Source organism: Bubalus bubalis, chromosome 5 (genome assembly GCF_019923935.1).
Source record: "Bubalus bubalis isolate 160015118507 breed Murrah chromosome 5, NDDB_SH_1, whole genome shotgun sequence".
Taxonomy (NCBI): Eukaryota; Metazoa; Chordata; class Mammalia; order Artiodactyla; family Bovidae; genus Bubalus; species Bubalus bubalis.
Window position 1 is genome coordinate 128,626,443 of NC_059161.1, and position 283,945 is coordinate 128,910,387.

The following is a 283,945-nucleotide window of genomic DNA, read 5'->3' on the forward strand; positions in this document are numbered from 1 at the left end:
TAACAATATTATTCAACCATAAAAGGAACGAAATGTTGCCATTTGAAGCAACTTGGATGACTTGGAGGGCTAAGAGAAGTAAGTCAGACAGTTCAGTTCAGTTCAGTTCAGTCGCTCAGTCGTGTCCGACTCTTTGCGACCCCATGAATCGCAGCACGCCAGGCCTCCCTGTCCATCACCAACTCCCGGAGTTCATTCAAACTCACGTCCATCCAGTCAGTGATGCCATCCAGCCATCTCATCCTCTGTCGTCCCCTTCTCCTCCTGCCCCCAACCCCTCCCAGCATCAGAGTCTTTTCCAATGAGTCAACTCTTCGCATGAGGTGGCCAAAGTATTGGAGTTTCAGCTTTAGCATCATTCCTTCCTAAGAAATCCCAGGGCTGATCTCCTTCAGAATGGACTGGTTGGATCTCCTTGCAGTCCAAGGGACTCTCAAGAGTCTTCTCCAACACCACAGTTCTTCAGCGCTCAACCTTCTTGACAGTCCAACTCGCACATCCATACATGACCACAGGAAAAACTATAGCCTTGACTAGACAGACCTTTGTGGTCAGACAGAGAAGGACAAATACTGTGTGACATTGCTTATAGGTGGATCTAAAACATACAACAAACCGGTGAATATAACAAAAAGGAAACAGGCACAGAGAATGAACTAGTGGTTATCAGTGGGAAGAGGGAAGGGAACAAGACAGGCATAGAGGATTAAGAGATACACGCCACGGTGTATAAAATAAATAAGCTACAAGGATATACTGTATAGTGCAGGGAATGTAGCCAGTACCTTACGATAAATATAAGGGAAACATAACCTTTGAAAATTGTGAATCACTATGTTGTACCCTGAAACACATATACATCAACTATTCCTCCCAGCAATACCCCAGCAGCCATCAGCCGGACACCTACAGATCAGGGAGGAGGAGCTGGTGGCCTCCCCCAGCTGGAGATGAGGCTCCACAGACAAGACGCAGACTGCCCCTGCCCAGCAGCCTCCAAACTCCCATGGGTGAGTGGAGAGTTTAGAGTTCACGTTCCTGAAAAGTCAGCCCATGCGTTTTCAGGCCCCGCTGCCCCAGGATCAACTTTTGGAAGCTCTGAACAACCATCTTCCCAGCTTTGAAATCGCCAAGTTCCCTCAAATGCCATAAAACTCAATGTAAACAGCTTTGCAACTCTAACCACGAGTGTGTCCCGGTCACCCCGAGAGGTTGCTAGGATATTATCTCGGGCGGGAAGTCTCTCCGCCAAGTCTGAAGACCAACAGCGTGGTTTCACAGCACAGAAAGTGGATGGATCCGCACGGAACAAACGTCCTGTCCTCCAGCCAGCCCTCCTGGGGCGTCTGGCCCTTCTGGGTGCCCACAGGATGACGCAGCAGAATTCGGCTTCCCGAATACCAGGGTGGGCTTGGCTGTGGGTCCCTGGGGGAAAGGCCCCCAAGCTGTATCCCTTGCACTGCCCCCTCCAGCCCCTCCACCCAAGCAGCGAGCACAGGTCACTCAGTCCTGGGAGAGACTGAGGGGTGGCCGTGGTCAGGGCGCTGGGCAGACCCCAAAGCTTCTGAGCGCGGCCACCTCGGGCTGTCTCTGGCCACAGTGCGAGAATGGGGGTTGTCCTCCCCGTGCCGTGGGACAGCGATCCCAGGATTTGCCGTTTCTCATGTTGAAAGCGCATGTTGATGATCTGACTCCATCAGTGTTCTTCCCCCAGAGACAGAAGAGGAGAAGGGCGAGATGAACATGTGCTGGGGAGTAAGAGTGCCCCCGGGGAAGTAGGGGGACAAGGATGCCTGGCAGAGCTGTCTGAGCCCGTGGGAGGGGGCTTTTTTCCTCTTCCGTCTTCTCAGCTCAGACACGTGGGTTCACCCATCCAGTAGTGACTCCCCAGGCCCTTTGCGTATGCTATGCCCTCTGCCCTGGTTGTCCTGGCCCACCCCAAAGCCATGTCCTGGGGTGATCCAGGTCAGGAGGCCGCCCTCTGAGACCCCCAGGGCAGCAGGGGCCATGTCAGGATGTCACTGTCCAGGGCTTGGCTCCCCAGCAACAGGAGCCTTTCCTGCCTGGGTTTCAGTTCTTACTCTGTTTTCTTTTTGTGGAGGCAGTCTGTATGAAGGTTGGAAAAGAATTTTCAGACAGAGAGCATTTCAGATGGGAGTGAGTTTATTAAGAACAAAGAGCAGAGATAATGTGGGCGCTGCGGGCACAGCCGGCCGACCTCCTGAACGACCAAGGGGAGCTGACAGTTTTCGGGGATTAGAAGCCAATTTTTATAGCCTCAAGACACAGAAAATTCCTGCTGGACGGGTGGTGTTAGGTGATTGGTTGGGGGGCTATAGGGTGTTTACTGGAGTGGGCATCTTTGTCTAATTAGGAGTCAGGAAGCTTGTTAGTGATGATCAGGGGGGCTTTGGGCAATGGGTACAAAGGGGCTGTCAGCCTCGGAGGTGAGCTGGGTTCTGTCGCCTTGGTGCAAGGTCTGCGGCCTGGGAGACAGGGCTCAACACTTTCCCAAACCGGAGCTCAGTGCCCACAGCAAATCTTTATTAAGGACGGGGAAAAAAATCTTTATTAAAGACGGCCAGTGCTCTCAGCCCCAGAGGGACTAGAGTGAGTGCCACCGGGGCCACCCGGGCCCCAGCTCCGCGAACCAGTGAGGCTGAGCTGAGCTTCCCCGGGGGAGGGTCCTCTCATCTGGGGCCAGAATGGCCTTTGTTGTTGGCTGTCCTGTGTCCTGAAGGGAGGTGAGCAGCACCTGTGGCCTTGCCCCCTCGAGACCCCAGTAGCACCCCCACTCCCAGTAAAATGCCTCTAGACATTGCCAAGTGTCCCTGGGGGATAAAATCACCAGGCTCCCCGCCCCACCCCCACCCCGCTGAGAACCTCAGCCCCAGGGTGGCTGAGCTGCCCCTGCCCCTCGGGACGCCCACAGGGAAGGGGAAGGGAGAGAACGAGAGTCCATCCTGAGGTCAAGCTCCCTTCCCCACGCCCAGCTGGCTGCATGTTATCATCCACTCTGCTCAACAAGGCAGGGCCGCCCAGAGGCAGGTGGGGTGGGGTGAGGCCTGGGAGCAGGTGTGAATCCCGCCCTTGACCCCATCCACCTGTGACCTCCCTCCACGGGCCTGTGAAGGGTCGACTCAGACAGGATCATCCGGGGAATAAGAGAGCTTTACTGCACAGAGGCTCACGAAAGCCAGCTGCAGGAGGACAGGCTTGGGAAACAAAGTCCCAGCGGGTGCCAGGCTCCCTGACCTACCCAGAGGGCAGTGCCAGTGGGCATGAGACAGAAGAACAATGATTTATCCCAGGTCCAAATCCATACAGGCAGAGACCCGGGGGAAACCAGCAGGGCAAAGGTCAGGTTGATGAGGAATGGGAGGCCAGCAGCTGGGCCCAGGCGGCACTTACGCTGGAGACCAGAGCTCAGGAGTGACCCGCCATGACCTGGTTTACCTTAGAAAGGACAGCGACCTCCAGATGCCAGAGGTGTGTCCTTTCCTGCCCTCTGCTGGCACACCGCCCCGGGGGATATCACCTCTCATCTGGACAGCTGGACAGCCTCCCTGGCTTCCTACCTGCTGTCCCCATCTCCACTGGACACACACCCCCAACCGCCCCCAATCTTTGCTCCACCTAAAAAGCAAACCAGCCACGCCCTGGGCCAAGCCCGGGGTGGCTTGTCTCCCCTTCTCCCAGGCAGCCTTCAGATCTCAGCTCGAGCAGACAGTCTCTGGGAGGTGTTCCTCAGCCTCCCTGGCAAGGACCAGTGCCGTGTGGCACGCCCCCCTGACTCCAGGGGCCTTGCCATCGCCGCAAGTCCCAGACGACGATGTTCACTGGTCTCTGCTTTTTCAGATCAACATCCATCTCCCCTATCAATCCCCAAGAGACCAAGGCTGCAGGGCTTGGGCACATGTATAGCTCCTAAGGATGGCTCAGATGGTAAAAAAAAAAAAATCTGCCTACAATGCAGGAGACCTGGGTTCAATCCCTGAGTCAGGAAGATCCCCTAAAGGAGGGCACGGCAACCCACTCCAGTATTTTTGCCTGAAGAATCCCCGTGGACAGGGGAGCCCGGCAGGCTACAGTCCATGGGGTAGCAAAGAGTCAAGACACGACTGGGTGACTTTTTCACTAACCGATAGATGAATGAATGAAATTGACACAGACGAGGGCGGTCTCTATTCTAGAGGCAGAGAGACAGATTCCAGACTGCGGTGGCTATCGAGGCACTGCCCAGCCTGGCTACTGACCCACCCCACCCCAAGTAGCTGCTATTCTGGACAGTGAAGCCAGACCTGCCAGTGACACCTGGTGACCTCCAAAGGCTGGCCCTGGCAGACGGGGATCAGTGGGCAGGCCGGCAAGGTCCAGGGGTGTTACGGACACACAGGACCCGCCCCAGAGAAGGGCAGGCCGCTGCCGGTCGTCGGGACACCAGGTGAGTCCGGCCACTGCTCAGACCCGGGGGATGTGTGTGAGACTGGTCTTGCAGGCTGGATGCAGGTCCTTGAAAGGATCCCAAAGAGTAGAACTTTGCGAGCAGAGTTCCTAAGGAGAGCGGGGTCCGGAGGAGCCCGAGAGGACCATGGACATGGCCATGGGGAGTGGACAGTCCCACCCGGCACGGGATGGATACAGAGGACTGAAGGCTTGCTCGGCCCCCACGGCCCTCCCCCCTCCCCCCGGGGACCAGGCTGCAGCGGGGCGGGAGTCCATATCAGCGCGTCGGCCGTTTCCCACGCTGCCTCCTGCAATGGAGAGACCAGGTCCCCGGGGGAGGCTATTACAGGGACTGACCCAGGCCAGACCCGGAAGCCAGCACTGGGAGTCTCTCCAGGACTGGCCCCAACGAGCAGAAGACTCCTCCTGAGAGGCTTGGGTCGGCCACTTAGGCCGCCGTGTGCCCCAGGCTGGTGGGGAGGGGGGGACCCTGCCCCGGGTGGGCCCACGGGGGCTCATGGACCCTGGACAGCCCCTCCTGATTTCTCACCTTTGGGTTTGTCACTAAAAAAACTTGAGACCTTCTTTCCCCACCACCCAGGCCCCACCATTTGAAGGTGGATCCAGGCAAGAGGGCTTCTGGATTCTCCAGCATCAGCAAAGGGGTCAGTGACCTCATGGAAATGTGCTGTTCTTCTCGCATGAGCTGGGGCAGGTTATAATCCATCTTGGTAGAAAGGACTCTAACCTTGCCCTGTTGTGCAGACTCTTAGTGAAGACACTTGGAACGTGTCCACTGCCTGACGAGGAAGCGTTTTACTGGGAATCGCTGAGTCCCTGTTGACGCAGTCGCCAGCACCTGGGGAGAAAACACAGTCCCTTGTTTGAATTTGCCTCGGGGGCCTGATGTGGGTGGACCAGGCGGGGCCTGGGGTGCAAAGTGCTGGCATGAGGACCCTAGGTCCCCGCGTGGCTTGACAGGGCCCAAGGGGCTCCCAGCCCAGGTGGGAGGAGAAGCTGGAACTCTGGGGAAGCTGAGGCAGAACGGGCCGGCACAGGCTGGGGAGTCGCAGTAAAGGCTGCCCTTCTCCGTGGCTGGGGCAGCCGAAGTTCTGCCTGTGCTAATTCAAGGCAGCACGGGGCATGCCACCCCCAGCTGTGGCCAGGGCTATAGGTCTGGCCTCCCCGGTCAGAGGGGCCTGGAGCTGGGAGAAGACAGAGGCCCCCAGACGCTCGGTCTCCAGCCTTTTCGGCGCCAGGAACGGGTTTCGTGGAACACAATTTTTCCATGGACCAGGAGCAGGGGGATGGTTCTGGGATGGTTCAAGTGCTATACATTTGTTTTGTTGTTGTTCAGTCACTGAGTCTGACTCTTATGAGACTCCATGGACCAGAGTCCATAGGATCCTCCGTCTTGCATTTATTTACTTTATTTACATTAAATTTATTTTATTTATACTCTCATTACATCAGCTCCATCACACACCATCAGGCATTAGATTCCAGAGGTTGGGGACCTGTGCCCCAGACCAGGGAGGAATCTGCTCTCAAGACCCCCACCTGCTCCTCTGGGGGTGTCCTCGATGTTTCACGAGAGCCAAGTGGCAGGACCCCCCAGAGCACAATGAAGGGTCTTCCTTGGCACCCACCCACACCCTCTCCTGGGCCACCTCCTCCCACCCACTTCAGGCATCACCTCCGGTCCGGGATCAGGCTGGCTGTACCCACCGGCTTTCAGGCCTCACTTGGCAGGAGCCGAGTAGCCAATGAAACCTCAATTCACCACAGCTTAGATGGCTAAGACTGCCAGCGAGGCTGGCTCTTGTCCTAAAGAACCCAAAGTACAAAGCAACTCAGCAAACGGGAGCCACAGGAAGACAATTCCAAATCAGAGTCTGCAGAGATCATGGGATTGGGGCAGGCTTGTGTTGTTCACCATTTCCTGGAGGCTGGTCCCTGGGATGCAGGCCTCCAGCCTTGAGGGGCCTCAATCAGGAAAGACTCATTTCCTTGTGGAAGCTAATCAGGGTTGGTAGAGATGGCACCTGCCATCTCAGTAGCTCAGCAGCTACTTAGTGGACAGGAGGAAAGGAGGCGAGAAGGGCAGGAGATGAGGAAGGGAGAAAGTAGGGAGGAAGGGAGGCTAGATGGAGATGGATAGCTAAATGGATGGAAGGAATGATGAAAGGAGGCAGGGAGGGAGGAAGAGGGATGGATGGATGGATACAGGGTGGATGGAAGGATGATGGGTGATGGATGGATGATGGATGATGGATGGATATGGGGTGGATGGAAGGATGATGGGTGATGGATGGATATGTATGTGGATGGAAGGATGATGGATGGTGGATGGATGGGTAGGTGGATGGATGGGTGGGGTGGATATGGGGTGGATGGAAGGATGATGGATGGATGGATGGATGGGTGGATGGATATGGGGTGGATGGATGGATGATGGATGGGTGGATGGATGGATGATGGATGGATGGATGGGTAGGTGGATGGATGGGTGGGGTGGATATGGGGTGGATGGAAGGATGATGGATGGATGGATGGATGGGTGGATGGATATGGGGTGGATGGATGGATGATGGATGGGTGGATGGATGGATGATGGATGGATGGATGGGTAGGTGGATGGATGGGTGGGGTGGATATGGGGTGGATGGAAGGATGATGGATGGATGGATGGATGGGTGGATGGATATGGGGTGGATGGATGGATGATGGATGGATGGGTGGATGGATATGGGGTGGATGGATGGATGATAGATGGATGGGTGGATGGATATGGGGTGGATGGAGGAATTATGGATGGATGGATGGATGGGTGAATGGATATGGGGTGGATGGAGGGATGATGGATGGATGGATGGATGGGTGGATGGATGGATATGGGGTGGATGGATGGATGATGGATGGATGATGGATGGATGGATATGTATGTGGATGGATGAATGATGGATGGATGGATGGGTGGGTGGATGGTTGGATGGATATGGGGTGGATGGAAGGATGATGGATGGATGGATGGATGGGTGGATGGATGGATATGGGGTGGATGGATGGATGGATGGATGGATATAGGGTGGATGGAAGGACGATGGATGATGGATGGATGGATGGGTGGATGGATAGATATGGGGTGGATGGATGGATGATGGATGGATGGATGGATATGTATGTGGATGGATGGATGATGGATGATGGTTGGATGGATATGGGGTGGATGACTGGATGATGGATGGATGGATGGATATGTAGGTGGATGGACGATGGATGGTTGGATATGTGGATGGTTGGATGGATGGTGGATGGATGGATGATGGATGGATGGATATGTAGGCTAATGGATGGATGATGGATGGATGGATATATAGGTGGATGGATGGATGATGGGTGGTTGGATATGTGGGTGGGTGGATGGATGATGGGTGGATGGATGATGGATGGATGGATGGATGGATGCATATGTGGGTGCTTGGATAGGTGAGTGGATGAGTGAACCTCCAGAGAGGGGAACCCCAATACTATGGAAAGATGTTTCACGACAATGATGAACAAAAGACTAATCAAAGTTGCCTTCAGGTGGTAAGATTGTGTTTAGTTTGATCTTCCCCTCTGAGCTCTTCCATGTGTAACAAGATGGGACCCCAGGAGTAGGGTGAGGATCACCACAGCTGCTCACTACCCTGCCAGGCCGGAGGCCTTTATCTTTGCTAAGAGGGGAGAAGAGGCTCCAGTCGGGAGGCGGGCAGACAAGGGGGAGCTCAGCTCACGGCCCGACATGAGTAGCTCAACAAGAGTGTCTGGCAGAGAAAAGACGTGTCTCATGGGATGTTGGAGGCTGTCTGCTCCAGGTGAGTGAGGCCCTGTCCTCACGACCTCCCGTAACCCTAATCTCATCCCAGAGGTCCCAGCATCATCCCACTGGGGACCAGGCTCCGACATGTGAATTTGAGGGGACACGGGGGTGTCTCTCCTCTGTTCCCTGTTGAAATTGCCCAAATAGCCTAGAAATAAAACCACCAAGTTCAGAGTTCTCCTGGCCTTCCCCGGAAGCCCCATGCCCACGTCAACTGCCCTCCATGTGCTGCATGAGGGCCTGCAGCTCAGGGCATCGTCCATGGTGTGGGCATTGTAGGTCTGTACGTCACTTGGCTCTGATGGGTGGATGGGGCACCTTCACCTGACCTGTATAAAGTTACCACATAGCCTGGAGGCCGCCACCACCGCACCCCACAGCTGGACGAAAGGACACACATCCAGACTCATTTCCATGTTCTATGATTACAAAAAGAGACGAAATCCCAAGGTGGTTTGTGGTCCCCGCCAGGCATGTTGAACCCCAGTTGCTGATGTTCCAAGCATCACAATTCATGGAAATATCCCCAGGCTTCAGCTTGTGCTTCTCAGTAAGCCCAGCTGACCCAGGTGTTCCTACCCCATCCCACCGTCCTCCCTAAGCTGACCCCGGGCACCTGTACTTTTAAAATCTCTCCAGCTGACTCTGATTCACAGCCTGGCTGATTCCCAAGTGAGGCTGCAGTTTCTCCTGACTGTCAGGCCAGCCTCCTTCTCACATGGTGGGCTGTGTATCACGGCTGAGCGGAGAATTCCAGGTCGACAGAGGAAGTCTCAGCAAGCACGTCTCCCCACGGGCCTCCGGACAGTCAGGGTAGAAAGGCCTCCAGATTTTGTTCCCCTCCCCTCTGCGAACAAATGGAGAGGAGGGCCCACCGCAGCGCTGCCCTGGCCTGCTCGGTTCCCAGCCCCAGGCTCTCTCTGCACACGTGAGCCCAGCCATCAGAGCAGCGGAGTGATATGAGTCCATGCCTGGGCCTGGCCGTCGAGGGGCCCCTGAGTCACTGGTGTGCTTGGAGAACAAGGGCCTGAACCTCCAGGAGGCTGGAGGGATGGAGACACAGGATGGATTGGTGGGAGGGGCGCTGGGGGCTGGATGGCTCTCTGGCATCTGCATGGCTGAGTCACCACGGGGAGAGTCGGGCAGGCTGGGCTGACCGCAGGACAAGGAGTGGCTGTGATAAGGGACAGGTTTCAGAGAAAGCGCCATCTCATACCTGCACCGCCCGGCCACATCTCCAAAGGCTGAGACCCCTCCCATGGAGAGAGTGGACACGGCCCACGCGAGGGGGGATCCGAGCACATTTAATGAAGGGAAGCATTGTCGTAGGTGCGAACTGAAACCCGAGGGGCTCGGGGAGCTGCCCGAGGCCCCCAGGGTGGGCAGCAGTGGGTGGGGAGCCCGTATCCTCAGGCTGAAGAGGTCAGGGAGGCACTGGTAGAACCAGAGGCAGCTGCAGCAGCGGGACGGGCCACGTGGGGAGAGGAACTCGGCCGCGGCCAGCAAGGAGACAGGACTAGTTCCTCAGCCTCTCCCACCGGCTTCCATCAGCCATCAGCTGTTCAACTCGACCAGAGACAAGTATGGGATGGGGGGGCCCGTGCCGCCCCTGCAGGTCAGCCCCCCGGAAACGGGGCTGAGAGGGGTGCAGAGAGGCACTGAGGGGCCCTGGGGAGTCTGACCACGCCCACCTGGCATTCAGGATGGAGCCCCCTGCCCCCAGGAGAGTGCTGGTCCCTGTGACCTGCCGTGTCCTCTGGTGGAGGAGTAGGGGCCTGCTGAGTCCTGCTCCCTGAGACATAGGATGCCGGGGTCCCCGCACAGGACCCCCGTGGGTGAATACAAGCCGGGGCCATCGGGCAATCTGCCATTAGGGCTCCAAGGCTGGGTCAGACTTCTTACACGGCAGTGGCCCCCAGGGCCAGGGGTCAGACAGCCCACCGGGGACTCAGACAGACCACCCCTCTCCTGGAGAGGGACCACAGGTCTGCGGAGGACAGACTAGGGCAGGACAGCCAGATGCTGGGGGCTGGCATTCTTGAGAACAGATGGATTTCCCCTCCAAGTGTGAGGCGAGGCAAGTCCTAGCCTTGACCACGAATGGACTCCAGTCTGACTGCTGTAGAGCTGGGAGGTTAGGGGAGACACCCACTGCAGTCCCCAGGAGAGCTGCTCAGGCCGGGTGTCAGGTTACAGTTCAGCGCAGTCAGGCAGGTGACTGACTGAGGTGAATAGTAGGGCTCTTTGGAAGGTCAGGAGCCCTGGAGGGGGCTGGCCGAGCTCCACTGGGAGAGGGCTGTTTGCGCCAGCAGGAAATTCCATCTCTGTTTCTGTGCTAAACAGTTTGGGAGTTGCCAGGCCAGGCCCATACACGTGTCCCCTGAGAGGATATGACCAGCACCTACCTAGATACTGAAATTCACTTCCTTTGTAGTTTCCAGTTCTTTGTCCCATCATCCCCCATCTTAGCCAGAAGCCTAGAAGCTTCCTCTTGAATCCTCCTCCACCGATGTGAAAGTCCAAGAACCTCACAAGCCCAAAGTGTTGCATCTTACTCAGCATGCAGAGCCTGTTACACCCAAATTGCCAATGACTACAGCCATGAAATTAAAAGACGCTTGCTCATTGGAAGGAAAGCTTTCACAAACCTAAACAGTATATTAAAAAGCAGGAACATCACTTTGCCAACCAAGATCAGTATATCAAACCTATGGTTTTTCCAGTAGTCATGTACAGATGTGAGAGTCGGACCATAAAGAAGGCTGAGTGTTGAAGAACTGATGCTTTCAAATTGGGGTGCTGGAGAAGACTCTTGTCCCTTGGACAGCAAGGTGACCAAACCAGTCAATCCTAAAGGAGGTCAGTCTTGAATATTCATTGGAAGGACCGATGCTGAAACTGAAGTTCCAATAGTTTGGCCACTTGCTATGAAGAACGAACCCATTGAAAAAGACCCTGATGCTGGGAAAAGTTGAAGACAAAAGGAGAAGGGGGCGGCAGAGGATAAAATGACTAGATACAGTCACTAACTCAGTGGACATGAATTTGAGCAAACTCTGGGAGACAGTGAAGGACAGGGAGCCTGGCGGGCTGCCGTCCACGGACTCGCATTGAGTTGGACGCCACTGAACAACAGCCTCTTCGGCTGCCACATGGTGTCGCTGTTGAGCACAGTCCCAGAGCCTCCCTGCTGCTTGCCTGGGCTGGGGTCCCCCTGCTCAGGTCCTGGCGGGTCCCTCACTCAGGAGCCCATGGAGTCAAGGGCTTGTCACTTCTCCCCAGCAGGAGCTCCATTGTGGCAGCCCCAGCTCCCTTAACCTTCAGGTCAGCTGGGGAGAATGCAGATCCTTTGACACCTAGTGGGGGGGTTGCGGTCCTTGGTCCCTCTGTTGCAAGTGACCTCGGTTGGAACCAACCCCATCCACCTAAGAGCATCTTCAAGGGGGCAGGGCTTCCATTTCTCCCCTAGGAGGCTCCTGCAGCCTAGACATCTCTGCCCACCTCCCCTTCAGCACCACTCCTCGGGGCACTGGAGAGAGATGGCCAAGCCTCCTCATCCGCTTCAGAGCCCACTCACAGAACGCTTACCTACACTGCTTCTCTCCTTATCAACGTGGTCAGAGAAACAAGTGGCACTTTCCTCGCCTTAATAACAATAAAAAGTGGCATTTCACCCCACTTGACACCCTGAACTCCAGTGCAGAATGTAATTGTTTGAATTCCAGGTACTGAGAGGGGGCCCTGAGTGTGGGGCAGAGTTGGGGGTAAGCATTGTGGTCGAGGGGAGAGGAAGATGGCTTTTTCCTCATCTGTCTGCCACTCGGGACTGGCCCATCAGGACCATTTGAAATGGGAGAAATGGAGCCTGCATTGGCAGGCAGGTTCTTTCTGCCGGTGCCACCTGGGAAGCCCTGGGCAGCCTCATCTGTCCCAATGCCCTCTTGCTCCACCCTCCCCAGGGCTGTGGGATCCCCTAGAGACCCTGTCCTCTCAGTGCTGTGGGGTGTTAAAAGGAAAGCATGCTGAACAAACTAATTTATACGATAGTGACGGTAGCTGATAGATAGCAAAGGTGGGAGGGGGGTTCAGGATGGGGAACACATGCACACCCATGGTGGATTCGTGTCAGTGTATGGCAAAACCAATACAATATTGTAAAGGAAAAAAACAAATTTAAAAAATAATAATAAAAACATGTTTCCTGAGCCTAAGAGCTCACTAACTAGAGGCGTCACAGCTGGGCCAAATCAAAGGCATAGTTCGGTTGTGGCAGCATAAGGAGGGGTGAGAGGAGAGAGTCAGAGACAGAGAGATGGAGAGAGAGAGACAGAGAGAGCTGGTGAGCTGTGGAAGCCCAGGGCCAGAGCAGGGGCAGCCTCCTAGATGGGTGTGGGGGAGGAGAGGTGTCCTTCTCTCTGAGAATCTCTGGTTGCGAAGGAACAGGCCAGTGGAGGAGGCAGGAAGGTCTTCAGGCCGAGGGAACAGCATAAACAAAGCCCAGAGGGTGTGTTCTGATGGCAAGCGGTACCCAGTGGGAGAGAGAGGAGGTTAGCCCCAAAGAGGCCAGTGTGGAGATGAGGCTGGAGTTGGGGGTTGACGGGTGGAGGGACCTGGAGCCTGTCCAGGAGGGTGAGTTCAATCCCACAAATAGTGGGGAGTCACTGAAGCTGTGAGGGCTTCCCGGGGGCGCTAGTGGTAAAGAACCCGCATGCCAATGCAGAAGACATAAGAGATGCAGGCTTGATCCCTGGGTGGGGAAGATCCCCTGGAGGAGGGGCAACCCACTCCAGTATTCTTGCCTGGAGAATCCCATGGACAGAGGAGCCTGGTGGGCTACAGTCCCTATTGCGGGGGGTCGCACAGAGTCAGACACGACTGAAGTGACTTAGCACACACAGCACTGAAGCTGTGGGCAGGGGGAGCCTTTTGGAGGGACCAGCCCACAGCTGGGAGCAGTGGCCCTGCAGTCGGACAGATTCTAGAGACCACAGCGACCGCCAGGGCCAGAGATGCGGCAGGAACCCAGCCCCAGGGGGAGGAAGGGGGCTGAGTCTTGGAGGGTAAAGGCCATGAGCCCAGGGTACCGGAGAGGCGGGGGCAGCAGAGCCTCAGTGTTCCTGCCTGTGCGAGGGGCACCCATGGGCAAAGTGGCCTCAGCATCGTGGCGGGAGTGAACACATGCTGTCCCTACGGAGCTAGCCACCAGGGAAACGGACGTGAAATCAGCCAGGCGCTGGATCTGCAGGTGCTGGTCAAAAAGCAGGGGACGGGCCCACGGAGGCACCAAACCACAAAGCCGTCTTTCCTCTGCAGTGTCTTTCTCTGCCCGTCGTGTTTTTCCCTTGCTGTTTAATGTTGTTGTAGAGTTAGAATTTTAAATTATGAGCGTGTATGTTATTTTGCGATCTTGTGTGGGGCCATATTTGAATTCAAATATAACAGCCTGTGACACAAAGACCTGCTATAGAGCATGGGACCTCCCGATGGCTCAGGGGTAAAGAACCCACCTGGAGGTAAGCGTTGATCCCCTGGGGCGGGAAGACCCCCTGAAGCAGGAAGTGGCAAACCCCTCCAGGATTCTTGCCTGGGAAATTCCATGGACAGAGGAGCCTGGCAGGCTACAGTCCACGGGGTCACAAAGAGTCGGACACGACTCAGCAACTAAACAACTGTTTAGCATTGGGAACTCTAGTCAGGACTGTGTAATAACCTATCTGGGAAAAGAATCCGAAAAAGGACAGACACGTGTATATGTATAACTGAATCACTGTGATATATACCTGAAACTAACACAACATTGTTAATCAAATATGCTCCAATATAAAATCAAAAGACTTAAATACATGTATATACATATATATGTATATGAGCAACAAGGACCTACTGTGTAACACAGGGAACTGTAATAGCCAATATCTTGTAATCTATAATAGAAAAGAACGTAAAAAAGCAATTCATATATATATCTGAATCACTCTGGTGTACAACCAAAACATTGTAAATCAACTGTACTTCAATAAAAATATATATTGGGAGGGGAAGTGTATGCTAACATGTGCACAGAATCACAGAAATGACACAGTTCGGATCTCACAGCTCATGCCCGCGTGTGTATTTTTGTTTTCACCGGGCAGTGGAAACTCTGCTCACACTGTCTGAAGTGTCCTTTCCCCGTCTCCCCGCCTCCTCCTACATCCAGGGCGTCGGAGCGAGCGCTGGGCAGACGCGGGCGGTGGCCGGTGGAGGAAGCGGGCGGCGGGCCTTGGCAGGGTGTGTTTCCTGTGATTGGATGGAAGTTGTGCTCCCAGGGCGGTGAGGGTCCCACCTGCTCACAACAGGGTGGCCCCGAGCTCACAGGGGCCTCGCCTGCCTCCCTGTCGAGACATCCCACAGCTCGGGCGGCTGTGTATTCACAGGGAAGGGCAAGCCTGCATCCAGGGCCTCTGCGCAAGCACATGCTCCATCAGACTTCCCCTAAAAGCCCAGATTCAATAAGAGAATAAGAATCGGAAGATAGAGGCCACAGAGCCGAGACCGAGCTCGGGCTCTCAGAGCTGGCGGCTCCGGGGGACTGTGGGGTCCCACATCCCGAAGCCAGCTGTGACATCTGGCCCCGCTCTCCACCATCTCTGGGAACCCTTGTCCTGTGCTCATGCTCGAGGCTGGAGGCCCTCGGGTTCTATCTAGGTCAGAAATCCTATAAATGATCCACTCCCTGGTTAATGAGCGCAGCTCCTTCCCAAAGGGGTAAAATCAGGGGCACAGATTTAATTTAACATCTTCCTTTTTTTTTTTTTTTCCTTTTTAACATCAAGATTTCTAGATCTAACCAGGTCTTATTTTAATTCAAATTTGCCTTTATCCAAATCCCCAAAGATGTCAGCCTCCTTCAGCTTTCTGTGCCCCCTCCAGCAGCCACCTGGGCAAAGATAATGGGGCCGGGTGGGATCTATAGGAGCTTCAAGGTAACTGAAGCAGAGGGTGGGGAGGGAGGGGGAGAGAGTGAGGAGGGGCCACCACGGGGGTCCTGGTGCAGGAGGGAGGGTCCTCAGGAGCCCCACACTCACCCAGGGTCAGGCTGGGTCAGGCCAGAGCCCGCTCCCAGCAGGACAGATGAGGGGAACCGCCAGACCCCCTGCTGGGCCTCCTTCACACCCCATTTTTAATGAGGAGCCTGGGCGGGGCGGGGTTGGGGGTGCTTGTGTTTGCAGAGGCCTTCATCAGCGGCGGGCGAGGCTTGAGACATTTATTTATCTTTTCAGCCATAATGCATGAGCTCCCAGAGAAGAGACTGAAGGTCCGGGCATTCCTGGACGCTGGCATCACCGCTAAGGAGCAGGCAAGGCTGCAGGCACGGCTGTCACCAGGTAACAAATGGGTCCACTCTGGGGGCAGCCCAGCTCCAGCCACCGCTGACTCCTGGAATGGCTTGGGAGGGGGGGTGCAGAGGGGGCCCCCATTAGCAGGCACCTCTGTGCCCTTGCCAGGCTCTTCGTGTCCTTACCACAGCCCTGCTAAGGACCAGAGACAGCTCCTGTTCTCCCAGGTGCTGTTTTCAGCACTGACAAAGCCATCTTCTGCTCAGTCGCCCTGGGGAGGAGGCACCCTTATTATCCCAGTTTATAGATGGGCAAACTGAGGCAGACGGGGCCGATAAGCAGTGGGACACCTGACACCCAGGGGGCACTCAGGGCCACGTGCCTGGGGTTGGACAACATGGCCCCTGACTTACAGGTGAGCACAGTGAGGCCTTGAGGCCACGAGTCCAGCCCAAGGTCACACAGGCGGAGCCGCACCCTCAGCTGGCGGCTGCCAAGGGCGGGACTCCCCACTGGCCGGTAGAGAGGGCTTGCCCTTCGAAGAGGTGTGAACCCCCCGGCCACAGGGCAGAGGAGCACGACCCCTCACTGCCCTCTCAGGGACCCCCACACGCTTTCTCTTAGCAGGCAGACCCAATCTCCCCTTCCTCCCTGTCCATCAGCTGCTGCTAATTCAAACAACTCTCACCCCAGCCCACGAGGCAGCTAAAGTCTCCAGCAGCCCCGCCATCCTCGGGTGCTTCTGATTGCAAGCAACAGAAACGTAACCAAATCTTACAGACGAGAACCACCAGGTCAGATTGCCGCGGAGGTGAGGGCCTCCACTAAGCCCCGCCCCACTGGGCCTGGTTAGGAAGTTGTATCTCTCTTCTCGGCCACCCCCTGCTCATCCCCAAGGGGCGGGTGACAGAGACACACCAGCATCTCCAGTCCGTGTCTCACCCAGGCTCCCAGCAACACTCCCAGGGCCAGCTCGCCCTGGGCCAGTGTGGGCCACCTGGCTTCCCTGGGCCTGCCGCTGTAGTCCAGACTGCCGGGGCTCGAGGCCGCCTAGGGGGCCGGCCCCCACAAAGCTGGAGAGAGAAACTGGCCCCCCTGGGCCTCATGATCGGAGTGGGGAGACTGGAAAAAAGCTGAGACCCAAGAAGCAAAAGCTGTGCCTACACCCCTGAGACCATACACACAGTCTCTGCCTGCCGTGGGCCTGGGAGGACACGGAAGGACCAGGAGTGACCGCTGCCCGTGATGGGGTGTCGGGAAGTCCTTTGCTGCTGGCTGTTACTGAAGTTCTGCAGGGCACAGACCAGAGGGGACGAAGCCCCCGGCCACTCCTGCCGACATCACCCGCTTCTCTTCTGTGCCGGCCTTGACCTCGAAACCCCGCTATCTTACCCCTCACGACAAGACCGCTCACATCAGAGACTCTGCAGAGGGAACCTTCTGTGGAAGGTTTCTTGGGCCAGACGGAGGAGGTGCTTACATCTCACGCGCCAAGTCCAGAGAAGACACGTGTCTGCATCCCAGGCTTCTCGCCCACAGCCCACCACAAGGTCCTCCTCGCCAGGCTTCCCCATCCTCCCCCCAGAATGCTGCTGTGGGACCCAGCCTCAGACCCCTCACGCCTCTGAGGGATTTGCCAACTTGTGGCAAAGACCACCACACATAAAATTCAGCTTTTCCATTTGCACAATTCAGCGGCATTTGATGAATCCACGATGTTGTTCAACCATCATCGCCATCTTGTTCCGGAATATCTCCATCTCTCCAAAGGGAAACGTTGTACCCATGGCAACCAGCCCATTCCCCCTCGTCCTGAACCCTGGCTCTCACCAATCAGCTTTAGGTCTCCCCAGCTCTGGAATTTTTGGAATTTCACAGAAACGAAATGGTACCGTCTGCAGCCTGTGGTGATCACCTTCTCTCCCTGAGAGTCATGTCCTCACAGTTCATGCATGGTGTAGCCCATGTCAGAATGTCAGCCCTCTTTATGGATGAAGAGTCTTCCATGTCATGGAGACCCCACAGTCTGTTCATCCATTCCTCTGCTGGTGGACACTTGCATTGTCTCCACGATTTGGTATTGTAAGTAAGGCTGCAGCGAACCTTTGTCTAAGATCTTTTGTTTGAACACGTTTACTCTGGGCCAACTAAACCTTAGACCAGATTGTGTACAGGGTCTCAGGGGTGTAGGCACGGCTTTTGCTTCTTGGGTCCCAGCTTTTTCCCCAGTCTCCCCACTCCAGTCATGAGGCCCAGGTGGGGCCAGTTTCTCTCTTCAGCTTTGGTGGGGGCCAGCCCCCTAGGCGGCCTTGAGCCCGAGGAGTCTGGAACTATGGCGGCAGGCCCAGGGAAGCCAGGTGGCCCGAACTGGTCCAGGGCGAGTTGGCCCTGGGTTAGTTGGTGGTTAGCACCACCCTAGAAGTGGAATTGCTGGGTCGTGTGTAATTCCACATTTAACTTATGGAGGAAGCAAACTTTTTTCATGGAGATCAAGCCAGTCAATCCTAAAGGAAATCAACCCGGAATATTCATTGGAAGGACTGATGCTGAAGCTGAAGCTCCAATCCTTTGGCCACCTGACGCAAAGAGCCGACTCATTGGAAAAGATCCTGATGCTGGGAAAAATTGAGGGCAAAAGAAGAAGAAGGCGGCAGAGGATGAGACGATTGGATGGCATCACTAATTCAAATGGGCATGAACTTGAGTGAACTCCAGGAGATGGTGAGGGACAGGGAGGCCTGGCGTTCCGCAGTCCATGGGGTCACAAAGAGAGGGACACAACTTAGCGACTGAACACAAGACTTTTTTCTGTAGTGGCTACAACATTTTATAATCCTGGAAAGGGGTTTTGAAAAGCTGGCTTGTAAGGTTACAAGTCCGTGGCGCTTGTAAGCATCCACTGGACAGTAAAAAGGGAGGGACGTCCCTGGCGGTCCAGAGGTTAAGACTCTGCCTTCCGATGACGGGGGTGCAGGTTCGATCCCTGGTCAGGAACCCCATATGCCTTATTTTCAGGGCCAAACAACCGAAACATAAACCAGAAGCAATGATGTAACAAATTCAATAAAGACTTTAAAAGTGGTCCACATCAAAAATCTTTAAAAAGAATAAATAAAAGGGAGGTGGTCAGAAGTACAGTCTGTACACACACCGATCTACATGCAAACTCTGGTGGGACTATTTGCAGGCTGCGTGCCCTTGAGAGAGTTACTCAAAGTCTCTGAGCTTCCCTTTCCTGATCCGTCCAACCAGGCTGTTTCGAGGGCTGAACGAACATGGCAGTGTCCAGGCTGGCTCCGGGCGCACAGCTAGTGCTCGGCAAGCCTCAGAAGTCTGGTCTCAGCTCACACGTCTCATCTCAGCAGGAGGGGAGGTGGCCCAGGGAGGCTGAGGTGCCCGCCCAGCCACAAGCAGCCAGATCTGCCGGCTTCTCCCCAGCCACATGCAACCTCCCCACTGCAGAAACGGAACCTTAGACACCGTGCCGAGAGCAAGTCTTTAATGCTCATAAAATTCAAGGAACTCAATAATCCCAAATATGGTCTCCTATGCGTTTCTCCAGGAACCCAGCCCAGAAGGCAGAATCAAAACACAACTTAGAAGGGAAAAAAAGTGCCACTCTTCTTTCCTTGGGTCTCTCTTTATAAGACCGCAGCGATCATATCGCGGGGCCCAAACAAGAGCATTTATGGGACGCCCGCCAACTCCTGCAGCTCAGATCCCCTTGCTGACAATTCAAAATAACCCCATAACATGTCGGAAAATGATAAGCGGGTTCAGGTTTAATGGGCAGAAGGAAACCCACTATTCTTGCTTATTGGAAGGACTTGTGGAGAAGAAACCGCTCTCGGATCAGATGTCTGCATGGTGCCTGCCCCTCCACTTAATCGTCTAATAATGAGGATTTTTTTTTTAAGTTTCCAAAGAGATGTTTCTGGAAGGAGCCCAGCCTGGCCTGGCCAGGTGGCCTCGGCCTGCCCAACTTTGACTCTCCACCATACCTCAGCGCCACGACCAGCCTGGGAGACCCAACTCCAGGTCTCGGCACCCCCTTTGACCCATGGGGCAACTTCTGCCAAGCTGCTTCATTTCTTCAGGTGTCAGCTTTCTCACCAGCTGAACTGGTGCAAGCGGGTTTCACCCTTGAATGAGAAAACGAGATTCTAGGAGGGCTGAGTGCACGGGGAGCTCATGGAAAACCATCACCCTTTATCTTTGCCATCATCCGGCTGCCTTACTGCTTCGACACATACAGAAGTCCCACGAGCAGGTCTCTGTGCAAATCTCACACAGCCAGTCCAGACCGCACGGCGGCGGAAGGGGCAGCTACCTGCAAGCCACTCTGCCCCCCTCCACTCTTCACCTGGCCCCAGCTCTGCACCCAGCTGCGTCCTAAGGTGCTTCATTCATTTTGTAGTGACCGCGTCCCTAGGAATAAGGACCATCACGTCACTTTGTACTGCAGAGAAAACCCGTGTCCAGGGAAGAGAAACCTGTCCTTGGTCTATGGGGGTGCCCAGTAGCAGGGCCGCTCCCTGAAGGGCCTCGAGAGCCAAGCTCCACCTGCGGTGGAGGACAGCAAGGGCCAGGACAAGAGGTAGGTGGCACAGGCAGCTTTGTCTGCTTACCCAGGTTCATCCATCATGGTCCAGTGACTGGGGAGCTGAGAAAGTGGCCAAGGCTTGGGCACTGAAGCAGCCACCCTGGCACATGGACAGCTAGTCAAGGCTGTCATTCACTGGGACTTCCCTTCCCACCTGCAGAGAAATACCTGAGTCCTCCCCATGGCCTGCACGGCCTGCCTGGGTTCCTCTGTGCTGTCTCCTTTTCCTCCTGCTCCAGTCATGCTGGGCTTCCTTCAGACAAATTCCTTCATGTGTCAGCTCCTCCTGGCTGCAGGGCCTTTGCACATGCCTTTTCTGTGGGCTGGAATTCCTCTCGTCATCACCTCTTCACCTAGTTAAGTCACGTTTGCCTTTTAGCGCCAGCATCAGCTCCATTCCTTGGTGTCGGATGTTGAATAAGTAAGTAAGTGAAAGTCACTCAGTCATGTCCACCTCTTTGTGACCCCCCTGGACTATAGCCTGCCAGGCTCCTCTGTCCATGGGATTCTCCAGACAAGAATACTGCAGAGGGGAGCCATTCCCTTCTCCAGGGGGGGTCTTCCCAACCCAGGGATCGAACCCACATCTTCTTCATTGCAGGCAGATTCTTTACTGTCTGGGCCACCAGGGAAGTCCAAGATGTTGAATGCTGTCCCCCGAAAGATATGTCCAAGGGCTAACCCCCATATCTGTGAATGTGACCTTATTTAGCAATTGGTTTTTTAAATAAGGGATTTTTTTTAATGTTTATTTATTCACTTCTGACTGTGCTCAGTCTTCGTTGCTGTGTAGGCTCTTCCCTAGTGGCAGCGAGTGGCAGCTAGTCTTCACTGGTGGTGCATGAGTTTCTCATGGCGGAGGCTTCTCTTGTTGCAGAGCACAGGCTCTGAGGCTCTCAGGCTTCAGTAGCTGCAGCTCCCCGGCTCTAGAGCTCAGGCCCAATAGCTGTGGTGCACGGGCTTTGTTGCCCTGCAGCATGTGGGATCTGCCCAGACCAGGGATCTAACCCGCCTCTCCTGCATTGACAGGTGGATTCTTTATCACTGAGCCACCAGGGAAGCCCAGCAATTGGGTTTTTGCAGTTGTAATCAAGATAAGGATCGGAAGATGAGCTCATTCTAGGTTCAGGATGGATCGGGCCCTAAATCCAATGACAAGTGGCCTTTTAAGAAATAGAAAAGAAGACACAGAGAGACACAGAGAGGAAGGGGACAAGAAGACGGAAGAGAGATTGGGGGGGATGCAGTGACAAGGCGAGAACACCAAGGCTAGCTGGCAGCCCCCAGAAACTGGGAGAGACGCCGGAAGAGCTTCTCACTCAGATGAGATCGGGTGTGTTCAGGGTGGTGTGGTCGTAGACAGCTTCTCACTCAGAGCTGCCAGAAAGGGCCAACCCTGTCCACACCTTGATCTGAGACTCCTGGCTGCCAGACTGTGAAAGGACCCGTTTCTGCTGTTTAATGCACCCACTTTGTGGTCATTCGTTACAGCAGCCCTGGGAAATGAATACACTTGGAAGCCTGCCCTATGGGGGCAAGCGCCTCAGTTTACCCAGAGTGGAGGGCTTCCCGAGATTTGGGATTGCAGGGCCAAAGCCAGGACAGTCCCAGGTGGGTGGGGAAGTCAGTCAGTGCTCAGTTCTGGGAGATGCTTCTTGGCATGAAGAGCTGGTCGGTAAGGATCAGGCTGCATGTGAGGTGACCATCAGCTTGCCCCTGGGATCATTCAAGCAGGGAGGCTGGAGGGAGGGGTGTGGTGGGGCCAGCATACGCTGAGTAAGAGCTGCAATCAACAGTCTAAGGTCCCCTGAGCCCCGGGGTTCTATGAGCGTCCCATTCTGCACACAGAAGACCCTCAGCCTAGGTGGAAAGAGCACAGGGCAGGGTTGGGGTGGGGAAGGCAGGCACCCGGGAGTACAGAGTACTGAATGATGACAGTGAACGTAAAGGAATGATTGCAGAGTAAGAGCAAAACGAAGGCCAAGCATCAAAGTAATAACAAAAGCCGGACCCATCTTAAAGGTGAGAAAGGCAGCAGAAAGTTAATTAACTTGTCCTTGATTCTGGATAATGGATCTCGGGGTCTTCATAGAGGATGAGATGGTTGGATGGCATCACCAACTCAGTGGACATGAGGTTGAGCAAACTCTGGGAGATAGTGAAGGACATGGGAGCCTGGCGTACTTCAGTTCGTGGAGTCTCAAAGAGTTGGATAGGACTTAGTGACTGAACAACAACAGTCTTTATAGTTCGCAAAATACTTTCTTAAATAAAATGGAAATGTGTTTATTTTTCATGTAAAAGTCCTGCGTATGTGATAAGAAACCATGCTCCCTGCTTTCAGTGACCCAGGCTTCTTACATCTGGTGCCCTACCATGTGAAGGCTCCATTCCCCAAGCCACTTCATAGTCTAAGATAGCTGCTTTAACTCCAGCCATCACGGTTGTATCCCAGCTAGTGGGAGTGGGAGAGGAAAGGGAAAGGGCATCCTCTCTGTAGGATGCTTCCTGATTGTTGCATTCTTGTGCACCATCATAATAAATAGTAGGTGCAATAACGATATTTTGGAATCTTGAGTAACATTTTCTCATTCAGTTATTTCATTAATCCCACCAATATCGTTTTATCACCTACCCTGTACCACTGGCCTCTCTACATATATCCATCGTATGTATTTCTCCCAACAACCCTCTAAGGCGGGTCCCAGCAAGCCTGTTTCACAGATGGGGAAACCGAGGCTCAGAGGAAACCGACTTGCCCGCAGCACTCCCCCTCTCCCGAAGACACGGCAATGCTGGAGCCAGAGCTCAGGGCCTTCTGATGCCAGGCCCGGCTCCACCACCCCACCCATCACACCAGGCACCAGGGCCTTCGGATGCCAGCCCGGCTCCAGCGCCCCACCCATCACACCAGGCACCGGAGCTTCCTTCCTGCTCCGGGCCTCCCTGTGAGTCACCGCGGCCCCTTTGTGTTTCCTCTTCGTTTCCTTATGATTCACACTGTCGGGCCCACCCCAGGTCACTCCTTGGAAGGAACACCCAGGTATGGAGAGCGGTGACTGAGCAGATGGCCTCCAGCGATGGCCACCTTTTCCGTGGAGGCTAGACTCTCACCGAGGGACCGTGGGGGCCACCCCCTTCACCAGGAGATGAGACAGCCGGTTCTGCAGGGGGACTTCCTCCAGGCTGCTCTTGGTGGAGGTCCCCTGTGTGGCTATCACCAGGCTCTTGGTTCAAGGCCATGACCGCAGCCAGCCATGCCCCAACAGACCAGCCTGCGGCCCAGCCCCTCCTCTGTGAGCACAAGGACCACCGCACTTCAGCGTCCAGGATGTGTGGCTGTGCTGAGCCCAAGCCTGACGCCCCAATGACATCAACCACAGCCAAGAGCTGTCTCTTTCCTGCCACCCTGCGTTTGCTGCACTCCCTGAATACTGGGGCAAGTGGTGAAGAACCCGCCTGCCAATGCAGTAGACATAAGGGATGTGGGTTCCATCCCTGGATTGGGAAGATCCCTTGGAGGAGGGCCTGGCAACCCACTCCAGTATTCTTGCCTGGAGAATCCCATGGACAGAGGAGCCTGGTGGGCTACAGCCTATGGGGTCGCCAAGAGTCGGACACAACTGAAGTGACTTAGCACGCAGCATGCACTGGACATCCCAGAAATCCAGGGACGTCCAGCCTTCCTGAATCCTGCTCGGCAACAATCTGTTTTGTTGTTTCAAATCTGTGTATCCGTTTTGTTGCGCAGTCGCTCAGTCGTGCCCTACTCTCCGCAACCCTGCGCACTGCAGGCCACCAGGCGTCCCTGTCCTTTGCTATCTCCCGGAGCTTGCTCAGTCTCATGTCCGTTGAATCAACAATGCCATCCACCCATATCCGTATAGACCTCAGAGACACAGGCAGTTCTTCTGACACCTGGTCCCATGCACCTAGACACCTAGCCTACTGCAAGCCCAGGGGGCCCCATATTTGGGGAGCATGTCCCCTGACTCAGGCAGCACCCTGGGAAGCAGCTCTGAAAGCTATCAGAAGTCCATCAGGGCCAGACCCCGGAGTGGGGGTCCTGAGGCCCACAGGTGGACTGAGCCGGCACCTCCATCCAGGGCCAGATGGAACGAGGACTTCGATTCTCACACAGTCAAAGGCAAAGAGGCCTCTGCAGCCGATTCCTTGGCTCCGTGACCAAATAAGGCAATATTACATTTCACTGTTTACAGCGGCGTAAAGCAGGCGGCTCAGAGGGCATGGGGAGAAGCTGTCCGCCCCATCCCTCCGTCCTCATCATCCAATAACCCTGTCCAAAGCCAGCTCTAAGTTCCTTATAGAAACAACCATTTGTCACTTTTTAAATACACTAACAAACCCCAGAGGTGACCCCGTCTCGCCTCCAGGCAGCTGGGTGGTGGAACCCTGCTTTGAACCACCACACGCATGATTTAAAGGTCCTCTAAAAATTTTATTCCAGGGCCTGAGCAAAAACAGAGACTCTTCTTAAAGAGCCAGCTTCAGAGCGTCATGCGTGAGGTGCCTTCTCGTGCCCTGAGAATTTATTTCAGACTTTCTTTTACCAGTAAGACCGCAGCTGCAGCAAAGAGCCATGAGTGACCTCCTTGTCCCGACAGCATTTATAAAAGGAGACACGCGGTTGGCAGGGTTGAGTCTTAGTAATTGGTATTAATAATAAGACAAGTGTAAATGTTGAAAACCCATTAGGAGGCTTTAAGTGCTAAACAAAGCTTCAGCGTGCTGGCATTTGCACCCTGCGTGTGGACCAATCTGACCTACAGCTGAGAAAATTGGACCCCTGGGGGGTTCTGCAGCGTCTCTGTGACCCGGCGCTGTCCTTGTAGAGCACGTTTAGAGCCCAGGATGGGGGCATGGCTCGGGCGAAACGAGGAACAACAGAAGAGCATCAGTCTCACCTCCCAAAGGGAAGTTTTGAACCTGACGTTCTCCCCACGAGACCCCCTGCACTGCCCCCACGCCCTGCTTGCTGTCAGGAACAAGGTTACTTTCATCTCTTTTCTCCACCCCAAAGTAGCGTTTCTGGATGCAGAAGGAAATGTTTCCTGGAAGGAAGAACCAATGAGTGAACGACTGAATGGGTGAGCGAGTGAATGAGGAATGAATGGGTGAAATTTACTATTGCATCTCTCTAGTGGCAGCCTTCGATTTTCTGCCCTTGAGTCCCACGTGAGCTAGTACCAGATGGGTTTCCAGCGGCCAGGCGAGCTGGGACCAGCTTTGTGATAAAATTCTTGAGCCCAGAGTTGATTTCTGGGGAGACCAACAGCAAATCAGTCCTCAGTTTCCTGCCCTGCTGCCCCCGAGATTCTCCCTGTTGTCCCAGTCCACCCCACCCCCACATTGCCCCCCTGCCTCCCTCACTGTCCACTCCCTCACACCTGTCCTCCACTTAGGACAGCAACCGTGCCCCAGCCCCGGCTCTGAGCGAGGTCTGCACTGACGGTGAGCTGGGACACTGGGCAGCCGGCCTGGGACCCGTGGGGGGAGCCCGCTGGCGCCCCCAGGTACTGCTGCTTTCGAACCTGCCCTCCTAAAGGAACTGTAATTCCCACTCCCAGATGATAAGAACGTTCTCAGGGGCCAAATGCAGCCTTTTTAGAGATCTCATCCTTGGTAGTCAGACCCACCTGGGTGGAGACTGGCCTGCCCTGTGCCTTTGGCCAAGTTACCCGACATCAGCACTCCTCCAAAACGGCCACGTACGGACACGCTGGCCAGCAAGACAGGAGAGGATCCTTGGCCTTGAGACGTGAGAGGCAGCCAACACCTACTGAGTGCTTACTGGGTGCTCAGAATTGTTCCTGCTCTGCCCCTCTTAACCCTCACCATGCCCTGCACTGCCGAGACGCCCTGGGGAGACAGAGGCACCACCAGCAGAGACAGTTCCTCCCGCTCTGACCCAGACCTGTCGCTGGACAGCCACCTGCCTGGACCTCGCCCCCTCCCCCGTGAAACAGAGACACATAGCCTCCATTTGCTGGTGAGAATGTTCACAGAGGGCATGCACGGCATTGTTGAGTGCCTGGCACAGCGCAGGAAACAGAGCAGACGCTCAGGGAAGCACAGCTGGGTGATCTGGAGGCACCGCCGCTGGCCAGGGGTTAGTGTTCACCGTGAAGACAGGCCCACTCTCCTTCAACAACCTTGCCTCTTCGGAGCTGAAAATGAACAGATGAAGGGACAGGATCCCTGGGCACCGGTCCTCCCCTTGAGCAGATAATCAGACCAAGAGGACCCTGACAGGTGGGTCACCCAGGACCACGGGCGGTCAGGGCTGGTGAATGCCATGCGGCAGGGGTCCATTGGGATCCCGGGGATGTGTCCAAGCTGCGTGTTAATGATTAACCCACACGCTCTGAACCCTCTCGCCAGGTGACTCATTTTGCAAACTGCTGGCCCGCCGGAGCGGCCTCTACCCCTTCACCTGAGATTCCAGGGCAGAGGTGACCCGACCTGCCGTGGGGAACCAGCGCCCACCTGAGGCCTACGCCCGGGACACGCTCTGATGGAGGAGACAGCGGTGGACCTCCTGCTAGCGAGTAAGGAGGGGGGCCCCCATGGGACGGGGGGCTGGGGAACACTACTCCCTGCCCGACCCAGGCTGGACACCCCATCTTGCCCTCCGAGACCCTGCGCAGGTCCAGGGAAGCCCCACAGACCCCAGTGTCCTGTGGTGCCCAGCCCAGCCGGACTCGGGGGGGTGGAGGTGCGCCCCCAGGGTGGGCAGTTGACAGTGGGAATGTTCGTGCAAGACCCTCTCTTGGCGGGAAGCCCCTTCTTAAGAACAGGGAGCAGAGACCTGGCTTCTCCGCCTGGCACTGTTGACACTGAGTCACTCTGGCCGTGGGAGCTGCCCTGGGCCTTCCCGGGTGTTGAGAGGCACCCCGCCTCCACCCCCTGGGGGCCAGCAGCATCTGCCTTTGTGGTGACGCCTCCAAAACGTCCCCAGATGTGCCCCGGCGTCCCCACTGAGCCACCGCGCCGGCAGTATGAAGCGATAACCGAGCACCCGACATTCTGCTGAGCACTCAGGCCCACAAGGTTGGCCCCGATGCAAACTGCCTGACCCTCCGTGCCTTGGTTTTCTCATCAGTAAAATGGGCCCAACAGGAGCAGCCACCCCACGGCACCCTGGGGTGGGAAACACTAGAGCTGAGATGTGCAAAGGGCGCTAAACACGGGGCCTGGTCCCCACCATGCGCTGTCATGACCCCCCTTTTACACGAGAGAGTAAGTCTGGGCCCAGAGAGGTGAAGTCGCTGGCCAGTGGGTCACACAGCTTGTGGCCTCGGGGCTGGGAGGGACCCTCTCCGAGGCCTCCTGTGCTTGGAGGGGCTCTGTCTGCCTGGTGAGGCCCCACTCGGTGGACAAAGACCAAGGTCAGTTCGCCCCACACCTCTCTTGGTGTCCTTCCAGTGGTCCTTAGGGAGGGCCTGCTTGGTGGGGCCAGGGCGCTGAGGCCTTCCTGGCAACCAGGGATTAGCCAGATGGCTTTGGGGAGGGTGGAGGGTCTCTCTGAAGACGGAGTCCTCTTCCTGCTGTATAGGAAATCAGCCAGCGAAGGCAAGCTTTGGATCCATCTGACTAGCACCCCTCTCCATCCTTGGATTAGTGAATGAATGAATGAATGACATCACTCTGTCTTGAGCGAATGAATGGAGGTAAAGATGAGGAATGAGGAGGTGGACTCACTGCCCCCCCGCCCTCAGAGGGAGCCCCAGGACCTGAGCTGAGGCAGCCTCTCCTGTAGGACAGAGGGCACGGAAGTCGCTCTCAGTGGCCCCCGTTCTGTGCTTTCACGTGGAGGTCAGAGGTCAGAGTCTACAGGGCTTTCTTGGCCAAAGCTGGAACACCCCCCAAGGAATGGCTCTCTGGCCTCCTGTGGGAGACAAGTTGCAAGGGCAGAGGGGGACAGGGTGAGGTTTTGCAAAAATGAGCGAATTAGCTGGAAAAGGATGAATTTTTATTTTTGGTTTGTTCTCAAAGTGTCTGAGAGTCAAGCCAGAGGGAGGAGGAATGTGAGTTGAGCAATCGGATGTTCAGAGGGGCCCTCAGCTTGCTGCCAAGGGTCACCAGGCCTTGGAGATCCCTGCCCTGAGGTTGACCCGAGACCCACTTCCTCCTCGGTTGCCCCCATGGGGCACCGCTCTGCCTTCCTGGTGGGAGGGGCCGGCCTGATGCCCACAGAGGAGCAGGGGGAGTCTGCTCCAGGAACTGTGGGAAATGCCGATTCTCAGAGCAAGCACAGGAGGCTTTTGATAGAGAAAGAAGAAAGAATTAGTCACTCAGTCATGTCCAACTCTTTCCTACCTCATGGACTGTCGCCCACCAGGCTCCTCTGTCCATGGGATTCTCCAGACAACTAGACTGAAGTGGGTTGCCATTCCCCTCTCCAGTGGATCTTCCTGACCCAGGGATCAAACCTGGGTCTCCTGCTTCTCAGGTGGACTCCTTAAACGAGCCACCAGGGAAGCCCCAAAAGCCTGCAGCACCCGGTATTCCCAGGGGTCTCCCATCCAAGTACTAACCAGGCCCAGCCCTGTTTGGTTTCCAAGGTCAGACAAGATCAGGCGTGTTCAGGGTGGGATGGCCAGATGAGATTGCGGATGATACCAAAGGCAGGAAGGAGGGGCTGCCGCTGGGGTGCTTTCAGGAAAGGGTTGAGATGTGGTGGCCTGCTCCATCGAAATCTAGAGAAGATGAGCTCGCTGGGGGCGCCTCCACTCTGCCAGGAGCACTTCTTGGGCAGAATTTCTGTCCAGGAGCTGCCTAGTGAGTAATACTCCTATGCTAACTATACAGCCCACGGATTTGTGACCTGGTCTTAAGTTACCTTCCTGCTGGCAGCACAGGGCTGTAACTTGAAAGGGTTCCCTGGGGAGACTTCTTGTCATGCTTTGAAACCCGCATCCTTCCTTCTCCATTCCTTTGTCACTAAGCTCTAGGTCCTCAGAGACCTTTATCAGAAAGTGGGTATCTCCAAAGGAGAACCGTCAGACGTGTATCAGTCAGTCACACGCTAGGATAAACAAAGTCAGCAAATGGGCGCCGCTGCGGGATGTTAGACAGCCGAGGGACAATCCTGCCATCTGGTGTGGGGGCTGTGGGGAGGGTCCCCGGCAAGGGGTGCAGGTGAGAAACTTTCCCTCTCCAGCTGTCACCAAAGACCCCGGGTTTCCCTTTCAGGGCCGCATGTGCTGACTTCCTCCCAGGGTGGAGGCTGGGAAGGGCCGCAGGGGATCTGGTCTGAGTCAGGGCTGAATCCCAGTGCCAGGACTGCCTAGCTGGGGTGACCTGGGGCTTCCCAGGTGGCACAAGTGGTAAAGAACCCACTTGCCAAGGCAGGAGACATAAGAGATGCCGGTTTTGACCCCTGGGTCAGGAAGATCCCCTAGAGAAGAAACGGCAGCCTACTCCAGTGTATTTGCCAGGAGAATCCCATGGACAGAGGAGCCTGGCGGGCTCCAGTCCATTCAGTCACATGAAGCTGGACATCACTGAAGCCACTTAGCACGCACGGGTCAAACTCTCGGCTCCCAGCAGCCTTGTTTGTGAATCGGGCACGTCCCACCACAGAGGCCTCCTTGAAGGACAGGACGTCAATGGCAGCATTTTCCCTGGTGATGCTCATCGTCTGATGCTGGACCCATGAAGAACCACACTTGTCTGCTGCCTCTATTTCGTCTCTGGAGCGAGGCCCTGAGCATCTGATTCTACTGGGAAATTGTGTCTCTCTTTCCACTAAGCAGAGAGGTCGTGAAATGCCGCTGTGGGGTCGTAGGGTAAGGAGAAAGACAGCTAGGGAGCTCTGGGAGACCCCGATGGCAGGAACGTGGCCAGGATGAATGACGTCACTCCTCAGCAATCAGAGGAGGGGTCTCTATGAGGAGGGAGGAGTTGCTGAAGGTCAGAGGCGATTATGGCAAGGGGGGTGCACTCTAGTACCCTTAGGGTCTCAAAGAAAATCTATGCCAACAGGAAATGCGGACAAGGAGGAAGAGAGGAAGGGAAGGAGGGAGGGAGGGACAGAAGGCGAGCTTAAAGGACCTTCTTGCTCCTGGGGACGGGTGATGCTTCATAGCAGAAGCCTGGCCAGAGCATGTTGAATCTGTCTCCAGCTGCCCCAGAGGCTGGCCCTCCAGGGAAGTGTTTTCTCAGAGCCAGTGGGTCCCCACCCAGCCCTACGGCGTGTGCCCGGGGAGGGTGGGGCAGAGCTGGGCTGACAGCAGCCACAGTGGCAAAGGCCTCAAAGTGTCGCCAGCCTCATCGATTAGTGGTCACGTGAACACCCTGTCGGGAAATGTTCTTCAGGCCACGGTCTTGGCCGCCACTCCGGAGGCAGGGCCTATTTGCTTTAGCAATTATCCTGTGCAGGTCTGAAGTGAGTGTTTATATAAGAGAAGCTCTGTGACCTCGCACAGTTCATGCCCCCTCTCTTGGGGTTGTTCTTCATCTTGATCATGATGAGAGAGCTGCACAAACAGTCACATGGTGGGGGGCGGAGGGGGAGGAGAGCCAGGGAACATCTCTGTTGGTTCAACAGCAAGGGACAAAAAAAGTTCTCTTTAAAAAGTGACTCTCCAAAAAAAAAAAATAATAATAATAAATAAATTAATTAATTAAAAGTGACTCTCCTATAAGAAAAGTCTGGAAGGGTTGGTGGGGAGCTTCATAAACTCATCAGAGACCAAGGGTCCCTCTCTCAGACCACTCTGCCATGCTCAACAAAGGCATTCTCCTTGTGGCCCAAGATGACTGCCTGAGCTCAAGCCATCAAATCTGCATTCCAGTACAGGAAAGAGAAATGGCAGAGAAGGGTACTTTCCCTCCATGGAAGTTACCCACACACTTTGACTCATTCCCATTAGTCATACCAAGCTGTAAGGGAAGCCTAGCCATGCCATCTTTTTTTCTGGGTAAACATATGCCAGTTAAAAAACTAGGAATTCTCTTACGGAGAAAAAGGCTAGGAATAAATATTGGGAGGCAACTGGGAGTCTGTGACGAGGTTCGGGATGAATCCCTAGTCCTAGGGACAGGCCGTCAGCTGGCAAGGGACCTGGTATCCTCTCCTCACTCTGAGCCTTGGTCTCTCATCTGAAAAATGGGACAGCTGGTCCCAAATGGCCTCTGCTTTGGATAAGTGACTCTGTTTGAAACAAAAGTGAGAGAGAATTCAGAGAAATGCTGGAATATTTGACTGATAGGCTGTGTTTGGAAATGCCAGCTTATCTCGGTCTCCAATGCCGAGTGTGTGAGCATGCCTAGGCTTTTTTTTAAGTGAGTACATAGACATTTGGACACATATTTTCCAGTCCTGGCAAAATATGAGTGTTATTCCAAATGCACGGGCAGCAGGCACTGAATCAGTTATGAGACAAGCTTCACAAAAGACTGAAGTGTCTCATTTCCTGGGTAGGAACACACACACTTGTGTTTCTCTCTGCTTTGGAAACTGTAAAACGCTGTCATTTTACAGCCACTCATCGCACGTGTCTTCATCCTGAAGCTGTATGACAACTTGTGTGCCTGCTGAATTTTCCTCTCGTGTTCACACTGTGTTGTGATCAGATATTTCCATGTAAATATGCAGGATAAACTCTTACCTGCAGTATGCCTGAGGATGTGGTTCATAAATGCAGGAGGATTCCACTCCTTATTCTTCACCAGCACTCCTGAGAGTCAGGCCAGTTGTGAGAGTAAAGCGAGCTGCCCGTGGGGCCTTTGCACGGCTGTCCTGGGCCCCGAATTGTTGTTATTGTTGTTCAGTCATCAAGTCATGTCCGACTCTGTGACCCTATAGGCTGCAGCACGCCAGGCCTCCCTGTTCCTCACCATCTCTTGGAGTCTGCCCAAGTTCACGTCCATTATGAATTGGCGATACCATCCAACCATCTCATCCTCTGTTGCCTTCTTCTCCGGAATATTCTTCCTCAAATACCTGCACAATTTCCCCCTCTTCACTCAGGCCTCACGCAAACACCCCTGCCTGTCCCCTGCCTGTGGCATCTTGTCATTCCCACTCCCCTCCTTTCACTTCATTTTTCTTCAAAACCCCTCCCTCTCCAGCACAGCATCATCTGTTTATTCTCTTTCTCCTGCATAGGAGTGAGATTCCATAGCAGCAAGGACTTTCTCAAAGCCCTCTGTCCTCAGCAGCTAGACTTGTGCCAGGGGGATTCAGATGCTCAACGAATATTTATCACCTCACGTCATCTGCTTTTCTAAATATTTTTCTGTGAGTCCTTAGAGAGAGACTCAACGAAAGATGAAAATAGTTGTTTGGGGGTATCTACTTTTTCATTTATTTTGTGGAAGTACAGTTGGTTTACAATGTGTTAATTTCTGCCTACAGCAAAGTGATTCAGTTATACATACATTCTTTTTCGTATTCTTTCCCATTATGGTTTACCACAGAATATTAAATATAGTTCCCTGTGCTACACAGGAGGACCTTGTTGCTTATCCATTCCATATCATGGTTTGCCTCTGCTGATCCCAGGCTCCCAGTCCATCCGTCCTCTTCACCCTCGGCAACCACAAGTCTGTGCTCCGTGTCTGTTACAGATATGTTCATCTGGGTTGTATTTTAGATTCTGTGTGTAAGTGACCTCATATGGTGTTTGTCTTTCTCTCTAACTTACGTCACTCAGTATGACAGTCTCTAGGTCCATCCATGCCGCCGCACAACGGCATTACTTCACTCATGTCTGTGGCTCAGGAGTATTCCACTGTGTGTGTATGCACCACATCTTCTTTATCCATCCATCTGTCCATGGACATTTACATTCTTCCCCTGTCTTGGCAAGTGTGAAGAGTGCTGCTACCAACATAGGAGTGTATGTATCCTTTTCAGTTAGACTTCTGTCTGGATATATGCTCAAGAGTGGGCTGGCTGGCTCAAACGGCAACTTTATTTTTTAGCTTTTTTTAAAGAACCTCCGTACTGTTTTCCATAATGGCTGCACCAACGTCTGTTTCCACCGAGTATAGAAGGGTTCCCTTCTCTCCACACCCTCTCCAGGATTTGTGATTCATAGACTTTTTGATGATGGCCATTCTGACCGGTGTGAGGTGGTACCTCATTGTAGTATTGCTTTGCGCTTCTCTAATAATTAGTGATAATGAGCATCTTGAAGATGAAAATGCTTTCAATCCTCCACGCTAGCAGTGGTGGGCATGGCTCTTCTTGACTGGTACAGATTCTTCTTGAGCGTGGTCTACCTGAGTGTAAGCTTTTAAGATTCCATCTTGTCCCGAAAAGACTTTAAGGTAGCTTACCAAGATCTGTAAAATTTCTCAGAAATAAGATAATTTGAAAGTTTGCAAAGGAAAATGAAGCACAGGGAAAATAAGGTTCTGGAAGTACGATAAAGATAACCTTCAATGCTTTCTGAATGGTGGCTGTGAGCAAGACACGGCTTTCTGGGCTCTGGCTCACTTCTGCTCCATGATGACGCTAATGCGTCCCGTTTCACAGATAAGGAAACTGAGGCCAAGAAGGAGGAAGGCTTTTGCCCAAGATCACTGCACTGGAAAAGGCAGGAAGGTGGGAGTCTGCAGTCTCTCAGCACATGGGAACCCCCCTCCCCTGGCCCTGTGCTCTTGGCCCCAAAGCCTGGATTGAGGAATGTGGGACCACCTGTGGATGGCAGAGTCCTAAACGCCTGCTCGGGGGACCTCAAGATGAGCTGCTTCTGGGCATGAGGGAAAGCTCCACTTTCTGTGGGTCAGGATTCCCAGCTGCAAGCAACAGAGGCCGAGTCTGGTTCTCCGTCTGGGACAAAGCATGATGCAAGGCCCTGTGGGGACAGACTGAGGGCCGCCTGGGAGGCCACGCATGGGAAAGCCCGCCTGGGAGGCCGCATGTGGGAAAGCCCGCGTCTTTCCGCATCCCCTGCCCCTGCCACCAGGACGTCCTGCCACTGCCCCCAGACAACAGCACCGCAGCCTTCCGAGACAATCCTAACCCTGCCTCTCTGGTCCAGAGGCCAGACCGCACACGGGCACGTCTGATTGGCCAAGCCCGGGTCACCTGAGCATGACCCAGTTGTCAGGGAGACAGACCCGTGGCCTTCCCACCTGCTTCCATAGGGGTGGCTTTTTATCCATCAACATCACACCCAGAAGATCTCCCAACAGGAAGGGAGGCTGGGTGCTGAGCAGTCCCTCCCTCAAATGACCAAAACTGCCGCATCCTCCCTGAGGAGTCCCCAGGACAGCCTCCCACGGGGGTCCACTGAGAACCACAAGCTCTAACTGCTGGAAAAGCCAGGAGTGAGGGGCTGGTGGCTTTCTGGGTCAAGGAAGCCCGTGAGTGAAGGGGTGGGAAAATTGAGCAGACCCAGGGGTGGCCCAGGACCCCCGTTCAGGGGCAATTTGGGCCCCTTTGTCACAGAGGCTTGTGGGTGTTTGGGGATCCTTCGGTCCTTGGCGGTTGCAAAAGCACCTTTATGGAATTTATCAAGAACTCAGAAGCTTTAGGGTGCTGCCTCTGGACCCCTCCACTCCCCGCCGCTCTCCAGGACCAACTGCCCCAAACAGCCTGTCTGGTCCCAGAACCAAAATCACCCGCAGGCCAGTGCGAAGCTGGAGTTGTCTACCACGTGGGGTGACTTGCACTTTAGACTGTTCCCTCCGAGCCCACTGGCTGGCAGGGACGGAGCCAACGACCAGTTTGCTTGTTTTAGTTCCCTCGACTTTGTTTGGTTTGTTAAGCTGTCCACGTGTTTGGGGTCAAAGCGCTCGTACAGCGTGTGCCGCAAGCCTCTATGTGCCAGCCTCCCTCACTGCCCTGCTCTGCTCTGTGCCCAGAGAGGACAGCAGGGGCCAGGAGACTGGGTCCGCTTGCCCCTGTCACCCTCTGGATTCTGGATGCGGCAGGCCACAGGGACCGGAGGACAGGAGAGGAACACTGATGTCTGTTCTCCCGGCCGCTCCCGCCAGGCTGGGCCCACTGCTGAGGCCACAGTGCCCAGATGCAGCCCATTCCTCCAGCCCGACCCCGAGGCCAGGCCCTCCCCTTCTCTCATCTCTGGGAATCTGCCTGTTGCCAGCATCTAAGTGCCTCTCCAGCCCTTATGATTTCCTCTAACCTGACCACACCTCTGCAAACTGTTATTTCATTAAACTTGTTTTGGGCTGATCTGTGTCTGCCTGCCTCCAAATTCATAAACGGATACCCTAAGGACCAGCCCCTCTGAATGTGGCTGTATTTGGAGACAGGGTCTTTAAAGAAATAAATAAGGTAAAATGGGATCACTAGGGTGGGCCCTAATCCCACAGGACTGGGGTCCTGATAAGAAGAGGAGGTCAGGACACGGACACACACAGATGGACGACCCTGTGAGGACACAGGGAGGGGACAGCCATCTGCACGCTCAGAAGGGGGGCCCAGGAGGACCGGCCCCGCCCACACCTGGGTCTCGGATTCCAGCCTCCAGGACTGGAGACAGTGAATCCTGTTGTTTAAGCAAAGCCCCATGTCTCACTGGAAGGAGCTTTTGGCTACCAGGCCCTAAATGGTATTAATACATATCACAGCAATTTCATATCAAGGGCTTAGAAGGTTCTAGGCCCGATGCGTCCTACATGGATTCCCTTATCCTTGTCCCCACCCTCAAAGATGGGCACATTGGTGCCCCTGTTACCCCAAACCACAGAGCAGATACCCAGGCAGAGTCTGAGAAGGCTCCAGAGGGTGTGCGGCTGGGACCGATGCCCGCTGGACTCATCCACACCGCACTTCTCTGACCACAAGAGGACGGGTTGCCCAGAGTGAAAACACAGCCACCACATTTGCCCAAAATGGTCCTACATTCTTTAGACTGAAATTAAAAGAAGGGGCTGGAACACAGCTCTGGGTACTTCTTCCTGACCTGTCTCACCATCCCTGGCACAGGTGATGACTTGAGGGTCCTGCCTGTGTGCATGGAAACGGCTAGAAGATGTCCTTCCATCCCCAAATACTCCAGCTGCCGAGATCAAAGGCCGCAGAACTGGCCCACATGCTGCCAACAGCTGGGTGTTGTTCCAGACCCTGCACTGTGGCTGTTGGAGGGCTCGCCCTGCACCCAGCACCTCGCTCACCATGCAGGGCGCTGAGGGCCAGGCCTGCCCCTTGCCAGCAAGGCCACCTGTGCTGTGGGTGGGAGGTCGCTGACAGCTGCAGTGGGGACGGGGTGGACGGCAGGGCTGCCTTTTCAAAGGGGGACACAGGGACTTCCCTGCTGGTCCAGGGGCTGGGACTCCATGCTGCCAATGTAGGGGGCCTGGGTTCGATCCCTGGTCAGGGAAGTTAGATCCCATGTGCCACAACGAAAGATCCCGCACGCTGCAGCCACGAGCAAGGATTCCGAGTGCTACGACTGGGACCTGTCACAGCCAAACAGATTAAAAAAAATGGGGTGCGGCCCAGCCCAGCAGCCTGTGCAGCGGGCTTGGCAGGCCAGGCCTCCATCCGAGGCCCTCCTTCCAGCCAGCACGGCCCCAAGCCTCAAAGGCTGACTGCTGTTGCTTTTTAAATCAAATGTTTCATAAAGGGGAGCATGAGGGCGGCCTGAGGACACGACTTACTCTGCTTTTCAAGGACAAAGGAGGCTGGCTCCCCATCGGCCTGGCCCTCGGATGACCGGCCCGTGCACCGTTGCCAGGCCATCGTGGGCGGAGTGTCGTCCAGGCCCTGAGCCCTTTGGAGATAGCCGGGGTCAGAGTTTCGCTTTTCCTTCTCAGATTCCCTCCCAAGTCTGGGAAAGTGTTATCTTGAGGGTCTGTGAACAGTCCTCTCTCTGAGTGGCTGTCATTTGCATATGTGGCTGAAAGAGGGGAAGAAAATCCCCCCAGGGGCCTCAAGGAGCCCTGCTCTGGGAGGAGGTGGCCGGTGTCCCCAGGGGCAATGCCGCTGACGTTTTCTTTGTCTGGGAATCATCATCTCCCAGGCAACTCTGAAGAAGGGGCTGTCCTTTGGGAGACATCTGTCCCCTTGTGCAGAAGACCCCGAGTGACACCGGGGCTGCCCTGCGGTTCTGGGGGGGCCGGTCCTCCAGCCATCAGATGCGCTAACTTGCCCACAAGTACCGATATCAGATGGTGGAGTGGCCAAGTACCTGAAAACAGCTGAGCCTTAAGAAACAGATCCCCTGGGAAATGACAGAGGCCTTCTTGATTGTTTTATTTTTAAAATAAACTCTATGGGAAGCGATCCTTCTCTGGAGACCGTTTTACCCTGGACTCCTGAGTAAAGCTTGATGTCTCAACTGGGGGGGGTGTGTGTGTGTGTGTGCGCACGCACGCACGCGCCTGCGTTAGTCATTCAGTCATATGCGACTCTGCGACCCCATGGACCATAGCCCACCAGGCTCCTCTGTCCATTGGGTTCTCCAGGCAAGAATAGTGGAGTGGGATGCCATTTCCTCCTTCGCTTCACTGAGGACTCAGTGGATAGTCCTTGGGCCTTGCGGGGTGAGAAAGCACCAGGTGTGTTGAATTACAGATACATGTACCATCCTTAGACAACTCTGAAACCATCTGGAACCTGTCATCTCCCTACCATCAACCCCCACCCTCACCCGCCACCACCTCCGGTTTATAGCCAAGAGTCTTGGCATCGATACTCTTTACTCTGAAAAAAAAAAAGGCTGTTTTCTTTCATGGGGCATTGAGTGTAAATATTTGCACCATTAATTAGAGTCCGTTTAATTCCCCAAACTCAAACAATATGGTCAGACTTTAAGGGTAAACAGGCCACAAGATGTTAGTAATACCTGGAAGATCACTAGCGGAGTGTCTTCCCTCTGGCCCTTCACCAACTTCATTCCGTAAACAAACAAATAGACTAAGGTTGAGGAGAGGCCAAGGAGGCCCCAGGGAGAACTCTGGATGTAGGAAATAAAAAGGGCTGATTATGGGTTCTTTCTTTCATTTCCATGGCCTTCTTGACCCATAATAATGTGTTGCAAGGAGCATGGCGGGTCCATCCATGCAAATTCCAAATTCTAGAGAAACAAACGGGAGTTTGGTACGTTGCACTGGAAACAATTCTGGAGTTGACTAGAAATTTCTGGAACACATTGGACCTGAGATGTGACTCCCCGTTCTGCCACTTACTAGCTATGAGGACTTGGGCAAGCCTTGTTCCCCTCTGGGAGTCAGCTTCCTTAGCCATGAGTGGGAAGTATAACTCAGACCTCATGTGGCTGAGGTCACATGGGTAAAGCTAACTGTTGTTGTTTAATCGCTAAGTCGTGTCTGACTCTTTGTGAACCCATGGACTGCAGCACGCCAGGCCTCCCTGCCCATCACCAACTCCCAGAGTTTGCTCAAACTCATGTCCATTGAGTCAGTGATGCCATGCAACTATCTCATCCTCTGTCGTCCCCTTCTCCTCATGCCTTCAATCTTTCCCAGCATCAGGGTCTTTTCCAAGGAGTCAGCTATTCACATCAGGTGGCCAAGGGATTGGAGTTTCAGCTTCAGCATCAGTCCTTCCAATGAATATTCAGGACTGATTTCCTTTAGGACTGACTAGTTTGATCTCCTTGCAGTCCAAGGGACTCACAAGAGTCTTCTCCAGCACCACAGTTTGAAAGCATCAATTCTTTGGTGCTCAGCCTTCTTCATGGTCCAGCTCTCACATTGATACATGACCACTGAAAAGACCATAGTTTTGACTATGAGTGAATATTTAATTCCAGCGACTTGTGTTGCCTGAAATCTCTGAGGCCAAGGCTACTCTCCTGTGTCTGAGGGGGAAGATGGACAACATGGGCTCACAAAGCCTGTGTAATGCCCAGAAGCCATCAGCGTTATTTCGGGTATTTCCCCAGAGGCAGCCTCTGGGCCACAAGTCCCCTACAGACCTGCCTGAGTGCCAAGGGGACATGGGGAGAATGAAGTGTGGTCTTCACGCCCCTTGCAGGTACTTGGGGTGTGTCAGGGAGGAAATCTCAGTCTGGTGCCTGGAGCTCCATGCCCTCTTTACCAAGTGGTCTCCCGGGGATTGGCACCATGTCAGGCTCAGGGTCCCTGGGGCATAGACCCTAGGTCGACCTGAACATGGTTGTACTTTTATTGTCCTTTATTAAATTGTCACCTTCTGTTCATGGCTGGTGATTCTGATTTTCCATTTCCAATCGCAGTATCGAGTTCTTTACAAATACATTTGATAAGTCTCTAAGAAGGAAGGGTTTGAGTTCCAGCTCTTACCATTGTGTGACCTCAGGCAAGGGACTGCTCCTCTCTGAGCCTCAGTTTCCTGAACTCTAAAGTGGGGCTGATAATAGAATGGACGGCATAGAGCTAATAATTGTGAAGCGCTTGGAACAGGGCCTGGCACACAGTAAGTGCTATGTAAGAGCTTGTTACATAAACAGACACCCAAGGGGAAGCGCCAGGTGGCTGCCTCTGTCGGCAGGCCCCAGCACGGGTTAAGGCCTCGGACACAGACCCGCTTCAGCTGTAGTCCTCTGCATCCGTGCGGGTGCCCAGGCTCACTCCAGCGACTGCATGCCACATTCGGGAGCCCCTGGTATCAGCGGCAAGCAGCTGCCTCCGGTCCCCAGCTGCCCAGAAGGCTGGGCTGGATTCTCCCAGCTCGCGGTCCTCTCTCTAGTCCTCCTCCTCCTTCCATTCTGCTCCCCCCTCCCGCCTCCCCCCTGCTCCCTCCTCCTCTTAGCCACTGAACTCTCTGTCAGCCTTGCCCAGGGCCTTGGGCCATCTTGGGACCCCCTGAGTCCTTGCAGGCACTTTCGTGGGACACTTCAGTTCCTTTCCATTGACTCGTTTGTTTTGTCTGCATCAGGCCTTACAGTCCTCACCGCGGCACTTGTGACAAAGGGGCTTCTCAGTAGTTGTGGGGCTTAGGCTTAGTCGCCCCAGAGAATGTGAGAGCTTAGTCCCCCAACCAGGGATCAAGCCAATGTCCCCTGCATTAGAACGCAAATTCTAAACCACTTGACCACCAGGGAAGCTCCCCTCCTCAAGTCCTTTCAAAAGGCTCCTTGGAAACAGCCTGAAGGACCATCAATGGATGAATAGACAAACAAATGTGACCTCGCCAGACCCCAGAATATCATTCAATCACAAAAAGAAATGACGTTCTGAAATGTGCTATAACGTGGATGAGCCTCAAAAACATCATGGATTTTGAAAAACAGAAAATTATGAGAAAAGAAAACCACTGTGGAAGGGATGAGACACAAAAGACCACACGCGGTGCAATTCCGCTGATGTGAGGGTCATGGATGGATCTGCCAGGGAGGAACGGCGAGCTGATGGGTGCTGGGGCTGGTGCGATTCCGCTGACGTGAGGGTCAAGAATGGATCCACCAGAGAGGGACGCGAGCTGACGGTTACAGGGGCTGGGAGGGGCAGTGACCCTCCCGGGTCCTGGGTTGTGCTCATAGTGATGGGCATGTTCTCGAACTACCAGGAAAGTTCCAAATGCCACTGAACTGGACTTTAAAATGGCTGATCTTATATTATGTGAAATGCACCCTGATGCTACTTCCCAGCCCCCCCCGCCCCGCCCCCCCCCAAGAAAGGACTTGCTTGTTCAGTTCAGGGCAGCTGCCTGAGCCCACAGTCGGCCGGGCCCTGCCTTCAGATTCCTCCCTCCCCCGACCCCATCATTTGCCAGGCCACCCTGTTCCATCACTTCTGTTCCTTTTCCTGGCCTCTCCCCTAAAGCCACCCTTAACCCCCAGAAACCCACCCACGCCAGTTGGGTCCCAGGTCAGCCGCCTCCCCTGCCTTAAAGCGCCGGCAACGTGGCCCTGCCCGCTCATCTGGGGACACAAACAACACCCTCTAATCCAGGGCTTGGGATGCGCCAGGTTCTGGGCTGGAACTCTCTCTCTCCAGCTTCCCCAAACCCTCGAGAGGCAGCTCCTGCCAAGCCCCTTTTCACCCATACACACTGAGGGGCCAAGAAGCAACTTGTCCATGGCTGGGTGGGTCCCTCTCCTTCCCTGTGAGGCCCGGGGCTTAACGCCTCTGCCAGCTTGCTTATCTCCTCAGACTGTACCGGTGCTCGGGGGGTGGGGGACACCCCTCGCACCCTCACCTCCTGCCAGCCCTGAGTAGGGGCCCTAGGCCCTGAGGGAGAGATGCTCGGAGGATCAGACTGGAATAAAAACAGACTTCTCGAGAAGAGAGCATTCCGGCGCCCTGTGACCCCGGACGTGTTCCAGGGATGAGTGACAGTGGAGGCAGGGTGTATGTGACAGGCTGGGCACCTCCCAGTCTCTCGGAGGGGCATGGGTGACTGCAGGGGACACAGAGGGATCTGCGGTTGGGGGGGTGGTGGCTGTAGGCCCCGTGACACTTCCCGTCCAGGCAGCTCTGGCCTCTGACCCGCCCCTGAGTAGAATCTGGGGCAGTGGAGACCTTGAATGGAGTCTGATAAGGTCTGGGGAGGGCTGAGCCTGTCCCAGCGGGGCCCTGGCCTCACCCTACAAAGCCTATTTAAAACCAGCCCAGGGCCTGAGTGCTGGCCTTCGCTGCAAACTGCCTTCTCTCCCTCCCTCCCTCCCTTCCCCCGCTTTGCCGAAAAGGGAAACCATTTTCCATAATTACAAGCATTGTGTGCGTGATTACTGTATTCCGTAACGTTGGCTGTGGCGGCGCGCGCCCCCCTCCCCCCCCCCGGGACAGTCCACTTGCCCCACTCTGCTTTTGACATCAACATCTTCCTGACTGTGCAGGGGGTGGGCGCTGGGGCTCCCCGGAAGGAAAAGGAGTTGGGACCCAGGGCACCCCTTCTTCTAGGGCACTCGCTCCCTGTTCAGGCCACAGGGGAGCCCAGCCTGGCAACATTTACCAAAATAGCAGCCGAAACCAATCTTTGTAAAAAAGAGCTGGTTTGAGTATTTACTGAAATATCTTTATCTTTTAAAACTTGATAGGATGAAATATCTTTTTTAAAAGGGTTTGGATCTCCGACGGGCTCTTTTGCATATGTTGGACACAGCTGAAGGGTTTCATCAGAACGTAGCTTAATTGGAGCCAAGAAATGAAAAGAAGAAAAATGGCTTCGATCAGAATGAATCAACATCTATTAATGGCTGTTTAACATATTTCGGCTAATAATAATACGTTAAATAATGTGCATTTTAAACCTGGCTAACTAGACAATAGCTCTTCTCTGCCCTCAAAAGGTAAACAATGATGGTTAAAAATAGCCCCAGGACCTATTTACATTTTTTTCCTCCTGAGCGTTTTTTTGGTTTATAGTTCATCATTCCAGGGGTTAGAATTCTAAAATTTTCTCTGTGTATTTACACAACGGAGCTATTGCTATGTATCACGTTGGCTATCAGACCTTTCCAAGAAAAATGAGTTCGTATCTGGACTCCCACACAACAGTGGTTTGGGTCAGCTGGAAGGGCTCTGGGAAATTCACGTGGCCCCAGCAAGGGCCCCTGCAGCGCCTCTTCTCCCTGCAGCTTCCCCTGCCCTCCTGGGTATACATCCGGGGTACACAGCCTCTGGGCAGCCTCTGCACAGAGTGACCCCCCACAGCTCCCCTCCAGGTGCCTCAACGCCCAGTTTTTCAGTCTAGACCAAAACAAGATAAATACCAAGGACAATCCCAGGTCACCTCTCTCCCTGAGCCCCTGAGAGGAAGGAGGCCTGAGTCCCCTCTCTGTACACTGCACTTGGGGTGGGGGGCAAGGGAGAACTTTCCGGCAGGAAGCACTTCTTTGTGGTTTTGCTGCTACTAGAGCATTTCCACCGATCGGTACACATGGGTACCAATCCCAGCAGGCCTGGCAGGATTGGGGGGGGGTCATCGGGGAGGACTGGTCATCCATCCTCAAGCAGGCATAGACGGCTTTCTAGTGGATGTGGTCTGTCCCCACAGAGGGGCCAGATCCAGTCTCCTCCCCAAGCCAGCCAAAGCCGGGGGGCTCACTGCTTACTTGGCAGGGGAGCTAGGGGTCCGCAGCCTGGGTGAACGGGCTCTCAGCACCAGCCTGGCTCCTCCCCGGAGCGCAGAAAGTGGGAGGTGGCCTTTCAAAAGGTGAAGCAGTCTGCTCCCGTCCCACCACTGCCCTGCAGCGATCAGGGAGCAGCTTAAGTGAGCGTTTTGTTTAAGGCAGTTCTGCCTCAGAATTGATTGTATTTATCCGGAGATGTCATGGGTGTGAGGTCTGCAAAGACACAGGAGGCGCCTTGCCTGAGGCGCTCTGTGCGCTCCCGGTGCCCGCACAGCCGCTGCCCGGGAGGATGCTGGCGTGTCCAGACCTCACCTTCTAAACAGGAACAGGGCTAGAGAGTGGTACCTCTGGCTCCTAGCCCTGAGCCAGCCTGCAGGATGTGGGGGAAGCCCCTGCCGGCCCCCCTGGCTGAGTCCTCTTAGCCTCGCAGGCTAGAATCCTCAAATAACAGGAGTTTTCTCCTATTTGGGAACAGTTCTCACCTTATTCAGATTCCCAAGTTATGCATAGGCGAGGGTTCAAGTTCAAGCCAGGCACTTGCCCTGTAACCTCCCGATCGCCTTCGCTTCCCTGGGCTTCACTACCTCCCGCCTCTGACAAGTTGAGAGTGATGACTTGGGGTCCCGCTGCCTGAGACAGGGGGTAGCGCGCTCTCCGCTGACGCCCCACGCTGCGCGGGTCTCTCCGGACTGGGTCGTTGCCTCCTCTCCGCCCCCGCCCCCACCGCAGTCAGCACCCCCTTCCCGGGGCCCTATCTGGGGGCCCGCTGAGCACAGCGGCTCAGGGCTCCACTGTTCACCCCGACTGATAAGCGGGTCAGACAGCGGGTGGAGACGAGCCCCGCAGAGCGGGAGGCCGGGGCGAGCGGGAGGCCGGGGCGGGCGGGACCCGCGGCGGATCGCCGCCGTGGCTGCTGGTCTCCAGCATCCCGCGCGCTCCCTCGGTGTCCGGTGGCCGCGGGGGCAGTCGCGCTGCGCACTGGGCGGGGCGAGGGCGGTGTCCGCAGGTAGCCCCGCGGGAGGCTGGGGGGCAGGGAGCGGGCCGGGACCCCCTGCCCAGAAAGCCGAGGGGGAGGAGCGGCTCGGCAGTGCGCGAGGGCGGCCAAGTTTGGCTCCGGCGCGCGCGGCTTCTTGTCCTGCGTCTGGGGAGGCAGAGGGGGACCGTCCCCTCCCGAGTTGGGCTCGGACCCCGGCTCCCAGAGCTGCTTCAGACCTCTAGGGGGGACTTTTGGTCGTCCCTCCTCTCCTGGATCCCGTGGTCCGGGGCGCACCGGAGCCGGGCAGTGAGCCGCGCCATGCTGGAGGACGACATCGGCCTCGAGGCACTGACCCCCATAGAAGCCCCCGCAGCTGGTGAGTATCTAGGGCCGGCGCGAAGGGCGAGGGACCCGGGTGTGGCGGCAGCGGCATCGAGGTCTTTCGGGGACAGCGGCTTCCCAGGGACTGAGGGGCGTGCAGGGAGCAGGAGACGGAGACCCCTGTCTCCGGTGGCGGGGACGTCCCTCGCGAGCTTTTGGGTGGGGGTACTTTGTCGGCCTCGGGTCACTGAGGGCACTCACAGACAAACTGACAGCGGACAGACAGACCGCGAGCTGGGCGGGGCTGGGGGCCGCCGCGGCCCCCTGGCCGGCATCGGCCAGCCGAGCGGTTTCCCATTCCCGGGACAGAATCGTCCAAGCCCTAGGCGGATGGAAGGTTTTCGGATGTTTTTACAGGCGCTATTAATACACATAATATTTCCGTGCTGTTCCGGAGATTTATTTGCGATATAAAGTAACTACTATGACTTGAAGTCATAATGGAAACTGCGGTGAAACTTGGAGGGGGAGACAAGTGAGACTTGGACGGCAGTTGGGAGGGGGGAGTCCCTGACTTCCTCGGCCCCTCCCTGAACATAAATCACGACCCTGGCTATTTTTGTACCAATAATTTTAAAATAAATGACCCAAGCCATGTTTCCTGGATGATTTTTTCCCCTCCCAGTTCAGAGGTTATTAAATAAACCTCAGAGAGGGACATTGACAAGGGGCTACAGCCTGCACTTGGCTTTAATTACACAGCCGAATTCCAACCGGGAGCGCCCTGGTTGGTATGCTGTGCCCGGTGGTCAAAGCCACCTGCAACCAGGAGCCAGGAGCCGCTGAGGAGGAAGCCCTCCTCCTTGTTCCTTGGTCGCTCCTCCTTCCCCCAACCTTCGCCTCTTCTAGGGGTGGGGGATGCCCATGGAGAAACTTATCCTGGTGTCTGCTTCTTAAACAGCCCCAACTGGACTTCTTTCTAGAAATGACACCATACCCATCAAAGTCTTTTCAGGAGGAACAGAGAAGGCACTGCCAGCCAGAGGGGGAAGGCCAGACCTGGGAACGGGAAGGCTTGAGAAAGTCAGCCAGGAGGGCCTGGCTGTGCTGGCGCGAGGGGCCGCCTCCAGCTCCCTGTGGACATGATGCATTCATGAGTCCCGAACTCAGCATCTGTGAGCGGCTAAGCAAGCTCTTGCCTCCTGCTGGGCACCGAACTAAGCACTTCACACATTCAACCCTCAGCCTAGCCCTGCAAGCTGGGAGCAGAATCATCCCCGTTGTGCAGACAAAGAAGCTGAGACCACACAGCTAGCTCACGGGGCTATCGAGACTGGAGCCCAGGGTGACGCCTGGGTCCAGCTCCCATGAGATTTCTGGTCCTCCCTTACCCCCACCAGGCAGAATCACCCAGGGATGCAGCTGGAGCTGTAATTCCTGCACACAGGAGTGTACTAGCTGGGAGGGCTTGCTCTTTGGTTTTGAGAGCCTTTTAATTGGGGGGCAGGCCATATCTCTGATGTGAGGAACCAGGGGCTGTCAGGACGGTCTGATTCAGACGGGCTCCACCCCTAAAGCAGGCTTTCTGCTCCTTTCACCTGCGTCTCCGCTCTGTGTGATGGGCAGGGGTCTCGCCCCTCTTCTCCTGCTCTGGGCTTCAGCAGTGACAGGTCTAAGACCCTAGGACTAGTGCTCCAATCTCCATTCCTGGGTTTGCCACCGGGCACCCGGTTCTGCCACAGCCAGCATGCAAGAATGTGGGCGAACTCTGATAGCATCACCCTTCCTCTCTAGCTGTCTCAGTAAAGTAAAGGCCCAGAGGCCGCATTGGCACGTGCAGGTCAATAGGAAGTAATAAAGCCGCAGAGGTGGAGGATGGAAAGAGGCCTTAGCTCCCTTTTTTGTCTCCGCGCCAGGCGCTGAGGCCCTGACCGCAGACGTCCTCACGGCGGGTGCAGCTGTGGAGAACCCGATTCTGAATCCCAGCCTTGCTGTGTGCAGCTCTGTGACCTTGCTCAACCCACCCAACCTCCCTGTGCCTTAGCTGTCAACCTGGAGGGTTTGAGTCTACAGCCTTTTTTCTATTCCTGCTCTGCTGTGCCTGAGTACTGCCCCTCCCCTCCTCATCACCACACGCATCCGTCCACAGCCCCAGGTGTGACGTCCTACCCAGCTCCTGAGACATCCCAGGACCAGCTCAGTCTTGCTTCCCTGCAACAGTCATTACAGATGCTACCTCCTTCTCTGCCTTCTTTATAAGCTCCCTAGTTGTTTGTTAATAAGCTATTTATTCACAAGCCCATGGCCTGTACCTCCCACAAGGGCAGGTGGAGTAAGGGCGAGGTGGACACAGGCACCCCTCCCCCAGGACATGTCTGCCCAACTCACTCCTGCTCATCCCTCAAAACCCTGCCAGGATGTCCCCTCCTCTTGGAAACCAGCCCATGTGCCTCTCTCCACTGATGGCACCCTGGGCATGGGGAGCAGGAGGGAGGGCTGGTGGGTAAAGATGGTTGTTGGTTGAGCAGTTCACTGTGGGCCGGGCGTCATCACAGTGAGTGAGGTGGACCCTGTTGTCTCCCCATTGGTGGATGAGAAAACCGAGGCATAGAGAGATTTCTGAAGGTCACAGAGCTGAGAAGCGGCAGATGCAAGGTGTGAACCCCAGGCAGCCTGGCTGTGGCTTGTCACCAGACGCTGCTCCCCACTCAGAGAGGATGGGAGGGCTGGCCCCTGAAACTTTCACCTGTGTGTTCAGCAAACAGCTATGCAAGGCCTGCGGGGTGTCTGGCACTGCACCCTCTGGGCTTGGGACACAGCAGGGGACAAAGCAGACGCAGTCCTGGCCTTCGGAAAGCTTTCTTGACCACATAGAAGAATTCGATATCTCATATGTTGGCTGGTGATGAGTCCATGAAGATAAGTCGAACAAAATAGGGGGCAATTTTCAAAAGAGTGGCCATATGCTCGCTTGGGCAGCACATATACTAGAAAGGGTGGCCAGAGAAGCCCTCATCGGGAGGCAGCGTGGGACTGCACGGCTCAAAGAGGTGGAAGAAAGGCAAGCTGGGCAGAGGGAACAGCCAGTGCAAAGCCTCACACCTGGAGTGCCCGAAACACACCAGGTGGGCTCACGGAGTCCAAAGGGAGTGCGAGAGGCAGTCCAGATTGTCATGGGCCCCTGGAGCCTCTGGAAGGGTCTAGAGCGGATCTAGGTTTGGGCAGGATCCCTCTGGCCTCTTTGAAGGGGAAAGAGGGGAAGGCTGAGGCGGGGAGGGCAGAAGCCGGTCCGGAGGATCTTGCAGTACTCCAGGCGTGAGTCGCTGGTGACAAGTGGAGGGCAGTCTCTGGGTGTGTTTTGAGAGTAGAGCGGACAAGGATTGGCCACGCATCACATGGAGGGTCTGAGAGTAAGAGAAAATTTAGAGAGCAGCTGGAAGATTTTTGGATTGAGCAGGAGAAACGTGTGGGTTAGGGTAGGTGAGGGGCTCACCTTTTGGGGTTTTTTCTAGTTGACATTGGACAGAGATAACATTTTCATCATTTTTAAGCCTACAAATCAGTGGCGTTCAAGTCCTTGTCGAATGTTGTGCAGCCATCACCACTATCTATTTCTAAAACTCTTCTTATCATCCCCAAACAGAACCTGTGTGCTCATTAGGCAATAACTCCCCATTTTCCTCCCCCACCGCCAGGCCAGGGTAACATCTCCCCTACTTTCTGTCTCTACGAATTTGACTATTCTAGGTACTTCAGAGGAGCGAAGTCACACAGTATTTGTTCTTCTGTGTCTGGCATATTTCATTTTACATGCTTTCAAGGTTCAAGGTATCAGAATTTCATTCCCTTCTATGACTGAATAACACTCCATTAAATGTGAGACCACATATTTCTTATCCATTCATTCAATGGACACTTGAGTTATTTCCCCCTTTTGGCTATTGTGATTCGAGCTGCAACAAAAATTTGCATTCAAGTGTCTGTTTGAGTCCGTGTGTGTGGATGCTAAGTCGCTTCAGTAGTATCTGACTCTTTGCGACCCCGTGGACTGTAGCCCGCCAGGCTCCTCTGTCCATGGGATCCTCCAGGCAAGAATACTGGAGTGGGTTGCCATGCCCTCCTCCAAAGAATCTTCCAGGCGCAGGGATCAAACCCACGTTTATTAAGTCTCCTGCATTGACAGGCGGGTTCTTCACCAGTAGCGCCACCTAGGAAGCCTTATTTGAATCCAGTTTTCAGTTATTTTGAATATGTACTCTGAAGCAGAATAGCTGGATCATATCCTTAACTTTTTGAAAACCCACAGCCGTGGCAGCATTTTACATTCCTTCCAGCAGTTAAGAGGGTTCCTCTTTCTTTCCATCCTCAATGCATGCTTAGTCATTCAGTTATGTCCGACTCTTTGCGACCCCATGGACTGTAGACCACCAGGCTCCTCTGTCCATGGGATCCTCCAGGCAAGAATACTGGAGTGGGGCCATGCCCTCCTCCAGGGGATCTTCCTGACCCAGGGACTGAACCCAGGTCTCCTGCATTGCAGGCAATCCTCTAGTATCTGAGCCACCAGGGAAGCCCATATAGCCTTTGTTTATCTGTTCAGTTTCTTTGCCCAGTTTTTAGGGGTTGTTTGTGTTCTTGTTGAATTGTAGGAGCTCTTTATATGTTCTGGATATTACACCCTTGCCATTATAAGACATGCAGGTATTTTCGCTCCTCCTCCAGCTGGCCTTTTCCCTCCCTGGATCTTGTCCTCTGACGCACTTTACACACCGTGAGTGTCTCTTCTGTGCTGTCACGTGACTCGTGGAGGAAGCTGCCTGGTACCTGCAGTTTGACACATAATTCAACTTAGAGGCAGATGATGCTCCGTGTGGGGGCCATTTACAGTGCCGGGAGCTGGAGATACCGGGTAGCCATGGTCCTGCTGCCATGAAGTTTACAGCCTGTGTTGATTTATGTTGTGATGTTCATTGTGCAAGGGCCCTGATTCGGGCTAAGTAAGCCCTGTGTGCTGAGGACCCATCCACCCAACTGTCCCACCACCTGCCTCACCTGAGCTGTCCCTTCCATCAGACACACGACAGGTTTCATGGATCACGTCTGCCTCACTCAATGGGTCCATTCTGTAGCCCCAGCACAGGGCTTGGCAGAGGGAATGGAGGATAACTGACGGTTCCTGTCCACTCATCTTGTTTTAGGCACTGTTCCAAGCTCTTTACGTGCATCATTTCCTTTAATATTCACTTGATGAGTTGGTAACGCATTAGTAATATCACGAGCCCCTTGTGACAGATGAGGAAACCAAGGCACAGAGACACCAAGTAACATGCCCAGGCTCACACAGCCGAGGGCGCCCTGGAGATCAGTCAGCATGGCTGAAGGTGGGGGATCCTGAGACTCAGGTCAGCGCTGGGGCCGCTGGACAAGGATCCAATCTGGGTCCCCAGCTCCAGACATGGGGTCCTCCCCAACTCGATAACGCCTCCCCAGCCCTCTGACCAGGAGGTGGTCCTTGGGGTTGGGGGTGGGGCCCTGCTGCAGCTGGAACCCCCGCAGGGAGCCAGGTGTCTCTCGCCAGCTCTTCCTCTCCCTAGCCTGGCTTTGCCTGGCGTGGGCGCTCCCAGCAGCCGGCAGGGCCCTCCGCCTCCAGCGCCGGGCACACATGTCAGGGTTTTCACGCTGCGTAATGAAGTATCAAAAGCTTTCCGACCTTCAGAAATCCATTTGACCACGGTCACGTGGCCACTGGGTAGACAAATTACTAGTTTCATGCATTCAGCCCTCGGAGGGCCTGTGTGTACAGTAGACGTCTTGCCTGGTAAGCCAGGCTGCTCGTTTGCAACCCAGGGGTCCCCTCACCCGCCTAGGGGGTTTGCACCTCGGTGCAGCCCCACTGGGCTCCGGGTTCCCACATGCACAGAGGAACCCCCCAGGCACCACCCCCGCCGGGCAGCCGAAAGCTCCTCCCTCCGGCTGCCCCGCTGTTTGCCTCTGGGTGTGGAGGGCAAACGTTCCCCTTGACACCCAAGATTTAATCCTTTCCTTTTCACACTAAACCGGAATGATTGCTGCCCACGTACGGCCTCGGGCGTATAATGACTTTTTAATGCATTTACATGGCACTTCGCTGGAGAAGTCTGAACGCACTGTTTGGGATGGAAATGGAGCTACTGATGTGAGCTATTAGAATAAGGCATAATTGAGCATATTTTTTATTACATTGTTTCCTGGTCAGAGAACAGCTGGGGACTGGGGGTTCCAGGGGAAGGAGAGTGAGTGAAAGCCCCTGTCTGTCCACGGGTTCCCACTGCAAACTCTGTTGTTGAGGACGTCGGGCTCCGGGCTGGAGTGGGGCCCGCAGAGCGTTCCTTCCTAACCCCAGCCCTGTCCTCAGTCCGGGGGGCTCAGATAGCTCCCACCGGCTCTGCATGGTGCTGTCACGCTTCTGCTTGGCCCCCCCTCCCACCGTCCCTTTACCTGGTCCGGTTGATACCGGTTCCCGCGCACCCCTCAAAGCCTCCCCAGCTCCCCGTGTCTGTGCTACCCACTCCTCAATTCCCCTGTTGCCTCCAGGCTGGCCCCCTCCTCCCCACTGCGCTGGACCCCGCCAGCCCTCACCTGGCCCACAGGTGAAGCCCACCTGCCTCTCAAGGTTCCCTCTCGTCCCCAGCCCTTCCCCTCGATGTTCAGCCTCATTGACCTTCTTCTGGTCCTTCATCCCCTCTTTCCTGCTCCCTGGGCTCTTGGCCATTTCTCCCTCCAAGCTCCGTCACCTCCTCCTGGAGGCCTGCCCTGACTCCGATGGCCAGCGGCGTCTCAGCACCTCTCTGTGACCACTTACAGTCATCCCTGTACCCGCTGCTAGAGGTATTCTATCAGCGTGGCTCTCCCAGCACTCTGCAGAGTTCCAGAAGGCCAGGCCTGAGCTGGTTTTTGCCAATTTGGTTTTACACACCCTCTGTTTGTCCTTAAACCCCTAAGACCAGAACTTGGAGGAGGCTGGGAGTGGGCAGGTGCCCGCAGCAGCTCAGGACACCTTTGCACAGGGTTTGTGGTCTCAGATGACCTCCTGGAAGTTAGGTGTATTTCATTTGTGTGCTATATGAAAAAGGAGTGATTTTAAGCAAAAAATACTCCACTGTGGATATTGGTATAGCATGGGAAGAGTTCCCTTTAATAATTTTATTAATTTATTTAATTTTGGCTCTGCTGGGTCTTTGATGCTGCACGAGCTTTTCTCTAGTTGTGGTGCACAGGTTTCTCTTTGCGGCGGCGCCTCTTGTTGCAGAGCTCGGGCTCTGGGGCATGTGAGTTGCCGTCGTTGCGGCTCCCAGGCTCTAGAGCACAGGCTCGAGAGTTGTGGTGCACAGGCTTAGCTGCTTCTAGGCTGTGGGATCTTCCTGGACCAGGGATCGAACCTGCATCTCCTGCATTGGCAGGTGGATTCTTTACCACTGAACCACCACGGAAGCCCCGGGAAGGTTTCCCCTTAATTGATAGGTAGCTAGATGATAGATAGATACATATAGTTAGGCAGATGATACAGAGATAGCTCTACATAATGTGTTTTGTATAACACATACAATCTCTTTATATTGTGTTGTTCAGTCAGTTCCCGGGTGGTTCAGACGGTAAAGAGTCTCCCTGCAACGTGGGAGACCCGGGTTTGATCCCTGGGTCGGGAAGATCCCCTGGAGAAGGAAATGGCAACTCATTCCAGTATTCTTGCCTGGGAAATCCCATGGACGGAGGAGTCTGGTGGGCTACAGTCCATGGGGTTGCAAAGAGTCAGACACGACTGAGCAACTTCACTTTCTTTCTATTCAGTCATTAAGTTGTGCCCGGCTCTTTGTGACACCATGGACTGCAGCACCCCAGGCTTCCTTGTCCTTCACCATCTCTCGGAGTTTGCTTAAACGCATGTCCACTGAGTTGGTGATGCTATAGACTTTATTTTTTAAAATATTTCTTTATTTGGGTGCAGCGGGTCTTAGTTTTGGCACATGAGATCTTCACTCTTCATTGCAGGATGTAGGATCTTTAGTTGCAACATGTGGGTCTAGTTCCCTGACTGGGGAATCAAGCCCAGGCCTCCTGCGTTGGGAGCACAGAGTCTTAGCCACTGGACCACCAGTGAAATCCCCTGGGCTGTAGACTTTAGATCGTAGCCATCAACTTGTGAAACCATCTTGAGCTGAGTTGACTGCACTTTATCATATGCGGACTCTTTCTTAATTCGTATTTTAACATCAGCATGCCTTACACCACTGACAGCTGGTTGTGGTTATAAATTAAACAAAATGTGACTAAGAATACAAACAAGTTAAACCTCTCGCTCGGCCAAAGCTCTGAGAGTTGTTAGACGTGTCCAGCTGAGCCATAAATTGAGTCTTGACCTCAGCTGACCACCTCATTCACACACAGAGGCTCTCCAACTTCCATCTCAAAGGGGAAATCTTTAAGTAATTATGTCTTTGATTTTAATGAATAGTCATCAGAACAGGTGTTCTTCTGCCCTTAAAGAGGCTAACGAATGCCCTGGATCCCCTCCAGAAACCCTGGAATGAGAAAGCCAGGAAACAGGGACTCAGAGAGGTTGCGTGATATTCCTGAAGTCACATAGCAGTTTGGTGACAGAGGTGGGGCCAGAGCTCCTGTTAGCTTACTCCAAGTCCAGTGCTTTCTCCCCTCTTCCCAAACCTAAGGAGGACGTTAGAGTCGACAGATAATTAGCCTTGAAAGTCCCTTTGGGAGGCTGCACTGGGGACCAGCCTTTAAGAAAGGCCTGGCGTCACCTGTGTCTCTGGCCGCTTTGGAAGGGACACCATGTCTTTGGCTGGTGCCGGGTGAAGTTCAGTCTCTACGGTGCGGCGACTCTGGAGAATGCGCTTGGCTCCTCTGGGGCTGGGGTCCTGGGGGTGGGTGATGCCCACGCGCTGAAAGGCACGAGGGCATGAGAGCTGAACAAAGAACAGCGGGTTCACCTCCCTGGACTTGGGCTCCCTGGGAGGCGGGTGGTGGGTGGAACGGCCTGCAGTGTTTGAACGTTTGCTCTTATCTGTTCTTTCGGGCGGGGAGGGAGGAGGGGATAGCCATCGTGGTTGAGAACCCAGCAGGAGAGTGGGGATGGCCCCCACATTCTGCTGCTTCACATTCTACCCTTAATCCTGCCTTTTGGAAAAAACACTCTCCTCTGTCCTCCCGTCCCTCAAACAAAAGATTATCGCCAGTTTAAGGACTTCCCTGGCGGCTCAGCAGTAAAGAATCCGCCTGCAAAGCAGGAGCTGCTGGAGACACAGGTTCGATCCCTGGGTCGGGAAGATCCCCTGGAGGAGGAAATGGTAGTCCACTCCAGTATTCTTGCCTAGAGAATCCCATGGACAGAGGGCTGTGGTGGGCTACAGTCCATGGGGTCGCAAAGAGTCGGACACAATTTAGCGACTAAACGGCAACAACAACTGCATAGAATAAGATGCCCGGATCTCAAGTGCTGTTGGTTCTAACAGAGCTTCCTACACCTGTGTGACCCATGCCCATTAAGATATGAAATACTCAGGGGCTTCCCTGGTGGTCCAGTGGTTAAGAGTTTGCCTTTCAATGCAGGCGACGCAGGTTCAGTCTCTGGTGGAGGAACTGGGCTTCCACTTGCCACAGGACAGCTAAGCCTGCCTGCCACCACAACTAAGACTCAATGCAGTGAAATTAAAATAAAAAAAACCATGAAATATTCCTATTGCCCCCAGACAGTGACCTCACACTCGTCTCCCATCAACCGCCCATCCCACCCCCACCGTGGACGAATTCTGCCTGTTCTAAACTTCTTATAAATGAGAGCACAGGGTGAGAACGCCCCCACGTCCAGTTTTGTGCAGGGCAGTAGCAGTTCTGCTGCTGGGTCCGTCATATCGTGTGGATGGACCGAAGGCTACTGTCCATCCTCCTAGAAAGACTGGTTGTTTCCAGTTTGAAGCCTTTACGAATGGAGCTTCAAGGAACAGTGCTTTTTATGGTCATGTTTTCGTTTCTCCAATAAATGCCTCCAGCTGAAATATAGGGGTCATAAGATAAAAGTATGTTTAACTATTTAAGAAACTGCCAGGGTTGTTTCGTCACTCAGTAGTGTCCAACTGTTTGCAACCCCATGGACTATATCGCCCGCCAGGCTCCTCTGTCCATAGGATTCTCCAGGCAAGAATACTGGAGTGAGTTGCCATTCCCTTCTCCAGGGGATCTGTCTTCCCGACCCAGGGATGGAACCCAGGTCTTCTGCATTGCAGGCAAATTCTTTTTTTTTTTTTTTTAACTTTCACTACAAAATAATTTATTAAAACACAGCTTCAGCCTCCTATATACAAGCGCACATACTCCTGACTACCCTAACTAGGGGACCCTTCTCCCTTGCTTTGCGAACCTCTTCTATCAGATCTTTAAGATACTGGATCTCCTTGGCCAAGGAATCTGCCTTCTCTTTCAGAGCCTCATTCTTTTTTTCTAGCTCTTTACATTCACCAGTGAGGGCCTCCTGTTCTGCCCTCTTCTTCTGGCGGTACCTGGTAGCTGCTGTCTTGTTCTGCTCCATTTTCTTCAGCCTCTTGTCTAGCTTCTCACCCTTGACTTTTGCTACCACCATCTTCTCTCCAGGAGGGTCGTAGGGTTTGGGGCGGGAAGAGCCACTGAGGGCACCTGGAGAGAGCAGGCTCGTATTTGGAGAGCCCCTGGAGGTGGAGGGGCTCTCCTGGGGAGGGCCCGGGGAGGAGTCAGGGCTCAGGCAGACGCCACCATCCGTATCTGAGGGGGCATCCTCCTCTTTTACGCACTGAGGGAACACAGTAGTATAAGTGGTGGAGTCTGGCTTGCTATCTCCTTCAGGGATAACCACTTCACTGCATAGCTCTAAACTAAAGGAATGATCTGGAGTGGAAGACAGGGCCCCTGGGGAAGGGGGAAGAGGTTGAGAGAAAGTGAAGGGGGCACCCTGGTCAATTGTTGGTAAACTTTCTGGAAGATGGCCAATTGGGTTTACTATCTGGGGGGGCTCCTTGTTAGTCTCCTGGACTAGGGGCTGAAAGAGATCACACGTGTCATCCAACGTGGCCAAGAGCTCATCTGGCATGGTTTCCAGGTCATCTTTACTGAACAGGATATCAAAATCAAACCCCTTCAAATCCATTTTCTCCACCATCCAATCTGTCCCGGAGAAAGCATCCTCCTTGCTCTTGTCTGAGACCAACCAATCCACAGCCAGCCATTCGGAGGAGCCTGCCTTAGCCTTGTCTCAGGAGAACCCATGATGTTTGAAGTGCTTGGCCACCTCCAGGTTGTCATCTAGGAGACCTAGGCTCTCTTCAGCCCCCAAACCCAACTGGTCAAAGGGGGACACAAAGTCCCCTCCTAACACCTCGCTGCTCAGAAAGCTCATCTCGGCCATGTCGCGAGGTTTTGGTGCTTAATTCGAGGAATGTGCTTAATTCGAAGATGTCTTTGTCGGTTACAGCAAGGCTGCTGCTGAATGCCGTGAAAAGCGCCATGGCTTAAGCTGCTGGGCAGGGGGGTTGCCGCTGCGGAGCCTGGTGCTGCTGCTGCTGCCGCTGCAAAGGCCGATGCTGCGGCAGGCACTGCTGCCTCTAATGCGCCATGGTGGCCGCGGACCCTGGGGGAGCGGGAGTAGAGACTGCGCACTTGCCCGGAGGAACTACACCTATGGACGGGAGGAAGGAAAAATCTGCAGGCAAATTCTTTACTGTCTGAGCCACCAGGAAAGCCTAAGATGGGAAGCAAGAAAATGCCAGCTGGTTGGCTAGAGTGCTTCCCTTTTTCCATCCCCCCAAGCAGGGTCTGAGAACTGTAATTGGATCTGATTTATTGGACTGACTTACTATTTGCCCAAACTCTGGGAGATGGTGAAGGGCAGGGAAGCCTGGCGTGCTGCAGTCCATGGGGTCACAAAGAGTTGGACAAGACTTAGCAACTGAACAGAACCTATCTGCCCCTCCTCCTCCACTGATGTAAATGCCAGGTGGTCCAGGAGAGCGTCTCTTGTGTGTCCTGAATCCTCAGCACACCCGCAGTGCCGGCACACAGTCAGTGCTCAGTAAACCTTTGCCGAATGCACGCGTTCCCACTTCTTCTCTGCTGCTGGTTGCCCAGGACCCATGTGGCTCTCTGAGGATCAAGTGGACCCGAGTCCCCATCTTTTTGTGAAAGAATCTGAGTGAGGGCACTCCCTCGTCCACTTGGAGACACCTGGGGGGGGGGGAGGTGTCTGATAACAGTGCGAAGGGTTTCCTCAAGGACAGAGGGCAGGAAGCCCCAAGTGTCCTGCATACAGCGTAGCCCCATTGTTGTGTTCTGAAAAGGCCTGGGGGCCGGGTGTAACCAGACGCGCACCTCTGCCAGAGCGAAGTCTCATGAAGGCACTTAACAGGGAACTCCCGGCAGGCTCTCCATAACCGAACCTTTGTAATTGTAGCCCAGCCCAGCCAGGCTGGACGGGGATATTCAGTGGGGTCAGAGCAACGCACAATGAGCCCTTGGGGAGAAAGTGGATCGGCACAAGCCGCTTGAAGTCCCGTTTGTGTGTTTGGGCTAGACTTGGAGGAAGAAAATGAAACGTGCACCATTCCTGGGGGAAAGCTTATATCAGTGTGTTCTCAGGAGAGAGGCTTGCTTCCCAAGAACCCAGAATCAGATCGGGTGATTGACGAGCATCTTCAGAGAAAGGGCCCAGTAAGCACATGAAAAGGCCCGCAAGTTCATTAGTCATCAGGAAGTGCAAAGTGAAACCACCACTTGATACCATCCTACGCCCACCAGAGGGGCTAAAATGCAAAACGCAGATGATGCCAAGCTCAGGCCAGAGCATGGGGCCACGGCGCTCTCACAGGCTGCCCGCGGGGGTGGGAGCTGATGCCGGAAACTCGAGAGCTGCGAGTCACTGAACCAGGCAGACTTGCTGCTCTCCCCTTGAGACGCCCGGCCTTGGTCGTCTAGAAGCACACATGCAGATTCCTTGCAGCAGTGCACACCACAGCCCCCAAATGGGAGCCCCTGGATGCCTACCAACCCTGGGCCAGATACTACACGTGGTCCCTTCCAACCCCAGAGCCCTCTATAGCCCAGGGTGAACTGCTCACAGCTGCTCCCAACATCGGGGAGGAATCACCAAGGTCGCGATGAACAAAGGATGCTGGACGCGAAAGGGACACACGCTGTGGGATCCTGTTTGTAGAACAAGCAGGACGGCGTCTGACCCCAGTTATAGAACATATAACAGCAAAATGCATCTGAGCAGACAAGAATCGGGGTAGTGGTTTCCCCTTGGGGGTCAGGAAGGGGGCTCCTGGGTGCTGGCCGCGTGAAAGTTCTTCGTTACCAAAAAGGCATCGTGTGTGCCTGCCTCTGGCATGTGTGTGATGCTCCTATGAGATGGTTTTAAGACATCAGGAGAGGGCAGTGCTGGAACCCACCTCTGCTTCAAGCTGCCTCAGCATTCTCACTGACCATGTAATCCCACTGTGGAATTATGCATGGCATGGCTTCTCTCTACACAGGGTATCCTGTGTTGAGCTTGCCGCCAATCCCTACACAAGGGTGAGAGACCAACGGCAGGGCGGTTAGGACAGATTTCAGGCAGCTTCTGGGGGCTTCTCCTGCAGAGGTTCATAGAAGAGCCTTGGTCAGAGACCGGCTTCTCAGGTACAACGCCTGTCTCAGAAACCCAAGCTCACTCCTTATCAAGCAAAGAGTTGGCACACGTTTTAAGTAGGGTATCCAGTAAACTAAGAGGTCTATGCTAGTGGGATCTTAGAACGGAGAATACTGTGCCAGAGCCTTGAGTCCATGAGAGAGAATAAGTCAACATGGATGAACTCACCTCTCAGAGACACCATAAGAAGTATATGAGTCAGCTTGCGCTGTGTAACAAACAACTTCAGAACCTAGTGGCTTGAAATAATGCATATTTATTATTTCAGGTTCTTTCAGTGGGGTCAGAAATTCAGAAATGGCTTAGCTGAGCGATTCTGGCTTGGGAGTCCCTCAGGAGGTTATCGTCAAGATGTCATCCAGGGCTGCAGGTATCTGAAGGTTGTCCTGGGGCTGGAAGATCAGCCTCCAAGATGACGCGCTCACACAGCTGTTGGCGGAGCCTCGGCTCCTCACCACAGGGACGTCTCCTCAGGCTGCGTGAGCGTCCTCACAGCATGCCGGCGGGCTTCACCGGGGGCAGGAGGTCCAAGAGAGGGTGAGGAGGAGTCTAAAACGCCTCTGACAGCCTGCTCTCAGGAGTAACATGCTGTCATTTCTGCTTTATTCTATTCATTCGAAGCGAGACACTAAGCTCCGTCCATACTTAAGGGGAGGGAGATTGGGCTCCCTTCTGAGCAGAGGAACACCCCAAAATTTGAGGATGTAATTTAAAACCACCACAGCAAAACCCCAGGGACAGCAGTATTCTGGGAGCTTCTTTTGGCTTAGACTCTATGACCATCTACGGGATGGTACCAACTGTCTCTAGCCCCCCTCCCCCTCCCGACTCAGAAAGTGGCCTCAGGCCGTGTCTACGGGGCCTAAGACCTCTGGGTGTCAGCCACCGTGTCCTCACCCTGGAGATCACACTCATTCTCCTCTAAGCATCACACACCCGGAACCCAGTGTCCTGAGCAGCCCAGGGACCACACACATCCTCGCCCACAAGTTGTCTGCAGCACCAGTTTTTAGATATTCATTTATTTGGCCACCCTGGGTCTTAGCTGCATCGTGCTGGGTTTTTTAGCCGCAGCACGTGGGATCTTTAGTCGTGACATGTGAGATCTAATTCCCTGAGCAGGGATCAAACCCGGGCCCTTTGCATTGGGAACATGGGGTCTTAGCCACAGGAGCATCAGGGAAATCCCAGTAGCATCATTTTTTGAAGCAATAAGACAAAACGAGCCTTCGATTTTACAAAGTCTGAGCCAACTCTGACAAAGAGTGCCTGGTCACATTTGCTGAGTTTTTGGCAACTCGGCAGCATGTTGAAAAATTGGGCCCAATCACATGTACAGGCTCATTCTGTGATTTCCAGGACACAACAGTAACCTTCAGTTCATGCTCAACAGGCCAAAAGACAGCAGCCACTGTGGTATCCACTGTTGCCCGGTGAACCTCCCAGAACGGTGGCTGCAAACAGCCACCCGCTATCTCTCATCAGGCTGTGCGTCGGGGGGCTGACTGGGGCCAGATGTGTGGTCAGTCTCCAGTGGGGACACTCCTGCATCCACAGTCAGCTGGGGGGTCAGCTGAGCTTGGCTGCTCAAGAGTAGCCACGATTCAATATGGACAAGCTGGCGGTTAGCTGGGATGGTGATGGGAGTCTCAGCCTCCAGCAGGCTGGCCTGGGCTTGTTCACAGGGCAGTGGCCAGATCCAGGACAGAATGCAGTGCTCTCAAGGCCCCATGAGGCTTGTCACTTTGCCTCTTTCTGTTGGCCAAACCAAGTCACAAGGCCAGCCCAGAAGCTGCAGAGACACACCCTGCCTCTTGACGGGAAGCATTGCAAAGTAGTGTGGCAACGGGGGCGGCTACTGGCCGGGGCAGGAGAATCATGGCCTCCTACAATCCACTACACGTGTGGTCTTCTTGACTTGCTGCTGAAGAAGACATTGGGTAGAACTCAGCATCTTCCTGCTGTTGTTGTTATTGTTCTCTTGCTAAGTCGTGTCTTACTCTTTGCAACCCCATGAACTGCAGCACCCCAGGCTTCCCTGTCCTTCACCACCTCCCAGAGTTTGCTCAAGCTCATGTCCATTGAGTCAGTGATGCCATCCAACCATCTCATCCTCTGTTGCCCACTTCTTTGGATAGAACTCAACATCTTCCCACTTGACCAGACCCTTTACCAACTGAGCTGTGAGGGAAGCCCATCTTCCCACTAAAAACTCTTAAAAAACCAAAAAGCACAGCTTTGAAACAGGGTTAGGAACACCTATATCAAGCTAAGAGCCAAAATCACACTGAATAGTGACGTGTTACAAGTGGTTTCATTAAAATCAGGGACAAATCAAGGATGCTGTGATCACCTCTGTCAATTATCAATGCCCTGAAAGTTCTAGACTGTGCTATCATCAGACAAGAAAATTCAATAGTAATTGTGGTTGTTGAAAGAGGGAAATGAAACTGCCACTTACTGAAGACGATATGATGGCCTACCTGAAAAACCCAAAGTATCAGCTGAAACATGGCGATAATCAGAAGGCGGCTCTGTCAGGGAGTCAGATCCTGACAACTCTCCAGAGCTACTGTGTGGCCAAAGGAATCCATGTAACTGCTGGAAACTGCAGTGGAGAAAGGATGCAATCCAAAAGAGGGGGGGTGGTGGATAGAAATACCCTGTGAATAAACTTAAAAGGGTAAAATACCAATAGGGACAAAAATGTAAAGTTCTCCTGAGGAACAAAGGAAGGGAGGGATGGGGGAGGGAAGTTTGTATAGATGGATGGATGGATAAAAGAACAGACGGATGATTAATGAGTGGATGGGTGGATGGATGGGTGGGTGGGTGGACAGATGGATGGATTGATGGACAGATGGATCAAGGATGGATGGATGGGTGGATGAGTGGATTAGTGAGTAGATAGATGGATGGACAGATGGCTGGCTGGCTGGATCGACAGGGAGATGGATAGATGGGTGGATGGATGAATGGATGGAGTAGTGAGTGGATGAGTGGATGGATGGATTAGTGACTGGATGGATGGATGGACAGATGGCTGGCTGGATGGGTGGATGAACAGAGGATGGAGTGAATAAAACAGATGTTTACACTCCAATTCTAAAATCATATTCTACTTAATTGATTGAGTAGGAGCTGGGCAATGATTGTTTCCTCCAGAACAGTGACACATGTTTGGAAATGGCCTAAGGGCTCATCAGTGAGGGGCGAGGTACAATCTGTGGACACCCCACAAGGAACAGCCCTCCCCCTCCCCCTCTACCACCTTCCCCATCCCCAGGAGCTCATCAGGGGTTCTGCCCATGCCCCCCACCCCACCCGACAGCCACGCAGGTCCTCCCGGGGTCTCCTCACCACGCAGAGTTATCCTCAGCCCCCCATCTCGCTCAGCTTCATCTCCTTGAGGGCAGGGTATGTTCTTGCTTCTTCAGCCAGAAATTTGTTGAGTGTCTTGTCTGTGCTGGGTGTGGGATTTACAGGGGTAAGTAAAACGGATGTGGTCTGGAGCACAGTTAAGTGACAAGAGAGGAAAAGGAGCAGATTATAAAATGCTATCCCTCTTATCAATAAATACAACGCTGAGATGGATGGTGCATCGATTATATGCCAGATGCTGTGTGCGCCCCTTACCAAGCACGTGCTGCCACCTCCTGATTCACAGAGGAGGCGGCGGGGACGGTCACGCGGTCAGGGAGTGCTGAGGGCAGGTTCACACCCACGCGGGGGGACCGTGCACTTTGCTGAGCTCCAGCCACCTCTCCAGTGGCTGCGACAGGAATAACGCCCGTCCAGATGTCATGAAGCATCCTCTGAGACGTAAGCCTTGTCACAGGCTTCTCCTTCTTCGCTAGTTTCTTAAAATATATCATGGAAAGACAGGACTATCATTTTGGTGACTTCCCTGGTTTCTTTTAAACCCAGAAAATAATGTTTCAGTGCTCCTGGGAGAGGTTTACCATTTGGTCCCAAGGGAGGCCGACTTTATCAGCAAGTCTGTGAATGGCCCTTGACTTGTGGAATCAGAGTTAGTAGGAAAAAATTCTCACCGTGAGTGCCTTATGATTGTCGCCACTGGTTAGTGAGCATCTCTTTTGTCTTCAGAACCCTAGCATGGGTTTATTATCTAGTTTACTCCTCACAGCATCCCTGAAAGGCAGAGATCATTTCTACACTGAAACTGCAGTCCAGAAAGGTTAAGTAACTTGGCAAAGGTCACACAGCTTGCACCAATCTCTCAGAGCTGGAGACTTCTCTTTGCCAGTTTCAGAATCAAGGAGGAGGTGACATTGCTTAAAATGTCAATGAGAAAAACACGCTCGTTGGCACCCCGTCCAGGGTTATTCTAGGAAAGTCTGTGAGAAATTGCTATGGTTTGAAATCTCTGCTTCTCTATGGAGTCAGCCAAACATGGCCTCGTTGTTGATCTTCAGAAGCATATTTTTAGTGTGAGGTGGGTTGTGTTTATTTTTCTGATGGATAGCAAAGATGAGGTTTCTATAAATAAAACCTTGGCTCCCCACCCCCCCCCCCCATTTTACTTCCTGTGGACGATTCACAAGTGAGTTGACCAATCAAATGAGTTTACCAGCTCCAAAGAACTCAAAATGGAAAGTTCCCGTGAGTGAAGGGACCATCTCAGTCTTTAAAGAGCTTCTCCGTCTGGAGCACCATGAGGTGGCTTTCCACGCCTGGTTAAGAGCGAGCTGGGGGTGCAATTTGATCATTTTAATGATAATTATGTGATGTGAGTACCAATTAAGGAATGTTTCTCTTTTAACTGAAAGCAACCCACTTTCTGAACTGGAAAGCATCTCAACCAAGTGATAAATCCATTTCTAGCTTTCAATCTGTGAAACAGCTGGCACCAGTGCGGGGTCCCGAAGTACCCAGAGCCCCCAAGACTTGCGCTGCTCTGAGTTCTGGTCTCCAGGGATCTGAGGCCAGGCCCACAAGGGATCACCCTCCCCATACTGAGCCCCCGTGCCCCCTTAGCACCACGGCCGTGGAAGACCCCGTGCAAACTCTCAACACATGTGACAGGAGGCATTTACAGGAGCTCTTGCCTCACACTGCCACCAGTGAAGAAACCAGAGACGATGTTCTTGGGAAGAGAAGCCTCTGGAGACGATTTACACCCAGCATTTTCAGTTCTTACTGCTATGGAGACAAGTCCTGGTCCCTCGCCACGCCTACTCACCCCTCGAGCCACCTCCTCTCTCCCTGCAGGTGCGCCCCACCTGTGCTCTGAGCCTAGCACACGGCTGATGCTCTGGGAGTCTGCATCCAATGTGGTACCCAGACGCTCTCCTACCAGAGCATGCGTCCCAGTTGCCAACCTTGCTCCCTCCCTCCATCCATCCCTTGTGGCTTCTTCCTGCCTGCCTGTGTCTTCCCTGTGTGACCCCAGCTCCCTGAAGTGAACTTGCCAAGTCCAAGGACAGCACGGGGGGGGGGGGGGGCACTGCCAGCGTCCACAGTGACCTCGGAAGTGAGCCCAGCACGCACTCCCATGCCTGCCTGACTCCTCTGTTCTCCTCTCTGCCCTGCCCCCAGGGCACCTGTCCTTTCCTACACACGCTGATCCTCTGAAGAGCCTTTAGCTCTGTTAATATTATTGTTACAACAGATACATCAAATTTCCCCTCCTGCCCATCTTTGCGTGTACACTGCGGCAGTGTTAACTGGATACGCACTGCAGCAAATCTCTCAAACTTTTCATCCTGCCGAACTGAAACTCTGAACTCACTGGACAGTTCTCCCTTTCCCCTCCCCTCTGCCCCAGTACCCACCACACTACCCTTTGCTCCTTAAGAGTCTGTCTACTTTGAGTGCTTTGAGTAAAAGTGGCATGGTGCAGTACTCGTGTTTTTGTGGCTGGTTTATTTTGCTGAACGCTGGGTCTTTGTTGCTGAACAGGCTCTTCTCTCGTTGCGGCGAGCGGGGACTACTCTTGTTGCCGTGCACAGGTTCCTCTTTGCGGAGCTTCTCCTGTTGTGGTTTGAGGGCTCTAGAGCTCAGGCTCAGCAGTTGAGCTGCACAGACTTAGTTGCTCTGCAGCGAGTGGGATCTTCCCAGATCAGGGATCGAACCCGTGTCTCCTGCATTGGCAGGTGGATTCTTTACCACTGAGCCACCCTGTCCTTCCCTTTCAAGGCTGAATTACCTTCCATAGGCTTCCCTGGTGGCTCAGACGGTAAAGAATCTGCCTGCAGTGTAGGAGACCTGGGTTTGATCGCTGGGTCAGAAAGATCCCCGGAGAAGGGAATGGCAACCCACTCCAGTATTCTTGCCTGGAGAATCCCATGGACAGAGGAGCCTGGCAGGCTATAGTCCATGGAGTCACAGAGTCGGACATGACTGAGCGACTAACACTTTCACTTTCCGCCTATGGTTGTGTGGATGGACCGTATCGTCTTCATCCATTCATCTGTCAGTGGACACGGGTTGCTTCCACCCCTTGGCTGTTGTGAATAATGCTGCCATGACACGGGGGTGCAGACACCTCTTTGAGATCCTGTTTTCACTTCTTTGGGGGAGGTACCCACAGTGAGATTGCTGGATCGTGGGCTAGCTCTGTTTTTGATTTTTTGAGGAGCCTCCACACTGCCTTTGATAGCAGCAGTGTTTTGTACTCCCATCAATAGTGCACAAGAGTTCCAGTTTCTCTGCATCCTCAACGACCTGTGTTATTTTCCTTTTTTTTTTGATAGTAGCCACCATAATGGGTGTGAAGTGATACTTTGTTGTGCTTTTGATTGGCATTTCCTTGACAATTAGTGATGTTGAGCATCGTTTCATACGCTCATTGCCCATCTGTATATCTTATTTGAAGAAATGTGTATTCAAGTCTTTTGCCAATCTTAATCAGTTTTTTTGGGTTTGGATGTTGAGTTGAGGAGTTCTTTCTGTCATCCGGATATGAACTCCTCATCAGAGGCATGGTTTGCAAATATTTTCTCCCCATGTGTAAATTGCCTTTCACCTTATTGATGGTTTCCTTGGCTGCACAGAAGTTTTGAGTTTTCTGTAATCGCCCTTGTTTATTTTTGCTTTTGTGGCCTCTGCGTTTCGTGTCATATACAAGAAATCATCGCCAAATCCCGTGTCGTCAAGATTTCCCCTGTGGTTTCTTCTAGTAATTTTATAGTTTCAAGTCTTCTGCTCAGCTCTTTGATCCATTTGGAGTTAATTTTTGTACGTAATGAAAAGTACGGGTCCAGGTTCACTCTTTTGCCTGGGGAGATTGGTTTTCCCCAACCCGTTTGTTGAAACAACTGTCCTTTGCCCCATTGCATTAGGTGGTTCAACCAAATGATCTTGTTGAAGATAGTTTGACCATCTACACAAGGGTGATCTCTGGCTTCTCTATTCTTTCCCGTTTGTCTGTATGTCTGTCTTTCTGCCGTTACCACCCTGTTTGTTAGCCTTGCCTTCATCTTTGGTGGTATGCTGTCTAAGATGCTTCCACTTTTCCTCGAACTTTATTGATTTTTAATGTATTTGGCTGTGCCGGGTCTTAGTTGCCGCCCGTGGGGTCTCCGATCTTCGTTGCAGCGTGCTGCATCTTTATTTGCAGCATGCAAATGCTTAGTTGTGGCATGTGGGATCTAGTTCCCTGACCAGGGATCGAACCCTGCCCCCCTGCATTGGAAGCGTGGAGTCTTAGCCACTGGACCACCAGGGAAGTCCCTTCCTTCAACTTTGAATGAAGCAAGTGCCCTTTAGAGTCGGTGGCTGGTGATGACCATGGAGACTTGTGCCAAGCGCCATCCCAAGTGCTGTCAGGTCACCATCCAGAGTGGAACCCCTCTTGACCTCCCCGCCCATCCCAGGAGCTGGGACACCACCTCCAGGCAGCCCACATGGATGCAGTCCTCAGCATCCTGTGTCCTGCACATCTCTGTGAGCGGATGTTAAGGAGTTGAGGGAGAGCCTGATCCAGCCGCAGAGTCTCCAGCGAGACGAAGTCGCATTCCACAGATTAGCCATGGGCCCCTGGCGCCCAGATAGCCCCCTTGGGTCCAGACACCATGGGTATTTCCCGCATGCACCCCAGACGTCTGGAAAGATGACGTAGGCCTGGCAGATTTTGTTATTTCCTTCTCTTAACACCCGGCCAGAATTCATGCCAGTTGGGGACTGAAGGACAAAAGGCCTGTGGAGCAGCCAGTGTGAGTCCTGACAGGCCAGAACCAGCGATGGGCAGGGCCTCATTCCGGTGGGGACTTCATCCAAGGGCTTCTGAGCATCCCTGGATGCAGTTCTTTCCTGGGAGTCACGGCTCCAGCAGAATTGTCACTAGGAATTTTCACCCATCCCAGTGAGGCTCCAGAAGGGCTGCAGGCTGCCCGCAGGGAGGGAGCGGGGCCACTTCCTGCAGGGAGACCGGTGGGCACCCTCCTGGTGCTCCAGGGTCCCCATGTGAGAGGTGGAGTCGGACGGCACCCCTCCAGGGGGTTGGTTGCAAAATGAGTGCAGATGCTCAAACTCCATAAATCCTGCTTTTGTTATTACTTTCCCTGTAACAATGGAAAGCCCCCTGCTTACTCTTGGCCCTCCAGGAGGAGATCCGGGAACCACCCCGGTGGCCCATATCCACAGATTTGAGCCTTAAAAGTTTCCTCAGACGTCACAAGAGTTAGGGAAGTTTACATGTCATGCCTATTTTTCGCGTTAAAGGAAAATGCATTAGTCAACCAGGGCCACCATAACAAAGTCCCACAACCAAGGCAGCTTAGAGAGCCCGATTCCCTGCCTCCAGTCCTGGAGGCTGGACTCCCAGACCCGGGTGTGGGCGGGGCTGGTCCTCCTGAGGCCTCTCTCCTGGGTGTGCAGACGGCCGTCTCCTCCCCGTGTCCTCACTGGCTCGTCCCTCTGTGTGTGTCTGTGTCCTGAGCTCCTCTTCCTGTAAGGACCCGAGTCCTGTGGGATTAGAGCCCGACCCTAGGGATCTCATTTTGACTCAGTCACCTCTTTAAAGCCCCGGCTCCAGGTACAGCCACGCTCTGAGGTGCTGGGGGTCAGGAGTGCAAGACAGGAATTTTCTTTTTCTTTTTTTGGCTGCATGCCGCAGCATGTGGAGTCTTATTTCCCAGACCAGGGATCAAACCTGTGCCCCCTGTTTCCTGCAGTGGAAGTGCAGAGTCTTAACCACCAGACCGCCGGGGAGTCCCCAAGGCAGGAATTTTGAGGTGACAAAATTGATGCTTTTGAACTGTGGTGTTGGAGAAGACTCTCGAGAGTCCCTTGGGCTGCAAGGAGATCCAACCAGTCCATCCTAAAGGAAATCAACCCTGAATACTCATTAGAAGGACTGATGCTGAAGCTGAAGCTCCAATACTTTGGCCACTTGATGTGAAGAACTGACTCATTAGAAAAGATCCTGATGCTGGGGAAGACTGAAGGCAGGAGAAGGGGACGACAGAGGATGAGATGGTTGGATGGCATCACTGACTCAATGGACATGAGTTTGAGCAAGCTCCAGGAGACAGTGATGGACAGGGAAGCCTGGCGTGCTGCAGTCCATGGGGTTGCAAAGAGTCAGACTAGACTGAGCGACTGAACAATAAAAATTCAGCCCACACAGGGAACTTTCATCTCAGCCACACAGCCAGGGACCCTGCTGTTCCCCGTTCCTGCCCCCTTACCCAGGTTGCTTCTAGGTGCTTGTGGGTTGGAGTCTCTGCAGGCTTCTCCTGCAGGAGTTGCTGATAACACGTCACCAGGCTGGGGACGTCTTTCTCCATCTTCACAGGGGACTGTCTACACTGCATGGTCGTGGGAGGGGAAGAGGAATTAGACAAGCTGGGGCAAAGGCACTCTGTCCTGCCTCTGCAGGTGGGGGTAGGTGGCCAGCACACCCACATGGACTCAGCCGGTGCTTGGTCAAACCCCCATCACCTGCCAGAAGCTGCTCTGAGCACCTCGAGGAAGTGGCGCTGTCATGAGACAGACAGACAGAGAGTCACTCAAGAAACAACAGGCTGCTTGGCCATCCCTCCAACACAGACCCCTCCCGTCTCGGGTCCTGGTCCTTTCTGTCCCTCCTGTCCGAGTCGAGATGCATGAGCTCAGCCATCTCCCCAACCACCCACCCACGAGAGGGCCCTCCCCTTCTCCTGGGTCCACAGATTGTTTGATGGCTGTTCGCTACACCCCACGGCTTCCCAGGTGGTACTAGTGGTAAAGAACCTGTCCGCCAGTGAAGCAGACACAAGAGATGCAGGTTCCACCCCTGGGTTGAAATGATCCCCTAGAGGAGGGCATGGCAACCCACTCCAGTATTCTGGCCTGGAGAATCCCATGGACAGAGGAGCCTGGCGGGCTACAGTCCACAAGGTCGCAAAGAGTTGGACGAGACTGAGCGACTGAGCGACTGAGCACACGCACTCTGCATTCTTCACGGATGTTACTATTTATTCCGGGGATATGTCAGCCCCCTGGGTCAGGGGTTATCCTGCTCACACCCGCTCTCAGTGCCTCCATACCTGTCTGCACGTAGTGGGTGCTCTGTGAATGTACAGGAGCAGGGATGTGTGGGGTGAGCAATGGGAGGGAAGTCTGATGGAATGTGCTGGGGGAATCCCAGGAAGGCCTCCTGGAGGAAGTAACAACTTCCAGGGTGGGTAGGCATTAGTCATATGGAAAGGTGCAGGAAGGGTGTTCCAGGTGGAGGGAACAGCATATGCAAAAGCCTGGAGCAGGGAGAGGAGGATGGAGGACCCGAAAGGCAGAGTTGGGCTGGAGGGCACTGGGAGAGGTGACCTTGAAGAGTTAAGCACACATTGCAACACCCCCTGCCTCATCAGCCATCCCCGCCTCTGTCTATCTCATGCCTCTGTCTGTAGCTCAAAGAGGAGCACCCATGGATTTCTGACACTCACTGCAGCCAGCACCCTGGCACGTGCCAGCTGCCCACACACCCAGGGTGCAAGAGCCAGAGTCTTCTCACTTCCCCCAAGCAGGTTCTGGGAAATGTCCTTTATCCATTAAAAAAAAAAAATTATTTCTCCTTTCCACATAGCTGGAGTATTTTTTAGGTGTTTCCAAGCTTTAGTGCTTTAAAAACATAAATATTTAAAGAGGTTCACCATTTGCCCCATCGATGAAATGCTGAGAGATGTATTCTTAGATCACTTTGTAAATATCAGCAGAGCACCAGAGTCCTGACTCATCCATGCACCTCGAAGTTTCAACAGTTGGATTCTGTTGTAAATAGAATTGCTGCCTGTTGGAGATACTTTTATTGGGATTGATATCTACCCATCCATCCATTTGTTCATAGATTTATCCATCTGTCCTTCCAATCATCCACCATCCAACTGTCTATCCATCCATCTATGCAACTATCCATCCACCTTTCCAGCCATCCATCTATCCAACCATCCATCCACCCATCCAACCATGCATCCATTCATGTATCCATCCACCCATCTATCCATCCCTCCATCCGGCCCCCCTTTCATTCACAGGGGGTGCTGTGGTCCCACTAGAGAACAAGACCAGTCCCTGCCCTCAAGGAGTTCACAGTCTAGTGGGGAAGACAGACAAAAGGCAGCAATATCTCATACATTTCCAACTGGAAGGCATGTAATGAAAGAAAAGCCTGGTGCTCTGAGAGTTTATACCAGATGAATCTCACCCAGCTCGGGATCAAGAAAGACTTTCCCAAGGAAAAACATGTTTAAGCTGGAACCTGAAGGATGGGTAGGAGCTTGCCAGGAAAAAGGTGGAGAAAAGTATTTCAGGTGGTAGAACCAAAAAGTGCAAAGACCCTGAGGCAGTTAAGCACTTGGCATGTTCAAGCAACTGAAACAAAGTCCGAGTAGCTGAGATAGCACGGTCTAAGGCTGAAGAGACTGAGAGGGCCTCGATCATGCTGTCTTCAAGACCAAATTATGAATTTGGACTTGATCTTAAGAGTGGAAGAGAAACCAGGGAAGAACTACAAATAGAGGAGGGCTAGTCATGTATGGATGTGAGAGTTGGACTGTGAAGAAAGCTGAGTGCCGAAGAATTGATGCTTTTGAACTGTGGTGTTGGAGAAGACTCTTGAGAGTCCCTAGGACTGCAAGGAGATCCAACCAGTCCATTCTAAAGGAGATCAGTCCTGGGTGTTCTTTGGAAGGAATGATGCTAAAGCTTAAACTCCAGTACTTTGGCCACCTCATGCGAAGAGTTGACTCATTGGAAAAGACTCTGATGCTGAGAGGGATTGGGGGCAGGAGGAAAAGGGGACGACAGAGGATGAGATGGCTAGATGGCGTCACCGACTCGAAGGACATGAGTTTGAGTGAACTCCAGGAGTTGGTGATGGACAGGGAGGCCTGGCATGCTGCGATTCATGGGGTTGCAAAGAGTCGGACACAACTGAGCGACTGAACTGAACTGAACTGAGGACTGGGTTTGCTTTTTCAAGTCAAGTTTTAATCAAATATACCATAAGTGGAGAAAAGTGCACGCATCCTAAACACGCTAATTAGCTCAGGATGCCATAACAAAATACCATAGACCAGGGACCTTGAAGAGTAGAAATCTATTTCTCACATTTCTGGAGGCTGGAATTCCAAGGTCAAAGTCCAGCAGGGGTGGAGTCTGGTGCATGTTCCCTCCCTGGCTTGCAGATGGCCACCTCTCTGCTGTGTCCTCACGTGGCCTTTCTTCTGTGTCTGGTGTCCCTATAGGACTAGAGCACCACCCTGGAGGTTAATGACGTCGTTTACCCTGAATTCCCTCCTTAATAAGGATTGTATCTCCAAATGTGTTCCGGCTAGGGGTTAGGGCTTCCGCTAACGAATTTGGGAAAGATGCAATTCAATCCACAGCGGTACAACTCAGAGTTTCATAAAGTACGCACCCAGGTAACTCACATTCGGGGGAGAAAAAGAACGTGGCCTCCAGATGCACTTCTTACCCCTTCCCGTCCCCCCACCGCACCCCCAACAGTTCCCATGTCTTCCAACGCCATGGAGCATTTTGCCTGGTTCTGAATCACGTTCCAGTGGAACTGGGCAGCAAATACTCTAGCTTCCAGCTTCTCTGGCTCAGCATGTGCTGTGAGCGCCATCCTTATATCCCATGCGTCGTGTAGCTCATTCATCCCACACCACATGTTCTTGACAATCCTACTGCAGGCAGATGGGCTGCTCTGGGGGCTACGGGGAGCGGAGTTGCTCTGAGTGTTCTGTGCAGGGCTTTCGGTGACCATGTGAGAGCGTTTCTGTAGGGAGTGGAACCACCAGGTCAAAAGTATGCATGGGTGGGGCTCTAGTAGATTACACCTCGACACTTTCTAAATCCCTAAGTGATGATCCGACCAGCACTGGCTACATTGTGGGGACTGGGCAGCCGGGCGAGGAGGCAACCTGGAATCCAGAGGAGAGGGGCTGGTGATCAAAGGGATTCAGACACATGGACTGTTGACAGTTTGTAAGCCTTGCGCCCAGGGCTCATCAGACCTTCCTAATGTCATGAAAGGCCTGCTGTCCCTTTAATTATAAAGCTTCGGGGCTCTGCTCCATCTCTGTCTCTTGATCATTTCACTCTTGGAGCCTCCGTTAGGTAGTTGTGGCTGTTGTCGCTGTAATTGTTTGCTGAAAGGCTTAAAATCCTCAACCGAAGGGGGAAAGCAGGAGACATGCCAGTGAGTAAGCTTTGAGGGAATTATTCCCCATGCTGCTTAGGCCCAATTCCTAGACGTTGATGGATAGCGGGCGTGCTGTGTGCAGGGCTCTTTTGGATGATCTGGGAGACTCACATGTATACCAGTGGGGCACTGGGCCCAGACCAGGATGTGGCCCGGGAGGCGTCGAGCCCTGTCTCTTGCTGCTCTGTCACTATGGAGAAGGAGCGGAACCCTGGCTGGAGGTTGAGAAGACCGTGGTCTCAGCACTAACGAAGGTGGGTGGGACCTTGCTTTCCTTTGCCCTTTTTGCCGAGCCCACTGTGACTGTGGCTCCTGGTGACTCCCGGACACAGCTTCCCACGCAGCCGACACGGCCACCCAGCAAGCTCCTGTCGCTCCAACTCCGGTCCTGTTCATCGTCGAGGACGTGACGCCACTGCAGGGCAGCCCCGGCTCATGGCCCCTGCGGTCCGCTTGCCCTGTAGCCCTTTAGGACCAGGGAAAGGGCAAGGACAGGACAAAGGAGGAGCCACATGACCCCACAGAGGTCAGGAGACACGCCCACAGCCACACAGCTGCATAGACTTTCCAAGTGATAGCTTACAGTGAGTGAGGTCAGATACATGATCTCCAAAGAAGATTTAGCTTTGGGACCAGGAACCAGTCTTGATCACTCAAGAGCTTTTGTGTAGCAGACTTTTGTTAAAGTCTAAAAAAGGATAGAGAAAGTTTCTGACACAGACATAAGAAGGGGGACAGAGAGTGCCTCCCTCGCTAGTCTTCAGTTCAGCTCAGTTCAGTCGCTCAGTCGCATCCAACTCTTTGTGACCCCATGGACTGCAGCACACCAGCCTTCCCTGTCCATCACCAACTCCGGGAGCTTACTCAAACTCATGTCCATCAAGTCTGTAATGCCATCCAACCATCTCATCCTCTGTCATCCCCTTCTTCTCCTGCCTTCAATCTTTCCCAGCATCAGGGGCTTTTCCAAGGAGTCAGTTCTTTGCATCAGGTAACCAAAGTATTGGAGCTTCAGCTTCAGCATCAGTCCTTCCAATGAATATTCAGGGTTGATTTCCTTTAGGATTGACTGGTTTGATCTCCTTGCAGTCCAAGGAACTCTCAAGAGTCTTTCCAACACCACAGTTCAAAAGCATCTATTCTTTGGTGCTCAGCTTTCTTTATAGTCCAACTCTCACATCCATACATGACTACTGGAAAAACCATAGCTCTGACTAGATGGACCTTTGTTGGTTTTTAATATGCTGTCTGGGTTGGTCATAGTTTTTCTTCCAAGGAGCAAGTGTCTTTTAATTTCATGGCTGCAGTCACCATCTGCAGTGATTTTGGAGCCCCCCAAAAATAAAGTCTGTCACTGTTTCCATTATTTCTCCATCTATTTGCCATAAAGTGATGGGACCAGATGCCATGATCTTAGTTTTCTGAATGTTGAGTTTTAAGCCAACTCTTCTTCGCCTTCTGCCATAAGGGTGGTATCATCTGTATATCTGAAGTTATTGATATTTCTCCTGGCGATCTTGATTCCAGCTTGTGCTTCATCCAATCTGGCATTTCACACGATGTACTCTGCATATAAGTTAAATAAGCAGGGTGACAATATTCACCCTTGACGTTCTCCTTTCCCGATTTGGAACCAGTCTGTTGTTCCATGTCCAGTTCTAATTGTTGCTTCTTGACCTGCATACAGATTTCTCAGGAGGCGTGTCGGGTGGTCCAGTACTCCCATCTCTTGAAGAGTTTGCCATAGTTTCTTGTGATCCACAGAGTCAAAGGCGTTGGTGTCATCAATAAAGCAGAAGTAGATGCTTTTTTGGAACTCTTTTGCTTTTTTGATGATCCAACAGATGTTGGCAATTTGATCTCTGATTCCTCTGCCTTTTCTAAATCCTGCTTGAACATCTGGAAGTTCATAGTTCATGTACTGTTGAATCCTGGCTTGGAGAATTTTGAGTGTTACTTTGCTAGTATGTGGGATGAGTGCAATTGTGCGGTAGTTTGAGCCTTCTTTGGCATTGCCTTTCTTTGGGATTGGAATGAAAACTGACCTTTTCCAGTCCTGTGGCCACTGCTGAACTTTTCAAATTTGCTGGCATATTGAGTGTACCACTTTCACAGCATCATCTTTTAGGATTTGAAATACCTCAGCTGAAATTCCATCACCTCCACTAGCTTTGTTCATAGTGATGCTTCCTAAGGCCCACTTGACTTTACATTCCAGGATATCTGGCTCTATGTGAGTGATCATACCATCATGATTATCTGGGTCGTGAAGATCTTTTTTGTATAGTTCTTCTGTGTATTCTTGACACCTCTTCTTAATATCTTCTGCTTCTGTTCAGTTCAGTTCAGTTGCTCAGTCGTGTCTGACTCTTTGCTACCCTATGAATCACAGCAGGCCAGGCCTCCTTGTCCATCACCAACTCCCGGAGTTCACTCAAACTCATGTCCATCAAGTCAGTGATACCATCCAGCCATCTCATCCTCTGTCATCCCCTTCTCCTCCTGCCCCCAATCCCTCCCAGCATCAGGGTCTTTTCCAATGAGTGAACTCTTTGCATGAGGTGACCAAAGTATTGGAGTTTCAGCTTCAGCATCAGTCCTTCCAATGAACACTCAGGACTGATCTCCTTTAGGATGCACTGGTTGGCTCTCCTGGCAGTCCAAGGGACTCTCAAGAGTCTTCTCCTAGGTCCATACCATTTCTGTTCTTAATTGTGCCCATCTTTGCATGAAATGTTCCCTTGGTATCTCTAATTTTCTTGAAGACATCTCTAGTCTTTCCCATTCTACTATTTCCCTCTATTTCTTTGCACTGATCACTGAGGAAGACTTTGTTGTCTCGCCTTGCTATTCTTCGGAACTCTGCATTCAAATGAGTATACCTTTCTTTTTCTCCTTTGCTTTAGCTTCTCTTCTTTTCTCACCAATTTGTAAGGCCTCCTCAGACAACCATTTTGCTTTTTTGCATTTTTTTTTCTTGGGGATGCTCTTGATGACTGCCTCCTGTACAATGTCACAAACCTCTGCCCATAGTTCTTCAGGCACTCTGTCTATCAGATCTAATCCCTTGAATCTATTTGTCACTTCCACTGTATAATCGTAAGGGATTTGATTGAGGTCATACCTGAATGGTCTAGTGGTTTTCCCTACTTTCTTCAATTTCAGTCTGAATTTGGCAATAAAGAGTTCATGATCTGAGCCACAGTCAGCTCCTGGTCTTGTTTTTGCTGACTGTATAGAGCTTCTCCATCTTTGGCTGCAAAGAATATAATCAGTCTGATTTTGGTATTGACCATCTGGTGATGTCCATGTGTAAAGTCTTCTCTTGTGTTGTTGGAAGAGGGTGTTTGCTATGACCACTTTGTTCTCTTTGACAAAACTCTGTTAGCCTTTGACTTGCTTCATTTTGTTCTCCAGAGCCAAATTTGCCTGTTACTGCAGGCTTCTCTTGACTTCCTACTTTTGCAAGGCCTTTTAGCAAGGCCTTATATACTTAATCAAACCCACTCCCACAACATACATCTTAAATTAACAAGATTAGAACTGACAATAGAAAGGTCTTACCAGACTCAGTCCCACAATATAACAAGATGTTACCTTAAGATAACAAGATTAGTCAGAAGGTTCTTGTTAAAGAGAAACATGTCCTCGAGCAAGATACATTGTTATATTGACTAAGACAAAGCAATGTAGAAAAAAAATTGTCCTTTTCTCCTTGAGAGCCCCAGACCCCTTTCTCCTTCTCAAGGGCTCCAGACCCCTTTCTCCTCCTTGGGGATCCTGAACTTCTTATCAACCTACCCAGGAACTGACTCTCTCACAAGAACACATTCCCTTCCACCCTGCCCCCTTTTTGTGGGGAGACAGGAGGGTGACCTGAGATAAGAAGGCCTTCTTCAACGAACAGTGCAAAGAAATAGAGGAGAACAATAGAATGGGAAAGACTAGAGATCTCTTCAAGAAAAATGGAGACATCAAGGGAACATTTCACGCAAGGATGAGCACGATAAAGGACAGAAATGGTAAGGACCTAAGAGAAGCAGAAGAGATTCAGAAGAGGTGACGAGGATACACAGAGGAACTATACCAAAAAAAGGTCTTCATGTTTGGGAACACCAGGACGGTGTGGTCACTCACCTAGAGCCAGACGTCCTGGAGTGTGAAGTCCAGTGGGCCTTAGGAAGCACCACTAGCAACAAGGCTAGAGCAAAGTCCAGGAGACGCTGGAGGACAGGGAAGCCTGGCAGGCTGCCGTCCACAGGGTCACAGAGAGACGGACAGGACTCAGCGACCGAACGACAACAAGAGGGTGACCAGATGTCCCCTCGGAGCATCTGCTCATGTGATAACGATGGAGAGGATGGATGACTGGCTTTCACTGCCTTCCCAATTCGCATTTTAGCAAAAATAAGATGAAGCTGAGGACAGGACTCTGGGGAGCAGAAAGAGGGACGGGAAACTGCGCCCGCTCGTCTGTGCCTTTGACCTTGGATTGGAAGTCAGAGGAGATGGCGCGAGGCTGTGTCCCTCTGCCGCACTTCAGTCATCTGGTCTCAGCGGAAGGATGGAGGCAGGACGGGGATGCTGTGACGGAAAATGGCACGAGAGAGCAAACTGGGACAGCGCTAGGGCCCAGTTCCGCTCCTTCTGGGCCCGGCAGCCCGTGGCAGAGTGGGGTCCCCTCCCGTGGCAGCCTCCTTCACCTTCCTGTGCGGTTTTCTGCCCGGCTGTCAGGTCGGCGGACAAATTGAAGGGGATCGAGGCCCAGGCCGGGCCGGCAGTGCCCTGGACGCCGCGGGCAAAGCAGCAGCAGACGGGGCCCGTGGTGTGCAGTCTCTATGGTGTTCCATCAGTGATCGGGACATTTCCAAACAGCGGCCTCTGCCCACTGAGCCCCCTGTCTGCTCTGTCGCTGCCTTTCACACCGTGCATCTGACTTTCTTTTCCTGGTCTTTCTTCCTCACTAGACTACCCGCCACTGTGGGCAAGGACTTTTGTCTGATTCACTGCCTGTTTCCCTAGAAAGATGTGTGTGTGCGCATACTAACTTGCTTTAGTCGTGTCCGACTCTTGTGACCCTACGGACAGTAGCCCATCAGGCCCCTCTGTCCATGGGATTCTCCAGGCAAGAATAGTGCAGTGGGTTGCCATGGCCTCTTCCAGGGGATCTTCCCGACCCAGAGATCAAACCCGCATCTCTTAAGTCTCCATCATTGGCAGGTGGGTTCTTTACCACTAGCACCACCTGGGAAGCCCCCCTAGAAAGATGCCTGGTGCCAAATCCTTATCCGACAGATGAATTAACACATGGTCCCAGGTGTGTCTTGGGTCCTGATGCAGGGAGAGGGCTGTGGCTGCTGTATAAAGCCATAACCCAGATGTGTTTCCTTGAAAGTACCCCCCCGACCCGACCCCAGGAGACAGCACAGCACCCCCCACTGGAGCATAAAAGCTAATTCTATAGGATTCAAAAGCACTTCTTTTTAAATCCTGAGCCTGTTTCCCACTTGAATGAAGCTGTTTGCAGGTAAAACGGTATCTCTGTGCCCCTCCCCTCACCCCAGCCCCCGGGTTTCCTGCTGTTGCCAAGGGCAGACCCACCCCTCTGCTTGCAAGACACCCTCCTTCACCTGCTTCATGAAATCCCAGCTCTTATGACCAGGACCAGCTTCATAATTAGTGGGGCCCATTCCAGAGTGAAAATGCCAGGTTTTCTTCAAAAATGATGAAGAATTTTAAGATGGCAACAGGGGAGAATTCAAGCCAGGGGCCTGGGGGCCTGTGCGGGATGCACCCCCAGAATGAAACCCACAGGACACCTGGCTGGTGCCACCCAGCAGCCTGTCGTGGGCGGCACTGGGCCAGGTCACAGGCTCCCCATGCTCCCTGGCTCTTTCTGCTCTGGACTGTGCCCACCCTTGCCCATTCTGCCCGTCCGTGTTTGAGGAATGAGCCAGGTGGCCTTTGGCGCTGCTCACTTGCAGGTTGCCCTCCTCCTGGGACAAAGAGATGTGGGGCTTCCTGGCTGTGGACTCGGCTGGCATGCAGGGAGTAAGTGGAGGAGACACGGTTCCTTCTGGGAGGGAGCGTCTTTGTTTCTAGACTCCACTCTGACTGGTGCCCGGCGATGTTTGGGGCGGCTGCCCGCTCACCCGGATCCTCTGTGACCGTGCGGGTCAGATGTGGAAGCTTTGAGTCCCGGCTCATTCATCGCTGGCGGAACCTGCCTGTCTGACGAAACCCCAGAGTAATCAGGAGACTGAGGACCACCTGGAGCTCCCCTGACGCCCACCCCTGTTGTGTTTATGCCTCACGTCAATTCTCCCCTTGGTCATCTGTTCAGGAATATTTATGGAGGGTCTGCTAAGTGCTGGGCTCGGAGCCAGTGCTGGGGACACGGCTGGTAACGAGACCACTGCGGGGTCCGCCGTGAAGGGGCTCCTCGTACGGCAGGTTGTGCACGCCTGGAGCCCAAGGACTTGTCAAATGCCTCTGTATTAAGTGCTATGACGTCAATGGCATTGTGCCCATGGGTGGCATGGAGACCTGTCCTCACTGGGGACCTGGAGAGGACTTCTTGGAGGAGGTGCCCCAGTCATTACTTAATTCATTCATTCACTAACCAGAGAAGAGCCAGATCTGCACAGGCCGGTGCGGTGGAGGTTTCGCCACGATCAGAAGAGCACTCGTGCTCTCACACACTTCGGGGGAGTGAGGGAGATGAGGAAGACCCCCTCCACCCCATAGACAGGTGTGCGCAAAAAAGTGAGGCAGGGAGGGGCGTTCTGAAGGAAAATAAAGCAGGGAGAGCATTGCATTCGAGGAGCAGGACTCCAGAGGTGACAGCAGGAGATGTCCTGTGTTCTTCCCACAGGCCCTTCAAACCCTGGTGTACTGGGGCTGGCTTACCCCTGTTCACCCCCACTCACAACTGTTCACACCCACTCACTCTCGCTCACACCTGCTCACACTCACACCTTCTTACATCCACCACACCTGCTCACACTCACTCTCACCTGCTCACAAGAGCCAACTCTCTGTGTCTCTTCCCCACCTCTGCATTCAGAGACGTCACGTGGAACCTTGAGCTCAGCAGCAGTGGGAGTGTTTACACGCAGCCGTCAGCAAACACTGCAAATCAGGCCTGATCCGTTTGGTTCCAGGAGCCCGTTTACCACCCACCACCGTCTGAGGCTGGTCTTCCCAGCGCCCGGGGAATTCTTGGGCTGGCCCCGTGACTTTCTGGTCCCTGTCAGAAGAAAAGCTTTCCCAGCCCTGTTGAGTCACAAAAACACAGTCTCATGAGGATAATTAAAGTGTCCGGTCCCTTGTGAGATTTCACTAACCTCAACCCGCCTCTGCTTTCTCTCATTTCCCTGAGGCCTCCCCCACCCCTGGGGCCCCTGGCTGGGCTTGTACATGAAGCTAACTCTTGAGGCTGTCTTTGTGGGTTTGGGGCCCTGGTGTAATGAAAGCGTCCCACTCAGACCACCCTCCACCCCTGTAGACACAGGGGGTCTCACAACTCCTGGCTGGCTCCCTCCCAAGGGCCCACTTCCAGTCCACATGACACTCTCTGACATCCTCACCCAGTCAAGCCCTGCTGCCCAGGACATTCCAGCCAAGCTCTTGCCAGAGACGCCTTGAAGCACAAGTCGGACTCTGGTCCACCCTCCCTCCAAGTCTAGGGACCTGACCACGCCCCCGTGGGGCCTCCTCATTGGGTCCCCTCAGCCATGGTCGAGGGGACACCTCTTCAGTCAGCTTTCTCCCAGGACGCCCTCTGTTCCTGCCCACAGTAACTCCAGCCCTCTTCCAGCCTGCGGTACGGTGTCCCCCTGGGTGCCCCCAGCTGTCCTGGTCACCTCCTCGGTGACTGATGGAGCACGTCGTTAGTCTAAATTAGAACGAGGCGCACTGAAAGGCTTGATGATTCCAAGAAGCCAAGGGCGGCCCTCACAGGCGAGGTCATAGTCAATACTCCAAGAGGGCTTGCTGCTCCCAACTTACTGCTGGTCTGTTTATCAGCGGGCGCTTTGCACCAGGCGTGGCCTTGACCTCTTCCTTTACACACATGTCAGCCCTGGCACAAGGACATCCCCTGTGGGAATTAGTATTTATGTTTCAGAGAAGTCAAACGGTTCACACGGCTGCTGAGGGAGAGCGGGATTCCAAGCCTGATCGTCCAGATTCCCTGGTTAGGGTTTACCCTCACCCTGATGCTGGGAAAGATCGAAGGCAGGAGGAGAAGGGGACGAGAGAGGAGGATGAGATGGCTGGATGGCGTCACCGACTCGGTGGACATGAGTTTGAGTAAACTCTGGGAGTTGGTGATGGACAGGGAAGCCTGGCGTGCTGCAGTCCATGGGGTTGCAAAGAGTCGGACAGGACGGAGCTGCTGAGCTGAACTCACCGTGCCTCCACGGTAGAGGACAGTGATGGGACACCCTGCTGAAAGCTGAGACCCTCCGCGTCATTGTCAATTGCACTGTCAGTTTCTCTTGGGCCCCACTGGGCACACGGAAGCCCCATCTTCACGGTGCTCTTCTGACCTATATTTTATCCCCTACATTTTCTTTGTCAAGCTATATATAAATTTCAGTTTTTAGAACAGGGAGGGGTTTTTGTTGTTGTTGTTAGCTCTATCAGAAGAGATTAAACAGACACAGAAAGGAAAACCAAGTATATTTTAAAATAAACCAACAGCTTGGTTCACATTCTCCCCCGGAACCTGTGTCCGTTTTAAGCAGCCTCATTATTTTTAATGCATCCACTTCCTCAGCCCGCTCATCCACTCGGTTTTCCCATGTTAATCGTCAGCAAAGTCCCAGTGGGGAGATTTATCCAACGCTGGCCAGTGGCTGGGTGAGGCCCCTGGAGCCAGCTCTTGCCCAGGGAGGCTCCAGAGACGGGAAGTGGGAGCCCGTGAAACTGTGGCCCCCCGCACACCGTGCGGCCCCCGCCACGCCCCCCGGCGGCACTGACATCGAAAGCCAGGAGCGTGTGAACCAAATCCCAGAGGCTGCTCCGAGTATTTTAAAACCCAAGCTGCCGTCACGTGGGAACTTGTTCCCCTAAAAGACTGGATGTCAGAAGAAGCAGGGGACGGGATCAAGCCCCGGTGTGCCTTCACGGTCCTTGACACTTCAGCTGTCTCTGAGGCAGAACTCCAGGGAAAAACAAGGGTTTCTGAGACTGGACCACGCATGGCTTACGGGTGGTCAAGACCCCAGCTTTCCTCTGTGACCCTTCCAGATTGGGGTCACCCTCTGATTTGTTGTTGTTCAGTCGCTCAGTCATGTCTGACTCCTTGTGACCCCATGGACTGCAGCACACCAGGCTTCCCTGTCCTTCACTGTCTCCCAGAGTTTGCTCAAACTCATGTCCATTGCGTCGATGGAATCATCCAACCATCCACCCCTCCTTGCTATTCTTTGGAACTCTGCATTCAGACGGCTGTAACTTTCCTTTTCTCCTTTGCCTTTTGCTTATATCCCCCATACACAGTAGTTACTCAGTAAATATTTATTGACTGAGCTGATGCAGGAATGGCCCTAGAGACTGACTCCACTTTCTTCTTTACCCACATTTGGACAGGTTCACACTTCGCAGGTGGGCTGGGCAGAATAGTGAGCTCCCCAAGATGCCAGTGCTGATCTCCAGTACCTGTGGACATCTTTCATTATGTGTCAAGGTTACAAGTGGAATAGAGCCTGCTGATCAGCTGACCTTGGGGTGGCAGGTGGGGGTGGCGATTATTCTAGGTGATAAGACTGGGACCAGTGGAATCCCAGGGTCCTTCAGTGCAGAAAGAGGAGGAGGCAGGAAGGTAGGTCAGAGCCGGAGAAAGTGAGACGATGGGGGCAGGGTTGCAGTGAAGCATGGCTGACTCTGAAGATGGAGGAAGGGGCCACAAGCCAAGGATGCAGAGCCTCTAAAAGCCAGAGAAGGCTAGGAACCAAATTCTCTCCTAGAACTTCAAGCTTGATTTTAGCCCAGCAAGACTCATCTCAGGCTTCTGACTTCCAGAACTGTCAGCTAAAAATCTCACGCTGCACTAGGAATTAAGAGGAAAGATGTGCTGAGTTTATGCCCCAGGGAAGCCCACCCCCACCCTCAGGAGCTGGCCAGTCTGAGGGCACCTGCATTAAACCAAATTGAGTCTTTTTCTGGATAGCATGTCTTCTCAAATACTAACACTCATGATGAGTGCCCACAGCAAAGGTGCGGTGCAGATGTGCCCACAGTTAGGTGACCAGGGGACACTTTGCGTGGGGACGGGGTTACTTTGCTTTCCTCTGGGGTAGGGTTGAACCAGCACTGAAATGGCCTGGTTGCTGCCAGCACCAGGACTTGGGGAGGTCGGCTTTTGTTCTCTCTGGACATGGAGTCACAGCCTCATGCCCAGACGGCAAGACGACCCAGCTGGGAAGATCTGTTTATTTTAAGAAATGCCAAATATTTAAACCATCACTAGATGGCTTAAAATAATAAAGGCTCTGTTAATGAATTCATGTAGAACTTTCTTTCCCAGCATCTTTATAGGAGTGTGTGTCTCCGCCCCAGGCTGTCTGTGGGCTGAGAGTCAGAGAAAGAAAGTGGCTGCTGGAAGGAAGAGGAGGAAGGAGACAGGGCTGCAGTTAGTTTGTGCTTTAAGTTTGGGGTTGTCCAGCAGACAGAGACTGTTCAAAAGAACACAGTTGGGTGAGTTTAACCCATCTGTACTATTCAGGACTGTTTGGGTTATAAGTGAAAGAAGACCAGCTTCAGGCATAGCTAGATCCAGGGGCTCAAGGTCTGCAAAGCTCCATCTTTCTCGATCTGTTGGTTCTGCTGTTCTTTGGGTCCACCCAGAGGAAGATTCTCTTGGTGACCACATGACAGGCACACCTCCTGACCTCCATCTTGTACAGTTCCGGAAGACTGAGAACGTTTGTCCCTTGGGCCTTCCAGCAAGAGTCCCAAGGTTAGCTCTGACTGCACTGACTTGCTTTGGGTCTATGACCATTCCTGAATGAGTCACCATGGCCTGGGGGATGCTAAGCTGTGAATGGCCAGAAGCCGACCCTTGTGGCCACTCCTGGAGTCCTGGTTCAGGGCATGGGGGAGCGTAGAGGGGATGTCCACTGACCCTGAACCTTGTAGGCTGAGGAACAGTAGTGGTTCCTCAAGGAAAACCAGACTGTCGATAGCAAAATGCAGGGAATAGAAGCTGACCAAGGACATTCATGTGGGAGGCTGGGTCCACCGCATAGAAAATAACTTCTCTTCAAGGGTCCCTCAGACAGTGGCCAAAGGAAATATAATGACCCAAATTTCTCAGGTCTGACAGGTTTGGCACTCTGTTAGGGGCTTCATGGACACCATCTGCTCTAATTCTCACAACAACCCTGGGAGGTCAGGGTTCACAGCCCACCTCCAGGTTTACAGAGAAGGAAACTGAGGTCCAGAGACATCCGTTCTGACCCAGGAACCCAAGTTCTTGACCACCGACATGACCTGTGTCTTGTCTGAGCTGCATCTGCCCAGTGGGGTCACTCTGCATAGAAACCCAGGCTGAGCTGACAGCCGGGTCAGCGCCGGGTGAGTCCCATGGCCAGAGCAGCCTCCATTGGAGAGCAGGACCTGGCCCACACATTGGTCTCTTGATTCATATACAGAGGCAGGAACACCAGGGGCCACCAGTGACCCGCACGGGTATCTGAGGCGGCAGGGAGGGGCCAGACAGCTGCAAGGGCTCCTTGTTGAATTGCTGGGCTCCCCCGACAGAGGAAGAGCATCTGAGGGTCAAAGTTAGAGGGAAAACAACAGAAAAAATAAACTTCAGCTCAGCTCAGTTCAGTCACTCAGTCGTGCCTGACTCTTTGTGACCCCACAGACTGCAGCACAGCAGGCTTCCCTATCCATCACCAACTCTCAGAGCTTACTCAAACTCATGTCCATTGAGTCAGTCATGCCATCCAGCCATCTCATCCTCTGTCGTCCCCTTCTCCTCCTGCCTTCAATCTTTCCCAGCATCATTTACCCCAAGTCAATGGTAAATCCCTCCTTAGGGCCCCTTCACATTCTACCACAGGTCTCTGACACCATGTTGCACCAGGATGATTATATGTCTTCTCATGTCTGAGATGTCCCTAAGGCAGGGAACAGCTTCTTCTCTCTATAGCCTCCCATTTAGTGCAATGCCTGGAATACAGTAGGTGGTCAGTAATGCTTTGTTTGACGAATGAGAGGTGGACAGATGGGTGGGTGGATTGATGGATGATGGATGGGTGGACAGATGCATGACAAGAGAGTGGATGGGTGGGTGGATAGATGGATGGATGGGTGGGTGGGTGGATGGGGAATGGATGGATGGGTGAATGTTTGAATAGTTGGTTGGATGAATGGATGGTTGAATGTATGGGTGGGAGACACCCTGCCTTCAAGAAACTTACAGTTGTTATGGAGCAGGGGTTGGCAAACCCTTATCCAGAAGCCAAATCTGCCTCCCACCCCTCCTTTTTTTGTAAATAAAGTTTTATTGAGACATAGCCACCCACAATCATGCACATATCATCTCTGGCTGCTTCTGTACTACAATAAAACTGAGTCTTTGCAGCAGAGACCATATACAGGACCACTTCATGGAATGTGACCTGTACAGGCTCATGAGGCTCTGCACTTAGAAGGGCCCCATGTCACCATCTTCATCATCCATGTCACAGTCTTTTTTTATGAATATATTTCTCTCTTTATTAAATTTATTTATTTTTAATTAGAAGGTAATTGTTTCACAATGTTGTGTTGGTTTCTGCCATATGTCAGTGTGAATCAGCCGTAAGCATACATATGTCCCCCCATCTTGAACCTCCCTCCCTCCCACCTCCCATCTCATCCTACTCTTCAGGGTTGTCACAGGGGACCAGACGTGAGCTCCCTGTATCGCACAACAAATCCCCACTTGCCATCTATTTTGTCTATGGGAATGTATGTGTTTCTGCCCTACTCTCCCCACTTATCTCACCCTCTCCATCCCCCACTGTGCCCACAAGTCTGTGCTCTATGTCTGCGTCTCTATTGCTGCCCTACAAATGGGTTCATCAGCACCATTTTTCTCGGTTCCATATACATGTGTTAATATATAATGTTTGTTTTCCTCTTTCTGACTTATTTCACAGGCCCTAGGTTCATCCACCTCTCTAGAACTGACTCAGGTTTGTTCCTTTTTATGGCTGAATAATATTCCATTGTATATATATACCACATCTTCTTTATCCATTCGTCTGTCAATGGACATCTAGGTTACTTCCATGTCCTGGCTGTTGTAAATAGGGCTACAATGAACACTGGGGTACGTGTGTCTTTTAGAATTGTGGTTTTCTCGGTGTGCATGCCCAGTAGTGGGATTGCTGGGTCATATGGGCTTCCCTGGTGGCTCAGACAGTAAAGAATCTGCCTGCAATGCAGGAGACCTGGGTTTGATCCCTGGGTAAGGAAGATCCCCTGGAGAAGGGTATGGCAACCCACTCCAGTATTCTTGCCTGGAGAATTCCCATGGACAGAGAAACCTGGAGGACTACAGTCTGTGGGGTCGCAAAGAGTCAGACATAACTGAGCAATTAAGCACATGGTAGTTTTATTCCTAGTTTTTTAAAGAAATCTCCATACCATTCTCCACAGTGGCTGTATCAATTCACATTCCCACCAACAGTGCAAGAGGGCTCCCTTTTCTCCACATTCTCTCCAGCATTTATTGTTTGTAGATTTTTTTATTATGGCCATTCTAAACAGTGTGAGGTGATACCTAATTTAGTTTTGATTTGTATTTCTCTAATAATAGGCAATGGTAAGTAGTTTTTCCTGTGTTTATTAGCCATCTGGATGTCCTCTTTGGAGAAATGTCTGTTTAGGTCTTCTGCCCATTTTTTGATTAGGTTGTTTGTTTTTCTGATACTGAGCTGCATGAGCTGCTTGTATATTTTGGAGGTTAATCCTTTGTCAGTTGCTTCATTTGCAATTATTTTCTCCCATTCTGAGGGTTGTCTTTCCATTTTGTTTATGGTTTTCTTTGCTATACAAAAGCATTTAAGTTCAATTAGGTCCCATTTGTTAATTTTTTCTTTTTATTTCCTTTATTCTAGGAGGTGGATTATAAAGGATCTTGCTGTGATTTTTGTCAAAGAGTGCTCTGTCTGTGTTTTCCTCTAAGAGTTGTATAGCTTCTTGTCTTATATTTAGGTCTTTAATCCATTTTGAGTTTATCTTTGTGTATGGTGTTAGAGAGTGCTCAAATTTCATTCTTTTATAAAATGTCCAGTTTTCCCAGCACCACTTATTGAAGAGACTGTCTTTTCTCCATTGTATATTTTTGCCTCCTTTGTCAAAGATATGCTATGCTATGCTATGCCAAGTCGCTTCAGTGGTGTCCGACTCTGTGCGACCCCATAGACGGCAGCCCACCAGGCTCCACCATCCCTGGGATTCTCCAGGCAAGAATACTGGAGTGGGTTGCCATTTCCTTCTCCAACGCATGAAAGAGAAAAGTGAAAGTGGTGCCCATAAATGTGTGGGTTTATCCCTGGGCTTTCTATCTTGCTCCATTGGTCTCTATTTCTGGTTTTGTGCCAGTACCATACTGTCTTGATGACTGTAGCTTTGTAGTATAGTCTGAAGTCAGGAACATTGATTCCTCCAGCTCCATTCTTCTTTCTCAAGATTGCTTTGGCTATTCAGGGTCTTCTGTGTTTCCATATGAATTGTAAATTTTTTGTTCTAGTTCTGTGAAGGATGCTATTGACAATTTGATAGGGATTGCATTGAATGTGTAGTTTGCTTTGGGTAATATAGTCATTTTCACAATATTGATTCTTCTAGTCCAAGAACATGGTATATCTCTCCATCTATTTATGCCATATTTGATTTCTTTCATCAGTGTTATAGTTTTCTGCTTACAGCTCTTTTGTCTTCTCTATATTTATTTCTTTAATTAATTTATTTATTTGGCTTCACCAGATCTTCCTTGCAGCATGCAAAATCTTTGGTTTCAGCATGCAAACTCTTAATTGCGGGATATGAGATCTATTTCCTTGATCTGGGAGAGAACTCAGGGCCCCTGCATTAGCAGTGTGGAGCCTTAGCCACTGGACCATCAGGGAAGTTCCCCCATGTCACAATCTCAAAATTTCCAATAATTTTTTACAAAAGGCCCTGCATGTTCATTTTCCTCTAAGTGCCGTCAATTATGTCTGTATGACCCACGATGCCTGCAATATTTGCTATTTGGTCCTTTAGAGAAAAAGTTGGCCAGTCCTGGTCTGGAAAATAAGATAGGTACCCAAGTCGGGGCAAATTCAAGGTAGAAGTGCTGCGTGCCATCTGGGAGGGCAGGCATGGTGTGTCTAGAGCTCAAAGAACAGAGAAGTCCCTCCAAGCCAAGGGACCCAGAGAGTGCTATGGGCCCTTGGCATGGCAGCATCAGAGTCTGGGTGGGGAGACAAATGTGCATGGAGAACAAGGTCAGCTTGGGTGCTGCTGTGCCAAGAGGGAGTCAACCTTCCTTCTTCCCTGATCAATGCAGTGTCCATAACCAACATAAATTATTCATCGTACAAGAAAAAGGAAGCAATTACACATTGATTTCCGCCCACCTCCCCCAGCATTTATTTTGCCATTACAGCCACGCACTGTGTGGTCTCTACTACAGGAAAGAGGGATGTCAGGACTACTGCTTTTGTGGACAGATCTGGACAAGGGTTACACATCAGAAGAGGAAAAAAATCTCTATAAGATGGACAGGGAGCAAAGACAGTGCAAACTGTCTGCAGAAAAAGAGTTTCCACATAAGCAATGTTTTTCCGTGTTGGGGCTTTTGCATCTAATGGAACATAAATTTAAAGAAGCAAAGCAAGAGCCAGAAAAGCCCAAGCAGTGGGCAGTGGCCCAGGCCCAGCAGAGTATGTGCTGCCTGGTCAATGTTTGCTGAACTGACAGATGCATTGTCCTGGCTGCATCCCAGACCAGGAAGACAACAGGATCCAGTGGCCACAGCTTCCTCTCTGCACCCAAGTGGCCTGATGCGGGGGTGTTAGGGGACCCTGTGCTCTTAGACACTCTGATGGTTAGAGCAGGGCGAGACCTCAGTGGCTGAGCCTCCCCGCCCCCATGAGTTCCTGAGATAGCCACGCACAGAGGGACAGTGGCAAGGGGGAAATGGGTCCCCCTTCCAGCCAGCCAAGGGCTCTGTCCCACACAGAGCTTCCTGGCAGCCAGATGGGAGCAGGAGTCTTAGGTCCAGATCCACAGGAAGCTTGTGTCCAGGGTGTAGATTGCATCGCCAGGTTAGGAGGCCAGCCGAGGGCTGAGCTTGTGAAGGGCACACAGGGGCAAGTCTTTCTGCCAGTTAGGACCTTTTCGCTCATGACAACTGCTGTGTGCACATCCTGGGGCCACTGCCAGAACAAATGACCACAAGTGGGGGCTCAAACAACAGGAAGTTATTGTCTTGGGATTCTGGAGGCCAGAAGTCCAAAATCAAGGTGTTGACAGGGCCCTGCTCCCTGCAGAGGCTCCAGGGGAGGGTCTTCCTGCCTCTTTCAGCTTCTGGGGGCCCCAAGCCTCCCCGGGCTTGTGGCTGCACCCCTCGGCCTCTGCCTCTGTCACCGTGTTGCTGCCTCGTCGTCTCCTGTGTCTGTCCCCCGTGCGTCCTCTCATAAGGACACCTGACATTGGATAATTTAGGCTGACTCCACCTCCCGATTCTTAATTATACCCTCAAAGACCCTTATTCCAAATAAGGTCATGTTCGCAGGGCCCAGGGGTTAGGATGTGCACGCATCTCTTGGGGGACGCCATTCGGTCCATGCCCCTGCCCACCGGTGACTAAGGCATGGCCAGTGACTCTGTCTCTTGGGAATGAAGAGAGAAAGGGCTGAGGACCCTCCCCATACTCTGCCCTGCGCCAGTTCTGACATTTGACTGGACCTAGTTTTGGGCCTGTTTTCTCTCCCAGAGCCCAGGAGCCCCATCTCAGGCATGTTTGTAGTCCAGCCTCTTAGGCAATGGTTGGCGCTTTGTTGGCACTCTGCACACACCTGCTCAGTGAGCAAGTGAACGAGTAAGTGAGCAGCATGGAGGACTCCTTCCCCTCCTCCAGCACCTTTGGTCCTGATGCCGATAGTGAGCAGCACGGAGGACTCCTTCCCCTCCTCCAGCACCTTTGGTCCTGATGCCGATAGTCATGTCCGACTCTGTGAGACCCCATGGACTGTACCTGGCAGGCCCCTCTGTCCATGGAATTCTCCAGCAAGAATACTGGAGTGGGTTGCCATTTCTTCCTCCAGAGGATTTTCCCAACCCAGGGATAGAACCTACATCTCCTGCATTGCAGGCAGATTTTTTACCACTGAGCCACCAGGGAAGGTGACCCCTTAAATCACAGGCAAATTTCCCGTCACAGTTCAATTTCTCTGTAAAAACTGTATTTCTGTGAGTGCCACGCTGTCGTGGCAAACACGAGAAACTAGTGCTTTAGAGGAAACTTGACCTTCGTAGTAGAGCACGGGGTCGTTCCCCACGGCAGTATTTACTCTTTTTACTTGGTAGAGAAGGAAATGGCACCCCACTCCAGTGTTCTTGCCTGGAGAATCCCAGGGACGGGGGAGCCTGGTGGGCTGTCATCTCTGGGGTCGCACAGAGTCAGACAAGACTGAAGCGACTTAGCAGCAGCAGCAGCAGCAGCAACATCTAGGTTCGTGTCATTGATTTCTCGGGAAGACACTTACAAACGTAATACTGAGATCTGAAATTTAAATTCACACACATCCAGATATTTAGTCTCAGTGAAACACACATCTAAGCGATTCAATCATGTACTAAGTAATGATTCGGAGAGGGCAATGGCACCCCACTCCAGCACTCTTGCCTGGAGAATCCCAGGGACGGGGGTGCCAGGTAGGCTCGTCTATGGGGTTGCACAGAGTCGGACACGACTGAAGCAACTTAGCAGCAGCAGCAAGTAATGGTTAACACGGCTGATTTTCATGCAGATGTTGGAGCTTTGTATTATAAAAATGGGCACATTTACTGTCATAAAAAAGGTGTGACCTCAGGAGACAGGACAACACCAACACAGCAGCAGCGGCCAAGTGTGTAAGCGCCACCGAGGCAGGACTCCTGGTCGGGTTTTGGTAGCTGCTGAGTCCTCAGCATCTGGAACTGAGTCTAGTGTCCAGGAGCTCTCACGCAGGTTTGTTGAAAGAGCAGTTTCCCTGTCCTTCCTTTTTTATCAGCGGAAGGAAGTCTTTTTACTCGGCGACATTTCATTTTCACTTCAAGAAAAAGGGACATAGAACTCCCCCTGAGGTTCCTCTTATTTTCCCGCATCAGTGTTCCATTTCTGTCTTTTAAAAGCTACCAGCGAACCAGAAGCAATGAGCGCACCTGGCTACCTAGGTCTTGGCTTGTAAATATCTTTCTCCACTACAAGGGATCAGGGCTTCTCAGAGAGACAGCGGATTCCAGCGCTGGGCCCGGCAAAGCACACAGTGAGGCCAGGCTAGGACATGCTCTAGGGTGAGGAGGGCGTTAAAAAGACACAGGACCAGACTCGTGATGCCGACCACGGCGGAGGGACGAGGCTCAGACTCGTCAGCCCCCACCCTGCCTTAAACAGCAGGAAAACCTTATAAAATCTGTGACGTGTACAACTGAATCACTCTGCTGTACACCCAAAACTAGCGCAGCATTGTAAATCCACTTTCCTCCAAGATAAAATATTTTTTAAAAATCTGGAAAGCAGTGCCTTTCAAATGCTGGACAACAGGCAGCTCAAGACTATGAAAGTGAAAGTCGCCCAGTTGTGTCTGACTCTTTGCAACCATGGACTATAATGCCTGTGGAATTCTCCAGGCCAGAATATTGGAGTGGGTAGCCTTTCCCTTCTCCAGGGGATCTTCCCAATCCAGGGATCGAACCCAGGTCTCCCACATTTCAGGCAGATTCTTTACCAACTGAGTTATCAGGGAAGCCCCAGTAGCTTCAGGACTATGATTCCTCATAATAAGGAAGTAAGCAGGGTTGAACCCACGATAAATGCTCCATCATCCTTCCTGGGGGCAGTGATGAGGCTGTATCGTGGGGAGGGGGCCCCAAAGTCAGTAGTCTCACTGACTCAAGGTTATAACAATCAGAGGTGAAGGAGCCAAGGTAGTTAAAATTCACGAAGCAGAGGATGGAGAACAGGATGCAGGAGAGAGACAGGAAGCTACAGAGGGTGCCCTTGAGTCTTGGTGAGTACTCATCTTCCCAGGTATGAGAAGAAATGACCTGAGGCTGAGGAAGAACCACCAGAAACAGGAGGTCAGCCATGTCTGAGGACTCACAGGTAGCTGGGAGTGACTCATGTTCCCACCAGCTGAAGTGGGGCATCCCGTGATACCCGGAGCATCACATCGCAGGGTGTTAACTGGATTCCAGGCTGTTCTGGACCTGCTCAATCAAGGCATAGAAGCCAACCTTGAAAGAATTCAGCTGATTCTAAGCAACATCACTGCATGCCAAGACAGAGTCTAACACTAATTAAAGGAATAAGCAGCAAAATTCAGCACCGAACAGCATAAAATCATGATGTCTGGCATCCAATAAAAAAAAAAAAGATCTACCAGGCAAGCAAAGAGGCAGGAAAACATGATCCATGACTAGGAGAAAAGTCAGTCAGGAGTAAAAGACCCAGAAATGGTACAAATGATGGAATTAGAGGATAAGAATGTGAAAACAGCAGTTGAAAATACACTCCATACATTCAAGAAATTAGAAGGGATCATTAGCATACGAGGAAAAGAATGGAAGATATAAAAAAAAGATCCCAATAGAACTTCCAGGTTTGAAAAATACACAGAATGGGATGAATGACAGACGAGATGCTGAAGAAGAGAAGACCAGAAGAGGCTGAAGATGCAGTGACGGAAACACTTCCAAATCCACCCCAGAGTGGGAAACGACTGGGAAAAACAAACAGGGAGCATAAGTGATTTGTGGGGCAATATCAGGCAATATCAGAAGGCAATGGCACCCCACTCCAGTACTCTTGCTTGGAAAATTCCATGGACGGAGGAGCCTGGTGGGCTGCAGTCCATGGGATCACTGAGAGTCGGACACGACTGAGCGACTTCACTTTCACTTTTCACTTTCCTGCATTGGAGAAGGAAATGGCACCCCACTCCAGTGTTCTTGCCTGGAGAATCCCAGGGATGGCAGGGCCTGTGGGCTGCCGCCTATGGGGTCGCACAGAGTCGGACACGACTGAAGCGACTTAGCATCGGGCGGTCCATAAGTGAGAGGAAACTCCGAGAAATAGGGAAGGGGGTGTAATAGAAGAAGTAATTGAAGAAGTCATGACCAAGAATTTTCCATCATAAATGAAAACCACCACCCTACAGATCTAAAAAATTTAGCAAATCTCAAGAAGAAAAAAACATGAAAACACATGAAGGCACATCCTAGTCAAACCACTGAAAACAAGTGTCGGGGTGATGATGTAGTCGCTCAGTCGTGTCCAGCTCTCTGTGACCCCATGGACTGTAGCCTGCCAGGCTCCTCTGTCCATGAGATTCTCCAGGCAAGAATCCTGGAGTGGGTTGCCATGTCCTTCTCCAGGGAGCTTCCTGACCCAGGGATCAAACCCAGGTCTCCTGCATTGCAGGTGGATTCTTGACAGACTGAGCCACCAGGGAAGACAAGTGACAAAGATAAAATCCTCAAGGCAGTCAGAGAAAAAGGACATGTTATGTAGAGAACAAAGTTAAGAATTAGCAGAATTCTCATCAAAACATATGCTGATCAGAAAACAGTGGAGCAGCACATTTAAAGTATTGAAGGAAACAAATTGCTGATCCACAGTTTACACTCTGCAAAAATATATTTCAAATTAAAAATGAAAATAAGACTTTTCCAGAAAAACAAAAACTGAGAGACTCATCAACAGGAGGTCAAGAAATGATAAAGGAAGTTCTTCAGACAAAAGAAAGATGATAATGGATGAAGATTGGATCTACAGTCAGGGATAAAGAGCCATAGTTAACAAATAATAACAAACATGTGGATTAACATTAAATTTTTTTCTTATTTTTTGTCTCCCTGAAAGATAATTGGCTGAAAGATATTTTATCTCCCTGAAAGATATTTTTTATCTCCCTGAAAAATAATTGGCTGTTATGCGATAGAACAACCCCATGGACTATACAGTGCATGGAAATCTCCAGGCCAGAACGCTGGAGTGGGTAGCCTTTCCCTTCTCCAGGGGATCTTTCCAACCCAGGGAATGACTAACCCAGGTCTCCTGCATTGCAGGCGATTCTTTACCAGCTGAGCCACAAGGGAAGCCCGTTATACAATGTACATAGGATGACATAAGCACAAAGGGTGAGAGGGAGAAACAGAAACATGTAGTTGAAGGGTCTTTAACTGTACATGACGTGGTAAAATATTATTTGGAGGTAGACTACTATACATTTAACATGAGTACTGTAGGTCTTCCCTTGTGGTCTTAGTGGCTAAGAGTCTCCCTGCCAATGCAGGGGATGTGAGTTCTATCCCTGGTCCAGGAAGATCACACAAATGTGCTGCAAAGCAACTGAGCCCATGCACCGCAGCTACTGAGCCCGTGTGCCAAGAGCCCGTGAGCGGCAGCTACTGAGCCCGTGTGCCGAGAGCCCGCGCTCCTCAACAAGAGATGCCACCTCGGCGAGAAGCCCACACGCTGCCCCTGGAGAGTAGCCCCTGCTCACCGCAACCAGAGAAAACCTGCAATGAACACTCAGGGCAGCCAAAAATAAATAAATAAGTAAATCTTTTTTAACGTGCCTATTGTAAACCTAAGAGCAACCACTTACAAAGTAAAATAAAACAAAATTATATAGCTAGAAATCCAATAGTGCAGGTAAATGGAATTATAAAAAAAAACTTTCAATTCGTTCAGAAGGAAAAAATAAATATATAACGAGATGTAGATTTATACTACACTTTATCGATAATTACATTAAATTGTCTACACACACTCCACTCCAGAGGCAGAGATTATCAATTTGGATCAAAAAACAAGACTAAATTGTATGTTGTTGACAAAAGGGACAGAGGAAGCAGCTTGAAGGGAGTGTCACTGGCCAAATTCAGAACAACTAGACCATCCAAATAAAGACTATAGTAACATAAAACATGGAGTTCATTACATAAATAGAAAACTGTGAGTCCATAGAGAAGAAGACAGAAAGGAAGATCTTCCTTATAGTTGAATACCAAATAATAAATATAGAATTAGTTGAAGCTACTGTTGACAGTGAATGCTTGATAAAGAACACAGCATTTACAAAGTCATATCTCTCCACAAATTTCTTCCTGATTAGCAGGGGGGAAATAGTGACTGGCCTGTACTCTTAAAAGCTGTTAAGGCCCAGAATGACAAAGAAAGACTGCAGAACTCTTCCTGATCAAAAGACACTAAAGACGTGTGACAAAATGCAGTGTTTGGTCTTAGACTGAATTCTGGATCTGCTGGGATGGAGGTGGGGATGCTATTAATGATCGCTTTGGAAACAGTGACGAAATGTGAATCTGCACTGTGGATTGGATAACATTGTATTCATTTTAAAATGTCCTAATTTTTATCATTGTACTATGGTTATGCAAGAGCATGCCTTTATTCTTAGGAAATACATGCGGAAGCATTTAGCCTCCAACCGACTTTCAAATGATTCAGGAAAGAAATACTCTGTAGATACACACAGTCAGAAATAGAAATGAAAGCAGGTAGAGAGCGATAAACACCCCGAGCAGACAGAAATGACCAGTTAGTCTTGGTAAAAGATATTCAAGTGTTCCTTGTACCATCCTTGAAACTTCCTCTATGTGTTTGAAATTAATCAATATTCAACTTTTTTCCAAAAAAAATTCAGCCCTTTGGGACTGACTACTTCCTTTTTTGGACGAAATGGTTCACCCCAGATGTGCTCTGAAAGCAGAATTTTTGGAACTGGTTTAATGTTAAGAAGCCGTGTTCATGTAGAAAGAAAACAAATGTGAAGAATATGGCTATTTTAGAGCAAAAGATTTAATCGTCCTCTACTTGGCCCTAAAATTTCATAAGTGAGACCCAGAAAGCACCAGCAAAAGAATCAACAAGCATTCCAGTCCAGGCCCCCAGGGCCAAGGTTCAGTCACTAATGAATTGATGGGGCTTCTAATTTACCGGATGTGAAGCCGAGCATGATTTACAAAACGGATTGTTTTCAGTGTCTTTTGAGTGAGAGGTTTTCGGGAAGAGCTTAGCTTTCCAGAGCTCTCTCGCCTCCACTCCTATCCCTGAGAAAAAGTATTTCTGGATGGGTAACCCCTCGCCTCCCCGCAACACAAACACACACACACACACACACACACACACACATCTGAGCATCGAAATAGCACGCTGACTGGCTTCAGATGGAAAGAGGCCTCCTCTGTGTGTGATACAGAATCTGGACCAGTGGGGATGCAGAATGGTGAGATTTTTGCTCATTTGAGACTGGCCTTGGTAGGAAAAGCGATGCTCCTCCTCCCCTCCCCCCAGTCCAGTCTTCACTTGCTCTGGAATATGTGAGGTCAACCATGATGACCGTTCAGAAACCAGGTGCAGGAGAGGAGCAGGGAGTGAGTTCAGCTCCCAGGTCAGAGGGCTGATCTATGAGTTGGTCTGGCCATCACACAAGCCGACGTGGGCCACCCAGGGAAGAGCAAAAATCTCAGAACACGCAAGCAAGCTGCGATGGATAACCAGGAAAAGAGAAAATGATTCAGCAGAAAATGCCCAGCGCCTGCCTGTGCTGCAGCGGTAACTTTCTACTCTTTAAATGCCGTAAAAGTGCACGCCGTCCCCGGTGAAGCAGATTCTGCTTATCCAGGCATCGGGATGCCTCGTGTGGCGGGGGTACACACAGGAGCTGGCGCACCTGACACCCACCCAAGACCATCTTTGGGAACTCTTCAACGATATGTGCGGCTTGGGGACCTCTAGTCCCGAGAGCTCACTAGAAATTACCTGGTCAAAGAGCAGGCTGTGAATATTGCAGAAGCAGCTCAAACATTTGGAAGATGTAAACACAAGCTGGCTTATTGTGATTTCTAGTTTTTCCAGCAATATGGCAGTTTGAGGTAAATGAGACCACCTGGGATCCTGTGAGAACTGGATGACTCCAGATGCCCAGGTTAGAAAGGACTAAAGTAAGCCTGATGCACCCGATTGGCCACGGAACAAAGAAGTGTTCAAAGTCGGAGCAAGTCAGAAGCAGCATCAGAAAGAATAATAATGTCATGTGATGCCCTGGATGGAATCTTGGAATAGAAAAAAGATATTACGGGACTTGCCTGGTGGTCCAGTGGCTAAGATTCCATGCTCCCAATACAGGGGGCCCAGGTTCGATCCCTTGTCAGGGAACTAGGTCCCATATGCTACAATTAAAGATTCCATATGCTGCAACCATATAGACTTCCCTGATAGCTCAGTTAGTGAAGAATCCGCCTGCAATGCAGGACACCCCAGTTCGATTGCTGGGTTGGGAAGATCTGCTGGAGAAGGGATAGGCTACCCTCTCTGGTGTTCTTGGGCTTCCCTTGTGACTCAGCTGGTGAAGAATCTGCCTGTAATGTGGGACACCTGGGTTCAACCCCTCAGTTGGGACGATCCCCTGAAGAAGGGAAAGGCTACCCCCTCCAGTATTCCGGCCTGGAGAATTCCAGGGATTGTATAGTCCATGGGGTCACAAAGAATCAGACACAGCTGAGCAACTTTCACTTTCATGCTGCAACCAAAGTCCAGTGCAGTCGAATAAACAAATTAAAATATATTTTTAAAAAGGAAAAATGACACTAAGTAAAAACAAAGATCTCAGTGAAGTCTGGACTTTATTTAATGACCATATATCGACATTGGTTCTTTAATTGTAACTGATACAGTGTACCAATGTGAGCTGGTGGCCACAGGGGAACCTGGTGCTGGGTATACAAGGGAGCTCTGTACTAGTTCCTCAATTTTCCTGTAAATCTGAAGCTATTTTAAAACAAACAAAAAATGTATGGAAAAATAAGAATAATGGCCACGATAGACTGAAAGACATTAAAGATATATGACCCCATGAATGATCAGAGTGAAAGAGAAAGCTTACATGTGTGAGGCCAATTGATGTAGTATGAAAACAGAAAAATAGGCAAAAATTAATTCTTTCTCTGCAGTTGAGGGTGGAGGGGAAAAAAGACAAAAGAAGGGCTTTCTATTAAAAATAACTTCTGTTTACTTTTGGGTCTCTGAAGACCTTCTTCTTAACTGGAAACAAACAAAGATGACATTTTCAGTTCAGTTGTTTGATTAATAAGGACCTTTTACTGTAATTCAGCATTTCCATGCCACTTTTTAAAATAATTTTGTTAATTGCATATAAAATCATCATCACAAGTGAAAGACCGATGAGGGGGAAAAGAAAACTCAGGAATGAAGACCTTGGGAACTTCCCTGGAGGTCCAGTGGTTAAGACTCTGCACTTCCTACCTGGGGGGCATGGGTTTGATGCCTGCTCTGGAAACTAAAATCCCACATGCTATGGGACACAACCAAAAAAAAGAAAAAGAAAGAAATGAAGAACTCAGCATCTAGTAGGGCGGTACCCTAGGTGTAAAGATGTAGGATGAGCCTTTGTACCTGAGATACGGCCAGTGGAAAGGAAGGGAGGATGGAATTTCCCCTGGAGACATTAAGATTTTACAACCACTGCCTTTACAGGAGTTTCTGGCTGGTATGACATTTTTTGAAATAAATTGTATCTTTGTGGAATGAATGTTTTAAATAATAACCAAAGCCAGTTTCCAGTCCGGCTCCAGCTCCCAGGATTCTGCTGAAACCTCCCTTGCAAAAGTTACATGGACTCTAGGTAATCCAAATTAAAAATAAAATAACTTTTCCAAATATTTTGGTGAAAATAGAAACTTTCCGTTTTATGAGATATTATTTTTGTCTCCCCTCTGTGCTCAAAGTAAAACAAAATATTAAGGCTTAATTCCATTTTATTCCAACTGTTTAACTTTGCCCCTGAACTTTTAGATAAACATTTACCCAATGGATGAACTGGTGGATTTGAATTTTTGAAACATAGTAAACATTTTCCTATTTGATAATCTATCTCGTTTCTATAAACTGTATCAATTTATTAGATGTTTTAGCTTCTTTGAAGGTTGAATAAAGTTTAAGGTTTGCTGGGGATTTTTTTTTTTATGATGAGTTTATATTCTTCCCCATCTTGCTTTAAAAATGGTTATGGAGGCTGTCTCTGCTTGTGTTTAATCAAGCTTTTGAGGTGAGGCAAGGAGTGAAGAGTGGCTTATTGATTAGACGTAAGATCTAATCGGGACCTCCAAGAACATCAGGAGCTCCAAGACTTGAAATAAACTTTGTCCTTGGTTCTCATTCCCTCCCTCCCCCTCCTGTTCTTCTCTCCTCCTCTCCCTTTCCCCAGAGGGGGGCACAGATGGCAGTCACCTTGCTGGCCACTAGGTGCTGCGTAGCACACTCTGGAGCCCGCCAGACTGGCAGCAGATCTCTATTCATCGGGAAACGCCACCACACCACAAAGTGGACGGACGGGATTCTGAGCGCTGTGTTTGCCAGCGGAAACAGGTTCTTCTTGAATGTCAAGGGTTATGCCTGGTTTCTTCGGGCCGGTTTTGTGTCCTGTGAACACCTGGGCATATGCTTCCCGGATGAGCAGGATATGTTTTCTTCCTGAACCACGACTGTTTTTCACAAGAGTTGCCACCGGCGACAGCCCCTGATTGATTCTGGTGGCTTATGTTGGGAGTTGGCTGCAATACCTGGAAGGTGAAAATCCCAGGTCTGAGAAGGTGCCAAAATCCAGCTCAGCAGAGTAAGCCGCAACCTGGCAGGAAATAGGATCAGGGACGTCAGCTCCCACTGCCTGTGCCTTCTCTTTCACCCAGCCACGGCAGCGGCGCCCTGGGGACCTCTGCGCCTGCCACTCTGGCTTCGCAGTCCCAAGCCCTGACCTTGACCAAGTTACTTCGCATCTCTAAGCCTCAGTTTCCTCATTTATCAAATGAGGCTAATACTCCCTGACTAGAGATTCTCCTGAAGAGAATCAGGTACAAAGTGTAATCAGCGTCTGCCACATAGTTGGTGTGGAAGAAATGCTAGCTTGTTCACACATTCTGCAGATGGTGCTCTGATCACTTACTATTTTCCTGGCACTGTTATGCACACTGGGGATGGGTTTTCTAAATATTAGTCTTGAATTTAGCTCACCAGACAAAGGTAGTGGTAAAAGAATTGATACTTTTGAACTGTGGTGTTGGAGAAGACTCTTGAGAGTCCCTTGGACTGCAAGGAGATCCAACCAGTCCATTCTGAAGGAGATCAGCCCTGGGATTTCTTTGGAGGGAATGATGGTGAAGCTGAAACTCCAGTACTTTGGCCACCTCATGCGAAGAGTTGACTCATTGGAAAAGACTCTGATGCTGGGAGGGGTTGGGGGCAGGAGGAGAAGGGGACGACAGAGGATGAGATGGCTGGATGGCATCACTGACTCAATGGATGTGAGTCTGGGTGAACTATAAAGAAAGCTGAGCACTGAAGAATTGATGCTTTTGAACTGTGATATTGGAGAAGACTCTTGAGAGTCCCATGGACTGAGAGGAGATCCAACCAGTCCATCCTAAAGGAAATCAGTCCTGAATATTTATTGGAAGGACTGATGCTAAAGCTGAAGCTCCAAAACTTTGGCCACCTGATGCGAAGAGCAGACTCATTAGAAGACCCTGATGCAGGGAAAGATTGAAGGCAGGAGGACAAGGGGATGACGGAGGATGAGCTGGTTGGACGGCATCACCGACTCAATGGACATGAGTTTGAGCAAGATCTGGGAGATGATGAAGGACAGGCAGGCCTGGCGTGCTGTAGTCCATGGGGTCACAGAGAGTAGGACACGACCGAGAGACTGAACAGCAACAACAAGTGGTAAAAATTCCGGAAGTGACTGAGTGAATGAATGAGTGAGCAACATGTCCTCCTAGTTCTCTACCAAAATGCATGTAGTTTGTATCTGAAGCAACAGGTACGGCCCGGTGAAGGCCTCACACCTTTCCACTGGGTTCCTGCCCGGGATGGAACTGCAGAGTTGGGGGTGAGGCATGGCTTGCTTCGCTTTGCTCTCAGCTTATCTGGTGAGTGTAGGAGAATCTCCCTGTGGCACTCGTTGGTGTTTCTGTGAGGACCGGTGGTGGTGATCACTACTTCACAGGCATACAGGCCATTTGGAAAGCCTCTCTGGGGGAAGAGCCTATATACGTTTTTTTTCTTTAATTGGGTTGTTTGTCTTTTTTGACTCCCTGGTGAGAGGTGTTTATGTGGACCGGATGCAAGTCCTTGAGGTGTGCATGTCTTGCCAATATCTTCTCCTGCTTTGTGACTCACCTTTTGACTTAATAGTCTCTTTCGATCAGCAGACGTTCTTCATTTTAACGGAGTCCAGGGTAGCGATCACCTCCTTTGTGGTTACACTCTCTGTGTCCTGTTTAAGGGATGCCTGTCCATCTGGAGGTCATATACGTGGCCCCCTGCGCTCTCTCTAGAAGCTGTGTTGCAGGATTGGGGGCAGGAGGAGAAGGGGATGACAAAGGATGAGATGGCTGGATGGCATCACCGACTTGATGGACGTGAGTTTGAGTGAATTCCAGGAGTTGGTGATGAACAGGGAGGCCTGGCGTGGTGCAATTCATGGGGTCACAAAGAGTCGGACATGACTGAGCGACTGAACTGAACAGAACGATCTCTTGGCAGGAAAACTTTAAGACATTGTGTTTCCCTGGAATGTAACTTTCTCAACGTGTTTCTGCACTTGTGGGGTCCTCGTGTCACCTCTCTGTGTCTGTGGGAACTGCGGTGATGCCGGCCTCCTTGCTCCCGTTAGTAATCGTGGGCTTCCTTCTCTTTATGCCCCTGAAAGGAACCCTGTTCAGAACCTTCTTCTGCACCTGCCTTTCTCTGCATCTCTTCCTCCTCACCCCTCCCTGTGGGGTGAAATCTCTGCCCACCGTGCACCCACATCCACTTTTGATACCATGCTTAGACATTCAGACTCCAAAATTCCTACCCAAAAGGCCCCCAGCCCACTTCCGGAGCCTGCTTGGGCCCCTCGCTGGACCGCGGTGGGCCATTTTCATTGGAGTAGAGTTGGTTTACAGTGTCTTTCTGTTGAATTGGTGTGTCATTATAAGACACCCTTTCTATCTATAGGAAAATATACCTTGAAATCTACCTTATTTCATATGAACATAGCTATACCAGCTTTCTCTCTGATTGTGTTTGCATGTATAATTTCCTCCATCCTTCAACTTGTGATCACTCTGAGTCTTTACATTAAAGTGTGCCTTCTCTGAATTGTTTAGAGTTGAAGTTTAAAAAAAATCTAATCTGATAACTTTGTCACTTAATTGGAGTATTTATATGTAATGTAATTATACATGTATAATACAATTATATTTCAATCCCCACAAGACACTATTATTTTTTTAATTTATTTTTAGTTGAAAGATAATTGCTTTACAGTGTTGCATTAGTTTCTGCTGTACAACAGCGTGAATCAGCAATATGTATACAAATATCCTCTCCCTTCTCAGCCTCCCGACCCCCACCCCATCTCAATCCTCTAGGTCATCACAGAGCGTCAAGCTGAGCTCCCTGTGCTATATGGCAGGTTCCTTCTAGCTATATGCTTTACACATGGTAGTGTATATATATGTCAATGCTATTCTTTCAATTTGTCCCACCCTCTCCTTCCCCCACTGTGACTTCCCCCACTATTATTCATTTTAAACAATCCGTATTTATTTAGATTTGCCCTCTCCTGTGTTATTGATTCCTTTTTACTTCCATTTGGAATTATTTACCTTCTGTCTAAAAAACTCCCTTTAGTATTTATTTCCAAGCAGACCTGAAGACAATTAATTCTCTTAGTTTTCCTTCATCAGAAGACATCTTTATTCCACCTTCAGTCTTTTCTTTTTTAAACTTATTTCATAAATCTTTATTTGTCATTGTTCAGTTGCTCAGTTGTGTCCAACTCTTTGTGATCCCAGGGACTGTAGCACACCAAGCTTCTCTGTCCTTCACTATCTCCCAGAGTTTGCTCAAACTCATGTCCACTGAGTCTGTGATGTTATCTAACCATCTCATCTTGTCCTGTGCATTCAACCATTCCCAGCATCAGGGTCTTTTCCAGTGAGTCGGCTCTTCTCATCAGGTGGCTGAATTAATGGAGCTTCAGCTTCAGCAGCAGCCCTTCCAGTGAGTATTCAGGGTTGATTTCCTCTAGGATTGACTGGTTTGATGTCCTTGCTGTTCAAGGTACTCTCAAGTGTCTTCTCCAGCACCACAATTTTAAGCATCAATTCTTCGACACTCAGCCGTCTTTATCTAATTCTCACATCTTTACATGACTATTGGGAAGACTATAGCTTTGACCATATGGACCTTTGATGGCAAAGTGATGTCTCTGCTTTTTAATATGCTATCTAGGTTTGTCATAGCTTTTCTTCCATGGAGCAAGTGTCTTTTAATTTCTTGACTGCAGTCACCATCCACAGTGGTTTTGGAGCCCAGGAAAATAAAATGTCACTGTTTCCACTTTCCCCCATCTATTTGCCATGAAGTAATGGGACTGGATGCATAACCCCCAAATCAACTTTAAATCCAGTCTTTATTCATAGAAAAAAATACCTGTAGTAATACTTTAAGAATATTTTCTTTTCTTTGTGTTTCCGTGGCATCATGAGCAAGTTTATTTTCCATTTAGATCTTCCATATGTTTACAGCCCACCTTGAAAGATACTTAGGATATAAAATCCCAAGTGGGCTGTTGTTTTCTTTCAGCAATTTAAATATGCCTTTCTATTGTCTTTGGCTCCCATTGTTCCTGTGGAAGTGTTAGCCATTAACCTTATTATTGATCTTTTGACCAATAAAAGCACCTCTGGCTGCTTTTAAGAACTTTTTGCCTTGTCCCTTGTCCTCAGCAGTTTCACTATTATATGCGGGCACACCTCAGAGATGTTATAGGTTTGGTTCCAGGCAACTGCAATAAAGTAAATATCACAATAAAGTGAGTCACATGAATTTTTCGGTTTCCCAATGCATTTTAAAACTGTGTTTATTCTATAATATAGTCTTTTAAGAGTGAAAGAGCATTATGTCTTAAAAAACAATGTACATATTTTGATTTACTATCAACTATCCCGGGTTGCTCAGTGGTAAAGAATCTGCCTGCCAATGCAGGAGACGTGGGTTCAATCCCTGGGTCAGGAAGATCCCCTGGAGAAGGAAATGGCAACCCACTCCAGCATTCTTACCTGGAAAATCCCATGGAGAGAGGAACCTGGCGGGCTACAGTCCACAGGATCACAAAAGAGTCAGACACTGCTGCTGCTAAGTCACTTCAGTCGTGTCTGACTCTGTGTGACCCCATAGACGGCAGCCCACCAGGCTCCCCCGTCCCCAGAATTCTCCAGGCAAGAACACTGGAGTGGGTTGCCATTTCCTTCTCCAATGCATGAAAGTGAAAAGTGACAGTGAAGTCGCTCAGTCGTGTCCAGCTCTTTTAGCACTACTTAAAGACTAAAACAACCACAGTCATTCAATTAAAAATTTTTTAACATTTTATTTCATGGAACTAACATATATGAAGTAAAAAGCAAAAGTGTCAAAAGTTATTTTCTAAGTGCTTTCTTCTTTCTAGTATTTCCTGATTACTTTAATAAATATTTGTTTTACTCATAAGAAATACTTTAATGTTAAAAACTGCTAACCATTATCTGAGCCTTCAACAAGTCATAATCTTTTTCCAATAGTACCACCAAAGGTCACTGATCACAGGTCACCATACCAAACACAAGAATAATGGAAAAGCTTGAAATATTCTAAGAATAGCCAAGATGTGATACAGAGACACAGAGTGAGCAAATGCTGTTGGGAAAATGGGGCTGAGAAACTTGCTCAACGCAGGGTTGCCACAGACCTTCAACTTGTAAAAAAAAAAAAAAAAAAAAAATGCAGTGTCTGCAAAGTATGATAAAGTGAAGTACAATAAAGCAAGGTGTGCCTGTAGTTACCTGTGGTTCTCTTTGTATGCCTCCACTTGAGGTTGATAGAGCTTCCCACACTTATAATTAAAGGTGGCCTGATATCTGTCAGCATTGTGGAAAATTCTGGGTTGAACTCTTCTCTTCTGACTCCTTTGTTTATATTGCTTGATTTTTAATGGTTTGACCCTGCTTCCTGGCACTTGCGGTAATGTCTCATTGACTCCTGGATATTATGTGTGAAAAATGGGGTGGCTCTGAATGACGTTTGCTTCTCCCAGAGAGGGTTTTAGGTTCTTTGGCTCGTTCCTATCAGCGATGGAGGTGACTTAGGCTGGACTTCAGGATTTGGGAAGGCTGGTCTCCCTCTGGAATGTTTCAGCCTTTGGGGGTTCGTGTCTGAAACCTGGATAGTTTACCAGAAACACCCCACCCCACCCCGGCCTCTTTGGTGAGCCCTGAGCTGCAGTTTTTGCTTTCCCAGAATCAAGAAACTGCCCACATCTCTGACTGCCTTTGCATCCTCTTAGCTGTCACTCTCTGCCTCCGTTCTCAGCTGCTCAGCCTTGTGCGTGAACAACTTGGAAACAGACTGAGCAGAATGTTGAGCCCGGTTCTCCATGGCCTCCTCCTCTCTGGGATCTTAGCCCTTGAGTCCTGTCTGCCTCGGTTGTCCTCCAAGTTCTCTCAATGCCTAGAGGTTTTCTGGTTGTTTTTTTCCAGTTTCCACAGTTGTCCTTGGCAGAAGAATGACTCTGACACAGTCACTACACTGCTGTGGCCAGAAGCAGAGTTCCCATTCTGCATCTTACCAGCTGCCTCCTGCAGATCCTTTTATGCCTTTGAGGGGCGTGCACACCGTGTGGCTGTGAGAGTTGGCATTTTAGACTGACAGCAGGGACGGAAGCCTGCTCTTGGGCTCAAGTGGTCAGGGGAGGGTCCCTACCTCTGCTGCTTCCAATGTGTGACCTTGAGTGGGTCACTGGATCTGTTGAGGCTTCAGTTTTGCCGTCTACAAAATGGGTCTGATGATACCTGTGCCGTGTATCTCATAGACTTTGTGTGAGGATGAGCCACAGGGAATGCAGCCAAGAGTACTTTGAGATGACAGACATGACTTTTTCTTCTTTAAGTAAGAAGATGCGGTGGGCCCTGAATTCAGAACTGAATCAGGATGAGAATCTTTCACTGTGTCGAGTGCTCGAGAGATTTATAAACATCTGCCAAGGACAGGTGTGTGCTTCAGATATCCTTCCCCAAGGACCTATCTTCCAGAAGACCCTAAAGACATTTCCCAATCTTGCAAGCAAAGGCAGAGTCCCGGGAACACATGCGCATGGTCCTGAAGGGATCAGGCTGGAGCAAGGTGGGCAGAGGGTCCGGAAACCGCCCTCCCTCTGGGGCTCCATCCGCGTCCCCTCCACGGGGCTCCTGTGGACTCTGCACTTTTTCCATAAAGGGTTACTGGTCCCACGGCACCACGGTCACCTGCGTGCTTGTCTGCTCCCCTGAGACCAGGTGGGTCCCAAACCCAGCTGCTCCCCGAGCCCTTGGGGGCAGTTGAGAATCTCAGAATGTGAAACCTGACCTAAACAGTAGCCAAGACACTGAACTTCCCTGGGCAGTCACTGCCACAGGCCCAGTGTGCCTGGTGCTATGTTCGTTGAGGGGGTCGGGGGGCAGGGGGTGGGAGGGAGGAGGCACCAGGAGCCTTCAGCCCCTCTAATCCCAGCAAGTTCCTGCCAAGTAGCCTGGCAGCAGGAATGGGATTTTAGCTGAGCGAGTCTTGCCTTTCTCAAAGATAAGATTACAGTTATGCTAACGCAAGTCTTACCACACCACCTGGCATTTTTACCCTTTGCTGGGAAGCCCAGCCTCCCCCAAGCGTCTCACCTGCCACTTTCTTGGTGTCTTGTTACATGTGATAATGAAAATCGGGCATTCTGTACCCACCCACCCTGGGCTTTGGAAACCCCTTGGTTCTGGAGAAATATGACCAGCTCATAGCACATCTTTTTCCCCTTCTTTTGGTGGCTCTTTGACAAATCAAAGTCCACCCACCACAGTAACTATATTTAATATGGCATGGGGGCGGGGTCCTGACTCTGACCTCAGGGCTTTCCCACCCCTCTTCTCTGAGATGCAGGTCTTTACGCCTCCGGGAATCTTGTGTTCTCTTTATTTCCCTTGTTCTCCTGTTTATTTCTTCTTTTTTTTTTTTCTTCCACTCCCTTCCTCATTCCTCCTTCTTTACTGGAAGTCTCCACGCTTTGGAAGTGGATTGGTGCATGCAGGTGGGGAGCACTTTCCCAGCACACAGAGGGAGGCTGTTCCCACGACGGGTACCTGGCAGATTTATCACTTGTTGAAGGAAGGAGGCTTCTGAAATGCCAGGCAGAGCCCTTCCTGCTCCAGAGATCATGCTGTGGCGGGGGAGGTGGGAGGGTGAGGGGGGTTGGAGCCCCAGCCTGGGGGGTAGATCAGGGCCAGGGCAGGGTCTCGCAGCCTGTATCCACAGAGCAGAAGCATGACCATGCTTCGGGCACCATCCATTGTCCGTCTGTTGGGAAGACCCCTATGTGGCTCCTTCGCCTCTCTCCCACCCACCTCCCGCCCCCAGGGCTGGTTCTCTGACCTCAGCCCCACAGATGAGAAGGAACACTTCTTTAAGTCCAGATGCTTATCTGAGAAAGAGGTTCCTCATCCCCATCGTGAGCCCTTTGTTGGGCCTCGGCACTTTTTCTCTGTTCTTGGTCCTATTTCTGCTCTGGAGAGATTTTTCAGCGGGATGCCCTGGATTGAGATGAGCTTTAAAATTGCCCCTAGAGGTCAGACAGATGTGGGTCCCTCCCTGTTTACACTGACCTCCAGAGTTGAGGCAGTGGTCCATGAAAGAATGGGTCCAGGTCAGACCAACAGAAAATAAAGGTTTTCCTTTTTCCCTCTTCTCTCTAACTTTTCTTCCCTTTCCCTTTGCCATGAGAAGTTTTTTCCCTTCCTCCACTTCCCCGATCCCCAGATGTCTGTGGGCCTGATGCTGGTTGCTCTGTTCATTTAGTAAAAGTATGTGGGAAGAAAAAGTCATTTACACTTTAGTAATTGTCAAAGCTGGAATCAAGATTGTTGGGAGAAATATCAATAACCTCAGATATGCAGATGACACCACCCTTATGGCAGAAAGTGAAGAGGAACTAAAAAGCCTCTTGATGAAAGTGAAAGAGGAGAGTGAAAAAGTTGGCTTAAAGCTCAACATTCAGGAAACTAAGATCATGGCATCTGGTCCCATCACTTTATGGGAAATAGATGGGGCAACAGTGGAAACAGTGTCAGACTTTATTTTGGGGGGCTCCAAAGTCACTGCAGATGGTGATTGCAGCCATGAAATTAAAATACACTTACTTCTTGGAAGGAAAGTTATGACCAACCTAGATAGCATAGTGAAAGCAGAGATATTACTTTGCCAACAAAGATCTGTCTAGTCAACGCTATGGTTTTTTCAGTGGTCATGTATGGATGTGAGAGTTGGACTGTGAAGAAAGCTGAGCACCAAAGAATTGATGCTTTTGAACTGTGGTGTTGGAGAAGACTCTTGAGAGTCCCTTGGACTGCAAGGAGATCCAACCAGTGCATCCTAAAGGAGATCAGTCCTGGGTGTTCATTGGAAGGACTGATGCTGAAGCTGAAACTCTAATACTTTGGCCATCTCATGTGAAGAGTTGACTCATTGGAAAAGACTCTGATGCTGGGAGAGATTGGGGGCAGGAGGAGAAGGGGATGACAGAGGATGAGATGGCTGGATGGCATCACCGACTCAGTGGACATGAGTTTGAGCAAGCTCCAGGAGACAGTGGAGGACAGGGGAGTCTGGCGTGCTGCAGTCCATGGGGTCGCAGAGAGTCGGACACGACTGAGACACTGAACAGTAACAAAAATTGCATGGAATAGATCAGTAGTTTGCCTGTTCTCATGAGATTTGCTGCCTCAATGAATAGCTTAGGGCTGCAATGCAGACATTCAGGTGGTTACAGGAGAAAAGGAGTTAGGGTTAGCAAAGGGGCGGGGTTGAGGGATGGGGAAGGCCTTCTGGAAAGGTGATGCCTGAGCAGGGACCCGAGGGGGAAAGGTCACTCCTGTGAAGCCATTAGCAAGTGTCTGGCCACGGAGAGGAGATCCAGACCTCATCTGAGGAAGAGCGGTCTCCTCTTACGGTCCCAGAAGTCCACAAGGCTATGATGGGAGAAGGAGGTGGGGTCTGCCACCTGGTTCCTCCCTTGCAAGCTGACCGCAGATGTCGCGCAGCCGCAGAGGTCCATCCAGCTCCGAGGCAGGGGGATGTGTGCCAGAGCCACAGCCCAAAGCCACAGGCCCGTGTCCGTTCTCAGGCTGGGGGGCCGAGTGGTTTCGTCTCCCCCTGGATGGCAGAGCGCCCCCTCAATACACTTTTCCTCACAAAGCGATTGACGTGCATCTGCTCACAAGGGCCTGGACCCATCTCAGGACACCATCTGGAGTCTTTTGTCCCCCTTGTTTTCCTTTTGAAATTATCAGGTCGGTGTTTTTCCCTCGGTTCTTTTCTCATCCTAGCAAAGAATTGAAAGGACAGCCCAGGACAGTTCAGGCAGGCAAGATTTGCTAAGCAAGCAGCAAGTAGTACACGCTCAAGACATGAGAGCAGACCAACCCCCATGGGAGTGGTTCCACTCTGGCTAGGTCTCCCTTTTTATGTCCTTTGTTCCCGCCCCTAAGCGTTCCCGAGCCCTGATTGGTTCTGTCCCAGGCAAAATAGGGCTTGTAGACCAATCAGGGAAGGGAATATAAATAAGGCATGTGTTCAAGGCCAATCAGGCAAAGGGGTGTGCTGGGCATGCCTTCCCCTGGAGATTCTCGCTGTAGCCTGCGGTGCCCCTTTTTGTGGGCTTTCCCATTCTTTGTTTGTGCTCTGCACGGTTCTTCTAATCACAGCTTCCTCTAACCACCATCTTGGACTCCTTTTTTCTATTCTAACTGCCTAACAAAAGGAATTGGGAGCACTGATGTCCTCCCCAACAAAGGACCAGGTGGGCTTTCTCTTTTGAAAGGGGCTGGAAGGAGCCAGGAGTGACTTCTCCAGGAAGAGGAGGGGTCTGGGGCTGAGGTCAGAGGTCAGCCTCTCTGCCAAATAGGGAGGAAGTTCAGTTCAGTTCAATGGCTCAGTCGTGTCTGACTCTTTGCGACCTATGAATTGCAGCATGCCAGGCCTCCCTGTCCATCACCAACTCCTGGAGTTCACTCAAACTCATGTCCATCGAGTCGGTGATGCCATCCAGCCATCTCATCCTCTGTCGTCCCCTTCTCCTCCTGCCCCCAACCCCTCCCAGCATCAGAGTCTTTTCCAATGAGTCAACTCTTCGCATGAGGTGGCCAAAGTACTGGAGTTTCATCTTTAGCATCATTCCTTCCAAAGAAATCCCAGGGCTGATGTCCTTCAGAATGGACTGGTTGGATCTCCTTGCAGTCCAAGCAGGAGGGAAAAGTGAATGGTTATAAACACCTCAAGGAACTTGCCCTGAGAATAGAATTGTGGAATAAGACATCAATTAATTAAAAATTCCTCCTCCAACGGGTTCTCCTGCCACGTAAGGGTGGGTGGAAGGAGTTGTTGTTGTTGTTCTGTTCAGTCGTGTCTGACTCTTTGGGAAACCAAGGGCTGAAACATGCCAGGCTTCCCTGTCCTTCACTAACTCCAAGAGTTTGCTCAAACTCATGTCCATTGAGTCAATGATGCCATCCAACCATCTCATCCCCTTTTGCCCCCTTCTCCTCCTGCCCTCAGTCTTTTCCAGCATCAGAGTCTTTTCCAAGCAGTCAGCTCTTCACATCAGGTGGCCAAAGTATTGGAGCTTCACCAGGGCAGGGGGCGAAAAAGAAGACATTTGGTTTTCCATAAAGCCTGATTTCAGATGTAATAATTCTCACACTCCAAGCAGAGAAACTGGCTCTCAGGCACCGCTTTGGGAAGTGATGGTGTTGTAGGCCGGGGTGCAGGCACCACAGAAGGGGCGGGCCTGGGCCCTCTGAGATCTGCAGGACTGCAGATCCTGGAGGATCTGGGTTGCGGTGGGGATGAACTTCTGGGTGGACCATGTAAGTGTGAGGACGTGACCTCCGTGGCCTCGGCCTGAAGTGGCTTGAAGTGAGGCATCAGTTTCCAGCCAGAGGTTGAGGTCAGGCCACAGTGGTGAGAGCCCCAGATTCTAGCCACTAGACCAGTGGTCAGCGACAAGGCCCTGGCCCTTTGGCTTTGCAGAAAAGAATTCCCACAAAGATGAAAAGTAGAGAAACAAGTGTTTATCAGAAGGAAAAAGAGTACTGTACATATGTAGACACACAGGGCAACTCACAGGGAGAGTTGTGCCCTTGTGGTGGTTTGAATCACTTTTATGGGGCATCGCTTCTGGGTTTCCTTTGGGGCGTCCCTGGTGGCTCAGATGGTAAAGTGTCTGCCTGCAATGCGGGAGGCACAGGTTCAATCCTGGGTTGGAAAGATCCCCTGGAGAAGGAAATGGTAATCCACTCCAGTACTCTTACCTGGAAAATCCCATGGACGGAGGAGCCTGGTGGGCTACAGTCCATGGGGTCATTAAGCGTCAGACATGTGACTTCACTTCACTTCCTTTGGCCAATCATCTTGCTTTGCCGGGTTCTGAGTCCGTATTTGGTTTACCTCAGGAACCTCCCACGTGTGCGTGAGCCTCTCTCAGCCGAAATGGATTCTGGTGAAGTGGCCTATGGCTAGTTGACATCACTTACTGTAGGGTGGTGTCCCCTCTCTGACCTCCAAGGAACTTTCTAGTTGGGAAGGGCTTCTTGACTTTGAGAATGAGAAATTTGTGGTCTCTTATCTTTTATCAGGGCAGGGCCCAGCCTCCTCTTTCGGTTGTCATACAATTGATATTTTGGAGTTTCTGTCCACAGGGAATGAACGTCAGCTGCTTTCCGGGGTGGGTGGCCCATCTACCTCCTGCCTCAGAGGGAGGTTACACACTGTGGGCCCATTTTTAATGCTTTAGGATGAGTTGGTCTCTGTGTGACCGTATGTGTGTGTGCTCGTGCGTGCGTGCATGCGTGCGTGCGCAGAGGTTGAAGGGGCCAAGTGAATTCCTCGTGGGTTACACAGACATTCCTCTCTCTCACTCTCTCCCTTCCTCCAAATATTTTACATCTTAATAGAAAATGCTTCGGGGCCCACACTCACTGAACGACTGGCTCAGTTCTGTTCCTTTGCCTTCGGTCCTCGTGGCTTACTTTCTGGTGTCATTTTCAGGCACGGAAATCTGAAGTCACTGAATGAATCACAACAAAATAGCCCGGAGCTGACATTCTAGCCAAGAGAAGGGGTGGGGCAGGCAAGAAAGGAGACAATGAAGGGAATTATGCAGTGGGTGGGGGGTGGGGTGAAATCTGCAGAGAGAAACAGAAATGGATGGACGGGGTAGGCAACCAGAGGATGAGTGCAGGGATGGGCAAGCGTGTGAGTGGACGGATGAACGAATGAATGAGCGCATCTGTGAATGAGCAAGTGAGTGAATGAGTGAGTGATCTGAATGAATGAGTGCGCGAATGATGAATGAGTGAACGAGTGAACAGATGAATCAATGAGTGAGTGAATGAAGAAGTGGGTAAGTCATGGGTGAGTGAATGAAAGACCCCTCCCCCCTTCAGCCCAGGCAGTGCTATCAGAAGAGCCAGGGGCCAGGAGCCCAAGGGTCGAGGAGTCCTCTGGGCAGCAAGAGAAGACATCCCACCCCATGCTCTGGGCCAGCATCTCAGACAACATCTGCTCCCATGCTCAGGTAGTGGGCACAGACAGCTCACACGTGGCTGAACTGGTGCTTAGCTTGAGGGCCACGGAGGATGCCCTCCGGTGGGTCAGATGATGCCTTTCAGGTCTGGAAATAGAGAGTTCTCTTTCCTCCTCCACTAAAAAGCCTGTGTGGCCAGCCATGTAATCAGATAGGTTTGTAATTAAAGACTAACTGTCAAAATATTTTAGGAATGTGTCTCCAATTGGCCCTTAACAAAGGTGGTTTTCTAAAGTGGCCATTTTTCCTCAAACAATCAAAAGGGTCTGATAGAACCCCACAGGCTGTATGGTATGTCAAAGTTTTCATAATAGTCTCCCTTTTCCTGGTGATAAAACTAATTTGTGTTCATTGCAGAAATCTTAGAAAACACAGAAAACATAAAGCAGAAATAACAGCCATCCAACACAGTTGTCCGGCATAATAAGAAAAGGCTTCGTAGCTGGGCTGTTCAAGCCCTTGAAACAGGGCTTGTCTGAACTGGGATATGCTGCGCACGCATGAAACACACATTAGATTTCGAATTCTTATGGGACAAAAAGAATGTCAACTAGCTCTTCAAAAGTTTTTATACAGATCACATGTTGAAAAGATAACATTTTATGGAACAAACTACATACGGTATTTTATCAGTTTCCCCTGATGATTTTTATTCTTGTAATACAGCAGGGGATGAGATGGTTAGAGAGCATCACTGACTCAATGGACATGAATTTGAGCAAACTCTGGGAGATAGTTAAGGACAGGGAAGCCTGACGTGCTGCAGTCCATGCAGTTGCAAAGGGTCGGACATGACTTAGCAACTGAAATATTGCGTAGCTATTTCAGTATTGCAAATTGCCAGTGGTTCACATCACGTTCCTACTGGACCGTGCTGTTGCATAAGGCTCTAAAATCTACTCCTTTAGTGCGCCAGAAAGTTACACCAGGAGGATGAGTTCCAGGGTGCCAAACCCAGAGGAAGTTCAAAGTTCTGATCACCAGCACTGGGACAGGAAGAGCTGGTGCCCCTGTTCATATGCTCTTTCACACCTCCCCAAAACATCCGGTCTTTGCTTTGGGCTAGGTGTCCAACCAGGCAAGCCCCAGAACACTGGACGCAGTGAGCTTGTACCCAAGTGAAGCTTGCAGCCCAGCAGCTCGGCTGCAGGATGGAGGCTCTGGACCTAGCAGAGGATGGAGGCTCTGGACCTAGCGGAGGTCGTGACACAAAACAGAAGCTCTGCACTGAACCACTCACAAGCGAAGGCACAACGACAGGAACAGCGAGCTTTCCTGGGAAAGGTCATGGCCCCACAAAAACCCAGATCTTTTATTCTGACTCTGGAATCTCACAGGAAAGCTCCAGGATCTTCCCATAACGACAGCTAAGCCTGGTCTTCCGTCCAAGGATTTCTGGTTTTGCTTGATCTTTGGGGAAGCCATGTGAGGTCACACAGGGTAGTCCAAGAGGATCCGCCCTAGAAGGAGACTCAGGTAGACAACCTAGGCTGTGACATAAGGGTCTTTAGGGAAATAGAGGGTTGTGTGTGGCCACTGAACGCAGGAGGCAATAATGCGTGTGTGATGCACTTCGACACGTGCACGCGTGCGTGTGGAAGAGGCAGGCGGCTGGGCTGTGTGGGTGAGAGCAACTCTCTGGGTTCACACACTCCAAGGGCACTGGCTGAGCAACATCCCAGCTCTGCAGACTGGGGATTCACGCCATCTTCTGCCCGGAGCACCTCGTTCTCATCTCTCAGGGGCTCCACAATCCTGAAAGCTCACCTAGTGTGGTGTGAGCCCAGATGAGAGCGACCTGTGTGTGGCACTTGGAAATCTTTTATTCTCTTGGGGAACATTGATGAAAGGAAATGGCTGCTACTCAGAGCAGGACAGGCTGAAGCTATTTCATTCTTTCAAGCCCCAAGAAGGAGCATTAGGCCTTTGGATGGGGCTTTCATTTTAAGAAGCAGGCAATCAGCATACTGTGAGCAAAGTCTCCACACTCTGCTGGGCAGGGTGGTCCCGGGCTGGCCCAGTCGTATCCTGCCTTCTATCCCTGGTGGGTGGGATTTCTGATGCTCAAGCTTCATCATCATGGGGATTTGGGTCATGATACCTGTAGGATCACCAGTGTGAAGGAACTGTTGGAAACTTGGTCTGGACTTCTCCCCAAATCTCCAAAGAAAGGACCCCAGGCGGGGTCAGGGCTGGGGAGGGGATACATCTGTGTGAATGCGCTTGCAGCTGGTTGTAATCACTGTAAGAATGTGAGTTGATGTTTGCAGAGAGCTTAGCACGCTTCTGGCTTGTACTAAGTGCTGCCCCACTGCTTGTTAAATAAATAAACAAACAGGAAAATCTATATTGTGCCAAAGACAGGAGGGGTGGTGAAGAGTGCAGAAATAAAGCAGAAGGCATGAGGAGGGTGGAGCAGAAATGGGCTTGAGTGCCTGGAAGGAGGCAGCAGAACAGAGATGAGCAATGCCAGTCAAGCCAGAAGGGCTTCCAGGAGGAGATGAGGGGCTGGGTTCTAACTTACCCTGGGCGTGTTTTTAGAGTTCCTAGGAATTCTCAAAAGGCAGGCCTTGGATTAACGTCTGAAAACCCGCTGATGGAAACAACATCCATGGATTCCGTTGTCGGGGGAAATCCCCCAGACAGAACTTCATGCTTTGGCCGCGGTCCAGAGCCCTGAGCTGGCAGACTCCATGCCCGCAGAGTGTCCCCGTCCAGCTGCAGCTCGCCAGCTTCTGCTCAGGGTTCTGACATCATTCGAGGGAAGGAAATGACAGGGGTCCAGTCTCCCGCCCACCATATCTCAGTTATAAATGCTCCAGGCATGTCTCCCCTGGGGATAATTACATCCCAGTCAGTTTTAGCAGGTTAGGTCATATACCTGTAGGGCATTCATTTCTTTCTACAGGGATTGCCCACCGGATATTCCAAGGCGAGCGGGGCGAGGGGCCCAGCTAGCGGAGGATGGGGGGGGGCTGTGCTCACAATAGCCCTGAGTCATGAGCTTCTCACTCCTTCCATGCTCCTCTCCCCACCCGGGAAGCCCATGACTCAACAGCATTTATTTAGCACCACCGAGCACAGAGATCCATCCTGGGAAGATGGCTCCCCAAGCAGGCGTGGCAGACTGGCGTGCCCTGCATTCTGCCAGCCCCTCCACCAAATGAGAGCAGCTCTGGGGGGCGGGGAGGCATCTGTGTATTTTATTAAAAACAACCCCAAACTCCCACCTCATGAGACTCTAATAAAAAGCCAAGGACCTCGCTAGGCTTCCGTCCTCATCAGAGAAACAGAGGTGGGAAGATCAACCTCCTGGGTCTCCCTTTTGATGCCTGGGAGCAGGGTTCTCAACAGGGAGTGGTTTTGCCCCCAGGGGACACCTGACAATGTCTGGAGATGTGTTTGGTTGTCACACTGGGGAGGGAGGGGTGGGAGGGAGTCAGGGAGGCTGCTGAGCATCCTACGGGGCACAGGACCGCCCCCAGGCAAATTACGGTCCAGCTCCAGCTGTGCTTAGAGCCAAGTGGAGAAACCCCATCCCCACCCACTCCATCCTGGCAGAGCACCATATCAGAGAGACCCTGGCGGGAGTGACCCCTGCCTTGGGCTCACCATGCCCTCTTCTGCTTGCTCTGCAAAGCTTGATTTGCTCGCCCAGCAAGGCTCAGACATGTGCACTAGGCAGGCAGACGGCAAGATGTTCTTGATCACACCCGACATGCAGGAGATGAAACTGATGTTCCAAAGCGGAAAGGAGCCCCTCTAGAGCTTCTTACAGAGGAGACACTCAGCCAGCCATGTGCTAAGTCTCCTCTCCTGAGTCCCTTGTCACTTTGTGCCTGCACTCCTGGGGACTATTAAAAATGTCAGCAAAGCCGAAAGTGCCCAATGGTGGGTGACATCACAGGGACAGGAAAGGGCAGCACGGTGGCAGAACACAGCGAGCCGGGAGGTCCAGATCTTCCCATAATAAAAGTTAATGAGGCCGGGTTTCAGTAACTCGTGAATGAGAATTAACCCTGCTGGTGAAACCAGTCCCCGTGGATTTTTAACCGTGAGAATCACTGAGTCAAAAAGAAGAAAACGCAAAGTTGATGCAACAGTTTATCTAGAAAATCTGTTTATAAGCAAATAGTGACTCAGAGGAGAGACAGAATCCCAATGTGACAGCCCGTGAGACAGCGGAAGGCAGCGAACCCAGAAGGAGAAACCATCACCAGAACACAAGGCAGCCTTTAAAGTCCTTCAGGGCTTCCCAGGGGGTCACTAGTGGTAAAGACCTGCCTGCCAGTGCAGGAGATATAAGAGATGTAGGTTCGATCCCTGAGTCGGGAAGATCCCCTGGAGGAGGGCATGGCAACCCACTGCAGTATTCTTGCCTGGAGAATCCCATGGACAGAGGGGCCTGGCGGGATACAGTCCATGTTGTTGCAAAGAGTCTGGAGCGACTTAGCATGTACACGTGCGAAGTCCTTCTACTTTGGAGGTATCTCTCTAGAAGAATCCCATCCCCCCTTCCTGATTTGAGGGGAATGTTGTTTTCACTTCTTCTTGGTCCCTGGTATCCCCAGATCCAAGAACCACAACCCCACCCCCGCCCCTGGTCCAGGCCATAAGCAGCCCGGAGTCAGAGTTGGTCCCGGCTGACACATCCCTGTACCTGCTCTGGGCACTTCGGCTCCTTTTGATGCAGCACCTCTACACCATCCTCCTGGGAAGACTAGGAGAGGGGGCAGGAGGAAACGGATGAGGGAGGGGAGCAGAACAGGGACATCTACTGATGTGCAGCGGAGAAAGGGACGCTCTAGAGGCAAGCAGATAGCTTGGACACGCGAAGGCATGAACCACAGAAACAAGAGGAGAAACAAAGCCTTTGAGGCGATGCCGCAGGGAGCGCTGTCCTGGGAGGACACAGGGAGCTGCCCAGCCTAAGACACGGTCCCCGCCCTGCAGCCCCCAGGTGTCAGGCACAAGCCCCAGAGCCCATCCCGGGTCAGTGGTCAAGCATCACCTCCCAAATGTTTGGAAATGTCAATGTCTCCAGAGTTGAGGAATTACCTTTTCACTCTTTCTTCACAAACTATATCTCATAGACTTCAGCAAGACTCTTTGCCACTTGAAAATAAATTTAGGAAGGTGGTACATTAGGGTTACACAGTCTTGGTGGTTTACCAACAAGGATGAAGTTACATAACCCTCTGTGTGTGTGTGTGTGATGAGTCTTCCCAATCTCAAAAACTTCAACTTTAAGGGGCAAGATCTCCCAGGTGTGGCAGAGACCGTGGAAAACTGTTTCTGATGGCGCTTTGGGCAGCCTAGCACACTTTTCCAAACCAACTCTAGCTGTCCAAGGTGTAGTAGGCAACGAGTCCTTTAGGGCCACTCAGCTCCTGTTGGCAAGGCCAGCCCAAGGATGGAGTAACCTTCTTGCTTTTCTCCAAGTTCAAGAAATTGACAGACTTGAGCCTGAATGGGGGAGGGGAGAAGGTCATGGCAATGACAAGATGACAGGAGTAGTGATCTTGACCATGGCCGCCACTGCCCAGCGCCCCCCCAGCCCAGGACTGAGCTCACACACGCTAGACGTTCACGGGAGAAGACAGAGGCTCCGTGAGGTTAAAGGAGACTGGCCCAAGGTCACAGGGCTGGACAGTGCCAGAGCGGAAACAGACCCCACCCCGTCTCCCCCACCCCATCCTGTCCGATCCCAGAATCCATTCCTGAAGCCAAAACAGGCTGCTGCCACCAGGACCTTAGAAGGCAGCTTGCCATCATTTCTGTAGACCCCGAATGCTCCTCAGTGGTCATGCAATTATTGAGCATCAGCTGTATGGAAAATGAAACCAGTGAAAGTGCTGGTCGCTCAGCGGTTCCGACTCTGACTCATGGACTGTGTCACAGCGGCGACTGCAGAAACCCACTAAGACCAAGTGGAGTAGAGAAGGTGCTGTCGTCGAGGTACAGACACGCTCTTGGGCCTGAGTGAGGGGCCGTCCAGGGTGGCTTTCTGGAGGAAGTGGCATTCGGTACATACCTAGAGGAACAAACGGGAGATGGAGAGGCAGGAAAAAAAGGAGACACCATCCCCACTAGGCAGGGCTGCTAGTGTGAACCCCAAAGGCTAAACCGGAGCATGGCTGCCTCTGGAGACCTTCATCCCCCTCCTGCAGGGACGGAGGACTAAAAATGACCCAGGAACACCTACCAGGGGCCGGCCCCTGCTAGCCCAGGGAGGAGAGAGATCAAAGCCACCTTCCCCATCCCTCAGGGAGGTAGTAGAGATCACACAAGGAGTGCAGGCAGCTCTGCAGGCACCCACCCACCTTCCTTGGCCTCTGAAACCCCCAGCCGCCTCTGCAACAGGAGGACCGGGCTGTGGGTTCAATAAGATGAACTGTGTTCCAGACTCTGCTCATGCTTGGGCACAAAAGTACTAAATATTCGGTAAGTGGGGGCTCCGGGGAGGAGCTGGACAGGGCGGGCATGCAGCAAGCAGGGGAGGCTCCCTGGAGGAGGTGAGAGCTGAGTGGCCACCAGGAGTCAGCCAGGGGTGGAGCGGGAAGAAGCAGGGAGAGCATTAGTGACTCCAACCTCAGAAGTGTCTCTCTCAGCTGCAAGGTGACCCGCAGCAGGACTACCACAATCCGAGCCTTTTCTTGAAGGTGGGGGCTAGTGGACGTTCCCTCCCTGCTGTGACACCCTGGCCTCCCTCAAAAGCAGCTCGAGGGGCACTTTCCTCGGATAAAAATAAAACTTGGTGGGGCTCCGCAGGAATGGAATACATTCTTCCTGTGTTTAAATTTCTACGGAAAATCTGACCCGCGTGGACGCCGCCCCGGCATAAGCGAGCGCACAGCGCTGGTATCTTTCTTGAAGGCGAAGGAAGCCGGCGGGGCGTTCAGACCCGAGCGGGCACGGGACCCGCAGGGTGGGCTCTCCTGCACCGCGGCGCGCGGGGCCGGGGCCGGGGCCGGGCCGGGCGGCGGGCGGCGGGCGGCGGGCGGCGGGCGGAGCGGGAGGCCCGGCCCCCTGCGAGCCAGCGCGCCCGAACGCCGCCTGTCCGCTTGCAGAGGCCGCCGGGGCCGTGGATGGGGAGGGCGCGCCGCCCGGCGGTCCCGGCGCACAGGCGGCCGTGATGAGGGTCAACGAGAAGTACTCGACGCTCCCGGCCGAGGACCGCAGCGTCCACATCATCAACATCTGCGCCATCGAGGACATCGGCTACCTGCCGTCCGAGGGCACGGTGAGTGCGGGCGGCCGCCAGCCGCGAGCGCCAGGGAGGGCCGCGCACCTGCGCCGTGCCCGGGGAGGGCGGGACGGGAGGCGCCGGGTTCGCGGGGCTCTAGGCACTTGGGGGGCGCCCAGCGGCGCACGTGGGCCCCGCCGCAGGCACGCGCCCACCCACCTCGGCCCCGAGTCCCCGCCCGCAGCCGCTTCGCCCCCAGCTCGAGAGCGAGCCCGCGGCTAGGGCCCCGGGTGGGACGCTCCCTTCCCGTTGGTGCCGATTTGGGGCAACGGGTGGGGGTGGGGAAGCCGCCTCGCCCGGGCAGGGTGGCAGCCTCAAGGCCCCACCGCGCCGTCAGCCTCGGGCCACAGCCGCGCGCCTCCGTGCTGGTTGCCCGGCCTGGGAGCTCCCCACACCCCGGGCAGCAGGCGCCGGGGCCGCTCGGTCTTTCCGCGCTGGCCCGGGTCCCCAATCCCGCGTTTGCGCCTGGCCTGGATGGTAGCCAGGCCTGTGGGCCAGCATCTACCCCACCAGGTGACCACGAGACCCTAGCGGGGTCTCCTCTGATCCCAGGTCAGAATTCGCCCCTGAGGGTTTTGGCTTAAAGTTGGAACAAAGTTTGCCAGAAGAGGAAAGGGCTGAGACCAGTGCCTCAGCCAGGGAGCCCTGCTGACTCTGCTGGCTCTGGGGCCAGAAAATAGACTCCCCTGTCTCCCCCATTCCCCCAAGCACCGCCCGGGCCCCTCCCCGGGAGATGCGGAAGCCCCAGCTGCCCTGTTCTGCTCTGACCAAGTCCGGGGTTATTCCTGCCTGCCTCTCTAGCCTCTGCCGGAGTCCGGTGGGAGCATCCAGGGAGGTGCCGGTGGCGTGTGTTCCAGGAAAGGCAGAGACCCCCAGCCTCAGATCACAACCGGGGTCCCATGTGCTTTGGGGTGTCTTTTACAGCTGGGCCTGCTCCAAAATGCTGGGAGTGTTAGGGACCGCTGTTGGTGGTGGCCTTGGAAGCTTAGGGGTTATCGCTTCAGCCCACACTGTGTATGTCTGCTGTGTGCCGGGCCCTGTGGGATCCTGGGCACCCCCAGAGGGGACGAGCAGGGGACCCCGCCCAGCTGGGGCTCAAGGAGCAGTAGTGGAGGTTACCCAGGACAGCGACAAGGGATGCTTCCAGGACGATGGGCCAGTCGCCATGTGTTAACTCATTTCACTCTCTCGGTAGCCATGGAGGGTAGGTGTTGTTCCTGCAGATGAAAAAGCAGGGGCCAGAGGAGGGCAGATGACTGTCTTGTGTCACCAACCAGCTGGGAGGTGAGCTCGGAAGAGCCAAGACACGGAGGCGGGTTTCCAGGGACAGCCTGCTGGAGGGACGAACATTCTGGAGGAGAGGGGGCCGGTTATATCCATAATTGGGTGGGGTGGGGCCTTCAGTACAAAGAAATGGCGTATATGAAGACTCCCAGGTGGGAAGGAGGGGTGCACGGGTTAGGAGGCACAAGATAGGGGTGGCAGCCAAGATAATGAAGAGAAACAGACATTCCAGAGGTTGACCAGATTCAACTTGAGAGAGACAGGTTGTGAAACGAAAAACGGAGCTCTTAACAGATGGCTCCTGGGCTCTGGAGCTTTACTTCAGGGACCCATGGCCCACCCCTGTCTAGAACTCCCCTCTCTACTCCCCCCAAACCACAAAGTCTGCAGAGAGGCCACTCGGCCCTTCCTTCAAGGTCTCCACCGTCCAGAAACAAGTAGATGAGCCCAGAGGAGACTGGTGAGTTTTCCTTTGCATACAGCTCTTACTATGGGGAGGTTCCAGGTATGATGGGCTTGCAGGGCTGTGAATCAGGGGCACATGGCCACAGGAAGGCAGGCTGAGCAGTGTCCCACCGGAGAGAGAGGGCCTCAGGGAGGCTGGACACAGCAGCTCCAGGAGCCGGGGGCCTGTCCGTGCTGCTGGGCAGGCGCTGTGTCAGGGAGAGCCTCGCAGGGCATCCCCAAGACTGCTCATGCCAATGATTGTTGTTCATTCACTACCCTGAGTCAGCCAGCGAAGGCGGCTCCTTGCAGATGAAGCCCAGAGGGCGTGGACTGCTTTCAGAAAGTCCCCATCCGGTTCCCAGACTTGCATCCCATCCTGGGGGTGTCAACGTCATTTACATCGGCCATCAGAATAAACCCTGCCCCAGCCTCCTTGTCTGTGCCTCTCCTCATTCTCATTCCCAAGTTCAAGGGTAAAGGTCATTTCCTTGTTCCTGTAGAAAGAGGTGTAAGAGATAACTCAAAAGTTAGAGCCCAGATTAGTGGGTGCAACTCATTTCATGAAGTTTTCTTTGTGTTAATCTTTGAGTGTTTCTACTTTCTTCCTTCACACTATGGACTGTCAGTGGCCTTGAATCTGTGTCCCAACAAGTCCAGACACCCCGGAGACAGGCTGGCATCTGCCTACCTGGGAGATAAGAGCATGTCCTCTTTATCTGCTGTTGGAGACGATCTGTTTATGGATCACGGAATTAGCCCATAAGTTAATATGCAATGCGAGTGATTTAATTTAAATTTTTTTGGAGTAAAAGTGTTTCAGAGTGATGTCCAGATTGGAGTTGAAATTCAGAGAGACCCAAGATGGAAAGAAATTTTGCAGGTCACTGATTTCATTTTCCCCACTTTTGGAAAAAGTGAATATAGCAGGTTCTCTTAGAATGATCCTTGAGACATTCCCTGACTTGATCTATCGCACACGAATGAGTGAATTCAGTTCCTGGAGCTCCAACTCCAGGTAAGAAGCCAAATTAAAGAATGTACTGGGTTCTGGGTATAGAGAACAGGCTGTGGTTGTCAAGGGGGAGGGGAAGGGTGGAGTGGGAGACTGGGGTTAGCAGATGCAGGTTTATAACAGCAAGGTCCTACTGTAGGGCACAGGGAACAATGTCCATATCCTGTGACAAACCCTAATGGAAAATAATATTTTGCAAAAAGACTGTATATATGTATAACTGGATCACTTTGCTGTACAGCAGAAATTAACACAGTCTTGTAGATCAGCTATACTGCAATAAAAAAATAAATATAAAGAAAGAATACATGGGCCCCCAGTGCAGCAACCAAGGCGTGGACTCAGGGCTCCACTCTCTTCCTCTGTCCTTTTCTAAGAGTTTGGAGAGGCGGGTAGAGGAAGTCTGGAGAGGCAGGTAGACTGCCCTCTCCCTGTTCATGGTGCTTGGGTCAGGGCACACCTAATGTGAAGGGGAACTTTGGCCCCTGCCCTCTTCTCCTGTCACCTCAAGGAGCCATCTTTCTACCTTCCTTGGACTTCCCTGGTGACTCAGAGGGTAAAGAATCTGCCTGCAATGCAGGAGACCCAAGTTCAATCCCTGGGTCAGGAAGATTCCCTGGAGAAGGGAATGGCCTTCCACTCCAGTATTCTTGCCTGGAGAATCCCCATGGACAGAGGGGTCTGGCCAGCTACAGTCCTGGGGTCTCAAAGAGTTAGCCATGACCGAGCAACTAACACTTTCACTTTTCTTTCTGGAGCAGCTCAGGGGTTCATCTTCAAAATCCATTCAGTTCTCCCATCACACTCGGTCCTCACAAGCATCCCACGACCTCAGTCAAGGAGATGTTTTTGTCCCCATTTTGCAGATGGAAAAACTGAGTCTTAGAGCTCGGGAGTGGGGTGTGGTGTCTAAACTCTGGTCTGGCTGGGTCCCAGCTTCCATATGCTTGATCTGGTGGCCCCTACCAGTAGCAGTGTGCAAAACCCATGCCTGTGTCATTCACTCACACACACATACATTCATTCCAGAACTGAGCGCTTAATGCTGAGCATTTAAAAAGACAGGGAGGAGGGGATGGGGCGTCCTGACTCCCATGGGGGGAGGTGGGGGAGGAGACTGGGGAGGATGGCGCAGGCAGGAGACCAGGATGAGCACTCCCGCCCTCGGGCGCCGCACACGGCCCCTGGGTCAGCTCAGGAGATCTGAGTTGCCCGTTTGGAAAATAAGGAGGAACCCCCGTAGAGACGCTGGGAGTCTTATGTGCCCAGGATGCTGGCAGCAGGCGGTGTGCCCTTCAGCCCTGCCTGGAGCCTGTGTGTCCACCTGGCTCTGACCGCCTCCCGCGTGCTCACCCTGCCTGCCGGCAGCAACTTCATTCCTGAGCACTGGCCAGTGTCTTCAACCTGCCCTGGGCGGCCTTCTGGCTTTTCTGCCCACCCCCTTTGCAAGGAGAAGGAACCCCTTCTCTGCCAGCTCTCTGTGACAGTGAATTTCTCTGCCCCTCTTGGGATATCCAGGGGAATGAGCGCCTGCCGTCGGCACCGGGATGAAGGGCTGGGAGATGGGACGGCCTCCGGGTGCCTGTCCCAAGAGTTAGAGGGAGGGTCCACCCAGACCCGGAGCTTTTAACTCAGCGAGTCCTCCCGCCTGCTGGTGAGGGAAGCTTCTGTTATCCACCCATTTTACAGAGCTGGAAACCGAAGCACAGAGCAGGAAGAGTGTCCCCCAGGGCTCATAGCTGGAGAGGGACCAAGCCTGGATGTACCTGAGGGCTCTCATTGCCCCCAACCCCCCTCCACCCTGACCTTACCCTTCCCTGTGGTTCTGGGAGCAGGGGGCTTGGCACCGTGGCTCAGCTGGGCGGCTGCACGGACACTCACAGCGTCCAGTGGAGCAGCCCATGAGGGGTCAGCAAGGGCAGCAAAGGCTGACCGCTTCACTCGCCAGAGCCCCCCCTTCCTCCAGATCCAGTAACTCTGATTCTAGTGGCCTTCGAGCAGGGACTGCATGAGAGGGTGCAGCTGTGCTGGGAAGGAGTGTCACCCCAGTCCCTGGTGCTTCTGGGTGGGGGTCCCTGGGTGCAGCCAGGACTCCAGGCTGGACTCAGCCCGCCTGCACTGTCTCCTCAGGCGCCCCTCACCAGGCCTCAGTTTCCCCGACAGATGGAGGTGAACAACTTTTTCCCGCCTGTCCGCCATGACCCACCAAAGATGCTGGGGTGATCCATGGTCTCTGTCCTTGGCTGGGGGAGGGGAAATGGACCTCCTTCCGCCCCCCAGCCCTCCAGCCCTCCTGGCATGGGCCGTGGACCCGGCTTCTTAGCCCCAGCCCAGCTCCGAGGACTCTGAATGGTGCAAAGTAAGGCCTCTTCCTGGAGTGATTTTATTTTCTTTTATTTCCGAGACCAGCTTGCTGGGGAACCTAAGACCCTCGACAACCATCTGACTCCTGCGGGAGTTTGAGAGCCGGGTGTGATTTCTATGGAAGCCATGCACTATGGTGCCCATGGGGGTGCCTGGACTTTGAGCCCTGCCCCCAGGCTCCATCTCCTAGGCCCCCTGGACAGGCAGAGGGGGAAACTGAGGCAGGACTGCGTGTGCAGCTCCCCCCACCCCTGATGCCACCTCTACCACCTCTGCCCTCGCTCTGGCCCCTGAGACCACCCGCTGAACCCAAATTCTCGACTCAGGGTCTGAGAGTCGATCTGGGAAAACCCCATCTAACACAGCAGGTGCCCGGCCCCTGACTGCACGGCTCATTAGTGGCAGAGCCAGGCTAGGTGAGGGCTGTAACAGGCCGGCGGTCACCTCGACACGCCGTCACCAGGCTCACTGGCCATCAGAGTCACGACGAGCAGATGCGGTCTGCTCCACTCCACCCGGGACCCTATGTGAGAGGAGCACCCCTGAGAGGTTGGCGCTGCAGATTCCACACCCTGTTTGAGCCACTGGTCCTCCCCAGGCAGCCCACCCCCCTTCTCCACAGAGCCGGGATGCCCTTGCATGAGAGCATCCGAGGTTGGCATCTGCACGTGCTGTGAGCAGGGACGGCTCCTCCTGAATGCCAGGCCCTGGAAGGCAGGGCCTTCTGCAGTGTGCTCAGGCATCTGGGCCCCTGCCATCAGAGGGCGGCAGTGGAGAGGGTGGGCGGGGTGGCCGGTGGCTGGGCCAGGCGCTCCCCTCTGCAGGCCCATTCCAGAGCCGCTGACGGCAGCGGTTGTCTCCTCCCCACAGCTGCTGAACTCCTTGTCCGTGGACCCGGACGCCGAGTGCAAGTACGGCCTGTACTTCCGCGACGGCAAGCGCAAGGTGGACTATGTCCTGGTGTACCATCACAAGAGGGCCTCGGGTGGCAGGACGCTGGCCAGGAGGGCCCAGCACGGCGACGCGGGCCCGGCCGCCCGCAGCGCCCGGCAGGACCAGCCCCTGCCTGGGAAGGCGGGTCCCCTGGGCGCGGGCGAGCCCGAGCCGCCACTGGACTACCACGAAGATGACAAGCGCTTCCGCCGGGAGGAGTACGAGGGCAACCTGGTGGAGGCCGGCCTGGAGCTGGAGCGGGACGAGGATGTAAGTGTCCCCGCTCCTGGACGGGCGGGGGCGGGCGGGACGGCGGCCGCCTTCAGCTGCTCGCAGCAAGGGGCAGTGCTGACACCCTCCTGGTTGAGTGGAGAGAGCCCAGACCCGCACACGCCCCCACCGCTGCCGCAGAGGAGGGGCTGGGCTTCTCCGCCCTAACCAGTGGGGTCATTTCTTGCTCGGGTCAGGTCCTCCCCTGGGACGCTGGGCAGAGGACAAAGCTCCCCCGGGAGCCTCCCCAGAGCTCGACTTCGGCTTCTCAGGGCCTCGGTTTCTCAACTTGTCGAGTGAGGAGGTTGGCCAGGCTGATCCCCCTGGGGCCCTGGTGCGCTGAACTTGGTGACCATCACACTGGTTTCCGGAGCTCCCCTCCTTGGCAAAGCCGGAGAGTCTTTCTCAGGGGACGTTTGCCGGGCAAAGCAGAAGGTCAGCTCACCTGGCCTGCAGAAAGTGCGGCAGTGTGCAGGGACGGCCTTGGTGACCCTGGGGACCATCCATTGGCCCCCTCAGCTTCTCGGCGGACTTGCTGGCGCTCCGCACCGTCTGCTTACCTCTCTGTGCATGAGGGGGTGGGGGCCCTCCTTCCGTGAACACTAGGGGGTCAGGCCCCAGCCTGAGGAACTGTCACTGTGCAGGTTAACCAAGAAGCAGACCAAGTCTTTACAGCATGTTCAGAGCAGAGAACGTAGTCAGCAGGCTGACTTAGGGAGCCGTGAGTCTATGGAGAATGTTCCAAATAGAAGGTGCTGTTAGTTTGCTATTTTATTGTGACCGTAACCTACCAGGCTCTTCTGTCCGTGGGATTTTCCAGGCAAGAATACTGGAGTGGGTTGCCATTTCCTTCTCCAGGGGATCTTCCCGACCCAGTGATCGAACCTGGGTCTCCCGCATTGCGGGCAGACGCTTTACTTTCTGAGCCACCAGGGAAGCCCCTCTTTCACTTTCACTTTCACCACCCAATCCTTAAACGGTGAACGCTTTGGGTCTGGTGACGAGAAGGTTTTCGCGGTACTCAGACTAGAAAGCTAGTGACCGGGGAGCGGGTATGAACACTCTCATATGTTGATGCTACTTTCGAATGAAAGCAACCAAGCATGCTTAACGGCCCTCGTTCCACCTTGACCCCGAGGTCGAGGCCTCTTGTGCTCAGCAGGGACCACCCCTCTGGTGGGGCTTTGGTTACCTGGAAGGTCTCGGTGAGTTCAGCTGTAGGGTTGGTTCCTACTGGAGCCGTGAGGATGTGAGGGACCTAAAACGTTCTGATGGTCAGGATGCAAAGGATGGATTCTGACCGGGTTGCCGAGAGCCTGTCTCTCTGATTCTGAAGGCAGCAGCCGCAGACAGGCATACGCTGGTCCTTCGGTGTTTTCTGTCCCGCTTTGGCTTAGACCTGAGCTGGGGCCGCTCGGGAGAGAGGACAGTCATTCACGCTGGCTTTTCCCAGTCCCACCCAGCCAGCCCCGGGACCTTTTGCTGGAACAATGTGGCTACTATAGAGGCTTGATTTCAGCGTGTCCTTTATAACTGGAGGAACCAGTGGCCTCCGTCAGAGGCAGGAGAGGCCAGAGGGAGGCTGGTGGTGGAGCCTGTCCCTGGAACTGTGATCTTGGGCGCGGTGTGATGGGTGCCTTGTCTGTTCACTGGGGATTCATTGTCTGTCTCTGCCACTCTTTCCTAACTACCACTTTAAAATCTCAAGTTTGAAAGAACCCCCTACCCCAGGGTCCAATAATTCACACCCTCCTTGCCAGATACCAGACCTTCTGCCTGTCCTTCTCAAGGCATAAAGCTTCAGACAATGGTACCGTTGCACTCATTTCACATACTAGCAAGGTAATGCTCAAAATCCTTCAAGCTGGGCTTCAGTGGTATATGAACTGAGAACTTCCAGATGTACAAGCTGGATTTAGAAAAGGCAGAGGAACCAGAAATCAAATGGCAACATCTCTTGGATCATAGAGAAAGCAAGGAAATCCTAGAAAAACATCTACTTCTGCTTCATTGACTACGCTAAAGCCTTTGACTGTGTGGATCACAACAAACTGTGGAAAATTCTTAAAGAGATAGGAACACTTTACCTGTCTCCTGAGAAATCTGCATGCAGGTCAAGAAGCAACAGTCAGAACTGGATATGAAACAACAGACTGGTTCAAAATGAAAAAAGGAGTTCGTCAAGGCTGCATATTGTCACCCTGCTTATTTAACTTATATGCAGAGTATGTCATGCCAAATGCCAGGCTAGATGAATCCCAAGCTAAAATCAAGATTTCCAGGAGAAATACCAATAACCTCAGATAGGCAGATGATACCTCTCTAATGGCAAAAAGTGAAGAGGAACTAAAGAGCCTCTTGATGAGGGTGAAAGAGGATAGTGAGAAAGCTAGCTTAAAACTCAGCAATCAGAAAACTAAGATCATAGCATCTGGTCCCATCATTTCATGGCAAATAAATGGTAGATGGGGAAAAAGTGGAAACAGTGACAGATTTTATTTCCAAAATCGCTGTGGATGGTGACTGCAGCCATGAAATTAAAAGACGCTTGCTCCTTGGAAGGAAAGCTATGACAAACCTAGACAACGCGTTAAAAAGCAGAGACATCACTTTGCCAACAAAGATCTGTACAGTCAAAGCTATGGTTTTTCCATTAATCATGTACGGATGTGAGAGATGAACCACAAAGAAGGCTGAGCACCAAAGAACTGATGCTTTCAGATTGTGGTACTGGAGAAGACTCTTAAGAGTCCCTTGGACAGTAAGGAGATCAAACCAGTCATTCCTAAAGGCAGTCAACCCTGAATACTCATTGGAAGGACTGATGCTGAAGCTGAAGCTCCAGTACTTTGGCCTCCTGATGCAAAGAGCCAACTCATTGGAAAAGACCCTGATGCTGGGAAAGACTGAGGACAGGAGGAGAAGGGGACGACAGAGGATGAGATGGTTGGATGGCATCACCAACTCAATAGACATGAGTTTGAGCAAGATCTGGGAGATGATAATGGACAGGGAAGCCTGGCGTGATGCAGTCCACGGGGTCACAAAGAATCAGACAAAATCTGATGGCTGAAGAACAACGACGACGAAGCTTCCCCATGTGTCAGAGATACAGGAGTATTTACATGGCTGTGGGCACGTTCAGGTGCTCGTTCATGTCCAGCTCTTTGTAGCCCTGTTGACTGTAGCCCCCAGGCTCCTCTATCCGTGGAATTTTTCAGGCAAGGATACTGAAATGGGTTGCCATTTCCTCCTCCAGGTGATCTTGCCGACCCAGGGATTGAATTCAGGTCTCCTTCATCTCTTACATTGGCTGGCAGGTTCTTTTCTGCTGAGCCACCTGGGAAACAAGCCATTACATCACTGGTTTATCCTAAAGTACTTAACTTAGAGCCTGGCACTCGGGAAATTCTCACTGGTGATATGAATAGTCAGTCATATATCATTATTGCTCATATGAAAATGGAATGGCCATGCTCACAAAGGAGAAAGAAGAACCTTTCCAAGTCCAATCAAATTCTTTGCCACACATATCTTTTTAAAAACTTGTTGACTTTGAAATAAACAGCAAACATACAAACATTGGTTATGGCCACCAGAAAAGAGCGAGTTGTTCCAATAAGTGGCAAGGATTCTTCCCCCAATTCCTTTATGCGTGTGTTGTTTCCCTAGCACCACCCAGCACTTCTCTGATACCAGCTGGGGGTCCTGCAACGTAACTCAGTGTGGACACTGCCTATCTGGGGGTAGTGCCAGACCCCACAGGTTAAAGGCCCAGCCCTACAAGACCCTCCCCCGACTCCAGCCATCATTTGCAAGCCCAGATGGTCACCTGCGCTCTGACCCATTGGCTACCCTTCAGAGGTTCTAACGACTTTGGGTTCTATTAATTTGTAGAGTGGCTCACAGAACTCAGAGAAACATGTTGCCTACTAGATCACAGCTTTATTGTAAAAGGTAATAAACTCAGGAACAGCAGATGGAAGGGGATGCACAGGACAGTGTGTGTGGGGGAGAGGCATGGAACTTCACACTCTCCGAGCCCCGCTTTCCCCAAATCTGCATGTATTCACCAAACCAGAAGCTGTCCAGACCCCATTTTGGGGGATTTTATGGAGGATTCATCACACAAGTACAATTGATTAAATCACTTGCTGTTGGTGATTGCTTCAACCAGAAGCCCTTCTCACTTTCCCAGACATGGTGGCAGGGAGGGACTGGAAGTTCCAGTCCTCTAACCATGTGGTTGGTTCCCCTGGCAAGCAGTCCCCCCACCCCCGCCTTTGGAAAGTCACCTCATTCACCTAACAAGAGACACCTTGACTGGTCTCCCCACTTAGGAAATTCCCAGAGTTTTAGGAGCTCTGTGCCAGGACCAGGGGACAAATACCAAAAATGTATTTCTTATTATTAATACAAATCACAAGGTCACGGTGACCCCAAGTCTCAGTGATAATTTGGTTCTATAGCCTTAAAAGGGTTTCAGCAGTTGATTGGACCTTTAAAAAAAAAAAAACAAAAAACTCTGGGCCACACCTCGCGGCATGCGGGATCTTAGTTCCCCAACCAGGGATTGAACCCACACTCCCTGCATTGGAAGGCAGAGTGTTAGCCCCTGGACCCCCGGGGAAGTCCCTGATTGGGCCCTTTTTGATGAAAATGTTCCTGTGGTGTAAACTCAACCGTTCAAGATTTCAAAGCAGCTGAAGCTGAGCGTGAACCATCTTCCTGTGGTGTCTTCAGATCATAACCGACTTTTCCACGGCCCCTGCAACCCCGAGTTTCCCCCTGAGATGAGTCAGGCCCCAGGCAGCCTGTTGCCTTCACCTGCTGAGACCAGAGTCTATTCAGGGGCCGCCGGGAGGAGGCGGCGTGCGGGGTGTGCGCGGGTCCACGCCAGTGCGATTAGCGGAGACGCCCGGGATGACTCATTCCCGGGTGTGCTCTGATTACAAGAAGTGAGAGGGTTTGGGGAACAAGATAGCCTTGGAGAGAGCCCGGCCACGCACCCTTGCCCACTGTGAAACAAAACTGGGGCTTATGCGCGCTTCCCCGGGGGAGAAAGAAATCCATGGACTCCATCGGATACTCCAACAATGACCCCCAAACGATGAAGAGTCTTAAAGTGGGATTTCTCAGCCTTGGCGTTGCTGGTATTTGATATCCTGAAGCATTCCTAAATACAACCGAAATGTCAACAATGTCCCCCAGGCCCCAACATGGAGGGCCAGCTGGACAGGCTGGACCAGGGGCAGGGATGAATGAAATGCAAGCCATTCAGTCGTGTCCGACTCTTTGCAGCCCCATGAACTATACAGTCCATGGAATTCTCCAGGCCAGAATACTGGAGAGAGTAGCCTCTCCCTTCTCCAGGGGATCTTCCCAATGCAGGGATCAAACCCGGTCTCCCGCATTGCAGGCGGATTCTTTACCAGCTCAGCCACAGGGGAAGCCCAAGGGAAGCCCAGGAGCAGGGATGGGGGGATGCAGAAGGACAGTAATGCAAGAGGAGTAGGGGCAGATGAGCAAGAACCCCCCACCCCGAGGTGTCTGCTGGCCCGGTCGTCTGCAGTTGTGACCGGGCAGGGTGTGCAGGTCACAGGGGGGCAGAGGTGTGTGACCCCCTTTGCTCCCCCAGGGCTGGCGGGTGTGTGAGGCTGAGCCACTCTGGGGCAACGCGGGCTTCGAGCCCCATACAGACGGGGCCCCTGTGTGTGGCGTGAGCCTTTCTCCCGAGTCAGGAGGTTTATTGTTGAGAAGACATCCCGTCATGACGGGGGAAGACTGGCCTGGCTGAGGGCGCAGTGAGGGGCTGGATCTTAGAGACACAGAACATTGAAGGTCCCTGGTGGGGCTTCTGATACCCATGACCACAGACTGCGGGGAGCTTCAAACAATACTAATTGATTCTCTCCCAGTTCTGGGGGCCAGAAGTCTAAAGGCAAGGTGTCAGCAGGACCAGGCCCCCCACCGCCAGGCTCTGGGGGAGCGTCGCTCCCAGCTCTTCCAGTTTCTGGGGCTCCAGGTGTTCCTGGGTTTGTGGCCATGTCTCCCCAGCCTCAGCCTCCTCCTCACATGGCCTCCTCCTCTCTGTGTTTCTCCTCTTCTTTTAAAGACACCCATCATTCTGCATAAGGCCCACCTAATCCACTGTAACCTTATCTAACTTGATTTCATCTGCAAAGACCCCATTTCCAAATAAAGCCCCCCTCGCAAATATGGGGAGTTGGGATGTGGGTGTCTCTTTTGGAGGGCACCATTCACCCTGCCTCAAAGCTGAGCCTTTGCACATGAGCGGTTATCCCAGGAGTAGGGGAAGCTCATGCAGGACCCCTCGAGCTGCAGCCATGGGTGGGGAGGCACGGCTCATGGTTGGAGGGCTGAGCAGGACAGATGGTCTGGCGGGGACCAAGCCTTGGCTTGGATGCCTCAGTGCAGAGTCCCGGGGTGTGCACAGAACCCCCTGAGGTCATCAGGATGCAGGCTCTGACTCAGCAGGTCTAGGTGGGCCCCGCACTGCACTTCTCCTCCTGGTCCATGCTTTGAGGCGTGAGGAGTGTGCAGACCTGTATCCCCAGGAGCCGTCAGAAACTTCCCCAAGGAAGGACCCTCCCCCTCCACTGTCCACGCAAGTCCCCGATCCCCTGTCCAGTGCCCCGGGGGTACCCCAGACAGAGACCCGCATACACACACTGGGTGCCCCTGGCCAGGAACCCAGTGGAGTGGGGAGTGGTGGGTCTAGAAGGAACGCACTCATAACTTCGTGTATAGGACGAATGGAGGCTGAGCCTGGCCGACTGGCTGTGATCACAGGTGACCCACTTGCCCCCAACCCTCCCCCAGGCACTGTGGGCCCAGAGGAACTCAGCTTAAAAATTATTTCCCCAGCCACCCACAAGAGGGGCCCTGGTTGTCAAATCAGGATCTGATGCCTTGATCCAGAAGACGGCCCCTGAAGTCAGTTTCACACATGAGGGTACAGGAGGGGTGTCATGTCAGAGACCCCTGGGGCAGCAGACAGGATGGAAATGGTGGGGGAAAGGTCCCGGAGGCACGTGACCCAGGCCTTCCTTCTGCAGGAGTGCCTCTTCCGCCCACCCCCCACTCCTCTGTCCCTCCGGTGGCGTTGGGGTCAGCAGCCAGGGTTCCCAGGAAACGGACAAGAGCAGCTTGTGGGCCAGTATGTTTCCTTGTAACTGAAACCCATCAGCATTTTTTAAGTCCAACCTCAAAGCCAGGGCATTATTTATGTCCAGTGGTCATTGCCGAGAAGGCCACACAGTAAAATCCCGACTGAGTACTGGGGGTGACCGAGGCCCGCACTGCCCTGATGTTGAACTTGACTCCGGCTTTGGCAGAATTGTTAAGGCTGCAGACACGTGACCCCTATGGGGTCGGTTTGCTTTCAAGCTGCCGTTCAGGGCTCGCCGCCGCACCCCCGGGCTGGCGGGCTCGCGTTTCTCCTCGTTCCTCCCCAGAGCTGGTGTGGGCTGCGGCAGCATCTGTTTCCCGTCTTTGTGGATGTTGTTTTTTGAAGAGCAAGCGAGGAGCTGCCTGCAGGAGGATGGGAGCCACCTCCACACCAGACTCCAGGACGCACGGTCAGGCCATGGTGAGGGTACCTGAGCTCCCAGGGAGGCTCAGACCCCGCCCAAACCCTCTGAGGCCATGCGTGCAGGTCCAGACCCAGCCCAGCCACTTCCTGGGGGCTGAGCAGCCTCAGGCAAGTGGTTTCCCCACTCGGGACCTCAGTTTTTCCATCTGTAGAATGGAGGTGATGGCACATCCGTCCTCCCGGGAGGTGGGCAGGGTTGCCGTGGACACAGGACAGGGGAGAAGGGCGTGTTTCTTGCAGTTTCCAGCTGAGGCCTTGTGGGCATGAACTGGTGTTCGAGACAGTTGGCTAAACGCGGTGATGAGCATGGAGTGGGGCTGGGGGGGTGTCTCCTCATGGCCTGGACATTGGGGTGGGGGTTCTCCACTTTGAAGCACCTGAAGTCTAATTTCAACAACCCCGTATGTAAGGACAGTGGAGCAACAGATGTTCTCGGGGACTTGTCAACCTGGACGCAAACCCCCATCCCCACCCCACCCTGTGTGGGCACACCCTGACCCACCTTGTGGTCGCAGGGGTCAGATCCCTTTACAGAGGGAACGAACTGAGGCTCTGAGACGTGGGGCAAGGAGATCGAGGCCGCGGGTCCGACGGGGGCAGAGCCAGCACTTGAACCTGGGTGCTGGGTCCTCACGTCAACTCTTCACCCTGAACCGCGAGAATGGGACTATAGAGGGCTGAGCACCAAAGAATTGATGCTTTTGAACTGCGGTGCTGGAGAAGACTTTTGAGAGTCCCTTGGACTGCAAGGACATCAAACCAGTCAATCCTCTAGGAAATCAACCCTGAATATTCATTGGAAGGACTGATGCTGAAGCTGAACTCCAATACTTTGGCCACTGACGCTAAGAACTGACTCATTGGAAAAGAACCTGATGCTGGGAAAGATTGAAGGCAGGAGGAGAAGGGGACAGCAGAGGATGAGATGGTTGGATGGCATCACTGACTTGAGCAAGCTCTGGGAAATGGTGAAGGACAGGGAAGCCTGGTGTGCTGCAGTCCATGGGGGTCTCAGTCAGACGTGACTTAGTGACTGAACAATAAAATGTGGTCTTCAGCCCCATCTCACTCCTACCTCTAAGTTAAGTGCCTATACCATGAGCCTGTCCTACAGTGAGGTGTCAGGGGCCATTGTCTAGTCTTGAAGCTGCTCATATCTCTATTCATAATTCCACCATTACACATTCATTTATTTGGCTGGAAAGTTTTTATGTCTCTTGAGTCTTAAGTGCTGAGGCTTTTATATACCCTACCTGGCTTCCTTTAGGCCTCTCTTGGTTTTGTGGAAGCATACTTGTTATAAAGTGAATTCTGGATGTTTTAAGAGTCTTGTCTTTAAAGTTCCCCAAGGACAGCTCTGCCCAGGCTCCAGGTCGTCAGGCTGAAGTCTGTGCCCCTCTGGCTGTGGTTCTGATGTTCTCCTACGTCTCTAGGCCTGCTGTGTGCCAGAATCAGCTCTTTCTGGCTCATCGGGAATTCTGCCAGCTGGGTGTTAACCCTTTGGTGCATGAATCAGGCCACGGCGGGAGTGTTTACGCCGTGGAAACTGGCAAATGATGCGGCTACAGATCAGCGTCGGCTTTTCTTCCTGGAGAGCAGGGGGCTGGGCAGGGGGCTGCCTACATTATCAGCATGCCCCTGCTCTGTGCCCATGCGTCTCCCTTTCCTGAAGAGGTCAAGGGTCTTCAAACGTGTCTGTTGTATTTTCACTTCTCGTTATGACACTTTTTTTATTTCTGCAAGTTCTGTTTGGTTCTTTTCCAAGTTGGCTGTGTCATTTTCTTTAATAGTTTCCTGTCCTTTGCAGGACCTTTCTATCTTGAGGTTTATTTCTCTAAACGAGGTGAGCTTAGCTGATTTATTGGATTTATTATCCATCTAATCCTCTCAGAATCCCAAAGCTGAGGGGGTCACTTCTGCTGGTTCTCCTCCAGCTGTCTTGCATCCTGGTGGGCCTGGCACTTTTCCCCACTGGCCACCACCCTTACGTAACCCATGGGGCAGTTCCCAAGCCCAGGAAGAAGGTGCCCTTATCCAGAAAGCCTTGGCACTTGCATTCTCCACTCATCTGAGGACGTTTTGGATAGGACCACCCTGAACCAAGGTCATGGGCTGACATGGCTAGACCCACTGGGGTCCTCACCTGCTCCTTCTCCTGCTCCACACCAACACCATCTTCTTTGTAATTCCTGGGGCTGGAGGAGGGAGGCCCTTTCTGGGTCAACTGAAAGTGTCGTCTCCTGGGAGTCCAGGTCCATGGGGAGGGAGGGGTCTTCTGTTAGACTCCCCATCTTGGGCAGTTACTCTCTGGGTCTTCTTTTTTTTTTTTAATTGTTTTCCATGAGAGTGTGAATCTGAGTAACCTACCCACCCATCATCAGAGCAGGACTGTGAATGAATACGTGTCTTTTATTCCTTCAACAAGCCAGGCCTTGGGAGCCAGACCCTATGACGAGGGCTGAGGGGTAAATCCGCCCCAGCCAGGCCTGCAGCCCCAGCTCCCTCAGAGACCGCGTTCTGGGTCCTGGCTCACTGGAGACAGTCGAGGGTACCATGTCCAGGATGTGTAGAAGGCATGCTTGTGCCAGCACACCATGTGACCGAGCCCGAGTGACCACAACAGCTCCTCCTGAGCAGTGCAAACGTGGTCAGCAGGAACCACGGTGCAGAAATGCCTTCCTGCAGACCCTTGCTCAGGGACTGAGCACTCTCCTGTCGCCTCCGGGAGCCGTCCAGGAGGGCGGGCGTGAGCAAGTCAGGGTCAGCCCCCAGTGGCGGGCAAGCCTGCCCCCTTGTCCATAAGTATTAAAGTGAAACCAGGGATGCTGCCAGAGGTCGGGGAAGGACCACAGGAGCATCCTCGGCCAGCACACAGTAGGAGCTCAGCAGGGACTGTCCCCCCAGCCCACTTGGATCACTCAGCAAATATCATCAAGCCAGGCTCCTGTGAGATGACACTTTCAGATGACCCAGTAAGGGCCCCTGTCTTCCCACTCTGTGAACTAGAAGGAGGGTGGTCCTGGCACCAATCAGAAGAAGGAGGAGATGAGGCCATGCCAGGCGCTCTCCCTCCCAGGGGCACGTCAGTCAGCTAAGCAGACAGACCCAGCCTGGAACCAGCCTTCCAGCTCACACCTACGTGGGACCCTGGTGCCAACAGGAAGAGCAGGCAGGCACCAGGGCTGCCAAGAATGCACCCAGTCATTAGGGACTGACCAGGCATCACGTGCCTTGAACACATTCGAGGAGAACACGACCCCCTCCTGCAGAGCAGCCCTGGCATCAGAGGCCCTCCGGGTGGTGGTGTTATCCTTGGAGCTGAGTAAGCCAAGGGCACAGAGAGGGGCAAGTTGACCAGGCCCAGTGGTGGTCAAACGTCAGGCCCAGGCCTCCCACTGGGGCTCTGGGGCTTCCTGGCCCGGCGGTGCCCGGGAGCCGTCCTGTGTGTCCCTGCCGTGCACACACGCTCCCCACAGCTCTGGACCGTGAGCCGGGGAGGGGTGCACACACAGGAAGCCGTGGAGGCGCCCCCACCACCCTCGGGCCTGAGCACTTGGCACCCCCTAATTCCCTGAGGGCAGTGATGGGCCCTCTGGAGTGGGCGGCAGCTATGGGGTCAGGGTGGGCTGGGGAGGTGTGCTGCCCAGGAGCCCTCTGGGGGCATCTAGGGACCCCACGCTTGGCCTTGCTGAGGCCAACCTTCCAACAACCTCAGAGCCCGTCCTTCAGCGGAGATGGGTGACTCTGACATCCACACGCAGGCTCAGGCAGCCGTGGGGACGAAGAGGGGCCCTTGGCATCCTCGACCACCAGGGATCCCCGACCACCAAGAATCCCCCCCTTGTTCTGATTCCCTTCTTCCTTCTAAAAGGGAAATGCCAGGAGTGACTGTGGTGAGGTCTCCGTTTCTGAGAGTTGAGCCGGGAATGGAGGTTTAACCCTGTTCAGTCTGTACTGGGCGAGCCTCCCCCTCCCCTCCCCAACCTGGACGGCACAGTCCCGGTCACTTTTCTGGGCCTTCTTGGCTCTTTAGCAACTTTAAGGTGTGGCATTTGTTTTCTTATTGTATTTCTTGTCTTCGTCCAGCATTTGGTGGCAGTCCATTGCAAGGGCCCTGACCCCGTCCCCTCCTCGAGCCCCTTGGCCTTGCCCATGCCCACACAAAGGCCCCCGGGGTTCTGTGGCCCCCAGACTCTCCACCCAAGGAGCCAGTCTGGACAGAAGCCACTGCTCTGGGCCATCCGGCTGGGAGAGGGGAGGCAACGTCTCATGGTTTCTTCCCACCGGGAGCAGACTGCTGTCAGGCTGGGCACCAAGGTTTAAAACATCCCATATGTGTCCTTGTCCAATGAGTCCCACGACCCTTTCCCAATCCTGCCAGATGTTTTTCTGGGAGGGACCCTGTCGCTCACGTAAACAGCAGAGCGTGTTTTCCCAGGGATGCCGGCCCGGGCACTTCTTGACCACCGTCTAGAGAAATCTCCACGGACTCGGAGGAATATATTTTGGGTCTTTGCGTGCGGCTGAGCAGAGCGCACAGAAATAAACCTGGGCTGTAACAGGAAAGACGGGGTTGGCCCTATGGGGCCACCAACAGATACGTCACAGCACCCCCTGTGGTCAGCCCCACACCCGGGAGCCCCCAGGCTGGAGGCGTTCCTGCCTCTTGGGTCTCGGTGCCCCAGGGCTTCCTAGGGTAGGGGAAGCGGCTTACAGCTTCTTGGCAAAGAGAGTCTGTGCAGGGGTGGTCTTAGCGGCCTCAAGGTCGTGGAGAGGCGGCATGGCCCCAGCCACGGGGTTGGGCAGGGGTGCTGAGAGCACCAAGAACTCCCCCCAGCTGTGAAGCAAGTCACGTATGGCAAAGATTCGCAGAGGAGCAAAAGGTGGGCTGAGTCACTCACCAGACACAACACAGCAGCAGACCGGGACTCTGACCCAGGTCGCCGAAACCACGGCTCCTCCTGTGCCCATCTGACCTGCCCCTTGAGGGCAGCAGGAAGACCTGGACTCCTCTGGCCTGAGCCCCCAGGCCTGCCTCCCCTAGTCTGTGCTGGGATGTGTCCATTCCCAAACCCAGGCGCTGTGTCCCTCAGCCCTGGGCCGTCGTGTCAGGTCTAGGCTCGCTGCAGGCAAGCCCCACGCCCACCAGCACACCTCCGAGCCCTGCCCATCTGGTCCCTGTGCCCGAGTGTCCTGATCCTAACTGTCTTCTTGAGGCAGCCTCAGGACTGAGCTCCTGGAGCCCTGCTTCTTCGAAGCTCCCTGCACCAAGCCCACTGAGGCTCTTCCCTGTGGCTTCATGACAAGTATGGTGGGCTGTGTGGTGACCCCAAAAGCTGTCCATCCTCCTGCAGCCTGCAAAGGTGACCTTAGTCCGATGAAAGTTCTTGGCAGATGGAAGTAAATTACTGACCTCTGCACCAGAACACCCAGGATGCATGTGGACCCTAAATCCAATGACGGGTGTCCTTGGACGAGAAGAGAGGGTGATCTGAGGCACAGAGCCACCCAGAGGAGAAGGTTTGTGCAGATGGACGCAGAGGTCGGGGTGAGGTGGCCACAAGCCCAGGGAGGCCTGGGGTCCCCCAGGGGCTGAACCAGGCCAGAGGGACCCTCCCCTGGAGCCTCTGGAGGGAGCTCAGCCCTGCCCACACCTTGATCACAGGTTTCTGACTCCAGAACTGGGGGAGAATGAATTCGTGTTAAAGCTGTCCAGTCTGTAGCCAGTGGCTGCAGCCGCCCCTGGACACTGAGAGTGAACTTGCTGGCTCCAAGGTGAGAACAGTGGCAGGACTGGCCCCCCGCCCCACGCACAGAGACACACAACCTTGTCATGAGGTTAAATGAGTTAATACGCACAGATGCCTGAATCAGGACTGACACTTGGATCTCAGCGCCCTTCACCTCCTCCTCCTCCTTGTCATCATCACCGTCATTGTTAGCGGCCCTCATCCACTCGTTCGGCGGACACACTGTGCTCCTGCATAGCCCGGATGTGGGCAGCGAGGCCGGCGAGCTGGGAGGCTCCGCACAGGACTGACTCACCCCGCCTGCTGGTACCGTATGGACAAGACCTGTGCAGTGACACAGAGGCCCCGGGAGAGGCTGGATCCTCGGGTCATGGGAGGCGTGGGGGCCTCAGCATCAGAGGTGGAGGGGAGAGCTGGGTTCATCCAGGAGGGTGCAGCCTTTCACTCAAAGTAGGGGAAGAACCCCATGTGGCACCCGGTGTCTGGGAGGCTCCCCTTGCCCTGGCCGCGGGCACAGCCACAGATGACCAGGAGTCTGCATTTCAGGGGCCGAGGCTGGCGCTGAGTGAATGTGTTTGGCCCACTGAGGATTTTTTCTTAAAAACCATCCTAAGTGACTTTGGCTCCATTGCTTTTTGCCAAATACCTACAGTGATCCCAAGAGCTTTGTACACTCCGAGGGTGGTGACTGGGCATGGAGCCCAGCACAGACCCAAGTCAGTCCTGCCCTGAGTCCACGGGCCGGCCGCACCATCCCCCTTCCGTGGCCTGGCTTTCTTCTGCCAGGACCCCCAGAATGGTGGAAAGGCAAGTGTGGCCTCAAGCTGGGGGGCCCAGCATGGGCTCTAAGTCCCTGGGGGTCCCCTTGGGAAGTCTGGTGGACCATAGTCCCCACTGCCATGGGGCAGCTCTGTCTCGGGGAATGTCGTGTTTCTTTGCTTTTTGTTGTGATGCAGCACCCCAGTTATCTCAGGGCAACTGGGGAGTCTGCTGGTGTTACATGCGCCCACCTTAGACGGGGAAACATTATTGCTACATTGATGCTGCTTATTGATACTGGGAATCTGTTAAACACAAATGGCAAGGGGAACAGAGAAAAACAGAAAAAGAAAAATAGAGAGTTGCTAGGTCGCTTCAGGTCTCACCTGTGATTAAGAGTGTGTGCAGCCTGCACGTGAACCCGGGTTCCCACACCCACCAGCTACAAGGTGCCAGGCCCTGATTTTAGACCCCCAGCCTCACTAAGGAATCATTGATAGATACAGTTTGTATTTCAAGTCTACATTGTGATGACTTGATGCCCATAGATGTCATGGAATGATTGCCCAACATATGCATCGCCTCACACAGTTAACTCTGTGTGTGTGTGTGTGTGTGTGTACATGCATGTGTGTGGTGAGGATGCTTTGGTCTCTCAACACCTTTCAAGTACACAATACCATATTATTAACTATGATCACCCTGCTGTTCGTTAGGTCCTCAGAACTTGATCTTATAATTGAAAGTTGGTCCCTCTCACCTACATCTCCCCATCCCCCTGACCCAGCGCCTGGCAACCACTGCTCTACTCCACGCCTGTGAAATTGGCTTTTATTGATTCTACACATAAGTGATACCATACAATACTCGTCGCTCTGTCTGACTAGTTTCACTGAGCAGACTATCCTCCAGGTTTGTCTATGTTGTCACAAATGGCGGGATTGCCTTCTTTATATGGCTGAATAATACCCCCACTCTATCTATCTACCACACCTTCCTGATCTGCTCACCCACTGAACGACACTTAGACGTCTCTGTATCTTGGCTGTCCTGAGTAAGGCTGCAGAGAATGTGGGAGTGCGCTTGTCTCTCCGAGATCCTGATGTCATTGTCTTGGGCTGGCTACCAAGAAGCGAGATGGCTGGGTCAGATGGTGGCTCTCGTTTTAATTTTCTGAGGAACCTAGGCGGTGACTTCATCTCTCCAGACCTCAGTGTCCCCATCCCTGAAGGGAGCAGTGGTCCTGACTTCCCCATCAAGCTCATTGCGTTACCGAGCCCAGGCTTGTTCTGCTCGCCACAGGACAGGCCAATAAATGATGAGTTGCTGGAACAAGGAGTAACGACTTTAACCAGAAAGCTAGTAAACTGAGAACGCCAGACTTGTGTCTCAAAAAACCATCTTTCCTCAGTCCAAATTCGGGCTCCGTTTATATATAAGAGGGAGGGAGTGGGGCCACTATGGCACTGACCAATGGCTGAGCAAGATCACTAATGATCACTGGCTTGGGGGCGGGGCTTATCGTGGCACTGACCAATGGCTGAGCAAGATCACTAATGATCACTGGCTTGGGGGCGGGGCTTATCATGGCACTGACCAATGGCTGAGCAAGATCACTAATGATCACTGGCTTGGGGGCGGGGCTTATCGTGGCACTGACCAATGGCTGAGCAGGACCACTAACGGTCGCTGGTGGACAGTCACTCACTAACGGTCACTTGCTTGGGGAAAGGGCCCGTTGGGGTGCCAGCCAGTAACTGAGTGGGGCCGCCATAGCTCGAGCCTGCCTTGCTGCCACTGCACCCAGGCAGAAAGATGTGGCACCAGAAAGCTTCCAGGTCTGAGGAAGTGCCAGCCGCTCCAGCAAAGTCGTCGCCCGGCTCTCGGCAGAGAGAGGCCCACAGGCAGCAGAGAGCGCGGTGGCCACCCTGGGACTGGGATCACTGTCTGAGGTGGCGGGCACAGTGGGCTCAGCCTGCCTCCGGCCCCACCAGTCAGCTCGTACACCGATGAGATGGCCCTGGAGCGGGGCCCCCGCCCTCCCGCCCGCTCGCACAGTGAGTGGACGGCGGGAGCGGCCGTCCTGGTGGGCTAGGGGCGGAGAAGTACAGGCACAGCGGCCCCCGGCGCCAAGGAGGGCGGAGGGAACAGCCCATCACGCGCCAGGTCCGGGCTGGGCTGGGGTGGCAGGGAGAGGTGGCTGTTTCCACTGGAGTCGGTCCTCAAAGTTCTTATCATAGCTTGTGTGTTTCCTGGCTGAACAGCACTCAGTGACCCTCTGCTGCCTGATCGTGTCATTCAGACGCGCTGGACCAGAGAGAAGTGACTGTGGAAGTTCGCAGCAGCTTAGTCAGGGTGATGACTTGCACACAGGCCGGTCTCGAGCCCACTCACATTAGGATAAAGGCAGTGCAGACCCAGGGGAGCTGGCAGACGGGGGGGTTGGGGGGTGAGGCGGTGGCCGGGTGCGGCCAGAGGTGTGTCCTGACCCACAGAGGTGCCTGGAGGGGACCATCTTCACTGTCAGCTCCTCAGCCCTGCTTGCGGATCCTGGGGACACTGAATACACCCCCTCAGTCGAAGGGCCTGGAGTCTTGGATGTGAAAGGTCTTTCGTGGCTCAGACTGTTTTGGGGGCCCTCAGCTTCCCCCCGAGTACCTCCCAGATATTGTGGGGTCAGGACCTCCCTCCAGGCACCGCCCCCCCTCCCCCGCCGGTCATTACTCCTGGATTATTCTTGGATGCCAGGGGCCCACCCAACCACTAGCTTTCTTATGCCATCTGCAGGGGATTCTAAGGGTGCAAGGGAGCATCCTCAGAGGAGCCGGGAGTTGATGAGCAGAAGGAGCCCCACCTGCTGCCATCTTGTAAACTGTAGTTGCCCTGAAGGTAAAAATGGTTTTCAGCCCCAAACATCCGCCCATGCTGACTGAGGCCCTCTCTCCTCTTTCTAGACAAAAATTCACGGGGTTGGATTTGTAAAAATCCATGCACCCTGGAATGTGCTGTGCCGAGAAGCCGAGTTTTTGAAGCTGAAGATGCCGACAAAGAAGGTCAGCGATGATGCTTCTGCTTCCAAGGGGTCCCCGGGTCTGTGTGTCAGGGAAGCTGGCAGGAGACCGACATCGGGAGGGTCCGGGTTGTTAGGAAAAAGCCCAGGGGAGCTTCAGCCGCCCCCACTCCAGGAGGGCAGAAGGGTTCCAGGGTCCCCTGGGAGAGCAGAGGTTACAGTCTGGGCCCCACAGAGATGGCATAGGGGCCCGGGAACTTCTCATAAACACAAACACGGGGAAACTTCCTGCTCCACTGTCCCTGTGTTCAGTATTTCAGTTGGTTCGTCAGACTCGTTTTATATGATTACAATTTCTGTCTTGCTGGGGCTTTTCTTCTTGATCTCCAACAACTTCAAGCTGGGAACCCCGTGTGTACCAGGAGCTCAGGGAGGCCTCAGGGTTTACTTGTGAGCGTGGAGAGGGAAGCTGTTCTCAGGAATGTCAGCTCCCAGCTTCTCAAATCTGCTAGCATCCTTTGAATTGCCTCTTTTTAAACAAATCCAAAGTTGGGGGAAGTTCCCTGGAATGTACTAGAATTGCCCTTTTGGCTGGGATCTCCCGAAACTCTGAGCTTTCAGGAAACCCAGCTTTCAGAAAACCCCAGGCGTGGAGGAGGCATCCTGGCACATCCCCACCCCCTGTTCCCAGGCCAGCCAGCTCCAGGGGCAGGGGTGGAGGAGGGGTAGGGGGGAAGGGGCTGCCTCCCCAACCAGCTCAGAAGAGATGCCCAGGGTCAGGGCTCAGCAGATGACACGCCCCCCTGCCCTGCCTGGTCCGCAGCTATATCACATCAGCGAGACCCGCGGCCTCCTCAAGAAGATCAACTCTGTGCTCCAGAAGATCACGGACCCCATCCAGCCCAAGGTGGCAGAGCACAGGCCCCAGACCACCAAGAGGCTCTCCTACCCCTTCTCCCGGGAGAAGCAGCACCTGTAAGTGGGGGCCCCACCTGCCCACCCCTTCCCGAGGAGGGCGGGGCCTGCTGTGTGGTGACACCACCCCATGCTGGACTTGCCCTAATGACACAGTCTGCAAGACCAACCAGAATGCTCCATCCCTCCCCCACCCAAAGAAGTGGCCACTTCAGCCCCTGGAGTGTATTCCCATAAGAGCTTGTGGTTCTTGAGCACAGAAGGGGCCCTGGAAATAACCTCTGAGGTCACTATCAACTGAGGAATTAAGGGGACAAAAATCTCTCCTTCTGCTGGGTGACACTTAGGAAAAGTAGCACAGGCCCAAGTGAGGGCAGGCCTGGGCCCCTCCCCTGCCTGACTCCGTCCCTCTCAGGATGTGTTCTGAGAAACTGGGCAAGGTTGACTGTAGCCCCTGAAGTCTGCCGAGCTCTGGGAGCTGAGAATTGGAAAGCAGCCCCCCAGCCGGAGTTCTGGGGCCCAGGTCTTGCAACTAACGGGGCAGCCTGGCAGGGCTGCACCTCTTCTGGAACCTTCCCTCCTCCCCCAATCCTGACGGGCAGTGGGGCGTAGCCACCTGGGTCAGTGGCAGCTGCATGGCCTCACTGGGCAGAGCTGGAGTGTGGGCGGGAGTGGGAGTAGAAAGTTTGGAGTCTGGGAATCCTGTGGGGTTAGGATGACAAAGCTATGGGGAGTAGGAGGCCCCTGGACACCCCTCGTCCCATGGGACCCACAGAACTGGGCCTCGGCTCAGAACTGGAGCTTCTGCTCTGGCCCGAGTGTTAGTCATAGGGCAGGGGCCACATGCTTCATCGCTGTTTCCCAGTCCTGCTGGGGATCAGACATGAGAGAGAGGAAGTGCCCCAGTCCAGCTTCCCCCTCCAGCACCAGGGCCCAGGCCCCCAGGCATGAGAGGGAGACACCCGCCTTCCACGGCCCATAAGGCCCCGGCCTCCCTCCGCTCTGCCCTGGCTGACTCCCTCAACACCCTGTCTCGCAGGCCTGGCTGTCCTCCAGGCTCTGGGCCACCCCCACCCTGAGTAGTCCTCCCCAGCTCAACCCTGACTGTGTTGGGGAGTGGGTGATACATTCCAGACATGTCCCTGTGCCCTCTAGCCCTAAGACATCTGTGTGGCCCAAGACCTTAGGACCGAAACCATTTGGGAATTACAGTGAGACTGTCTCAAATGTTCAAGTATCCAAGAGTGTGATCGCCGTGGTATCACTGAAGCAGAAGTGAAATTGCCCCCTGAGGGTGTCCTCAAAAAGAAAAAGGGTCCTTGAAGAGGGAGGTCTGACCACATTTGCTGCTAGGATCACCTCCCCCGCCCACACCATGACCCCGTGTGGGTCCAGTGGGTGAGGATGAGACAGATGCTTCCAAACATCCAGGGTTGGGTCACACCCAGCAGGTGGACTGAGCTTTGCTGATTTCACAGTCACCATTCACAGGGGTAGTGTGACCCCTTAGGGCCTTGGGAACCAGGAAAGCCAACTCCAATGAGCTGTATCTCTTTTTTCTCCCCCAAATTTCAACAGATTTGACCTGTCTGACAAGGATTCCTTTTTCGACAGCAAAACTCGGAGCACAATAGTAAGTATCGCTCACTCATGGGAATCCACAGCTCCTCAGCAAGGTGGCCCCTGGGAAAGGGGATGATAATTTCATTTCAGCTAAATTCCCCTGGGTGGGGGGACTCTAATTGTCTGTGATGGAAATAATGAGAATAATAAAACCAGCGGGCTGTGAGGAGCCCAGGGGAAGGACGGGTGGATCTGCGGGAAGGAGGCAGAGGGACTCCAGACCCCGCGGGTTATTTCAGAATGTTCCCGTGTCTTCGCGGCTCCCCGCACGCCTCTCCCGCTTCCTTGCCGCTGCCCTTATGGAATCTGTACATTCCTCTCTGCCTGGAGGGTTCTGAGCAGGCCGGCCAGGCGGGACTGATGGTGTGGCGCAGACAAAGGCATGAGGGTTGGGGCTAGATTTCCAGGGCTTTGCCAGACGAGCAAACTGCGATTTGAAATCTGACCAGGCCACTCTGCCCTACTCCAGGTATTGGTTTAATGTTTATCCAGCAGCCACCAACTTGTCCACCAGCCATGCTGGGCTGTGTCCAGCTCAGGACCCAACTTCTATCTAAACAAGGATTAACCTGGCGGCCAAGCCGCTGCTTTTCTCTCTTCCCAACCCAGCGAGGAGAGGGGCAGGGCAGAGAGCAGGCAGCCGCTTGACCTTGAGCAGACAGCTGCTCCTCACAGCTGTATCTCGAGGCTGGCAGGCACCAGGCACGGGACAGCTATGCACGCTGCCTTGGCATGGGGAGCTCAGGCCGAGGCCTGGACAGACCAGACCCAGGTCCCATCCACCCTGTGTCCCCTCCCAGCCTGGCGGCTTCTGTGGTGGCCTCTGCTCAAAGGGCTCCCTTGTGCCCCCACCAAGGGTGACCTGGATGCAGGGCCTACTGTTATTATTGACTGTGTTATTGGTGAAATTCAACCTCATTATAATAAACAAGGAGGAATTCATTTATGCAAAAATGCCAGCAGCCAGTGTAGTTTGGGGTTGATATATGTCCAGGAGAGGAACTTCCTCTTGGCCACTGACTGCTCCAGGGAACTGGGCCCAGTTGAACCTGAATGGTTTCATTTTTTTCTTTGTCATTTTGGGATGAGGGAGGATAGGAATGGCCAGTGGGGAGACCTGGGAACCTGCCATTTCCAGATGTGTGTGTGCCCTGGTTTTATATTACCGGGAATCACCAGCATGCTCCTGCAAGGGTAGGGTGTAAATTTGTAAATCCATTCTTGTTGTCGGGGAGGTGGCCCAAGGTTGGGGGGCATATGTGAATGAAGGCTCTGGGGTCCATCTTGTTTAGGATCTGCTTTATAAATGAATTCAGACATGATCCCCAAGTCACAGAAAGCTATTCTGTCAGAGCCAGTAAGGAGTCCATATCGACAATAGGGTTGTTAGCTGAATCATCCTTGACTCTGATTACCTCTGGGGTGGGGGTCACTGTCTCCCAGAGACCTTGAAGGCCAGTTTGTAAACCACCAATGCACCAGAGAAACTCTTTGGTGACTCAAAACTCTGCCCTTGGTTAGCTCTATCCTATGGTCTCAGAGACCCAGCATCATTCTAGACAAGGCTACCACAGTCCTTCCTGCCTCCTCCCTGTGCTCCTGGCACTGGGGCAGCCCGATATGCAGGTGGGTAGGAGCCAGGATCATCAGGGAGCCATGGGGAAGGGCCAGAGGTGCTGGTCTTGGGACTTGGATCTTCAGCCTGTAGGCGCTAGGGAGCCATAGATGGTTGTGGAGCAAGGTCCTAGAAAAATCACCACCAGTGGCCAGACATGGAAGAGGGTGGATATGGGGTCATAGTGGTGGTTGTGAACCAGGGTTGTAACTGCATGTGGAAGGGAAGAGGTGATTACAGGAGAAGCAGCAAGGTCAGGATGAGGCCACCAATGAGATTCAGAAAGTGCCGGGGAGGGAGCCAGCTCACTGGGTGATTCGTTCATTCACTCATCAGTCGGTTGCTGAGCACTCGGTGTCTTCCCAAGACAAGCGGGAGGGGAGAGGCAACAGGCACGATGATACCTGGCAAGTGTGGAGGGACCCAGGACCAGAGAGCCGAGTTAGGGGACTCTCTGGCAATCCAGTGGTTAGTATGCCACACTTTCACTTCTGGGGCCAGGGTTCAGTCCCTGGTTGGGGAACTGAGATCCTACAAGCTATGAGGTGCTGCCGAAAAGAAAGGGAGAGAGAGAGCAAAATTAGAAGGTGGAACAGTGGGGACCATGGCTTCTCGGTTGCCTGTTAGTTAAGGTGGCCCTGCAGCCACTTAGCTCTTTGGGGGACAAGCGTTTCTGGTGAAAGGAACAGCCAGGGTAAAGACCCTGGGGTCCCAGGAGAGGGCCGGTGAGTGAGGGGCAGACAGGAGGCCGGGTTGCTGGGACAGAGCTGGGCAGGTGAACAGAAGTCAGACGCCTCAGGGCCTGAGGGGCACTGGGAAGCGGGACCCTGGGGGTATCGAGGGGTTGGAGTGCTCTGACCCGAACACCCACGGTGCAGGGTCAGTTCTTTTCATCTCATTCTTCAGATGGGGAAACTGAGGCTCGGGGCACCAGGTAGTTGGCCCAAGACCCCACAGCTTCAAGGACTCAAACGCAAACAGGCAGACCCCCAGGCCTGGGCTCCCAAGGATCGAAGTGAAGTAATTTGTTAGTTAAGATGGTTGGATGGCATCACTGACTTGATGGACGTGAGTTTGAGCAATCTCCGGGAGTTGGTGATGCACAGGGAAGCCTGCAGTCCATGGGGTCTGCAAAGAGTCGAACACGACTGAGCAACTGAACTGAACTGAAAGGAGCTCGAGTTGCTAGAACATCCAGGGCCACATCAGGGAGCGGTCCTATGGGCAGGGCCCTCACACCTCTGAATTCCAACTCACCTCTCAGCTGGAGAGCCAGAAACATGCCGTGCACTGGACGCCAATACCCCTGGGCGCCAGCTCGGCAAGGGCCTTTCAAGGTGACCTTGTCCTGACACCATCCTAGGGGGACGCGGGAGGCTGGTCACAGTCACCACCTCCCTTCCCGGCGACCCTCGATGGAGTAACTGCGGCCCCCGCCCCTGTCTCCACCACAGGTCTACGAAATCCTGAAGAGAACAACGTGTACGAAGGCCAAGTACAGCATGGGTAAGGGCGTGCTTGGGGCTTGAGATCAGCACTCGTCTCGCTGTGTGATCTTCCTCCCCATCTTCTCTGTGGGGGCTGGGCGGCTGGGCTGGGGCTTTCCAGAGGGTTTTGATTTAAGCCTGTGTAACCATTTCAAGGCAGGAGAGCCCTTCCAGGACGGCAAGGCAGTTTTACGGCTCTTTTAAGCACCAAAGGATACTCGTCTCTGGCTGGAGGCGTCGGCAGTGGCCTGAGGCGCCTCTCCTAGCAGAGGCAGTGAATCCTGCCTGCAGGAAACTGAAGGGGCCACCGAGGGGTCTCACCCTGCTCTTGACCCTCTCAGTCCAACGGGAGGTCGTTAGGGTCCCATGGGGGCACCATCCTCAGCCAGTAGCCAGACACACATGCAGCCTAGAAGGTGGACCCCCCGCCCCCCGCCACCTTCCACCCCGGGCCGCGGCCCTACTGGAAGGGGTGCCTGGATGCAGAACCTGCCACAAAACCATTGCCGCTGGGCTCCTCGGGCACCAGTCTACAGAACACCTCAGCCACAGGTGCAAAACCTTTCTGACCAAAGCATGCAGAGGGAATCCTCTCCCCATGGGGGTCCCTTGCCCGGGCTGAATTTGCTAAAGCAGATCATTTCAGGACAAAGGAATGCCTTTCCCCAGCCTTTCCTTGCTTCTCCTGGAGCTGTTTTACAACTGCTGAGAGCTGAGCTCACAGCACAGTCCTTCGTGCTCTAGAAGCATCTGAAGTTTCGTGGCTGGGGTTCAAGGGTGCGGGGAGGGTCTGGTAAAAGCCTGTGCACCAGGGGAGACCCTGGGGGGTGGAGGCAAGAGTGAGGTGCTCCCAGCTGAAGCCTGGGGCAGGCCTGAAATGCGGGGGAGGAGAGAGGATGCCACCTCCAGAGTCAGGTTGGGTGCATGTCCCCTGCCCTCTGTGGCCAATGGTCACAGGGCCACCCTTCTGGGACTGAAATCTCTAAGCCTGTGTCCTAAGTCACTGAGCGTGGGGGAATTCAGGAGTTAAGAGGAAGCCAGGAAAACTGACCCCATAGCACAGCATCCAATGGAGCAAGACCCTCCAGGGTGACCCAGGCCACCAGAGGTGGGAGAAGCATGGGTCTAGCTCCAGCGATGCATCTCTGACCTCAGTCTCCCTGTAGGGTCCCTGTATGGACAGAGGACCCTGGCAGGCTACAGTCCATTGGGTCGCAGAGTCAGACATGACTGATTGACTAAATGCACAGGGTCCCTGCTGGTGAAGATTTGTGTGGTTGTTGTAAAGGTGTGCAAAGAGTTCAGGGTTGGGCCCTTCTCAGCCAGAGCCGACCCCACACCAGGCCATCCTGGTCGCGGGGAGCTGTCTCTGTCTTCTGGCAAGTTCCATGGTGGACTGGTTCCCGGCAACAGTGACAGAGCAGACAGATGGTCCTTCTCTGCTCCGCATTCCACACTGGCACCTTGTCTGAAAGCCCTCCTGACCTCCAGATTCATAGATGGGGTCTGTCACCCACTAGCCTCTGTGTCAGGTAGGACCCCACCCTCAGGGAGTTTCTGCTCTGGAGGAAGGAGACAGATCAGAGAGAACCAGGTAAACCAGAACATAGTCTTGCAGGTTGAAGGAGCTGGGGAGTGAGGGGGAATTTAGAATCGGTGATCAGTGGTCTTTCTGATGAGGTGGTGTTAGAGGGATGGGCCTTCCAGATAGAGAGCATGGCCTGTGCAAAGACCCTGTGGCAGCACGGTGTTGAGAGAGTTCTGGGAACGATAAATCAGGCCCCTCCTTCACGTTTTATCATAGCTGAACTTTCCAGCCAGGGGATTTTGGCCACGTGCCCCCACCTCACTCTGCTTTGGGTTACCAAGCGTCCTCAAGTGCCCTGATGACCCCAGATTACTAGCTGAGGAGATGGTCTATTAAGTGGATTTCATGGAGGGACTTTCCCAGCCGTGCCAGAGCAGAGTAGTCACAAGCGGGACAAGTAGGCCGCTGAAATGTCTGACCCACTTACTACCTAGAAGGGCTCTTGGGCCAGGTGGAGGGTTCTGTGACCAGCAAAGGGCTTCATGGAAACTCCTGGGCAGCTCTAGCTCCCCAGATCAGATCTCCAAGGATCCCAGGCCCCGTGCACAGCCGGGCTCTGCCTTCCCCCCTTACTCTGGGGCTGGGCATCTGAGTCCACACCTCTGGACTCTGGGAGGTGCAGGTGTGGTTATGTTTATCCTGCTTCCAGTGCGGGGCGTTGAGCAACAACCTAGGTCCTGGCCATCATTCCACTGCCCCCAGGAGCACTGGACGGCAAGAATGAGCACCTTGCCCCCAGACACAGCTTTGATCCTTTCGGGGCCTCATTCATGTATAACTAATAGCCGGATGTATAAACAGGGCAAGGAGAGGGAAGAAAGAAGGACTCTGCCCTTTTAAATAAGAGGCGCAAGTGTGATAGATACGGTAAGTGCCTCTGCCCCGTGTGGGGCCCGCAGGTCTCCTCTTCGGCTTTTCCAATCAACCTAAAATCTAATTCCAAATTGTATGTGTGTTTTCTGACACCATCAATTTTCCCATCCGTATTTTTCTCATGATTCAGCTTCTCTAACCACTTACATTCCACTTCCCTCATTCATCTGCAGGCTTGCCCTCAAGCAGGTGGGGGTAGCTGGTGAATCGCAGGTTTGGGGGTCCCTCCTTCCTCTCAGGTGTCACTTCCTCTTGGGGTTTCCTCTCTGTCTTTCTAATTCTGCCAACAGAGCATGTTTTTATCATGTCGAACCCGGGGAGGAAACCCCAGAAAGGTGGCCAGGCTCTGTGCGGCCATGTGTGGCTCACTTTGAAAAAATTCTCAATGATTGAGACAGTCCTGGGACCTCTCTGATTGAACCCGGAGCTGCAGGAGACGTGACTGGTCCGTAACCCTCTCTCTGCCTTTATTTTCAAGGCATCACGAGCCTGCTGGCCAACGGTGTCTACTCGGCGGCCTACCCGCTGCATGATGTAAGTAAGCTGAACCCACACTGTCCATCTCTGCGTGTCATTTGAGTCCCCAGGTCCCCAGGACCACAGCACACCACGGCTCCCCCAGGGAGCTCTTATCGTCCTGCGGTCCGGGCTTCCTGCTTTGGCACTCCTGTAAAAATGTCACCGGCTCACAGCCCTTCCTGGTTCCCCCAGGTGGGACCAGACTTACACGCAGAGCCATCTTTTCTCACTGAACCGTTCCTCCAGGACAGGGGCGCTATGGCAGCAACTCTGCCCCAGGCGTATCTGAACTTCAGGCCAGCTGTGCGCCAGCTCGGTCTCCCCACCCCTGCCCGCTGCCCTGCTGGGCTCTGGCAGATTGGCCAGAGCTCTTCGTGTATCTGCTTCTGCAGAGCCAGTGGCCAGTTTCCTGAGCTGCATCTCCAAATCCCACTGGTACCCCTGACAAATATAGCCTGTGGCCACAGCCGCATTGTCTTGGCTCACGATGGAGAGAAAGAGGATTCTCTTCTTATTGTCTCCATGGAAACAGGGACTAGAGTTCAGCAGGGCACTGGGGATGGGCCATGGGGCCTGAGCAGTGTGGGAACACCGGACGAAGGATCTCTGGAACTTTCCAAATGTATGTTACTACAGAGGCTAGGAGAGAACGGGGGCAGGCCTGGGGGTCCAAGGACCCGGATTCTAGTCCTGGCCACTCCCTCCTCTGCGGCCTTGATTGGAGGCAGCCCAGGTCCCCTCTGAGCCCCAGCACCCCCATCTGCAAGTCGGGAATAATGCTCACCCTGTCCAGTTGCCAGCGCTGCAGAGGGTGTTGATGGGAATACAGAAATGGGAGGGCTTTCAGTGAGACACTGGGTTGGACAAACAGAGCGGGTCAGACAGCAAAGGGCCGTCCACCCGGACTTCTGACCCAGAGGGAAGGATGCTTAGGCGACCTGCAGCCACCCCCTTGTCACTCGCGCGGGGGTTGGGGATCAGCCCATCCCGCTTTCCCATCTCTGTGCCTCTGTTCCTGCTGTTCCTTCTGCCTGCAATGCTCTTCTGCCTTCTCTGCCTAGACCCTCGCCCAAGGCAGATAGAGCAACTGCCTGGAGCCTGCCTTTTCCCCTCCCCCACACGGCTGAGTCCTCCCTTCCTCTCTGGGCCTGCCTGCTCTCTGTTCCACTAAGAAAACACTGTTTGGCTGTCATTCATTACACGTGTGGCACCTCCTATGTACTCAGTAAATGCGGTGTGGGATGAATTCAGGTGGTCTTGACAATTGACCTATTGCTGGATAAATGTTTCCAGGACCAGGCTCAGACTCGCAGGTCCCAGCTGGAGCTCCTGGCTCCTCCCTAGAAGGGGCCTCACTCATCCACCCCACCAGTGCCTCTTGGGTTTGCTCAGCCCCCCGGACACCAGGAGCACAGCCCTTCATGGCCTTCCAGCTGGTCACCCCTACCAAGAGGTCAGGGACAGAAGCCAAAACATTTCAGGGCCTCCCTGCCTGCTTGATTCAGCCCTTTAAGTCTCGAAAGGGAAAGGGAAGAAATCAATGTTTCTGAGCACTTAACTGTATGCAAAGAACATGTTTAGCAGGAGCTTTATCTCATTTAATCTGGTACAGACACAAAGGCTCAGAGATGTTTAGCAACTTGCCCAAGATCACACAGCCCCCCTGTTGGGGAGCTGGGGCCAGAAGACAGATGTGGTTGACAGGCTATTCCACCCCCTGCTGCACAACCACCTCCACCTTCCCTGGAGGCCGATGCACCTCCTCTTCTCAGGCTTGGCTGCTACATTTGTCTTAGGAATGGATTCTCACTGTAGTTTAAACCGAGTTCAAGACTATCTAATCCATGGGGCCCACACAAAGCATTTCCAAGATCCATATCTTGGAAATTCCTCTTGCATCATCATCTTTGTACCTGACAGGGCAGTAGGGAAGCCCATCATGTGGGGACTGTTCCCACTTTACAGATGGGGAAACTGAGACTGCAGCTACTCTTCCACTTGCCCAGGGGCACACAGCCAAGGGGCAGAGCCCAGATGCTGGCTCTGTTTCCAGGGTTCTTTCCAGCCAGATGATGACCTCGGTCATCTCAAGGGAATATGAGATTTTCCGTCCATGAATTTTCCGTGCAGCTGATGGACATGCACACCATTAAGTACTGAAGCTTAGGTTCAAATATTTGGGGTGATAAATCCTTCTGATTAGAGTTCCGTGGACCCCATGCCTCAAATAGAGGATGCTGGCTGCACTGAAGCTGCACCTTAGCCTCTGGCAGGAGGCAGACTCCTCCTGTGCGTCAGCCTCTCACCCCTGAGCTGTGCTAGGTCGCATCTCAGTATATGGCCTGGACCACCCCACCCCCTCCAGGTACTCACTTGTTCATTCATTCGGCAAGAGCATCCATCCATCAGACCAGGTTCTGGGTCATGGCCACCCAGACAACAACCAGTTATGACTGTCTGTGGAGGATAGAGGAAGAGCCTTCTGACCTGTAACTGGCGTTCAACTCCGGAGAAGTACTTGGCATTTCAGCTGCTGCTGGACAGCTTTTTGGCTTCCTTCCTGGTTGGCAACTGCCCCCTTCCAGGTCCCCAACTAACTGACCTCTGTGGAAATGAGGTACTCCTGGAGTTGTGGGGCCATCTCAGCCGAGAGGGAAAGCACTAGGGAGGCATAAAGGTTGAGGCGGGCGGGTGGAGGGGGATGTCTAAAAACTGAGAGGAACTCGGTTAAACTGCTCCCAGAGCATCTTCATTCAGAGACCACGGGCGTTAGTGGTCTGTCTGGTGATCATATTCTCACCACTGGAAGGAGCTGGCTGGCCTGGTGGGGCTCGTGGAAGGAGCTGGTAAGTGGAGAGGGCACCAGGCAGACCCCCTAGGCCCAGCCTCTCCCACACTTCTATTCGTCTATGTCACCCATCTGGGAAACACCCTTTTGACTTTTAGGCCCTCCTCCTTTTCTGCTGGGATTGGAGACCTGGATCCAAGCCCCAGGTCTGACCAGGGTCTCATGTCTCTCCCAGGGAAGCCAGCGTGCCCCTCTGAGCTCCGGTGTTGCCATCTGTAGGGTGAGGACGTTGGCCTCACCCATCTAACTCAGCATCCTTCCTGGGACACTTGAGAGGGAGAGGGGCTCCTTGAGGTGCATCCTTCTTGGATGAGAGGGGCATCCTTCTTGAGAGGGAGAGGGGCACCACACAGGTGGGGCCTGGGACAAAACAGCAGGACACCCCCTGGCAGGATGGGATGTACATTGACCATCCCTCCAGCCCCCACAGCCCCTTTTCTCTGTGTCACCAGTCCCAAGGGACTGACTGCTTGCCCTTCCTGGGCATCGTCTCTGCATCTAGGGGAAGGTGCTTCGGGCTTTCTGGGAGTGGAGGGAGGGCAGGCGGGACAGCCCGGGGCTCACGGCGCTTGTTATCACAGGAGGAGGGGACCTGGGTGCCCTTGCACATTATACGAGGTTCTCTCCTGGGACGAGCCCACCTGCCTTGTGGAAGGGTCATAGGACAGTAAGAGCCTTTCTCTCTTTCCAGGGAGACTATGAAGGAGACAACGTGGAGTTCAACGACAGGAAGGTAGGTGTGCAGACCCGGGAGCCCGCTCCTTGGGGTCAGGGGCCCTGGGGCCAGCAAGGGGCAGGGGTGCAGGGTCCCAGAGCCACGGCCCCACAGCTGGTGGAGAAGGTGGGTGAAGTTGCCTTGTTGGACTATTTTCCTCATGCTGTGTGTGTGCTAAGTCGCTTCAATCATATTTCACTCATTGCCACCCTACGGATTGTAGCCCGCCAGGCTCCTCTGTCCATGGGATTCTCCAGGCAAGAATACTGGAGTGGGTTGCCATGTCCTCCTCCAGGGATCTTCCCGACCCAGGGATCGAAACCCGGTCTCCTGCGGCTTCTGCACTGCAGGTGACTTCTTTACTGCTGAGCCATGGGGGAGCTCTGATCCTCAGAAGCATCCTTGGCAGGTCGTCCGAGCGTGTGAGGGGAAGGGAAGTGCCCCGAGCCTGCCCTTTTGCCCCGTCCTTCCTTCATGCACCGACTGTATCTCACTGGAGCAGCCAGAGCCTCCACGGTTCTTTGCTGACATTTAGCCTAATCACCCCACCTTCCGGGGAAATGAGTTTGGGGACAGCGAGGCCAGCCACCTGGAGTGCCCCGGCTCCCAGCATCACTCCAGTAGGGGACACCATGGATGGTGGTCAAGCCAGTACTTCTCAAACTTACCTGTCCTGGAACCCTTTTTAATGGGGAAGTTATGGAGCTAGTGTTCTGCGGGACATGCTTTGGGAAACACGTAGTGACCCTTTCTGCCTCACCGGCTCCTGATCCCACCCACCTGTGCTCTCAGTCCCTCCTGCACCGTCACAGCCGCTTTTCCTCCTTCCCTCACTTGCCTACTCCCTGATTCCAGCCTCTACATAGCTTCCCTGGTGGCTCAGACGGGTAAAGAATCTGCCTGCAATGAGGGAGGCCCTGGTTCAGTCCCTGGGTCGGGAAGATCCCCTGGAGGAGGGCATGGCAACCCACTCCAGTATTCTTGCCTGGAGAATCCCATGGACAGAGGAGCCTGGAGGGCCACAGTCCAAGGGGTCGCAAAGAGTCGAACACGACTGAGCCACTAACACTTTCTCTGCTTCTACATGAACTCCTCCCATCTCCCCAACAAGCCCAGCCCTCCCTCACCTCAGGGAGCCACCCCGCCCTGCATTCCTTCAGCACCCCACCGCCCCCCCACCCCCCAGCCGCCCCCCCACCCCCACCCCATGCACTTGCCCTGCCTCTTGCTCCTGGAGAGTGGATCCCGCTGAGATGATGGTGGAGATGACGGTGGAGACGCTTCCCTGAGAACCTCACAATGGAGGCCTTGTCCCCAATCACCAGGGCCCCAAGCCTCTGTATGTGAAATGCTCTCCGTTCCCACCTCCCTCCAGCCCCCAATACGTGCTTTTAAACTCTGGTACTTGATACAACTCGCCCGTCTGCCCAGGAATCCAACTGAAGATACTATCTGATTTAGCACAAAAATTACATATTTGGTTATTTTTAGTGGAACATCTGGCATTCGTCTGAGAGTCCGTGACTTGCAGATCTCCCCCATCTGGTCCACGGGCCTGCCCTGCACCAACCCTGGCCTTGGAACCCAGCCTCCTACGTCCCTCTGCACCCCCTGCCACTCCCTGTCACCCCTTCTGGCCATTCAGCATCCAGGTCCCAGGCCCCCTACCCCAGTCTCCCCCCTTCCTCCCCACGCTCCAGCCTCACTGACCGCCATTCTAATCATAGGAGACTTGACTGATGGCCACGTCAGTGCCAAGACTGTGCTATTCAGTTATTATTTAGGAACTATTTGGCACCGCTGTGTGCCAGCCCAGCAGACAGCTCCAGGTTTATTCAGACCAAGTCGGACACGACTGAAGTGACTTAGCAGCAGCAGCCATGTTCTCTGCCTGGAAAGCTGCCTGCCTCTCTCTATTTAATTGTATGTCCCAGCAACAAATACAAGGCCTGAGAATACTGGGTGAGTGGATGGATGATGGGTGGGTGACAGATGGATTGACAGGTGGATGGACAGGTAGGTGGATGGATGAGTGGACAGGTGGATGGACGAGTGGAAGGGTGGATAGATGAATAGTGGTGGATGGGTGGAAGGAAGGAAAGACAGAAGGGAGGAAGAGGAAATGCCCCAGATACGTGTTTGGGTCTCAGCTCAGAGAACTCATTCTCCCATGATCATTTCACCCTAAGTGATCTGGTTCTAAGTATTCGCTTTTGCAATGAAAAAATCTGTTGGCATCCTGTCAGTGGAAGGATCCCCACGTGCCTGAGGACACAGGACAGAAAGTGGGGCGAGCCAAGCCAAGGCCATTTTCCTGAGCTGATCTGACAGAGCAGGGCACAAGCAGGAGTGCTTCAGGGGAGGCGGGCCAGAGCCGGGCCGAGCATGGCCACAGCTCTTGGCCTGATCTTTGGACTGCAAACCTGTGATCCAAGGGCTCCCTCCTCCAGGTGTGAACTGAGGTGGCCTCTGGTGTGCTGTGCTAAGAGCCACAGGGCCCTGGCCCGTAATGCGTTTATTCATCCGTTCATTCAACAATTGCTTACTGGAAATTTGTCATGTGCCTGGTCTGAGAAGCTGGGGATGACACAGACCAGACTGGCCCTACTGGTGCCTCCATCCCAGGGGGAGATAGCAAGGGACAAGTCTATGTACAGTCACTACGGACCACCTCAGTGCCCTGACAGCCCCCCCAACCCAAGCCGTGTGGGCTCAGGTGGGAGGTTTGGGCTGGAGAGATGCCAGTGGGTAGAGCCAGGATCTCTCTGAGGTCAGGTGCTGGAAGGCTCCAGGGTCACCATGACCAGAACCCCAGCCCCCAGCCAGCCTGCTCTAGGGCCTCAGACACCTCCCACCTGCTCACAGGCCGAAGGGCTCCGCAGAGCTCTGCCAACCCTAGCCAGGAAATCTGATGTTTGATTTCCTTGTGCTGATGGCTGCAGGGTGATTGATGTTCTCTTCTTGGCAGGAAGAAAAGTCCACCGAGATAAAGTGGTTTTTGTAGAAAGGTGGGCTGTACCGCCATCTGTCATGTCTACTGGTGGGTGATGGCCGGCCTGCTGCGACCAGTCCCACTGGGCAGGCCCAGGAACAGGGTGGCCAGTATGACAAGGCCAAGCTTTCAAGTGGGTCTTTCTGTGCCTCCCCTTTCTATCCCAGGGCCTCTCTCTTCATCCCTCCCTCTGATCCACCTCCAGCGCGTCTAGGCTGTAAATTTCAGCTGAGGGGAGGAAGCTGCCTTTGGTGACGGCTGCTCTGTTTATCCAGAAGTGTTGTGCCATCTCATCAGAGTTTGCTGGCTCAGATCTCTCCCTTTAGAGAGTAGAATTGTAGGCTTTCCTCCTTTTCTGCATAATCAGACAGATGACACGTAATGAGCCCGCAGCACTCCACTTCACAAAGCCTTGGGTCCGTCTGAGTCCTCACCATGACTTGGGAGGAAGGACAGTCTCCTCCCATATCAAGCAGACGGTGGGACTCGGCGGGGAGGGTCTGCCCAGGACACCCACTGCAGACCCAGTGGAGCCGCCATCCCAGCCCAGCAGCCTGGCTCTAATTCCTGGGCCCCTTCTCTTCTGAGATGGGGTCGGCCCCGTGCATCCTAGTCCGTTCTGCAGAAGCTCCAAAGGCTCTCCCACCAGCAGCCAGACTTGCCATTAAGTCTTTCAGGACTTGGAGTCATGCTGAACACGTCCTGTTCATGCCACTTACAGAAAGACTTAAAATCCAAAGAAAGCTCCTCTTACAGAGATCAGAGTAGGCGAAACCCAGGATTTTGACAGCAAGGTTGACTTGTAGTTAAGAATGCATTTAGCTGTTCTCTGTTGTTTTCCTCCCTGCGTTCTCCTCCCTGCTCGTTTTGTCCCTGTGTGCTGACTTCTGATGAAATACAATGTTCGTGCTCTCCTGAGTATTATGCTCCAGCTGCAGAAGGAGAGAGGCAATGCAAAATGGAAAAAAAAAAAAAAAAAAGGGAAGTTTGCTGCACTTGCTAAAAGTTCTAGGGACCCCTGACTCCCTGGTCTGTGGAAGCTGGACCCCTCTGAGTGAACCTCTTACACATTTTTAATTTTCAGAGGCTCAGTTGAAGGGATCTTTGTATATGGAAAACCATCCCACCAGCTGTGGGTCTTCCAAGTCAGTGGGGGAGAATGTGCTCACTCAGGCTGATATAACAAAGTACCAGACGGGGTGGCTTGAACAGAAAACATTTTTTCCTCATGGTGCTGGAGGCTAGAAGTCCCAGACCCAGGTGCCGGCGGGGTTGGGTTCTGGTGACAGCTCTCTCCCTGGCTTGCAGACGGCCGCCTTCCGGCCGTGCAGCCTTTCCTCCATGTGTGCACGAGAAGGAAGCCAGCTCCAGTGTCTCTTCCTTTTCTTATATGGACACGAGTCCTGTCAGGGTCTTTTCTAATCCCCTTCATGGATCACAGCCTGTGGTGGTGAAGGGGCTTGCATAACTCAATGAAGCTATGATCCGTGATGTACAGGGCCACCCAAGACAGACAGGTCATAGTGGAGCCCTGATGCTGGGAAAGATAGAAGGCAAAAGGAGAAGGGGACAACAGAGGATGAGATAGTTAGATAGCATCACCGACTCAGTGGACATGAATTTGAGCAAACTCTGGGAAATAGTGAAGGACAGGGAAGCCTGGCAGGCTCCAGCCCATGGGATTGCAGAGTCAGACATGACTTAGCAACTGAACAAGTCCTGTCAGAGCAAAACCCTGCTCTCATGACCTCATTTAACCTTAATTACTTCCATAAATATGTAGCCTCCTAATACAGTCACATTGGGCAACTGAGGGTTCAACACATTTGTGTTTGGAGAGATACAAACATTCATTCCATAGCATAGGGTATTGGGGGCGATGACATAAAAGGCTGTGTTTTAAAATCAAAATAGAAAGCTGTATTTGATGTATTTGGGGCCACAGCAGAATCTGAATGTAAGAGACTCTTCCAAGTTTTAAATTTAAATATTAAGAAAAGGGAAAAGGACAAAAGTCAAGCTTCAGTGTACAGGAGAGACCCAGAGACCTTGGCGAGTCCTCACAGGCATCCCCACGCTGGCCTCCAATCCATTCCCTGAATGAAGCCAGCAGAGACAGGGAGCCAGGGCACTGGGTTCCCAGCTGGGGCCAGCTTCCCCCCAGCCAGCAGGGTCACCATAGGCTTTGGGTTAAGGTTGATAGAGCATTAATTACCCACGTGCATGGGATCTCTTTATTAAAACCAGCAGTCCTAACCCGGTATCTTCTTTAAGACACCCTACGTGTTCATACAGACATATGAATATACACGTTCCCACAAGACCAAGCTCATTACCATCCTGCCCAAGCCTGGAGCGTAGTGGGTTTGTGGATCTCATTCATCTCACTCAGCCATGTTAATCAGACAGCCTGTCTCGGGAGATCCACCCCTGCTCTTTTGCTCCTCGTGAGATCTGTTAAAATCATACTCCTGGGGTTTCTCTGCTCCAAAGCCTGGTGGGTTGTCTTTAACAAAAAAAAGTGAGGTGTCTGACAGCGGCAGGCCATTTTAAATCCCAGATCAAATAGTGAAGAGTGAGGATTCCGTAATAATGCCAGAAGCTTCTTTCCCATCCCCACGTCACCTGAAACCATAGGTCTGTTCTTGCTCGGGGATGCCACCACTGCCCGTGGGTTCTTTGAGGCCCTTACGAGAGCTGAAACTTGGGACCCGTTTTTCCATGTCCATCTCTTCCACCAGAATGGGAGCTCCAAGGTTCAGGGGGGTGTCTGTGGTGTTCAGCTCACAGCCCATTGTCCAGCACGGTACCTGGCACAGGGCTGACTTTCTATATGAGCTTGTTGAATGAATGAATGGCATAGCCGTGAGCTGAGCACCTTGGCAGCTCTGTGTCCTGGCGAGGGGCCTGGGAGCAGTTTACCTTTCCCCAGCCCTCACCCCTTCCTTTTTCCCAGCTCCTGTATGAAGAGTGGGCGAGTTACGGGGTCTTCTACAAGTACCAGCCCATCGACCTCGTCAGGTAAGTGGGGACGCTGAGAGCAGGCCTGGGTAGATAAACATCCCTGTGCATCTCGACCGCACTGAGTGTGCAGAGCGTGGGCCCTTGCTCGAACTTGAAGAGCTTGTGCAGGGGAGCTGAGTTCTCCCAGCAGAGACCGGCAGCCTGGCCGAGCCTTAGATCAAGCAGTTTATTCAGATTTATTGCAGGACTGGCTCTCACCTGTCATGTTCACTGTCTCCCCCTAAATTCATAGTCTGGCTCGGCCCAGTTGGGCATCTGGTGGGGTTTCTTTCTGTGTCAAAAGGAAGAAAAGAGCTGCCTGGGAATCTGTAAGAATTGCCCCTCTGGACACAGTGTCCTCTCCTGAGAGACCTCCCTCCCAGGGCAGACAGACCAGGCAACGTGTGTGCTCTGGGGACACGTAGATCAGAGCCCAGCCTGTGAAGAAGACAGAGATGCTCAATATATGGAGTTACTGGTGCCTCAGGGCTGGAGTTTTTTCCTGTTTTTAGGCTGCACGAGGCTGGAACACAGCTGACCGCCTCCAGGGAGCATCTCGCCCTGCAGCATGGGCATTACAGGAGGAAATGCTCCCATCCTCAGGGCTCAGCAGAGGAAGGGTGGGCACTGTGAAAGCAGAGAGCACCCCCCAAACATGACAGCCTGGCTCAGAACCACCCCCACCAACTCTCTGCTTGGTCGAGAACCAGGGGCCCCCATGTGAGCTGTTCGTGCTGGGGAGGGGGTGTGGTGTAAATTTTGCCCCTGGTATGGATTGAGAGTAAGCGTGTGTCTGTCTGGCTTTGCCCTGCGGTGCAGAAAGTATTTTGGGGAGAAGATTGGCCTGTACTTCGCCTGGCTGGGCGTCTACACCCAGATGCTCATCCCAGCCTCCGTGGTCGGCATCATCGTTTTCCTCTACGGATGGGCCACTGTCGATGACAACATCCCCAGGTAGGCGGGCAGCCCCTCTCTCCAAAGATGTCCTCATCTCACTAAGGAGCCACATTCCCCTTACTGCAGGAACAGAACTTCCTGGGACTGGGACCCCTCACCCCAAACCTGGTACCCCACTCAGCAACCACCACCCCGCCTCCAAACCGGGAAGTCACAGGCCAGGCCGGGCACTGTCAGGACCAGAGCCGCCCCATCCAAAGGCTTTAATAGCCGTCTGAGAGCGTGGGCGGCCTTTGCAGGCACGCTCGCCCTAGGAGACATTTTATTGTCGAGAGGAAGACATAAAATAAATATCCGACTCCTTTTTGTCCTTTGAAGCTTTTTTTCCCATTCAGTCCTTAGTCATTATGTGACAAGAAAATTCACTGGTTCCCTGTGAGGTCAGGAAGTGAGACAGGACCGTTCGGAGACCTCGGGGCTGTGCACTGGGCCGGCCGGGCCCTGTCTGCGCCACACCCCCGCTCCCATGGTGTGGGGAGATCGTGCACCAGCAGCTTGGTCTGCAGGGGCTGGCCCGGCGCAGCAGACCCCGGCCCCTGTGCACAGGGCCGAGAGGCCTGCCACTGCTCCCCAGGGAGCAGGCCAGGCATGGGGAGCTCTGGGAGGGAGGCCAAGACCCCAGAGACAGCCTGGCCTCACGCCGGGCGCACGTCTCCCAGACTGGCAGCCAGAGCGTGACTCAGGCAGTGGGAGTCTGAGGACAGCATCTCCCGTCTTTGGTTGCTGTTCCCGGAACTTGCCAATCTCGACCCAGGGATAGCGGTTTATGATGTGAGCTCAGGACGCCAGCCCCGACTTCCACCAGGGACACTGTGCCTGCAGGCAGAGTGCTGGTTAGAGAGGCGGACGCCCCGCCCGCCTCCCGGGAGCCAGCGGCCTGTCGGGACAGTTCTGGGACATGGGGCAGGTCACCCTTCTTACGACTCAGCCCGGCGTCTCTGATGCAGAGCCCTGGTTTAGGAAATTCATCCATGGGTCTGGTCAGAAAAGGGCCGATGAAGAAGTCTTTGACCTGGGGAAGAGAATGGCTCCTTAGGCCCCACTCAGTGGTGTAGAAAGGCCACGTGCGGTGAAGTTTTGTGCAATGGATGTTTGAATACATGTTGTTGTTGGTGTTGAGTCGCTTAGTCGTGTCCAATTCTTTGCGACCCCATAGACTGCAGTCTGCCAGGCTTCCCTGTCCGCCACTATCTCCCAGAGTTTGCTCAAACTCCTGTCCATTTAGTCAGAGATGCCAGGCAACCATCTACGTGAATAACAATAAAGTACTCCACCCACCCGGAACCAGAAAGTTAAAGGAATCTGGCTTCTGTCCCCTCCAGGGTTATTTTGGGCGCAGGCAGGAGAAAGCTTGTCCCTTTGTTTGCCAATGACACGAGTTCACTGTGCTCAGGGGTTTAATGAAGGCAGAGATCAGAGTAGCTTAGACGTGGAGGGGACTTCACTCCAAAGTCCGAGAGACTCGGCGAATGGAAGGCGGGGCGCCCCCACAGGGACTGCTCCATCCGCCTCCGGGTCCTGGAGGGAGGGCAGGGCTGGCGGCCTCAGCCTGGACACCCTGCCTCAGGAGGCTCAGGCTCCCCCGCAAGGGCACTGACCGCCCTGGGCCAGGCCAGGCCAGCGCTGTCTCATGGCCAGGGTTACGGACAGCGTTCACTGGGGACTCTGGGGCCCCGTCTGACCTCGGCCTCCGCTCACTTGGCGCCTTGGACCAAGTGTGAGGTGTGTGTTCCCCTTGGAGCCTGGCCCGGCCAAGTCTGTAGGATGGCCAGTGCCCCCGCGCCCCACATCATGCTGCCCCCCGCCCGTCCCTCTGTCTGCTCCAAAGAGCAGGCGCCTGTTGCTCGTCTTTATTTTGGCTGAAGGCAGTGAAGGGAGAGGCTGAGGGTTTAAAACCAGCAGAAACAGGCTTTTTGTCTGGCTGGCGTTGTTTAAGCTGGCAGGGCAGAGGGCTGGGCAGCCGTGGGGCTCACGGGCAGGCAGAGACGCAGGCCCTGGCCTCCCCGGCCCCCTCCCACCCTCAGGCTCCAGGCCCCCCACCCAGTGGCGCCAGGCCACACGCTGACAGGGGTGTGTCCATCCACTGGTCCCCTGAGAGGGGCCGGGGTCACGCACGGGTGGGTGTCCTGCCCCTCTTCCTTTCGGGAGAAGCCCCCAGAAGAGCGGAAGCTCAGGGAGGATGAGAGACGGGCCCCTCGAGTGGGTGCCTGTACCTCCTTTCGGTCGCTGCAGCTGCCGTCCCTCCGTTCTGCCCACAGTAGTGATGGTGAATGGGAGGATGGTTTAAATACCCCAGTGCTGTTCCCAGGGCTTCCTAGACGTTCCGTTGTTTAAGCCTCCTGACAACCCAATAACAGGGGCTCTTGGGGAATTCCTTAGAGGTCCAGTGGTTAGGACTCAGCACGTGCGTTCATTGCAGTGGACCGGGGTTCAATCCCTGGTCGGAGAATTAAGATCCTGCAAGCCATGCGGCATGGCCAAAAAAAACCCCAATATACTTAAATAAAATGCCGTGACCCTTAAAAAAAATGAGCTCTGTAAGTCTCAGCATGCCCATTCTATGGATACGAAAACTGAGACCCAAGGAGTTCAAACGACCTGCCCCAGGCCACACAGATCACGAGCAGTGGAGCTGGAATTCACATGCAGAGCTGGCTGGCTCCCGAGTCCTTGCTGCCCTCCGAACTGTGTGTGCCTGACCCCCCCCAACATACATGTGTTCACAGGCACACACGCGTGCTCACACACACACACATGCTTCCCCACATGCTCCGAGGCAATAGCCTTGCCCACCATCTGTCTTTCCGTCTACCGTGCCTGACGCCGTGCCTGCCACACACAGCAGGTACACACATTTTTGATGAGTGTTTGGGGAGAGCTACTGCGAGAGAGAGCTGAGCGGATGCCTGCAGTGCTGCCAGAGGAGGGCCCCCGCAACCTCTTGGCAAATGCTCCCCAGTGGCTGTGGTCCAGCCAGGATCCTGTGCATAAGCTCAGGTGCATCCAGAAATTTTTCTTAAAAGCTATAAAGCAATCACCCTATTCACCCCCCGCCCTTCACCCAGAAAGCCATCTAACCCCTGGGAATCCACTCCTGCCTGTGCCTAACTATCGCTCAGCGTCTTGTCCAAATGAGCAGGGAGGAGAGGGGCAGAGCAGGGCACAGCTGGCAAGGCCCTCTGCTGGCCTTTCTCATCTTCAGGAGGAGGAACCGAGTCTGGGGCTCAAGGACCAGCCCTGGGCACACAGAGGACAGAAACTGCCCCTCAAGGAGCCGAGCCAGGCCTCCTGGCCTCAGCAGGGAGCCCTCCTGTGGCCTCTGGGCGGCAGCTGAGAGCCGGGCAGGGACAGATGGGCTTGACAGGGACAGAGCCCTGGGCGCAAGTCCCACTCTGCTGTGTGGCCCTGGACAAGTGACATCCCCCCTGTGGGTTCGCTTCCTGCTCTGTGAAGGTGGGATTGTAACAGCCCCAGAGTTGGTCCAGACTGGATGGACACCCAGTGCAGTCTCCTGCTCACATGGCTGATGGCCTTTAAATACTACACTTTAGGAGGGCCCTGGGCATCACAGAGCTCCCCGCGGTCCCCAGACTTCACATCCACTCAGCAGAGTGAAACCCTGCCCTGAGCAGGGCCCCATCCTGCTCAGGGGCCACCCCTCATCTCCAGGGTGAGCCCGGCCTGGTGGGACCACAACCCCAGGCAGCTTGTGGGTGTGTTCCTTCTGATCCAGCCACCTACCTCCTGAGAGGAGGTCTGGGTGGACCACGTCTCCATCTTCTTACGGGTCCAGAGTGCCCAGCGAGGCCCTCAGGCTGGTACCCAGGGCACCCCCAGGGGTGGACTGAAGCCCGCAGGACTGGCACTGAGCAGGTTCTGGGTGCAAGGCCAGCACTCAGGAAGGGCATGGCATCCTCGCGCTTTGACTCCTTTCCTCTTTCGGGTCTCCTGGGCCTTGTCACGTCAGGACTTGGACGGCATTCACTATCAGCACAGCTTTGGCGGTGTCTGGTCATCAGAGGGAGGCTGCTGGGGACCTCGACTTCTGGGGGCAGCTCCAGGGCAGGCCGTGCGTCCCACTGCCTGGGGCCACCCCAGAGATGAACGCTTATGTGACCCTGTCCCACCACACAGCAAGTCCCATGACTCCACACCCAGGGCCACCCACAGAAGTTGCAGGCTGGGTGCAAAATTAAAGTGTGGGACCCTGTTCAAAAGTCACTAAGACTATAAGGTGAGGGGAGCAGAGAGTGGGAAGCCAAGCTGGGGCCTTGCGTGGAGAAGAGGGATGTGGGCCCCGGTGGAAGCCCACTGGTGAGCTGACCAAACCATGTCCACCCCGGCAAGGACAGCATGGCTCCGGAAAGTGCTGGTCCGCGGGGGCCAGCGCGGGCCCTGGCTGTTGGCTGGGGTACTCCGGGCTGTCCTCTCTTCCAGCATGGAGATGTGCGACCAGAGACACAACATCACCATGTGCCCGCTCTGCGACAAGACCTGCAGCTACTGGAAGATGAGCTCCGCGTGCGCCACCGCCCGCGCCAGCCACCTCTTCGACAACCCCGCCACCGTCTTCTTCTCCATCTTCATGGCCCTCTGGGGTAAGCCAGCGCCGCTCTGGGGCAGGGGCGACCTTGGGTGGGTCCTGACCCTCCCTCCCTCCCTCTCCTCGAGGTTACCCGCGGGACGTGTGCCAGGAATGCACATGGGAGGGATGGTCGGCTCCCATTCCGTCTGCTGGGCACCCGGGGGCTGTGCTGGGTCACAGATGCACATGACCATAGATGTGTCCAACCAGGCCAGGAGCCCCTCATGAAAAGTCTCGGAGGGTGATTTCTCCCGGAAATGGAGCTCTTTCCCGGGGCTGGGCTCTGTTGGCTCAGGAAGGGCAGCTGCTTTCGAAGGAGGAGGGCCAAAGGTTCTGCCTTCCTCCCACCGTCCTCCCGATGATGCTGGGGAAGCTGACCCTGGCCAGGCCCTGGGGCACGTCTCTCATCACCCCTCACACCCCTGTGGGTGCCCATTTCCCATGTGATGACGTCAAGGTCCAGAGCGTGGATGTGAGCAGTTTGGGATCACCCACCTCCCGAGCCGCCGTGGCCTGTGCCCTTAGCCCCTGGACTGTATTGCCACCTGGGGTCCAGAGCAGATGACTCCTCCCCAGAGTTCTTCCAAACGCAGGTCCTACCTGGTACCCATCTCAAGCTTGAGGGGGCATGGGAGGTGGGTAAGTGGTGGCTGGATGCATCTCCGCAAACTCCGCAAACGGATGCATCTGCGTTTCTGGGTTAGCCGACAGGCCTACCTCCTCCTCCACGGCCCCGTGTGCAGCCTTTGCCAACAGGGGATTCGGGGCTTGGGCACCCATGCGCTGAGCCATCACCCGGGCACCAGAGCCCCCGTCTTTGTGCTCAGGGGTCCCAGATAGTAGGAGATGGAGCTGCACAGAGAGAGCAGACGAGGGAAGGGTCAGGACCTCTGAGAAAGGGCAGTCAGGAGGGGCCGCCTGCAAAGGCGTGAGCCTCTTGAGCTGGGTTCTGGAGATATAGGGGGCAGGGGTGCTGAGATGTGGGACAGACAGGCTGTAGACACGCAGAGGGCTGTGCTGTCACCTGCTGAAGGGCAGCCCCAGGCCCCACATACGCCATGTGTCCTGGTGCTCGGTGGGCCCTGGTGGGCCAGGGGTTGGAGGGTGCCACTAGCCAGTCAGGTGTGCGGCTCTTACCTGTCAGTGCGATTACGATCCGCGAGGATCCCGTCAAACAGAGAATTCAGTACAAGCCTCCGTTACTAAGGGGGGTGGGGACCCGCCCTCAGAACCTCAGAATCCTCTGAGTTGGGGCCTTGGATTCCCCTGCAAGCCAGGGGGAGTTTGGTGGTGACAGGAGAGAAGAGCCAACCTCCGCGGGCAGCAGAACAGGGCTGATGCCCAGGCAGTGGGCTTCCGGGCCCGCACGCTTCTGGAACCCTCTCCTGGCCTGAGCCCACCTTGCGTGGCCCTGCAGCCTCCCCCGCCACCCTCGCGGTTGTGTTCAGACTCCATCAGTGTTGAGGGGAGGCTGAAGGGGCTCAGGTGCTGGCAGGGGGCTGGGGTTTGTCCCATTTTGTCCAAGGCTTCCTGCAGCCAGGGGCATGGGGTTTGGCCCAACCTGTGAGATCTGGAGGCTGGTGTGCAGAGGAGCCGAGGGCTGAGTCAGGGGTCAGGGGAGAGGGGGTGAGCCTGACCCGTCCCCTGGGCTCCTGTTCCAGCGTGGGCCACCGGCTGGGCCCTCTGGTGTCCGATCACTGCCCGATTACATTTCTACACTCGTTGGAAACCGGGGAGGATGGGTCCTGGTGAGGGTCCGAGCTGCAGTACCTCCTCTTAGAAGATGTGCCTGCGCCGAGCACCTCACTCCCATCCCATCCCCACCCTCAGATCTGAAGAGGGGCTTGGTGTCCTCCTCAGAGGCCCCTTTTGGGCGTCTTCTCCACCGAGGCCTCCGGCACGGTGCGCCTCTGCCTGCATGGCTAAGGGGACCCAGTTTTCACAGCAGCAGGCTCCACACACCACCGGCCAGCTCTGTTCCCTCATCCAGGATCCATCGGCCGGGGTGGTGGCCAAGCCAATGCCTACTGTGGTCTCCAGGTGACCCATGAGCAGGCGTGAACATACGGTGCTCAGCGCCCAAGCCACTGGAAGGTCATTCAAGGACACCTGTCTGGTTGGTCCGTGTGTGCACTTTCACACCCCCAGGGGCTCCAGTGCAGCCCCACCACTGCCCCACCCTGTCAGTCAGCCCTCAGCTTCCTCGCCTGTAAAATGGGTGTGGGGTAAGGATCTTTACAGCGGGCACAAAATCTCAGCCAACACTCAGCACGTATGTGGCTGACTCTCAGTAAACAGCCTTGCCCCTGTGACTGTGAACCACTGGGGCGGCTGCCTGCCACGCTGCAGGAGTGTGAGACCGGGTAGATGTGCCTGGTGTGTAGGGCGTGTACCAACTGGTATTTAGTTAAGTGTCTGTTCTGGGCTCTGGGGGAACCATAGGAGGTGAAAACCACTGTGTCCACTGCCTTCACCCAGGCTGCACGAGGACACAGCAGGTGCAGAGGCCCCGTGGCGAGCCTGCAGGCCTGTTGAAGGAGCCTACAGGTGCATGGAGCAGGCGGGACCCTGGAGGCCAGCACGGGCCACAGGGGACTTCATATTCACCGGGTGGACTAAGGAGCCAGTGCGGCCTCTGCTGTGTCAGGGTTCTCATCTTAAACTTGTGTCGGAGACAGCGACTGATGCACAGAGCAGCTGCGGAGGTGGTGGAAGGAGGCTGACCCGGCTCTGACGGGGGCGGCAGGGGGCTTTCACTGCCACCCGAGCTCCATGGTAGACGCTCACCGCGCCCGCGGGTGATGGCGAGAAGCCGGTTTCCATGAAAACAGAGCAGAAAGGAGGACCATAGGGACGCGCAAGAGAAGCAGTTAGGGACCTCTCGCCCCCTCCTTCCCTGCACTGGGTTCCACAGCAGTGCCCCGTCTGTTCCCACTGTCCTGCCCAGAGGCCTGGGAACTGTTTCTCCAAACTGAGGGCCCCTGACGGAGGAGACTGACCATCCCAAAGGGCTCTCCTGCCTGCCTTATTGTGAGCTAAGGAGATGCCTTTGGGCTTGGCCAAGCAGGTGTCACCTGGAGGTCGAGGGGTACAAATGACAGCCCCCCACCCCACATGAACATCACCCCACATCCTGCCCACCTGGGCATGACCCGTGGCCCAGAGGGTCCCCTGCTGCCATCCACCTGCTGCGGCCCAGACACGTTCACCTCTGCAAGCATCTCTGGGCAGCACGTGGCTTACAAGCTCTCTGTCCTTCTCCTCTGCAAATGTCTCCTCCTCCGATCAGAGCTCGCTTCAGCTGAGAGCCTGGGAGCCGATAAAGTCACGAGCCATTTGGACACTAATCATCCCATTTCCAGCTTCAAGAATGACCTTCCATGGTCAGCCCCAGGGGTGGTCTTGCTCCAGGAATCCTGAGAGCTCGGTTGGATTCTGGCCACTGCCCATGTCTCAGCGAATCCTAGCATGTCACACATCTTCCCTGTCACCTGCTGGACACGCCTGGGTGTTGCACCCACAGAATGAGCGTGGTCCTCAGAGCACCTTCCTGTGCGGTCACCCTGAGTCTGAGAAGGCCTGGTTAGTCAGTGCCCTGGTTGTTTGGGAAGAGGCTAGGGTGAGACTTGTCCCTCCCTCATTGGCTCAGCAATGGCCTGTAGCCCGTGGACACTCAGGTAATAGAGACACCAGAACCGTCCCTCCCCCAGGCTCTGGGGAGCTCCAAGCATAGCTTCACCATGAACTCAGTCATCATGGCACAGGCTGATCCTCCCAATGAGGCTGAGAATGAGAGTCACAGGTCACCAACTCAGAAGGAGAGATTTCCAACAGAGTGCTGAACCATGCTGGTGGTGACAGGTGGTGAGCACCTCATTCCAGGAAATAATCAAGCTGAGGTCGAAGGACTCCTTGCCAAGGCTGCTGAAGAACATAGGGAAGTGACGTCTGTGTGGTTCAAGGTGGCTTATGAAAATATTCCTGCCCCACATGCTAGCTCTGATGATTAATTCTGGGATCAGTCTGACTATAAATGTAGGATTGATGGCCATCAGTCACTGAGCTGATCTGTGTCTGACATGGGGCCTGATGCTCCTTGTACTTCATTCCACTGCATCCCCACAGCTGAGAAGTTGTCCCCATTTCACAGGTGAGGAAAGTGGGGCTCCACTGAGCCTGAGCCCATGCCCCTGCCCTGCCCATCCCTGTCTCTTTGGGCTCTGTGTCCATCAGAACCATTCCCCATCCCTCGCCCACTGCCCTCTGTTCATCACCAGCCTCCATGACTTTCCTCAAAATCTCTGATCGGCTCCCTTCTTCTCTGATTAGGGCCCGGGCAGCTCTGAGCTGAGGCTGGAGAACCTCCTAGCTGAGCACAAAATCTCCCAGTTCCCCTGCTCCAGGATGGGGTGGCTGACCCTGCAGCAGGCACACAGTGGAGCCCACCTGCACAGCTGCGGGCTGGGTGGTTTGGTCCAATTCAATGCCCAGCTGGGTTGGCTGTGTGCCAGGATGGCTCGTCAGTGGGTAACAGCGCCAGCCACTGGCCAGGCTCAGGCTCAAACCTCGGCTCGGTCCCCTAACAGCTGTGTGGCCCTCAGGCAGGTCGCTCCACCTCTCCAGGCCCCAGCTCCTCCACTTGTCAAATGGAGCTAGTGACCCAACCCACCTCCGAGAGTGGTTGGGAAGGTCGAATGAGTCGCACCTCGTGGTGTCTTAGGGCTGTGCCTGGTGCTAGTTGTCACGCTGTGCTAGCTATTACATCTGATTGGTGAGCACTTGCTTTCTGGAAATGTGAAAACGGCCTAGATAGACCCTGTGAAACTGGATCTCAGACCTAACCTCTCACCTTGTGCCTGCGGGCCTCTGTGAACTGTGTCCCTCCATCTCCTTCAGAAAAGAACACTGGCTTCAGCCGGCTGGTGCCACTGCGTGTCGGGCACTGTTCTGAGCCTCTTATGTATGGAGATTCATTCTCCCGGTGACTGTCAGAGGAAAACAGGCTCTGCTCCTCCGTTTGGCAGATGAACCACTGAGGCAGCTTTCCCGGGGTGACACAAGCTAACCAGAGGCAGAGGCAAGGGACTTCCTGGTGGTCCAGTGGCTAAGACACTATGCTCCCAGTGCAGGGGCACAGGTTCGATCCGTGGTTGGGAACTAAGATCCCAGTTGCCCTGTGTTGCAGCATGACCAAAAATTTTTTTTAAAGGTGAAGAGGCAAGACCTTGAGCCCCAGCAGTCTGGCTCCCCAGCCCCACATATGTGAGCCCTGGGCTCCACTCCCTTTGCCAGTGGTACTAACCAGCTCTGGCTGCTGTGTGCCCTTATTCCTGAAAGGATGACCTTAAATTCATTCTCTCGCCTGGACTAGCTTCCCTCCCTCCCTCCAGGCAGATGGGCTCCCTTCCCCCTCCAGAAGTTCACACAGAGTTTACTGGTCCCCACAACAGCCCTGGAGAGAAACCCCGTTATTCTCTGATGAGGACATGGGAGCACAGAGTGGTTAAGTGACTTGCCCAAGAGCATACAGCTAATAGATTCATAACAGACATGACAGATCTGTGCCCTGGCCCACCTGCCTCCATGGTCCAAGCTAGTGCCCTGGTCTCACCTCTCTGTCCAAATATTTCCACGCCCCTTCTGTGCCCTCCTGGGGAAGCAGAGATTTCCCACAAGCCAGTAGTAAGGGGCAGACAGGCAGCAATGCTGCTCAGCCCACCAGCATGGCAAGGAGCTGGTTGGATTTTGTGCACTCTCCATGAAGCCAGCTTGCTCGTGGCAAGCTTGTTTATTGAGCACGTACTGTGCGCAAAGCAGTACCACCTCACACCCTCAACGGTGCCGGCCAGCACTCACCAGCAGCCCCATCCTTGGAAGAAACATAGACGGCTGCATCCTCCTCTATCCAAGATACAGGGAAACGGGCGAGTCTGTGCTTCCACTGTCCGCCCTGCTTCCTCCAGCTCCACTTCCGCTGTGGGAGACCACAAAGGTGCCTGTCTGTCATGGGCAAGTTCAGTCTACGTGTTCCCGTTTGGGGCGGGGGTTGGGGGAGCAAAAAAGCCAAACCGCTCCCAGGAAGCACTCAGGGAAAGAGGAGCTTATTATAAATCAAGACAGAATCAACAGGAAAGGGCCTGCCGGGCTAGGAGGTGCCCGCTGACTCCCCGCCCCTGCCCGCAGGGTGGAGGAGACGCAGTCCCTCTTTCCCCAGTCTTTTCACACTTGCTGTCAAGTGTAATTAGCAAGCTTGCCATTGTTGAATAGGATTTTTTTTATCCCTTGTTCAGTTACTTGTTCATTACCCTCTAAAGGATCATTTTCACACTGGTGTTTCTTCTCCCACATGTCCTTTCTTTTCCTGTCCTCCAGCTGTGAACGTTTCTTCTCTCTCAGTGACAGAGAGCGACCCCAAACCTGTTTCTGCCCTTGGCAGGGCTGGGTCACCGCCCCAGGAGTCGCTGTGGCAGCTGTTTCCATCTTGTTTCTGCTCCGCCATGGGGTCTGGCTTGCCCAGAGGGGCGACCTGCTGGTCCTGGAACCCTGCGCTTTGGCTGAGTGCTCCACTGCCTGGGATTTATAACATTTCAAAACGTCCAGTAAGGTGTCAAGACGAAGCAACTTTGAGCTCCATTTAGCTGTTCGCACCAGGATCAATTTTCTGAAATTATAGCATAATAATGGGGTTTTCAAGGCTTGTCAGTTCCAGGCAGAACAAAGGGGGTTATTGGATTTGAGCCTGGCTGCAAGGAGCTGTGGAGAGATGGTCCCAGCATCAGTGGAATGACAGGTGTGGTTGAAACCCCTCCCGGGGTCTGCGCCCGAGGCTCTGAATGCAGTTGGCAGGTCACTGGCTGAGTCACCCGAGCAGGGCGGAGACGGAGAGAGACTTAATCTCTGCTGGAATTCAAAGGCCAGCAGCAGATTCGTGAGCAGACGCTTGTTCAGGGGATAAATAAGTAGAATCAGTGAGACCATGAAGGGTCAGGGCCTTTGTGCGGGCGGGAGCCCCAGCTCCCCTGTGGACTGACAGGCAGGTTCACACCATCGCCTGGTCCCTGCAGCCCGAGGAGACCCAGCCCTGCTCTCCACGTGCAGAGAGCGTGCACTGTCAGGAGCCAGAGGTTGGTGAAGGTGTTCTCTGTCCTCGGGGACTGCACTTTAAGAAGGGTGCACCATGCCTGCCCCAGCGCCCTTGTGCCTCAGGAGTGCCTGATCCAGGTTCAGAAGTCGAGATCCCCCGGCCCACAAGGAACTTGGACTTCACAGGGGAAATGGCGCCGTTCTCTGGGCGGCTGCAGAAGCACCCAGCCTCGGTCAGAGCCTTCCCTCCATGGTCTCTGAGATTCCCACGGCAGCTTGAGCGTCCATGATGTTCCAACAGAAGACAATGGGTAGGGGCCTTCCCTGGTGGTCCAGTGGTTAAAACTGGGTTGCCCCTGCAGGGGGTGCGGGTTCGATCCCTGGTGGGGGAACTAGATTCCACGTGCCGCAAGGCATGGCCAAAAAAAAAGAAAATATCCTACAAAAAGAAAAGCCAGTGGGAGGGTGGAACCAGGAGCGTTTAACAACGCATCCAAGATCGACCATGTGTCAGTAGCCGTGCTTCAGACGAGGAAGGTCTCAGAAAGGGGGGCCAGCAGCCAGCCGCGGAGACGTCAGAAACTGGGGAATTAGGCTTAGGCCTAGGAGTTAAGGCAGTTTGGACAGTTCAAGCAGGGCCCAGGGGAGGTGGGATGGGATGCGGCCTGGGAGGAGAGCCGAACCCGAGACACGGGGTAGCTGGAGCACGGACTGACAGCTCATCTGATGGACAGAGAGGGGGCTGGAAGGAAGGGCAGATGGTGGGCAGGTCAGAGTGTCCAGACACGTGTGTGCACGGGGCCAGCCACAGAGCTCACACGGGATGCAGACTCTGGGTCTGCGTGGTGCCCAGCATCTGCATTTTGGCAGGCCCCTGCCGCGGGGGTTCTAATACAGCCCACAGTCTGAAAACCTCTGGGGGAAATGGACAGCTTGCCTCCACCCGCTGTAACCGGGCGCATGTGTCTGGTCCATTTTCTCTGCAGCCCCAGTGTACGGCAGGGAATTTAAACACATAAGCAGGACCTGCACCCATCGTTCTGGGTTTTGTTTACCTGAGGTGAAATTCACATAATGTGAGTTAACTGTCTTAAGCGCACTGCCCAGTGGCATTTAGCACCCTCCCTGCGCCAAGCCATCCTCACCAGCACCCCCCAGGTGGAGCCCCAGTGCCCATTTAGCCGTCTGTCCTCCTCACCCCGCCCCCATCCCTGATAGCCATCGGTCTGCTTTCTGCCTCTGTGATGGATGTGTCTGTAAATATTCTGGATGCTTTGTACCTACAGGACCAACCCTGTGTCAACACCTTAATGAGAGGTGGTGAGATCCTGCAGGTGGGCCGGGTCATAGGGCCGCTCCTCTGTCCAGCCCTCAGCACATGGACGCCCCACCCGAGGCCGCACAGCAGGCAGTTATCAAGCCCATGGTACACACGCGGAGACTGAGGCTGGCGGGTGGGGGGTGATCCCGGGCCAAGCCCACACCTGCTTCTATCCAGGGTAGATCCAGTGTCCGTCGCTCACCTGCCGCCTCTGGGCTCCTCTACAAGAATGTGTTTTACCTAATGCTTCTCATTAAAACCTGTCTGCAGGAAGGAACTCAGCCACCCGCTTGCACCCTGGCCTGGGTTCGCTCTTCACTGCTTGTCTTTTGTGTTGCACTGCCTACTGGGCTTGGATTTAGGGAAGTGAACTTGTCTCCTCGGCCCCCTTATGTGGCTCCTGGGGTCGAGGGCCTCTCTTCTTGTCTTTAGTATCCTTGACCACGTTTGGCACATGGCTTGTGCTCATGTGGGTGGGAAGCCATGCCCCTAATCCCGGCCAATCTTGGGGGGAGAAGTCCTAGACCCAGGTTTCCACTGTGTATTAACCAATCACCTGACTCCTCGGGGTCTCAGTTTACCCATCTGTGCAAAGGGCTTGCAGGCTGGATGCAAGGAGGTCCCCCAGCACACCCAGCAGCTGACACAGACATCGAGTTACGTCTGTGTGATGTAGGAGAATCATCACTGGGCCCCTCGAAAGGAAGGGATGGGAACTCAGCAGGACCCACAGGTGTCCATACAGCTGCCGTAGTGAGGGAGGGCTGCAGGGACACAGCTGCAAAGGAAGGGCTCTCGTCTTCCTTCCTACCCCTGTCCAGCCCAGCCCAGTTCAGTTCAGTCACTCAGTTGTGTCCGACTCTTTGAGATCCCGTGGACTGCAGCACACCAGGCCTCCCCGTCCATCACCAACTCCCAAAGTTTACTCAAACTCATATCCATTGAATCAGTGATGCCATCCAACTGTCTCATCTTCTGTCATCCCCTTCTCCTCCCGCCTTCAATCTTTCCCAGCATCAGGGTCTTTTCAAATGAGTCAGTTCTTCACAACAGGTGGCCAAAGTATTGGACTTTCAGCTTCAGCATCAATCCTTCCAATGAATATTCAGGACTGATCTCCTTTAGGATGGATTTGTTGGATCTCCTTGCAGTCCAAGGGACTCTCAAGAGTCTTCTCCAACACCACAGTTCAAAAGCGTCAATTCTTCGGCGCTCAGCTTTCTTTATAGTCCAACTCTCACATCCATACATGACTACTGGAAAAACCATAGCTTTGACTAGACGGACCTTTGTTGGCAAAGTAATGTCTCTGCTTTTTAATATGCTGCCTAGGTTGGTCATAAATTTTCTTCCAAGGAGCAAGTGTCTTTTAATTTCCTGGCTGCAGTCACCATCTGCAGTGATTTTGGAGCCCCCCAAAAATAAAGTCTGCCACTGTTTCCACTGTTTCCCCATCTATTTGCCATGAAGTGATGGGACCAGATGCCATGATCTTAGTTTTCTGAATGGTGAGTTTTAAGCCAACTTTTTCACTCTCCTCTTTCACTTTCATCAAGAGGCTCTTTAGTTCTTCACTTTCTGCCATAAGGGTGGTGTCATTTGCATATCTGAGGTTATTGATATTTCTCCCTGCAATCTTGATTCCAGCTTGTGCTTCATCCAGCCCAGCATTTCTCATGATGTACTCTGCATATAATTTAAATAAGCAGGGTGACAATATACAGTCTTGACATACTCCTTTCCCTGTTTGGAACCAGTCTGTTGTTCCATGTTCAGTTCTAACTGTTGCCTCCTGACCTGCATACAAATTTCTCAAGAGGCACGTCAGGTGGTCTGGTATTCCCATCTCTTGCAGAATTTTCCAGTTTTTTGTGATCCACACAGTCAAAGGCTTTGGGGTAGTCAATAAAGCAGAAGTAGATGTTTCTCTGGAACTCTCTTGCTTTTTTGATGATCCAACAGATGTTGGCAACTTGATCTCTGATTCCTCTGCCTTTTCTAAATCCAGCTTGAACATGTGGAAGTTCACTGTTCACTTACTGTTAAAGCCTGGCTTGGAGAATTTTGAGCATTACTTTACTACCGTGTGAGATGAATGCAAGTGCGTGATAGTTTGAACATTCTTTGGCATTGCCTTTCTTTGGGATTGGAATGAAAACTGACCTTTTCCAGTCCTGTGGCCACTGCTGAGTTTTCCAAATTTGCTGGCATATTGAGTGCAGCACTTTCACAGCATCTTTTAAGATTTGAAACAGCTGAACTGGAAATCCATCACCTCCACTAGCTTTGTTCGTAGTGATGCTTCCTAAGGCCCACTTGATTTCACATCCAGGATATCTGACTCTAGGTAAGTGATCACACCATCGTAATTATCTGGGTCGTGAAGATCTTTTTTGTACAGTTCTTCTGTGTATTCTTGCCACCTCTTAATATCTTCTGCTTCTGTTAGGTCCATACCATTTCTGTCCTTTATCGAGCCCATCTTTGCATGAAATGTTCCCTTGATATCTGTAATTTTCTTGAAGAGATCTCTAGTCTTTCCCATTCTATTGTTTTCCTCTATTTCTTTGCATTGATCACTGAGGAAGGCTTTCTTATCTCTCCTTGCTATTCTTTGGAATTCTGCATTCAAATGGGTAGATCTTTCCTTTTCTCCTTTGCCTTTCGCTTCTCTTCTTTTCATAGCTATTTGTAAGGCCTCTTCAGACAACCGTTTTGCCTTTTGGCATTTCTTTCTCTTGGAGATGGTCTTGATCTCTGCCTCCTGTACAGCGTCACGAGCCTCCGTCCATAGTTCTGCAGGCACTCTGTCTATCAGGTCTAACCCAGTAGCACGTGGTTTTTCACACTGCTCACCATGCCTGATTCTGAAACTGAGATCTCGGGACTGCCTCCAGCTTGGTGTGGGCCTTCCCGTTGCTCATGCTGCTGGCCAAGCCTGAACATCACAGCCCCACCCCTTTGCTCCAGAGCAGAAGTGTGACAAACTCAGCACCACAGAGTCTGCCCAGGAAATAGGGCATGGTGCGGTCTGTGGCCCAGCAGAGAAGGCATGCCCAAACCTTGGCTAAAGAGGCTTCAGACTTTTAAAGGAGAGACAGGAAGCTCATGATTAATATAAAATGTATGCATTTCCTAAACATAGCTGAGGCCAACAAGCCTTGTCTAGGCACCGTCTCCTTGGCCACCAGGTTGTGGCCTCAGGTCCAGCCTTGGTCCTGGTCAAACTGCAAATACTCCTGGGAGAGGGCCCTTGTATCTGTCTTAAGACATTTGCCAGTAACATTCTAGCAAGAATGCCTGGGTTTCAATACCAGCTGCCTGACTGTAGGACCTTGGGAAATCACTTACGCTGTCTGTGCCTTTGTCTCGTCATCCATAAAATGGCAGTACAACTTCTGCTGTAACCATCAGACTTACTACAAGTACAATTGCTGCTCCTTTAAAGAACGTTAAATGTGCAGGAGGCCAGTCAATATCATGGTTAAGGGTAGACTCTGCGGTCAAGTAGAAGTCAGTTCAAACCCCACTCCTGCTGTTAACCTGCAGTCGACCTTGGGCAGAGCATACATCCTCTGAGCCTCTGTCCTCACACGTAAAGGTGTGAGTGGAAATCATTCTCTAGTGCATCGCATTGTTTTGAGGGTTCTTGGTGTCGATAAGTCACTAGCACAGAGCCTGGTGTACGCTGAGTCCTCATTAAAAGGTAGGGGTTACCACAGTGCAGGCTGGTGAGTGGAAGGAGTGGAGGTCTAGGAGGCAGAGGTGTGGGTCAGTGAGCCTGGGAACGGGGAGGCATGGGGAGGGCGGGGGCAGGGGATGTAATCGGGCCAGCTCCCCGCTGAGCAGAGAGCCGGCCCTCCTCCCCCACTCAGCCCGAGGTCGCAAAGGAGGCCTTGCCATGCGCAGGCAGAAGCCAGAGAGACACAGCTGTCAAAACACAGTGAAGGAGAGGTAGGCCTTCCAGCACTGGAGGGGGTATGGGAATGGGCCCCGACTAGGGCCCTCCACTGCAGTAAGCCAAGGACACACTGAGAGGCGGAAGGAGACATCCTCACACCTTCCTTCTCAGGAGGCTGCCGATGGGCCTGCCCCACCGGCCACATGCTTCCTCCCAGGGTCCCCGCCACCACGATGCCTCTGCTGAGAGAGCACTTGTGTCTTAGGGAACTACATTTCCCAGGCTCCCTTGCTGTCCCGTTGCCTGGAAGGCTGTTGGCCAATGGGAGGCCCCGATGGGGATCCGAAGGCCTGAGGAAGGGAGAAACCAGGGTATTTCTCCTTCTCTCTCCATGCTTCCAGGAACATCTCTGGCAGAGGCTTTGCCTTCCCTTGGTGGTTCTAACTCCCACTGGAAAGCCACTCCTTCCGTGATCCTGGGTTCTTCTGGGCAGCTCCAGTGTCTGGCCCTGGTAACACCAGCTCCCATTGTCCCGCCGCCCCTAAATTGGCAGCAGCTTCTTGCAGTTGCTAATCTCTGGGTGGTCTCACCATCCCCTGCTTCTTGTCTCAGCTCCTCTGCTATCTATGTGGCCAAGTCCCAGGATGAAATTACCCCAGTCCAAAAGACCTAAGAGGCCCTGTCTCCTGGCTGAGGTGGTAGCTGATGCTTGACGCGTACCCGTTATGTGCAGATATGTGTGAAACTGTTCTCACCTCACCTTAATGGGCGGGCACGTTCTCTGAACCAGGAAATGAGTCAGATTCAGGCCCATTTATTGCCAGATCCAAAGCCTGCATTCTTTCCTAGTGAAGAATGACACCAGGGAATTTGCACTGAAGTTCTCGCTGCATTTCTGTCTCGACACCACCATTCATCATACAGGTTATTTAATTCCTCTGAGCTTTAGTTTCCTCATCTGTAAAAGGCGGTACGTTATAGCACCTCCCTCCAAAGATCACTGTGAGATTTAAATGAGATTAATGCCAAGACAGTTGGGTGGCATCATCGACTCAATAGACATGAATCTGCACAAACGCTGGGAGATGGTGAAGGACAGGGAAGCCTGGCATGCTGCAGTCCATGGGGTCGCAAAGAGTCAGACACGACTGAGCGACTACACTGAACTGAATACTTCACGTGTTAGCTCTTTGAACAGTGCCTACCACATAACAGCTCAAGAATCCAGAGCTCTGGTTACCTTTACGGTCACTTGTATCATTCCTGCAACACCCAGACTCTGCTGACCTTCCTGTGTTGGGTGGAAGCATCAATGATGACAATTCAGTCAGTGGTGTCCGCATTGGCAAGTGTGGCTCTCAGGAACCCTTTGTGCGTTCAGTGAGCTCCCGTGAGGCACTTTTTCATGCCAGACACTGGGCTTTCTGTGGAGGACCCGGAGGACAAGACCTCATCCCTGCCCCCACACCCCAGAGAGGCCACAGGCCATGGGACAGGGATTATAATGGAAGGTGGCATGGGCACCATGAGCATGAAAGGTCCCAGGAGGAGCTAGTTTTTTCCTGTCACTGAGGGAATTGATCAGAGGCTTCCTGGAGGAGGTGGCATTTGAACTGTGCATACTCTGTTGGGAATACAAAGCAGGACGTAGCACCTAGGAGCACAGTTCAGCAGGCAGAACACCTGTTAGAAGCTTGAGTGAGTGGCCTTGGCTCACCCTTCACTCTTTCTGATCTCAGGACCCCCTCCCGTGACTTGCAGTCCCCAAGAGCGATGGAGCGGGATGGCTAAGAACACAAGTTCTGAGACCATCCTGCCCAGGCCCCTCGCCAGCTGGCACCGTAACCTTGCCCGGGACTCAGACTCCCTGTACGTGCATTTTTATCATCTGTAAAATGAGCGATAGACCATCCCGGCCTTTCAGAGTCAGTGGGAGAACTGAACAGTTTAATACTGGTCCAGCACTTGTTGCCCTCACTCTCAAATGGTACAGGAGAGGAGAATGCTCTCATGTCACCGGGTATCACGGGGTTTCTGAGCCCCTAACCGCCTGGTTCTCCTCTCTGCCCTTAGCCGCCACCTTCATGGAGCACTGGAAGCGGAAACAGATGCGGCTCAATTACCGCTGGGACCTCACAGGCTTCGAGGAGGAGGAGGTGAGTGGGCTTAGCAGGTGCGGCCTGTGTCCTCCCCCACCCCACCCCGTTCCTTTCAGGGGGCACCCACTAGGTCATAAAGTCCAGGCGAGGCTGCTCCCTGCCTGTTTCTCAGTTCGTGTCCCTGATGTCTGAATCCCCCGCGGTTGCCAGGGTGACTGCTCAGTGTCTGCTCTACTGTTTTAAATCTCCATGCTCACACGGACACACCACCCAGAAATGTGGTTGGGGACGCAGGCCAAGGCTCACCACACTGATCTCATCCAGTCTGGGGGCCACACCACGGGTCTGGGGAGGGGGTGGCTGCCACCCACGAGGTTGAGTCCCCAGAAGCGGCCATGAGCCTTCACCCTGGTGCCAAACCTGCGATCCCCAGAGCCAGCTGCCAGCCTGCAGTCAGGCATGGCCGAGATGTGAGGCTGATCCTTCACCAACAGAGGGAAGCCATGTGCTGGGCATCTTTGTGCGCCAGGAGAGGGGCATTCCGAGTTGAACAGCCACTGAGGTGGTGGGTGAACCCCCTTCCCCTGGGTTGCTCAGGAGATGCTTTGCTGCTGCTCCATCCTGAATTGCCAGCTCCAGCAGAATCCCTGTGGGATGAGAGGGAATAAAAAGGAACAAGATCCCCTGAACAGGAGAGCCGTTAGGTTTGGCCATGCTGACCGTGGCTTCGTGTTACGGAATCTTTTGCTCAGCTCTTTTAAAGAGAAACCACTCGTGCATTTTCATCGTAATGTGAAAGCCTCTTTCGTCATCTCTTTAAATATCCCTATTATTATATTATATATTAATATATCCCTATTATATATTGAACTTCCCTGTGGCTCAGACAGTAAAGCGTCTGTCTACAAGGCAGGAGACCCGGGTTCAATCCCTGGGTTGGGAAGATCCCCTGGAGAAGGAAATGGCAATCCACTCCAGTACTATTGCCTGGAAAATCTCATGGACGGAGGAGCCTGGTAGGTTACAGTCCATGGGGTCGCAAAGAGTTGGACACGACTGAGTGACTTCACTTCACATATATTAGGCCTCCTTGGTGGCTTAGATGGTAGAGAGTCTGCCTGCAGTGTGGGAGGCTCTGGTTCGATTCCTGGGTCAGGAAAATCCCTTGGAGAAGGAAATGGCAACCCACTCCAGTATCCTTTCCAGGAAAATTCCATGGACGGAGGAGCCTGGCAGGCTACAGTCCATGGGGTTGCAAAGAGTCAGACAAAACTGAGCGGCGTCACTGGTTATTATATGTCCCCACACACATGCTACCTCCAGGACTGAGTCGGCGGGTCGCTCTTCAGTCAGCTGTGTAGCTGTGTGGGTTCTGAGCTGACTGTACTGTCAACAGACATGGGCGCTAGTTTGCTGGAAGAGGCAACAGCTTCGTGGTGCCAAGATGACCTCCAGGACCAAGTTGTCCTGTTTCAGCATTGCCCTTGCTGTGTGACCTGGGGCAAGTTGCTTAACATTTCTGTGCCTCATGTCCTCACAAACAGGGGTGGAAGAGTAGAGTTTGAGGGGGTCTCAGTAGGTCAGCAGATCAGAGCACTTTGAGCGGGGTCCAGCAGCTATGAGTGCCCCCAGCTGGTCTCCCGCCTCCAGGTTCAACCTCTTCCGGCAGTGGGTCTCGTCATCCTGTTTCACAAATGGCGGGACCAAGGCTGATGCGACCAGAGAGACGTGTGTCTCCTTAGGTGCAGAGATAGGCATGGGACGGGTGCTCCATCCCCCATGGTGGGCCCCGGGTCAGCTGTCTGCCAGAGCAGATTCAATAGATTCAAATAGGGTTGGTGTCATCTTACTACTTTGGAATAGACTGAGAATGTCCTTTTCATGATGTCCTTGGGGTTGGGACAGTTCAACCTGTTGGGAACCTGTCCCATGAAGTCTTCACCCTGATGACTCAGGCACTAGTGGGGTAGTGATAAGAGCACTGGACGTGGGCCCCGGGGGGCGTGAATGAGTCCCCGAGAGTGAGCCCCCCACACTGGGTAGGGCCTCTTCTGGGGCTGGTCACCTGAGACAGAGGGCTAGCCCCTCCATGACATGAACCCCAGGTGTCTGCTCTCGGAGCAGAAGGAAGCCTGTGCCCAGCCATCTGGCCTGAGTCTCCTCCCCTGAGTCTAAGACAGTTCAGCCCAGCACATGGTCAGGAATCACCTAGAACGTTCCACCTGCAGAAACAGCAGCACACGCAGTCAGCCTCGGGCAGCATCAGCCTTTGGCGAGCTCTCCTTGCCCACCCATGTCCCTTTGCCTTCACCCCAGTTTTTTAAGAATATCACCTCTAAGAGGACTTTTTTCTTTAAAAAAAAAAACAAAACACAAGTAATGAAATCTTTTTGTTTTTGTTTTACATTTCTGGTTCCCGGAAGGAGGCTGTCAAGGTTTGGAATTTTTTGTCACTCGTCTGTCTCCTGGGAGAGGGACCTTCTGGCACACCTGCTCTGTCCGTTTCTGCTGAGCGGTTCCCCACACCTCTTCCACGGCGGGCAGGGGTCTCCGCTTCCTCCCCCACCTCCGGGTCTCTCTTAACCCCCGTTCTTCTGTTCCAGTGCCCTTCGCTGATCTGCTCTGGGCTCCCCTGAGGCCCGGCGCCTCTGGTCTGCCCACGCTTGCTGACACTTAACCGCCGTCTCTTCCGACCCCGTGGCTCCTGATGGGATGTCCCCAGGGGCCAGTTCACGGCTGGGTGTTCAGAGTGGGCTGCAGGACAGGCTGCAGCCCGGCGCAGACTGACCCGCCTCCAAGACCATGGAGCCTGACTCTGTGGCCTTCCCAGTGGGCTGGGCTTCCCAACAAGGGGGAGAGACCCGGATGAACCTCATGCAGGGAGTTCTGAGTGGGAAATGGTACAAACAGCCAGCTAGGAACTGGCCCCAGTGGGTACCCCGAGGGAATGCCAGGGGTGAATTTGCCACATGTGCTCCTGTTAAGGGTCTCAGACTCGCAGTTCACAAGACTCCTCGCTGACTTGGTTTCTTTCACAGGACCATCCCAGAGCTGAATATGAAGCCCGAGTTCTGGAGAAGTCTCTTAGGAAAGAATCCAAAAACAAAGAGGTACGGTGGCCGCTGCCAGTTGGCTTTCCCAGCAGTCAAACGTTGTCTGTCCATCAACATTACAGGCCAGGAGTCAGCACATGCTGTGTAGATGGAGGGGGCGGCCCCCAGATAGGGGGGAGAGAGTAAATGTTTAGACCCTCCCAACCTCTTTCATAGCGACTCTGCCATTGTAGGAGGAGAATGACCATAGACAACAGGTGAAATGTGTCTGGCCGTGTTCCAATAAAACTTTATTTATAAAAACAGGCAGGGGCTGTGGGGACATTTGTCACACCCTGCCAGAGGTCAGCCTCCCCCTTCTGTCCTGAGGGTGACCTCAAACCTCAGCCAACACCTCACCATGATGAAAACCAAGTGGTTTTGCAGCTTTTCTTGCTCTGGATGGTCGTGTCCAACCCTCGTGCTTTGCACTGACTGATGGATGGAAGGGTTTTCCCCATCAGGGCCCCTAAGTGGATGGCCAGTTCCTTGCCTTACGCATAGAGGATGAGAATGAGAAAGAGAGGTGTTTTTGTGGTCCTCTTGAGGCCGCCACCTTTTCTCAATCTGTCATAAGCGCCTCCCTTCTCCCCGGAACCTCTCGGTAAATTGCAGCCATGTTCACAGGCACATTCTCACAACCCTCTAGGGATGCTCAGTTATTTTTTTATTGGAGGTTTTTTATTATATGACATGGGGCAAGAGTCCCCAGGCCCTTGTCAACCTCTCTCTGAGGCTGGAAGGTCAGTCGTTGCAGGGACGGGAACAAGGGCAGAGTGGTCTTTCCAGATCCTGGTGTTCCTTGGCCTCTGGGAGCAACCAGTGAAAACCCCTGCCTTTGTCTTTTCTTGCCGTTGTGTTCCGTGGACAGAGTCTGCTGGCCAGGGGTCCCAGTTACCACAATCCCCCCGTAGGGGGTGGGCAAAGTGGGTGCAGCAGAACCCCTCCTCAGACCCCAGTTCCCATAGCACAGAGAGAGCCCAGCTCAGCCCCCCGCAGCCAGAAAGTGGGCGCACGTCCTTGAACTCCAGGAGGGACCGCGGGTGCAGAGGAAATAACCACAAAAGCGTGAGCCTTCACCATGATGAGGAGACCGTCTTTTCATTTAACCCATTGGAACGTCTGCCCATCGCGTGCCCATTGCCTTTGGAGCAGCCGCCCTGTGCCTTTGCCCCCACGGCTCCGTCAGTGCCCTCTCCCCAGACTGTGGCTCCCCTTCTAAAGGGAGAGGCATGGGTGCTGCTGCTCTGAAGCCCCCAGGCCCCTGCTGAGGGCCACCATGCCCAACCTGAGGTGTGCCATCTGCACCCCCAGGCAGCCCACCCCACAGTTGGGGTAGCCCCACTAGGCGGCCCCTCCTAGTGTGAGCGAGGATGAGGTTGCACCCCTTCCTAAGGGAAAAGGGGCTCAGTGGCCTGTGTCACATCCACTGAAGTCAGGGGCTCCCCCAAACCCAAGCTCTGCACCGTGCCGGGAACACCGCCCAGATTCCCCGTCACCCAGCTCCTTGGCTTAGACCCGAGCTCTCTGACCACAAGAGCAGCAAAGGTAGGGGTTCATTTTCACCGGCCTCCGATGGTGACCTCAGGCCCTGAAGGCCTCCAGGGGGCCACACCCTTGATTTTTTCCCACCGTTTCACTGTCTCCCAACTTTATGGTTTTAATTTTTGTCCTGGCTATGGCACCAAATTCGTTTAGGGGGAAAATAAGAGATCCCCCCTTTCATGGGTGTTAGGATGCTGAGTGTGGCTTCCTGCACGTTGGTGTCAAATGCGCAGGGTAACCCGCATCTGCATAAGACGCACCATCTGAACTATGGCTGCCGTCTGGCAAGGGGGCCCCACGGAACCCGCCAAGCTTCCAGGCTGTTTCCATTACCTCATTGCAGCCTCTCTTTTAGAATGGGCTTCCCAGGTGGCACTAGTGGGAGAGAACCCACCTGTCAATGCAGATGAGGGTTCGATCCCTGTCTTGGGAAAATCCCCTGGAGGAGGACACGGCAATCCACTCTAGTGTTCTTGCCTGGAGAAGCCTTTGGACGGAGGAGCCTGGCGGGCTACGGTCCATAGGGTCACAGAGTGGGTCATGACTGAAGTGACTTAGCATGCACGCGCTCTTTTAAAATGTGGGTCTCTGCTGTCTCCGATGGGTTTAAGATGCCCAGAGCCTGACTCAGCCCCAGCAGCCGCACAGCCAGGGAGGCGCTGGCTTCCCCAGGGGGCGACGGGCGCCTGGGCCGCGGTCTCACCCCACGGTGCTCTCTTGTTCCCTCCACCCGCCCCAGAAGCGCCGGCACCTTCCGGAGGAGCCCACAAACAAGTGGAGGCAGAGGGTTAAGACCGCCATGGCGGGGGTGAAATTGGTACATGTCGTGTCATCGGGCGTCGTGCGTCTTCAGTGTGTGCAGATGAACCAAAGTTCATTGTCTCCTCAGCCGACTCTTGACTGCTGTATTACCGTGTTAACATCCACATCCACGCTCCTTTGCCTTCCTCCGCACCCTCGGGCTGTGACGTGTCGAGGTGTCTCTGCATGCCCACCGTGGGGTCGTGGGCGGGAGCTCGGCTGTCTCTGGGGCTTGTGAACCGTGCCTGCCACAGCTGCCTGCCAGCGGTCCCTGGTCTCATTAACATGCATGCCACCCTCCCTGGAATGCGTGGCCTCGGGGGTCAGACCTGCCAGCATTCTTTGACCTCATCCATGCATTTTTTATTTTTTTTGGCCTTAAAGATCCACCCCATTCTAGAAACATCCCAGGTTAGTGACAAGCATCTGCTTCAGTCCCTCCAGGCCCTGCAGTCCCCGCGCCAGAGCCTCTGGGGCCGTGTCCCCACCGACCACCGCTGCTGTGTGGCGGGCAGCGTGTGAACTCCTAGTGCTGGTGTCTTGTCTCAACTTGCTCTGCAAAGGAAAATAACTATTATGGTCTGGGTGGCGGAGGAAAATAGCTTAGATCTTCTCGCCGTGCAGATGAGACTTTCATCCAGGAGACGGAGGCCGGGCTCCTCCCAGATGGGGGTGGCTGGGGGGGTCTGAGCGTCTCATTTAGAAAAGCCTCTGGCGCCATCACGCCTTGTACAGAGAAGACTCACATTTGTAGACAACTATTATTCCTGTCATTTCATAGCATCCTTTCATCAGGGATAAAGCCTGGATGTTTGCATTCATTCATCACCTGCAGGGGTTTTGTGTTTTCCCACCGTGTTTCTGTGGTCCACGTTGTTCACGCCCACACACACACACGTGCGCGTGCACACACACACCTGTCCACCAGGATGGTCCCCACTGCTGACCCAGCCCTGTTTCGTGTTGTAGACAGACAAGGTGAAGCTGACCTGGAGAGACCGGTTCCCTGCCTACTTCACCAATTTGGTGTCTATCATCTTCATGGTGAGTCCCGGGAGGCCGAGGGGGCCGTGTACCAAGGCAGGCGGCATTTACCTGGATGGGGTCAGCCGTCCATGTGGCAGTTGTCTTCATCCCAGGCCAGGCAGGGGTGGGGGGATTCCACCCTAAAATGGGAAGGGGCCAGGGTTCTGTAGTGACCCCTGGGGGCTCTCTACACCTGGGGGATGGTCCCTGACACACATCTTTTGTTCTGAGAGTGACACATGTAGGTAACTTGTCATTCACACCCAGGAGTTGACAGGTATTATTTAAGACAAAACAGCGGGGGTTTTAAAGAAGGCCACGAAATGAATAACACAGAGACAGGACAAGAGTCAGGACGGGTCTGTGATGCTGGATTCATCCAGACCCTGTGGGTTTGAATAAATCAGCGACACCACGGCTGGCTGTCTTGGAGGTTTTAACACCCAGATGATTGGGCCGCATCCCTGGAAGGCCTCAGCCCATGCTCCCCAACAGTCAGCGCCAGCTGCGGTCACTGTAGAAATGACCATCCCCTCATCCAGCCCTGGAACTTTAGGTTAGGGTCTTAGCCCCAGACTTTGTGGGGGGCCCTTATGGCCCCTGTGGACTGAGGGTTGGGCTGTGCCCAGTGGCCTGAGGGGCTCACACCTGCCTGTCCCCCCACCTGCTGGCGAGGACACAGAGGCCGGAGGTCTCACCCTCTCCGCAGGCCATATGCCAGGCTGGCCATCCACCCTGAGGCTCTAGCTGTTCTCCATGAACTTGGAGACATGCAGATGGGCTTGTTTTTCCATTGGGTGTCGGGGGCGGCAGCTGAGGCCCTAAGCTGAGTAGTCGGAAGCAGAGTGAGGACTCCGCTTCCTCTCACGATCTTGCACACGGTTAAGAAGAACATCGCCGATATAAAGAAATCCCTAGTGGGGACCCCCAGGACCGTGCAGCCACTGGGGGGAGGGCTCCTGGGTCTGTAGATGACTCCAGTGGCTGTGGGCCCAGCCCTGGGACACATGTCCCAGGCACACATGAGTGGCGCTGAGGGGCAACCTCGGGCAATGTGGGCCCCGCCCACAGCATCACCAGAGCTCCCCAGCAGAGGATGGGGTACAGGAAATGGGACTCAGGCGCCAAGGTTCAGTCCCTCCTGGCAGAGAAGAATCAGAAGGTCCAGCACAGGGATGGAGGAGGTGGGAGGCTGTGGGCCCTTCTGCACAACGGCAAGTTTGGACAGGAGCCCTCAGGTTACATGTCACTTCTGTGAATAGTCTTCAGGGAGTTTTGAGTTTCTCACATAAGAATCAAGGTGCAGGCAATGGAGGGCTGGTCCAGCACTTTCATGATTCCAGCAGGCACTGACTTCTCTGGTCTGTGCCTGTATCCTCTTGGTCACAACATGGCTGCTCCACCTCCAACATCACCTCCACCTTCCAGGCAGGAGAAAGGGGAAGGAGATGGATGCCAGTGGAGGCAGCCCCTCTTTGAAAGTGCTTTCCCACAGGGCCTGCCCACACCTCTGCTTGCATTATGCTGGCCAGCCCTGTCTGCACAGACTGGGAAATGGGCACAGTGTTCTTCCCAGCAAAGGCAGGATAGTGGGGCAGGAACCAGCAGACCTTGAGGGACTGCGGTCCCCGTCACAGATGAATCAGTCTTGTCCTGAACACAGGAGCTTCATTCTCTGAACAAATAGCAGCTGAGCACCTACCAGGTGCCCCCATGCTCCTGGTCCTGAAGGTGCCCATGTGAACACTGCATCGAAACCCCGGCCCTGAGGCCCTTTCCTTCCAGAGTGGGCATTGCACCCAGGGTGGTCATGGGGGGGCACCAGCAGGGAAAGGGGGCACCTTGCTGAGTCTCTGCAGGCCCAGTGCCCCGTCTACACCTACACATAAGGCAGAAGGGGCGTCTCCAAGCCCAGGGTGATGCCTTCCCCTGGGGTGGGGTGGGGCCTCTTGGCAGGGGCACGGGAGTTTCCCAGGAAAGCCCTCATTCCGGGAGCTGGCAGAAGTGGTACCCACACCTCACCACAGTGCAGCCCGTTCTTCGGGGTGTGGTGTGGGGCGCAGACGTTCCCTGGGAGGGTGTGGTCGCCATTCAGTCGCCCACAGGCGTGGGCAGCAGCGGAGTCACCAGCCGGAAGTTTAAAATAGGAGCGCCCTGAGATCCCCATCACTGCGGCCTTCCTCTGGGGTGACGCAGGCAGAGCCCTGCCAAGCTGCATCCTGGAGGCACACAGCACAGCCCCTGCCCTCCAGGGCCGTCCCGGGAGCTGCGAGGGGCCGTCTGGGCAAGGGCAGGTCCCCTGCACACCCCCCATGAAGGTGACCTCTGTGAGACGCAGGAACCAGGGCACACAGAGGGCATGGCGAGTCGGGCTGGGGTGACGGCCCTGCACAGCCACCCTCCACCCTCAGGGCCACCTCAGGACTGCAATCCTCAGTTGTCCTCACCCTTAGGTCAGGACAGGGTGCGGACAGGGTCTTCCCAGGTGAGTCAGGGCTTTTGAGGGTAAGGAAGAGGAGCCCAGGCAGGCAGGCAGACAGCTCCACGCAGAACAGACACATCATCCTAGCCAGTGCCCACCCCTGTCTCTCAAGCAGCCGCCAGTCCAAGCTTTAGGGAACGTTCTGGGGCAACGGTGGGTTTGGGAAGACGGGGGATGAACTGGAGGGGTGTGGGGGTCTCCTGGGGAGATCAGGAGAAGGGACCCCATCCATCTGACCCGGGCAGGCCTGCAGCAGTGCCGGGGAGGCCAGACCACCACATGCCCCACCTGCCTCCCACAACAGCATCGAGAGCATCGCTGCTTCCGCTCAGGGCCACCCAGGCTGGGGGCGAAGTCCACCCCAGAGTCAGCCTGCCAACGCACAAGCCAGTTACTGGGGTTTCAGCCGTCCTGTGTCCTGTTGGGGACAGTGGGCAAGGCAGTCATGGCTCTCACAGCAGGCAGCCACAGAGCCACGCACTCCAGGCTTGGTGGACCCGCCAGGAAAGCCCCAGCTCGTGTGCTGGGTGACCCGGCCTGGTTATCCAACCTCTTTGAACATCAGTCTCCTCTTCTAGAAAACAGAATCTGGCCCCTCACTCATCTGTGACATTAACACCGGTAAAGCCCCTGGCATCTGGTGGGTGACAAGAAACGCCTGTCATTGTTTTGAAGCTGAAGCGCTCCCAGGTCGGGGACAGCAGGGCCCAGGGAGCCGGAGGGTGTGGTCCAGCCGACGGTGTCCCCTCCTCCCCCCACAGATTGCCGTGACCTTTGCCATTGTCCTCGGCGTCATCATCTACAGAATCTCCACGGCCGCCGCCTTGGCCATGAACTCCTCCCCGTCCGTGCGGTCCAACATCCGGGTCACGGTCACGGCCACCGCGGTTATCATCAACCTGGTGGTCATCATCCTCCTGGACGAGGTGTACGGCTGCATAGCCAGATGGCTCACCAAGATAGGTGAGTGCCCCAGCCGAGCCCCGGAGCCAGGCGGCTGCATGTCGCCTGCCATGGGGCCCTGGGCTGGTTGCTCAGCCCCTCTGACGGCCGAGTGAAGTGACCTGCCTGGACCGGGGCAGTGGCTCAGCAGCTTGCATCTCACTCCCTCTAGAGGTTCCAAAGACGGAGAAGAGCTTCGAGGAGAGGCTGATCTTCAAGGCTTTCCTGCTCAAGTTCGTCAACTCCTACACACCCATCTTCTACGTGGCTTTCTTCAAAGGCCGGTAGGGGCTGCTTTGGTGACTCAGACACACCGCCTTCCCCAGCTTGCACCTCCCCGTCCAATAGAAGGCTTCCCGCCCCCGTCTCCCCACAGGCAGGAGGCACCCAGGCCCAAGGCAGAGCAGTCAGTGAGCTCCAGCTGCTGCTGCGGACGGGCAGAGGCCTGGCTCCTGCGGGGCCCCCAGGGGCAGGGACCCTGGGGAGAGGGACCCCAGGCGCTGGGGACTCCAGACAGCAGGGGCTCCAGGCAGCCAGTTCCAGGGGCTCCCACACCGGGGAGGTGAGGGCTGCCAGAGAAGGTATGAAAGGGCAGCTGCTGGTGTTCTGGGCCAGTGGTGGAGTGAACCCCACACCCTGACCCTCTGGAGCTGTCCTGGATTTCTAGGGGCCTGTGGCCCACCCACCACAACTTCCCACTGTCCCCGCCCCCGCCAGGGCCTGGCCGGTAAGATCCCAGAACCCCTCCCAGAGTCTCCATCCTCAGCATCATGCGATTTACAAATGCCGTGGCCACCCACCCATCCCAGGGTCCCGGAGCTGGGCCAAGGTGCCCAGGCACCCCTGAGAACACCCACAGCAATGGAGCAGGCTCTCAGACGACCCCCAGCTGCACACCCACAGGGAACTGAGAGGCAGCCTCGGGACCATCCCCACGCCAGCCTGTCTGCGAGACCCTGCTGTGGTGGGCATGGCACCGTCTGGGCTCAGACCCCTTTGCCTTCTCCCCTCCTGGGCTCCCTTCCTTCCATCCGCCCTTCGGCCTCTTGGTTTCCTGTTGAAGTCATGTCTTCTTACCTACCTGCGGGCTTGGGAATCACATGAACATTCAACCAACAGAAAGCCACTGTGGTCGGTTCTTAGATGAAGTGGGCAGGGCGAAAGCCTGCGAGACCCTAGCCCTCCGACCTGGGGACGCACGAAATGGCCCACCTTTGGGGTCTCCCAGAGCCCACTCACCCCACTCTAACTGACCCCCATCATTGGCTCCAACCTGGGGACCCATGACGCAGCCCAGCTCCCACCTCCCACCTCCGGGGCCTCCCAGGGCCCGCTCGGCCCTCTCTAACTGACCCCCATCGTTGCAGGTTTGTCGGACGCCCGGGCGACTACGTGTACATTTTCCGATCTTTCCGGATGGAGGAGGTAGGTCCTGCTCTGCTCTCTCACCTCTGTTCACACAGCACACCTCAGTTCCCAGCCCACGAGAGCCCTGCTCTGTTACCCAGCTGCTGGGGTGGGCTTCAGCCTTCCATGGCATGGCCATATAGCGTCACCTTAAAAGGAGAATATCTCTTCAGGGTCATGGAAACCAAAACAATTACACCCTTTTTTTTCCTTCTTCTTCCTTTTCTGTAAGACCTTGAATGTTTTTCCCTTTGGTTATGGTGAACCAGTGAGGAAAAAAAAAAACAACTCAATTACAACTCTTTTACTTCAACATTGAAATACTCATCTCTCGCCCCACCACACACAGTGCTGGTGATCTTTGGCTTCTGCTCAGCGGTTCCAGCCACTGTGGGTCTAGTGCGTGTGTCTGAGTCCTGGCCGCCAGCCTTGTTCCACTGGCTCCATCAGACAAGCCAGACTTCGGGGCCCATCAGCAGTTCAGGTCTCATGGGAACTAATCGGCTTTTGCAATTCCCAGAGTAATTCACTTTATTGAGAAAGAAAGGTCTTCCTGATAAGATCGTGTGAAACAGGGTGGAGAGGATTAGGTACTGGGTGACCTGGCTGCCTGAGGTGAAGTTGAGAGCTTCAGCCAGCTGAGTGCTGGCCCTGAACATCCCAAGGCCTCATCCACAGTAGCGGATGCTTGTAAAAAAGCCCTCCAAGTGCTCCCGCACTACCTGACACGTCCTTTGCGCAGGATGACACCCTGTCAAGCTCTCCAACTGTTGGAGAAGTTGGGGGAAATGTCTTTGTGAAATAGAATAAAGCATAGAGCATCTTTAATTTTTAATGAGATGGTGGCTCTTCCGGATAAATTTTTTGGCAATTTTTGGTATATGAAGTTTGGCCCAGGCCTCAGAGGGGGTCAGCTGTGCCCTGGAGTGTCACCCAGTATCCCTTCAGTTCTCACCACTTGGACAAGTTAAGCTTCTGTCTGCCTGCTCACGCCCCCCGCCCCCACCAGACTATGGTGGTACAAGCCCACGGGGGACAGGGCGTTAGGCCTAACAGGTGTGGCCGGCTGCCTCCGTGTGGCACGGTGGTGTGGCTTCCCAGCTGCACGGGCCCCAGTCTGCGAGATGGCTGCCCACCCCCTGCCGATGGGCTCTCTCCAGGCCTGGTTCCAGCCCGGACAGCCTGCCGGTCAGGTTGTATTAACTCCAGGGGCCACTGTAACAAGACACCATAGACCAGGTTGCTTAAGGCAGCAGTTTTAAGCTCTAATAGTTCTGGAGGCCAGAGTCCAAAATCACAGTGTCAGCAGGGTTGTGCCCCCTCCCAAGATTCTAGGGAGGGTTCCTCCAGGCCTCTCCCAGCTCTCTCTGCCACTGACCATCTTCAATGTCCCCCTGCCGACAGACGTGCCTGTCCAGTCTCTGCCTCCATCCTCAGGGGGGCTCCTCCCCCGGCTCCCGTGTGCTTGTGTGTTTTCTCTTCTTCAAAGGACACCAGCCACTGGAGCAGGGCCCACCCTACACCATCACAACTGCACCTTCACTCGCTCATGTCTGCAAAGACCCTGCTAACAAATGAGGTCCCACTGTGAGGCTCCAGGGGCCGGGACACGGAGGACACAACTCAGCCCTCGGCCCAAGGGCCAGCCTCCCCTCACAGGGGGCTGGGAGGGGCTGGACGGGGGCTGATGCGACCCTCTCTTGCAGTGCGCCCCGGGGGGCTGCCTGATGGAGCTCTGCATCCAGCTCAGCATCATCATGCTGGGGAAGCAGCTGATCCAGAACAACCTGTTTGAGATCGGCATCCCGTGAGTAGCTTCCGGCCTCGGGTCTCAGCTAGCACGGGGGCAGGGGCAGGCCTCCCGGTGGTCTGGGCGACAGGTGACGCGGGGCCTGGACCAGGGTGGGGGCACCAGAAACAGGGAGGTGGTGAGAACACGGGGAAGATGGGCAGTAGCGACTGCCTGGTGGACGAGGAAAGGGACAAGGCCAGGTGACACCTCCTTTCCCAAATGGCCAAGGATGCAGGATACAGATTGTTTTTGTTCAATCGCTCAGTCATGTCTGACTCTTTGTGACCCCATGGACTGCAGCACGCAGGTCTTCCCCGTCCTTTACCATCTCCTGGAGATTGCTCAAACTCCTGTCCTTTGAGTCAGTGATGCCATCCAACCATCTCGTCCTCTGTCGTCCCCTTCTCCTCCAGCCCTTAATCTTTCCTGGCATCAGTGTCTTTTTCGACTCATTGGAAAAGGATATAGATAAGTGCCCCCAGATCCAAGTGCCAGCCCCCGTGGTCCAAGGCATCCAAGTCTGCTTGGGCCCATCCAGACCCCTGACACCTTGGGGCCCTCCCCAGCCTCCGTTTCCTTATGTCAGGGGTCCCCAACCCCGGAGCCAAGGACTGGTACCTCCTGTCAGATCAGCAGCAGCTGAGATTAGAAATAAAATGCACAATAAATAAAATGCACTTGAATCATCGTGAAACCATCTCCCCTACCTCCAGTCTGGGAAAAAATCGTCCTCCACAAAATCAGTCCCTGGTGCCAAAAAGTCTGGGTACCACTGCTCATGTCACAAACGAAGCAGTCAGGCTTGCCCTCCGCATGCCCCTGGGGGGAGAGAGCAAAGGAGCTAGCCCATTAACAGAGTGGTCACCACAGACACGTCAGTTCAGGCTTTAAAACAACCTGGAGGGGCCACCCCCAAGCCCGCCTTCCTGGGAGCCTGACCGAGGCGACGCCGTGCGTCCTCCAGGAAAATGAAGAAGTTCATCCGCTATCTGAGGCTGAAGCACCAGAGCCCCTCGGACCACGACGAGCACGTGAAGAAGAAGCAGCGGTACGAGGTGGACTACACGCTGGAGCCCTTCGCGGGCCTCACCCCGGAGTACATGGAGATGAGTGAGTAATTGGGGGGCCCTCCTGGGGCGGGACAGGGCGGACATGGGCCAGCAGCCCCCCAGGGCTCCGGGGGACACATGCAGGACTGAGCCGTGTTGCCTGCCATTGTGTCTCTGGACGGGAGGTGCCCAGGGTGGCCCATGAATCCCGGGTCTGGGGCAAGAGAGAGAGCCAGCCAGATGTGGCCACACGGCAGCCGCTTGGAGCCTCCCAGACACCACTTCCCTCCCCACCCCTCCCCCACTTGGGCTACACTGGCCTTCTTGCTGGTGTTGCTGTTGTTGCTCAGTCACTCACTCGTGTCCAACTCTTTGGACCTCATGGACTATAGCCCACCAGGCTCCTCTGTCCGTAGGATTTCCCAGGCAAGAATACTGGAGTGGGTTGTCATTTCCTTCTCCAGGGCATCTTCCCGACCCAGGGACTGAATCCACATCTCCTGCATTGCAGCAGGTTCTCTACTGCTGAGCCACCAGGGAAGCCCTCTCTCTGCTGTTACCCAAACGCATAGAAGTCACGCCTACCTCAGGGCCTTTGCACCAGCTGCGTCCTGCCTGGAATTTGCTCCCCTGGTGCATCACTCACTCCTTTCCTCCAGGGCTCTGCTCAGAACGTCCCCCACCAGAGGGGTCTTCCCACAGTGTGTGACAGGGCAGCCCAGCCCTGCTCTCTGCCTCTCCCCACAGCTGACATCTCTAGTCCCCGGCACTCTCTTGCTCCCCCTCCGTCTGTCTGTCCTGTGGAACTGACTCTCTGTGAAAGCCGGCCTTTGGGGTTTTTTTTTCACTCTTCACTGCTGTGCCCCCTCCACCTAGAGCAGGTCCAGGTATACAGTGGGTGTTCAGCGCGTGTTCACTGAATGAACCGACAAGCGAAGATGGAGACTCGTGTAGAGGGTTTCCCAAGTGTCATGCCCCCTGACCACCATGGATAGCTTATCTTAAATGCGGGTTCCCGGGGCCCATTCCCAGTCTGTTGGAGTGGGACCCAGGACTCTGCATTTTAACAGGCACCTGGGCGAACCAGCCAGGGACTGCTCTGCAGGGTGAGGTGGTTGGGGCCAGGTGGCCTTGGAGCGCAGGAGCAGTTCCGTTTAGTAGTACATGCACTAGCCCCGTGGGCAATGAGTCACTCCCAGCTTCTCAGATGACAGTGCAGAAACAGCCCTGAGATTCTCAACAAGGAGACCATGTGGGGTCCCATGGAGTCCTCCGTTTTGTCCCAGAATCGACTCCGGGCTGAACCAGAGGCAGGCAGGCAGCTCCCTGCCCTGCGGGCACCTCCCACCCACCCAGGCCTGCCCCCTGCCTGCCTGCTGACACTCATCCTGGGGTCTTGGAGGAGGGTCTCCACTGCTGGCCAGCTGGCCCCGTGGGAGATGGACACCGAGAACTGCAGCCTGTGACCAACTGGGAGACCACGGTCGTTCATTTCCCCAGATTTCCATTTTCCTGGTGGCTGGAGAGTTCAGGGTCCTCTGGGGTTTGATGAAATGAAATTCCTGGAACAGGCCCCCCCGCCTTGCCCACCAGGGAGCAGCCCACCCATGCCCACTGGTCTCCGCCTCCAGGCTGACTCGGCTGGGATGGAGCGGAAGAAAGTCAAGTCCCTGCTGGGCCTGACCGGCCCTCTCCCCAACCCCACCCCACCCGCACCTCCACAGCTCTCCCCCAGCCTGTCTGTCTAAGATGAGGCAGTGTCACTCCAGAGTCAGAGAACCTGCAGCCTTAGGGCTAAGCGGCCCCTGGGCCCCCAGGGGGCCTCCATCACCTCCACCATCTGCAGAGGCTTCAGACAAGACCACTGCCCCCAGAAGCACCCCACAGAGCCCCTGTGGGGCGCAAGGGGCCAGCGACCCCGTGCCAGGATGAAGGCTCACACAGAGCCCCACCTGCCCGCCCGCTAACAATGGCCATACTCAGCCTGCCAGCCTGGGTGACATTCTGCTGGCTTCCTTGTTTACCACCTGGCACCGAGCGCCCTTGGACAGCATCTGGCTGTACAATCCCTGAACCCACTTCCCCCACTTGCTTCCATTCAGCAACCTTTCCCTGACCTCCCCGGGAGCTGGGCATCTGTGGGCTAGAACCTCTGAGGCCAAAGGTGCCCTGGAGTCAGCTAATTGATGATGAAGATGACAAGAAAGATAGAGGGAACAGGGCAGAGGAGCAAGATTGTCCGGGACAGTGGACGGTGGGCCCCCACTGGCTCCCCAAGGCCCGATGGAGTGGACGCTGAGGGCTGTTGGAGGCACACTGATGCTGGTGGGCCCCCCGGGTCCTAGAAGGCATTCGGGCCCCTTCCCCGCCTAGACACAGAGTGACTGAGTCTGGGCTTTTGTGCTCACAGGCACCCTTTCTCCATCACTAGTAAATTTTTTCATGATCAGACTATAAGTGAGTACACGCCCATTATTCGAGACGCAATGTGAAGGTTCAGAACCTGACTCTTGGCCTGGGGTCACCCAGGGCCGCAGGGCCCGTGCCGAGATCCCCTCTTACACACGGGAGGCAGGGTGCCATCCAGCCCAGGGCGAGGGTCCCGCCGCCCTGGGCCAGGGGCCGCACGTGCTGACCGCCACCCCTCTCTGCAGTCATCCAGTTCGGCTTTGTCACCCTGTTTGTCGCATCCTTCCCGCTGGCCCCGCTCTTCGCGCTCCTGAACAACATCATTGAGATCCGCCTGGATGCCAAAAAGTTCGTCACTGAGCTCCGGAGGCCGGTGGCTGTCAGAGCCAAGGACATCGGTGAGTGCCTGGGCCCTGGGAGCGGAGACTGGGTTTGGGGAAAGGATCACACTCCCCGGAAGCCAGAGGCAGAGCTGGCCAAGTGGGGCCCCGACTCCTCACTGCACCTGCCCTGGAAGGAGACTCAGACACGAGGCAGGGGTGGGGAGATGCAGGACTCCAGCCCCTCTGCACCCCACCCGACCCCCCAACTCCTGAGATGCGCAGGCCACAGAAAATGTTAGGGAACCCCGACCTCCCAACTCCTGAGATGTGCAGGCCACAGAGAACGTTAGGGAAGAGCTCGGGTCTTGGATGACTAGGGGCCTCCCCAGCCTACTGCTCCAGAAGGTCCATGAGATGCATTTTCTCTGTTGGTCCCCAGCACCCCTGCCCCACCCCGAACGTCCGTGTGGGCCCAGAGCACAGAGCCAGACCACTGGGGAGACGGTGTTAGCTGCCCAGCAAGTGTCTTCCTACACAGTGCATCACGTAGGCATTTAACATTCACTGGAAAGATAAAGGAGGGAGCCCCCCTTCTACCAATGAAAGAAGAGCATCGTGTAACCTGCCTGGTGGGTCAGGGTCAAGAGCAGCCTGGGCCTTTTAACCCCAAGTCACTAAGGCACTGGGGGCTGTGGGACTGTACACCGAACATCGGGCATAACTTTCAAATAGTCAGAGACCTCAAAAATGGAGCCAGCTTCCTTGTGCAGTGGTGAGCTCCCTGTCACCAAAGGCATGTAAGCAGATGTGGGTGCCCATCTGTCCAGGAGTGGGGGGATCTAGTGGGCGGGGCTCAGAGACCCACGCACGCCTCGGCCAGAGCCAGCCCTCGTCAGCAAGGACAAGGCCCATCTTATCTTAAACAGAATCACCTTAAACCAGGATTCAATTTTCAGGGTGAAAACAGAAAAGTCTTTATTGGAACTTTATCTTGAAATGAGATGGAAAATTACAAAATGTATTCTTTTTATTTCCTATTGAATACAATTTTAGTTAGAACAGCACCTGTGCCAGTTCTGTGCTGGTTCCCAAACAAACAAGATTGAATTGTGTGTTAGGGCTGTTATCTGTCATTCCACCAAATTAAAGACTGCGCACCAGAGAGACAGATCTTTGGGCTGGACCTTTATGTTAGTTGCTCAGTTGTGTCCAACTTTTTGCAACCGTGTGGACTGAAGCCCGCCAGGCTACTCTGTTCATGGAATTCTCCAGGCAAGAATACTGGAGTGGGTTGCCATTCCCTTCTCCAGGAGATCTTCCAACCCCAGGGATTGAACTCAGGTCCCCTGCATGGCAGGCAGACTCTTTACTGCCTAGCCCAAACAATCCTGCAAACATGCAAGGCCGTCATCACTCCTTCCAAAAGCTTCTCCTGCCCTTGGCATTAGGTCATCGCATCCCACACCAGGGACTCCTTGGCCAGTGCTCCATCCTTGGAGTGGCCCCTACCGACTGATGGTGCCAGGCCCACCAATTCTCCACCATCAGTCCCTGAGACGCTTTACACAGTGCACCTTTTCAGGTTGTACCAGAAGAAATTGCCATTTTCACAATCCAAACACGCTCAGATATTGGTGATTTCACCTGGACCATGTTTGTGCCTTGGGATCCATGATGTGACCTGCCCGGCCCAAGCTTAAGAGGGTCCAGGAACACTTGCTCTTCCACCAGGAGGGATGTCTGAGCTCAGCTACCGTACAGAGGTCGTCACCCTGCATTTTGACACTTGAGTCTCCTTCCTGTCCGGGCGACCCAGACAACCTGTAAAGACTCAGCAAAGAGATGCCTTTTCCACCAGACTTTGTGGTTTTGAAAGATGTGAAAGGATGTGAATTCTCTGGCTCCCAGGGTCCCTGATGCTGCCTCGCCTGTGGCTGTGGAGTGAGCCTCTGCCCCGCACACCTCGACTCTAAGGGCCGCGGGGCTGGGTAAGAGCTGTCCAGAGCAGCGCGCTCGCCGCTGTGCTGGCTCGGAGCCCAGCTCACACTTCCATGCAGGGCCGGAGTCGATGTTCTCATCTCTGTGGGCTGTGAGGCAATGTGCAGAATTCTCACTGAAAGCTGAAGTTTCTCATGTGACATCTCCTCATTTGAGGGTTTTTCCCTCCTGGGCCGTCCAGGCACAGGCCAGGCACCACTCTGGGCCACCGGCCAGATCCGCAGATCCCCCGACGACAGAGGATGAGATGGTTGGATGGCATCACCAACTCAATGGGCATGAGTTTGAGCAAACCCCAGGAGATGGGCTGCAGTCCATGGGGTCGAAAAGATTTGGACGCAACGGAGCGACTGAACAACGACCTCAAGATCGAGGTGCCGTGAAGTCAGGGCTCTCTGCAGTGCTCTGCGCCCTGCTCTGAGGACGGGCAGGAAGCCACATCTGATGCTGGACTTTCTCTGGGGCTTTTTGCTGTTGTGCCCCCCAGGAGCCTGGTGAGGACGCTAGGGTGAATCCTCGGTCCCACTTTCCAGATGGGGAGACTGAGGCCAAGTGCTGAGCAGAGCCGAGCTGGAACCAGATTAGCTGAAGCCCTCGGCCCCTCCCGGCACACTTCCGCGACGGCACGGGGCGGATGCGGCAGCCTGCCAGGTGCTCCCTGCTCGGTCCTTGGGAATTCCGAGCCCGCACCCAGTGGCCGTGAAAGAGCGCGCCACTCCTGCCCTGTGCTCCTTACAAAGGCCTGATTCTCGGGCCAGAGGCCCCAGGCGAGCCCACAGCGGCCACTGTTTGCTTTGGCATCCTGTGCCTATCGGAGCCGCGACCACGCCCCACTGCAGCACCCTAAACCCTGCCGCCCCCTGGGATGGAAGCGAGTCCCAGGACGCTCCCCCCAGCCCTCCCTGGCCCTGGTGTCGTTCCAGCACCAGCAGGGCTTGGAGCACGTCCTCGGGGTCTCTGCTCACGGCTCCGCGACTCTGCTTACGGATCAGCTGCTGACTTCCTGGTTCCTGCCCCGTTGGTCGAAGCATAATCTGGGTTTGTTTATGGGCTCCTCCACCGTAACCTTTCCTTGAAGAGGCTTTTGTGTTCCTCCTGTGATCCGTGCGGGGCCCTGAAGGGACAGGGGCCCCCGCAGCCCCCGTGACCCGCACCCAGAGCGCCAGGAGCGTGTGGGGGAAGCACCAATGCCGTCACTGCTCTGCTCGGCCTCGGAGGGGGAGGCGTGGAGGGTCGCTGAGGGAACCCAGCCCCATGTGCACGTGGGCGCCGGCTCCAGCCTCCTAGGCCTGACCTTTCACCCAGGGCCAGCATCTTCCTCCTCTCGGGCTCGCTCTTCAGAGCCTCCCGGGTGAGAAACCCTTCCTGCATTCAGCTCCTGGGACCTGCGAGTCGGCAAGCACATCCAAATACCTCCCTAGACTGTTCTTCGGAACCAGGCTCGGCATTGAAGAAGGAGACAGGTGAAATGAGGAGGAGCCCTGAGAGATGTCATAAGGAGGCTGAGATTCGTCCCAGGCGGCTTCAGCCCCTTGTACTTTCCTAGAGGTCATCAGGACAGTGATTCTTACCATGCGGCATGTGTTCAAATAATCTAGCGGGTCAAGACTCCAGCAGACACCGATCCCATGGGCTGGGACCGGCGTCCCGGAGCCCAGGGTTCTGGGGTGGGGTCACACAGAGAACCATCGGCCTGGGCATAGAGACACCGCAGGACGTGTTGGACAGCCTCAGTCCCCTGCTGTGGAGCGCTCTGGCCCAGCCATCTCCCCCGCACCATCCCCATTGCCTGCTGTCACCTCTCTCAGCTCACTGACAGACTCATTTCCTCCTGCTGGGCTCAGGAGCCACCTCCCAAGGGAGCCCCCTGCCCGGAGACCTCAACTTGCCAGACTGGCCAGCACCCCAACACCCCACTCGGAGTTCTCAAGCTCAGGTTGTGCGGGACCCCATGAATGAGTGGACAGGAGTGCCTGGTCCTGGCCCCCTTGGAACAGCCCGCCCTGGGAGGGTTTTCTTCTCCAGGCTTTAATAGGGTCTGAGTTTGGATAAATGTGATTCTTGAAGCCACTTGTGATCAGTGGCGTTGCCTTGGTACAGAGAGAGCTGCAAGGCATGGTGTGGCCTGAAGGGGACGCCACTGCCAGCCGCCGCCAGATGTTGTCACAGAGATGCCAGCTGGGAACTGAGGCTCTTGCAGAAGCAGCTAGTCTAAATTTAAAAAAAACCACATCATCCCAATTTGTATACACCCATTGACATTGTGGGGCTTCCCTGCTGGCTCAGTGGTAAAGAACCCACCTGCCAATGCAGGAGACATAGCTTCTATCCCTGAGTCGGGAAGATCCCCTGGAGAAGGAAATGACAACCCACTTCAGTGTTCTTGCCTGGAGAATCCCATGGACAGAGGAGCCTGGTGGGCTACAGTCCATGGGGTCACAAAAAGTCGGACATGACTAAAGGAGTAAATCACAGCAACAGCATTTTTTAAGTAGCAGGCAAGATTGGTGAAACTCCTGCGCACCTGGATGTGGCAACCTCTGCTTGGGCACGAAGAGGCTGGTTGGAGGGACCTTCTACACTCATATAGTCACTCAGCAAACACTCACCAGTGCTGAAGCCAAAGCTCCAATACTTTGGCCACCTGATGTGAGGAGCCGACCCGTTGGGAAAAGACCCTGATGCTGGGAAAGATTGAGGGCAAGAGGAGAAGGGGGAAAGAGAGGATGAGATGTTTGGGTGGCATCACCGGCCCAATGGATGTGAGTTTGAGCAAGCTCTGGAAAAGTTTGGAAACTCTCCCAGACAAACCTAGACAGCATATTAAAAAGCAGAGACATCACTTTGCCAACAAGGTCCATATATGGGGCACTGGAAGTGCTTGCCCTTGTGGAGTGGTCCCCGGCCAGGGCTGGGAAGCCGCCTCACACCTGCCCTCAGGGGCTGGGTCTGAGCCGGTGGTTTCCCGATTCTGGGGCACATGGGCCTGAACTCCTGCTGTCTCTGCTGACCATCAGCATGCACCCCGCAAACAGGCGCTTACTGCGAGGGCAGGAACACCCATGCACAGCCTTATGGGCCCTGGGTGGAGACCCCCCGACCTGCCACTGTCCCCACCAGCCCTTTCTGTTGTCACCATCTCAGATCTGTCTGGCTCCAGGCAGGGGGAGAGGGTGAGTGGGACAGAGTTTCAGCCCCAAGTCTGCGATAATGTGTTCCTGGCCTGATAAGACACAGTCAGGGTGGGGACGGGGGTGGTCAGGGATGTTGGGCTCCTTTCCAGGAGCCATAGCCTTGGGGCCCTAAAGAGCGGGGCTGACTCTGGGCCCTCAGGCTTCCTTCCTGGGCCTCCTGATTCTCGTCTCTGCTGGGAGTGAGGCCAGCGGGGCAGCTGGCGATGCTCCAAGTGCTGTGTGGTCATCCCATTCCCCTGTGACTGGGCACAGCCCCACGTCTCCTGCTGATGGACCAACGGGGGTCCAGACGGGCGTGGTTTGTACCTCACCGCTGCCCACTCATGTTACCCAAGATGTGCTCCTGGCTGCACCGGCTCGGAGGCCGTGGCTTGGCTCCTGGCCCTGGCTCGCCGTCTGGCCTGTCCCTAACTATGGTTTTCTAGCACTGTTGCTCAGTCACTCAGTCGTCTCCGATTCCGCAACCCTATGGACTGCAGCATGCCAGGCCTCCCTGTCCTTCACCATCTCCCCGAGTTTGCTCAGTCTCATGTCCATTGAGTCAGTGATGCTATCTAACCGTCTCATCCTCTGTCATCCCCTTCTCCTTTTGCCTTCAATCTTTCCCAACATCAAGCTCTTTTCTAGTGAGTCGGCTCTTCTCGTCAGGTGGCCAAAGTATTGGAAATTCACCTTCACCTTCAGCATCAGTCCTTCCAATGAATATTCAGGACTGACTTCCTTTAAGATTGACTGGTTGGATCTCCTTGGAGTCCAAGGGACTCTTAAGAGTCTTCTCCAACACCATAGTTCAAAAGCATCAATTCTTTAGCACTCAGCCTTCTTTATGGTCCAACTCTCACAACCATACATGACTGCTGGAAATAGCATAGCTTTGACTGGATGGACCTTTGTTGGGAGAGTAGTGTCTCTGCTCTTTAATATGCTGCCTAGGTTTGCCATCGCTTTCCTTCCAAAGAGCAGGCACTCCTAGCATTGCTGCTGCTGCTGCTGCTGCTAAGTCGCTTCAGTCGTGTCCGACTGTGTGCAACCCCATAGACAGCAGCCCACCAGGCTCCCCCGTCCCTGGGATTCTCCAGGCAAGAACACTGGAGTGGGTTGCCATTTCCTTCTCCAATGCATGAAAGTGAAAAGTGAAAGTGAGGTCGCTCAGTCGTGTCCGACTCTTCACAACCCCATGGACTGCAGCCCACCGGGCTCCCCCGTCCATGGGATTTTCCAGGCAAGAGCGCTGGAGTGGGTGCCGTTGCCTTCTCCGACTCCTAGCACTAGAGCTATGTAAAAGTTCCTGGACACCAAATTTTGTGGATTCTGTCTCTAATTACTGCTGCATGGACTCTTCAGGGAGGGGGAAGCTACATCTAAATTGAATCTTTGTCTCTCTAGAAAAACTAGTCAGTAGTTTACACAGCTTCACAGCAGATTGTTCAGAACCGGGAACCAGGTGTTTCTAAGCATCTCTCTGAGAATCTAGTTGGCTTACAAACAGCCGCTGAGCCAGTACAAGCTGTGGGCTCTGTGGTTCACCAGGTTGCCCCGGGCCCTCGCCAAATGACTCCCAGTTACCACGGGTCTGACCTGTCCCACAAGAGGGCCAGACCGGCCCCTGAGAGGGCCAGCCTGCCGCAGGCTTGCTCGAGTTACTAAGAGCCCCAGCAAAGAGGGTCTTGAACCTGTACTTCTCGGCCCCTCCCCCAGGAATCTGGTACAATATCCTCAGAGGCGTCGGGAAGCTTGCCGTCATCATCAACGTAAGTGACTTGGGGGCCACAACTGGCTGAGCTGCTGCACAGATGGGGGGGCCCTTCGGGAAGCTGGTCTCTGCCTGCAGCCTCAGGCAGCCCTGCTGAGAGAGCACCTCCTGGTTCTACTGAGGAGTGGGGCGAGTTCAGGGCGGGAATGACACAGCTCCTCAGCCGCTCCCCACAACCCAGGCAACACCCTCCACTGCGCCCACCTAGGCCCCTAAGTCCCCTTTCTCCGCAGAGTCCTGAAAGAAGGAGATAGAGGCAGACAGGGCGGAAGGGAGACCCAGAGAAAGAGATTCCACGTCAGCAACTCTTCTGCTCTTTAAAACAGTTTATCTTTTCTCCTTTATGTGAAGCTCACACCTGCTCTTTAAAGAAGGTTTGGGAAATGAAACATGGAGAGAAGGGGAACCTGCTAGCCAAATACATACACACACACACATACACACACATACATACATACACAGAGACACACACATACATACACACAGAGACACACACATACATACACACACAGAGACACACACACACATACACACAGAGAGACACACACATACATACACACACACATACACAGACATACATATACACAGACACGCATATACATACACAGACACACACATAGAAACACACACAGAGAGACACACATACATACACACAGACGCACACACACGCGAGCCTGCTGGGAAGGGCACCCGCATGACCGTCCCCCCGCGCATCTGGCCCACACCTTCATGACACATGAACCCCAAGTACGAGCACCTCAGGAATGTCTGCAGTCCTGTGGCCCTCACCCCTCCACCCACTGGCCGAGCCTGAGCCCCCCAGAAGCTGCCGCCTTCATCTTGGTGGGGGCAGGGGGGCCAGGCAGACAGCCCCCCAGAGCAGATGGTCACAGTCGTGGGGCTGACTCGGTCCCCATAGCACGAGAAGTGATGCTCAGCCCAGACAGGGACCCTCAGAGCCCTGGGACCTGCTGTCCCTGGGGGCAGGCCGCCCCCATCAGCCACCCACTCCTGCCGGCTTAAGGCTTTGAAACCCATCCGTAAAGGGAGGCTGTGGGCAGAGCTCGTCCACCCATCCAGGCTGAGCCGGGGGCCACGTTTTAATGAGGAGGTGCTGGGAACAGCGAGGCACAGCCCCTCTGTGTGCAGCGTAAGCATGGGGGCGCTGTGAACAGAGCAGCGGGGACCAGCGGGCGTGTCGTGAGAGCAACCAGCAGCAGCACCCGCGGCTTGAACGTTCCAGACACTGCTGAGCCCTCCCACAGACGGCCCACAAGCGCGCACGTGGCCCCTGGAGGCAGGGGCAGTGCCCCATCTTGCAGATGATGCAGCTGAGGTACAGAGAGGTCAGGTGGCTTGCCCAGGGTCACACAGCCAGCATGAGGCAGAGCTGGTCTTTACCCCAGGCCTTCGGGTCCCTGCTCTGACGCCGGCATCGCACCACTCTGCCTCGGGGACTGCTCCAGCGCGGGGGAGCTGGATCTAGACTTTACAGAATACGAGGCACTTTCCCTCCCTGCCTCATTCCCTTTCAAACAAGCCAGGAAGGAGAGGCACCTACCGTGGGTGCAGTTAGCCCTGTCTGACATGAGGAAAAGTAGGCACAGAGAGGTCAGGCCACTTGCCTGGGGCCACCCAGCCAACAAGAGGCAGCCAGCATCGTCCCCCAGCCTCCTTGTTCGGGGGCGCCCTGTTCCCATCCCCAGCGCTCTCCTCGGAAAGCTGGAGGGGCTGATGGGGTGCCCCTAACCCTTCATTCGTTCACTTGGCGAGCTGGGGCCATGGGGTCACGTTTGCCAACGTGGGTCACTGGCCAGGCCCAGGGCCAGCGCTGCCCAGGCTCAGGTGGGGCAGGGCCCCGTCCCCACTGGGGGCCGCGCTGACCGTTCCGTTCCCCGGCCAGGCGTTTGTGATCTCCTTCACGTCCGACTTCATCCCTCGCCTGGTGTACCTCTACATGTACAGTGAGAACGGGACCATGCACGGCTTCGTCAACCACACCCTCTCTTCCTTCAACGTCAGCGACTTCCAGAATGGCACGGCCCCCAACGACCCCCTGGACCTGGGCTACGAGGTGCAGATCTGCAGGTACCGCCCAGCAGCTCTCTGTTTTTTTTAACATTTATTTGACTGCAGCAGGTTTTAGTTGCACCATGTGAGACCTAGTCCCTGATCAGGGATAAAACCCGGGCCCCCGGCATGGGGAGCTCAGAGCCTGAGCTGCCGGCCTTCCAGGGAAATCCCCAACAACTCTCTTTAAAGAGCCCCATTTGGTGGGCTTCTGGAAAAAACCCAATTCTTTTGCCCAATTCTTTTCGCGCAAATCACAGAACAGCTCAATCTTGCTTCAGAGAAAGAAAAAAAGATTCCTGGGTTGGAGGTTGTTGTTGTTGCTTGTCGCTCAGTCGTGTGTGACTCTTTGCAACCCCATGGACTGCAGCTTCCCTGTCCTTCACCGTTGGATGGAGATAGGAGGTGATTTATCATGTCCTTTAACTAAGAAGTCCAGGATAGCTTCAGGCACGGCTGGATCCGGGGGCTGCCATTTGTCATCCAGCCCCATTCTGACACTGCCTCTCAACATGCCTCCTGCACGTTGGCGTCATCTTCCGGCAGGCAGAAGGGAATCCCCCAGCAGTCCTCTCTACTCAAAAGTCCTGGTGGGAAGAATATTTCTTTCCCACAAGTCAGCATAAGTCCTAGGATTGAGTCTCACGGACCTGCGTTCGGTCACAGGCCCCTCCTTGAACCAATCACTGTTGCCAGAGTGTGGGGTCTCTCTTTGGCTAGGTCTGGGTTATATGCCAGGGTGTGGGGTTGTGGCCATAGATTTGGGGACCATCTCAAGGAAAACTGGGGTTTTCAAACAAGGGGTCATAGATGCTGGGTGGGCAAAAGCAGCAGATAACTGAGACGGTCATTCAGAGCAGGCAGGGAGAGCCCCAGGAGAGACGGGGGCAGGGGTGGGGTGTGAGTGGTGGGGGCGAGGGGTGCCCCAGGAGAGACGGGGGCAGGGGTGGGGTATGGGTGGTGGGGGCAAGGGGCACAGCCAGGCCTGGCCATTCACTGTGCATCTTCCATGGGCCAGCCTGGCAGGGTTAGGGGCTGGGGGCTCGGGCCTGGGGACTCGGGAACGGGCAACATGAACCCTGCTGTCTAGGGACCTTGTACAGGGGGCAGCAGAAGCGTAAACAGATCCAGTTAAAGGCGTAATAGTAGCTGGACGCCTAGGGGAAGGGTGGGGGCTTGGGGGGCGTTCCAGGGAGAGGGCATGTGGGTGAAAGCAGGGTGGTGGGCACGGGTGGGCTCTGGAGCGCAGAGCGTAAAGTCCCAGTGTGGTGGACGGTGAGACCGAGGGAGCGGGCCGGGGCCCCATATCCCGGCTCAGGAAACAGGACTGTGGTGTGATGGGCCCCGGGCCGAGATGAGGCTGAGGGCAGAGCGGAGGCAGTGTGGCCGCAGCTCACTTAGTATCCTCTGACGGGCTAAACCTCCTGAGACTCAGAACAGGAAGACCTCAGGGACCAAGACACATGTTGCAAAGCCGGAGGGGCGAGGCCCGGCCCTTTCTGTGCAGGGCGGTGTTTACTCCAAGCCTGTTTACTCTTACTGTGCACCTAGCTCTGTTAAGCCCACCTGTCTGTCTTCATACCCTTGACCTGGCAGCAGGCTGTGGAGGAGGCTGCCAGGCTCCAGGGTACCGACAGCAATGAGCAGTAGCTCGTGGCTGCAGAAGAAAAACAAAACACAAAAACAAAACAACCAACAGCAAAAAAAAACAGGTCCGAGAAATGGAAAACAGCACACCTGGGGTCACGGGAACCGACAGGCAGGCCCACCCTGTGTAGGTGCAGCTGATGACTTTGAACAGCACCTGTGTCCTGGTGAGCCCCCAGGGATTAAATTACAAGACGTGCTGTGTGTTGCGAGTCAGGGCAGGCACTGCACTTACTCTGAGACCCGTACAGCGGTGAAAATGAACAAGCTGGAGCCAGGCATGCCACTGAGAGAAGGCAGACGACACGCAAATACACAACACGACACGCTAAGGGCTGTTCAGAGGCCCACCCACCGCATGTTTCAGGGCACACAGATGTGAGCAAATACATCAAGAAGAGGCCGGGTGAACTGCTCCAACTCCCGCGTGGCCGCCGTGGGCAGGGTCGGCCTGGAGAGCTGGGGGTCCCTTCCTCCCCTTCATCAGCAGGCCTGGGATCCAGAGACCCCCAAGCTTCCGGTCTGGGCCCCCTGCTTGCCTCTCTTGCTTTGTTTGAACGCCCCACACCAAGAACACGCTCAGTCTGACCTATTTAACTCAAAATGAATTTCAGAGAAGAATGATTTCGAACAAAGAAGGCAGGGAGATAGGTGGTCGTTTTATTATAAATCCCCTCAAAAGGTCAGTGTTGGTGTTTACAGGGTGAGCGTTGGTTCTCAAGAATGGAGCCCCAGGCACCCAGGTCTCCGAAGTAGCCCCCTATCCGAGCATTGGTCAGGAATCCTGGCCACGCAGCGGGGTGGGCAGCAGGAGGGCTGAGAAAACAGGCCAAAGACCCCGGGGGTTTTGTGGGGGTTGTTTTTGGGTTTTGACCATGCCGGGTCGTGGGATCTTCAGTCTTCCCTGCCGCGCTCCGGCTCTTAGTTGCAGCATGTGAGGTCTAGTTCCCTGACCAAGGATCGAATCTAGGCCCTGTGCACTGGAAGCATAGACTCTTAGCTCCTGGACCACCCGAACACCCCCTTTTTAAGTGAGACCCTTGCTACCTTTCCCCCACAGAGCTGGCAGGTCATGGCCAGCCCTCTCTGCTCCCTGGGACTCTGGCTTTAGTCAGGCCCACCTGTCCGTTGGCCACGATTAAGCCCTGTGAGTGCTGTGAGCGCCACGCTGCTAGCCGCTCCCGCTCAAGCCGCCTCCCAGGGCAGTCGGCTGCAGGTGGAGCAGTACTAGCCCAGCCCGCGGCTGTGGGTGTAAAAAAGCAGCTGAGAGCTGTGATCACGGCCACCACCTATCACTACACTGAAACAAGCGTGGTCTCACTGAGCACTCACAGCCAGCTCCAGAGAGGGCATTCTTGTCCCCAGTGCTTGCAGGGGAGCTTGCAGGCTGAGTGCAAGAGCTGAGCCAGGAAAACAGCAAGACCATCTCTCACAGAGGTCAGTGTGGGTGGTGGGGCTTGGCACCTGGACACGTCTGTAAGTGGGCTTTGAGGTATGTGTAGGAGTTCGCCAGGTAGCACAAACACATTTCCCAGCATCCTAGTGTGGCTGGCCCTGAGCACAGAAGGAAGAGGGAGGAGCAGGTGTGTGTGGCTGCTGGCGGTGGGAGAGCAGTGGCCGCTTGTTCCCATAGGAGATCAGGTTGTACAACTTCTGCACAGCTCAGCAGCTGGCACCAGAGTGCCTTCCCCGCCCGATCCTGTCTCTGGGACTGGCAGCTTAGTGCTGCGCAGGCTCTCTGAGACTTCTGTCCTGTTGCCTCAGAAGACACACAGCTCTGTGCACCCACCAGCCCTAACCCCTGGAATGGGGCCTGGTATGCAGCACTGCTCACTAAATTCTTGTGACGTGACTAAGTGAGGGAATGCCAGGCTGAGGCCCAGAGAGGTCAAGCGATGCCACAGGGACACACAGCGAGGCGGGAGCCCAGTCTGGGTCTGTACCAGGCCCACACCCCCAGAGCCAGGGGCCTCCTCTCCTGGGCCCCCAAAGGGGCCCCAGCTTTCCAGTGACCGGCAGAGTGCACCTGCAGCCCTGTACCTGGAAAACGCCCTTTCTCGGAAAGAAAGCGAGGCTTTCTCAGATGGCTTTGGGGAAGCTCTTCCCACACAGAGAGGGTTGGTCCTGTTAAAACCGGGCACCCCAAATTTGGGACCTAGGTGGGGACAGAACCCCGGGTTCCCCTCCTTCCTCTGCCCCCACCTTGGGCATCTCTGGACCTCTGACAAAAAGGCAGAACTAGAGCCGTGGAGGCCCCCACGCTCCTGCTGTACAAGGGGCAGAAGTGGGCCCTGGGGGCCCTGGGAGTGAGCGCTGTCTCCCAGCAGGGCGTCAAGAGCCACGTCCAGAAGCCATAAGAAGAGGGATGGGTGGATATTTATCACAGGGAGATAAGGACGTAACACTTGGGGGAGGGGCCTTCGGGCACTGGGGCTGGCAGGGTGGCAGGGCACAGGATGGACCTGACCACACCAACCATGTGTTTAACCTCATACATGGGCTACTTTGCAAGAACGTTTCATTTTTTTCCAATAGTTCCCCCACAGAGAGGGGAAAGCCTGGAAAAGCTGTTTTCACACCGGATCTCACAGCACGTGGCCTGGAATTCTGTGAACGCAGGGGGCGGGTGGGCTGGGTTGAGGCCCCACTTCCTGTGTGTGACCCACTGGAGTCTCCAGGGTGGGGGTTCTTTTTGTTACCAGGGCTGCACTACCTTCAGAGTTTGGGATCCCCGGGCAATATAGTCCCAGAGCCCCCTGCTGTGGGCCCCCAGCTGGGCTTATGGGGACACCCTTGCAGGCCTGCCCAGCCCACGTGGGCGCCGGGATCCCTTCTGGTGTGGGGAGAACCCCCCACACTGTGTGAGCCGGCGGGGCTGGGGTCTGTCCTGCAGGTGGCCCAGGCTCTCCTGACGCGAGCCCTGCGGCGGGCTGGACCCCAGCTCCTCCTGAAGGCCCGCCTCGCTTTTGCAGGTACAAAGACTACCGGGAGCCGCCATGGTCGGAACACAAGTACGACATCTCCAAGGACTTCTGGGCCGTCCTGGCTGCCCGGCTGGCCTTCGTCATCGTCTTCCAGGTGCGAGGGCCTGCTCGACTTCTGGAAGGGCTGGGGGCTGAGGCGCCAAGGATGCTCAGAAAAGGGTCAGGAGGGCAGGAACTGGCCAGGGTCAGGGGTTTGGAGGCTGGGGGACTCACCCTGGTCACCCCGGGGTGTGAGGTGCTGGTGACCCCAGGCCCTGGCCAAGGAGAGGTCCCAGACCCTCCTGAGTTAAAGGAAGGCGGGGATGGGAGGTGGTCAGGGCTGGCAGGGTCCTGGCTGACACCAGCCCCCACCTCCAGCAGGCAGGGGACCCGGCCCTGCCAGGCCCAGTCTCCCGGGAGGGGAGCTAACCCTGAGGCCAAGGATCCAGACCAGGGAGCCAGCCGGCACACAGCACTGAGACCCCAGCTGGGGCGGTCGTGCTGAGGTTGCCTCCGGGGTGTCCCCCTAGCCCTGGGGTCCCAGGAATTGGGGTCAAGCCCCAGCCCTGCCCTCTACACATTGTGGCCCCCGCCAGGACCCCCAGCCCCTGAGGCCCCCTGCCTCGACCACCAGCCTTCCACAACCCACTGCAGTCAGACTAGTATCTGGGGCCCAGTTCCCCAGAAGCTGAGCCTGAGATGAGGATTCTGGTGCAAACGGGTTATTGAGGGAAGCCCTTGTTGCGGAGCAGCGGGGGTAGGGTGGGTGCTGCTCAGCAGGAAGGGGGCCTGGGCCAGAGCGTGAATCCTGCCACACAAGCGGGCCCACCTTGATGCAGGAGAGTGCCTCTGGTCTGCCCACGTGGCCCTTCATTGGCTTCAGGCCAGGACCAGGGAGACAGAAGGGGGCAGTTCCCTGCAGACAGGCAGCTTTGAGTGTCAGCGGCCACAGCTGACGGCTGGGAACGTCAACCAAGAAAGATGAGGGGGGATCGGGGGGTAGGGGGGGACCGGCACCCTCTATGACCAGTAGACTGACTCAGTCACACGTGCTCACAAGTGCTGGTCAGATGGAAGTTTGAAAACTAGAGATTTCCATCAGTCTATGAAAGCCAACTCGTCTGCATTCTACAGACCAGAAATGTAAGCAGAGAGGCGGCTGGCATGGATTCAGGGCAAAGGGCAGAAGGGCCTGCGGAGTCCTCAGAGATGGCTTAAGCTCCATTTGTTTTGTGTTCTTTGCATTTTAACTACTTTCCCTTGAAGCCTTAGTACTTGTATTTAATTCCCTGGTAGCTCAGCTGGTAAAGAATCTGCCTGCAATGCAGGAGACCCTGGTTCAATTCCTGGGTCGGGAAGTTCCCCTGGAGAAGGGATGGGCTATTCTTGGGCTTCCCTGGTAGCTCAGATGGCAAAGAATCCACTCACAATGCTGGAGACCTGGTTTCAATCCCTGGGTCAGGAAGATTCCCTGGAGAAGGAAATGGCAACCCGCTCCAGTATTCTGGAGAATCCCATGGACAGGGGAGCCTGGTGGGCTAAAGTCCATGGGGTTGCAGACTTGGACACAACTGAGTGACTAAGCATGCATTGAGGACGGAAAGAAAAAGGAACCCTCTTACACTGCTGGAAGGAATGTAAAAGGGTGCCTCAGCTACAGTCCATGGGGTCCCAAAGCATTGGACACGACTGAGTGACTAAGCACAACCAATCAGATCATTTCTTAAGCCTGGAGATTCAGACTCATGCAGACAGTTTTCCTGTTTAAGAGGGCCCACTTCCTGTCTCATCTATAACCTCCGGGGAAACCAAGGCCAGGGAGGTGCAGGGTGTATCTTAAGTCAGAGGGCCGGGGTGATGGGCGGAGCAAGGTGCTGTCCGTTGGGGCGCAGGGGGAGGTGGGAGCGTTTCCGGGGTCGCCCCTCCCAGCCCCCCGACGCTGACTCTCCTTCCAGAACCTGGTCATGTTCATGAGCGACTTTGTGGACTGGGTCATCCCCGACATCCCCAAGGACATCAGCCAGCAGATCCACAAAGAGAAGGTGCTCATGGTGGAGCTGTTCATGCGGGAGGAGCAGGGCAAGCAGCAGCTGCTGGACACGTGGATGGAGAAGGACCGGAAGAAGGCGGAGCCCTGCAACAACCACAGCCCCGCCCCCGCCGCCCCGCCCCCGCCCCCGCCCCCGCCCCTGGAAGGCCCTGACTTCCCCGGAGGCTCCCTGTAGCCGCTGGGCAGCCCCAGCCACGCGCGCACTCTCCATCCCGGGCAGGCGGCTTCTCACACCCACCTGGCCCCCGGGCTCCTGGGTTTGTGGCAAACCTGGAAAACCGCCTTGTAGTAGGACAGTGTTTCTCCATCTTTTTCTAGTTTGTTTTGTTTTCTCTTGTTTTTGCACAAAACCATTATGCAGGGAATCCTGTTTAGTGTTCAGCGTTAATCAAAATGATTGCTGGGGACAGGGTGGCATGCAGCAGATGCGGGTGTTTTGTGGACGCGATGCTTGGAGTGTGGGGTCTCCTTGGCAGTTGGGAGGTGAGCCCCCAGAAGTCATCTTCTTTAAACCCTCCTGATGCCTTAAGAAAGATGAGGTGGCATTCCAAGGCATCGGGCAAAAACTGATGAGAGATTTGAGGGCAAACAGAGAAATGGATGAGGGATGACGATGTTGACACCCGTTCCAAACGACGTCACTTGTCTCTAGGTCGAAAGAGTCAGATTGTTTCATCGCCTTTTCCTTCCACGGGTTCAGAAACCGAGACGCTGCTCAAAATGAAAGGTGCCCTGGCTGTGTGACTTGGACGGCCCGGGAGCCCCGGCTTCCCTCTGAGAGAATCAGCAGGGTGCAGGCATCTGAGTAAGCAGCGACGGGCACCTCTGGGGTCCCCACCGTCAGCCATGCACCTCCCCCCACCGCAGTGAAAGAGGAAATGGTATTTCTCAGCTGGTGTCTGACCCTGAGACCCCGTGAACAGTACAGGCTTCTCTGTCCATGGAATTCTCCAGGCAAGAATACTGGAGTGGGTTGCCGTTCTCTTCTTCAGGGGATCTTCCCGACCCAGGGATCGAACCTGGGTCTCCTGCATCGCAGGCAGATTCTTGACCATCTAAGCCTCCAGGGAAGCCCACAGGGTGACAGAAAAATGAGCAGTGAGAGATTGTGACCTCGGAGGCGTTTCTGCAGACAGCTTCAGGGTTTCAAGAAGTCTTAAGGCTTCCAGGGGTACTCTTGCAGCTTCAGCGTATTTATTGGGTTTTTTTGTTTTTTTAAATCAGTTCTACAGTGGATGTAAGGGTTTTTCCTCTGTAGCTCAAAGGTGGAAGGCGTTCATTTTATTAGCTAACCAAATATCATTGAGAGGAATTTAAACTACTGTTACTACCAAAGATTTTTATTAATAAAGGCTTCTATTTTGGTAACACTTCTCTATATTTTTACTTACAGGAATGTTACTGTTGGAAATTATCATTTTAAAAAACTTGTAAAAACAAACCTCCATAGCTGATAGGAATGGTCTCAACTTGCAGCCCCGTTATACTAACGATGATCTGAAGTTTCTCAAGCACGCAGAGAAACGTAAGAGAAACGTTCCAGCAAAGGGAGGGGCTAAAACACGAACATGTTTGTCTTGAACATGTGGTTGGTGAGCGCGGACATGCCCGTAAGCTGTGGATTAGGAGGGACGTCCGCAGGTGTCATAGCTTTTTGTTCTTTGCTAAAATCATGCCATCTGATGCTTCTGCTTTCTCTTGTACAGTAAGTAGTTTGAAATGGGGTTTTTGTATATAAACATTGTATTAAAAATGAGGTGATTACCGAATATCCTTTTATGGAAACCATTTCTTTTTTAAAAAGTGAATGTACACAGATACACAAAGACTGAACATGCATCTGAATAAATTTGTATACATGACATCTTCCTTCGAAACACTGTCCACGTGACTTCTGCCCCCAGAAACTCAAGGGGCCAACCTCAGAGTCCCCTCGTGATTGAACGTGCAAACTCAGGGAACTCGTAAGCCTCCATTTCCTCGACGCAGGACACGGGACCCATTCTGATGTTCTTGGGACTTTGTCCGAGAGTATGTGCATATGTCTGGCTGTGTGGGTCTGTGCGTGCACGTGTGATTGTGCCTGTGTATGTGTCTCTGTTGCTTTGTCTACACCTATGCACAACTGAAGCCAGAAGGAGAAGGGGGTGGCAGAGGAAGAGATGGTTAGATGTCATCACTGACTCACTGGACATGAGTCCGAGCAAAGTCCGGGAGATGGTGAAGGACAGGGGAGCCTGGCGTGCTGCAGCGGGTCACAAGGAGCTGGACACGACCGAGGGACCGAGCAACAACAGTGCACGCGCGCACACGTATGTGGCGGGGTCGACACACCTTTCCAGCCGCCTCTTCCGTGATCCCCAGATCCTGACCCTGGTCCCGCCAACCCAACAGAGTAGTACTGAAGATTTTGTGGACCTAAAATTGCCCCCAAACCTTTAGGGGAGCATCCCAGCATTGCCAGTGTGTTTTCCTTTTTCCTATTGATTTACTTATCTCACTAGGGCTCTGTTGTGGCGTGTGGACTCTTAGTTGCAGCATGTGGGGTCCAGCTCCCTGACCAGGGATCAAACCCCGGCCCCCTCCACTGGGAGCGTGGAGTCTTAGCCACTGGGCCACCAGGGAAGTCCCGCCCGTGTTTTCATTTGGGCGAATGGGGACACCTTTTCTTTAACCCATCACTTATAATCCCCATCGTTTCTTGAAAGAAAGACTCTCTTTTGCATCCAAACAGCAGTGAGGCCTCAACCCGCAGGCCTGCAGGGCACCCCTGGAGCTGTTGTGTCCCCAAAGAAGTCTCAGCAAACCCGAGCCCAAGAGGCCCTGGCTGCCCCGCCATCAAGAGCATCCTTCTAAAGCTTGAGGGTGGCTCCCAGGGCCAGCATTGGCCCTCCCCTCTCATGGGGCCTCCCAGGGGCCTGAGAGGCTCACAGGGGACCTTTAGCCCCTCCAGGTTGTGAGGAAACGTCGTTGTCTCAGAGTGGGGCGGTGACCCGCCGCCCCCCGCCAAGAGCACAGGGCTCCCTGACAGCCAGAGCTTACAGACACGCATCCCTGCAATGTTCAAGAAGCAGCCGTGAGCAAGGCAGACACAGCCCCGTCCCTCAGGGGCGACTTCTTGCAGCAGGCGTCAGATGCGGAGCGAGAAAATGCACCCCAGCACAGGATCGTCTCAGAGGAAGGAAGGGGTGCTGATGAAAATATAACAGGGGTGTGGCTGAGGGTCACTCAGAGTGACCGAGTTGAGCAGGAAGGCCCCCAGAGTCTGAGCAGGGAGGAGCCGGAATGTAAAAGCCTGGAGAAAGGCCAGCGGTTCCAGCAGCAGCGGCAGGCACAAACGCCCTCAGGCAGCGGTGCGCTGGGCGGGTTTGTAGGAGCAGCGAGAAGTTCGTCATGTCTGGGGGGCGCAGGGCGGGAGGCGAGGAATCAGGAAGCAGCACACACCAGCCACCCCCCTGCCTGCCCCGGCTCCTGAGGACTTTGACCTTGGCTGGAAGTCCACGGCAGAGGCTGGCGGCCTCCACCAGGGCAGGGATGGAGCTGACTCACACAACTCAAGGTCTTGGTGGTGTTGGGTGGAGACTGCAGAGGGGTTGGGAGCCAGGGAGGAGAGATGCAGAAATTCAGGTGAGCAATGTAGGCCTTGGACAAAGGTGGGAGGAGGTGGGGGGTGGGGGTGGGGGAGCCACCAGATTAACTTCACAAAGACCTGGGCTCTGGCAGCAAAACGACCCCCAGAGATGAGCAGGGCAGATGACACCGTCGTTTCACAGACGGGCACAGTGGGGCCCAGACAGGGTCAGCGCTCCGCTCTGGTCTCGCTGCAAGCTGGCCCCACAGGCGCCCCTTGGACCCAGGACCCTGGCACCTGGCGCCGAACAGTTTCTGCTCCTGGTCCCTGGAGTGGAGTGGCAGGAGCACGGCAGGGCTGAGCCCCAAGCACAGACAGTGAAGGACTGGGGCTCATGGGGGCCTGAGGCCCGGGGCAGGGTCCCTCATGCCAGTGATTGACCCTGAAGGTGAAGGCCGCCTTGAGCTGTGACCAGCCTAAGACACCTCTGTTTTGTTCAGTGCTCATTAAATCTTAGTTAATTTAATATATAAAAAGGGCTTCCCTGGTGGCTCAGACGGTAAAGAGTGCCTGCAATGCAGGAGACCCAGCTTTGATCCCTGGGTCGGGAAGATCCCTTGGAGAAGGAAATGGCAATGCACTCCAGGATTCTAGCCTGGAGAATCCCATGGACAGAGGAGCCTGGCAGCCCACAGTCCATGGAGTCACAAAGAGTCGGACACGACTGAGTGACTGATGTTTTCACTTTTCAGTATACAGAAAACTGCACAAATCTTGAGTATACACTCAACTGTGTAAATTCAACTGTGTTTTGTGCCACAAAACACACACACCTCTGTAATCAGCACCCCAGAAGCCTCCCTTGGTGCTCCCTTCTGGTCACCCCTCCTCACCCAACTGTGTCCCTGGTCCCTACCCACCATCCTGACTTCAGCAGCTGGTTTGAAAGAGGAGAATGAAAAAGTTGGCTTAAAGCTCAACATTCAGAAAACTAAGATCATGGCATCCGGTCCCATCACTTCACTGCAAATGGATGGGGAAACAGTGGCAGACTTTATTTTTGGGGGCTCCAAAATCACTGCAGATGGTAATTGCAGCCAGGAAATTAAAAGATGTTTGCTCCTTGGAAGAAAAGCTATGACCAACCTAGACAGCATATTAAAAAGCAGAGACATTACTTTGCCAATAAAGGTCCATCTAGTCAAAGCTATGGTTCTTCCAATAGTCACATATGGATGTGACAGCTGGACTATAAAGAAGGCTGAGCGCCGAAGAATTAATGCTTTTGAACTATGGTGTTGGAGAAGACTCTTGAGAGTCCCATGGACTGCAAGGAGATCAAATCAGTCCATCCTAAAGGAAATCAGTCCTGAATATTCATTGGAAGGACTGATGCTGAAGCTGAAACTCCAACTTTGGCCACCTGATGTGAAGAACTGACTCATTGGAAAAGACCCTGATGCTGGGAAAGATTGAAGGAGGGAGAAGGGGACGACAGAGGATGAGATGGTTCGATGGCATCACTGACTCGATGGACATGAGTTTGAGTAAACTCCGAGAGTTGGTGATGGACAGGGAGGCCTGGCCTGCAGCAGTCCATGGGATCGACTGAGGAACTGGACTGAATTGAACCCAATTTGCCTGGTTTCACTTGTGGGTGGCTGCTGCCCTCTGCTGGCTGCCTGTGGGAGCTGCACTTGGGGATGGACAAGAGCCAGCTCTTGAGGCCTTGTGTTGGTTATCTGTTTGCTGCCCTGCAAATGACCATGAACTTAGTGACTTAGTACAACAACGTACTGTCTTACAGTTCTGTAAGCCAGACTTCTGACACAGGCCTCACAGAGCTAAGATGAAGGTGTGGGCGAGGGTGCACCCTTCCCACCAACTCCAGCCACGGCAGCCAGTCTTTCTCCCGCAGCTGTCTCTCCAGCTCGCCGCTCATGAGGACCTGGCTTGGCTTGAGTTTCTGGGATGATCCAGGGTGACCTCCCCCCACCTCAGAGTCCTTCATCTTCATCACACCTGCAAAGTCGTTCCCGCCACGTAAGTTGACTTATTCACAAAGTCCGGGAACTGGAATCGGACACCTTGGGGCCATTGTTCTGTCCACCATGTACCCCCGCCCCCAGGGAAAAAACTAACTGCCTCCAAGCAAAGCCCACAGTCCCCAGATATCTATGGAAAGGCTTCATCAGGAATGAGAGAGATCAAAACAAACAGGAGGAGGAGGACCCTGGGGGGACACTGAGATGACACAGAAAAGAAAGAAAAGCAACTCTGTTCATCATCCTTGGGAGTAAAGACCAATGTGCATGGGAGTCCCAGGTGGCGCAGTGGTAAGGAATCTGCCGGCCAGTTTAGGAGACACGTGTTCGATCCCTGGGTCAGGAGGATTCCCTGGAGAAGGGAATGGCAACCCACTCCAGTGTTCTTGCCTGGAGAATCCCATGGACAGAGGAGCCTGGGGGGCCATGGTCCATGGTCTTACAAAAGAGTCAGACGTGGCTGAGTGCGCGCAGGTAGCAGCAGCTCATGCGTTTTCAGTGCGGTGCAGTGCTCCACCCTGTGAGTGAAACTCAACCAACTGCCACTCATTACGTGTGCTTTGGTGGTAAACTTATTGCAATTACAAGTTACACTGCTGAGATCTCCCTGCAGGAGCCGGTCACTGCAGTAGTTCGTCTAGGGCAGTGGGTGCTCGTCTGCGAATGGCTCACAAGCTGGGAGTGACTTGCATATTTGAAATGGTCGGGGGAGGGGAAGAATATCTGTAACATGAGACTGTCACATGGAATTCAAATTTCAGTATCTACAAATAAATTATTATTGGAACATAAAAAAAGACCAGTGTGCCTCCAAGAAACCAGAAAAAGGTGCTATTTTCTTTCTTTTTTAAAAAAGGCAATGCTAATGAAAGGAAAATACAAAAACTAGACTTCACCAAAATTTAAAATTTGATGGGGGGGGGGGGGGTCGGAGGATACCCAACTGAATGAAATGGCAATTCAGAAAATGGGAGAAAATAATTACAGATCATATTTCTGATAATAGACATATCTGGAATATCCAAGGATCCCCTACAACTCAGCAACAGAAAGACCAGCAACCCAGTTAAAAGTGGACAGAGAGCTTGACTGGACATTTCTCCAAAGACGTACAAATGGTCAATAAGCTCATGAGATGCTCAACATCACTGGTTACCAGGGAACCAGAAATCACACCCACAAGATACCACTGCACGCCCCCTGGGATGCCTAGGATCCCAAACCAGAAAATGATGAGACCTGATGAGGGTGTGGAGAAGGTGGAACCCTACTGCTTTGCTGGTAGAAATGTAAACTGGTTCGACCACCATGGCAAAGGCTTTGATGCTTTCTCAGAAAAATGAAACAGAGTGACCGTATGATCCAGTAATTTCACTTCTGGGTACATAAACAAAAGAATCTGGAGCAGGGACTCACCCTGGTATACTCATGTTCCCCTACGGCTTCACAGGGACTTCCCGATGATCAGTTCACAGAGGAGGAGAAGGCTAAGGCGTGGTTTACGCGTGGTTTCACGTGACACACTGACACCCGCAAAGGTGGACGGTCACAGCACTGCAGCCCCTCTCTGGGGCATCCCGGAGGGACAGCGGAGAAGGAGAGAGCCTCCCAGTGGGCAGAGCTTCAGTCAGAACACCTGAAGGAGTGAGAAGAGGTCTGGGAGAGTTGGGGAGAGTTGTCCCAGGAGCTATTTGACATCTATAGACACATCACCCGATGACACAATTTTTCAAGGATCCATGAAACATTTACCGAGACAGACCACATGCTGGGCCTTTAAACAAGCTCAACAAGTTTGAAAGAATTGAAACCATCCAGAGCGTGTTCTCTGACTGTAATGGAATCAAACTATAATAGGCACCAATGACAGAAACTCATGCTGAGTCACTGCTCAGTCGTGTCCGACTCTGTGACACCATGGACTGGGGCCAGCCAGGCTCCTCTGTCCATAGTGTTTTCCAGGCAAGAATACTGGGGTGGGTTGCCATTTCCTCCCCCAGAGGATCTTCCCGACCCAGGGACTGAACTCACTTCTCCTGCATTGGCAGGTGGGTTCTTTACCAGTGAACCAACTGGGAAACCCTAATGACAGAAAGGCAACGGGCAAATCTCTAAACCCAAGTAAATGATGCAGCACAATTCCAGATAAACCTGGGTCAAAGAGAAAGCCTCAGAGGAAAGAAAAAGACATAGAAATAAAGGAAAATAAAAACACAGCATCTCAAAATTTGTAGGACACAGCTAAAAGCAATGTTGAAAATGCTTATCTTAGAAATGAATGACCTACATGCTTATCTCGAGAAACTAGAATGAAAAAAAAAAGGCAAAATAAATCCAAAGCAAGGAGAGGGAAATAAAATAGCCAAGACAAGGCAAAATATGAAATAAAAATAGGGAAAGGGGGAAGAGAGAAAAATCGTTGAAACAAAAAACTAGTTCATTGCAAGTAAATAAAATTGATAAAACAAGACAGAGAAACATACAGAGAGAAGATGCAAATCACCAATTTCAGTAATGAAATGGAGGATTCGTTACAGATCTTGTAGCCATTAAAAGGATAACGCTACAGAGTGAATATGTGCATGCTAAGTCGCTTCAGTCACGTCCCACTCTGTGACTCAATGGACTGTAGCCTGCCAGGCTCCTCTGTCCACAGGGATTCTCCAGGCAAGAATACGGGAGTGGGTTGCCATGCCCTGCTCCAGAGGATCTTCCCAACCCAGGGATCGAACCCATGTCTCCTGTGGTTCCTGCATTGCAGGTGGATTCTTTACTGCTGAGCCACCGGGGAAGACACAGACTGAATGTATCCCTCCAAAATTCATGTTGAAACTCTACCCTCCCACCTTGTGATGGTGTTTGAAGGGGGGGCCCCCATGATGAGATTAATGCCCTTAAAAACATCTGGAGAGAACTTGCTTCCCTCTCTGTTTTTCTCCACGTGAGACTACAGTGAGAGCTCCGATCTGCTCTCTGGCACAGGCCCTCACAAGACCCCAAGCCTGCCGACAACCTGCTCACGGATTTCCTGCTTCCAGGTTCCTGAGAAGTAATTTCTGTTGTGTATAATCCACCCAGTCGATCAGTTCAGTTCAGTTGCTCAATCGTATCCCACTCTTTGCGACCCCATGGATTGCAGCACGCCAGGCCTCCCTGTCTATCACCAACTCCCAGAGCTTGCTCAAACTCATGTCCATCGAGTCGGTGATGCCATCCAACCATCTCATCCTCTGTCGTCCCCTTCTCCTCCTGCCTTCAATCTTTCCCAGCATCAGGGAATGAGTTAGTTCTTTGCATCAGGTGGCCAAAGTATTGGAGTTTCAGCTTCAGCATCAGTCCTTCCGATGACTATTCAGGACTGATTTCCTTTAGGATGGACTGGTTTGATCTCCTTGCAGGCCAAGGGACTGTCAAGAATCTCCTCCAGCACCACAGTTCAAAAGCATCAATTCTTCACTGCTCAGCTTTCTTTATGGTCCAACTATCACATCCAAACATGAGTACTGGAAAAACCATAGCTTTGACTAGACGGACTTTTGTTGGCAAAGTAATGTCTCTGCTTTTTAATATGTTGTCTAGGTTGGTTATAGCCTTTCTTCCAAGGAGCAAGCATATTTTAATTTCCTGGCTGCAGTTACCATCTGCAGTGATTTGGGAGCCCAAGAAAATAAAGTCTCTTACTATTTCCATTGTTTCCCCATCTATTTGCCATGAAATGATGGGACCAGATGCCATGATCTAAGTTTTTTTGAATGTTTTAAGCCAACTTTTTCACCCTCCTCTTCCACTTTCATCAAGAGGCTCTTTAGTTCCTCTTCACTTTCTGCCATAAGGGTGGTGTCATCTGCATATCTGAGGTTATTGATATTTCTCCTGGCAATCTTGATTCCAGCTGTGCTTCATCCAGTCTGGAATTTGCATGATGTACTCTGCATATAAGTTAAATCAGCAAGGTGACAGTATACAGCCTTGACATACTCCTTTCCCAATTTGGAACCAGTCCGTTGTTCCATGTCACTTCTAACTGCTGCTTTTTGAGCTGCGTGCAGGTTTCTCGGGGAACCCGTGGCACTTTGCTACAGCAGCAGTAATGGACTAAGACATAAAACAGGGCTCTACAAATCCCTATGTGCATAAATTCTAAGGCTTTAGAAAAACGGACCGATCCTCAAAACTGCACAAACCACCAAAACCCAATCAAGATGAAAAAGACAATTTGAGTAGCCTTGTAACTGTCAAATCCATAAAAGTAAAATCTGACAAACTGGGCCTCATCAAAAGTTAAATTCTGGACTTTCCTGGTGACTCAGTGGATAAGGATCCACCTGGTCAATCCCTGGTCCAGGAAGATTCCACTTGCCTGGGAGCAAATAAGCCCATGAGCTGCACAGGCCACACCTGCTGAAGCCCACACATCGCAGAGCCTGGGCTCCTCAGCGAGAGAAGCCCGAGCACCACAGCTAGAGAGCAGCCCGTGCTCACCGCAGCTAGAGAAGAGCCCACACAGCAATGAAGACTCAGCACAGCCCCCAAATCCATAAAAGTTAAATTTTTGTTTTGTGAAATATCTTGTAAGGAAGATGAAAAGATAAGCTACCCAGCAGGTCGTTGTTGGTTATCCATTGTGAATATAGCAGGGTGTACGTGAGATTCCCAAAGCCCCTAACCATCCCTTCCCCCTCAGCAACCATAGTCTATGCGCCTCTTTCTGTTTCCATGGCTCTACATGTTGTGTGCCAGCCTGGATGGGAGGACGGTCTGGGGGAGAATGGATCCATGTATGGCTGAGTCTCTTCGCTGTCCGCCTAAAACGACCACAACATTGTTGATCCGCTATGTGTACACTTTTAGTGGCTCAGTCATGTCCGACTGTTTGCGACTCTATGGACTGTCGCCTGGACTGCAACACGTGGAGGCTCTGCAGGGGAGACAGGCAGAAAACAGAGGAGGAAGGAAAATGTGTAGTGAGTCGAGGAATGCCGCGTGCAAGGGAAGGGGAGCGCTGCGGCAGGGGTGCGGCAGGGGGAGCGTGCTTAAACCCGGCAGGGGTGCGGCAGGGGGAGCGTGCTTAAACCAGACTTGGACCGCCTCCTACCCCAGCCTCCTCCCCTAGCTCCGCCGCGTCTCCCTTACGATCAGACCGCCGGGGCCTCGGACCTTGCTCTTCTTTCAGCTCTCCCTCCGCTGGTGACCGCATCCTGTAGGTGGGGAAACAGAGCCAATCGGATGGATAGAGACAAGTGAGAAGCTTTATTCTAAGACTGGCTCACATGACAGTCATGGCGGCCAGGAAGTCCACCGTCTGCCATCCGCAAGCTGGGAACCAGAATGGCTGGTGGGTAATTCAGTCTAAAGGCCTGATAATGGGGGTGGGGGGCCGCGGGGCAATGGTGCTCCAGTGGAGATGGAATCCTTCCTTCCTCTGCCTTTCATCTTACTGGGATGACGCCCACCTGAACTGGGGAGGGTCACTCGCTTTTCTTAGACAATTCAAATGCTAATCTCTTCTAGAAGCACCCTCACAGGAACACCCAGAAATAATATTTTACCAGATCCCTGGGCAGCCCTTAGCCTAGTCAGGTTAACACATGATTAACCATCACAAGCAACATCTATTTGCAGGATACTTCAAATTCACGGGCTTCCCTGGTGACTCAGACAGTAAAGAATCTGCCTGCAGTGGAGGAGGCCTGGGTTTGATCCCTGGGTCAGGAAGATCCCCCGGAGAGGGAATGGCAACCCACTCCAGTATGCTTGCCTGAAGAATTCCATGAGCAGAGGAGACTGGTGGGCTACAGTCCATGGGATTGCAAAGAGTCAGACAGGACTGAGTGACTTTCACTCTCCCAAATTCACATCTCCTGCCCAGATTTCTGTCCCAAACCCTGGCCCCGTGCATCCCATTGTCCGTGAACATGTCTAACAGGTTCTCCTGGGCTCGGGTAGTCGTCGGGCAGCCACAGTGAGCAGCAACTGGAAGTGGGATCTTGGTTCCCTGGGAATCAAACGCAGACCACGGCAGTGAGAGCGCCAGACCCTAATGTTAGACCACCAGGAGCTAGCGGCCAGCAGCAGGGCCCTGGTGCCTGCCTGCTCAAAGAAAGCACTCAGCAAAGAGATGAAAGCAGTGAGCAGGGAAACTGTTCATTATGGGAGAAGATCCATGTAGAGAAATACGAGCAGACTGAGAGGCAGATGCACACCTTGGGGTGGTTTAAATTCTTAACTGAAGAACTGACTGCTTTTGATCCAGCCAGTCCATCCTGAAGGCAATCAGCCCTGGATATTCATTGGAAGGGCTGTCGCTGAAGCTGAAGCTCCAATACTTTGGCCACCTGATGCGAAGAGCCAACTCATTGGAAAAGACCCTGATGCTGGGAAAGACTGAAGGCAGAAGGAGAAGGGGACGACAGAGGATGAGATGGCTGGATGGCATCACTGACTCAATGGACATGAGTTTGAATAAGCTCCGGGAGTTGGTGATGGACAGGGAGGCCTGGCTGCTGTAGTCCATGGGGTTCCAAAGAGTCGGACACAGCTGAGCGACTGAAAAACAACAAATCACTTACATGGGGGAAGTTCTTCTGGGCTCCTCTGGCCGATCATCTTGCTTGTCTGGCCCTGAGTCCTACCTTGTCTGATGCAGGGTCCTCCCCTGTGTGCATGCCCATCTTTTAGCCAAGGTGGATTCCAGCGCAAGAGTCTCTGGGGATTTGATAGAACATATTATGGCCTAGCATCCCCTCCCTTGAGGGCCCTTTCTGTGCGTGTATAGTCTGGAGGGTCTCCTTGACCCCAAGAATGAGAAGTATGTGGTCTCTTCATCTCTTCCCTACGCAGGGCTCAGCCCCTTGCTGTTCCTGCCATTCCCATCATCTTAAAGTGTCCACAGGAGACAAAGCCCGGCTGCTCATCCTGTTCCTGTTATTACGTCTGTTTTTCAAATGTAAACAGGAGGCTAGAGGTAAATGTCTAAACTGGGACCCGTCTATCTCCTGCCTCAAACCCACCCACACCTTCCCCAGGTGAGCTAATAGACATTCCACCCTTCAGACCTGACGAGCATCCTCAATGCTCCTCGTTTACATGCACCCCAGATCAAAAGAAAGACGCTGACCTCTCATCCCCTCCACTGCACCTGGTCCAAGAACCTTCACCTCTCATCTGGATTATTGAGGTGTCCCTTGGATTCTACCTAGTGATTCTATAGAAATGTAGCTCAGAGCTCACAGTAGCATTATTCACAACGACAAAAAAGGCAGAAAAAAACTGAAAGGTGCACCCACTGATGAGGGAACAGACACAGGTGACCCACCCGCAGGACAGGATGCTGCTGACCAACAAAAAATGACTTTCCAACAAATGACGCTGAGGCTTCCCTGATGGCTCGCTGGTAAAGAATCTGCCTGCAATGCAGGAGACTCAGAGTCAGTCCCTGGGTCCGGAAGATCCCCTGGAGAAGGAAATGGCAACCCACTCCAGTATTCATGCCTGGAGAATCCCATGGACAGAGGAGCCTGGAGGGCTACAGTCCACAGGGTCACAAAAGAGTCAGACACGACTTAGTGACTAAACAGCAAGAACAAGAAAACCAGTTGTTTTGCTGAAAGTTTTGTTTTAGGTTCAAAAGATTGATTAACAAAAGAAACCACTCGTTACGCACAAGTAAACAATTTCAATTTTTATATAGAGTTTTGGCTTAATCTCAATATATGGTCATTAAAAGAAAAGAAATAGAAACAATAGAGAGAGGAAACACATACATCACCAAATTGGGCCAACAACCTACATCCAGACTTGAACAGTGCTGGGAAGTCCCTCATTAAAAGCAATTTGGAGTCCCAACTGGGAAAAGGTCCTGGGCAGTGTCTATCCCATGGATGAGACTTCAAATTCCAGTGAGGGGGGCTCCCGCTTATAATCCCACTCAGTAAACGGATGTCGTCATCAGTCTGCTGCAAAAATGCACCTCTGGTTTTACTTAAACTTTTTTAGAATATGGTTTGTTTCACCTTGTGAGTCATAGGATTTCATTAGACCCTGGGGGGTTGGCCAAACCCTCAGGGGCTCAAGAGATTCCAGGACCCACTCCCTTTCTTACCTAAGGGCCACCTGATTTGCTGTGCTTGCGTGCAGGCACAGAATCTGGGCAGTATCCGGGCAGGTCAGGAGCAGTTCAGAGGCCTGGTCTCCTACTTCCGAAGCCTGAACAAGACTTTAATTTCCCTAATACCAGTGGTTAAGAATCCGCTGCCAATGCGGGGGACTTGGGTTCAATCACCGATTTGGGAAGATCCCATGAGCCGCAGGGCAACTAAGCCCATGTGCTTCAACTACTGAAGCCCATGTGCCTAATTTTTGTGTTAGCCACTCTGTCGTGTCCAACTCTTTGCGACCCCATGGACTATAGCCTACCAGGCTCCTCTCTATGGAATTCTCCAAGCAAGAATACTGGAGTGGGTTGCAATTCCCTTCTCCAGGGGATCTTTCCGACCCAGGGATCGAACCCTGGTCTCCAGCTTTGCATGTGAATTCCTTACCATGAGCCTAAAGCCTGCAACAAAGAGTAGCTCCCACTCGCAGCAACTAGAGAAAGCTCGTGCACGGCAGTGAAGACACAGCACAGCCAGAAATAAGTAAATAAAGTAAAAAGAGGGCTTCCTGGGTGGCACTTGAAGGGTAAAGAACCCACCTGCTGATGCAGGAGACGCAAGAAACGTAGGTCTTTATTCCTGGAGAGGGAAGATCCCCTCAGGGAGGAAAGGGCACCCCACTCCAGTATCCTTGCCTGGAAATTTTCATGGGCAGAGGAGCCTGGGGGGCTACAGTCCATGAGGCCTCAAAGAGTCGGACACAAGCGAGCGCGCGCACGATATAAAAAGGAACGAAGCACCGCCACAGGCGACAACGCGCACGGACCGTGAAGACGTCACGCTCAGTTACAGAAACCAGGCACAAAAGGCCCCGCAGAGTGCGCTTCCGCCGACATGAAACGTCCGTAATAGTCAAATCCAGACAGACGTCAACTAGCAGTTGCCAGAAGCTGGAGAAAGAGTGGGGGAGGTGGGAAGGAAGTGACTGCTGACAAGTACCTGGTTTCTACAAAGGTGATGAAAATATTCTAAATTTAGCTAATGGTAGGGGCTGCACAACATTATAAATATGCTGAAAACCACTGAATTGTACACGTTTTAAAATACTGATGCATCTATTTGTCTGAGTCAGGTCTAAGTTGCAGGAAGAGGGATCTTTGCTGCGTCATGTGGGATGTTTCCTGCCGGACTGCAAGCTCTCTAGTGGCAGCATGAAGGCTTAGTCACCTCCCTACATGTGGGATCTTAATTCTCCAACCAGGATTCCAACCAGCGTTCCCTGCGTTACAAGGCAGGCTCTTAACCACTGCACCACAAGCGAAGTCGCTGAATTATACACTTTAAAAGGGTGAGTTGCAGGGAATATGAATTATATCTCAATTTTCTTCCAAGATAACTCAGATGGCTTCAGGCTTCCACTCACCCTCTGCAGGGGCTTAGGGAAGGTAAAGCTAGGTTCTGACCTGGCTCCTCCTAATTCGCCCCCTCCCCTCACCAACCACCCCCTGCCTTCCCAGGTCTGCCCCAGCACCCTGCGCCCTCCTCGGTGCTTCTGCTCTTGTCGTGGGCCCGCCCTTACGGCCCCCACACCTCTCTACCTGTCCCCTCAAGCCTGCACATTGGGGCCTGCTCCAAAACCGCCTTCTCAACATGTAGAGACCCCCCACCTCCACACTCTCCATCCCATGCCCTTGGCCCCTGGCTCGCACTGACTTCTGGCTTAACTGCACTTTCTTACCTACTCCAGTATTCTTGCCTGGAAAATCCCATGGATGGAGAAGCCTGGTAGGCTACAGTCCATGGGGTCGCAAAGAGTGGGACAGGACTGAGCAACTTCACTTTCACTTTCTTATCTGCATGACGTAACCCTGTGCACCGCGCTGCAAGCTCCGGGCAGCGGGGCCTTCCGCACTGTGTTCCTGCATTTGTCTCCAGGACCTACTCCGTGGTACACAGTAGGCCTCAAGAAACGCTAGTGAGACTTCTACGCAATAACGACGATAACTTTAGAAATCAAGTTTTTATTAAATTTTAAAAACTAAATAAAGCTCTTAATAGTCTTTCCTGCACACAGATCTGCAGGGGGCACTGAAGGACATTTGTTGCTTAGTCGCTAAGTCCTGTCTGACTCTTTTGCGACCCCATGGACCGTGACGCCCCCAGGCTCCTCTGTCCACGGGATTTCCCAGGCAAGAACACTGGAGTGGGGTGCCATGTCCTTCTCCAGGGGATCTTCCCGACCCAGGGATCGAACCCGCCTCTCCAACATTGGGGCCGATTCTTTACCACTGAGCCACTAGGGAAGCCCAAACGACATGCATTTTCACGAATGTTAATAAATAAATTCACTTGTTATTAAGAGCACCCGCAGCGCAACGTTCCAAAGGAAACGGACGCCGAGTGCGCTCTGGGTTTAGGGGCTAGGACCCCTAAAGCTGCCGGTGCTCACAGGGAGAACGTAGTCAGTGCGCATGGACAGAGGTCTTCCGGGTCCCCGGTCAGGGGCGGCGCCTGGCGTCAGCCGGGAGCCTCCCGGGCGGAAATGGCTACGGTTGGGCTTGCAGCGCATGCGCGAGTCCCGGGCGTTACCGCGAGAGGGACCGGCCCGGCGGGATACTTTGGGCGACTGGCTGGCGGGTAGCAAAACGGCATTCGCCGCCACTAGGCCGAGCCGCGAAGCGTGCGTGAGGAGGCGCGTCCCGGCCCCCAGGGAGTCCCGCCGCCATGGACCCGTTCCTGGTGCTGCTGCACTCGGTGTCGGCCGGGCTCTCGAGCAGCGACCTGACCCAGCTCAAGTTCCTGTGCCAGAACCGCGTTAGCAAGAGGAAGCTGGAGCTCGCGCAGAGCGGCCTGGGCCTCTTCACCGTCCTGCTCGAGCAGAACGAGCTGAACGCCAAGCACACCGCGCTGCTGCGCGAGCTGCTCTGCTCCCTGCGGCGCGAGGACCTCCTGCTCCTCCTGGACGACTTCGAACGGGGCGCGGCGGGCGGGGCGGCGCCGGAGGACCGAGGTGGGGGCGAGGGCCGGGGGCCGGGGGCCGGGGTGCGGGCGCGAGGCGTGGGAGCCGGGCCGCGCCGGAGGAGTGGCGTGGGGGCGAAGGACGGGGAGCGGCGCCGGAGGGGCGAGGGGTGCCTGGGGCCCCTGTGGGGGTTGGCGGGGTCAGCTGTCGATCTTCCAGGCGCCCAGCCTTTTCCGGGTTCGGTTTCCGTGGGTTTTCCCTAAACAGCCCCGGGAGACGGGAACGTGCCCGCTTTGCGGACAGGAGAACCAAAGCTTAGAGAAGTTAACTTAGTCTAAGTTGCGGAGCGTGGACAACCACCGCCCCCCGCCCCATCCAGCCATCCAGCCTCAGTGCTTTCTCCTCCACCCCTCTCCCTCCGGGAAAAGCAGAAGTTATTGGACAGAAGAAGACGTTGCTGACCTCCCGGGCGGGACAGGGGTGAAGACTCCAGAAGAGCCTCGGCGGGAAGGACGGGTTGATAAGGCGCTGCTTTTGTATAAGGGTTAAGAGCGGACTCCGGCTGGCTCTGCCGCTCTGGCTGGCTGTGAGCTCAGGAAGTGACTTGCACTTACCTTCCCTGGGCCTCCATTTCCTGCTTTCTGCCAGTGGTCAGTAACACAGGTGCCCACCTCACGGGGCTGGAGGAGTTGGTACACAGGCTGACAGCGTAACAGGGGTTTGTGGCTGGAGATGAAGCTTTGCTTCCAAGAAGCATTTTGTCCTTACTCTCTACCCGCCTTCTGTTGTCTAGTCTGATCTCAGGAGTGACTTCTCAGCAGATGAGGACGTAGTAGCCAGAGACTGAAGACTGGGGTCAGTCAGGGCATCTTCCAGAGTAGCAAGTGGGCTGTTTAGGGCTGCCATAGAAATGACTGTGTCTCAGTGGCTTAAAGCAACAGAATCTGATGCTCTTAACGTTTCTTGGGCCAGTAGTCAGATCCAGGTGTCAGTAGGTTATGCTTGCTCTGAGAGCTCTAGGAGAGGGTCCTGCCTCCCTCTTCTGGTTGCTGGGGACTCCAGGCATTCCTTGGCTTGTGGCCACACCCCTCCAGTCTCTGCCTCAGTGACACATGGTCTTGTTGGTGGATTTAGGGCCCACTTGAATAATCTTAAGATGATACCCTCATCTCGAGATCCTCAGCTTACTCTCACATCTGCAAAGACCCTTTTCCAAGAAAGTTCCCATTCACAGTTCCAGAGATTTGACATGCGTGTACCTTTCAGGGCCCCCAATTCAGCCCCGTTGCAGGGTGGGATAGAGGCGCAACTCTACTCAGGCCTGATTGGCATCTCTATTATAAGACTCCCCAACCAGTAAGTCTTCAGAGCAGGCCGCGCCTCGTGGGTAGTGTTTCAGGGTATGGCTGGCTGGGTCAGCATGGAGCTTTCCCTGGCCCTTCTGCTGCAGGGTGGTGTCCGCCTCTGCGGAAGGGCCTTTCAGGTCCCTAGCACTTGGGTCAGCACCAGGAGGCCCATCAGCCAGTGTGCGGTTACCAGTTTTCTAAACACCTCCCCAGACCATGGGTTACCACTCTGCCCCCCTTTTCACCCACCAGACCTGCGGGCAGCAATGGAGATCATCTGTGATAACGTGGGGAAGGACTGGAGGAGGCTGGCTCGTCACCTCGGAGTATCTGACGTCAAGATCGAAGCCATTGAGGAGAAGTACCCCCGGAACCTGGCGGAGCAGGTGAGGGAGCTGCTGCGGGTCTGGAAGAACAGCACTAGGGAGAACGCAGCTGTGTCCTGCCTGGTGGGCGCGCTCCGGGGCTGCCAGCTGAATGTGGTGGCGGACCTCATCGAAGAGGACCAGCGGGCCCGGGCCCTCCAGAGTGGGAGCGCCGACCCTGGGTCCTTCGCAGCCTGGGACTCGGGCTCCGCTGCCCCGAGAGCCTCCTGACGACCCAGCGGCTCTTCTGCGGGGACCGAGGGCGGCTGCACGGTCCTGACCACGTCCCGTCCATGCCAGCCCTGTGAAGACTCAGGGAGGTGGCTGTGGGCCCGCGCTCCTCTGTGCCAGCCAGCCGTGTGTGCCATCGTCCCCATTAAACGAGCTCCTCCAGGAGGGCGTGTGGTGCTGTGCCCGGTACAAAGGAGGGGTCTGTGAAACCCAGTGCTCCCGGACACGAGAGGACCCGCAGTGTTGCGAAGCTGGAGGTCTTTGTGCTGGGGGCGCTGGGCTCCGGAGCCCATGTTTGGAACCCCTGCCCCCGCGCTTGCCAAAGGCTTGGAGGCTGGCGGTGCAGACCGTCTCCAGGGCAGGTGGCAGGGTGAGGCACGCCCTCACGGGGCTGGGAGGCGGCCCAGGCTCTCAGCACTCAGGGAGCGAGCCCCCTGCCATGGGGCCAGGCAGCGGGCGCTCGGCACGTGCTGGTTCTCAGACGAATCGTGACTCCAGTTCCACGATGGATTGCTAACAGTCACTTTTTCTGGTAACAGAAGTGGCAAGGGAGCTGAGTCCTCTGATTCTAAGGAGCACCTTTCTTCCTGCTCTTAAGGCGGTCCTGTTGAAGCAGGCGCCTTTGCAGGAGGCCTCCACGGGAGTTTCCTCTTCCCACGGACGATGATCTCATTTTACGGGTTCTCAGAAGTCCCGCTGTAGCCAATTTCAGTGTCCCTTGACGGTTCTCACAGGCCCAACCTGTAGGAGAGTGCCTGTGTTTCCCACCAGCTCCAGGGACCACTGCCAAGGCGGGTGTTAACCGCGGTGAGCCGTGATCTGCCACGGGGCAGCTCTCACCTGCTGTGGGCCCTGCCTCCCTGCAGGAGGCATCAGAGAGCCCCGCCTCATACCCTCTAGCTGTGACCTTGGGAAAGCTCCTGACGTCATGCCGTGCCACCTTGACCTTGGGTTGCCAAGACCCTAGCAGCACTCACCACCCGGCTGTGGGCCCAGCCTTCGGCAGATACTGACCACACCGGTCACTGCTGGGAGCTGAGCTGAGGCAGCAGACAAGACAGACGTGGCCCTTCTCGGTTGGCTCCGAAAGCCTGGCTGGGAGCACGGGCGTTAACCACGCATCACGAGTTTGGGAGCTGAGCCCATTCAGCCCCAGAGCCATGTGGCCCTGCCCAGGGTGATGTGCTGAAGAGGCTTTGGGTCAGGGCGAGTAACATCATCACCATCAGTAAAGGCGGGGCTTGGCCAGTGGGTTGCCTTGGGAAATGGGTGTTGTGGGAAATGTGCCCACGTGTCTTGACCAGAGGCAGACTACGAGATGGTGCCCATCCCTCTTGGTTTATGGCAGACGCTACTACCAATGAGTAAGGATACTGAGTATCCCGAGACCTGGCCTGCATCCTTGCGTGGTCCTCACACTGGGGAGGGACATCCCTCCGTCGCTCCAGGTGTTCTCACGGACCTTTGAACAACACGTGCTTACAGCACTCAGAGCTTTCCTTCACTTGGGCCCGGTGCTGCCGCTGCTCCCTCCCGTGCTGCGTCCTCGCGGGTGAAGCGCTGTCCCCCAGACACCGACATCTGGGGCTGCCCGCCTGCCCTGCATGGGGAGGCAGCTGGAACAGCCTCAGCAGACCTGTCATGTGACCTAATCACAGCTCAGGTCTGAGGTCGGAGCAGAGAAGCGCCTCCTCCAGGCACCGCTGTCGGCCTCCCCGGGGCCTGGAGGTGGCCTGCCCTGGCGCCTGTGGGCCACTGGGGCAAAGCCACAGAGCCTGGTGGCCGGCAGACCTGCACAGGACGCTGCCCCAGAAGGTGGGGCTCCAGACCGGGTGGAAGCATCCACGTGTTCCACTGTCAGCAGTCAGGGGGCTTCCACCGCAGCTGCCCTCCAGGCGCTGAGGTGAGACTGCGCAGGCTGGCGGCACGAACGGACAGTGCACGTGGACACAGGAAGCAGCAGGGCGTGTACGGGCCCCGGGGGTGGAAGGTACACAGCGTCAGAGGGCAGCTCCGGACAGTGCGGGCCCCGGGGGTGGAAGGTACACAGCGTCAGAGGGCAGCTCTGAATGGTGTGGGCTCGGGGGTGGAAGGTACACAGCGTCAGAGGGCAGCTCCGGACAGTGCAGGCTCGGGGGTGGAAGGTACACAGCGTCAGAGGGCAGCTCCGGACAGTGCGGGCCCCGGGGGTGGAAGGTACACAGCGTCAGAGGGCAGCTCTGGATGGTGCGGGCCCCGGGGGTGGAAGGTACACAGCGTCAGAGGGCAGCTCTGGATGGTGCGGTCTTCGTGTGTGCTGTCCGTGTCCCCGCTTCTGTGGTGTGGCTCTCAGGTGTCCACCAGATACGGCCCTGGGTGTCACAGGGACTGTGGTGGGGCACCCGGGGCTCTTCCCCTTGTGGCTCCACCACTCTCGGAAGAGGCCATTGGGTAAACCGGAAGTGCTTGTCCGTGTCTGCACTGCTATTCTTAACTTGAAGACAAGCTGATGTCACCCAGCGTGCAGAGGGCTGTCAGACGCTGTTCTGCTCTGCACGGTCTCAGACACTGAAGCTTGCTGTGCATAGAGGGCTCTTAGTTCCCCAGCCAGGGATCGAACCCGTGTCCCCTGCAGTGCAAGCGCGGTCCTAGCCACTGGACCACCAGGGGAGTCCTGTCCCGGGTCTCCTCACTCCTACTCCTGATCAGCACTGGGACCTGGGGGCCAGTCAGCGACACCCCGCCCAACGGAGCTACTGTGGTTTCAGCAGGGATTTCTGGCAGCTTTACGAAAAATCAGTGTTCTGTCGTGTGAAATTTTTCCGATAAGTGCACACAAGGCGTACGGCTGACTTGAAACGAAAGGGGCACGTTTTGCGCTCAGTCCTTTTCCCCTGAGGAGGGAAAGAAGGGTCCGAGTGTGTGCTCTGCCGGAGATTTACTGGCAGCGAAGGGCTGTTGAACAGCGTCTGCTGAGATGAAGGATCACCCCACCACCCGGCCCTGCCCTCCTCACCACGCCGCCCCAGCCCTGCTTCTGGGCGCACACAGCTGTTGGTGACCACCCAGGGTCCTCACGCCCTCCAGACTCTTCCCTTGGGGGTAGGGGGTTGACAGTCCCTCATCCATCTTACTCTCCCCACTGGCTCCCACCTGCTCCCCTTCCTCCTTGGCAGCCCCACAGCCACCCAGAAACCACACTGCGGAGCGGAGGCTCCCTGGCCCCTCCCCATCCCTTTCTCAAGGTCCCGGGCCGACCCGGCCACGCAAGGGGGCGGGTCACAGGTTCCTGGGATTAGGACATGGGCACCACGGGGCCAGCCTGCCCACCACAGACCTCAGACTTGGCAACCCACCTCAGAGGCGTGTGCCCATTTCTGCACCTGGCACCACAGTTCAGTGGGCCACCCTGGGGCCCCATCCAGGCCCTTTCCCTGGGACGCACGCTCCCGTGTAACAGCAGCAGCTCCCTGGACATGACCTCCAGAGCACTTCCTGCCTCCCCCAGCGCAGCCTCCCCCCTCTTAGGACAGCCCCAGCCCAGCCCTCCTGCAGACCCTGCTATGTTCTGAGAAACCACAGGCTCTCCACACGTTTCTCAGTTGTGTGTCTTTATTTCCATGATAACTCTGAGTCATCTTGCTGGCTGCTTCCTAACTACACGGTCTCTGTGTGCATTGCATTTTGGAACCAAGACAGGCAAGCCTGACGCAGGGTAGCACACACTTAACGCGAAAGTGACCAGTCACCCTCCATCTGCTGAAAGGCAAACCTCTTTTACGAGCAGAACTTGTGATTGAAAACCGTTTGCATCACAGAAGCCCTCAGCTCCCTAAGTCAGTGACAGTTAGGACCGTGGCAAGAGTCCCACATGGGTGCCAACCACTTTCGTTGTCACGGGGGAAGAGAGGCCAGCTCAATGTGTTCACGGGGTGCCCATCAGGTGGAGGCCATCATGGAAGAGCGTGGGCCACTTTGTCACCTGGGCGGAGCCAAGCTGCCCGTCCCACACCTGCCTGGTGACAGTCTAGACGCAGGCAACAATTCTGTTTCAGCACACGTGCTCCATGGGACAGAAGTTCTGTTTGGGGACATTACAGAGTTCTCAAGACAGATGGGGTGATGTTGACACTGAGTGAAAAGGGTGAATTTTCTGTTGTGTATTATTGTGCTACAGTTTTAAAAATCCTACTTCACATTAATCATTTAGTTACATTATTAATCTAAATTGTTTCTCTCTAATTTGAATTTTGTAGGTCTTTTATAAGTTATGAGAGCTAGAAGCATAAGTTTGTATCTGGCAAAGCAACATTATTATAAATAGAAACATGCCCATCTCTGGGAGTCTGGGTCCCCATTACGCCTTCCAGAAGGGTTTCCAGCTGGAGAAACCACTCTGCAGGGCTCCCAGGTCCTGGGTCCTCGTCCCAGCTTTGTGAGGAACAGAAGGGGCACCCAGCCCCGGACACCTTGTTCCCTAAGCGCCCACCCCGGTCCCCAGGGGCCTGAGACCCGGCTCCAACACCCAGTGTGATGTGGCCTCACCCAACCCCACCGACCCGCGGTGGACCACTGCTGCTGCTGTGTTGTCCTTCCCACCAGACGCGCTTCCTCTTCTCTGCGGTCTCCAGAGCTGCCGAGGCTCACTGCTCACTGAGCAGGTGAGTCAGTCAGCTGCGATGATAAAAGGCCAGGCCCAGTGCAGCGGGCCTCTCCGCCCATTGGGCCCTGCGGTGGTGGAGACCCAGCAGGTACCCTTCGCACCGCCTAGTCCCAACAAAGTCCAGTCAGGGAGGCCCCCCACCCCCTGAGTTGCCTCCGGCCGCCCCAAGGGTCCCCTCCCCAGGCAGGGTTGATGGCACATGCAGAAGAGCACATGCATCTTGGGTCTGAGTGCTCCGAGATGTGTGGTCTGCTCACACACCCAAGCCTTCACTCAGTAGGTTCTCAGCAAAGGGCTGACAGCTCAGATGGGGTGGGGGGTGGTGCCCACTACCTCCCTTCTAGCTGGCAACTCCCCCAATGGAGCCCCAGCTCCCTGTCTCCCTGACAGCATCCCCCCTGCCCCCTCACCCAGCCAGTTGCTGCAGGGTCCAAGGAGACAAGTGGTGATAAGTGGCTGGAAGTTACTGGCATGTGGTGAAGGTCACAGTGTCATTATTGTAAGTAATTATTCCCAAGTGACTGTGTTTCAGATGACTTGCCTTTATACCAATTTGTCTCGATATAGAACTCAGATCACACAGTCATTCCCCAAGGTTCTTGGAGGCATCAGGTGATGCCTGGGGAACCGGCCGCAATGCCTCTCACCGAGAGACAGGTGACCCAGCCCCAGCCCCCGAGTCCTCTTGCAAGAAAGCGGAGTCCTCTGTCCTCTGGTCACACTGATGTCATCTGCAGTCCAGACCATAAGCCAGAGAACTGTGGGAATACAGGTGAACGAAGTAGGAGGACAATGTGGGCTTCCCGAGTGACGCAGTGGCAAAGAACCCGCCTGCCAGGGCAGGGCACACGAGACTTGGGTCAGAGGATCCCCTGGAGAAGGAAACAGCAGTCGACTCCAGTATCCTTGCCAGAAAAAATTCCTTTGGCAGAGGAGCGTGGTGGGCTACAGCCCCACGGGGTTGCAAAGAGTCGGACACAATGGAGCAAGAGAGATGGACAAGACTGGAGACTGACTCCTCTTCCTCACACAATGGGGGGCCTCGTAGAGGCCAAGGATAACAGAATTAATAAGAGCGATATGAAAGGGATAAAGAGCAGTGCCACTGAGAGGCATAGCGTCCCCCGGAGCCAACGGCCCAGGTTCGCGCCCAGCTCTGCTACTGAGCGGCTCCATGGTGCTGAGAAGAGCTCACCTACAAGATGGGTTTCTATACGTCCTGCCTCAAAGGAATTGGGTGCTGGGGGGGGGGGGGGGGCGGTTCTGCCAGCAGCTCATAGAGCTCAGGGCAGGTGCAAGGACACCTGCGCAGCCTCCTGGCCACGCTGGCGTTTGCGTAGCAGACAGCAGAGCCAGGAGCGAGCAGCGCCCCTGAGTGTCCGAATCAGCTTGTTCCACCCGAGCTCCATCACACGTGCCAGCCCCTCTTTATATAATTCTTGAAGACACTGGATTTTCTGATGCCCTGAAAAGCGTCCTAGTGATCAAATAGGAATTTAGAGCATAAACATGGCGCGTCAAATCAGTGAGGGAAAAAAATCCAATCACTGGGGTTAGGACAGCTGGGAAAGATTGTTGCATCCTTACCTTTCTCCTTCTACCAAGGTAAATCCCAGGTGCAAACAAAATTTGGATTTTTTTTTTTTTTTAATAATGAGGAACCCTAGGAGAATTTATCTTCTTGAAGAACGAGAGGGCTGTAAAATAAAAGACTGATCAATTGATTGATTCGACAGCTTAGAAAATGAAAAATGTCAACTTGTCAAAAAATATCATAAGACACTTTTGGGCTTCCCTGGTGGTCTAGTGGTTAAGAAACTGCCTGCCAATGCAGGGGACGCAGGTTCTATCCCTGGTCCGGGAAGATCCCACACGACACAGGACAACCAAGCTCCTGCGCTGCAACTACTGAGCCCACCCTCCCTAGAGCCCAGGCCGTAGGGGGAAGTCACTGCAGCAAGAAGCCTGAGCCCTGCAGCTGGGGAGAGCCCCGGACTGCCAGAGCTGGAGAAAGCCTGAGCACAGCAGCAGAGATCCAGGGCAGCCCATATACACACACACACACATATATATGTTCTTTAGTTGCTAAGTTGCATCCAGCTCTTCTGCAACCCCATGGACTGCAGCCCGCCAGGCTCCTCTGTCCATGGGATTTTCCAGACAAGAATACTAGAGTGGGTTGCCATTTCCTCCTCCAAGGGATCTTCCTGACCCAGAGTTTGAACCTAAGCCTCCTGCATAGCAGGCAGATTCTTTTACCACGGGGCCACCAGAGAAGCCCAATATAATATATATTATAAACAAATTTAAAGACACGGCCACTTGTCTTTAAAGGAAATAAAGCTTTAAAAGCTAAAGGAAGTGAAGTGTAGGGTGAAGAGCCTCCCCAGCGTCATTCACTCAGTCACTTGTCAGCAAGTGTTTGGTAAGCACTCAGTGCGTGCGGTATAGACGTTACTAGGATGGGAGCCGCTTCTGTTCCAGCAGGAGAGACACAGTGCCCACACCCCTCCCAAGAGGGTGACACTGAGCTGCTTCCGATACCTGCTGGGTCCCCGAAGCTGAGCTCTGAGTCCTTTTGACTCTGAGCATCCAAAGTCTGGACCCACGCAGGGGACAAGGCCTCGCAGAGGAAGGGGTTACGCCTTTGCCTGCAGGCACTTGCTTCTTACTGGTATTGAACTCTCAACCCTGAATTTCCTGTGAGTAAATTTGGGGGTACTCTGCCTTCCCCTGGGGCTTCCAGAGGACAAGGTCATTGAGAAGTTAGTGCTGATTTATTATTACCCTGGCATAGCGACTGCCTTAGGCCCTGGGGAGGAAAGAGAGGACTGGGATGAATAAAACATGGTGCTGATGTTCAGACAGAGAAACAGTTACACGTGGAGAAACTGAAGTCCTGAGGGTCAAAGTGATCTGCCAAGTCACAAGGCAGAGATAGGACGAGAACCCAAGCCTCCTGATTCCAAGGCCCCTGCAATATCCAGGACATCCAACTGTGTTTCAGACAAGGGGCCTTTTGAGCTGGGTTTCATAGGATTAATAGGAGTTTGCTAGAGGGTACATGGTTTAGGCACAGGACAGCGAGTGCAAAGTCCAGGAGGCAAGAAATTGGAGGGCCTGTTCAGGAGGCAGCATGTAGGTGAGTGGGGCTGGTTCCAGGCAGGATCAGAAAAGTTACAAGGGAAAAAAATGTATTGGCAGGAATTGTCCCTCAGGAGGAAGGTGGCCCTGTTAAGGCTATATGGCAGCTTTGCCTGTTGTTTTTGTCTCACAGAACCTTGAACTGTATCAAGAGAGGTGGTTTTCCCCCAAGCGGAGGAGCTTGGTGATCAGCACGAGGTCTCAAAGCAGGAGGGGCAGAAGCGAGGTCTCCCGTCACTCTGCCAGACCAATCGAGTCAGCCCGGCCCGCAGAACTTTCTAGTCCCCACACAGTCCTGGGAAAAGTGGCCCAGCTTGGGGTGGGACGCAAAGCCAGGGGCTCCCGAGGAAGGCTGTGCTGTCTTCACCGCAGGGCGGGAGTGACCCCAAAAGCTAAAATAAGGCTTGTGTGCTCCAAAAATACTCTGCTCAAAACACTGCAGGGCTGGAAATAGGCCCGTCCCTGGCTTCCTGCCCGGGGGCCGGGGCAGAGCAGGGAGCCACACTTCTGTCGCCGCCCATTTTTATTTGGGGCCATCAAGCCCTTGCCACCTGGAGCTGCCTCTGTCCACGGAACGCTTGCTGGGGCAAGTCCGGGCACAGACGCAGGAGCCCTTCCTGTGCCAGGCCCTGCTCCTAGCATCAGGGCGCAGCAGGGGGCCCCGGGGGTGGGGGCCAGATCAGGGCGGGCTCCTGGGACTGTGGAGACGCGGGCAGCCGATGTGGACAAGGTCACAAGTCCCGCCGCATAGGTGTACCAGGACGTCACTTACTCAGGACCGCCCTGGGCTTAGCCTAGCGGACCCCAGCAGCCTCTGACCTACCGGCCTCTGACCTGGTCCCCTTTAACTTCATCACCTCCGCTCCAAGCCACCTTTTTTTTCTTAAACCCTGTCGCAAGCCCCCAACCTCAGCTCCTCCTTCCAAAGCGAACAGGCAGGCCGGCAGGAACCTGCAGCCCTTCCTGGGTAGGCTTACCCGGTGTGGGGCGGGGGGGGCCCTTCTCAGCAGGCACGTAGCCACCGTCCCCTACTTTACCCCTCACTCCGGCATCCGCCGCCCCCCAGCCTGGCTCAGACCCTCTCAGCCTCTCTTCTGGGACACACTTCCTCCCCAACTCCACCCCCCACCCTGCCGGGGTCTCCCCTCCTGCAGGCCCCTCTCTACACGCCCCTGGGCCTGAGACCCAGCCTGATCCTGAGCTTACACACCCACTCTGTGTTTCTGTCTTTACAGCAGGTTTGCCAAGCGGCAGTGACTCCAGGGCCAGCTTGGCAGTTGGGGGGCGGGGGCGCTGCACTGGGCCTCTCTGGTTGCGGCGAGCGGTGGCTGCTCTCGCTGCAGAGCGTGGGCTCAGCAGTTGGGGTGCACAGGTTAGTTGTCTGGTGGTCCCACACCAGGGATCACCCTCACCCCCTGCGTTGGCAGGTGGATTCTCAATCGCAACCACCAGGGGAGTCCCCAGCCCGGCAAGTTTTGTCTTTGCTCTGTACCTCCTGTTCTTTTATTTTCTTATCTTGTCCTCCAAAGTGACTCTCTCCTCACTGAATTTTAAATGAAAAGGAACATAATTTCTCCATCACAAGAGGAAAGCAGCCCATGGCAGACATGGCGGGGGTCCTCAGTATCTGTTCATACCTTCTCACTTTACACCGCAGCCCTAACTTTTCACTGCACAGATCCAGACTATATTTCCCAATCTGACCTGTAGCAAGGTATGGCCATTCAGCCGAAGTTCTACAGATGGCCAGAAGTGGTGGTTGGAACTTCTTAGAAGTACTTTTTTTTTACAGCGGAATGTGCACTTCAGCATCCCCTTCTTCCTTCCTTCTAGCTGGAATGCAGACATGATAGATGGAGCATGGGCAGCTATATTGGACCATGAGGGAGTACAGCAGCAAGACAGAAAAAAGGCTGGGTTCCTGATGGTCATGGAACTTCCCTACCAGCCTTGGAAAGGTCACCTCAGGACTGTATCTGTATGAGAGAAATGCACGGAAACCTCTGTGACTTGGGGATTTCAGACGTTGCCATAAACCTAATACCAGCTGAAACACATTACTTGGAGGAAGCAGAAGCTGACTATAACAGTGAGCACAGTGGAAAATAATATTCTAAAACTGTTGATAGATTCAGCCATCCTTCAAGTCTATGAACCCAGGAGCTGCTCTTGTTTTAAAAAAAGAATAAAAAAAAGGAATTAGTCATCATGACTTGAAACTGAATCTCAGCTGGTTCATGACTGCTGGTTAACTGGAAGGGGGACATCTTTGTCACCTTGTGACTTAGGCCGTTCAGCACCAGGTCCTTCCCTCACTGCTGCCTGAACTCATCCCACTGGACACCACCTGGGGGCCGGCAGCGCAGCGCGAGGGAACGAAGCCTGTTGGCACCTCTGCTGCCAGCCTAAACCAGCCTTCCGTTCCCTCCCCTGGGGCTCCCGGGCTCCGCCATAACCAGCAGCCACAGACGATGTTTATCACCCTCTGGAATTCCATTTCCTGCTGCCTTGCTCAACACCCAGCCACCACCCAGATATCACCCGGGATCAGCCTTCAGTAGACGTTTCTCAAGCGCCCACTGTTTGTGGCTCCAAGCACAGGCTCCAGATCCAGACAGCCAGGCCTTGTCCCTGCTGGCTGGGTGACCTGAGCATGTTACACAGCTCCTCCCCGCCTCAGTCCTGCTCATCTGTAAGATGGGCATAAAAAGTTAGACCGATCAGTGCATGTCACGTGTTTGGAACGGAGCCAGCACTCACCCACCCCCTTGGACACAGTAACTGCTGTTGTTACCCGTCAAGCAAGGGGGCTGCAGCAATGAGCAGCCAGGCAAGGATTCCACCCTCCTGGGCAGGCAGGGTCCCCTTCTCGCGGCCCCGTAGACACAGCGTGAGCCCTGCTGGCAGCACGACTTGCCCTCTGTGTTGAGTGTGTCCCCCCGTGACAGGGGCTGGATGGCGGTGGACCGATAGGGGCCTGCCTTCCTCACTGGACCATGGGTGTGTGGCGGCAGGAACTTCAACTCACGTTCGACTCTGAGCGCCTAGCTGAGCAGGAGCCTGCACACAGTAGGTGCTCTGGGAAGCAGTATCAACAAAGGAACGAGCGTGCAAGACACCAGAAGGGTGACGACAGGGGGACTGAGGGCAAGGCGCCCCTCCCAGCCCAGGTCTCTGCTCCCAGCCCAGCACTATTCCTTCTGTACCTGCACCAAAGGCTTTGAGTGGCTTTTTCAAAATTTTATTTATTTACGCATATTTTTGACAGAGCTGGGTCTTCATTGCTGCACACAGGCTTTCTCTCGTTTGGTGAACAGGGGCTGCTCTCTAGTTGCGGGTCATGAGCTTCTCACTGCGGTGGCTTCTCCGGTTGCAGAGCACAGGTTCCAGGTGCTCAGGCTTCAGTGGTTGTGGCTCCTGGCCTTAGTTGCTCTGCGGCATGTGAAACCCTCCAAGACCAGGCATCGTAACTGCGTCCCCTGTGTTGGCAGGCGGATTCTTAACCACTGGACCACCAGGAATGTCCCGTAAGTGGCTTTCTTCCTGGCCCAGATAGTCTCAGTGACATGCATTTGTGCATACATTCAGGTGGAGAAAATGTTAGCTGTGTAGACCCTGGCCTGGGAAGTCGTCAAACTGGGTTTGAATCCAGACTCTGCTGTTGGGTTGCTGTGCGGCCCCGGGGCGAGTTGACCCCAGCTTTCTGAGCCTCATCTTTCTCACTAAGAAACTGGCTGTCGACGCTGTGATTTATTCCTATATAACAGACGGCCACAACACATAGGGGCTTAAAACACCAACTGTGTCCTGTCTCCTGGGGCGCCTGTGGGCCGGGGACCCAGCAGGGCTCACGGCCGGTTCTGGATCCAGGCCTCCAGGTTGGGCCTCCTCCCAATACAGTGGCCCGAGGGCAGCCGAGTCACCTACCGGCTGCTCTGAGTGGCTCAGGGATCCCGGCCAGCGTGAATCTGCAGCCCACTCAGGCTCAAAAGTGGAAGAATTAGACCCCACTCCTTGGTGGGGCAGTGGGAAGGTTCTAGAAGATCATGTGGAATTGGAGATGGTGTCATAGCCATCTTTTGGAAAATACAGTCACCCCAGATACTAACACTTAAGCCAGCCTCAGAGGGGCAGAGGAGGGTTTGTAGAACACTTGAAACAGAGTCGATGCTCCATGAGCAATCTCTGCAGTGACTACAGCCGTGATTGACTGGCTTCCAAGGTCTAACCGCTCCTCCCCTCCCCTTCCTTGTTCAGCTTGCACCCTGTTCATAATTCACAGGAGTCAACTCCCAGGAGACAGCTGGGAAAAGTAAGGACCTGTCAGTTCACTTGGAGTGGCCATCTGCCAGACACAGGGCACATGGCCCAGGCTGGATGAGCCTCAGCAGCACCACCTGGGAGCTGAGCACTTGCAAGGGCATTGCCCATCATGCCACATGAGCGCGTAGTGGCCACACATGCCCAGCCAGAGGGCTCCGCCTCCATCATCAGTCAGTGTGAGGCAGCGCCCCCACAGACGAGCCCCTTCCAGATCCTGAGGGCCTTGTGACTTGGTTTCCTCCCCCTCCAGCACAGCAGCGCTGAGTTAAGAATTTCTACTCCTGGGGAACTGTGCACAGTTGGGCCCAGAGTGTGTACTTATTGGTCAGCCTTTCTATCATCCCTCTCGCCAGCTCTCTTTGTTACCAGACTCCAGTTTAGCTGCTCATCACTCAAGAATCCAATACTGAGAGGTAAGTGCTGGGAAGAAGGACAGACAGCTTTATTGAGGAAGCCATGAGTCCTGGGGGAGAAGGCGGACTCATGACCCAAAGAACCAGCTCCTCCCTCCCCAGATTTTGCTTAGAGATTTCATGGGGAAAAGAAGGAGAGGCTACATGCTGGGGAGGAGGTAGTGCGGCATGCGAGACCAGCTTGTGGACATTCTTCTGACTGGTTGATAGTGAGGTAATTGTGAGTCAGCATCATCAACCCTCTGGTTCCAGCCGGTTTGGGGTCTCTGTGCTCGGGGCAGCACACATTTAGTTTCTCCCACCTGGTGTGGGTTCCACTGAGCAAAGTAGCTCGATGGCCATGGCTCAGAATATTACCTACAGCCCTGGAGGAGGAACTAAAGGTCCTTGACTTTGTACAATGGCTAAGTTATCACTATTTTGCCTTGTTTGACTATTTTCCTTTGTTTCTGAATTTTTTCATTTCTCTGATTAAGTTAAATTTATTCTTTGGAACTCAGGGAAGGCCTTGGCAGCTAAAACTTTTCAACCAACAAGAGGCAATCAGACCATGATCTTTCATGGTCTGATTGGACCATGAAAGTAGACCCTAGCCTGGGGTCCCTTCTGTGATCCTCCCCTCTACTGTGTTCCAAGTAAATTTACATCCACCTACGACCCTCAAAGGGAACCTTGTTTGGAAGTGGGGTCTTTGCAGATGTGATCAGATCGAGATGAGGTCATGTTGAACTTCCCAGGTGGTCTAGTGTTTCAGAATCCTCCTGCCAATGCAGGGGAATAACAGATTCGACCTGTGGTCCAGGAAGATCCCACATGCCGTGGGGCGGCTAAGCTCATGTGCCAGAGCTACCAAAGCCTGAGCATCTAGAGCCCGTGCTCTGCAATGAGAGAAGCCACCGCAATAAGAAGCCCATGGACCGCAACCGAGAGTAGCCCCTGCTCACCACAACTAGAAAAACCCGCACAGCAACGAAGACCCGGTGAAAGATGAGGTCGTATTGCAGTTAGGCGACTGGTGTCCCTCTAAGAAGAGGAAATCTGGACAGAGGGACACACAAGGCGAATGCCGAGAGAGGACAGAGGCAGAGGTTGGAGGTTCGCAGCTACAAGACTGGAAAGATGAGGGATTTTCTGCAACCGCCAGAAGCTAGAGAGGGGCTTGGGGCAGACTCTTTCCCCAGAGACTCCAGAAGAAAGCAGCCCTGCCAACAGCAGACTGTGTGAGAATATGTTTCTGTTGCTTTAAACCGCTCAGTTGTGGGGGCCATTTGTTATAACAGCTGCAGGTCACACGCGCTCATCACACACTGCACTCCCAGCTACGCCCACCCTAATGCCCTTCTTGCTCTTCCCACACTCACCCTGGTTCAGGTGGCCTATTCAGCTCCTCTCTCTGACTTATCAACTGTGGCAGAAAAAAAGAAAGATTTCTTTTTAAAGACTTCCCTGGTGGTCTCGTGGTTGAGAATCCACCTTCCAGTGCAGGGATGCAGGTTCGATCCCCAGTCAGAAGCACCCCACGTGCCATGGGGCTACGGAGTCCACAGGTCACAGCAAAAGATCCCACAGGCTGCAGCGAAGATCTCTCAAGCCACAGCTAAGACCCAACGTGGTCAAACAATAAGTTAAATAATTTTTTTTAAGTATGTGTAACTATTCACAATACCCAGGACAGGGAAGCAACCCAAGTGTCCGTGGACAGATGGATAAAGAAAATATGGTACATACACACAATGGAATACTACTCAGTCATAAAAAAGAATGAAATAATACCATTTGCCGCAACATGGATGGACCTACAGATTATTGTGCTAGATATCTAGAGATGATCATGCTACAGTGAAGTAAGACAGAGAAAGACAAATACACCACACGTGGAATGTAAAATATGACCCAAGTGAACTTATCTACAAAACAGCCTCACAGACGCAGAGAGCAGACTTGTGGTTGCTGAGGGGGAGGAGGGTGGAGGAGGGCTGGAGTGGGAGTCTGGGGTTAGCAGAGGTCTTGCTAAGGTCTTACTGCGAAGCACAGGGCACTGGAAACTGTATCCTGTGATAAACCATAGTGGGAAAGAATATGAAAAGTATATATATATAATTGAATCTCTTTGCTATACAGCAGAAATTAACCCGGTGTTGTAGGCCAACTACACCTCAATAAGATGAATTTCAAAAAATTAATTTACAATATTAAAAGTGTAATTTAAAATTTTGTTAATATTATACCAAGTATTAATATTTCCAAGTATGACTGCTCCGCCCACCTTCTCATCTACTCAGGTCACAACTGCATTTGTTAAACGTCATGTCAGGGAATGAGAATCAGGGAAAGGACTCTGCTTGAGTGGATGGTGCAGGGAGCTGTGGGGAAGACCCCCGAGCCCCCCAACCCCTCTGCGTGTGTCTTGCTGTCTCCCTCCCCGGCCCCACCCCCCACCAGCCACGCGGGCATGGGGGCCTTGATTCCCCCGGACACTGTCTATAGTCCTGTCAGCCAGAAAGGCAACAGCTTCCCACGGTTCCCTGCCAGCTCGATCTTGAGGATCAGGACCGAGGGCGCTGAGCCTCCCCACCCACCTTACAATCATGGTGAAATACACATGACACAGAATTCACCTTCCTAAGCTCAGTGCACAGCTCAGGGACAGTCGGCACACGCGCATGCTGTCCAGCATCACCGCCGTCATCTCCAGACCTTCCATCCTCCCAAACCAACACTCTGTCCCCCTGACGCACTCGCTCCCCATCCCCTCCCCCAGTCCCCACCACCCTACTGTCTCTCCCTATGGATTTGGTGCCTCTGGGGACCTCGTAGGAGTGGAATTCTTCAGGATTTGTCCCTTCCTGCCTGGCTTCTTTTGTTCAGTACAGGGTCCTCCTGGTTCATCCGTATCGTAGCCTCTGTACGAATTCCAATGCCCATTACTCAGCCGCAAAAAAGAACGGATCTGGTCAGTTGTAGTGACGTGGATGACCCGAGAGCCTGTTACAAAGGTTGAAGTAAGTCAGAAAGAGAAAAACAAGTATCGTGTGTTAACACACGCATATGGAATCTGGAAAAACAGTGCTGGTGAACCTATTTGCAGGGGAGGAAAGGAGTGGAGACGCAGACATAGAGAATGGCTTGGTGGACACAGCAGGAGAAGGAGAAAGAAAGAAGTGAAAGTGAAGTCGCTCAGTCGTGTCCAACTCTTTGCGACCCCATGGACTGTAGCCTACCACGCTCCTCCTCCATGGGATTTTCCAGGCAAGAGTACTGGGGTGGGTTGCCATTTCCTCCTCCAGGGGATCTTCCCAACCCAGGGATTGAACCCAGGTGTCCTGCATTGCAGGCAGATGCTTTACCGTCTGAGCCACCAAGGAAGTAGGGCAAATTGACATAGCAGCATTGATGTGTGTATATATATACACAAACTGCCTGTGTGTGTGCTAAGTTGCTTCAGTCGTGTCCGACTCTTTTTATAACGAGCATCCCTTCTTAAGGCCCATTTCATGTGCCTGAAAAGCAATGTGTCGAACGATCAGCCCCTTGCCCATGTCCCCCGCCAAATATCCAGTAGGACCCATAATCGCTGTAACAAGCCACCCATCACCCTGTAGTTCCCTGACACTCCCTAGGGGCACGCCTTCCCCCCACAACCACCCAGAACACCCAGATGTCCCAGATGATGCTGGCCCTTGGGGAGCCCAGGGCTCTTTGTTCCTCATCCACTCCCCAAGTCTCGATCCCCTAAAACCCCTATGATGGTTCCCCCCACCCTGCAGATTTCATCCTCAGAAACAAACTGCACGTGTACAAGGCCCCACAAGGCCCTGAGGATGAAACGGACCCCACCCTCCACCTCTGCATAGGCTCAGCTGGCCGCACCTCACGGCTTCACCACCATCCTTAGCCATCACCCTCATCTCAAAGAGATGGAGACAGGACCAGGGAGAAGGAGAAGGCCCAGCGAGGACTCCTAATCCTAAGTCAGTACACCCTCCCCCTGTCTGTGTGAGGAAGAGCAGAGGCCTCAGACCCCTACACCCCACACACAGAGTGGCTGTGGGGCCCCTGTGAGCCGCTGAACCCAGGCCGCTCGCCCTGAGCCTGTGAGTCAGCGCTCAGAGCAGGTGGCAGCCCCGGTGCGGCCCGGTGTCTGCCAGGTGCTGCCGTGGCCACCAGGCTGGCTGCATGGGCAGGGCAGCATGTGCCTTTCCTGGGCCAGGAGGTGATTAGCGACCATGCGGCGAGGACGAGCAGGTAGGGCCAGGGGCAGGCACTGCAGCCTGGCTAGTTCCTCTGTTTGCTCATTTTTCAGCAGCTGTCTTCACCCCACTTGGGAAAACCAGCTTTGCTGCCTCGCCCCAGCCTCCTGCCCTCCCGGCTCCGCAAACACCACCTTTGCCCTGGCCCTCCTCCTCCTGGCTCTCCTGCTCCCAGTCCTGCCCTTCGGAGCTGGCTGGCCTGGCATTGAAGGCCTGGTGCCAACCCCAGCTCCGTCTGTCTCCTGACACAAGCCCGCTCCTCTGGCCAGACTCCCCCACCCCTGCTCCCGTCCCCGAAACGTACCGTGGTGCGCCTGCCTCTGAGCGCTTGTTTGTGGCCCCCACCAGGTCTGCCTTCCTCACCCCACTTCTCCTCCTAGGCTGAGATGGCAGCTCAGGAGTTACCGGAACCTGATTATAACCCTGACTTTGCCGACATAACAAGCTGTGAGACATCAGGCAAGTTCCCAAACCTCTCTGAGCTTTGGTTCTTCATGTGAAGAATGCCATTCAGTTCAATGCACAGTTATTGAAACCCTGTGTCCACAGCAGTCTGGGAACTTGGCAGTGGGGAAAACGTAGTTTTCGCTGCCTATTCTTTTGCGGGTTTCCCTGGTGGCTCAGACAGTGAAGAATCTGCCCGCAATGCGGGAGACCCAGGCTCGATCCCTGGGTCAGGAATACGCGCTGGAGGAGGGCATGGCAATCCACTCTGGTGTTCTTGCCCGGAGAACCTCATGGACAGAGGAGCCTGGTGGGTTACAGTCCATGGGGTCGCAAAGAGTCGGACACGACTGAGTGACTAGCACACACAACATCCTCGTGTACCTTTTAAATGCTGTATTATATGCAAACATTGGCTAATTAAAATTTTTAAGGGACTTTCGTGATGGTCCAGTCACTAAAACTCTGTACTCCCAACGTGGGGCCCTCCAATCTGATCCTGGTCAGGGAACTAGACCCCACAGGCCACAGCAAGATGGCAGAGCCTGTGTGCCAAAGTGAAGGCCTGGCACAGCCAAATAAAACAGGTGTTTCTGTAGAAAAAAATGTTAAAGGTTTTTGGTAATTGTTTTTTGTAGCTATTTTTATCGAAGTATAGTTGATTTGCAGTGTGTGTTAGTTCCAGGTGTGTGGGAAAGTGACTCAATATGTGAATATGTGTATATTTTTCAGTTTCTTTTCCCATATAGGTTATTGCGAAATACTGAGCATAGTTCCCTGCGCTGTACAGTTACGTCCCTGTTGTCTATTTCACAGCAGTGTGTCTGTGTGATTCCCAATAAAAGTTTTATTAAAATAATAATTACTAATGAAACCAGACTCACAGAAGGGGAAGATGTCTCACTCCAAGGGCTGCTGTGAGGATGAAGGCAGATGACACATGTCAAGAACCGGGTCTAGTGTCCAGAAAAGAGGACGTGCTCCCCAAATCGCAGCTTCATCCACAATGCTGCTCTCTCAGCTCCTCTCCCAGGCCTTCTTCAGGTAAACCTGACCCCCACCTCCTCCAGGGTCTCACGACCCTTTGTTTGTCCTAGTTCATCCACCCATCCATCCCACCCATCCATTCATTTGTCCATCCATCCACCCATCCATCCATCCATCCACCCATCCATTCATCCATCCATCCATCCACCCATCCATTTATCCATCCATCCACCCACCCATCCATCCACCCATCCATTCATCCACCCATCCATCCACCCATCCATTCATCCACCCATCCATACACCCATCCATCCCAGCCATCCATCCATCCACCCATCCATTCATCTGTCCATCCATCCACCCATCCATCCCACCCATCCATCCACCATCCAGCCCCCAGAGAGCCATCCGCTCGGTTATTTAGTGCGTACCCACAATGCGCCCTGTTCTCTGCCAGGAGGGCAGGACATAATGATGGTGCAGCCTGAGTCCTTCCCCTCCTGTGGACAACTGTCAGGTGGGGGAGAGAGGCCATCAAAAAGTACATCCCACATGGCATTCCAGCTGCCAGACTGTGTGCAGAGTAAACGTGCCCCACAGAGCCCGTGGTGGTGGCACGTGACTTGCAGAAAAGTCACGTGAAGGGCGGGAGGTAAGGTCAGTGGAGAGAGCGTGATGGAACGTTGAGCTTGAAGTTGAGAGCAGGGCAGTCCTGGAGAGGTGACAAAGGACCTCATAGTCACGTAAGGGATTTGAACTCTGTCCCAAGGAGCAGGCTTTGGAGGGCGTCAAGGACGGAAGGGCAGCTTAAGGTTCTGGTTCGGAGCCCTAAGTCCGGCCGCAGCCCGGACAGCGGGCTGGAAGGGATGGGAGTCGGGGATGGGTGGGGTTGGGTGGTGATGTTGCCAGGGGGACTCTGGAGAGCTGGAGCAGAGATGCCCCAGGCAGGAGAGGGTGCTGGAAGCCGGGGCGCGGCAAGGGCAGAGTCGAGAACAGGATGAGCTCAGAAGATTCCCCTACCTCTTTCTGTCTGTTTATAATATTTTTTTAATTTTATTTCTTTGGCTGCACGCGGGCTTTCCCTAGTGGCAGGGAGCAGGGGCTGCTCTTTGGTTGCGGAGCACGGCTTCCCCTTGCCATGTCTTGATGCAGAGCAGAGGCTCTAGGTGCCTGGGCTTCAATAGTTGTGTGCATGGGTTTAGTTGCCCCATGGCACGTGGGATCCTCCTGGGCCAGGGATCAAAGCCGAGTGCCCCGTGTTGGCAGATGGATTCTTAACCACTGGACCATCACGGACGTACCACACCTCCCCCCCATCCATCCCACCCACTGACCCAACTCTTTATCGTGAAGTGTTTCACCCTGCAGAAAAGTTGGAAGAACCGTTGGCGACCACGGCCTCCACTTGGTCTCAACAATCATGACCATGTTGCCCCCTCTTGCCTTCCTCCAGTAGATAGATAGCAAGACGGGTCGATTTCTTTTCTCTGAACCGCTTGGCAGTACGTCACGAGTCCTTCAGCTGAATCTCCTGGCTCTAGGTCATCTTCCCCCTGAACCACAAGACCAGTATCCCACTGCAGAATCAACAGCTCGGCATCTGCTGTCCAATCTGAGTTCAGAGTTCTCCAGTTATTCCAGGAATGTCTTTCCGAGTTGGGTTTTACTTGTTTTGAGATCCAGGGACCTGTCGGAAAGTTTTCGGGATTGCATCTGGTTGCATCTCTTTGGCTTTTAAGGAAGCTTCAGGAGGTGGAATGTGCAGGGCTGGGTGAGTCACTAGATGTCAATGTCGGGGTGGAGGGTGGGAGGAGTCAGGGGCTCTGGCTTGGGCGGCCCACATGAGATTCCCGGGATGAGGAGTTCCGGAATGGGGACAGATGACCACAGAGGAGCGTGTGGCAGGCAGGGGGACGTGCCGGGGTGACCTTCTGCATCACGGTGGGATACAGATTGGAGGCTGCCATAATAAGTGACCACAAACTGGGAGCCTTGAAGCAACCGAGCTTTATTCTCTCATGGTTCAGGAGACCAGAAATCTGAAGTCAAGGTGTCAGCACAGCTGAGCTCCCCCGCGGACTCAGGGAAGGATCCTTCTTGCATCTTCCAGCCTTTGGTGCTTTCCAGTGATCCTGGGTGTCCTTGCCTTATAGCTGCACTCCCCGGTCTCTGCCCCCTTCTGGCACTTGACCATCTCCTCTGGGTGTTTTCACACAGTCCTCTTATAAGAGAACCAGTCACTGGACTTGGGCTCCACCCTATTCCAATGTGGCCCCATCTTAACTGATTACATCTGAGAGACCCTGTTTCCAAATAAGCTCACATTCCGAGGTTCCATGTGGACCTGAATCTTAGGGGGTACACAATTCAACCCATTCCAGGGACCGTCACTGCCTAGTCAGGAGAGAGTGTACAGATGGAGGAACAGGCCCTGGGTGAAGCCCCATGCGATCCCGATGGTTAAGGGGGTCTCCGTAGGGTGAGGAGGGGAGGGAGAATGGGTATGGGGTCGGCAGGGCTGAACACTGCAGGTACCACCGAGTAAGACCCGCACTGAGCTGGGGACTCTGGGTTCCGGAAAGAGCGCGGTTTGAGGGGAAGACTTAGGTGGCCCGGGATTTTGTTTTTAACTTTCAATACTGGCCTTGGAGCCTTCTTTGAGGCCAGCGGGGGAAGTGCCTCTGGCTATGCATTGCTCTCTTGCCTGGAAAATCCCATGGATGGAGAAGTCTGGTAGGCTACAATCCACAGGGTCACAGAGAGTCGGACACCGCGGGCGACTTCACTTTTTTTTCTTTCTTTCTTTCTTCCTTCTGATGCTGTCAGTTCTCCCCATAGGACGGGAAGCCCCTCTGCGTGAGGGACCCTCGCCTGCAGTTTGTTCACTGTGACGCGCCCAGCCCCCAGGACCCTGCTGGCTGTAGCCAGCCTCCTGGCTAGGCTGGGAGTCTGAACTGTCCGAGGTCCTCAGTGCCGGAGAAGGGGCTCCTGGCAGCTGTTCACCCAGTGATCATCACCTTCCTGCTCCATCCCCAGGACGGGGGCGCACACGGAGCCCCCAGGAAGGAGACCTGCCCTGCCCCTGCCCCCGCCCCTGAGAACGAGAGGAAGGAGGAAGGAGGAAGACTGCTTAGTAACAACCACAGTCACACGCGGGCGGGGAGACTGCAGCCAAGGGACCCCTGCATGCACGAGGTGGCCAGTGATGCCACGTGGGGGGCGCTGCCCCTCGTCTACCGCTTTCCTCTGGGGAGTGTGGTCTCTGTTTCTGCTCAGCAAGCCCCCAGGCCCCCAAGGTCTCCCTTTGACTCGGCCATAGCAGAGCCTGAAGGTCCCAGGCTGGGCCTCCAGGGCGTCCTGCTTTCTGTGCTCCTGGCCCCATGGCCTTCAGTGTTGTCCCCAAGCACCCCTCCACCCCACCCCCGCACTTGCCCAGAAGCGCAGGAGACCTGATTTCTGATTTCTGTCGACGACTTCAGACCCCTTCCCCTGAGCTGGCCCCTGACTCCTGCGGGGAGGGGCGGATTCTGGAGAACCCTGGCGGGACTGCCCTCCTCCTCTTAGACCGCAGATAAGCAAGCACAGAGAGGTAGAGGGCTCTACCCACAGTCACACAGCAAGCGAGGAAGCCAGGATCCAGATCCAGACTCCCATGCTCTGGCCCAGAGACACGGTGCCTCACAGAGCCCGAAGCTTGGGCTGACCATCGCCACTTGCCACCATCACGTGGGCTGGGGTGTCACAGGCTGACGGCCGGTCTCAAGGGGGACCGTGGAAGCCGTAGTGTCCTGGCCTGTGCACCTGCTCCGGGCTCCCTGGCCATCGTCTTGGGTCTGGGCTCCCTGGGGCCTGTGCCCTGGGCTCCGTGCGCCTGAGCAAGGACAGGCCAAGGGCCAGGGCAGTGGGGGGTCTGAAGGCCGGGCACTTCCAGACCTCTGTGTGGCCACCAGGGTCCTTATATTTGCCCAGCAGGTGTCCTCCGAGCCCCGTACCCTAGCCCTGCCCCTGCCCGTCAGCTTGCCCTTTCTTCTCCACTTCCCGCCCCAGGTGGACTTAGCTCAGCCCAGAGTCCGGAGGAGTCACCCCCAGCTCAGCCTGGCTGGCTGCCCGCAGCGGTGAGGCTTGCTGGTCTGGTTGGGTTTATTCTCTTGTTTTTATTAGGGGTCCTCATCCTTGTTCTCATGAGATACCGCAGCCTGTCATCTCCAGGCAGGTTGCTGCTTGGCCAGTGGGCGGGAGCCCGAGGCTCTGTTCCCACACCCCCCTGAGCCCCCAGGGCACAGCTGCGGGGGGAGGAGCCTGCAGGCATGGGGAGGGGCGGGGGCCACTCCTCCCAGCAGCCTGGCTTGGGTATCCCCTCACCGTCGGGGGTGGGGGGCGAGGGGGCGCAGAGAAGGGGTGGGAGGGAGGAAGCCGCTTCTCTGGGAATTCTGGCATAGCTGAGCCTGTCCCCCCACCCTACCCCCCCGCCCCCCACCGCCCCTACCCGCCCCCCCCCGGCCTTTCTTTGAGAGGGCTGAAGTGTCTTGCAGACACCCAGCCTCAGGGAAGGCCCTGCCCCCAGGCTTTGCTCTGGTGCTCCCACTGCCTGGACTCTCCACAAATGACTAACTCTCACTCATCCTTTCTGTCCCGCCTTCCACACCGCCTCTTCCAGGAAGACTGCCTTGCTTTCCCCAGGCCAAGGGTGGTGCTTTCGCCCCAGGCTCCCTTCCTCTGCACTCTTTCTGCTCCCATGGAAATAAGGTTCCTTGAGGGCCGAGGCCATGTCCTCTCCCCACTGTGTCCTTGTTACCTGGCCCCACAGAACATCACGGGCTTGCAGTGGTTGAGGCAGGAGGTGGCCTGGTAAGTCAAGCCACCTTCGTCTCTCAGCACCGGGTTCGCCGCCCCACTGCCTGAGGCTCTGGCCTCGCCCTCCCCACTGGGAGCAGGGCCAGGAGCTGCACCAAGGCCATGAGGGGCGAGAGGGGCGAGAGGGGCTGCTTGGCGGGTGACCTCCTGGAAGAGGTGACTCCACGGCGTAAGAACTCAGCGATGGGGAGACATCAGCCACGAGAGAGGCGAGGCCAGGGTGTTCTGGGAAAAGGGGAACAGCCAGTGCAAAAGCCCGGAGGTGGGAACCAGCCTGGTAGGTTCGAGGGCCACAAGGGCGGCCAGTGTGAGTGCTGCTGGGCAAGTTGAGTTGTGGATTCCAGCCCAAGTGTGTCAGAAGCTGGGAAGGAACCAGCCCTGACTCAGCCCAGGTCACGGTGGGCGGGCTTTCAGCGGAGGGATGGGGCTCGAGGGGGATTCACAGTGGTCTCCACCCTGGTGGCTGCCCGTGTCCTGCAGACGCTGGCCATCGCTTGAAGATACTCCCAGGAGGCACAGCAAGGAGGAAAGTATCCGTGTGTGTGTGTGTGTGTGTGTGTGTGTGTGTGGTGGGGGTGGGGATAGGCAGGAGCACGGCTTCCGGCCCCCAGAGGGAGTATCAATATTGCATGGTGAGAAATCGGTCAAGGGCGAGAGAAAACCTGTTTTTCTGCCACCCACAGGGATAGATCCCTGGGTGCAAAGAGCACTCCAGCCTTCGGCAAAGGCAGAGTGTCTTCTGTCTTAAGGTATTTACACAGAGTTCAAAGTTATATTGTCAACGGGTGTTAAATCGTTTGATGGAAAGGACCCCTCTTTTCCTCTCTTGTTGGCAGTGACCTGCACTGTCTCGGGTCCGGCCCTGGGGGTCTGATGAGGCGTGCCCACCTGGACCAGGCGCTTGACTCTCCCCAGCATCGCTTATCCCCGTGTGAGCAGCCTAAGCCTCGGGCAGGAGTGTACAGAAAACAAGCTCGACACTGGATTCCACATCCTGGGCCCTCTGAAAAAGACGTCCATCCTGAAATAGTTCATTTATACAAGAGAACAGAGCGGAAAGTCTTAATACGGTAACGCGGACGCCCATGGTCCCGCCGCCCACGGGAGGACTAAGATGTGCCAGGACCAATCACACCTCCCTGCGCCCCCTGACCCCAGCTCCCCTCCACGCCGCCCACCGGGAGCCGGGGCCTGACCTTTCTCTCCATCTCCCTGAGCTTCTCCTGCTCTGTGGTCTTACAGCCACACGGGATGTTAAGAGGGAGTGTTCACTATATTGATGCTAGTCTCCTGTAACAAACCGGACAGCTTCTTCCTTGAAATAATTTTATTTATTTATATTTTTCGCTGCACTGGGTTTTCGTCGCTGCGAGGGCTTTCTCTAGTTGCAGCAAGCGGGGACTACTCTAGCCGTGGCACCCAGGCTTATTTGCTCCGCAGCACGTGGGGTCTTCCCGGGCCAGGGCTGGAACTGTCCAGTCCCCTGCATTGGCAGGTGGATCTTTGACCACGGAGCCACCAAGGAACACCCCCCACCCCCACCACCAAACTGGACAGCTTGAGACAACAGAAATGTATTCTCTCCTATTCTGGGGGCCCTAGACTTTTTGACCAAGTGCTTCCATCATCAGAAATCCGAAATGAAGGTGTGAACAGGGTTGGTTCCTTTGCGAGGCTCCGAGAAAGATTCCCTTCCGTGCTGTTCCCTCAGCTTCCTGTGGTGGCCAAAACTCCTCGGCGTTCCTGGGCCCGAGGGCTTCCCTGGTGGCTCAGACGGTCAAGAATCCGCCTGCCAAAGCAGGAGTCACAGGAGATCCCTGGGTGCGGAAGATCCCCTGAAAGAGGAAATGGCAACCCACTCCAGTATTCTTGCCTGGAGAATCCCATGGGCAGAGAAGCCTGGCGGGCTACAGTCCATGGGGTCGTAAAGAGTCAGACACAGCTGAGTGACGCGCGCACGCACATTCTTGGGCCACGGCCACATCCCTCTGCCCTCTGCCTCCAACCTCACACGCCTTCTCCCTGTGGGTCTGTGTCCTCTCCTCCTTTTATGGGGACACATTCACTCTATATGGGGCCCACCCTAAATCCTGGATGGTCTCATCGTGACATCCATAACTGGATTACATCTGCCAAGTCAGATTTTCACGGGGACCAGGGGTGGGACGTGGATAGTTCTACCCTCCTCTGCGTAGAGGAAGGTACTCAAAATTTACTTAGGGATGGAGGTGCTGATCCAAAAGTCCAGGGCGCCCTGTCGAGTGGGGCTGTTTCTGGCATGGCCTCTCCTTCAGGGTGAGACTACATCTTACACCTCGGGGTCCCCCACTGCTCAGTGGGATGGAGGCGATGAGGTCTGGTGGGGGCTGCTGGCAGCTCACTCAGGTTCCCCAGCAGGTCTGTTCAGACAGGCCTAGTGTGGAGCTGGGGGGCAGCCAGGTCTCACCACCTCCACGTGGCTGCCACAGCGCCGAGCTCTCACCCACCATCCTGCCCCATCAGACTAGCTTGGGGCAGCGCTGCCGCTGCTCTCAGCCCTCCCTGCTCCCCGTCCTTTCCCGTGGGGCACGTCTCACCATGTGATTGAAGAAATGACAGGCAATCCCTTCCTTAAGTCTTATCTCCTCCCCAGGATCCTGCCTGTCCTGTTCTTCCCTTCCTTGCTCGCAGCGCTGAATGAACGAGGTTGGGCGTGGGCGACCCGGGCCCTTCCAGCCCCGTCTGAGGAGCCTGCAACGTGGGCTGGGTCCCAGTGCGGTGCTTGGCCGGTCCAGCAGGAAGGAACTGCTCCCCACGGGCTCCCAGGGGCCTTTCCATAGGCAGTGGTCAGCCCACAGGTGGGACTGCTCACCCACTTCATGCTGGGGATCGAGGCAGAGTGACAGGCAGGTGGACAGAGTACCACCAGGCCCTGCCTGCTGGCCCAGAGCACCCCGGGCCTCCCGCATGTCTCCCCCTCCGTCCTCCCCACACACAGGACCCGTCGCAACTTCCACGCTGCGAAGCCGGGTAAAGAGAAACCATGCGTCCCCATCCTGCCCAGTGTGGAAGCCCAGACCAGATAGTGCCGTGAATTATGAGGCCAGGCCCAGGGCTGGGCAGTTCCCAGAAGCCCAGCTTTGGGATTCAGCTCTCGGAAATCCCTTGGGGCGGCACCTCCAGGCACAGCATGGGCGGTTCTGTGCTCCAGGTGCCCTGCTCCTCCATGCTACCTGGAACCTTCATGCATTCACAGGCTTTGTTGTGGCCTTGGGTCAGGGGACGCGTTCAGTTCAGTTCAGTCGCTCAGTCGTGTCCAACTCTTTGCGACCCCATTAATCGCAGCACACCAGGCCTCCCTGTCCATCACCAACTCCTGGAGCTCACCCAAACTCACATCCATCGAGTCAGTGATGCCATCCAGCCATCTCATCCTCTGTCGTCCCCTTCTCCTCCTGTCCCCAATCCCTCCCAGCATCAGAGTCTTTTCCAATGAGTCAACTCTTCACATGAGGTGGCCAAAGTACTGGAGTTTCGGCTTTAGCATCATTCCTTCCAAAGAAATCCCAGGGCTGATCTCCTTCAGAATGGACTGGTTGGATCTCCTTGCAGTCCAAGGGACTCTCAAGAGTCTTCTCCAACACCACAGTTCAAAAGCGTCAATTCTTCAGCACTCAGCCTTCTTCACAGTCCAACTCTCACATCCATACATGACCACAGGAAAAACCATAGCCTTGACTAGACGGACCTTTGTTGGCAAAGTAATGTCTCTGCTTTTGAATATGCTATCTAGGTTGGTCATAACCTTCCTTCCAAGGAGTAAGCGTCTTTTAATTTCATGGCTGCAGTCACCATCTGCAGTGATTTTGGAGCCCAGAAAAATAAAGTCTGGCACTGTTTCCACTGTTTCCCCATCTATTTCCCATGAAGTGATGGGACCGGATGCCATGATCTTCGTTTTCTGAATGTTGAGCTTTAAGCCAACTTTTTCACTCTCCACTTTCACTTTCATCAAGAGGCTTTTTAGTTCCTCTTCGCTTTCTGCCATAAGGGTGGTGTCATCTGTGTATCTGAGGTTATTGATATTTCTCCCAGCAATCTTGATTCCAGCTTGTTTCTTCCAGTCCAGCATTTCTCATGATGTACTCTGCATAGAAGTTAAATAAGCAGGATGTCAATATACAGCCTTGACGTATTCCTTTTCCAATTTGGAACCAGTCTGTTGTTCCATGTCCAGTTCTAACTGTTGTTTCCTGACCTGCATACAGATTTCTCAAGAGGCAGGTCAGGTGGTCTGGTATTCCCATCTCTTGCAGAATTTTCCACAGTTTATTGTGATCCACACAGTCAAGGGCTTTGGCATAGTCAATAGAGCAGAAATAGATGTTTTTCTGGAACTCTCTTGCTTTTTCCATGATCCAGCGGATGTTGGCAATTTGATCTCTGGTTCCGCTGCCTTTTCTAAAACCAGCATTACTCAGGGCTAAATATTTTGATCTGTATTAAAAAAAAAATCCCCACCCCCAGTGCCCAAAAAATGGGCCTCATTTCCCTTTCTTCATCCTGAACCACAGCCAGCGGGTTCCAAGAACTCCAGGTGGCAGGGGACAGTGGTGGTGTTGCCCGTCGGCCCTGCCAAGTCGTGGGCCGCCCCTGCCATCAACATCTCATCATCCGGCCAGAGGGCTGGCTGGGCAGCGGGCAGCAGTGGAGTCAGGCAGGGCCAGGTGAGGAGGGCAGGAGGGGGCCAGGGCCCTGTGGGTTTTGAGCAGGCGGTCCAGGCTCCATTCACGGGAAGCAAGTCTGCCTCGTACGTGGGAGATGCTTTTCTTTTCACATGGATCTGACTCATCCTACTACTGTGACCTAAACTGGCATGCCCTCCGGAGAAGTGGCCTGTAAGAAGCATCAGATGTGAAGGTCAGTGCGGCACAGGAAAATCACAGGTGCCTCCCCTAGTCTTGTCCAGTCCTCTGAGACCCCGTGGGCCGTAACCCACCAGGCACCTTTGTCCTCGGAATTCTCCAGGCAAGAATACTGGAGAGTGTTGCCATTCCCTTCTCCAGGGGATCTTCCCTACCCAGGGATCGAACCCATGTCCTCCACGTTGCAGGCAGATTCTTTACCATCTGAACCACCAGGGAAGCCCTGAACACAGGATAAACACACACAATCAGACAAAGCTAAAAGCCAGGATGAACACAGCTGCCTCCGGCCACAAAGAGAGGCAAATGGTCATTGACACCTTACAGCTCCACCAGTGAGGTATAAGGAAATGACTCTAGGGATTTTTCAGGTGTGGTAGTAAGGATATAATTAAAAAGTGGATATAATTTTAAAATGAGAATCTCGGGTATTTCCAGATTCTGGGTTTTGTTTTCTTTTTTTGGCTGTGTGGCTCGGGGGATTTTATTTCCTTCACCAGAGACCAAACTAAGGCCCTCAGCAGTGAAAGTAGACTGCCAGGGAATTTCCCCCATATATATATATTTCTTTAAATTTTATTGTCCTTATTTGGAGAGGGAGGGAAGAGAATAACATTACATGATATTTGTTGTCGTCTGTCATTCAGGCGCTCAGTCCTGTCCGACTCTCTGTGACCCCATGGACTGCAGCACACCAGGCTTCCCTGTCCTTCACCATCTCCCAGAGCTTGCTCAAACTCACGTCCATTCAGTCAGTGATGCCATCCAGCCATCTCACCCTCTGTCGCCCCCTTCTCCTCCTGCCTTCAGTCTTTCCCAGCATCAGGGTCTTTTCCAATGAGTCAGTTCTTCGCATCAGGTGCCCAAAGTACTGGAGCTTCAGCATCAGTCCTCCCAGTGAATATCCAGGCTTGATTTTCTTTAGGATGGACTGGTTGAATCTCCTTGTAGTCCAAGGGACTCTCAAGAGTCTGCTCCAACACCACAGTTCAAAAGCATCTATTCTTCAGCGCTCAGCCTCCTTAATGTTCCAACTCTCACATCCATACATGACTACTGGGGAAACCATAGCTTTGACTAGATGGACCTTTCTCAGCAAAGTAATGTCTCTGTTTTTTAATATGCTGTCTATGTTTGTCATAGCTTTTCTTCCAAGGAGCGAGCATCTTTTAATTTCATGGCTGCAGTCACCATCTGCAGTGATTTTGGAATTCAAGAAAATAAAGTCTGTCACTGTTTCCATCGTTTCCCCATCTATTTGCCAAGAAATGATGGGACTAGAAGCCATGATGGAAGCCATGTCTTAGTTTTTTGAATGTTGAGTTTTAAGCCAGCTTTTTCATTCTCCTATTTCACCTTCATCAAGAGGATCTTGAGTCCCTTTTGCTTTTGCCATAAGGGTCATATCATCTAAATATCTAAGGTTATTGATATTTCTCCTGGCAATATTAATTCCAGCTTGTGATTCATCCAGTCCAGCATTTCACATGAACTAGTCTGCATATAAGTTAAATAAGCAGGTTGACAATATACAGCCTTGATGTACTCCTTTTCCTATTTGGAACCAGTCCTTTGTTCCATGTCCGGTTCTAACTGTTGCTTCTTGAATTGCATACAGGTGTCTCAGGAGGCAGGTAAGGTGGTCTGGTATTCCCAACTTTTGAACAAATTTCCACAGTTTGTTGTGATCCACACAGCTAAAGCTATCCATAGCCCAGCTTTAGCATAGTCAGTGAAGTAGAAGTAGATGCTTTTTCTGGAATCCCCTTGCTTTTTCGATGATCCAATGGATGTTGGCAATTTGATCTCTGGTTCTTCTGCCTTTTCTAAATCCAGCTTGAACATCTGGAAGTTCTCGGTTCATGTACTGTTGAAGCCTAACTTGAAGGCTACATAACATTATTAGTTGCTAAATTCAGATTCATTTTTAAAACAAGATTGTCAATGGGGTAAAAGGTATGTTGTGATCCTTGAGCCGGCCCTGGCCATTCCAGCTTAGACTAGTCAACAGTCAGAGCTTGTAAATGGAAATGTGATAGGCAGGAAGCTAACCCTGCAGGTGGGGAGATGACCAGTGGGTCTACATCCCAAGACGGCCAAGGACGCAGCTAAGACCAGTTGTCACGGGCAGAACTGTGTCCCTCCCCAAATCAGGGGCCGGAGTCCTGACCCCCCGCAGCCCAGATGTGACTGAATCTGGAGATGGGGACTGTCAAGAGTTGATTAAGGTAGAATGTGGTCACCGGGGTGGGTCCTATTCCCATACAACTGGTGTCCTTATAAGAAGAGAAGGTTAGGGCACGACATACACACAGAGGGATGACCCTGTGTGGACTCAGGGAGAAGACAGCCGTCTACACACCAGGGAGAGAGGCCTCAGGAGGGACCAGCCCCGCTCACGCCAGCTCAGGTTCCAGCCTCCAGGACTGGAGACAGTGCATGTCTGCTGTTTAAGCCTCCTGAGGCTGTGGAATGTTGTTACAGCAGCCCTAGCGAACTAATACACATGCCAATCTCAAGCAAAATGTTTTTCAGCCCCCCCCCTTTTTTTCCATGAAATGCCAAGCCTTTGGTTCCTAATTAACTTGGTGAGATGGACACCAGACAGTCCAAGGCAAAGACCCAAAATGCACAGAAGAGCTCTTAGCTTGACACGTGGATGCGCCGGTTGGTCGACGCTGATGGCACGTGTGTCCACCTCTTTCTGGCTTCTCCCCCATGGAAGCTTATTGACCTTCCCATGTAATGATAGGGGTCGGGGGAGCAGAAGGGCAGAGAGGAGCTCTTGGCCACAGGGTGACCTCAACGCTGCATCTCAGTGTAGGGAATCCAACCGGTGTGAGCTCTTCTCAAGAGCCATTCCTGGCCAGAGCACATGCAATTTTCAAACCAGATGCAGTTTTTCACTTACTCGTCTGTTTCTCTGCCTGGACGCTCAGCCTGCAGACCTGATTTATTGATGTATTTCCAGCGCCTGGCCTGGTGCCTGGCGTAAAGTGGCTCAGTGTGATCACATCTATTGAATAAACGAATGGAATGGGTAAAACCGGCAACGTCTCAGAGTTGTCATATCATCCGTCAAAGTTAGAGTGATTTTTAAGGAGGTGTCAGGGAGAAAGAAAAAGCTTTCCCAACTACGATGAGATCATTCACTCATTCAAAGAAAGAGCTCAGACAACACACCCGTTTCTCCGTCTGCCTCCTGGGGCCGTGGGGGCGGGCGCCGGTTGGCACAGCCTCTCGGTGTTATCCTCGTTCCTAAGTCAGCACTCACGGAGTCCAAATTCCCAACAGATACTCATCTTTGAGACTTGGGAACGAGGTATCAGAATTCCCCAAACCCTAATTACCCTGTATTTCTCCAAACACTGTAGTTATATGATTTCAATGATGGTGGACCCTAATAAGCAGGTTCATAGGTTTTCTGTAAAAAAAATAAAATCATATACTAGTACCTTTTGATTATCATAAACTAATAGATTTTGATGATATTGCATATTTTAATAGTGTGTGGAAAGGATCTCTATCTGATGTAGACACTGGATAACAGAAAACATAAAAAGAAGGGACTATTTCATCTATGGGGTTGCACAGAGTCGGACACGACTGAAGAGACTTAGCAGCAGTAGCAGCAGTAGCAAATGACAAATGCCAATTAAAAATCGTTTTAACGTGGATAGACCTAGAGATTGCCATGCTAAGTGAAGTTAAGTCAGGGCAAGACTAATACCATATGATATCACTTACATGTGGAATCTAAAAAACATGATACAAAGGAACTTATTTACAAAACAGGAAGAGACTCACAGACTAAGAAAATAAATGTACGGTTACCAAAGGGGAAAGATGAGATGGATAAATTAGGAGTTTGAGATCAACGTATACACACTACTATATGTAAAATAGATAAACAACAAGGACCTACGTATACCACAGGTAACCACACTCAGTATCTTATAATAACCTATGCTAATGCTATGCTAAGTCGCTTAAGTCGTGTCTGACTCCGTGCGACCCCATAGACTGCAGCCCACCAGGCTCTGCCATCTCTGGGATCCTCCAGGCAAGAATACTGGAGTGGGTTGCCATTTCCTTCTCCAATGCATGTAAGTGAAAAGTGAAAGTGAAGTCACTCAGTCGTGTCTGACTCCCAGCGACCCCATGGACTGCAGCCTACCAGGCTCCTCCGTCCATGGGATTCTCCAGGCAAGAGTACCGGAGCGGGGTGCCATTGCCCTCTCTGATAATAACCTATAACGGAAAAGTATATCGCTTGGTTGCATACCAGAAACTAATACAACTGTGTAAATCAACTATTCTTCTATTTAAAAAATAAATTGTCAAAAATTTAAAGATAATTCCACAAATATATGATACTTAAAAGATTAATTGCTCTATCTGACAGTCTTGAGCCTTTGTTTCATGACAAATCTTCCAGTCGTAATAAAACTTCTTTCACTTGATCATGTTAGTCAGATATTAAGGAGTCCAAAGCATTCTTCAGGTTGAGCAAGAGAAGAGTACCAGTTTCTGTTTTTATTATGATAAGATATATAGAACATGAAAGTTACCATCTTAACCCTTTCTATGTGTATAACTCAGTGGCATAAATTATATTCACATTGTTGTACAACCATCCCCACCACCCACCTTCAGAACGTTTTCATCTTCCTGGACTGGAAACCTGTCCCCATTAAACACTCGCTCCCCATTCCCAGAGCCCTGTTCTGGGTCCCCACCATTCTACTTTGTCTTTATGGATTTAACTCATCTAAAAGGTGCTTGCTCCTTGGAAGAAAAGCTATGACCAACCTAGACACCATATTAAAAAGCAGAGACATTACTTTGCCAACAAAGGTCCGTCTAGTCAAACCTATGGTTTTCCCAATAGTCATGTATGGATGTGAGAGTTGGACCATAAAGGAGTCTGAATGCTAAAGAATTGATGCTTTTGAACTGTGGTGTTGGAGAAGACTCTTGAGAGTCCCGTGGACTACAAGGAGATCAAACCAGTCCATCCTAAAGAAAATCAACCCTGGATATTCATTGGAAGGACTGATGCTGAAGCTAAAGCTCCAATACTTTGGCCACCTGATGCGAAGAACTGACTCCTTGGAAAAGCCCCCGATTCTGGGAAAGATTGAAAGCAGGAGGAGAAGGGGACGACAGAGGATGAGATGGTTGGATGGCATCACTGACTCAACGGCCATGAGTTTGAGCAAGCTCCGGGAGATGGTGATGGACAGGGAAGCCTGGTGTGCTGCAGTCCATGGGGTTGAAAGGAGTCAGACACAACTGAGTGACTGAACTGATTGACTGACTGAGGGACCTGCTGTGTGTGGAATTTTTCCTTTTATACAGGCATATTTCACTTAGCATCATGTCCTCAAAGTTCATTCACAAGGTCATTTTCCCCAGCTTTTTCTCTCTTGTAGTTGATTTCTAATCTCATAGTGTTGTGGTCAGAAAAGATGCTTGATATGATTTCAGTTTTCTTAAATTTGCCAAGGCTTGCTTTGTGGCCTCCATTGTGGTCTGTCCTGGAGAATATCCCATGTGCACTTGAGAAGAATGTGCATTCTGCTGTTTGGGGATAGAGCACTATAGACATCACTTAAGTCCATCTGGCCTAATGTGTCATTTAAGTCGTCTGGCCTCATTGATTTCCTGTCTGGATGTTCAGCTCACTGATGAACGTGGGATGTTAAAGAAGCCACTATATTGTGTCCCTGTTGGTTTCTCCTTTTATATCTGTTAACATTTGCCTTATATATTTAGGTGCTCCTGTGTTGGGTATATATCAGATCAGATCAGATCAGATCAGTCGCTCAGTTGTGTCCGACTCTTTACGACCCCATGAATCGCAGCACGCCAGGCCTCCCTGTCCATCACCAACTCCCGGAGTTCACTCAGACTCACGTCCATCGAGTCAGTGATGCCATCCAGCCATCTCATCCTCTGTCGTCCCCTTCTCCTCCTGTCCCCAATCCCTCCCAGCATCAGAGTCTTTTCCAATGAGTCAACTCTTCACATGAGGTGGCCAAAGTACTGGAGTTTCAGCTTTAGCATCATTCCTTCCAAAGAAATCCCAGGGCTGATCTCCTTCAGAATGGACTGGTTGGATCTCCTTGCAGTCCAAGGGACTCTCAAGAGTCTTCTCCAACACCACAGTTCAAAAGCATCAATTCTTCAGCGCTCAGCCTTCTTCACAGTCCAACTCTCACATCCATACATGACCACAGGAAAAACCATAGCCTTGACTAGACGAACGTTTGTTGGCAAAGTAATGTCTCTGCTTTTGAATATGCTATCTAGGTTGGTCATAACCTTCCTTCCAAGGAGTAAGCGTCTTTTAATTTCATGGCTACAGTCACCATCTGCAGTGATTTTGGAGCCCAGAAAAATAAAGTCTGACACTGTTTCCACTGTTTCCCCATCTATTTCCCATGAAGTGATGGGACCGGATGCCATGATCTTCGTTTTCTGAATGTTGAGCTTTAAGCCAACTTTTTCACTCTCCACTTTCACTTTCATCAAGAGGCTTTTTAGTTCCTCTTCACTGTCTACCATAAGGGTGGTGTCGTCTGCATATCTGAGGTTATTGATATTTCTCCCAGCAATCTTGATTCCAGCTTGTGTTTCTTCCAGTCCAGCGTTTCTCATGATGTACTCTGCATTTAAGTTAAATAAACAGGGTGACAATATACAGCCTTGGCAAACTCCTTTTCCTATTTGGAACCAGTCTGTTGTTCCATGTCCAGTTCTAACTGTTGCTTCATGACCTGCATACAAATTTCTCAAGAGGCAGGTCAGGTGGTCTGGTATTCCCATCTCTTTCAGAATTTTCCACAGTTTATTGTGATCCACAAAGTCAAGGGCTTCAGCATAGTCAATAAAGCAGAAATAGATGTTTTTCTGGAACTCTCTTTCTTTTTCCATGATCCAGCGGACGTTGGCAATTTGATCTCTGGTTCCTCTGTCTTTTCTAAAACCAGCTTGAACATCAGGAAGTTCACAGTTCACATATTGCTGAAGCCTGGCTTGGAGGATTTTGAGCATTACTTTACTAGCGTGTGAGATGAGTGCAATTGTGCAGTAGTTTGAGCATTCTTTGGCATTGCCTTTCCTTGGGATTGGAATGAAAACTGACCTTTTCCAGTCCTGTGGCCACTGCTGAGTTTTCCAAATTTGCTGGCATATTGAGTGCAGCACTTTCACAGCATCATCTTCCAGGATTTGGAATAGCTCAACTGGAATTCTATCACCTGCACTAGCTTTGTTCGTAGTGATGCTTTCTAAGGCCCACTTGACTTCACATTCCAGGATGTCTGGCTCTAGGTCAGTGATCACACCATCATGATTATCTGGGTCGTGAAGACCTTTTTGTACAGTTCTTCTGTGTATTCTTGCCATCTCTTCTTAATATCTTCTGCTTCTGTTAGGTCCATACCATTTCTGTCCTTTATCGAGCCCATCTTTGCATGAAATGTTCCTTTGGTATCTCTGATTTTCTTGAAGAGATCCCTAGTCTTTCCCATTCTGTTGTTTTCCTCTATTTCTTTGCATTGATCACTGAGGAAGGCTTTCTTATCTCTTCTTGCTATTCTTTGGAACTCTGCATTCAGATGTTTATATCTTTCCTTTTCTCCTTTGCTTTTTGCTTCTCTTCTTTTCACAGCTATTTGTAAGGCCTCCCCAGACAGCCATTTTGCTTTTTTGCATTTCTTTTCCATGGGGATGGTCTTGATCCCTGTCTCCTGTACAATGTCACGAACCTCATTCCATAGTTCATCAGGCCCTCTATCTATCAGATCTAGGCCCTTAAATCTATTTCTCACTTCCACTGTATAATCATAAGGGATTTAATTTAGGTCATACCTGAATGATCTAGTGGTTTTCCCTACTTTGTTCAATATATATATTTATAATTATTCTAGCTTTTTCTTGGATTGATCCCTTGATTATTATGTAGTGTCCTTCTCTGTCTTTTGTAACAGCCTTTATTTTAAAGCCTATTTTGTCTGATATGAGTATTGCTTCTCCAGCATTCTTTTGATTTCAGTTGTCAATGGAATACCTGTTTCCATCTCCATGAGGTCACTTTTTAGCGGCAAAATTTGATCTGCTTTACAAAACCACAGCTTACAGTGAATGTTCAAACAAGGTATTATTGGGTGGGCCTCAGATCACACGACACTGGGATCCCTGAGAAAGTTTAACAACCTCACACAGAATCACACGTTAAAAACACCAGTTTAAGGACTTGTTCGTTCATTCCTTAGACCACCACTCACAGCATGTGTGTAAAGTATCCTGTGTGCATAAACTCAATCATAGTTACTTTCTTCACGAGAACGACTCACCCTGGCAGAGACAGGGCCCTGGGCAGGCGCTTACAATGTGCCACAGCCATAAGCCAGACTGGCTCCGTGGTGGCTGATTCTGGCCCCTGTGCTTCTGACCTGGTTCCCGAATGTCAACCTTATCCTTCAGCTCCACACGAGAGCGCTTCCTGCCCTTGCCTTTTTTTTTTTTTCCTGTGAAAAACAGAGTCCAACTACAATTTATTTCTGCATTGCAAACCCGAGAAATATCAAAGCACCATGGGAAAAAAAACTGCCGTATTAATTTATGGTAGCAATTCTTGAGATAAAATACGGCACTAGAGTAATAGTTTTTATGACTCTGCAGTAAAAGTTAACAGAGCCAACAATGGTTTTTTGTTTAATTCTCTTCCAACTCTACAGACATAATTCTGCCTTCACCTGCATCACACTTTCCTGTGGTTTTCACAGGGGACACACCTCCTCTTCTAAGAATCCCTGTACCTGCCAGGATGCATGGCCAGTGAAAGAGGGAGGATCCAGTAAATGATCCAATGGGAGTGGACTGGACTGAAGTAGGCATCAGGCTGGATGTGCTCGGTGAGGTTATTTTCACCCCCTTCCTGCTTGAGCACGGCAGCTGCCTGCTGTGAGGACACTCTGATTTTCTCACGGCAAGCCTGGCAGTTACCCCAGGCTTTCACCGTGGCCATAATGATGTTCTCTGTGGCCGTGAAAGGCAGCTCCTGCAGAACGCGTCGCTGGTTACATTGGGGTATCCCACCAACCCTTCAGAAATGTTCTGCAACGTATTTAATACAGAATCTGCACTGAGAAGGGCTTCCCTCATAGCTCAGTTGGTAAAGAATCCACCTGCAATGCAGGAAACCCCGGTTTGATTCCTGGGTTGGGATGATCCCCTGGAGAAGCGATAGGCAACCCACTCCAGTATTCTTGGGGTTCTCTTGTGGCTCAGCTGGTAAAGAATCTGCCTACAATGCGGGAGACCTGGGTTCGATCCCTGGGTTGGGAAGATCCCCTGGAGAAGAGACTGGCTACTCACTCCAGTACTCTTGCCTGGAGAATCCCAGGGACAGAGGAGCCTGGTGGGCTGTAGTCCGTGGGGTCACAAAGAGTCGGACACGACTGAGCAACTTTCACTTTCTGCAGTGAGAAATGCCTCAGCCAAACAGATTTGTCAGTTGGCACGGTAACCGAGTGTGCGTTCAAACTACTGCACGGATGCTGTCTGCAGGGGGTCCATGACAAGGGTCATCAGGTGACGGGCCAGGCTGCGGCACTGCCCTGAGTGTGGAGGGTTCTGCTGGTAGGTGTTGCACTTGAGCCGATCTGCTGTTTTTCAAAGGGTTCCTCCAACTCCTTGCGGTTTGCCAGGAGTCGTATGTCGGTACAAATCCCGTGCACCGATGCCCCCAAGCGAGTCAGCACAGAGAGCACCTCAACGTCTACTTTTCGCGAATAGGTCTGCCCTGTGATGATGCAAGCCCTCTTGAATCCTGCCTTTTCTGTCACCATCTTGTCAAGCTGCTCTCCCTTTTGATCATCTCCCTCGGAGAGCTGCGGGAAGCTGGCCTGGACGCCGGTGGCGCCCTTCATGCCTTGGAAGCACAGCTCATCCCGGACACGCGTCAGGTTCTGGAGATCCATGCCCAGATCCTGCATCCAGAGACAGCAACATTTCCCAACTGTGGTCAGCTGAGCAGGCTGGAAACGTGTGAAACCTAAGGTGGGAAGGTCAGCTCGTTCCTTGGCAAAGTCAGCAAGCTGAGAGATCACCCTGGCAAGCTTTGGCAAAAGCAGGTCAAATGCATTTCTAAGAACAATCAGGTCTGTATTGTCTCCCACATAGCAGGAGGTGGCGCCAGGACGGATGATGCCAGCGGCTTTGGGGCAGCAGTGGCAAACGTGTGCCCGTGAGCCATCACAGTGCGTGGTAACGGCTTCTCCTCCTCAGCTGCCATCTTGAAGTCGGGGCTCTCCAGGTTCGATTTCACCTCCTGGATTTGTTCCTCTGTGTTAGGCAAACCCAGTGTCTGCCCGGCCTCCGCCAGCCACAACCAGAGCTGCTGCCAGGTCTGAAGTTTGTACCTGTTACTAAACACGAAGCACATCTCCGGGCTGGAATAACAGGAGGCAAGCAGCGAGCGGTAGCTGCCGTGCCTGCAGGCTGCCTCCCGCCTGCCACGGTCGCCCCTCCGCCGCCATCCCAAACTCTGCACCCTGCTGGAACTGCGTGCCCTTGCTTTTGACCTGATCAGTGAATTCCTTCCGACCTGTAACCTCTTCGTGTCGACTGTTTGATTCTCCAAAGAGAATGCTTTTCCCTTTGTCTCCATGTATCGACTGGTTTTTCACACTATTTTGGCACTGGCTAAAATGTAACCTTCCTGAGAAATTGTGGGAAGGAATTCCTGCCTGGAAACCCAATGGGCAGTGTCTCCCTCTGTGGCCTCAGGAAGCTGCCACAGTTTCCGGTCATGTGTTCTGAAGGTCAGGGAGCAGACAGGAAGAAGAACCACGAGACTTTCTCCCCACACTGTTCTGACAGACAGGGAGAAGAAGTGAAGTGAAAGTTGCTCAGTCATGTCCGACTGTTTGCGACCCCATGGGCCGTGGCCCGCCAGGCTCCTATGTCCATGGGATTCTTCAGGCAAGAAAACTGGAGTGTGTAGCGATTCCCTTCTCCAGGGGATCTTCCCAACCCAGGAATTGAACCCAGGTCTCCTGCATTGCAGGCAGATTCTTTACCGTCTGAGCCACTCGGGAAGCCCGATGACAGAGCAGGAAACCCCACAAATGCCTGCACTCTCCCTTATGTGGTGTTGAAGAGATTAGGATTCACTCACTCTCTTAGTCTTTCAGGGGCAAAGGGCAATGAGATGTCAGAAGACTCAGCTGAATCCTGACTCTCTCCAGAGTGGATGGGCATGGTGCGGATGAAAGGGATCACCTCGGGTGATAATTTGTTGTTGTCGTTCAGCCTCTCAGTTGTGTCCAACTCTTTGCGACCCCATGGACTACAGCACACCAGGCTTCCCTGTCCTTCACTATCTCCCTCAGTTTGTTCAAACCCATGTCCATTAAGTTGCTGGTGCCATCCAAACATCTCACCCTCTGTCGCCCCCTCCTCCTACCGCCTTCAATCTTTCCCAGCATCAGGGTCTTTTTCAGTAAGTCAGGTCTTCACATCAGGTGGCCAAAGTATTGGAGCTTCATCTTCAGCATCAGTCCCTCCAGTGAATATTCAGGACTGATTTCCTTTAGGATGGACTGGTTTGATCTCCTTGAAGTCCAAGGGACTCTCAAGCGTCTTCTCCAACACAGTTCAAAACCATCAATTCTTCAGCACTCAGCCTCCTTTATGGTCCAGCTCTCACATCCATCCATGACTACTGGAAAAACCATAGCGTTGACTAGACGGACCTTTGCTGGCAAAGTGATGTCTCTGCTTTTTAATATGCTGAGGTCTGTCATAGCTTTTCTTCCAGGAAGCAAGCGTCTTCTAATTTCATGGCTGCAGTCACCGTCTACAGTGACTTTGGAGCCCAAGTAAATAAAGTCTGTCACTGTTTTCATTTTCTCCTCATCTATTTGCTGTGAATAATAGCAATCGCCCTATCCAACTTGCATAACCCTCAAAGCCACCCTATGAGGTGGTTCTATCATCTTCACTTTAGGGATGAGGAAATCGAGGCCCAGAGACGTCAAGCAATTTGTCTAAGAATGCACAGCCACGGCACAAAAAAAGCAGAGCCAAGACTTGAACTAGTCCACCGGGCTCCGGAGCCTACATTTGTAGCTACTGTGCAAAAGTGCCTTTCAAAGAGCAGCCTGACGATGTGCCTGGGCAGGGAGCCAGTGGGACCGCCAGTCACCTCTCGTCTCCACCCACGATTCTCACAATGTCCCACTGTAATTATTCCTGTCTACAGATGGGGAGACTGAGGCTGAGCATGGCTATGGACCTCACCCAAGGTTAAGGTAGAGGTCAGTGCTGGGGCCCCAGCTGAGCCCTCGGAGTGTCTGAACTACCTGCCTGTACCGTTCTTCCTCCAATTGCTGGGTGTTTTTATTGGATCGGCTCTATCAGAAGCACATAATGAAGTTGTCAAGAGAAGCAAGTTGTAAGGAGTTTATGACTTGCTTTTAAAATATAATTACACAGATGCAAGAAACAGAAGCCTTCATGCTTGCGTGGGAGCCCTGAGATCCTCGAGGAGTTAGTGCCTCCCTGTGGGTGGCGCTGCTGGGGCACTGGGAACCAGGATGGGGAGAGGCTCACAGACCCTCCATGGGTGCCAGACTTAGTGCCTTGGTGGCCCTGCACTGGTCTAGGGATTTTGTCCCCAGTTTGGGGGCCTGGGGACTCTTTCTGATATAGCATCACAATAACTGGCTTTAGACTCAGTTTGGGGTTAGCCCCAGCTTGTACCGAATCATGAACTGTGGGCACTGGGCGGGTAATCTGGTACTTCCACGTCCCAGCATTCATCTCCGTGAAAGGAAGGAGGATACATTGGGGAGGATTCAGTGAGGTTCTATAAGTAAGGGGATCCCTGTAAATGCTCTGCACAGGGGATTTTGTCCTTCAGGCTCTTGAGGATGAATGTGCACTGACCAAGCTCCCGACAGGCTCAGCCATGGACCAGAACTGCAGCCAGCTGGTTGACTGTGGGAAACAGAGTTGCCATGGAAACGGCAACATGCAGGCCTGTGATCTTCCCTGCCTAGTGGCCACTGGGACCTCAGTTTCCTCATGTGTGTAGTGGGAAGGCTACAGGAGCAGCCATGTGGGAAATGACTTTCAGAGCTAAATAGACAAACACAGTCTTCTTTTTCTTTCGCCTTGTTTGCCAGCCATCCCCCACCCCCCATTCCTACCGCATTGGCAGGGATACATGGGAAAGCCAAATGGGGTTGGCTCTAATGGTTAAAGTCATGGAGCTAGTGAAGCCCAGGGCCCCCGCCTCCTCTGCAGGGGACAGGATTACTGGGGCAGCACTGAGACCCACTGATAAAATGCTTAGTCCTTGGCGGTCCCTTCAAGAGACCATTCCCTCTCACAAGCATAGTGGCTAGATCAGCAGTTAAGCCCCCAGTTCAATCAAGGTTCCAGTCCCAGCTCTTCTAAAATTAGCTGGGTGCTGCTGGGCAAATGCTTTTTGCATCTCTGAGCTTCAGCTCCTTCCTCTTGAACGGAGAGCCACAGCCTGCACCACCTGCCCTCAGCTCAGACCTATGCTCCCCTACCCTTCCAACAGCATTGCCTACCACCATTCAGTGGGGCTTCCCTAGTAGTTCAGTTGGTAAAGCATCCGCCTGCAATGCAGGAGCCCCAGGTTCAATCCCTGGGTCGGGAAGATCCCCTAGAGAAGGAAATGGCAGCCCACTCCAGATTCTTGCTTGCAGAATTCCGTGGAGAGAGGAACCTGGTGGGCTACAGTCCATGGGGTCGCAAAGAGTCAGACACGACTGAGCAACTAACACACACACACACACACACACGATTCATTAGGTTGCTTTGCATATTCTAATAGACTTGGGATGCACTCAGATCTCTGTGACTGAGGCCAGGCCACACACTCATCTCACAGGAACCCTCCTCCTGAGCCCCTTACATTTCTAGACAGGGGAGGTGGCCCAGGCCACGCTCAAAGCGGACATCTACATCATCTGGAGAGTCAAGCTGGCAGGCACATTTGTGAAAACACAACTCTGGCCGCAGTAAAAAAAGAAAAAAAATTCTCCACACCTGTACCCCCAATATTTTATTGACTTTTAATAGAAGAATTGGAGAGAAAACATTTTCCATGTTCTTTGTTTTCCTGATTGAGCCTCTGAAATATCTTTCAGGTAGATACTTCTGGGAAAGAGTTTAGTTGAGTGATATAAATTACTACATTGAAATGTCATCTGAGCTTCCTGAAAGCAATTTTCCATGGTTTGTTCTTGCCTAGGTTTTATTAAAGGAACATTGGTGGGGGGGTTTTCCACAAATGATAAAAAAGGATGTACATTCATGATAAAGTATCTGGATAGCACAAAGAAGAAAGTGAAAACTACCCACAGTTCCCCTCAAAGACAAGCACTGCCAACAGGCTGATGTTAACTCTTTCCAGGAGTATCTATGTACGGGCACATATAGAGAAACATAAAAGAACTGGATACAGTAACAGTGTTTTGATATATGGACATATGTTTCCTTTTATAAACTCCAGACTAAAATTGAATTTTAGTTTTCCAAAATATTTTATCTCATGTAAAACTCATTTTACTAAAATTTTATCAGTTTGATTAATAATATTTAGAATTTTCCAGAGACAACAAATTTTACATAATACCTACTTTATCTAAACACAAACTGTTTTTTTTTTTTTTTAAAAAATACGGGCTCACACTGTATGTTACTCGTGTGTAACTTGTTATTTTTTTTAAAAGCTTTTTCCCATTTAAAAAATTAGGGCATAAGTAACATATTAATGTACAGTTCTGAGGATTTCCCTGGTGGACTACTAAGACCAGATGCAGCCAAATAAATAAATAATAAAGTAAAAATAAAATATCTAGAAAATGTACAGTTATATGAGATTTGATCAGCACATGTAGTCATGTAATTACCATTACAACCAAGACAAGGAATTTTGCCTGTCATTTGCTGGTCATTGGAGGTTGTTTACAATTTTCGTCTTACTGATTTGGCAATCTGAGGGAATGAAATGAATGAATGAAAGCAAGTGAAATCTGGGATTCTCATTTTCCTGCCGCTCTACCAAATGGGCTGGGCTTCTCCCTTCTCTGCTTGGAAAACTGCACATCCTGAGACCCAGCCCAGATGTTTCCCTCTGTGAAGACCCTGTGATGCCAGATGGAGAGTTGGTTCCCCCTCTTCTGTGTTCCCAGGACACCCAGTCACGCACTCTATAGGACAGGCATTGTGATGGTCGGTTTCTCGTCCCCGCTCCAGGCTGTGAGCTGGGCGAAAGTTGAAATCTTTGTCAGTCTCCTGTTCCCCCCATCTAGGCCATGCCTGGTTCAAGTGCTCTGTAAATGTTCATGAAATGAGTGAACATTTCACCCTGTGGACAATTTCAGTATTCTGCTGATCTCTTAGGATGCAGGTACCTTCTGAGCATGGCTGCAATATGAATTAAGCTGATAACTTGGGGAGAGTTGGATCTTTACCTCTGTTCCAGACCCAGGATCAGGGGTGCAAATTCATATTTATATGGAGTCATTCAAATATTTATTGAATGAATAAATACATGAATGAAAGGTGTGGTCCTGGGCCTCTTAGCACCTGTTCTTGGTAAGCTCACAACCAGGACTCAAGGAACTCACCTTGGAAGACTTCACACTTCCCCTCTCCCGCGCCCTTCCCCCCATGCAGCCTTTTCTTAATGGGGTACCCTGGTGGCTTAGACTTAGCCAAACAGTGGTCAGCATCACTTGGCAACAATGCCCAGACACTTCAGCTTGTGATCCAGGAGACAGACCTTGAGTGGCGAGCACCTGCTTTAATTTTTTTTAAGTACACTTATTAATATCTGTATCTGCAAGGTCTAGCACAGGACTTGGTGCATAGAAGGCATTTTTAAACGTTTGAGCAAGGATGACATATGGATATGAAAAGGATAACAATGTTTGAGAAAGATAAAAATGCCCGTCATTCGCTGAGTACTTCCCGAGTCAGGTTCCTGACTAGGTGGCTCCCTACAAATTCGGTTTCTTAGAACAGCCCTGGGGTGGGTCTGTATCATTCATTCCCCCATCTTGCAGGTGGGCTCCCCCGTTGCTCAGGCCCACACTGCGGGGAGAAGCGTCTGCTGGAAGTTGAAGCTGGAGCGTCTGGCTCCAAAGTTTGTGTTCTCGGCGTAGCGCCCAGGAGCGTCCACATCACACTGCCACCTCTGTCTCCCCGGGTGCTGCAGGTGAAGCTCGGTAACGGGTCTTGCGTTGAGACCGCGCGTCCTTCCGAATCGTGTTTAAGGATGGGTTCCTGGGAGGCTCCGGAGGCCTGTCCGTAGGCTGCGAGCAGGTGACGCGCAGCGGGGCGCGCTCTACCGTCAGGTGTGTATGCAGCGGTGACCTTCGGGAACTGTCCGGCTCAGAACCTGACGCCAGTGGACGCTCGATGACGACCTTTGGTGAACCCCCGCGACTGTCAGCGGAGATCTGGAGACAGCCCCAGGCGGAAGATCCTGCCCGGGACGCCGCACAGACCCGGGACCCGGGAGCCCAGAGTCTCGGCTCGGCCGCGGCGCACCCACCTGGGCGGGGCTCGGGCGGGGCTAGACATCGGCCCACCCACGTGGGCGGGGTTTGAGGGCGGGGCTCGGAGTGGGGCTTGGGGCGGGGTCTGGGGGCGGGAATTTGGGCGTGGCTCCGGTCGGACCCGGCCAATCTGAGCCCGAGAGGCCAGCCCGCCCCACTGAGGAGGCGATGGCACTTGCGCACTCGGTCGCCCCCGCGCGCCTCCCCAGGGCTGGGGGACGGGGCGGGGCGTGCCGGCGGCGCTCGGCGCTGACGCTGCGCCGACGCGCCCGACGTCGGGCACGTTGACGCCGGCGACGCGCCGCCGGGCCCGCTCCTCCTGCGCTCCGCCAGTGTCCGGCCGCGGGCCGGCCTCAGTGACTGGGGGCGCCGGGCCCGGGGCCGCGGGGCCGCGGGGCGCGGGGCGCGGGGCGCGGGGCGGGCGGCGGGCTGCCTTCGTCGGGCCCGGAGCTCGCCTGGAGCGAGCAGCCGCCCGCGGAGCGTCCTCGCCCGCTCCCGCCGGCGAGCAAGGTAAGGCAGCGGGGCACCGAGGCAGGGTCGGGGCGGAGCGGGGCCCCGGGCGGCGCACGGCTGCTTAGTGTCAGCGCCCCCGGGAGCGGGGGGCGCGGCCCGGGGGAATCCCCGGCGGACGGACTCGCGGGGCCGTGCGCCCCCCCCACCAACACCTCCCTGACCCCAGCGCCAGGTGACCCAGCGCTGGGCGCGGGGACGAGGACTCGGGGCCGCAGGAAGCCGCGGGCCAGGCCGGGCTCCGTGGAGACCGGTCCCCTGCGCCCTGGGGTCCCCGCTGCTGTCGCACCGGGGCGCGGGTGCGAGTCGGATAGAGGCGTCGTTCTCGTTGGGTGCGCGGTGCGCGGCCTTGGGCACCTCCGTCCCGGGGGTCCGCCGAGCCCGGAGCGCCGCCCCTCGCCCCGTCATTACATTTGAGACAGAGGAGCCTCTCGTAGTCTCACCCTTCACTTTTCGACCCTTCCTATCCATCCATCTCGACCCGCTGTATTTCCATTGTGGAATATTTTTGGGGGGGAGTGGGGTGGAGGGGGGAAAGAGGCTGTGAACTTACATAAGTGAGGTTGACTGACCAACCACCGCAGTCTTTTCAAATGCACGTCTCACAGTCCTTAACGAGCCTAGTTCCCGTTTAGCGCTCACCAAATCCAGCCCAAGAATTCGGGGAGCTAGTCAGTCCTTCCCCGGAGCTGACTGTACACATTCCTGTAAGATGCCTGATGGGTTTTGTACTTGTCAGTTTTACTGACTGTATGCTCCTTCTGTGCTTTTTCCTGAAACACGATTGGGTGGCACGTGTTTTGACTTTCTCTCTCCCTCGCCCTCCCCCCCCCCCCCCCGGGAAATAAGAAAGGAGGAAAAAAAAAAGGGTTACAGAAGCACACTTGTTTTTCAACAATCAGAAAGTACGGCTTTGCAAACAAAATGCCACAGGGTTTGTCCTTTGTGTGAGGGGTAGTCTGTCTGGTCTTTACCCCTTCACTGATTGTGGTCGGTTTTCATGTCTTCGTGTTGGGTGTGCCTTGCACTTCGGATAGGCCTGTGTGTATTTTCCCTGTGTACTTCTCTCTACAGAGCCTAACAGTCAGATCTGGAAATAGCAAGGCCTTTCATTTATCAGCTCTAGATAGCTAGAAAGTTGCAGCTTTGTAGAAGCCTTTATTTAGAAGCGCCTGATGACGGTGGTCCGGGTCTCTTTTTTTTCAAGATGATGTGCGAGGTGATGCCGACCATCAGTGAAGCAGAAGGCCCCCCGGGAGGAAGTGGGAGCCAAGGGTCCAGCTCCCCTTCGCAGCCAGATGCGGATTCACATTTTGAACAGTTGATGGTCTCCATGCTGGAAGAGAGGGACCGTCTTCTCGACACCCTGAGAGAGACCCAAGAAACGCTGGCATTAACCCAGGGGAAACTGCACGAGGTTGGGCACGAAAGAGATTCCTTGCAGAGGCAGCTCAATACTGCGCTTCCACAGGTATGGCTGACTTCCCCCTGCAGGTTTCGTCTAAATGCTTTTCGGGGGGGACGCTGCTGTTTTACATGTGTATTTTGCCCTCATCACTTGCGCAGTGGTGGTTCTGTTATTTGTAAGTCACATACAGATGAAGTCCCTGAGGGAGTGAACTTCTTAGCTAGAGCAAACTGTGGTGCGCTGTCAAGTCCTGTGAAGACACCTCATCAGTCCTGTTCATCTCTTGGGGGGCAGCAGAAGGAGCCGCCTAGATGTGGAGGAGAGCCGCCGAGTTTTGGAAAAAAGGGCCACCAAGTAACCAGTCTCTGTGGTGCCTTCGGCTTTGTTGCCGTAAGCCTTTCTCCTCCTAATCGTGTGACTCCGTGTGTTGCGTCATGTATTTCCAGTTTCCTAATGCAGTGTCCTGGACAAAAGGAATGGATCTCCCAGGAAGAAAATGTTTACAGTCTGCCTTTCCCAGCAGCCAGTTGCTTTGTAAGTTAGGTTTGTCTCGGGATAGAAGACTGAAGACGGGCTCCTTCAGCACTTTCTCTTTAGCAGCTGAAGGTTATAAAGCTCACAGTCACAAGGTTTTCATCTTAAGGGCGTTGCATTTGGAGCCGTGTGTCCAGGCCTTTTCTTGTGGCGCTGAGGATCTAATGATGGCTGCAGGGAGGTGTCAGCTGAAGACTGTGCAGTGGGCGGCGCAGAGTGTAGTGGGAGACGCGAAGGTTCCTTGGGTGTTCATGGCTGCGGAGGTGCTGTTTGCCGTACTCAGAATAGGCGCCTTTATGGTGCTGTCAGATAGACCTGAATAAGCATGCATGCATTCTCTCGTGATGGGTCTGCAGTGGTAAATTAGTAAATGAATAATTACTAGCCTTAATGCATTTCTTGGCTTTCGTCAAGTCTCCGGAAAGATTGATAAGCCAAACATTTGGATCTCCTCTTCAGCAACAGGAATTTGACCTCAGTGCTACAACGTTCCTTCTCTGTCAGATGTGAGAATCATGGAAGTTTTTTTCCCATTTGAGTCTTGTAAATTACCAGGTTTGTTTGGGTCCGATTTTATCACCAGCACCACTGTCTCTAGGAGATAGTGAAGGACTGGACACGACTTAGACTGAACAGCCACCGCCGCCACCGCAAGCTTCGAAGGGTTGCCCAGGTTGTGCTTTACTGGGGTTTCATTGTAGTATTTGTAAATCTTTTCAGTACTTGGGCGTTTTTCTTTTGTTCTTTCAGAATCGTATTTGCCTTATTGTAATTTGAGGTGCAGCCGCGGACGCATAGTTTTTTGGAAGGATAAGCACAGGGACGAAGCAGGGAAGGGCCGGGAGTCTTGTCGAGTGCAGCCTCGTGCAGTGGAGGTTGTCACACCAGCAGTGGGACAGCGCTCAGTGCTTTGTTTCCAGCTGCTGCCCCGGGGTGTAGCCTGGAAATGCCTTGTTGAGTGAAGAATGCGATGATGTCACTGCTCACCTACTGAGCGCCTGAGTCCAGCGTTTTAGAAACATGGGAACCAGCAAGTCAGCCTTCCTTGGATCCTTCCCTTTCTTGGCATCTGTGGTCTGTTTGGTGGCTAATTGTGTGACCAGGTAGGCGTGTGAATAATCCTGCCAGATATGTAGGAAGTAACAATGTAGTTAAAAAAAACTTTACTGTAACAGAACATAGGTCAGAAAAATTCACACGTCATAAGTGTACATTGCAGTGAAGTTTTCAGCCAGTGAACACACTCTTGTAATTACTGCCCAGACCAAGAAAAGAATATTCTCAGGCTTCCCAGGAGCTCCCACCCACTCCCAGCATCTCTCCCAGAGCTAACCATAGTCTTTTCATCATTGATTAATTTGACATGTTCTTGACTTTATGCAAATGAAAGTAATATGTGTATTTTATTTCTCGATTCTTTCATTCAACATTATATCTTTGTGAGCTCTGTCCATGTAGGTTGGATTGTTCTCGCCTGCTATGTAACCCAGTGAATGAATGTACCACAGGGCTTCCTGGATGGCTCGGTGGTAAAGAACCCACCTGCCAATCCAGGAGTCGCAGGTTTGGCCCCTAGGTCGGGAAAGTTTCCTGGAGTAGGGAATGGCAACCCACTCCAGTATTCTTGCCTGGAAAATTCCATGGACAGAGGAGCCTGGTGGGCTGTATAGTCCATGGGGTCGCAGAGAGCTGGACATGACTGAGCGACTGAGCACACACACTTGAATGTACCGGAGTTTATTCTTTCTGTTGTTCATGGGGATCTGAGTTGTTTCTAGGTTTTACAAATGCTGCCCTGAATGTTCTTCCTTGCTTTTTGGTGCGGATGTGTATGCATTTCTGTGGGGTGTGTTCAAAGGCGTAGCACTGCCAGGGGATGGAGTATGTTCTACCCTAGGTGGAGACGGTGACGGTTGTCCTGCCCCCGCCCGAGTGTGAGCCTCTGGGGGTTCTGCCCCTTGCTGTCTGGGGTTCTGCTTGTAGCTGGCTGGGGGTGTTGAACAGTTGCAGCTCGGTGGGGTGGGACCTTGCTACTCCCTGTCCATCCCTGCTCCACCCACCCCCCAAGCAGAGCCTCTGCTTCTCTGTGGGCGTTTGGTGCCATTTGCATACCTTTTTTGATGAAATAATTGTCTTTTGCCCATTTTTCAGTTGGATTGTCTGTCTGGTTTCTTATTGAATTTAGGAGTTCTTTTTATATACTCTGAGTACATGTATGTATGGCAGTTTGTTTTTTTTTTACTTTCTTGAGTGTGTTTGCCTTGACTCTCTCTTAGTGGTGTCCTTTAAAAAATATAATGTCTTACTTTAATGTATCCCAGGTGACCAGTCCTTTCAGTAATCTTTAATGCACTTGTGGCCATTGAAAGATATTAACAAGAAGCCGCATTCAGAGACTATCTTGTAAAAGCTTTATTGTTTATCTTTTACAGTTGGATCTGTAATCCATCTGAAGTTGGTTTTTGTTTATGGTGTGAGATAGGGGCCTTGATTCCTTGTTTTCTCTTTTAAGGAATGGGTATCCAGTTGTAATTTTTTTTTTTAACTACCCTTTCCCCAGTGGCATCTGTGTTGTAAATTGAGTGACTGTAAACGTGTGGGTCTGTCTGGACTCCCCTCTGCTTCATTGATCTTGTTGTCTTTTTTGCACAAATGCCACAGTGCCTAAATTACCTTTGATTTAGTTAGTATTCATGTCTGGTCATTTACATTCTACAGCTGAGTCCTTAATCAGTATTACCTCGGCTAATCTTGACCCTTTGCATTTTCAGAAAAGTTTTAGAATCCACTTGGCCGTCTTTACCCAGAAAATGCTGGGATTTTAATTAAGGTTGAATTTAATTTGTTGACCCATGAGGGGAGAAGTGACATCTTTTTAACATTGTTCTTATGATCTGTGAACACAATGTGTATAGCTCTCCAGTTTTTAGATCTTCTTTTATAGTTTGCTGTGTGTCTTGCACGTTTGATTAGGTGTGATATTTTCAATGCCATTATACATCACTAATATGTAGAGATAGAATTGATTTTTCTATATTCACTTGCTGAATCCATTTATTTCAAATAATTCTTGTATTTTTTCTGTATACACGATTACGTCTGCAAATAAGTGCTTTGTTTTCCCCCTTTGCAGCTGTGCTGACCCTTTCCTTTTCCTGCCTTGTTGTGCGGACGAGGGTCTCCAGCGCAGCGGTGAACACAAGGAGTGAGGATGAGCGCCCTTGTCTGCCCCGCTATCAGAGGAAAAGCTTTCAGTATTTCACCATCACATGTGATACTAGCTTTTTTGTAGATATTTTTATCAAAATATGTAAATTCTCCTGTTAGTTTGATAAGAGTTTTTTCTTAGTCATGAACTAAAATTGTTACATTAAATTTTCTTAAGTTTATTTTCTGCAGATTTTGAAACAGGTGATTTTTCTTTTATGTGGTGATTTAACTTTTAAAAAATTTTGTGATTCTAAAACAATCCCAACCTGATCTTGATGTATTCCCCTTTTGTTGGACTTTATCTGTTAGTGTTTTATTTAGGATTATTTCGTCTGTACTCAGAGTCTGTAATTTTACTTTCTTGTGCTTCTTTTCCGTGTTGGTTTTGGTATCTAGGTTATGCTGGTCTTATAAAACAAGGTGGAGACTGTTCCTTGTTTACCTCCAGAGTTCTGTGAGATTGCTGTTTTCTTTCCTAGATTTTTGGAAGAATTGATTGGCAAAGCCAGTTGGTTTCATTGTCAGGAGGCTTTTAATTTCAGATTTAATTTTTTTCATGCAAATCAAATTTTCTGACTTTGTATGTCTTCTTGGGTCTATTCAGGTAAAGCATTTCCCCCCTGCTGGGAATTTATTGAGGCCAGCAGACTCCCCAATTAGTAAGTGTCCTGTGGCTCAGAATATCTTTCTTACCTGCAAGATGTGTTGTCTCCACTTTTAAAAACCCCTGATGCTGGGGATTTGTGCTTTGTCTCTTTTTCTTAATCAGTCTGTTAGTTTATCAGTCCTTTCGAAGAGCCAACTCTTGGCTCTGTTTTTCAAAAACTTCATATTTGTTTTCTGTTTCTGTATTTTCTGCTCCTTTTTCTTTCATCTGCCTTGTATTTCATTTGCTGTTCTTTTTTTCTGGTTTCTTGAGATAAAGGCTTAACTGATTTTTAGCCTTCCTTCTTTTCCAGTATTTGTGTTTAAGGCTTTAAGTTACTCTCTAAACACAGTTCACCGCATCCCACAAATTTGAATAAGCCAAATTTTCATTATCTTTTATGTAAAAGTGTTTTCTAATTTTCATTGTGTTTTTTAAAGTTATTATTCATGAAGTTCTTAAAGAAATATGTCATTCAACTTCCCAGTGTTTGGGGAAGTTTTTCTAGTGACCCTTTTTTTATTTCTAGCTTAATTCCATGAAGAGCCCCGTCTTGGTCTTTTTGGGCTACTGTTTTAAATACTGTGGACTACCTGGTGAACAACAGAAAGTTGTTTCTTGTAGTCCTGGAGGCTGGGGAGTCCCAAAATCAAGGGGCCAGCAGGCGCCACGTCTGCTGAAGCCTGTTTCCTGGTTCCTAGACTGCCCGCTTCTCCCTGTCCTCAGCATGGCAGCCCATTCCCTCCTGCCCTGATCCCCTCCCAGAGTCCCTGCCTCCTAGGATCATCACCGCATGCGGGGTGAGGTTTGAGGGCACGTGAACTGTCAGCCCATTGCAATCCCTAAGTGTTATTTCAGTAATAATCCCTGTATGATTTCAGTCCTTTGGAATAATTCGAGCTTTCCTAGTGGCCCAGTATATATTCACTTTGTTATGTGTTCCTTGGGCATTTGAAAATAACGTGTATCAGTGGGAATACAGTGGCCCGTGTTGTATTTATTAATCAGGTTTGTTAATCATGTAATTCAGATTCTGGTAGCCACGTTGAATCAAGTAGAAATAGGTGAAATTAACTGTAATATATTTTATTTAACACACCCAAAATATTACCATTTCAGTGTGTAATCAGCATGATAAAACCTAATGAAATAGTTCACGTTCTTCTTTTCATGCTAAGCCTTTGAGATCCAGCGTGTGTGTCTGCTTGCGGCACCTCTCTGTGGAGCCAGCCGCATTCCGGGCACTTCATGGCTGCA

At 53.4% G+C, this 283,945-nt stretch overlaps 3 protein-coding genes, 1 long non-coding RNA gene and 3 pseudogenes across 11 annotated transcripts in view; 3 read left to right on the top strand and 4 right to left on the bottom strand.

The window, feature by feature from the left end:
• Window positions 1-26,651: 26,651 nt before the first annotated feature.
• On the top strand, window positions 26,652-214,962 carry ANO1 (anoctamin 1). 8 transcript variants are annotated; one of them, XM_044943801.2, is made up of 28 exons: window positions 26,652-26,802; window positions 118,907-119,079; window positions 125,060-125,392; window positions 142,471-142,569; window positions 143,350-143,501; window positions 145,020-145,074; window positions 148,134-148,185; window positions 150,556-150,621; window positions 151,106-151,161; window positions 154,686-154,727; window positions 160,658-160,722; window positions 161,524-161,658; window positions 166,099-166,259; window positions 180,625-180,707; window positions 183,074-183,085; window positions 183,689-183,760; window positions 186,027-186,104; window positions 187,058-187,132; window positions 190,358-190,559; window positions 190,711-190,822; window positions 191,906-191,963; window positions 193,652-193,752; window positions 194,702-194,847; window positions 197,441-197,593; window positions 204,409-204,461; window positions 206,367-206,551; window positions 211,153-211,258; window positions 213,099-214,962. In XM_044943801.2, the coding sequence occupies exons 1-28, from the start codon at window positions 26,769-26,771 to the stop codon at window positions 213,366-213,368; spliced, it is 3,129 nt and encodes a 1,042-aa protein (XP_044799736.2). In that variant the 5' UTR covers window positions 26,652-26,768; the 3' UTR covers window positions 213,369-214,962. The 8 variants fall into 8 exon arrangements, with proteins under 8 accessions (XP_044799736.2, XP_044799735.2, XP_044799737.2 ...); XM_044943800.2 differs by lacking the exon at window positions 26,652-26,802 and adding an exon at window positions 44,307-44,552; XM_044943804.2 differs by lacking the exon at window positions 26,652-26,802 and adding an exon at window positions 118,404-118,498.
• LOC112585364 lies at window positions 28,744-28,861 on the bottom strand (annotated as a pseudogene).
• Window positions 54,801-56,186, bottom strand: LOC102400039 (annotated as a pseudogene).
• An 8,699-nt stretch (window positions 214,963-223,661) lies between the features above and the next one.
• LOC112585238 lies at window positions 223,662-226,137 on the bottom strand. The gene is made up of 3 exons (XR_003109710.2): window positions 225,379-226,137; window positions 223,943-224,007; window positions 223,662-223,727 (listed from the first exon to the last, which is right to left on the bottom strand). It is a non-coding gene; the product is annotated as an uncharacterized LOC112585238 (long non-coding RNA).
• Window positions 226,138-229,475: 3,338 nt separating this feature from the next.
• FADD (Fas associated via death domain) lies at window positions 229,476-231,968 on the top strand. Its single transcript, XM_006045073.3, has 2 exons — window positions 229,476-229,912; window positions 231,460-231,968. Exons 1-2 carry the CDS (start codon window positions 229,627-229,629, stop codon window positions 231,801-231,803), a joined length of 630 nt encoding a protein of 209 aa, XP_006045135.3. The 5' UTR covers window positions 229,476-229,626; the 3' UTR covers window positions 231,804-231,968.
• A 36,307-nt stretch (window positions 231,969-268,275) lies between these two features.
• Window positions 268,276-270,470, bottom strand: LOC102397665 (annotated as a pseudogene).
• Window positions 270,471-276,732: 6,262 nt separating this feature from the next.
• LOC102397350 (liprin-alpha-1) overlaps window positions 276,733-283,945 on the top strand; it is a gene marked incomplete at its 3' end in the record, with an annotated part of 49,181 nt that continues 41,968 nt past the window's right edge. The window contains 2 exon segments of the mRNA XM_045165865.1: window positions 276,733-276,890; window positions 278,098-278,361. Coding sequence (XP_045021800.1) covers window positions 278,098-278,361 — 264 coding nt within the window.

What these genes read in the sequence shown, in the direction of transcription:
- FADD (XM_006045073.3), top strand. Translation starts at nt 229,627, where the DNA reads ATGGACCCGTTCCTGGTGCTGCTGCACTCGGTGTCGGCCGGGCTCTCG. An exon ending in GGCGGCGCCGGAGGACCGAG is followed by an intron (nt 229,913 to 231,459) that starts GTGGGGGCGAGG and finishes TTCACCCACCAG; the next exon opens with ACCTGCGGGCAGCAATGGAG.
- ANO1 (XM_044943800.2), top strand. Translation starts at nt 44,495, where the DNA reads ATGCTGGAGGACGACATCGGCCTCGAGGCACTGACCCCCATAGAAGCC. An exon ending in TGTCAGAGCCAAGGACATCG is followed by an intron (nt 197,594 to 204,408) that starts GTGAGTGCCTGG and finishes CCCCTCCCCCAG; the next exon opens with GAATCTGGTACAATATCCTC. An exon ending in AGCTTGCCGTCATCATCAAC is followed by an intron (nt 204,462 to 206,366) that starts GTAAGTGACTTG and finishes TTCCCCGGCCAG; the next exon opens with GCGTTTGTGATCTCCTTCAC.